Raw genomic sequence first — 288,358 nt, forward strand, 5'->3', positions numbered from 1 at the left:
ATGAACATTGACTCAAATTAATCTCCCAGAACTCCCTGGGTAATATGGAAACCATTTAAAACTTTAATCAATAACTCTGAAGTTGAGAGCGTGCCGGCGCTGCACTTATTGGGTCACAATAAACAGAATGCGGACCGCGGGCTCCTCTAAATTATGGTGACAAGCACAGTCACGCTAAATCACTGCGAGTGAAAAACAAATGTCTGCATAACTTTATCAGCTGCGCCTCCGTGTTTCCTGTGGGAGCAGGAGGATATCAGCACAAACAATGGTGGAAATGAATCATTTATCATCTAAACCAATACAGTCTAGTAATCTAAGATGGAATATGCACTATATATAAATATTGAGGCCAAAATAGCATTTCATTAAGTATTACATGCTGTAGTAACATCTCAGTGTCAGTCAGCTTGCTTAGACATATTCCACTGTATGCTAACAATGTGTTTCTACAGCTGGAATTAATTTACAGTGATTCATTATATTTTAATTAATCAAACATGTAAAATTGTGGACGATAAATCTAATTATGAAGAAACAACATATTGCAACAGATAGTAAAATATTTAATAATATAAAATCTATGGTTGGGTAAAGTAAAATCCTCACACTGTTTTAACCTTTGCTGATTTCTCCCTCTTGCTCCGTGGAAGAGACGACCCCACAGGGAAAGCCGAGCGCCATCTCCAAGGCTACGTGTCACATCCTCTGGCAGTTTCATCTCTTGACACAATAATGACCCTGAAAAGCTAAAAGCTCATTGCAGGATAAAAACGTTCACTGTGTGTTCTTCTCCCTGACACGTTGGCAGGGCTTGTTCCTGTTATCAATGGATAATACGTCTCCGGTCATACGACTTTGTTACCTGTCACATTTTAAAATCGGGGGTTTTATTGGAATGTGAGATTCCAGCCTGAGCAAAAGACAAACTGTTTTTATTTGATCTTGTGCAGCATCCTGTAGCCTCGATGTATACCTGTACAGTATATACAGTATGTAGTATCCAAATTGCTTCCATAACTTCAAGCTAATGCCACTTCAATTGCCTGCAGGAACCCATGAATGTCAGACAAGTGTGCTCTTTTTGTCTCCTACACTGATGCAACATCGTTTTATTGCCCTCCTCCTCCTCCTCCTCCTCCTCCTCCTCCTCCTCCTCCTCCTCATCTTCCTGGTTCTCATGAATTTGGCCCTGATCCTCCACTCCACCTCAGACAGATGATGTGTAGACGCAGGCTTTAGCACTTCCCTCATCTGTCTCTTCCTCCCTCCGTCCCTTTCCTGCGCTCCATCTTTCAGAACTGTAACCTACGGTCGCCAGCTGTGCGGGGAGCCCCAGAGTGTATTTACGGAGAGCTGCACTTTATCACACACAGCCGCACAGCTGCCAACTTTACTCGCAGTGTACTCCAGCCTCCCTGCCTCTGGCCATGTTTTATTTTTTTTTCTCTCTGTGTGCCGGTGAGATCCTGCACCGCTGCTGGTGCTTCTTTCTCTCCAGCTGCTGCCCTGCTGGAGAAGGTGGGGTGAACTGTTAATGGCCTGTAGAGTACAAACAGCAGTGCCCATCACTGCCACTGGGCAGGCTTGCACAACACCTTCTGGTGAAAACACAAAACTAAAACCACCGTTCAGAGTTTTACTGGGTAAATACTTCTCGTCGTGCGATGGTCTTTTTCTCTCCCAACTTTCTCTTCAAAGTCAATGACATGTCGATTGTCTGTGCTTCTCTCTGCCGGAATCTTGTTGATATTTTGATACGACATTAAAATATCTCCCCCATGTTTGGCCCAGTAGCAGCATAAATCTGTCCCGAGACTGCAGGGGGCCGGGTGATGAGCTGCCTCCTTCCCTGCCGACCCCTTGTCCCCAGGCGGACAGAGCGGAATACATTCCTCTTATAGGGTCCCCAGTGTCCTCGCAGCCTATCAGGACGGAGAGCTCGCCACCCCCTCCCCCCTCTTAGCATATCCAGGGCCATACATCTTCCGCCGGCTCGGAGCTTCATGCAAGGTGACAGCTCCTCACACTTCAGTGTTCGGATCACCTCAAGTAGCTCAGATATCGGAAAAAATGAGCACACTTCCCACCGCGGTGATCAAATGTAGATTGACTGAGGGTATCCGCGGGCCGTGGCGCCCCTATCCTCCTGTCCTGACAGAACAGGCCTGCTGGTAACTCTCCACATAACACAGAGTCTGGAGACACATCAGAGGGGAAAGCTGGCTGCAGACAGAAGGATGGTGGTGGGGGGGGCGGGGAGTGAACACTTTGAAGCCATTGGAGGTGATGTCAAGTTTGCTTAGACTCAAGGATGGTGTTTGAATATGCTGGCCACTAATATGGCACCAGTATCTCTGTCCTCATCTCTGTTTTCTGTCACTATGTACAATGTGGGCTCCTCTCCACGGCTCCTGACAATGTCCTTTCACATCATGTTATTGCGCACTCCGAGCTGCAGTCAGCAGGCCGTCACTCAGCTCCTTTGTTTGAAAGTCGGGGCCCCGTGTTTGCCGTTAATGCACCCGCCGCCTGTATTAAAGTGATGGGAATACGCTATCTGCTCTCCTGTCAGGAAATCATTGGCAGTGGAACTGGAATATCACTCACCCCGCTCGCCTTATTTACACCAGGATGTGGCCGCGCGCTCCACAATCTGACAAGTGGAGTCTTTGTGCAGAGATTTAAGAGAGGGACCGAACCTGCTGCTGAGGAGGTTTCCCGGCTTTTCACCCAAATATCTATAATGTTTACATCAGCGTAATGCATGAATATAATTTCCCTGCCCTTGGCGAAAATGCTCTCATCCACCAATTTCTCCTGAGTATGTGAATATATTGTATCCCTGCTGGGTTTGTTGTTTGTGTGTGTTTGTGTGAGGTCAGCTCACCCGGATATTCAATTAAAAAAGTACAGTTTTTTTTCTTCCCTCTTCATTCTGTACAATCTACCGCATAAAAAGCAAAACAGCACAAAACCCACGGTTTAGCAGAAAGTTCCGAGCATCTTTTGAGTTTATTCAGTCGGTTGTTCACAGTGGATCAAATCAGCCGTCACGTTATGACCACAGAGCAATCAGACACAGCCCCACAGTGTCTTCAGCTGACTCTTCTGCCCCTGTCAGGTCCTCCTTCAATCTGGAAGTCTGAGCAGTCGCGTGGAGGCTGACATGATTGCCTTTAAGCAGCCCCTCTTAGCCAGTGACACACAGCTGCAGCCAGGCACCTCCTCTGACAGTAAGAGCACCATGATGGATTGCCTTGCCAAAACTGCTGATCAAAGAAGGTCGAAGGTCAGATGTGCGTCTGGCTGCACTGGGCATGTGCAATCACCAGAGGCGGCTTTTCCTGTCCAAACATCCGAGCGTGAGGCTGAATTTTTTATTTCGCAGTAATTATGTTATTAATTATTGGGGATTTATCAGAAGCAAAAAAATACATCAAATATTCAAATATATCTGAGCTTCTGAATCCCAACACTGCTCCCTCTTTGACCGGCGCTCACGCACACATTCAGACACATCCCCATCTTTGTGTTGCAGAGGAAGGGCTGTGCCGAAAAAGAGCAGACGTTTAAAAGTTTCTGACATGTGTCGTACTACCATTGAAACACTGCCACTGATGTAGGTGGAGCTGACAGCATCCCAGCCATTGACGATGGCTCTGGGACATACCAAGTTTGGTATGTGTCAGCTCTCATTGTTGTCAGGATACATCCTAAGTGAAGTCGGAATATGTAAACAGCCTCATTAAAAAGGGGGAGTGCACATGAAACATTTTGGGCAGAGTGGATATTTTTTAATATATATATATATATTTTTAAAAGTTTGTTACAACACTGTACTACAACCGATACGTTAGATTTTCTAAAAGATACAGTTTGTGTACTCTTGATGTATTTGATTGACAGAGTGAGACGAAGTGGTTCCTATGACATGTTTCACAAAGTGTTACACATATTCCCAGACAGAGTGAAAACTTGTCACATGTGAGATGACAGCCGCCATTTTTGTGCATTTTCTCCCAGAGCACATTGACGGTGCTGCACTTGGATATTCACAAGGAAAGTACCAGAAGTAATTCTGTAACAAACCAAAACAACAACAACAAAAAAACACATACAGAAATTCTCAGACGCACATCTCGCCCATTCTGATGTCTGAGAGTTGTGGGCGGGGCCGTTCACTCATGCAAAGTATAGACTGTATATAAAGATGGACGCCATGACAGCTTCCCAAAACTGTCAAGTCATCTTGATCGCCCCCTGGTGGCTGGCTGTTCTATAGATCATAAACCCCTGCCAAAAGCACATGGCAGCACCCTCATCCAGGAATATGTTGGCTTCTTCTTTTCTTTTTTTACAATGGGAGCAAGTGGAGATGCGTCACCCATCTTTAAATACAGTCATTGTTCTGAATGCTCAATAGATGAAACACAGAACCTAACAAGAGCAATTGGAGGTTGGATTCTTTAAGATGATGATAATGGAAGAAAATGAAGAGTCCCTCTCCAAAGCTTCCTCTCTGCAAAGACTTTAGCGGCTAAGGTGACTGAAAAGAGTCTCATTCCTGGGCCAGATTCACACTGGTGACATTTATCATTGAGAGGGAAGATGGTATAATTAGCTTGTCAGTCTACTTTAGGCTGAGCCGCTGCTCTTTGTGAGGAAGAATGGACTGCAGGCCCAGGGAGCTGACAGCCAGTCGATAATGTGGCAATTAATGTCATAAATAATTCTAAAGCCAATTACATTAAAATGGACCTCACACTCAAAAACAACACTTTATTTCCTATCATTTCACAATGTGCTCGGTATCAAGCACTCGGAGCAGATTCTCCTCTTTATTTCTACATATGGTCGACATATGGCAGAACCATAATGTGAGGCATAAAAATCAGAAGGGCCATGCGGAAGATTTATTTGTTGATTTAGTTTGCTTTTGACTTATGAACGTCTCCCTTATTGCTGAAGCATCACCCGCGGTAAAAAGCAAATACAAAGTGTAAAACCACTTTTAATCAAAATTATATTGCCTCCATGTTGCTGGCTGTATAAAATAGCTAGAGCTCATAAAGAATGTGAGTAATTTAATGGCAGTAGTGGTTAAATATATCAAATCCTCCTTCTGGCCTTGGGAGGGTCAAGCCCAGTGTGATATATAGAGAAGACTGTGATGGCTGAAGGTCGTGTCAGCTTCTTCTGCATAATGCATGAATCCTGTAACTCTCTCTGACTCCAATCTTCTGAACCTGAACCTTGGGATGAAAATTTTACTAAGTAAATCAGCGAGCATGCTGGCATTTCTATTAACCTCCAGTGTGCTGCTGACAGAAACGTGAATCACAGCAAATAATATCCTGCAAACTGTAAATCATGTTTACAACTCGGGCCGAGGAAGTGATGTCATGGGATAGTGCCATCTGTTTGCTGTTTGTTTCTGCTAATTTCTCGGCACAGAGGCAAAAGAGAAGGGGGACAATTATAACTTAGCCCATAAAAGTCAGGAAATCTCTAATTGCGTTTATCCTGAACCAAATTATATCAACTTTAAGCATTAATTCCTTTTTTTTTAAAGTCCACAAAAGCTCAAAACATCTGCAGATGGAGATGATATTTTATTTTATGGACTTGAGGATTTTCCAGGTTAGATTTGGTTTTTTGATGAGCAGCAGTTCCCACTTCAAACAGGAAAACAGCCGAGAGCTTTGATTTATGCATGCATGGAGTGAAACAAAATAAAAGGAGATGTTGACCTTTACAGGGAACATAAAGGGTCAGTGCGGCAACTGTGCCTCACAGGCAAATTGCCTCCCAGTGCTGGTGATCTATTCTTACAACAGGGATGAAATTCTTATCCTTTGCCATTTGAGTGTTGTTGTTTTTTCTTCTTCGTATCAGGTAGGAATGTGGAGAGACGCAATATTTCATTCCGTGTTTCAGGTCACCTCAAAACAACAATTTTATGAAAAAAAAGAGGAACAAATGAAGCTACAGTGGAGAAATCTTAAGTTCTCCTGAATTTAAATCAGACATTTTTCAGAGAGATATTCCAGGGGCAGCGTCGAGAATCCTTTCGCTGCTTTAGACGCTGCGTGCAAGTCTACGAGCTCTCCTGCCCCCTTTTATTTCTGTATCAAAGGGTAAACTAATGCAAAATGTATATGGCCCTTGGCACAAAAGATGGCGGTGCGGCTCGGTACAGGAAGATCTGTGTGCTAAAAGCTTGAAACATCTGTGTAAACACATGGCCTTTTTCCAACCATGTAGACAATGTTCTCATAGCCTTAAGATAGATGTCCAAGGCAATATACCTTGCCCCGGGGCCATGCTGGGATGGCTTTGAACATCTGAAAAACCCCGAGCTTCAAGCGGTATCCACTTTCAATATTCAAACTGGATGGCAGAGTAAAGAAGAATTCAACCCATGGTGCTCGTTGGACTGTTCTAAGCATTGGAATCAGTCATTTGTGAAATACAATTACAGAAGTGTTAATGATGCATTGATTTCTCATGGTTGTTATGTGTAAATTCGAGGGGTCTTTATAAAACAGCGTTTGGAGAAGCAGGGCAAACAGAACCAAAAAAAGAAAGGGACCTTCTGCCTTTGTTGTTGTTCTTTAATTCTGTTAATAGCCCAAGGTAAAGATTTATCTGCTCTTGTCAATTTACCTCAGCCCCGATATAAAGCACCAAGGTCACTTTTTCCTTGCCTGGCCCACAGGATTAAATTGTCATGTCCCTCTAATAGGCAGCACAGGGAATCATTAGTCCAGCTCAGCTGCCTGACTGATAGGCATTTCAGTCCAATCATGGGAGTGTGCCGCCACAGGCCAGCCAGTATTGACACTGTGTCAGGACTGAGAGGGGACGCCTTAATCAGCCAGGACACACTCAACATTGATTTGACAAGCTGCCGTAATGACCCCCTTGTTTTGGTAAAGGATGACTGTTTATCCGGGCTGGCATTGATGCACTTGGAGTGCTGCATTGTCATGGAAACTATTATCACCCGCCAAGTCTGTGCAGCTGGACAAGGGCTGTCTTTAAAAGGGGTTTCACAACAAACTGTCAGAAGAGTGGCCGCAATTGCACCGTAGGTAATTATACAGTTTTAGACGACAAATCGGCTTGAACGCGATCAATTCAGCCAATTTTAAAGAATCTATACAGTTTGTATCTTGTTATTCCGCCAAGGAGGTTATGTTTTCATCTGAGTTTGTTTGTCATTTAGCAGGATTACAAATTTTCACATTTTGGTTTGTATCTGGGGGCAAATCCAGGATTTTTCTTCATTCTTTCATTCTCAAATCCAGGCTGTTGCGACTTTAGTGCATTTACTAACTACCTTGGAATAATGTGAAGTTTGAATAAGAGGCGTTTTTCTTGTTTTTCCTGTTCAACAGACACAGCTTGTATCCTCAGCTCTTAAAAACAAGAAAAGTAAATAAATAATATTATAAATAAAGAAAATACATCTAATTATCTCCTAACAGAACAGAACAATTACATAAATAATCAGAACCCGTTTTAAAATATGAGCAACAAGTTATAATATCTTACTAAGCTAATGAAGGATAGAAATTTAGCTTGTTCAACCTTCTCGTATATCGAGTAAAAACCTGTCAGACATAAACGTCTCACCTTGATTTAAGATATTCAGTTTCCCCTATGAGCTGTTAAAACCATGATTCAGTATTAAGTTGCACTATTGGATTTTATATCATGTTTTGTTTTTCCTCTGAACTGCAGTTTAATATTACTCAGCTAGAAAATCAATGGTTGTTATTAAACTCAGCCAATGAGTTGAATAAATGTTGTACTGACACTTGAGTTTTACTCTCTCAAAAAAAATCAGTGCTTACATTTATTTTCCTACTTAATTATTGAGACAACTGCCATCATGAGTTAATAATCCTGTTTTTAAATCGCCGCAATGAATTCATCAATACAGAGCTTTCCTCACAGTGGATGTGCTGTAGTTAGAGGGTTTCTGTGTGTGTTATCTACATGTGTTTGTTTATTAAGATGTGACACAGGCGGCTGGCAGGAGGATCTGCGAGGTGTTAGACTCTAAATATTATTGGCACGCTGACGGCCTCCCACTGCGCCATGGTGTGTAAAGATCGTTAACAAGCAACGTGACGGGCCCTCTCCGTCCCCAAGGTGAGAAGGTGGAGAGTGTTTTTATCAGCCATTGTCCCCGGGGGGGGGGGGGGGGCGACGAGGAGTCCGGGCGTCACGTGATCTGTCCGGTTACCAGAGAGCGCTTCCTGTCGTCACCACAGAAGAAGACATCATGTGTCGCTCTTTCATTGACACGTGTGTCCGGGAGCTGAGAAAATACAATTTCCACACGCTGAAGAACACGATACGTCAGCTTTTTAATCTGTGAAAATACAAAATGAAATCATGTACAATTTATGTACAAGCCTATTTGTACAAGACAATAAACTGTATTCTTTATTGGGTATTGTGACATAGTCAGAAATATCAACTTAGCACTGTCATCGTGTCCACAAGTCAATGTGCTAAAAAAAAAAAAGAATAATCACAAAATAATACAAACTAGACTGCAATGCCAAACGTCTCTCTCTCCCCCACAGGTACTGGCAAACAAGAAAATCTGTCAAACAACAAACACACTAGAAAGAAATACTTTACATTAAGCTTTATAGATTCGAAGAGTACATAAAAATCATGGCTCTGCTATTGATGATGGATCATTTAAAAAATAAGTTTTAAGACTTTTTCAAATATTTTTTTTCTTTTATCTCCAGAGAATTATTACAGAATGGTCTGTGATGGGAAGCAAAAAGGGAAAAAGTTCAATTCTCATTCTCACAGTAAAAAGCAGGACACTTTGCTTGAGTCCAGCTACACTAGAAGCCTCTTTTCGCAGCAGTGGGTCTTCATGGAATCCTCCGATGGCCTCAGCACTGCCCGGCACATTACTGGCACAGAGGCAGCGGTGGCGTGGACGCTCTCTGTGCCAGTAAAAAATATCTCAACCTCCTGCTTTTTTTGTGACGCATCACAGGTAAAGGATTTAATGGATTGCTTGCGTTTTGCTTATTTTTTAAGTTTTTTGGAACTTTCCCTTGATTGATTCTGGAGTAAAGTGACAACAGTGTCAATATAGCTATGGTCTATTATTCAAATAAGACATGATTAATAACTCACGTGCTTACAAACTGAAACAAATGATCAGACGTGTATTAATTGTTTTGTTTTATGGAAACATCAGATGTGTAATCGATCACCAAACCAACAGAATATAACTAAAAACCCCAAAAAATAGCCAAAACCCCTTTTTCTTTTAAATGATAGAGCTGTTTTTTTTTATTGTATCTACAAAAAGCATGGACGTGTCTGAGTATGGTATAAAGATTGGTCTTGGAGTACGTACAAGCACTTAATAGCCTCCAAGACAATCCTGTGTCAGGCAGTGCTTTCGGCCAAAGGAGGAATTGAAGGTGCCCACTTCATGCGATATGTGGCTTTAACAGTCAGCTCACCGACAGACTCATGCTTATATCCTAGTATTTGGCTTTGCTGTCTGTGGTGTCGTAAGCAAAGGAAAACGACCATAGTTGTATTAAAACTATGTAAGATTAAAACAGCTCTATCATATTTGGCTATTAACACACAAAAAAAGATTTAAAAAAAAGCCTATTCCCAACCCCTGGTGCAACCTCAAATCTTCCCTCTGTAAGATTTCTGCGATTTTGGACATTGCAACCAAAACAGTGACATGAAAACATTTATAACAAACGACTCAAATTAAAGAAAAAAAGGCAAAGATAAGACAAATATAAATGGATAGAGATAAGGCTGAAGCCAAATGCCATTTACACATGGACACCGGCCGATCGTTACCGTCACAAATGTTGTGAATTAGCTCCAAATGGCGAAGACTCAGTCACTGACTCCGCCATTGTGGTGGGGGTTGCAGCTGGATGTAAAATATACTCATTGAAACATACTGTACAGAACAAACTCTGCAACAACGGGTGGAGTACGTGAAGTCGTGGTTGTTGTTGTTGTTGTTCATCGACAGCTACAAAGGCAACTTTTACAAAAGCAACGATTTTGATCCGATAATTATAATAATCACTTCTTGCAGTAGTTTTTTTTTTTATAGCCGGTCTCTTCGAGTGACCCTCATTCCCCAAGATGGAAAAAAACTAAAGAAGTCATGGATTCTGGTCACGACTGTCAGCTGTGCAAACTAATAGTTGAGGGGTTGTGATGCTTCTCTATGTTTGTCTGTATCTACATTTTATGTTTGACTGCTTGTACAATAATCGCTGCAGAGGTGAATGAAAAAAAAAAGTTGCTGTCCTTGTGTCATCTGATGTCAACTGATGCTTCCGTGTTTTGCAGGTAAGAGGAGATCCTGGATCCGGGTCTGACACCTACATGCATCCAGGTGTCAGCGCGGTTTCCCCGAGCTCAGCACTCGTCCTCCGCTTCTCTGATGGGTGGGATCAGGCTGCTTGTGGATTTATACTGACTGACTTGGTTGACGGCGAGCGTATTCACAGGCTTGATCTGTATGGTCCTCAGGTGGGTATTCTCCGGCTCATCTGTAAACCATGTCTTTTCTGAGAAAGAGCCATTGAGACAAAGAGGAGGGGGACGTCAGACTGTTATCGCAACGTGGACGTCAAATACATCGGCAGCATCACCAATTTGTTACGTTTCAAGTGCACATGGAACATTGTACATTTTAAAGGAGATAGTGTGAATTTGATGGGGTAGAACAAAATTCTGACATGATATTAAAAAAATAAGAAGCTCAGAGTTGGAGTTTTAACGGCAGGTAAGTATCACTGAACATCTCGTTGTCCCAGTTTCACCTGTGTTTTTCAAATATGCCGTACTGCCACTGAAGCATGCTGTGTTGTTGGGTCATGCAGGTTTTCATACGTCACTTGTACTAAATTCGAAGTTAATGCTTTTAATTTCACAATTCATACATTAGGTGTTTTTCTGTCTTTTTGAGGGGCTTCAGGCTTTTGGCTTGATGCAACTTTCTTCTCTTAAAGAAGGAAATAATTCTGGCGCGGTGTATCGGCAGTGATTCATCCGCTTGGCAATATCCACGGTCATGCATTTTCATCAACATGACTCGAGGCTGTACATTAACACATATACCCGTAGCTACACGTTGCCAATACTAAAACATCAGACATGACTTGATACAGAATAAAGTGAAGTAGCGTCAAACCATTCACTTGCAATCACAGTCAGAAAACCCCACAGTGAGACTGCATAGGTCATAACCATGCGCTGCCGATGCAGTCACTCGGAAACACCGAACTACTTGGCTTTCATTCAGAGGGCAAGATGTCAGCGAGGACACGACTCTGCTCAATGCATTATTTAACATCATGCATAATCATTCACGTCCATACCTTGGCCCACTCTATTCATCCTTGTTGCACTTTGGAAAAAGAAAGTGGTACACTAAATGTAAGCTAAATGGGAAATACTTACATGAGCGTTAATGACAGAAAGTGCAAAACAGAGAGGCTCTGGTTACATGTGGATGTAGAGCAGGTTAAACAGGGGGGGGGGGGGGGGGGGGGGGGGGGGGGGGGGGGGGGGGGGGGGTAGCGACCAAACAACTCAACAGAAAGTAAAGAAAAACAGAGCGACAGAAAAATGTTAAGTGCCATTGCTTTGCCTCTAGCCACCAAGCAGCCATATTGTATCCATGCCTACAGCCAAAACAATCAGGAAATGATGCTGTCCATGTTTATGATGTAATTCAGAACCCAAATTAGCAGCATGCAGCTAACACACTAAACGTGTTACATAATGTTAAAGGGCTCAACGACTCCATGTCAAACGTATTGTCAATGCATTTCTATAAGATGTGCCGTGTAGATTAGTTTGAGCGGCTGAATAGGTTTTATTTTAGAACAGATTACTAACCATATAAAGCTCGCCGTGTTCATTCAGCAGCTGTGGAAATGCAGCATGTGCTCATTCATGTTTTTGAATGAACAATTAAAGAATATCTGAGGGTAAATATTTTTTATCAGAGAATCAATCGATTATTATATTAGAAAGTACTTAGAATTCATACCTGTGTCAGTCCAAAATCCTCTTAATGGGTTAATAAAAGAGAATATTTAGGTATTTGTAATTGAAGTACACAGAAGGATGGACAGAAATGGTCATTAACACTGCTACTAAAATTTTTTGTACAATATTACAATTAGGGTAATTTAAATTCATCATAACATGTCATGCTCCTGGGGGGTTGACTTTCTGGAGTTGTCCAAGGAAAAATGTGAGTTTGGAAATACCCCGATAAAACTGCAATTCTTGGCATAAAAATGTACAAGAATGGAATATTCACAACCACAGTAAAACCGAAAAGCCTCAGTGCGTATGAAAGACTGAAAGCCCTTTGTGGTTGCTTATTTTACCTTATGACTAGAAATGGTCCTGCTCCAGAGGCAGCTGTTCTGTGCGGTGTCATTAAATGCAAACTAAGACAATAAAGAAACACACAGACAAACATACACACATTTCCTGGACCCTGCGAAAGGGCGGCGCACAGTGGACAGGCAGTGTTCACGGACACAGAGAGTCCGAGAGCTTTACCGGGGCACGTACTTTTGTTTCTCTCGTTGGTCCCTGCTCTTGGCGCGGTTGGTGCGGTTGATGGTCGGGATGGAGTGGACGGAGGAGCTCTTTTTGCTGGAGGAATGGGATGAATGGGACGAGTGGGAGAGGTTGGTCCGAGACTGGCCGGCGTTGTGGTCAAACTGCATCAGGCAGAATATCAGGTCTGAGGGCACCAGCTCAAACGCATACGGTGGATTGGTTATGACATACCTAGAGGAGAGGGGGAGCAGATGGGAGGCCAGTTCTAAATATAGTGTAGGTAGAAGTGATTTTTTTTGACAAAGCCCTATTTTTCTTTTCATGGGTCCCAGTTGCGAGCGAGGACGCAGCAGGTCCGTCGCACTCACCGTTTGGTGCATTGGCCTTGTGCGTTTAAATGTGCGTCTCGTAGCCGATAGATGCCAAAACACAGCATGTTGTATGTTTTCAGGGCTTTACAAAACAGGTCGCCATAACAACCTCCGTCCTGCAAAGTAAGGAACAAAAACACAGTGAAGTGCACAATCTGTATTTCAACAAAAAGCCACACTTACATGAACATTTTTTTAAATTTAAAAATCTTCCTACGCTTTACTTTGTGGATGGTGTTTCTTTTACAGTTTCTTTTCTTCTGTGAGCACTGTTGCTACTGAGCAGAAGCTGTTACTTTGTGTGATCTGTCAGTGCAACGTTCTCCTACAAACATCGTGGCTTGTCTACATACAAGCAAACAGCGATCTGGAGTCTGGCTCTTTTATGCTTCCCACTTAGTTTAAATCTGTTTTAAAGTTTTTCTTTGATTCTGTATCCATCATCTGAACCATCCTTATGTTCAATTAGGAATTTTTCTCTTGCGGCCACATCCAGGGCAGTTGGCTACGATCCTATTGACCTTAGACTTCATAATAATATGTGCAGCTGTGGTCACAGGAACATAAATCTACTGGGTGATGGTCTTATCCATTTACTTAGTCCTCATCTCCCTAAACAACTGTTTTCCTTTCCTTCTCTTGTCTCGGTCCAGTGTGGTAAAAACAATGATACCTGAAACCATACGAGGAGCTTTCTCCATTCAAAAAGACTGAATGACTGATTTTTAGATTGAAGATAACTGTGTCTAACAGACAGAAAATAATCTGGTAGAATCCACTTTTGATTCTCAATTATTTTGTCGAGGCCATTGTGGATATGCTAAGCACTAGATCTTATGTCTGATAATCTAATCTGATGATGCATGGTTTGTATTTAAGCTCTTCATTTTACCTTTTCACCTATTTCAACTATTTCCTGACGTAAAATCCCTTCTTCTTGAACTCGGAATCACAGCTGCCCCCGTTTCTCGGAGTCCTTCCTCTAAAGTCAGCTCCCACAATGCAAGGCGACAAAGATGTGCTCAGCCCCCCGGGTGACAAGACCAGTCACTTACCCCCAGGTCGGCAAAGGGCCCGTCGTACAAGGCCAGCTGTGCCACGCGACACCTGTCCCTGTTCGCCAGGGTCTGTGGCGTGCTGTAGCCACCACGCAGCGCGTTCTCCTCCGCCAGCAGCCCCTCCAGCTCCGGGGTCGCCCCGCCTGTTACCAGCGTCCGGATCAAGGTGAGGATATTATCATTGAAGTATGTCTGAAAGGATGAAGGTAGAGAGGATGTGAATCCTTAAGCAACCGCCAGCAAAGTCACAACTGAACCTTCTCAAAGTGCCCGGCCAGGACAAATGGTGCTATCTAACTCTTCTCTGTCACGTCACATTGCTCTGTACACCCGGTGAGAAGACAGGAGAATCCAATTACTGCAGGTTACTCTCACTCCCATCAGAGAGACACAGAAAGTCCATGAACACATTCGTGCTGTCCAGGCATTTTGATATCCAGCTTTACAGATTGCACGTTAAGCCACTTTTCTCTTCTCAGTGTAGTTACCTTTTTAATTGCTTTGTTAATTCTAACAAGGGCACATGTCTGCCCTTTGCTTTGCTCCGCAGTCCCTTGTCTCCCCCTCCTGTACGGCACAGTGACATCTCCCTCGGCTGCTGACAGCACTATTGACCAAGATGATGGATGAGGGCTGTCCATTAGGTAGCATTACCTTTGTCTACACTGGAGCGCACTTGAAGGCAGCTTTGTTCGAACCTCACTCAAACTGAAGGGCAGACAAATGAAGCCATCACACCTAGAACAAGTTCCAGTCCTGTCACCTTTTGCTTTTAATGGGAGCAGAGTGCGCTTTCATTTTTTTTAAATCTCTGTCCTGATATCACACCACAAGACTTCTGTGCATATTTCAGATCGCTGACACGTATGATGTGTCACAGCACAAAAACCTCATAATCTCTTTATCGCTACACATTTGTCTGTGAGATGCATTGATTCTGACTTACAGCGCTCATTAAGGAATCCAGCACACTGACTGCAAACGCCGTCCCACAGGCGAATGGCTGAGTGAGGTATAACTCCGTGTCGGGGTCGTCGTCGTCATCTTGGTCCAGGAACTGCACATTTGAGTCATTCACTATGGGTGTTAAAGTAAAAGGAAAGTGGTTATTTAAATTCTGCTTGTTCGATTTCTCCAAAATAAAACCATGTTTAGTGGGTTTGATTGGAGAAGCATGGATCAGGCAAATACTTCAGTTGATGTGAAGAGGAAAGACACCAAAGTAAAAGTGGCTGTGCACAACAGTCAGCGGCTGCAGATATGGACTGTATTACAAATCTGTTTTTGACGAATTCTCCTTTTTTGGGGTTTTGTTCTGAATTTGGGCAAAATTGCTTCAATCAAGTGAAATGAAAAACAGTCAGATCATCGTGTTTGAACTTGTGGCCCACATGCCACAGCTACATTCCATATCCAGGAGATTCATGCACAATCATAACACCATGCACATTGTCAAAAGCCCCGGGCCTCGATTCAAAGTCCTCCTGAGGTCAATATGAGAAACACCAATAAGCCATGTGTTTGTCTTGCAAATCCAAGACAGAACTTCCAATTACTTGAACTTGCATGTCAAAACAAATGAAAAGCATCTCATTGCCCCAGAACCTTCTTTGAAGATGTCTTTCAGCACCCGAAAAAAAAAAACATGTGTAGTAGCTGGAAGAAAGTAATGATGTAAAAAATTTAGTTTTGAGAAGCGCTACTTCTGTGAGGACAGAAATAAACCGTCAGTCATATCGACAGGGCTGAGATGAAAGAAGGGCCGGAGAATGTGATCCGACAGAAGATGCTACGAAAACTGCCACGAGGACTTCAGAGGGATCAAAGGCCTTGTAATTCTTAGAAAAATAAAAGGGAACAATTTTGCCTTGAGATAAGGGGCCAAAACAAGACAGGCAATTTCAACCAGAACCAAGGGTAGAATGTGCTCAAAGTGATGCTATGGGAATGGACTGAGCCTTCTTGTGCAGCAAGAGAAATCAAAAGGAAAAAAGCTGATATGGAGGCAGCGGCAGTTACAAACACTGCAGCACAGGACAGAGGCTTCTTACCCAGCTCAGTTATCATTTGTATGTTGATCCCACTGCTTTTATCCTGACTGAATGAAATCACAGGCACTTTTTTGCCCGGCTTTGCTAATGGTGCTGGACAAGTGTTGAGGAAAAAACAGTTACTGGAGCAAAAATAAAACAACAAAATCTCAACTTTTAGTGCGGTTAATCACGCGTTGACAGCCTGTAATTGCAGAAATGGTGTTTTCGCATCTATTGACAACTTTTTAACGAAAAAAAAAAAACAAGTTAGCATATCAATCATGTGACGCAGCCGAGCAGCAGCGATCGTACCTAGTTCTGTGATGATGGGAATGTTTGCTCCTGTGGTGACAGACGTCTGCCTCACTAATCCATGGACGGGGCTGTTTTCAGGAGACGATCGGTCCATCCCCGGTGGTGTGAAGCCTAAACACACACACACACACACACACACACACACACACACACACACACACACACACACACACACACACACACACACACACACACACACACACACACACACACACACACACACACACACACACACACACACACACACAACACAAAGCACATGTGTTAATGCAATATTCAATACTTCATCAGCAGCTACAAACAGGCATATCAGCAGAACTAATACACAGGGGCTACTTCATCCATTGCCGGCCACTAGTAAGGCATTAAGTTGCTGAGTGCGATGTTAGCGCACTCTTGACAAGGGCCAATATTAGTCTATATATAATAGATGTCACATACTGCTCATTTTGTTTCCCTCAGACTGTGTGTGCACGTAGACAAAAACCTTTTAAACGCACACACATGCACGCACATGCACGCACAGAGAAACGCATGTACAGTGCGGAGCCATGAAAAAGAAAAAATAACTGACGCAAGATTGAATTCAGATTGACTTGACATTCCTTGCTTTCCTCGGACTGACAAGTAAGCACATTAAATCAATGATGCTGTATGTATTATACATGGGCCGTGTTTTGACATCCATCACTTACTGCTGACTCAGGCAAATGCGAGGTCATACATGTATTAGAGGAATAATGAAATTGGCAGGGAATTTTTTTTCCCCTGTCCTCGGGTCAAAAAGGTTTCTAAAAGCATTTCTCTCAATGACCGTTATTGAAGGGCCATCACACGCTGACTGATTGCGTCGCTCACTGGTTTGAACGCTGTAACGGGCAATATTCATAAATTATAAAACATTGTTATTTTTTCCACAAAGCAGTCCCACATATTGCAAAAAATAAAAAGCGTGCGAGCCAGGTGAGGCCGTTGTGCCGACGCGGCGCTTGTTGCCACCAATTAGGTTTGTGAAGAAAGCAGTTGTTATAGTAACCTGAGGAATAGTCACTTGGGTTTACTGTCAAATGCGGTGACATGGGGTCAGCGAGGCAGCACCCAGTGAGGGATATTCTCTGTGCCAGCGCCCTGTCCCTCATAGGCAGTGCAGTGAACTATGATAGGGCACTCCTTACCTTGGGAATTAGCCTGCAAGACCCCGATGCTGTCGTCAAACTGCATGGATTTGATGTTGAGTGACGCCAAGATGCATTCTTTGTCCTGCAGTGATGCGTCGTCAATATTGTTCTGATTGGCTGACAGGATGACACACATGTCACAGAGGTTGATGTTGACAGCCCTCAGATCTGCCCGACTCAACGGTGTGCCCTTTGAGAGGGAGAGAGGGGGGGAGAGAGTTTGTTATCCCAGGGATCGTAATGAAGACGTAGGTAAACGTAACTCTTACGTTTTGGCGTTTTCATCCTCGAGACTTATTTCAACCTGCTCCCCAATAGAATATTATAACATTTAGTAGATTTCCTTTGTCAGAAATGTGCTTAAGGACGTTAAGCTGATACCTGAACAAAAATCAGATAGAGGTGTTTGTGTGGGATGTTTTTAACTGATAAGCTGCTTCCTGGCTATTGTTACACTTATTGTATTGATTAGGTTATTCTAGGTAAAGATCATGGTTTTATTGACCCTAAACATTAAAAAGTTGTCCTGTTTAAATATCCCCCCAGAGTTAGGATGGTGTAATTTAAAAGCTTATTAACTAAAACCAAATTATTTCCCTGATCTTAACCAAGGACTTTGAGTTGTGAAGTGTGAAAATATCATGTTTTAGTTGCCAAGAGTGAATGTTTTAGGGAGAATTCATGAAACATGCTGACAATCAAAATAAAATCAGCAATAATATTTTTGCATGAGGATTGAACAGTTTGCAGATCCATGTAATTTAAATATTTCTCCACTTTATTATTGAAACATGGCATTTTGTTTCTGCAAATGAGTTTTATATGAAGTCTTTAAGAGACAGGGTCATTCATTTCGTCAAACCTGTTACAGTTCGACAGAATAATGTTTCAAATGTGCGATTTGCTTCACTCACAGGCAGAATGGAAAGTTTGGGGAAGTTGTGAAGAGTCTCCCACTCGCGCTTCAGATACTCGAGCGAGCCGACAAACACAATGTGCTTCAGCTCGTGGTAGTGAAAGTTGCTCGCTCGCAGCGGCATGACAAAGTTCCGGAGACCGATCAAGGCAGATTTCACGTCTCCGAAGATGCACACGACCACGTGACCACTCAGGACAGTCATGGCCGCCTCGCTCCGGGTCTGAGGGGGAAAAGAAAGAACAAGGGGATAAAGAAAAGATGTTTATAACTGGAAACTGTCTTTTTAAACAGATGTGTCACTTTCTCCTCTTTTACCTCATGCTAGCAAGCTGTTTATGACTATTAGAGTCATTTGAATAATGGCATGTGTATCAGTGCAAGACACGTTCTATGTACAGGTCGTCCATATAGCAAATGACAAGTCAAACACCTCATTAGAGTGTTTAAGTGCCCTGTCGACCTCTGATGGTGCTTTGTGACGTGACACATCTGTCACCGGGCAGAAGAGTGTCAGGGAAAAATGACGTGTGGCGCGTAAAAAAGGAGCAAAACCCACCAAGATGACCTTCTCGATGTCTTTGGACTGGCACCAGTGAAACATCCCCGTCGAGTCGTATTTCTTTATGTTCTCGTCCATGTTCTCAATCTGCTCGTTCCCGGGGACGAGGAGTGGGTCATGTCTAATCACACAAAAGACGAGAGGGAGGCAATGAAAGAATGTCATCGAGACTCCGTGACTGTGGATTAAAATGAACTCGCTCTGGGGATTTGACTAATGAAGCCAAAATATTAAAAGATAACCCTGCAACTATAGTTTGCTGGCAGGATTACAAAAGGTGATTAGTCAGAAAAATGTGACGACAAATGAGTGAGAAGATTAAACACAATGAATTCAGATGAATAAATTCAAATACTAATGAATAAATAAATAAATAATATTTTAAACATTAAAATGTCAAAAAACATTCATAACACACCATCAAATTTCAAGAATCAGAAAAAAGAAATATCACTCATATTAAAAAAAAGTAGCTTTTTTTTCCTCTCCGTACTCCTGTCAGAGGCCATCTGCACAAATGCCAACAACGCTGCCATGTCATCAAGCAGAGCGACATCAGCGGCGGCAGCCAGGCGGAAGGAGATGGCAGCAACACACTGCGCTGACTGGCATGAGCACGGAGATGCAATTACGCCCCCTTACAGCATACAGCTTCTGACTTAGTGGGCCGCGCCGTAAAAGCTTTAACAGACCAGACTTTAAATATTTCAGCAATTTGCCCAATCATATTTGCTTTCCAAAGTGAAGGGTATTAATTTTTAAAGGGAGCATCGGAACTACATAAGCTAATTTCACTGAGCGGTGGGCGCCATCCCAGCCAACACTGACCACTGAAGTGGCCTCCAGGCACGAGTACCTGCGGTTGTATCGCGCTTGTTCAGGTCAGAGCCTCAACATCGTTTGAGTTCCTAGTTCTGATGCTTTTGATACCAAAACCATCATTTAGATTTCACACCCAAAAATAGAAAAAAAAATGTAACATACAATTAAATAGTAGATTAACTGGCAACAAACCCGAATCGCAAAAAAATATATAATAATATATTTTTAGATCAAAAATCTTCTTCCTTACAGATATTTTGACATGTGGCAGCTGGAAAATCACCGGTCTAAATAATGAAGTGAATTAATGATAATTGTGTGATTTTCCTACTATGACATTTACAAATATCTGCTGAGAAAACATTAAAGATGTTGTATTTAACGTGTTTAAATGTAGGAATTTTTAGCCCCAAAAAACAATAACAAGGCCCAACAGCCCCCTTGTGAAACTCCATTTAAATTCATTAGATCTTGATTTTTATTTTGCTCTGCACCAAAATGCACACACTCATGAATCACAATGAGTCCCCATAAACATTTCAGATTATTTTCATCAAGATCCATGAACTATTCTCTGGTACATAAACTCAATACATGATAATATTGTTTTTCTGACTGATTTCTGTCTTTTAACAGTGAAGGGAATATAAAAAGTCAAAATCACTACAACCAGCCAATGCGGTCGAACACGACCAGCCACAGAGGATCTACTGAGCCGCCGCGCTGCCCAACACAATTCCCCTCTCACTAAATCAACTTTGTCAGATTGAGATCACGGCTGAAGATGTTTTCTCCTGAAAACACAGACAGCCGCCTTCTGTCTCTGTCTGAAACCTCTTAAATACTTCACGTCCTCTCCACATAAGAGGAGCATCTCTTTAATCCGTGTGAGTACTTTAAAAGAATGCTACCTTAAGTAGCACGTTAAGTATGCATGAAAGTGTCAGCTGAAACTACCATCCCTCAGGCTCCGAGAGACTGAAGCCAAAAAAGCCCGCCTTTGGGCTTATATACCCCTAGGCAAGACCTGGATGTACTTTCAAGGATAGAAGCAGTTGGAGAGGAAAATGTCTTTTCTGCCACTTTCAACCTCTCAGGCTCAAATTCGTCAAAGCAATTTTAATTCAAAGGGACACGGTGTGTGCAAATTGAACTCTGTGGCTCAAGGTATGTAAACATTATATTTTAAAAGTGCAAAACTCGAGAACTGAAGTGTACGATGCACAAGTGGGATTAAATACATCGCCTCGTCAAAGTTCAACACACTGGAAACTCAAAACTCTTTTTCTGTATATTGCTTCATTAACATCCTCAAGTAGTAGGATTGTTATATTACAACTGGTGGCGGCACAGTGGTACAGCGGTTAGCACTGTGGCCTCTGCGTGGGTTTTCTCTGGCTTCCTCCCGCAGTCCAAAGACATGCAGATTGGGGTTAGGTCAACTGGAGACTCTGAATGGACCATAGATGTGAATGTGAGACTCTTTATATGTTGGCCAAGCAATGGACTGCCGACCTGTCCAGGGTGTGTCCCGACTCTCGCCCCATGCCAGCTGGGATTGGCTCCAGCTCACACTCATTCAAGGATAAGCGGTATAGTTGATCTATAAAATGTCAGAAAGTATAAAAAAATGTTCATTTACGGGGGGGGGGGCGACCCGGTGGCGGAGAGGTTAGTGGGCATAGCACATGGGCGCATTCGCCTTGAGCTGTTGGTCCCTATGACTCCCTTCCTGTCTCTCCTTCACTCTACTGTCAAATGAATAATTATAATAATAAGTCTTCAAATGTCGTGTGACCTTCACAGTTTTTTATTTACGATGATGTAAAAAACTAAATAAGATCCTCACTTTTGAAAAGCTTAGATCCAACAAACGTTTGCGTTTCCTGTTTAACGAATCGGGATGTTGATTAATTTCCTGTCAACAGACTAATCTATTAACATTAATCCTGCATAACTCTCTTCGTTGTGTTCTATATCATCAGTCTCTGCTTGAATCTAAGATGCAAGACTGAACGCATTTAGTGGTTTTACACCTCAGCTAAATATTTCATCAGAAGTCAAATGTTTCAGCACTCACTCAGTGGAGCCGCTGTCACTTCGGTTTGTCCTTGTGGAGATGACTGGTGAGGCAGCGCTCTGCCAGGATAGCTATCGCTCACTGTCAGCCATGACGGCCTGTCACTATCCTGCACCGCCAATTGCCTCAGCGGTGCTGCCGCAGACATGACGTGTGTGTCACAGTGCGGCCCGATGTGACCAAACGTGTTGTGACATCCCACAATTAGATGTGTCTTATGACCCATCAAGGAGCCTGTGGAAATGGTGTTAATTTCAGTGAAGTCGTCGTCACTAACTTCCAGACGGGGCGTGTTACTTTGCTGATACGTGTGGAAACGGGAGACGGTTCTCGGCTTCCGCGGCTGAACGCTTGCTTCTTTTGTGCGGTTTGTTTCATTACACGGAGCAGAGGCGAGGTGACTGTCATCCCGGTGAGCGCTCGTCGAAACGTTCAAAGTGCTCAGCGCCATAATGCCTCTGCTTTAGTCGCTAAATGACACATCTCAACCGCAAAACACAAGGCCAGGTGTCTTCTGGAGGAGCGTGATGACGGCGGAGAGAGAGACATAAAGTAGACATGCAGAATATGTAGATTTTTCTATTTCAGCATCACCGCACTGGCTCAGTGTAACCAGAGCAGGCAGAGTCTGAAAACCCATCCCCACATGTAAACTGACAAAGGCTTGATCTTCAAAACCCACAGCCAATCTGTTGATCATTACTTATTTACAAAGGCCTTGAGGCCGCAGGTCCTGTAAAAACACATTTGATACAGTATACACCCAGATGTTTTTTTCTCTGCTTGTTGCAATGAAGTATCCCCGAGGCTACCGCAGCGAATCCCTCTCCGGCGAGAAGGCAGCAGACGCGCTGCATGAAACAACACATCCACCTGTATCGTTCGGTGAATTAGCATGGCAAGTAGATGGATCGGTTCGCCGGGGCTGATATAACGCTGGTGGCGATAGCGCTGGAGAAGCCGGGTATCGACTCCCGAGAGTTTGGGAAACGACCTGGAGCGATTCAACTTTGACACCGTTTCGAACCGGATCAAACAAGAGCAAACGCCCACCTGAACAAACAGAGGCCACGGATCAAAAGGGAAAAATGCTAAATTATGCACATAAACACTCTTTTTAGATATAATATGAAGTCATTTCAATAGCTACAAAAGTTGATCTGTATTCTACTCATAGTATTAAACAACACAGACATCTGTGGATTCATTTTCTAAAAGCCAAATAAATATCAAATTAGCGATGGGAATACAAAGTCAAGTTTTAATTCAATTCCATCCATGTGATTCCACTTTGTTGGCTTCACGTCACGTTCCCGGACTTCCCTGTCGCCTGCCTGCTTCACAACATGGCACGTAATGACAGTGACTACTACTATTATCATCCGTCTAATGGCCTCTGGTTGAATAACATTGTTATCGCCAGTCAAAATCAATGAGCGCAGGTTTAATTTTACAGGACAAGATAAAAGCAAGGTAGCATTTGAATTCACCTTTCATTGCGATGATACATATCATCTGTGGCCTTACGTGCTGAAAAGCGCTCAGAGGGATCCAACAATAGATGAATGGCCTTGGGCTATCTCTCCTTTAGAGCTCCTCTGCCTGCCTGGCTGTCATTAGTGCCAGGCCTGTTTAAGAGCTGCAGTCTGCGGGTGTCACATGAAACCTCGTGGCATGGAGCCCCTCTGCGACTCTGACATGCTTTCCATGGAAACAGGGGCACTGCAAATGTTTGCTAACATGTTTTCCATTATGTATTTACAGGAAAGTTTAGAGACTGATATCAATATTTCAGAGAATTAAAAAATATGAATATTTCTAATAAAAACTGTTTATAAAAGGCTCCTTAATAATTCACAAATCAATATTTCTGTATAAAGAAGGGATCCGATCATTATGCAGAGTGGGAACGGTGCTGCTTCTAAGGACGAGCCCACAAAGAATAATCACCAGACTCAGACTCTGCAGTTTCCCTCAACTCCACGTAGCATTTTTAGCATCTTTGAACTCATTGCTTGGGTTTCATGACTCAAAACTGAACATTATCTGGCTCCAAATGATGAAATGGCGGCACCCGATGTCTTTGAACAATTGGAGGAAGTGGAGACAAGTTACAGGTAAATCAAAAACGTTTCAATGTTGTGTTGGACAAATTCTGAACATGAATATACTGTGCATGAACAAAACGTAAAACCAGACGCAGCAGACACGTCAGCGGTGATATCTTACCTCATCATCTTTGGCGAGGAGTTCGGAGAATTCCTCATGCCTCCATTACGTTGCTTCTTTTTGGGTGACAGTGCCGACTGTTGGTCCTCTTCGACTGCAACGAAAGGCATCGGGCGTGAGGGAGGGAATTATCAGAGGAAACGCACAATCCACATGTCATAACAGCAAAAGGGCAACACAGCACGGCGTGAGTTTAGTGAATTCAAAGAGATGACACGACACGAGTGGGAAGTGAGTCTGGGTGAATAAGATGGAACAACATTTGCATTGTTGTGTGTGAGGATGCAAACATGCAATTGTGCCGCCTTCAACCATCATGCCAGAGCCTGATCTGCTAATCTAGAGAACTGCTGTAATCTACATGTCTGCAATTTATATGATTCAGGTAATTCAGTACCTCAACTTTTTAAATCCCTGGTTAGAACAACTTTCTTCAGAACTAGATTCAGATAGATTTCTACATCGGCCATGCTAATCAATCACAATCTCCTTTAATTGAAATAATAACCTACAGATATCCAGTCTGGATTCTTGGTCTTTCTTCATTTTAGGGAGTTGACGCCCTTGGCTCATATAATTAGTTTGGTCCTTGTGCCAGAGTGATTTATGTACAGCCGAGATGCCCCTCGGACATCGTCTTCATCACCACACAAAACGGCACCGAGCTCTTCACAGGAAACGGATTACACGTTTTACCCTGGAGTTAAGTAATCAGGCAAATATTTTCCCAAGCTAATATCAGAGTCGAGGAAAAAACAAATCGGCTCAGTCGGTCGTCAACGGCAAAATCAACACAAGCGGCGAGAAAAGTGTTGTTCGCTAATAGCGTTTTAACAGCCGTCATCTGCACTGGGAGTAGTTTGTTACAGGTCACGGAAAAAATACACTTGAGTGTCTTTAGAGTGAACTAAAGGAGCTTTCATTAGAGCAAATGAATAGTCTTAAAGATCATGCTCCTCTGCAGATGAACGCAGGACTTCGAGCACTGTTAACATGTGTGACAGTGACACCATAATGGAGCATGTTGGAATACAGGGCGGGGGGGGGGGGAAGTGGGGAGGGACGCTCCAACACACTGGCCCTTCACATCTTGCTCGGCCTGTTCAATATTTAATGTTTCACAGCTGACAGCTGCACACACTGGGTCATTAGTAAGGAATGCTACACATGCAACCACTCCAGCCTGGCAAGCACATGCTTCGGTTGTGCCATTGTTCGAGCGCAGGCCTGCCAAACACGCCGAGGTGGGGCGGGGGGTGGTGGCGGAGCTAGCCCTTACGGTGCCTGTGACTGAGTGCGCCGTTATTGGAGTGACCGGGGTGGTATCTGTGTTTCACCGGCAGGCTGCGTGCCCGCTGCAGCCGGATGGCCTCCTCTGCCGCCCTGGGTCGCCGGCCCACCTGGCCCAGGTCACCGCAGCCCGCGGAGCTCAGTCTCAGAGCGGGGGGCTCTGCGGGGGGCAGCAGGCTTCCCTTGCGGTTGTTAACCAGAGGGACCGACACGGCAGCAGCTCCGCTACGGGGCCCCCTACAGGCCTCCTCTGAGTTGTTTCTCAGTTTAGCTGACTTGTATTGGATAAGGGGGCCATCTTTTACTGCTAAATGAAGAGGAGTCAAAATCAGCAGCTGCACGATTCAACTTAATGGGTTGTCTGTTTTTTTTTTAAGGTTTATTAGGCTCAAACCACAAACCCCTGGTGGTATCCAGCCATGTTGACAGCTTTGGTTTTAATGTGTCATGGTTTTAAACTTTCTGCCTCCCTCCCATAATGGAGGTGAATAAAATTTAATTTGTGGTGCTCACAACTCTGAAACAGAAGAAGTGTTCAGAGCGTGTTTGTGGATCATCTACAGTAACTAGAGCATTGTTCTGAAAAAGACTCTCAAGAATCTCAAAACACGGACACAGCAAACTGAAAGTATCTGCATGTCTCAACACCGCAGAGAGGAAGACGTCGCTTTGTGATTTGGGTGAACTAGCGTTTTAATTCCTCACGTTGAGCACGCGACAGGATCTGATTGGAACTGACTTCAATAAGACCTGCAGTGTGTATGTTAATAAAACATCTTGTGACTCTTATCATAATTAAAGCACAATCACAGGTTTTGGGGGGTAATTCTTTCTGGCACAAGAATGCTAATAGCTGAATAATTAAAAAAACTCATTTTTATTAAACACCACTTAACCACTTGCTCTAGCCACCAATGAAATGTTGGATTTGACATTTACTTTGATATTTATAATAAGCATGAATTAATAAGTATGCTTTCAGGTGTTCCAGCGTTTGTTATGCCATAAGAACAAGGAGGTGACAGTGTGAGTTAACCACCACGAGCTGCTGTGTGCAGTTTACGCCTGATGAGGGAGGAATGAATTCAGTGTCCTCTTCCCTATTTGAGATATAAAAGCTCACGGATTGCAGCGGTGTTAGAATGGAGGCAAACCTAGTAAAGATAACATGATAAATTGATAGAAGGAGGCAGAACAACATGGTCCCCTCACTCCGAAAAGAAAAATGGCTGGGAGCTAAAACTGAAGAATAGAGATGATTATTTCAACAGTCAGCTGTCGAGCAGATTATCCTTCCTCCTCCAGACCTGCACTGTTCATCTGCCCCATGTCAAACATGCACAGCGGCTCTGCAGGACAATACCAGGGTGGCATCTTTGTTTTCATCTGAACCACGAGGTTCACACTCCTGAGCTGACAAAATATAACACTAACCCCTCAACCCTTATTTGATGCCTGTTTCCTAAAAATAAACCTGTTCTGAATCATGTAAGAAATATAAGCACTTGAATGGTTTTAGATTTAATTCATCCGCCCTCACAGTGAAGCGGCAGCACCATCTACTGCTGAGCTGTAACTGAGAACCACGCACACGACACAACTTCCTGATGCATGTGAAATATAAGGATGGATGATGACAGAGCGACGGACACAACAGCCAAACACAGCAGGTCAGAGGCGAGTGGCGACGGCGGTGGAAGGGTTAGAAAACAAACGGCCAAACGAGAGAATGGAAATCAAAACTTACTTGATTTGATATATCCATTGTAGCTATTTTTAGCTGAGAAGAATGCAGAGACAGATGAGAGGTTACAGAGAAGATCAGGTCGCAATGAAAGCAAATTATAAAGGACAACTGGGGAACTGGAGGGATTTCTCTGTGAGGCACCTTAAAAGAAAAACAACATGGACCAAAACAACGAGAAATAAAAACAAGCGTCAGTTTGGAAAAGGGTTTTCAGTAACGGGGTCAAAACGTGTTTGTAGGTTGTCACCAGCGAAATATGAAAAAATCCCATTGGAGGCGCTGAAGTGGGCACCGAGTTTCGTAAAACAATATGTTCAGATGTGTAGGTTTAATCGGAGCTAAATTTGGTTTGAATATAAATCGTTTAGGGCTGCAAGTTATTTCAATGATAAAACTGATTATTGTCGAAACTACTTCATTGTTTAGTCTATAAAATGTCAGAAATTAATAAAAACTGGTTACATATATAGTAACTGATGTTTTAGCAGCATTAAATGACTATATTTCAATGTGAAGCAGATCCGTACAGAGCACACTTTGAAATATAGTCTTAAAAACGTTATTTACCTATCTATAATTTAAGTTTTTATCCTGGTTGTCTAGATTTCTTTTAAAATCCACTAGCTGCTCACTGGGTAAACCTGCGCTAACGTTCAGTCAGTAACTCACAACATGTGACAAAACTGTGCGTGTTCTCGTTTTTTGAGTTCATAGCATCGTGTTTATTCTCTCCTCCTTTTTTCCTAAAAGCTGTTTTCCTTTCCTCAGCACTGCTTGACACAACCTGCACGGATGCATGGAACTTTTCTGTGAGTCACTTTTTTTTTTGGGAGCCGTGAGTCGCACACATGCTCATTAGTACTTTATTTCAACCCCTTGCTCACAATAAAGGTCATGCATTGAGCTTAAGGCAGGACAGTGACAGCAATGTTCAAACAGGGACCTTGCTGGTCCTGGCATCTGTCGCCTGCAATCGGAGGGCGCGAACAGAGTCACAGGACTAACAGGCTAGCATCTGTCCCACAACGAGAGAGGAGGAGAGGGGCGGGGGCACTCGGCTGCCTGGTGGTTAGGAACTGTCAGGCTGAGTTTCATGACAACCGGTAGCACTCCAAAAATGAAAATGCAAACATAATTTCCATGTCAGGCCGCATAAGGCCTCGCTCCGTGCGTCTCCCGCACTGTGTCGACAGCAACTCCAGAGCTGGGCTCCAGCTTAGCTGGCCGGGGCGACGCTCACAGCACACAACCCTGGAAGACATGTGGAGGGGTGGAAACGCCCAGAGATGCTCGACTATACACAACATGGTCCTTGATCAAGAGCCTTTCGCTAAAACTGTGTGACAGACTACAATGTTTCCAGCAAATTGTATTAACGCCGTGCAGATGCAGACACATTCTTCATGCCTCCTGCAATATATCAGTGCAACTTAACACGGCCTCCGGCTTTAAAGGGCAATCGCACTAGAATTAAGGAGGAATCTCCATTCAGCCAATTCGAATATGATCCAGCACTTTTCTGTTGTCCTCTGTTCCTCTTATTTAATCCAGATCTACTATATTCTTGGAATTCTGTTGTACAACTCAAACAAAATCATAAGACAAGAGAACCCTCAGTTTAGCCTGTGTGGCGCTGATTGTGCATTTTTCAGTTTTTAGAGATTTTAAAGTCAGTGGTTGTTCAAGCGTTTGATCCTAATTTAATATAAACAGTTCATTAACCTCAATATCTAGAGATATCCTCAGAAAATCCCCTCAGGTGCTCTTAAGACTTTTATTCTAATTAATTGATTGTCAGTAGCGTTTACACATACAAATATCTTAAATCCAATCGTGTTCACCCGTCTCTGGAGGCGCACAGAGAGGAAACGTTTCTTTATCTTTATTACTCTCCAGTGACGTCATTATAACATTATAACGCACAGCTTTGCATTTATTTAGCGCTTCTGCTTTAAAAGCTGAAAATGTTGATGAGATCACTGGAGTTTTCACACTCTGCAAAATTGTTGTTGACCCAATTTGAGCTAACGGTCAGTTTGAATTCACATTCTCTGAAAAGCACCAGCGGAGCAGTCACCCAGCATGCCTCACCACAGCTTCCAGTCACCTCCGAGAGCACAGCACAGGACCAGGAGCACCAGCAGACTGACAACAGTGAAGAAGCTGAAGCAACAACTACACCCATGACAGTGACGACACGGCTGCGAGAGCCAGACAAGCGCACAGAGCTGGAGACACGGTGCACGGTTAACACAGTGCATGTTGCACAACACTAAAGGGCACATGTCAATGGCGACAACTTACAGGCACGTAATGTGGTTGTGCAATCATTAACAGAGACAGCAGAGAGTGGGATGTCGTGTTGAGGGGAGTCCACGTTACAACGCACATTAACCGGCATGCACGAGCAGCCCCGCTCTGCTGAGCGCCCGCAATCAAAACAGCATGCCAGTCTTATTTTCTTGTAGGCGGCCATCTTGGCTACAGTCAGGGGTTCAGACAAGAGGAGAGGGAGAGCAGGTTAACGTCGAGGGTCGTTCTGGAGAGAAGTGGACAAAGGAGGGACAGGGCACAGAGGACGGCTGCTGCTGCTGCTGGGATGCACAAGATTCACTTTGACTCGACAGCGGGCAAATGTCAGATTGGGAATTTGGGTCATTTCTGGGACAAGCGTGGGAAATATCACGAGGTCAAAAGGTCAATAGGTTTTGGGGGTAGAAAGCTGAGGGTGGGGTTGGGTTGGATTTGGGTCATAAATGTCTTCAACAGGAAAAGAAAACAATAACTCATAACATATCTCCACCTGAGCTGAACATAACCCTAAATGCTTTTGTTTACTCCATAATTTGGTCATGTGCTGTACTTGATACTATGACTCTTTCTATGACAGAGATTTCTTCTGACAGTGTCTCTTATAAAAAACTAGTTCTCTGGGCTTCTAGATGAATCTCAAGAAAACCAAAACCAGTTCAAACACTGGTGTGACACTGTGTGAAACCATAAATCTGACATCATGTAACAAGTATCCTACACGACTGCTATTTGTTCCAAAAATATCCTTGATCTCAGATGTGGGGCCTTTCCAGCTGTGCTCCTCTTGCAAGGATGTTGTGTTTGTCGAAGGATTACGGGGACACCTGGTGGTGATCTGGAGTATTACTAACTCGGGCTGGCATGAGTGAAACTTGGGGGATCCTGCAGTAACTATTTCTTTTAGCATTTTCCAAATAATAAGAGTAATGGTTAATGTAGGTAATTTACACGCAACTCTTTATCCTTTTGTCTCTTTTTGGTCTTTTCCCAAAATTGCTCATTTTAGTCGAACGTTTTTTTTGGTCAAATTGAAAGATGTGCACGCGACAACCAGGGGACCAGGCAGCATCAACCGTTATACATGCAACATTTACAGTACACTCAGGCTGTGTTTTCAGAGGAAACAATCCGCATTACTCACAATATATCACTATAAAGTGACGTTTTTTTTTTTAAAGTGTGCAAATTTCCAAGCAGCAGGAAAAGAATGCATCAAATGTTAAAGATTAATTATTAGCTGTAATGGTTAAGGTGAAACAAACTGTTGGAGAAGAGACAGAACATTGAAATGAAACATGAGGGTTTTGATGTCTACAGACACACGATCCATCCAGGTACCAGGTCACGGTGTCTGTGAACGCCTGCTCACATCACAACATTATCAGTGAACTGTAACAGCACAGACACACATTATAAACCAACAGAAAACATAGCACACGACATACAAAATGCACATTTAGACTGAATTCACATGTGAACTTAGAGGAGATAACTTGCTTTTAGTTCTCACTTATCTGTTTCTGTTAAATAAATACATGGAAAAGAGAATATGTCGTTAATGCAAAATAATCCACAGATATTGTGGAATAAAAAATAAAGGTTAAGTTCACCCAAATCCCAAAAAGCAGAAGCAGTTATATTTCTAAACTTCAGAAAATAAAAACAAAAACAATTAGCAAGACTTGATGCGACTGTAAAGCTGTGTTTTGTAATTTGGGTGAACTGACCCTTTAATATTGAAAGTATTTACGTCATATACATAAATATAAATCTTCTTTTGTTCTTTTGAGGGAAACTCAGACTGAACCTGTTTGTTGACCCTGTGACCTTCCTTCATGCACAACTTACAAATGCTCTGTGAATGAATGTTGATGAAGTCAAACGGACGTAATGTGTTGATATGTGGTCACTTACATTTCTTGCATCCACATTTCTTTATTCTTTTGGGATCAGATATGTCGTCGTGGCAGGATTTACAGTAAAACAACGCCCTGAGGAGGAAAACAAGAATCCCTGTGAGAAAACTCCACATGGAGTATATAAAAAAGGAGTCAGGCAAGATTCAGGCATTAGTCAGTACGTGAGGTGAAATGCTGGTTAAGCCGTTCTATGGAAGCCCAGTGAGGTTAAATTATATTTTGTTGTATCATGTGTTCGTGCAGTGAGGGCACAAGTCTCTAATCCTAAACTAATACCCATTTAAAATGTCCGTTACCTCTTTACTTCTTTGGCATCGCTGGCAATGAAGAAGCCCAAGGTTCCCTCCTGCATTTTCACGTGGTTCCCAGGGTTGATCAGAGTGCTGTGAGGATTCACAGACCACACATGTCAGAGTGGGAAGTTACTGAGTCTGCAGTGATTAGTTCTCACTCATCTGGCAGGTTGGTCTCTGTTTATTAAATGAAGTCGATGTAGGCCGTGACACTTCGGACGGTGTAAAATGAGCATCGGTCCGTTCAAACAAACCCTCGTGTGTGTTTAAAGAAACCAACGGCCAACCTCCTCCATTCATTTGTCAGGACGGAGTCGTAAAGACCTGTGGTGTTTGTGAACAAACCAATTTACAAACCAATTTAGCCCAGTCTGTAAAGAGCCCTGTGTTTGCGGTCAAACAGAGACACCGGTTCATCACTGAGAGTAAATACTGACGGCAAACACACCTGTGTATTCACGTTTCTGCATCCGTGAATTGCAATGACAAGGATCCACTGTGAGCATCTGCACTCACCTGCTTTCTCTTATGTCAGACTTGTACTCGATAGCGATCAGCAGCAGCTTCAGCTTCACGTAGCAGAGTCTGCAAAAAGAGAATAACAACAGTTACACCTGCAGCTAAACACTCTGTACTTTCAGAAGATCACCTGATTCATATTTCTGAGGCTAAATAAACATTTTTCCTGAGTGATGTACTTTTTGTGAATCAATTTAACTTCCAGAAATCCAATAGTGGAAAATGTGAATCATTGTAATTTGTTATATTGTATATAAAAACTGAGAAAGTAGTCTTCTCTCTTCTTGAAATAAGTAAAATTCAATTAAAAATTCAAGGGAGGCTTAACTTACATCTAGAAAATGATTTTAATCATTTAAACAAAATGAAATCATTATCTTACGTCTTTCACGCAGCTGTTTGCTTCACTTTCTCAGTTCTAACTCGTCATTTAAAGCATTTAAGTTACTAAAAAGAATTGTGCTCAAGGCCACACAGTTTAAATCTGTTGCATCCGGGAAGCACAAAAACCAAAAGTCGATGTTTCTGTGCACTTACTCGCAAATAACAGGGAAAGACATGCCCACGAAGGCACTGGACAGGTACTCAGTGTACATCTCATTAGCCACGCCCTCCAGGTAATACTTCTGCCACGTGTCCTCCTCGATCTGTGACAGAGATTAGAAGAAAACAGACAGAAGCTTGTGTCGTTACAAAAAAATACTGGAAGCAAATTGTCATTCATCTCCACCCACTCACCAGATGCTGGAGGCCTCATCTGGGATAATCATTAGTTTCTACTCAGCCTATTCTAATGTCAACACAAATGTAAACACAGATTGATGCAGCTGCAGCTACCTTGATGAAGGACCTCATGGAGAACAGGTTGGCCAGCATGGTGGAGAGCCCCTGAGCCAGGCAGCTCTGGGCGATGAAGCCCAGTTTGAGCTCTGCGAGGCAAATGGCGTCGTCGCCCTCCTTCCAGGTCCAGCTGGGGATGTTCAGCAGGTGGGCCTGAGAGGAGCAGAGGGTGAAACATGAAGTTATGTGGTTGTTTGACAAAAATGAAACTGTAAACTCTTATTAAGCTTATTTCTAACATGGTTTCTAAGATGTTAAAAACCAATTAAAGACTAAACAATACATTTAGATCTAACTTTTAATACAAAATACTAAATGCACTAAACTAAACTTCAGGAGCACTGATCTAATTGTATCCTGTACAATGACAATAAAGCTTCCTATTTTATTTTATATTCTAAAATACAGCAATAACAAACTTAGAAGGAATGATCATTAGAGATGATTTAAGTAGAAATAACTGACTCTACCAACCTTATTGTGGTACTGCAACATCTGAGTGATTATTCTGATCTTTGGATGGTAGTTCTTGATGGAAATAACCCTGAAAGAGACGCAACAAACTCAGAACAAGTTTTCCAACGTCCAACTTGTTCTCCTCTTTTCAATCGTGTCATTCTAAAACACAGGTTGAAGTAACAGTTCATCTGTTAAGATAATTTAAAACAGTTTGTTTGAACAGATTCATGTTGATTCTCTCAGCATTCGATGGTTTTCCAGACGGAAAACTGAACACCAGGAGTTTGTTCATGTTGAGAGTGAGATCCAGCTCTGACACACTCACTTACACTTGATTTGAGCTGATATCAAACACTGACATTCACTTCCTGTCGTCTGAGCATTTAGTAAAACTCACCTAACCTATTGTATCTGGATTTACAAACTGAATTATTCAGGATTAAAGCTGCACGTCTTTTACGTGCAGCTTTAATCCTGAATAATTCACCATCTTTAAAGATTCACATCACAAGATGAGGCAGTGGAGGTGGGGAGATGATCAACTGGGGCCACAGAGGAACGCACGTGGTCAGCAACGTTACTCTGACAGTCTGTGGCATATTACAAGGGAAGGTAATCCTCACAAAAATCCTCGCCATGACCCTTCGGGGGTTCCGTAGAAACTCAAACCTCAGTTCTCCTCATCTGTGATTGTGCAATCAGGGAGTTCTGCCAATTTCACTCCCTCTGCTTATTTTTGCAAAAGCTACAACACGATTGAACAGAATTGGCCTGAGGGTGAAAAGCAAACAAAACAAAACAAGAGTAAAACAATAAATGTTGAGGAAGCCCCTGTGGTTTTACCTCATGATGTTGGACGCATCCTCAGCATCGGGGTCAGCGCAGTATTTGTTGGCTAAGATCAAACAGGCGTCAGCAGATTCGATCTAAAAACAAAATCACACACAGGAAACACAATGAGTAACACAAATCAATACAAACAACAGTGTTGTGCAGTTTAAAGACACCACAACGGTAGAGTTTCTCCTCAGAGCTGCGTTTACCTTCACTCTGGCCAAGTCGTGTGGGTTCAGGACCGACCCTTGGTAAAACTCCACTTGGGTGAAGTGTCGCTTGAACAAGGCTTCCAGCTCAAGATTAGGGGAAATACTGAGAGACAAAAAGAGAGAGAGTCTTAACTCGGAGGAGAAATACTGTTTCCTATCTGCTAAATATGTGATGTTTTCTACTCACTTATGGAGAAAAACAATTTCAACATTGACATCATCCCTGTCCTTGTGTAGGAAGTCTTTTAGAAAGTTGGACACACTCTCCAGTGTTATATGACCACAGACCACGATGTGCCTGGAAAACGAGGTGCAGAACAACAATGAAGCTCAAGGTGGAATGCAAAAAATCGGCGACAAACACACACGAACAAACACAGAAAACGTTTCTTCGTCTTTGTCCTGGAATAAAAAAAAACAAAACAAGGTAACTCTGACAGGAGAGGCACGTGACGGGAATGAAAAATAATCTGCACTGTTGTGTTCAGGTGATTGATTTGAAATCTGTGAGGGAGAAATGATTAAAAACTGTGTAACGGGACGAGGACGTTTCGTGTTCCTGCCGTGACCAGCGGCGGCTGAGTGACGGGGTCAGAGAGCAGCGTGGATTTCACTGTCAGATTATAAAGGATCAGAGTTTACTTAGATGGAGATTATGAAAGCAGCACACAGTGTATCTTCATTCTCACGCATCGCAGATCCTTTAGGAACACACTTTAGATTCATTTATTTTTATCATCAGTAGTATATCTTTATTGTTTTATAGTTGTTTTCAGGCGTTGACTCAGTTAAACGTTTGTTGTGGTGGAAATGCTTCGTAGCTGGAGGCCTCACTGTGTCTTCATGGCTTTAATCTACAATAAATGCAGCAGAATCATTTTTCATTTTGCATCACTTGTTTCTCTAATTTGCAAAGACAAATGACAAATGACAAATGACAACAGGTAAAGACATCAGGAAGAGGAGAGAGGGAAATATAAAAATGAAGCTAATAATTCAGTCTAGTTGTGAAAAATGGCTGAAGTAGAAAAAAACAATATGCTTTGATATTTAAATAGGAGCCAAACAGAGAACTGCTTCTTCAGAATGTGTAACTCTCTTTTAACTCCCTCTGGTGGAAATAAAATGGACAAGAATGACTTTTAAAAAAAACAACAACAAAAGAATCATATTTGACAATGTTTCCTACAGAATGTCTGATTTCTTCAGGTCTAACTAAACAAAATAACTAAACAAAGTAACAAGAGAGCGTGCTACAATAAGCCGTATTTTGTTTGGAGGCATCTGTTCAGAAAACAGCTTCAGAGCTCGGGACATGAGTTCACATGTCACTGACACGTTAAAGGAATAGTTTGACATTTTGGGAAATACAATTATTTGCTGTCTTGCCGAGAAGATCGACGTCACTCTCGTGTCTGTACATTAAGTGGGGAGCTGGAGCCAGGAGGCGGTAAATGTCGCTCAGCAGGGGGCGCTATGTCCACAAATAAACCCAATAGACAGATGTGTTTTTTGTTTCCATGCAAAAATATGAAGAAAACATCAAATATAAAGAGTTATGACCTTTGTTACACACCATGCTGAGAAAACTGGCTCCTGGCTCCAGCTCTGTACTTGAGAGTGAGAAAGTGAATACGTGTTTTTCTTAAAGTGTCGATCTATTCCTTTAAAATAGATTTTTTGTATTAAGTCCTAAGGGTGTAGGTCAGACTGAAGACAAAGGCCAGGAATGTTCAGAAGCAAAGCGTGAAAATAAAAAAAAAAGTTTTTCCAGCAGAGAAAAACTGAATATTAAAAATAAATCACCATGAAGCAAGCAGTGACAATGTAGTGTCGAGTGTCATCATTTATTTGACTCATATAAACTTTATATGAGTTTATTAAGGTTATTATTTAATTATTATTTTATCATGCTTTAATGCCGTCTTGAAGGCTGATTATTCTATCACGAATTAACCCCTGATGTTAATTCTAAACCACTGACTTACATTATTACTATTAACCCTTCAAAAAACATACTTACACAAACTGATTTAACTCAGAATACTTTGTGTGTATGTTGATCCATAACGAGTGAAATCATCATTGTGATTCTGTTAATATATATCGAAACGTACATAGAGCAAGTTTTTTGATCACTTTTTTATCAGCTTTATTATTTTTATACATTTGTATTATATTTATTATATATTATATTTATTTTGGTGCATTATTTATGCATCCTTTGTGATTCACAAATTCAAATGTGGATGGTTGCATTGAGGTTATTGATCGTGTGCGTGATGCAGACACTAGATTTACGAACCTAAAACTAAACAGACACAGATGAGTACAGACCATCACCACAACAAAACACGAAGGATTCTCTCTCAGTGAGTTACTGTCACATTCTGTCTCTTAAACCACACACCTGCACATCAGCGCTCGGGGTAGAAACCCTGGATGTAACCATAGCAACAACTATCCTAGTTTACCATTTGTTCTGTAGATAAACCGACACTCTATTGTGTTTTAGCTTTAAAATGATCATGTTCAGTAACGGTTACACACTGTGGCCTCACTTTCAGCTGTGGTTCAATCATTTGAATTTTAAAATGCAGATCAAGAATGTATTGTATATATTATATTATATAGTATTTCAAGTATTATGGATACCTAATATCACAGTGAGAAAATCCTTCGTGCCACCTTTAAAAATGAAAGTACATTTATATGACGACACCGAAAAAATGTCTTATCAAGTCATTTTTGTCTGTTTTTAAAACAAGTGAAAAAATATGAAAGTGCAAAATGTCAAAAAAAATCAATCATTTGTCAAATTTGTCAAAAAGAAATAAATCTTTACTGAAAACATGTCAAAATAATCAAAGAGCAAAATTTTTTCACTTGTTTCACACGATTAAAACTCTCAGGACTCGATAACAGACAAAGATCACTTATTATTATATTTTTTGCAGTGTAAAAGCAAACATTGATTCATGGCGAGCAGTGATGGCACCTTGCACATTTACAAAAAACAGCGGCAGCAATACACAACGATAATTCCACATTAATCATGGCCAAGTTCTTCAGTCACAGTGTGACTTCAGTGTTAATCGAGATCAATGCATCTCAGACTGTACGTCACCTCTTTAGGAGAGGGCCACTCGAGTCACACAAAACCACACCATTCAAACTCTTCGTTGGACTTACTTTCTGCCTCTGGTCGAGTTATAACTCCCTCCATATTTCTTCCGATTAAGGATGAGAGCGGCAATTTCTGGCACGTAGCGAGCAAACATGGCCTACATGCATGAAAAAGAAAAAGAAAAGGGCATGCAGAGAAGGTTCTACTGCGGTGGAGGCAGTAGAGCCTCCTGGAATACTTACTTTCTCCCATTAACAGCACTATAGGAACCACCATATTTCTTTCGGTTTCCTATTAACTCTATGATTTCAGGGACGTAGCTCGCAAACATGGCCTAAGGAGAAGATAGGAGACAGAAGAGGAGACTAAAAAAAAAATAGGCAAAGAAGAGCAGGTCTTCTTATTTGTGCTTTAAAGAAATTTAAAGTGTAACACTACTGTATGTGCTGGAGCAATATTAATATTCATATGTTAACAGGAAAAAGGAGAAAAGTTGCAGTTCATTCAGATTAGTCATTGACTTAGTGTAGCCGGAGGTTATTTTACAGTTAAAAGGTGTGAAAATGAAAAAAAGGAAATTATAAAGCCAATATTTACGAATATTGGAAGAATAAAGGAGAAAATGACAGCTGATGAGTGGTGTGTTGATCTGTGGCAGAAAAGAAATGATAGAAAATCAAAGAAAAGCCTTATGTGCCATGTTTCGCCCAACAAACACAAGAGAGGTCGATTTAAAAAGCACAGCTGAACGGACGGACAACATTAAAACTGAAACTCCGAATGTAATATTTTATGTAAAATAAAAGCACCTCAAAATGTTGATATTTCACTATTTCCAGACTAACTTTATTATTGCTTTAGTTCATTTACAGCCTGTTATATTATACTACAGAAAATAAACTACAAGAAAAAGCTATAAGGTGTTTATAGCAAACATTTAAATATCTTTCCCAGAAATATATCCTTGTTTGCCACATTCACACAGCTGGACTCTGTAGTAAGACTTGAATTGTGTCCTTTAAGATATTTTAAATAAATACTATTTTCAATCATCTAAAAGATTGTGAATAACACTGTGGCTTTTCAAAGAGATATAAAATTATATCACTTTTACCCTCGTTATATAATATGTCACCATGCTGTTCTATTTAATAGTGTGAATAGTTCTTTATTATCTAGATCACAGCGTCCTCTCGATGACCTTCGTTTATCAGGTGACTCAGATCTGTGGTAAATCCCACAAATATGTTTTTCTGTTGGATTAATTTATCACGTTATCCTGCTGAGTTGTGCGTCTTTAGATATTTGAGGGTGAGATTCAGTAATGCTGTTCAGTCCTTAAAGCCGCGCTGTGATAAATCCTCCTCGAGTCATTGTGTTTGTTGGAAAAGAGGGAGGGAGGGGGGGGGGGGGGGGGGGGGGCAGGAGGGTGGAGCCACCTGAAACCGCAGTACCTCATAGTTAATAACAGAAATGAATGTGTAACAAAAACACAACTTCAGTATTATATACCTGAGTAAATGCTGCGTTATATTACACAACTCATACAATAATGACATGCAACATACTGTGGTGAAGTGGTGCGCCACAAAAACACCTAAACAACAGGCGAAGAGCGTCCCGGCTCCCAGTCGTCCCAGCGAGAGTTAACACCCGGCGGAGGGCGGTGATTGGTTGCATGGACGACTTTAAGCAGCAATAAGTAATGAGAGTTTTTTTTACCAATCCACCGAGGATGAAGAAGACCATGAACAGGCGGCCGAGGGTGGTCTTTGCATAAACGTCCCCGTATCCCACAGTGGACATAGTGACCATGAGTAAGTAGACACATTCCCAGTAGGAGAGTGCCTGGGAATTTGCGAAGTTTTCCCAAGGATCCCCTGAGTTTTCCACCTGGAACAGAAGTTCGAGATTTACACAACCGCAAAACAGATTCACTTTTTCCCCACGATGCAGTAAAAAGTTAAAAATGAGCAGGTATTTGCGGTAATAGACTCATTAACTCACCAAGTGAATGAAGCCTGCCGCGGTGAGCCATGTGCTTATGAAGATTGAACACAGGTTCACCAGCTTTATTGAGTTGCTATTTAAAAAAAGAAGCCGGACAACAGAGTTTGAGGTTTGAGTTATTACACTGATATTCACATATCGTTCAAGATGTCAAAACGAGTCATTCAACTGAATTATAGAGAATCTTAGATGCATCAGAACAGATCATATAAAGTCTTACAGAAATCATTCAGGACCAAAGTGACATGCAACATAAAACAGTCTTTTAAAACAAGCGCATCTACTTAGACTAACATATTTCATAATTGACACATATGGGATTATCGTGCTTTACTTTTATTGTTGTGGTTATTAAAGTAACACGCGGCTCTATTTACGCTTCAGCTCCGTCAATTCTATTTGTATGATTTTACTCCATTAATTTGAATTTATATAACGATTTATCCTTTTTATTTCTTTTGTCTCTTTCACTCTCTTCACCACTTTATTCTGCTCTTTTTCATCTCTTTTATTTTGCTTGAAAAAGGTTTTAAACTCTGCTTCTGATTTTAAATTGACGTCTTTTCATTTGGTCTCTGTGTTGTTTTTAATGTCCCTGAACAGCATCTTGAATCTACCTGCTGTCGTACTTACGCTTCCATTTACTTTCCACCAAACATATTGAAATTAAAACATGACACATTCATTTTCTCGTTTGTATTCGCTCTAAATATGCGCAAGGTCCTTCGCAGTAATTGCCACAGAACACTACGTCCCTGCGTGACCTCTGTCCTCCTCTACTTTGTGCCTTTCACCTCCATCTGAGTGAACGAGCGCGGAGATTATTCTAAAGCATTTTGTTGCACTATAAGCTCTCCCTGACATCTGTGCAAAAAATAAAAAGATTTAATTCTAAGCAGTGAGGAGAAAAGCTGTTTTTGTTCATGCACATTACACATTACGGCTGCAGTATAACGAGGAGTAAACTTTAAACTTGCAGAAGCTCTCAAATATATTTACCTCATCATAGTAAAGCGCTCTTACTGTGATGAATTTAGCATCAAGCGAAACATTGCAAATGAAGATTAATCTTAAACTGTAACGTGTTTATGTTTATGTGTCAACTGCACATGCCCCGCACGTCACACTGCCACACACACACACGAGTGAAAAAGTGAGATTAAATATCCACACACTTACCTCGTTTTGAGAATATTCAAAAATTGTAAAATCTCTGAGAACTGTATCAACCTTAAGGCCCTTAAAAATCTCAAGCCTGCGAGAGGGGGAAAAAAGAGCATAAAGAAATTAGCACGTAAGATTAATAAAAACATCAACAGCAGTCGTTGAGCATCGTACCTTTCATACTCTCATCCATGTTTATCAGCTTCAATGGATTCATATTGATTAATAAAAGAAACTCCGACTGATCAGAAGTTCATAAAAGAAACATTTTGGAATATGTAGAGAAGATAAAAAATAAATAAAAACAAGCTCTGCATCCTGGATCTCTCTTCCTCTAACCTCTCGCTGCTTTAATCTCAGGAGCCTCCGGCATCTACCTGCATCTTTCCTGCCGGATAAAAAACTCTGAACGTGGACGAGATGAAAACCTGGATTAAAGTGAAGACAGGTGGAAGCTGTCACGGGCAAATTGAACGAGTAAACAGTTGTGACGTCAAATCCTAAATTTGAGAGGAAGAGGGGAAAAAATGGAGCCTGTTGCCAAGACTTCAAGGACGAAATAACACCGATAAAACCAGCAGCCACAACGCGAGCCTGAGGGTTTGTATCGACCAACGTTAAAGCAACTCATACATTTCATTTATAACCATTTCACTGCCACTGTCGTCCAATTCAACATCTACAAAAGTAACCCGTCAAGCAGAATAACGCATATCCTCTGTTGTGTTTCAGTATTTGGGTGCAGTGCAGTAAACAACCTGGTAAAAGAAAGTTCCCACCGCAGTTTAAAAGCCACATGATTCATGGTTGAATATAAAAAACTGTATCCACTGCAGAGTCGCTGCTGCATCAACAATTAAAAGCCTCCTCAGCCAAGAGTGAAGTCAAGTCAAATCCATCCCCACATGCATTAATCGTGCAGATGAATTTCCCTGCTTGGGAACACTGGTGCCAAGTGACACAAATCAAAGATGTTACGGGCAGGCATTCAGATAAAATATATTTATATATATAAATAATCTTTTTGGAGAATGCCGTGCCTCGCCAAATCGTTTTATTTTTTTTTTCATTTCGAGTGAGCGTTTGCCAGCTGGGGATCATAATACGGATCAAATCCTGAACTTGAACCTGCTCCAGCTGACACACAGCGTCCAAAGAGTTCTGGACGTGCCAGCGCTCAGCTTTAGGGGAGATTTCCCCCTCGATGGTTCCCACGTCCCGCAGGTCTTACCCCAGTAGGAGATTACATGGAAGCATGCACCCAATCTGTAGCAGATGCCGTCCTGGTCCTCTTTGTCACAGTCCTGCCCGTGGCCCGTCCTGACCCGGTAGCCCTTCTGGAAGAGCTCCCCGGTCGACTTCTTCCGTCTTCTCGGGTTGCTCACAGTCTGAGTCTGTGTGCCTCCGTCGGGCGCCCTGTACACCAACATCTTGGTGGGAATCATGTCTGGAAATTTCTCGCCCTTAGGTTTCCAAAGTAAAGTCCAGAATCTGCTTCACATCCCACTCCTTACGCGTCTGCATCCACTTTGACACATGCCACAGAAACAAATGTGATCCTCCTCCAAAGAGAAAAAAACGATTCTCCTCAGACCTTGATGGCGATGCACTGCGTTCAGTGAGCTTAAAGCAAACCCCTTTCCCATCAGGATATTAGAGCGTAAGCTCCTTTAGGATTCATCCAGAGAAAGGAAGAGGCCAGACAGCGAGTCTGTCCATCAGCTGGCTTCTCAGTGTAACCTACATCTCATCCCTGTAACCCTGCAACGGCTCCTGTCAAACCAAATTTCATTCTCTCATCTTAGACAAGAACAGCGCGTGTCTGTGATCTCGTGTTTACAGCAGGAAACAAAGCGATGTGAAAGGCCGGCAAAGCCGTGTACGGAAAAATTAGAGGCTTTGGCAACTGCTGGGTTTTTCTGTGGATTTAGTGATTCTGCAATAATCCTTAAATTAATCACAGCTGATGTAACAACTGCTATTGTATCTGACATTAAAACCAAATGTGCAGCACGAAACATGTAGAAGCCGACGGAGAGCTGCAGTCTGCAAAGTCCATTAAATCTGAAATGTGAATTAAAGCTGGGAAGTGTGTCACTTCTGCTTTCTGCAAAGTACTGAATACATTCTGAACAATGAGCGGTGGCCTCCACACAGAGTGGTTCATATTTCAAATGAAGAACTAGGATATTTATTTCCCTTCTAATTGAGTTTCTTAGGAATATTTTCAGAAACATATTTAATGTTTCTGAAGTAAAAATCTAATAGAGAAAAGTATGTATGTGATATTATTATATATTCCAGTAATAATCTTGAAATGATTTTTTTTTAAACTAGTGATGCCAAAGTGATACCAAAGTTTGCTTTTGATGACATGTTTCTTGAAGTAAAAAATGAATCTTTGTGATGAGTTTGACCCCAAACAACTGAAAACAAAGGCAATGAAACGTCGTAAATGCAGCTAACAGTGATGCAGACTCTCCACACAGCTGCACATCCCCTCTACATGTACAATAATACCACAAGACGAGCGCTCTCCCTTATGTCCACTAGGTGACACCAGCAACCACCACTTCCTCCGAGTCATTGTTGTGACACCAGGAGTCAGGGAGCATCAGCTCAGGGAACAAACACATTATGTAACTGTTCTTATCAAGATGTCACGGTGTCACAGTGACTGTGGAGCCGAGTGTGTTCAGCGCTGTCAGAGGAGCTGGTGGCTCCTCAGCTGACGAGAGAAGAGAACGCAGCCAAAACACGAGAACAAAACAAAGATCCTGTTTAATCCTCTAATTCCTCTCAGACCTCTCCGAGTGATGAGCTTCACACTTTCAGCAGATTGAATATTTTCACTTCTATTCTATCTCCCAACAAAGCCTGTTTCCTTCTTCTTTCAATCAGAGCAGGATTTCATTTGAGCTGGAAAGACCGGCAGCACAAAACTCACAGACGTGGGAAATACATTTCCATTCAAACACACTCCCACATGTGTCTGTTTAGATGGCACCACTGAACAGCAGTGTAATATTCAATAGTGCTGGAAAGTTAAAGGAGTGGGGGTGTGCCCACGTAAGCCACCGCAAAACACCAACAAGATCCCACTTTGCAGCTTTAGTGACTGAGGTCATCTATAAGTGTTCGACCACGGCTGTTACACACAGTGATTCCACCAGGTGGCACCACAGGCTGCTGGGAAATGTTAAGCTCGAGCTCAGAAGATCCCCTGAACAGTTTTTGGGTGAGTAAAGGTGAGCGTCCTTACCGAGCCAGCTCCTGTTCAGGTACACCGACACGAACACCGGAGGAACCGTGAAGAAGTCCACCACCGAGTTCACCTCCAGCCAGAACCACAGCTTGTCGTTGGCAGCGATGAACTGCAGAGACGAGAATGAGAATAGGAACAACGAACTTCATTCATATCAAACAATGGTGCAAAGTGCTTTGAAAGGAAGAGGAGGAAAAGTCATAAAAGTGTAGATAAGAAGCAAAGTCAAGCTTTTGCAAAGAGAAATGTTTTAATAAGGGATTTAAAGTTTAATGTTCAAAGTTCAATGGCAGTAAATTCCATCATGTGGAGGCTCTAAGGGAAAGAGCTCGGCCACCCTTTGTTACGAGGTGAGACCTGGGAGTAACCAGCAGGGCTCCAGTGTTAGAGAGGTACCAGTGAAATCTGAACTTTCCATGGCCACTAATGCTCAAACTTTACAAATATTGAAATTGTACACAACGTTCATACATATCTTTTTCGAGTGTTTATACTATTTACATACTGTTTCCCATTTTTATTGGCAATAAACCCCAATTCTGATATTCACGTGCAAGGTCGTTTAAGGCCTTTTAGGTGAGCTATGACATTTTAAAATCAAATTAACAGGAAGTAAGTGTAGGGAGGAAACCTTATAGGTGATGGGTATATGGGTATTCCTCTTTTTCCCTAGTGACAAAATATGAGAAGCAGCGTTTTGTACATGTAAAAGACGATGGAGGGAGCTCTGGCTGATGAAGATGCATGTATCGAAGGTGAGATCAGCAGAGATAAGAGCAGGAATCAGCGACTTCAGTTGGACTTACGCGGAGGCCGAAGTACAGCAGGAAGAACACGTTGAACGCCATGTCGATCTGCAGCGTGAAGTCTTTGTAGAAGTTGTGACAGGACTCGATGGGACTGTTGGAGACAGAAACACAGCGAGTTCATGTCTAAAGAAAGAAGTGACAGTCAAGTGAGCAAAGTGTTGGTAACATCTCAACTCAGTGAAATATGTGAACATGATTTCGGAGTTTTTCAAGACAAATAAAGTATAAAAAGATGCATTCTTCTTTTCCTGAAAGTGCATTTTGTAAGATTCCCAAAATGAGGAGAAACTGACGTGTTCAAAAGTGCAATATTTTCCCAATGTTTTTCTGTTGAGAAAGGACATGCAGTCATGACCACGCAAGCATTAAGTCGTGGAGACACTTGATTAACCCTTAAATAACTGCACAACAACGTGTGATATATTGCATCATGAAAACGGCTCTGTTTTCCTCTCAGGCCGGAGTTTCCCATCTCGTCCACAACACTTCAGGTCAATGTGAAGCGGGATCGAGCGGCAGAGTGGCAGACGCAGTGGTTTAAGGGTTAAGTGCATGCAGGGTTCATGTCTTCAGGCAGCCAAAGCAAATGCAGTGAAGTCTCACCCTCAAAAGGCTCGTATCTGGCACCAAGAATTCAAATAAAGAGAAATGATTAACCATGTGAATGTGAGTGTAATAGGTTAGAATGATTGTTTAGTGAAATTCACGTCCTGGAAGCTGCTGGAGACAAACAGTTAGTTAGTTAGTGTCCAGCCCTGAGCTGTTTGCGTTAATACAAATATTGACACAGGGACTTTTTTCGACAGTTTGAAGCTTCTAAAATGTGAGATGTGACTGTTTTCTGCACTAGATTTGAAACTGAATTATCGTTTTCCAGCCCTGTGATACAACAGCGACCTGTAGCTGTACGCCGCCTATCGCCCCCAGTCGGGATTAGCTCCAGCTGCCCCCCACAACCATTACAGGATAAATGGTGTAGATAATAGATGGATCATATCCACAATCTTAACATGAACTCATCATGAAAATATTCAAAGCAGCAGGTTAGAGGGAAATAAATTATTTCTGCAACAGGAAGAGTTTTAATGCTTTTGTGTTGCAGAACTATATTCTGACATAACTACAATCTTTGCTTTTATTCTCATCAATAAGTGGATAGTTTAACTTTATTTGTTTTTCCAAATACAATAATCTGGAAAGACAAAATGACTCTGCAGTTCACAGACGAGTGATTTCTGATGATACGATGATATGAACACATATTGTTTTCTTTTGAGAGGTCACGAGATCAAAAACCTTTGGATCCACTGCCCTAAGGTCACTGTGGATGAATTTCTTTCCTATGTCCAGTTCCTGTTTCTCCGCAGCGTGTTAGTGTTGCAGGTCACTCTCACCTTGTTTGTTTTCCCTCTGCAGTGTTAGTCTTATTCCACCTGTACGATCCCTTCAACAGCTTCACTGATGCACACAACAACACTCAGCAGCTACAATCTCCCCTGTGCTGTTTAATACCACTCGGATTAAAAGCAAATTGCTTTTGTGATGTAAAAAAAATAAAACTAATAACTCCCTTTGATAAAATATTGTCCTGGTGAAGTTCATGAGGTGACATTAAAATACTTCGGGGGGGATTATTGTGAATGTGATGCACAGCAGTGACTCTGGGTTGATCTTGGTTGATGATGGAGCAGTAGACCTTTGACTCCATGTGTTAATCGGTAAAAGCCTTATTTACACAAACATTACTTTATTATTATATCATGTAAATATGTGGAGATCTGACACGTCTCAGTTTTTTAATGGAAACTTTAAATGATGGATTATTCGTACTTTTTTTGTAATTTACTGGTTTACGTAGACTTTCAATGACAAAGGAACAAGAATAAGTTGGAATAGATGTTTACATGTAGAAAGACTGTATTATATATCACTATATGTTTTATTTCTTACACTATTCTGCTGTATTGGTGTGTATAAATAGTAAACAATATATTTTTCTACCTTGAACTAAACTGAAAGATTAGTACATTATTAAAGGCTCCTTGTGTTTTTATTGGATTTGGCTTCCTGGTAGCTTTATATACTGCATATAAAGGAAAAAGAAATGTCAGATTTATAGATAAGATAATATCACAGATAGGTTTGTGCTGAAAATGACGTGTGTTAGATACGGACTAACACACGTCAAACTAAAAAGAACCTGGACTTTTTGGATCCTGCTCATGGGAAGAGGGAAACTATTATTCACGAAGAGGATGTTGTCTTGCTTTGGAAAAAACGTTTTCAAACTACAGCGGCTGATTTGTTTGGTTTTGGTCGGCTTCCTTCTTCTAAATGGACCGTGTGAATGGCTGCGTCAGATCTTTGTACGTTTGTTTTACATCCACACACTTTTCATTAAATTATCACATTCATCTTTCTTTAATCTGCTTAATAACAACAGAAAAACCTAACCAGGCTCCTTTGTGTCACCTCTAAAAATAGTCGTAGCGCGTTGGTTAGTTCTGCCCTCATTCACCGTGATGAGACCTCAGCTCTGTAAATCCCTGTCACAGCAGGGTGACCGAGCGGAGACAGACCTGCAGAGCCTCATAATGAAGTTCCAGTGGGTCTGGTTTGGAGGAGCTAAGCCTGTTATGGATCACAGACCCGCTCTGGTCCACAGTGGCACCGCTGTCTCTCCTCCTCATTCGGTTCAGAGTCACATCAAACAGGATCGACCAGCTCCTTTACTTAAAGGTTTTCTAATCAGCATAATTACACCGACAAATAATCAAATGACTGTGAGTTATGTCAAATAGGATGTTCCAGTTGAAGCCTAAAAATAATCACAGAACAAATTAAAAATGTAAGTTCTACATATTTTTAAGCCTCTATCTGCTCACAATTTTTCCTAAAGCATTAATAAAATCAACTGAAGAGATGGTGATATGTCAATGTTTTGTTTTTAAAAGTCAGTTATAGGTTTAACACGATAATATGACAGACTGTGAGTTTGTTGTTGATGTTAGCTTGTTGTGGTGATTTCTGCCCCCTAGTGGGAAAAATAACAACATATTTTTGGAATAATATTTCAAATCAGCTTTAAATATTTTGGGAGACGGACACAACTCATGAATCCTGACTCTCGGCTCTGCTTTAACGCTGATGAAGCAAAGAGGAGTGTGGTACGCTCCATGTTCATCTTCACTTACAAATAACAGGACACAACCAAAGTCCCTGGGGACGTTTCATCATCACTGGGCAGCTCGTAGATCAGTGAATGTGTTGATGTCTTTCTCTCTCTTTCTCTCTGTTGCTTTGAGCCGGGTCGGGCCTGCCAGTCACAGAACTGCCTCAGCAGCCCCACGGGACTAATTACAGGAAGGGCTGTATCTCTTACAGTCTGCTGCCACTTACATGGACACCAGAGAGCCGCTAACTGGCTGCTCTTTGGCTTTAAGTACTGAGCTTGTTGGGCCGACAGGTAGTGAGAGAATCCTGTTCGAATAATAGAGAGACGTTGATGAGACGGAGTAATAACTAGGACACAGGGCGTCGTGGGATGAATGCGAAGATCAGTGTCAACGGCAGCTGTGGAATCAACCCTGGAAGTGTAACGATTCCCCGACTTGTGCGTGAAAAGGTTAAAGAGAGGGGTCAAAGGTCGTCCTTCATCAGGTGACAAGGTATCGGGCGCTGCGATGAGCATGTTCTGAGAACAGGAGGCCACAGATGGCAGTGGCGGGGATGTAACTCTACCTGAGCTTGTCCAGATAATGAAATGAGATCATGCTCGCAAACCACATCAGAGCGTGCCGAGCCCTCAGCTGGATGCGGTCTTATGAAATAACCTGAGCGCTTACCGCCAGGACCACGAGGCCAGATTACATGAGTTTATGGCCCATTTTCCCATCTCTTGACTCCCTTTGGGCTTTGATAAAAGCTTTTATCCCGGCGGTGTTTTTTCTCCCCATGTCTTTAATGGCACATCCTGTCCAAACACCAGCAGGCTGCAGTAACAGCCCACTGTGGCACACGGAGCTAAAGGGTCTTCCGCTTCCTCTAATTTGATGAGCGATGGTGATTGTGTTGGACAGGAACTTTGGTCTTTCCTGCCTGTGTGAGTGCCTGATCCCTTCATTACACAGAATAAGCACATTTCATCTGTGGCTATAAGGAAAGAGCCGTTCACCTGGAATAAAACAACCAGCGTATAGGAGGATTTATAGGAAAGAGTTAACGGCTGAAGTTTTTGAGGCATACATGTCTGAAACACATGTTATTCTTTTAATCTATCATTCAAATTTTCATGAAGAAGCAAAAATTGGAAAAAGAACATAATAACAATGGCATAATTACTACCTTTTTTATAATCAAACATTCATTCATTTTAATACTTTCTACCTTTTAATAAAACTACTGTAAACTTTAAGCTAAAGGACTCAGAGGACGTGGACAGGACATTTTAAATCCTCATTTTCATCCATCTACAGACCTGTTGTTTCCTTTGCCAAGAAAGTAAGTCCACTGCAGAAACAGGTGCTAGTTTTTGAAACTATGAGCCATAATAGCATCAGAATGATTTAACTAATAAGTTAGTAAAAATGTTACTTACTCAGAGGAATCTATGAAGTATATTACAAGCGCTCCAATGCTGAGAGCAAATACGAGGACCACCTGTAAAAGAGGAAAAACAAAGAAAGAAGATTTTTAATATTATAATGTTCTGCACTTCATTCCAACACTCAATGGTTTTCTGGGATTTAGAGCAGTTCACAAGAATATATTGCAAAATTCAAGTTACAGAGTGAACATAATATAAGAAAAACAAGCGCATGAAGGGGAAATAATAAAATATTAAGCATATTAGAAAAATGAAAATCGATAAATGTACAGAGAAACATAGGATGATGATTTTATAAAATCCAAATGCAGAAAATGAAACAACAACAATTAATAATCCAGTAAATCGTATTTTTAAGCAGACATCACCCTATTTGTAGAACTAATTCATTAATTGATTGACAAATGAATCTATAGATATATTGATGGAACACAGCTCTAAATCTTTTGTTCTGCAGCTGATGAACGTCTGAAATGTGTTTCATGGCATGTAGCCAATGTTTAATGTCTATTAATGAGCAATTATAGACCTGGGTTCGTCCTGTCAGTCTGTTCCGACTGTGGAGCAGCAGTGTCACAAACAGCCTCGTCAGTTACTGTAAATCTACACCTAAACAAACACACTCAGCTCAGCTCCGCGTGTAAATTGGCAGTGGGGGAGTGGGCGAGGTGACAGGAGGCTTTCACAGACACAAACAAGGAGGCTGAAGCTTCGGTGGCCTCATAATAAAAACCGGGGCATCGCTTTGACTCTGAGCCCTGGAGTAAGCTGAGAGACGTTCAGAGCAGACGGGGAGGCAGGCTGCAGGACAATAAAACATGAGATCCAGGGGTGTTGCCGCACAAAGCAGAGAGTCGTCGGGTGACAGCTCTGACACCGAGAGAGCTGGGGTGAAACTTAATCACAGCCGCTAATGCCACAGCAAATCAGACTAAAGTGTAAATACAAACAGAGGAATCAGCAAGTGGAGCATTTCACTTTGAGTTTGACAAAGCAGAGATGGAGCTGGAAGATTTTGCAGAAATGGAGGACAGAGGATACAAATCTCTGTTACCTAACTAGAGCACACTTCTCTTTACAAAGTAGGTTAAACTAAGCCACATGACTTTATATTTCACATTTTGCAGGGCAGCTGTTACAAAACACACTTTCTGCCATTTGGGTTAGAAAAGACCTAGATCTCTTTTTTTTTATTCTAACAACTTAATAGTAATTGTACATTATCGTCCATTGATAGTTAGGAGTCAAAAAGCACAGCGGCTCATTAGTGCTGTTGTGAAATGAGCGCCCTAATTTTGTCTTTTAAAAGCCGCAGCTAATGGAGACGAGGGCTCGAGCAGAGAGTCGCAGATATAATATGAAGAGAAAAGGTTTAAGCCAGACAAAGTTTTACATCGTGATACACACCAGCCGGTTTCCTGCGACCCTACCTGGCTCATCTGCTCAGAAATGACACAATGGCCGCCCTGAACAAGAAACCAAAGGCCATCCATAATGAATGAGCTCAACCCAATTCATTTCCATGATGTGAAAATGTATTGGGAACCTGCAACCACCGATGGCTCCGTAATGACAAAAAGCACTCGCATGCATTATTAATCGAGGGAAATCTCCTAATGCCTCTGACCATCCCTGGGTTAGACACTGGGAACAATGTTGGTGCAACCCTGGAAAATGCTAATGCCGCCTGCCGCTGGCTGGAACAAAGAGGGGGGCGCTCATGACTTGGTTTGTCGATGAGCAGACGCCAGCGCTCATCATTCATCTCCGTCACAGGATAACGGTGCATCACATCCGTACCTTCAGCCACAGTCAGTCAGTCGCTGTTCATGGCTACGCACACACAGAGACCCGGCTCGCTCAGAGTCACGGAGACGAACGACCACGACACAAGTCGCTCACAAGAGATCTGTGAGACGTTCATTTAATGTCACGAGCATTTACCCTTCACTTCATGTTGATTCAAAGGGACTGATGAAATGACTGTGTTTAAGAAAAACGTAGAAAGCTGTCTTAGATGAATGTTCCTGGGTCGTCAGAGCAAGTCCGATGATTTTAAACCAGTTCCTTCTCAAGAAGTCTAAACCTATTTAAGACCAAGTGCAAGTCACATTGAGACAAGTCAGAATCAATTCTCGAGTCATTTGAGGTAATTCCAGGTATTAACATCAAGTCTTTAAAACTAAGTCACTGTTCAAGTCTCAAGTTTCCTGAAATATGTCGTGTTTCAAGCCAGACTGAGCAAGTTTTAAGTTATTTAAAACAATTCCAAGTCAATTATCGAGTGTGTGAGGTCAAATCAAGACACGTCCAGACTATGTGGTAACTGTACGACATAGTTTGCTATTTTGTTTTTATTGATACAGGAATTTTTCAGGTCAGAACTTGAGGCTCTATTAATCACTTAAGCACTGACGCATAGAGGGCGTCATATGTAGAACAGATTTGCTTTTAATTCATGAAATAAATCTTTAAGAGGTCAAGTCACAGTCACATCTGACAATGACGAAAAGTAAAATCTTTCAAAAATCAAGTTCGAACTAATTTGACATCGCACTCAATTCATACACAATGTACAACTAAACCCGCTTTCTCAGACTTCCTCTAGGTCCACTTTCACAAGAGCTGATAGCATCCCTGATGAGCCTGTACAGCATGAGACTGCCTCCACCAACAGGTCTGAGGCTTTCATGAGTCGACCAGAAAACATCAGAAAACCCACTCATGCTCCTCCACTCTTCCTGAAGTGTGACTCACCATCCATCAGGGTGAATAAACTGACAAAGAAACAGCAAATTCACCTGGGCTCAAAAAGCACTTCAACTCAAACTCCCTGATATTACAGACAATAATTATTCTCTTTTTGTGGATTATTATATTTGAAAATAACCAGAGGGAACAAAGGTTTTTTTCTGAACAGTTCTTAAGATAAAAAAAAAATAATAATACTGGTAAAAGACGATCAACATTAGTAGTTAAGTGAGATTGCAGTGAGCGTAATGTGCCAGTGCTGCAGTGGCTCAGTTAAATAAAATCAGGCTCATTGATATTCAGTTAAGGTAGAAACATGTTTTCGAGATTCTGCAGTGGGTGGTTGTTTTGCTCCGTGAGCTGTGAGCATCTAAAAACAGGATTCAGAAGAAGCAGGGGTCAGTTTGTTCCATATTCCCTGAAAGCCTGCGCTCACTGTGGGATCAGAGCTGTCAGCGGTGGGATGCCAGGGATTCGTGTGTGCAGTGGACTGACCGTCTTTGTCCGGTGCCCAGTCTGAGCTCTGTTATCCCCCGTGTCACATCCACATTCTGCATCTCTCAATTGAACTTAAAAGTCCAACGGAGCGTAAGTCCCTGACACGGTGTTCCTCATGGGTGACTCTCTGACCCGCAAAAGATTCCCCCAGGAACAGGGTGCTGCTTTCCAAAATAAAATGACCCTGAGGTCTGTCCTGGTGAATTCCAGCCAGCCCATCTGTCCGTCCTCACAGGCCACATTGATTAACAAGTCATCTTAATGTGCACAACAGAGGAGCAAAGATATATTCTGCATTTGTGTAGAGGAATTTACAAATTAAAATATTGATTACAAAACAAGTGAATGTCAAATTTCATTCTTTAGTTTTTTTCTTGAACTTGACTTAATTTTTTTTTTGTAGGTCAGCTCAATTTGAAAGATTTTTTCCGATATGCAAATTGCTTTTTTTGTTAGCTGATGAATTCCATGAACCAAATATATTGTCTCCCTCAACAAAGGATATTTCACAAATCCCAATATGCGATATTGTAATCATTAATTACAACCGCCAAGGAGGTTAAGTATTCAGCCATCTTTGTTTGTTTCAGACTGTGCATACAGACGGCCGAAATGACAGCCCCCACAAAGTTAAGCCAAAGCGTCTTGATCGCCCCCTGGTGGCTGGCTGCAGTATAAGTCAAGAACCCTAACTCCTCCATGTTCATGGGCGGAAAATAGACCAAATTGGTAAGTCAAAGTTAACAACAAAGATTGTTCCTGTCATTTAAGGTCATCTTCATCACTGATGTACGTTTGGTTTTAAATGGCTTCATTTCTAGACGGTGGGAGGATGAGGAGACACATCGTCCATCTTTATATACAATCTATGGATTGTTGGTTTATTTGTGAGCAAAATTATGCAAAAACTTACAAATTTAGTTAATAGACAAGTTTGGTGGAAGGATCTGTCTTTTGCTTGAGAATAACCAATTTACATGTTGATGCAAATTAAGGGGTGGAACCAGTTTTTCAATTTCTTTAACTAGAAATCATTTAGATTTGTTAAAATGATCAGCATTAGCAGAGGCATGCGCTCTGAGTGACAGTTCTTTGTATTTTAATTTAGTTCCTCTTTTGACAGGCTGTGACACCCTGCAATCACCCTATCCATTAACATCACTGCACAATAATTTAATGCAGTACATTTTGATTTGATGTTTGCGTGTCTCGAATAGATTAGGGCAGTAAAAATACTTTGGTAACAACCTTTGATTGTAGGCGTCACTGTCTAGATTGTCACTGTCTAACTCGACTCTGTGTTCAGGGCTCTTGCACAGTTTATCTTTCGTTCGGGGTGATATCAGCAAATTAGCATGTTCACTACAACAGCCATAAACGCCTCGGACAAAACACGCAGACACCGAATGAACACCCGAGACATTAACGGTGTCATTGCAGTTGAACTGCAGGTGCTGCACAACTTCAGCCCCGCCAACCCCGAGCTATTGTTGTCGTAGTTCGACAGTTGACGGGCACTGACTGTCAAAGCAACATGACGGATGATGATTCCCACTGACCTTATTCTGACCTTTAGTAAATAAGTAACCTGGGAAGGAAGGAAGGAAGTAGGGAGGAAAATAAGGATGTAAGGATGTAAAAAAGGGGACTTAAGGAAGTAACAACTAGGAAGGACAGTCATGGGAGTGAAGATAATCACCTATCTAAAAAATGTTGAACAAAAACTTTAAATCTTTCTTTGAGACAGACACTGTATGTTTTACTGTATTGTTTTTTTGTTGTCTTTCAGTTTGAGAGCAGGATTGATTTATTTCATGTTCTGATTTTGTAAAGCTCTCACTCAAATACACACTGCTTGTGCTTAAACCGCCTGCGCTTCAGCTTCAGCTCTTCTCCTCGCGCTCACTCTGCTTCTGTGCACACGGAAAACGTCTGCTCTTGGATTTCTCCTCTGCGCTTGGATTGTTTAAGTCAAGCAATAAAATGCCATATTTAGTGATGCAAAAGCAGGGTATATTAGAGTGCCAGCAGGGTTTTGAGTGAGAGCCTTACAAAATCAAGTCCTGCTCTCAAACTGAAAGAGCATGCTCTTGAATAGAGATTGAATAAAAAATCCATATGGCCTTCTGCACCCCAAAACATCTAGGTACTGACTTCCAGCTTCTTATCTATAATACGTACTTATATGTCTTAGACTGTTTATTTGTCTTTGACGGAGACAAAAAGAATATCTCAGGGGCAAAATCTGCTGCTATACATCAGGGTCGTCCATCACCCAAAACCAAAAAGCCAGATATTCTGTTGGGAGACCGATTGACATGTCTTTTAATAATTTCAGGTCTTTTAATATTAGATGAACAGAGGCCAGACGGCAGCTAAATCCAAGTTCGATTGAGTGACGCTGTTTAAAGGCAAACTGTTCGTGAATTTACAGCATCAACATGTAACGACAACCTCCTCATAAATGACTCGAATTGTTCAATTACACCTGCAGATCTAGGCTCAACCTGTAAAATTAAATGATTTGCTCACAAAACAGACAGATTGATCCTTTACGACACAGCTGCGTCCCCGTTCAGCTCAGACCTGCGCTCACTGGCTGTGGCTGCGTGTGAACCGCGCTCGTGGCGACAGGCGAAAACACAACATGCATACTAATGGCGTCTTGGATGGTTCTCCTAAATCCTGGCACCCTCCTCAAGCATGATCTTAATATAACCTTCGCAGCATGTGTTTCGTAAACAGTCCACACAGCCTCATCTGGGAAGTTGTGATTTAACCAGTTCCGAACACAGCGTCACTGGGCAGGTTGGTTTTCTGTGTCGTGTCCTTCAAGGTCACAGAAAGACCGACGCACATTTGCAGTTTAAAGGTCAAAACGAGGTCATCTCAGAAACAGCAACACTACTTTTTATACTAAATGTGTTGTGAAATATGCCTAAAAACATGTGACTAATCGTTTAATTTTCTTTTTATTAGGATGTGATTTCAAGAAAATCCCAGATTTAAAGATTGACTTGATTTCAGCCTTCATTTTCTTTCATGAAAAACAGGAAGCTCTTGGAGTTTAAAGCGGCAGGAACCAAAGTGCGTATGTATGATGAACTATAATTATATTGTTAAATTTGAGTTAATGACTGTCACTCAGAATTATTGTTGTTGGCTAATGAAAAAGTTGAAGAACTATTTACTGTCTCCTTCATTAGATGCATCAGCGTGTGCAGCTTCATTCACAGAACTGTATTGAGATACACTACATGAACGCATTTAATTCAAAAAGTCTCCGCTCAGGAGAAAGTGTGACATTACTCATCCTCCGACAAAACAACAATGAGTGTTCATAACGGGCAGCAGTCACTGAAGACAGCAGCAGAAGGGTGATAAATATTATACAGGCCGCACACATGTGTGCTCATTGTGTGTCACTCCGATCACACCCAAGCTGCTTTGACAATCTGGTGGTGATTCACGACTGAGGCCAAGCTGAAGGACACCGAGCTGAGTCGGTGTCAGGCTGCTCGCTGCCGGATCACTGACCCTGTCAGGGTCCTTCCTCCAGTTTATGAAGGACATCAGACTGATCAGCAGCAGCAGAGGAGCAGCTGAACGACCACGTTGAACCAGAGTCATAGTGGTTTGTAAGTGTAGTTCAAAAGTGCTGGGAAAGGACAACACATAAAACCTCAGGTGAAGACGTGAGGGTTAATGTTTAACTTTCGTTTCAAGCATCATGAACCAAAAACTGCTTAATGTCTTTTTTAAGTGCATCCTCTGAAAATATTCTCACCTGGATCTGAGCCGTGCTGCACTTACGTGAGCTTCAGGGTCTGTTTCACCTCTGACGACACAGATGAGGAGTGAGGTCAGAGGTGGGAACAGACCCCGGCAGTAAGACTGTAACCTCGGTATAAGGGTACTGTTTAAAACACAGAAGAAAAGAAGAAGAGAGCCATACTTAAATGTGACTCGTATTCTAAAAGCACTTAAAGTGGTTGATAAGACTGGAAAAGGTCTATATATATATATATATATATATAAACACAGACCGTCTACAATTTAGAGATGGATTTTTTGCGGTGGAGGTCTTTTCCCCACTGGAATCGCCAGAGGCAGAAATGAAAGTGGACTTTAAAGTGCAAGTCACAATGAATCTGACTCATATTTGTATCATACCTGTGTGTTAGGATTCAAAGAAGCAAAGATTTCTGATGAAAAATACAGCAATGGCGCACTACAGGTGAATAATAAAAACCTTTATTATTCACCTGTTGACCCTGTTGCAAAGTGGCCAAACGAGACAATCACCAACTCCCTGTGGTTTCTTCATGTCAGACTGTTTTCAGTCTAAAGGCACGAGTTCATTAATATTCTCATATCATAACTCTGCATTTCAGATGAGCAACCCAGAGAGCCATATATATAATAAATCAGGATTTCATTATATATTGGTTACATTGAGATTCTGGTGTACAGTGTGAATAGAACAGTAAACTTTCCTCTTTCTGCTGGGAATCCCTGGAAACGCTGACAGACCCAGTGGGTGTCTGGAGCGGCTGAATCTAATGTTCACTGTTGTACTGCATCATTCAGAATGTTTCCAGGGGACGAGGCTTCTCTCCTGTGCCTGCGACTCTCACACTCTGCAGTAAAACCGGTGGGTTTAAGGGATTTCTCGCTCATCTTTTCCATGAAGCAGATTACTCCTTTGTCTTGCGGGCTTCCCGTGCAGCCACGTGCAGCTGCTTCCACATCATCAGGGATCACCGCCCGGCATTACAGCGTTTCCAGAGGGATAGACCCGCTATTCAATGGGAACGTCATAATTCCCAAACAGGGAGGAGACGGCAGAATTCACCGGAGTCACTACAGCAATGAAAATGTGTTGTATGTTGACATAATATATAATCTGTTCAGTGCACACACACGTGTTTGTGTGTGTGATTGATATTGATATTATACATGCTATACTATACTACTGATATTGCATATACATATATTGAGATCACTTACATTTGCCTTGTCAAAAGAATTATCTGCAAACTGCCCACACTAAAACAAGGCAAAATATTCTCTGATATAGCTGAAAGGAATATTTGTCACCATACAGGAAGTTAATCCAGATCAGGCCCCTAAATAAATTAATTTAGATTAAGAAAATCCAGATAATTATCTAGATCTGCATAAAATTCCACCTGTTCATAGACATCAGCACTCGTCCACTCCTTCCTCAGCCTGTACCCAGACGTTCCGGTTTCTGTGGTGGAGTCTGACGTGTAAATTCCCACAGTGTACCAACTACGTCAAAGTTTGAAGGAATGGCTCAACCGCAGACCTTATCACTTCACTTCCAGCAAAGAAGAAAGTGCAAATTACATATTTGCCGTTCCATTAGGTGGAGTTACCGGGCGCTGACTCAAAATAATTAACATTGTCAAAATCCAAAACTCAAACAATAACAAACATCTAATTGAAAGAGTCAATCAAGCTGTCATTTTGTACCCAGGACACTTAAAGCCTTTGTCAGCTTCATATTTAATGGAGGCGGTTTCACATTAAAGTCCATTATAAAACAAGGGCTTCCGGCAAGATTGTTTACACACACACAATACAACTTGTGGAACAGCGGTGCCTACAAAGCCCAACACCTGTAAAACAGAAAGGACTGTTTGTTTGGTTAAGGTTTGGAAAGTAGCTCCTTCGTGGTTTACAGAACCTTTTACTTGATCAAATATTACAAGATTGAATGAGTTAAGTGTTTTAAAAGACATATAATCGTACATTAGTTGGGGTTGTGAGCACCATCACATTCACACGTCGTCAGAGATAGCGTCTGTTGATGTCGATGAGGAGAGCAGGTCGAAAATAACCAGTGAACTTTCACAACAGCTGCTGCTCCACATTTAAAAAAAGAGACGGCCTGATGCACATTGACTTATGATTCAGCTTCTCTGAATCTGTCGTGCGGTTTTATGGAAATCTGCAAAGTAAAAATTGTGCATCTTCTTTCTTAAATGTAAAAACAACAACATAAGAATCTGCCGTGTTCCTTCCCCTGCTGGTGCAGTGCACGACACATAGTGGCTGTTGTTGTCAGCGTGATGAATTATGACTCCAGAGAATTGAGGTTTGCCCAGGGTTACAGTAGGTTACAGTCTGCAGGGCGTAAGGCACGGCAGGTTACAGCCTGCCGTGCCTTTTTCACTCCGTAACCCGACATCAAAACACCGAGCTCTAATCCGGGCCGCTCGGCGAACTTCAGTGGAAACACAGCGTGGGGTTGACTGCAAGGAAGGTACAAAATCCAGTTTGAACAGGAGGTAAAAGAGGAGTGGGTGAGGAGGCTTTTGAGTCATAAAATAAGTGTGTCTCATTTAGACAGCGATGCTCATCAGGTGATGAGTAAAGAACACGCCCGCTGCACCGGTGGAGCATGAAGGATGATAAAGGAAAGCAATAAAGCAGAAAGGAGTGAGTCATAGATTGTGCGTTAAGGGCAGAATCTATGGTCAAAGTATCAATGGAGAGGAAATGGAGCAATTTAGCACCAAAGTCCGATCAAACCTTAAACTGTTTATACAAACTGAAATCTGTGGTGAGCAACTGTTTCTGTAAGGACGAAGAATTCCTGAGTCAGTCACTGTATAAATAAAGGCTCGCTCGGTCAATATCGAAATGCAAAAAGCATAAAAGGTGACTCAAAGGAATATTTGGCTTTTACAAATACGACCACAAACTATAAAGGAACTCCTGCTCAACTTGAAATACTGGTTGAATTAAGACTTTGTGTATTTGTTCTCACAGAGGATGATTATCTATGAGAAATACTATAAATGCATCGATCCTATCAGCTCAAAAGATCAGTCATTGAAAAAACTGATGTAAAGCAACGTGACTCTACCTGAGTCGCTGCATTCTTTCTCATGTTAGTCGAGGAGGAGCGTGCTTTTTGTACGGGTTCAGCCCAGTGGGGCAAAGTGTGATTTGTCAGTCAAATCACAGTTGTACGTCTGTACCAATAAAATTTGATTGAGGATATTTTTTACAAAACATCCCTTTGACGATACTTTTGTTGTAAAAACATCCACCAGATATTTATGGCTGTGCAAATATAAAATAATATATGACGAGCCCTCTACGTACTGTCTAGTGTAGTCATTCATCACGTTGCTTTGGCTCTGCTGTGTAGAGAGGTCAGAGAAAATACATATTCATGCACAAGGCCACTGCCGCAGTGAACAGGAAATTAAAACGATGTGGAAAATAACAGGTTGCTGCACTGACGCTCTCCTTGTGTTGTCCTGACATAACGCGCTTCTCTCTTAATATTCACCGTTTCAACCGAGCAGTCGATTTTATTTAATTTTTTCTCTTGTGTAAAATATCACATACAAGTTCCTCCCCCAGGTGCTGCAACTTTTCAAAACATACATTATTTTAAGACCTTGTTTAATAGTTTGCATAAAGCAAAAGTTTTCAGTGGTGCAAAATTATTTGACAACTTAAAACCCAAAAAAGAGGCAGCAAATCCTTACTTTATATGTGTTAAAACTGGTCCAGTTGTTCAGATTTCTACACTTTTACCTCAAGTAACTCAGCTGAGCATTAAACTTTCATTCTACATGAGGAAATAAATAAAAAGGAACTTAGATAAATCACCTAAGATCTGACTTCCTCCTGCAGGAATACAACAAAAACTAGTGGAATAACCTCTTAAATCTTCATGTTAAGGTTAGATTTCCATCTGCATTTGTTTGTTTCTCTGTTATTTAGCTGGATTACACAAAAACTACAGGACAGATTACCATGAAATCTGGTGAAAGGGTGCACCATGGGTGAGAGAAGAACAAATTAAATTTTGGTGCGGATACAGTTGAGGTGCAGGCATTTTTTTTCCGTTGATTTTTCTTTTGAATTAAACTTTTAGGGGACTGATATGTGTGTGTGAAATTTGGTGTAGGTATCTGCTCTCTGAGTGGCTTTTCTAGTATTTGGTATACATTTAAAAATTAAAAAACATATGTTTTAATCTGGGCTTTAATGTTATCCACCGATTTTAATCCTTCTGTATTCATTCTTTGAAATTAAGGTTTACTTTTATCTCTACCGACAATTCATTTATCATTATTATTTAGTTTTTGCCCATTCCCCATCCTTTCTTATGTAATTTTAATTATCTGAAGTACATCTGCGGTATAAACAGAGTTATATAACTACCATATTAGTAGTGGTAGTAGTTTATGTGTTTTATAACTAAAGATCCAAACAGTGGCCACATGCTTTAAAGCAGTAAGTAAGTGGCTTGGCTTCAGTCCATTAGCCATATTGCAGAGATATTAAAAGAATAATGGAAATTAATGCACTTAGAAACTGGATCCTGCTTTAAACCACTTGGCTCAGTGCTCAGTTTGTGTTTCACGTTGTATAGGTTGCACTGTAACTACCCGGAGCCTGAAAACTGACACTGGTCCCTGTATATAGTGAGCGATCTGATCTGATGACTTTGTGTCTGAGTTGTGAAAACACCGCTGCTGCCGCCGCTGAATATTATGGGTCCAGCTCATTGGAACGTCTCTCTCTTTGTCATGCTGGTCGGACAGCTTGAAGCTCCACTGGGATCGACTTTGGTTTTTATAAACTCTTTCAAGATTGAGCCCAAAACAGCATGTTCTGCTGCGTTATGAATAAAAGACTTAAACTTATTCTACCACAGCTTGAGCCATTATTCAGACATTAAAATACCCATAATCAAAACAGGCAGCGTCCAACCCCAAATCCCACAGTGGCTTAACCATGATTTAAGCCTTCCTGGAAGCAGCCCAACCCACTCTCACAGTGAGGCGTAAAGAGCTTAGGATGGGAGGGGATGGAAGTGTCCACCCCAGGCCTGTCCCCTGGTCCGTCTCAGCTGAAATATGAGTTTGTAATTCACTTGTCTCTGTGCGAGATTTGGAAATAAGAGAAAGCAGCTAATGAAAGGAAAGCCACAACGAATATATATTTTGGTCAAAAGAACAAAACATCTGATGTCTAATGATGTGTGAGAAAAAATCTCATTGAAAGAGTTCGATTGGAGATAAAAGCAGTGAGTCACCCCGCTGGCAGCGCTTCACACAGGAGCTGTAGCCATCTCTGCCCTGCGCTAACAATGGAAATGGAAATTCCTGTCGTGTGTTAAAATGCAAATCACGCTTTCTATCTTGGAAGTTGGACACACTGCAACTGTGGCAGCCGCATGTATTTTTAAAGTTCGAGGGGATGCAGGATGCATGAGGTGCGAGCTCAGAGGCAGCGATCAGCACCCAGCAGGCCGCGGAATGGAATGGCCCCGAGACATTATTGCATATGACTGGATTCATATTCTGCAGGTGGGGACAGCTTGATTGCGATTCAGCGCACAGAGCGAGGGCTGAACTTACCGCCAGCTTTTCAAAGTTATAGCCCGTGTGACCATTATGCAGCCATGTCTATTAACCTCCAAACATTCATTTTCTCTAAGTGGCCGTGGGAAATTATTAAGAAACTGAACTTGCCAAGGAAAAGCCTCTTTGGTGCAAAAGTACCGGCTGCAGAAATAAAAGAGTTTCCTCTGTCACATCTGCCTTTTCCTGTGAGAGGGAAGGTTGTGATGAGTTTTGAAGCACGTGTGAGAACCACAGCGACGGCCGGGTCATTGTGCAGCTGATGATTTTTGATGAAATCTGGAAAGACAAACTTGTGGTTGTGAGTTTCTTATCACAAAATGGCTCGTGCATCAGACTTTGAGGATTGGGAAGAATGTGCAGCCCTCCTCTTTCCCCTGCTCTCTGACTATGTTGCCACTCCACCAAACTAATTATAAAACACCGGGCGCTTGTGCCAAGGAAGCTCCGAATTAGAAACGCCTCCTGCCCCCCCGCCCCCCCGGGGACACAGTAATTATCGCACCTAATACTCGCTGGTCTCCCGAAACTAACTGTAAGACCACTGCAAGAGTTTGGCCCCAGAGCCGAGGATCAAGCATCTCTCAGTCTGTGGACTCTGCAGACACAGAGATGGCCGCAGGTCAAGACAACCTCAAATAAACGTGTTGAGGCGGCGGGGGGATGTGTCTGTGTGCTGCACTGAGGGGCAAATATTAATCATGTTATGTGTCTTTAAGACCCCACACATCATGCAAAGCAAACCAGCGAACGAGACAGCTTCATCCTTTGCATTACAATTAAGACTTCGTACGAATCCTGCTGCAAGACACAGCAAGTATATATGCTCTGTATATAAGGTTAATTATTTAAAAACTTTTGTCACAACTTTGAGTTTTTGAAAAGTCATTAGATAACAAGTAGATTGGTGAACTTTGATTTAAACTATGAACGACGGTAAATCCAAACAGAAGGGGAACAGTGTGGATATAAAAGTTAGTGGATGGGAAACTAAACAAAATCAAGGTCCACGTCAAATACATTTCTCTCGGAGATGGTTTCTGTCATTTCAGGTAGTTCTTATCACACTGTTGTCTGTGTTCATTTTCCAGTTTATGTTTGGTTTTAAATATTTGATGCTAGAAAAAACAGGATGAAACATCATGATTGACATCTGAGACTAACTCTGGCTCCAAATTATGTCACTGGCCCAAGGCGGCAGCGTTCATGTCCGGGATACTTTGGCTTCATTTCTGGATAATGGGAGGAGGTGGAGATGTGTTGTCCATCTTTATATATAATCTATGATCCGCATAGAAGAAGAAAAGACACAAATGTATGAATATCCAAAAATCTTGAGGAATTGGGATGATTTCTGAACGCGATGGGGAAGGTCAAAAGGTAAATGAAAAAATCAATGTTGACTTTATTGTCACATTTCTTGAATAGGTTACTGCGATGTCACAGGTGCTCTTGTGACATTTTCAGCTCGAAAAGATTATTCTTTTCATTAATATTGAAGAGCAAAACTGAAAGAAACTAGAAGGGCACTCAGTCGAGCACATACCTCCACCAAGGCCCAGCAATCTGAATTCACTAGATTCCGATTTTTAGTTGGATCTGAACCACATTTCACACATTAATAAATATATATATTTGTGTTTTATTAATCAAGATACATGAATTCTTGAAAAAGTCAAATCTCTGTCAAATCTGTCTTTTCTTTGTTCTCTCTTTCAATCCATTTCACGTCCAGTGCAGTAAGATAATTTCCCTTAAGTGTAAGTCACCTTGTTATTAGTAGTACTATGAGTACTTATCGTTAGTAGGTTAACTCTCACATTGTTTTCTGCTTGAGGGCCCTGACAAAACAGGCCTGGCAGCTGCCGTCGCCCGCAAATAGCGACAGACTTAGGCGGGCAGAGAGCCGAGTGACATGGCCACATTGTTCCCTGTCCTGCACTGGGTGCGGTGAAAGTCACACACAATTGTGCTGGCACCAGAATCCACAGGTGGCAAACACCCTGCCTCTGGCATTTCCGTACAATATCGGTTACATTTAACAACACTGACATCCTGATCTGAAGCCAAGAGTCAACTGGAAATGTCAGGAAAAGGGCGCACGCAGTAAAAGCTGTTTGAAACCTTTCAGGCCCGAGTTGAATACTGTGGAAAATGTGACAATTAAGCAGCTCTGAGCTGAATTCCCAGTCAGGTAAAGGATGAGAGCTGCATCCGAGAGAAGAGAGCCAGTCCCCACAAAAGTGTTCACTCGCTCCCTCTCTCCTCTCCTCTGCTTTTTTCACTCTCATCAGACAAAAAGCTTTTCCGTGTAGTGGTACAATTGCCGCCGCTCGCCCAGCCTCTCTCAGAGGAGGAGGGGGAGGAAGAGGAGGAGGAGGAGGAGGTGAGTTAGTCTGCCTGATGAAATTGCCCTTTCTGGCCCACCTATAATTTTGTCCTGAGCTCTGTTTTCCCCCCGCAGCTGCTCCCAGGTGACATCAAATCCAGACGACGGCAGTAAAGAGAGAAGACAACTCCTTCACCCGGTCGTCCAATAGGACTTCCTGGACAGGTTGACCCCCGGTAATCCTAGATGACGGCATTTTTTCGTTCGACAGCTGCTGATTAACTCAAAGTGAATTCTCCTAACTGTGTAAATGTTCGGGTTAAATGTACCTGCCGTCACAGCTTCCTCCTCAACCACTGCTTCCCTCAGAGCTTTACAAAATACTGTCTCATGTGGTCGTTAATGGAGTCTCTATAAAACCATGGTGACACACCTATTCACACAGGCCAGTGGCACAAGTTTGTACACAAAAGGTAGAGTGGGTGATAATGTCACAGCTTTGTCAAATCTATGAAAATGTTAAGGTACACTGAGATAGTGTGTATCTCTACTAAAGCTGACACCCTTTGTGTTTTAAGAAATTGAATTTCACCTTTATCATGCAACACACCCCCTCCACCAACTTTCATGGCAATTGGTTTTGTAGTTTCTAAATAATTCTGCTGAGAGTCTGACCAACAAAATGTCAAAGATCCATGCCAACATTTAATTGGTTCTTTCTTGGTCCCCACCCCGACAAAGGGTGAATACTCCTTAGCAGAGGTAATTACATTTTTGAAAGTAGATTTTCCCATCACCTTGGTTCTAAATCACCTCTAGACATATGTGTTGAAAACCTTTGGACATTAAGGCAAAAATAATCCTAGTTTTACATTTCACAAAAGAAAAAAGTACACAAACATCTATAACGTCATCCACTTGCAAACGGTTGTATTTCTAAGTAGCCTAACTTATCCTGACAGTATCAGTACATGCTCCGCAACACATCCAATTACTATTAATCCTATTTATAGGGGCAATTACCAGCAAAAACAGCCTGTTCACCAACAATGTTAAACAACGGGAGCCGATTCATCCAAGTCTGATTGTAATTCCACTGAGTGTGTTCAACCTGAGACTGCAACTGGAGTTTGCAATGCAAACTGATTCGTGCCAGAGGGCAGCTCTGTGCTTCCATTAATAGAAAACCTTTCTGTGGCCAGAATAATAGCTCCCCCCACCAGCACCCACTCACCCTCACCTCCACACACACACACACACACACACGGACTTCTAGAAACTGGCTAAATGTCACTCAGCAGGGTCCCATCATTTAGGAGCAATCACCCCCCCTGAATGCACCAACCTCAGATGCTCACTCTGTCACGTGTTCCCATATCGTACAGGTTCTCCTGGATGAGATTCTCAGGGGAAAGTGGAAATAGATGCATGACATTACAGGAGACCCGCTGGGGGGTTTTGGCACAGGTACGAGCTGCAGCCACCTGTTCAGCCCCTGAAGACAGTTGTGTTTGTTTTGAGTGACGCACACAAACCCGTGATGACATTTGTGATCATTGGTGGTCTCGTATGAGGCAAAAAGCGACTGGAGGGGAAATACAACAATTCATTAACTGACGGATGGGATCCTTCCCCCCCAATCTGGGGGATAACCGCTGACCTGTAATTGGACGACTAAACACCAAGCATCACCACTCCTGTTTTTTTTGTTGAGTGCATGAAGAGTTGAGTACTGGATCTGGAGCAGATAAACCTTTACAGACTCAAAGGTCATCAGGAAGTGTCCTCCCCGCTAATCAAATAGCCCCGAAGGCGAGGTTTGATCTTTTACAATCTGCCGAGAGGTGAGGCCAGTCGGGCAGAGGAAGATCGGGCCTCCGGGGCTTCCACAGGGCAGACTGCACCTGTTTATCACTCAACATCCACCATGAGAAGCAAACACTCGGCTCAGACTGCAGACAGGATCAGTGTGCAGCTCGTCGCATCGGATCCAAATGTGTCACGCAGCATCTAATGTGTGTCTAATAACCATCAAAGGAGACAATAACCAGGAAATATTAACACTTGTAACACTCTGAACTATGTTCTCGACATTTGATTTCTTGATCTCACAATTTTCCATGTTTTTGTATCTGTTCTGTCCGGTAACTCCTTTTCTTATTCATTCTCTCTTTTCTTTTTGCTCCCCTCTGTAAACCAATGTTTTGACCAGAAGAAAAACTATACAAGTAATTGACTCCGTGGAGAAATCAACAAATGTTTTTTGGACCAAGATCCATAAACCTACATCAAAATTGCTAAATTCTTCAGGCATTCTGCAGCCGAGCCTCTGTCTCCATTGTGTTTATGTTTTATTCTTTCCTCGACTGCGTCCAGATCTCTACTTAATTATTTAAGCAGAAATAATTTGATTAAATCAATTACAGGACAAGTACTACACTTAGATTTACATGCACCAGTAAGTGTATCAGGGAGAAGAGCTGTAATTTCCACCACTTGGTAAAGAACAGTTGAAAACAGCCGATTCACCCCCAGTGGCCTTCATTAAAGAATGTTGCAAGTATGAGGAAGAACATCCAGAGTAGGAAACTGCTTCAGAATATTTCAAGAGAACTGGGCAATACAAAAAGAATATCAATAGTTGTCACAATATCATTTTAATCTATAGCAACGTCACAAAAGTCCAATGTATAGAGATATAAGGTGAGAAGGTTTAACGCATATTAGATCATAAAGAAGAGTTTAAAACCTCAAACTTCACTCAGGAGGAAAAATGAGTCTTTAAACTTAAAAGAAATGATAATGTGACATTTAATGTGATAAGACTGATATGCATATTTGTATATCTCTATATCATTTTTAGCCTCTATCAGTCAGCCCTGCAGGAGAAAATAGGCTGCTTGCAAAATCTGTTTTTTTAAATAAAATTTAAAAAATGACATGGGTGAAGATGGGGGAATAGCTCACTCCTCACTTAAACACAGACAGAGAGATGAATAAAACAAATACACCCCCCCCCCCCCCTCATTTAAGCCATCACAAGCCTCTCAGCTGGCCTGGAAATAGGCTTTAATGCGCCCCCTGAACAGGCCGACGTAGAAAAACGCACACATCTGCTGTGTCTAGGTAAGCTGCAGTTGCCACGGTTACAGACGAGCGCTCGCTCAACAGTTGTGTGTCAAGCCATCATTGAGACGGAGCACTTGAGCTGCGCGCGCACACACACTCACACACACACACACACGCGCACACACACTCACACACACACACACACACGCACACACACACACACACACACACACACACACGCACACGCACACGCACACGCACACGCACACAAATGAGTTGAGCATTGATGGTTCAGAGTGAAAAACAAGGAAACACAGAATGGCAGTGGAGCCGATGTCAAGCTTCGTTTAGCGATATGTTGCTGCCACCGTTTGCCGTCACTTCAGCGTCTGTGCTCAGGATGATTTGATAGACGGTGCCTTGGGGACAACTTCAATTCAGTCTGAGTCATCGGGGGTTCATTTGACATTTGCAGGAAGATGGAGAACATGTACTGTTTTTAGCTGAGTTGAAAAAAAAGTGTTTTGCTCCTGGTATTAATCACCGGCTTGCAGAAGCTCACAGCTCCACACATCATCTCAAAACAACAAACAACAAATGCTTCACTTCACAAGGTTTCAAATGACTGCATTCAACCAAACATAGGAACGATACACATGTTCCGACCAAAACACCCTGACACGAGGCGTTTGTAAAAATTCCTTATAAATAAATCATCACGGCTACAGATAGATTTATTAAAGAAGCGCTCACAATGGTCAGGAGTTCTCTTCCTCCGCAAACATGAAGTAAGTGTCTCGCTAATATTCCACGTCAAACCATAATGCTTGAGTGTGGCCGCCCAACCCAGTATTCTTGATTAACAACCTCCACACGCTGAGCCAGCTGGAAATGCTGCACCACATTTAGGGGGCTGAGTGAAAGTGGGATCAAGCCCCGAGCACTGCGGCAAGCCTTGGCATGGCACCCCCCACTCATGCCATTTCATTCCACCGCTCCTCGGTCTCGTCAAATGCTCTCGTTAAATAAAAATCTCCACCGTACATAAATCGTCTTTGACTCCATGACCTGTCACAGCAAAGGATCTCAAGCCCTCTTTTGATCCTGCCGTACAATATAGGGATGATAACAAATGATCAGAGAGGTCATGTGATCTCCACGTGACAATGTCAACAGATACACAAAGCACCATGGCAACCAGTTTAGAAGACCACATGCGATTGGTAAATTGTATAGGTCCCTCCCTCCCTTCTGGATCCGTGTCTCTCTGCTAGGGCATTATGGGACATCTGACCTTAATACACTATTTAAATCTCTCCTTTTCGTTGCCCTGACCGACTTTGTTTTGATGCGTCTGTCCCCCCCTACCCTTCAAAACTGTGTATTTATGCTTCAGACATACAGAAATAAATCCAAGGAGCATTCAAGCATGCCCCATTCGTGGGTTTTCAGATGCAAGTCCCTCCTGAACAAGGTTTCTGGCTTGTTCTATAAAAGTAGATGTTTTTCATGACGGCGCCCCCATGAGGGAGTTCATGCCGAGCTGTCATGAAGATCATCAGGGATGATCATGATCAGCTGTCACGCCTCATCTCACTGATGTCTTCACCAGCAGCCTGCTCCACGTAGGTTAAAGTAGCTCCAGATGTCAATCAAAGATTAAACCAGGGATGATGAATGTGTGTGAACTCACCAGGACTCTTCCCGTCAGTGTCTGAGCGGATATCATGACTCCGGCCCAGTCTTTGACGGAGGTCATCCAGCCCACCTCGCTGGCAGCCACGTCGTCCTTGTGTTTGATGCCATCGACCGTGATGATCCGATGGACCTCCTGAAAGATGCAGAAGGTAATAGTGAATAAACGCTCGACCTGTGAACAGCAAACGATACATTCAGGATTCACGTCCACATTCAAGTACAACAAACACTTGGTATTTTTCAAATAACTAAAATTCAGTTTTCAGTAAAGTTAGCACTGGGAGAGACATATTTTGCAGTTGCATTATTAACAATCATAGTTTGTCACGACACGAGGGAGCCAACAAGTAGAGCTACATAGTAGTGTTTGTGATAATGTTATGTTTTGCTTACAGCAAGAGAACATTTGACTGTGGCGGTATTGTTTTGAAAGTCTAATCTTGTGTTGTAGCCTATGTGTAAATTCATAATTGACATTTTACATAAAATTTGTAAATTTGTAAATAACTGTAATATGTATCTGCTTGTTGCCAACACAGCAAGCAGTAAACGCTAAGAATAACCTCATAGCCTGGGAAAGGACAGGGGAACTGTCGAGTGATAGTGGGTGTGTCTCTACAAGCAGCCTCTTCTCACCTATCCTTAATAAGAGAAAAAGTATTGATTGGCAAACATGAGAGAGCACCACCTGCAGAAAGCTGAAGTTTTTATATACAAGTGTCACTTTGGTTCTGGGATTGACGGCTGTGCAAAAACACACAAAAATACATCCTCCACTTCAAGAGCTCAAAAGCTTCCTTCTTAATATAGTGACCAGGCTCAAGGCTTTCAAAATAAACCCACGCACATGCATACAGTAAACATACAGAGTGAGAGAGGCAGAGACACCAGGACTGTATCCATGGCAGCCGCTGAGCTCCTGGTGTTTCTGCTCCACTGAGTGAGTGGGCTGCCTGTCTGTCTGCCTGTCTGTCTATCTGCCTGTCTGTCTGTCACTGTCTGTCTGTCTGAAATCCTGACAGGATGCAGGTTAGCCATGTTCCCTGATGTATAAGGCCTCGGCCTCCAGGCTAACACGACCAGGACCCTTTACCCTGTGACATCCTACTCCCCCTCCACCTTAATGGTGTCAAACATCACTCTCTCTGAAGCCACTCTCCCTCCACTCTACTCCTCTTGCAGAATTAGATGATGCAGTGTGTGTGCATAGTTCCAGGGGGGGGGGGGGATAACTCCTCACTGTTTACACTGGTTCCTTTTGTTCTGCTGCTTATGCCCATGGATCTGACACATGCCACATTCTCCAGGTGCAGGATTGTCTGTGTGGTGTGTCCATGTGATCGGACTGCCAGCTTCAAAGAACTCCTGGTATGCAACTATGCAACATGTGCTGTGCTTCCACTCCACCATAAATCTTTGCGAAGCTGGAGGAGGGAGCAGCACTTCTGAAATACTGAATGAATGAATGAATACAGTCTGTAACACGTGCACAACGAGGGGCTACACAGTGGGGATGAGACAAGAGCATCGGTTTGTCAGCAGTTTGTATGATAAAGGAGAAGCCAAGTAATATTCTTATATAAAACATATACAAATATTAGTCTGTTTCGACACTGAACACCTTCCTCGCCTCTCAGGATCGTACCACTATGAAAACAACCCATAAATACAGTATCGCTTCATTGTATAAAACATATTCTTAACCAGCATCTTTTCAGTTGCACATGTTACTCAAAAGTCTATGTGCTATTGATTATTTTCAGATTCGGTGTACAAGTAGGTATTTAAGGCATCAAGCCAGTTAATATGGGATTGACTCAAAATAAACAGTGTCCATGTTCAGTGGAGGCGAACATGCAGGACAGTGCAGAGGCCTCGCATGTGTGTGGAGGCAAAACCTGATAACTTAAATAGCTTTTTGACAGCAGCTGATGGATATGACAGAGAGAAAGAAGTTACTGTAAATCAGGCTTTGATTTTTCCAGGAAATTCTTGTAGACCTTATTAGAAGTAATTGGTTTTTCAGATTTATTCTTTTAAGTATCAAGAAAAGGGTCAAATTCAAACAGAACCGTGCTGGAATGCAAGGCCACGTTTCAAAGAAGAAACGTGGCAAGCGGAGAACATTTAATTAACTGACAAGCTATATTTATAGTCTATATTCGCTGAAGTGTTGAAGATAACACCAACATTGTCTGTGGACAATACAGCAATATATTCATTAAAATCTTGGAGGATTTTTGTTGAGCTCTAGAACCCTGTTTTTCAATTAAAATAAACCATTTAGCATTTAACAACTAACAGTTAAATATGGTAATATTTAAGGTTCAACAGTTTCTAAGGAATTGGTACAATAACTTATTTTATCACCTTATTATTTAACGAGAAATGGCTCTTGCCAACCCATACGCCCTGGATTTCAACCATCATCATTATTATTATTATTATTATTATTATTATTAATAATAATAATAATAATAATAATAATAATAATAATAATAATAAATAGCTGGCTGCACAAAGAAATCCAATCATGTTCAGGGCCATTAGTCAGGGACAAGCAGACCACCAGCAGACCATGTTACACTTCCACCAGCGTCTCCAGAGCCCTGCAGCACTAATCTGATAACACTATAATAACGTGTCTAGTTCACTTTGTAGCGAACGCAGCCAAGGACATACAGGAGTGGAAATTTCTTTGAAAGAGCGATGTGCAAATAAGAGATTAAGTGTTTTCAGACAGCGGGGGTTTCCATTATTAAGCTGTGAACTGCCCTCAGTGTAGTTCTAATTCATGAAGTGCGTTGCGATTAAATAGGTGGAGTCTCCTTTACAGCATTTATCGTACATCGTGAACCAAACCACGAGGGCTCTCCGAGGTTACATCATCATTTCTTTTGGGAAAAATCATATCAGACTGGCCCTGAAACTGAGCCTGAAGGCAAACCTCACATTTGAATCCCTTTATGGGGATCAGGGTGAGTGGATCAGACTGTGGGTTGGAGAGTGAAATGGAAAAGAAGGTGCCGTGTGCCTCGTCAGTCAGCAGCCTGTTGAATAAAGTGTTAATCTGTTAAGGAACATGAAGCTAAAGGCTTCAGGTTTCATGGGGATCAACGTAGTGTAAGAGACGATAATGCTGCGACTTTCACACGTGTGTCGTCGGGGGCTTCAGAAGGAATTACTATCCCTATATATTGTATGAACTGTATATATAAGAACTTTGTATGATGAGGTTCTGAAGAATTAAGCATCGTCATGTGAGAGAACTGTTTGGGATTCTTTGTTTTCTCTCTAAAAACCCTTTGAAATAAATGCCACAGTTCATGTCTTCCATCCCAATGAAACACTTGGCCTGATGTGCACAACCAAGGGAGGGGACACAGGCTGTAGTGAGTGAAGCGACGGCCGTTAAGCAGACTTAATTGGCGTCACGCTGGCATCCCTCACCACATTAATGACCAAACCTAAAATGATGATATTTTTAACGCCCGTAAAGGCAGAGTTTAAAGATTAATCATTTGTGACTCATGACATGCCTCTGTCCAATTATTTCCTAAAAGGCTCAGACATTTTATTTCATCTTAAGGTCACATGCAGGAAGACACCTTCAATTGAAAAAAAAAAAAAAAAAAAAGGGAAAGCTGCTTTTTCGACATTTAAATCTCTAATATCTTCCCACATGAAAAAGATCGAGTCCTTTGTAGCCTAATCACGAAGTTCTAATGTTGACACACCCTCTTGATGGCACCACTTTTTCATTTTCTTATGTTGACTGAGAGGACGCTGCAGTTGTTACCTTCAAACAGAACGTGAGCTCGTGGTTGCTGCCTGCACTATTTCTGAAAATGTCATAAACCTAATGTACTTGTGAACTTTGAGTGTTGCTGGTTAGCAATGTTAACTTCACAGGAAGAAAATAAGTGGTAGAAATACAAGCAAACAATAGTAAACAATGGATTTGAGAGACTGGTAAGTAACCAGCTCTGTAGCAAAAGGAAAAACGTACATATAGCAGCTTTAACGAAATGAAAATAGATGAGTTACATGTTTAATGGCAGCAGACACCAGATACGTACGTGTGGTCATTAAAGCCACTAAGGCAGCACATCTCCTCTCTGTCACTTTGATTGATTGCCTCCAAATTTAGGTTTCACTCTCTCTCTCCTGAATCTAGTTCCCCTGACAGTGCGGGTCATTGATCAACGCTCTGAGCTCATTCTCATGATCCACCACGATCATTTCTCAAAGGCCGAGTACATTAAACCAGAATAGAACACGTGGCCCGTGACACAATTTCTTCAAAAGTGAATAAATAATTGAAAAATACATTAATATGAATCACGTTAATAATGAATCGAGACATTCTCCGAGGAGGACAGAAACTTCCTGAAATATCCGAGTCACATAACTGATCTATTGCCCCTCGGCTGTGTGAAGAGAGACTTTCACATACTGCACTCGGCCTCACTTCCTTTCAATTAATGAATCACTGAATGAATGGACACATTATTTGGTTGATATCTGCATAAATGTATAAAAAACAAAGGTTGTAAAGAGGCTAAATTCATCTCAATGTGAGGACATGACTCAGACATGAATATTATGTGGGATCAGAAGAGAAAATTGGACATTAGTAGCATGAGTTATTAATGTACATTATCAAAAACTACTTAAAATAGCTGAAAAGTTTATGTATGAGTAAAAACTTTGTGAAAAACGCAGATTAAAGACTATTTACATAAATCAGGAGATTGTTTAGCTTCATAATTTAATTGAATCTTTTGTCTTCCTGACCGAGGAGAACCAACAGGCTCTGGCACGGCAGAGATGTTTAACATTTGTGTTAATCGGAGACCTGTTGGATCCCAGATGGCGCAACGACAGCCAAGCAGCAACAGGCTGTTTACATTGTGCAACGTGAGCAGCCAACACTTTCCTGACTAATCACACAGCCAATTAAACTGATATCACCAGGAATATATACACTTTCTTTCAAATGAAGACTGACGACCACAGCAGTGAAAGGATCGAGGGTTGGAGAGGCTGAGGAGACGATGCTGCCTTCAAATGCTGCAGCGTGTGATGAAATAGAGCACCACTGGTTACGGATACAAATCGAATGGACACAAACTAAATCAGGTTCTTGTGTTTTATACACAAATTCTGCAGCAGATGGCAAGTTCAATAATATTTCATGAACACTGATGTAATTGATGCTTAATTATCATTCTCTCTGCTTGACTTGTTGACATTTTGTGTGTCTGTGTGTGTCGCCGGGATCACGAGCCTTCGTCTCACACTTACAATATTTCAAACAGCACTTAAAAGCACCACAAGAGCGACTCTCCTTCTGAATCCTCAAATTACACCCCCACCCCCCCCCCCCCCCCCCACCCTCACTCTCTCCACCAACCCCCACCCACGCCGTGCACCTGACACATCTGAGGCCTCTGAGTCACGGCCAGAAGATGCACACGCCACCCTGGCCGTGCAAGAACGGGCCTTTTTTAGACACGCTTCAAATAATCAAAATCATCTTAACATTATTAAACTGCCAACACTCTACCTCAAGACCCACACTTATATAAATATGTTTATAAATATACAGTGCTGTAATATGTAAGATACCGGTGTTTATTAATGTATTTTTAACAACTAAAGCTTCTCCTGCCGACGCTTACAAGTGACAGCTGATATGTAAATTACAAAATGGTCAAACACGGTTGAAATAACATCAATTATGTCTTTATAGGATATATGTATAAATATAAATAAATACATTTTATTATTTATATTGTATTATTACATATATTTTGTACAATGCATACAATATAAAGGAGAGGTAAACAACATATATATATAAATATATAGGAAGCTGGTTAAGTATAAGAAAATTATCAATTAATGACTTAAATGGAGATTAAATAAGTTTGTACTTCTCACTCCTTTTGATGATCGCAGCTCTGAGACTGTTTAATGCTAACATAATACACTTTGGCGTAGTGAGCTAATGCTAATCTTTAGCAGGTGTAATCTCACCATGTTGTAGCTTAGCGTGTTATGCTAAAATTTGCAAATTCGGTCAAATCGCAAAACAGCTGAGGTTGATAGGAAAGTTACATAGTTTTGTGGGTATTTGGTCACAGACTGTCAACCTGATGGTGGCGCTAGAGGAAAAGTTAGGACATTATGCCCCGTTCCATTTCACCTTGGAGCTCGGCCCTCAGAATGATGTCACACCATTGTTAGCCATTGTTAGCTAAAACAGTTCATAACGCATTACAGTGCATTTCATGTACGCTAACACCGTAGTTAAACGTCCACAGACAGTAATTGGACTGTTCTGTGTGTACGACACATTTAATGACAGAAGTGCTAATAAACAGCAACAACTAAAACTTTCCCTACTGTTTATATACGGAGGGGCCATCTTGGATTTCGAAGTCCGGGGTTGTGAGGTTCCTCCGACCTTCCGAGTCGAAATTCCGACTTGAATCCATTAGCAACTTCTGACTCTGGGTCGGAAATTCTGACCTCAGACTTTTAAATGGAATGTGACATTAGCATCCTGTTGGAATAATGGACGTCTGCACCAAAGTTCATGGCCAATAGTTGTTTGGTCTAAATCAGTCGACTGACATTTAATTATACATATATTACATTATATTGTCCATTCATTAATTTATATTGTCCATTCATTAAATTATATTGTCCATTCATTGCCACTGGATAGAGCCTGCTGTCAGCATCTGGAACAGGCCAATGACACATGTACTTTTGAATGTCAGTCCACTGTTGGATATGTGGCTTCTTCCTACCAGACAGATCCTATCTGCCATTCATCCGGACCTCACAAACACGGAGTGTCATTGATCATGAGACTGGGAAGACAGAGGCTCAGTTTCCGAGCTGTCAGAACGGAGCAGGGCAGCGAACGCCCCTCAGAGGGGGAAAACAAACTGAAAACCAGGAGGAGGAGGAAACAGATTATAATCTCCCTCCATGAACAATGCTCAGAGAGCTCCATTTTTGAGCTGCTAATGACATGCACAGACTGGGAGGGGGTGGGGAGGTGTTCCTCCAACAACCTGACACATCTCAGAGCCCAGACAACTGCACAACACCGAGATTTACTCTTATAATGAAATCCTTTGCTTGCTAGTTGCTTAGCAACAAAAACACTGATTCATATGGCACATACCGTGTGCGCCTGACACTGCATTTCTGATACTTTGAGGAGGGCTGATTCTGGGATGAGAGAGAGAGAGAGAGGGAGAGAGGTGCGAGGAGAAAACAGGGCAGGAGTTATGAAATCGATGCGAGGAGAGCGAAAAGGCAGGGAGGCGAAGATTGGAAGTGAAAGGATGACCCGTCCCTGGCTGACTCCCACAGAGCACAACAGGTTGGTGGAGCTCACCAGCTTCACAAAAACACAGGCTGCTCTCTTGTATCCACACATGAGCAGCGTTTGACTGATCTTATTCTAATTATTTTCCATTCCTTCAAATCTACATATTTTTCAAATTTTGTCTTTTATTTAAGCCATTTAAGAGGGAAATATTCCCTTTACCCTTCCCCACTGTGCAGATTTCTACATGTAACTTGACTATATGCTGGTTTACACCATTTGAAGACATCACCTTGGGCTCTGGGAGCGACGCGATTAATTAAATAACCCAACACATATCAGCAGATTAAGAGCTGATGAAAGTGCTCATTAGCCGCAGCCCTAATTGTAACCGGCGACGACCAAAGCATGGAAACGATACAGATGTCTCCCTCGGAAAGGTCAACACCACCCTGCGTGCAGCCTTTGCCATTTCTCCCCTTCCACGCTGCCTGTCTGTGAGATGAATGCACACATTAGGTGGAAAGACAAACTGCTCCATCCCGGGCATCATCATCACCTGTCGTCCATCTTTGTCCCTCATCATAAAAGGAAGGATGCAAACTTAATCTTTAAACAAACAGAAAAACTGCACCATGTTTTTATTATTTTGGTTTGACTGCAGCCGGCCTCATGCAGATGGTGTTGTAACAATTTGTGGAGCAGAACATCTCGTGGCAGTCTTCCTTACATGTTGGGGGAAATTATTTCTGGGGATGACACAGATTTAACCTCCACGCAGACGCTCAGATACACACCACTGGTGAGAGGAGTGGATATCCCAACAATGTCTGACCCCGTGTAGCAGCAGCTGACAGGCTGTGTGTGTGTAAGTGTGTGTGTGTGTGTGTGTGTGTGTGTGTGTGTGTGTGTGTGTGTGTGTGTGTGTGTGTGTAAGTGTGTGTAAGTGTGTGTAAGTGTGTGTGTGGACAGCCATTCCTGACTTCTGGACTCAAAACAAATGGTGGAGGCTTTCAAGCAGTAAATAATAATGACCTCAGACTACGTTGATAGGAACATAAATCACGAAAGACTCTACTGAGGGGGACGTTTTTAGGCGACTCCAAGGAAACCACTTCCTGTAATTACATTTGACAATATGCTTGAAGCAAGAATCTCATTTGTTCAGCATTGTTTTGTTTTTGTTAATTTCTGCTTCTTTCCGTGTGTTAACATTTCTACGGTTGGTGTCACCGAAATCCTCCTTTCTAATAAAATGGTGGCAAATTGAATTTTGTTAGTGACACTCACCTGTTGGGCTAGGCAATATAAGAATACCACTATAGCAACATAAAAGTTCAATATATATATATATTGATATGATTCTTATGCAAGCACAGGGAGGAGGTAATGACAGTTTATTTTGAGTTTATTAAGAATTTGAATCTTGATATTAACATCTTTTTTCACTACCTCCCTGTGTTTCTCTGATTACTCCATATGGACTTGTTCCCCAACAGAAAGTAGTTCCACTTGAACACAGGGAGTTCTGTGGATTATCCTGAACATCATTTCTGGAGGGACTCTGAATTTTTAAAGGTTTATTTGTTTTTCTCCATTGTTTTCCACCAGGAAATAATGGAGAATCTCACAGAGAGATGCTAGTATGTGAATTAAAGAATCTGAAGGTACAGAAACCAAACACACCTTCACCTACAACCTGTGTTTGGTCAGTGAGTAATATCGTTTTGAGACAATGGTTCTCATTGTGGAACTGTTTTGATAGAGAAACACAAACGATGCTACTATATCAAGCTCTTGGCTTGATATCACAGAGTCACATTCCGAGCTCTCTGAGGATGGAGCCTCGAACACAAAATTTAATTACTATTTTTCTTAAACGAAACAGGCTGGACAAGTTACTGTCACGCACTGGGTGTCACACTGGTTACACAGCAGGAGTCATTTCTCCGAGGGGTGGTGGTGGTTTGTGCGTAACGACCTGACGTACCTTCTTCTTCTTCTTGCCGTTACAGTGGCAGCACACGGTCCACAGGTACTTGAGGGTCCTCCACAGCAGGATGATGAAGAGACCCCCGAAGAAGGTGACCATGGAGGAGGCGAGGAAAGCCCACCACATCCGCTGGCCGTGGCTGTCACAGGGCACATCTGGAGAGAAGGGGATGATCACGCTCATCTTGGAGAAGTGGATGGACGTGTCCGGCGTGAATCGCTCGCGGTTCTTCGGCATTATCGCCCGGTGGTCACTTGCCAGCTCCAACCCACCCACCCACCCGCTATACCCCCCAACACACGAAACAAGCGACTCGAGTGGGATTCAGGCGCCCCGGGGAGCTCCAGCCAGCGCCCCCTGATGCCCCAGAGGCTCAGCCATGTTGAGTCGCCTCCCGCCCCTCGGCCCCTCGCATCTGGCTTCACTGGGAGCGAATGGGTCGAACAAGTTGAGTCGACGGCAGGTGCACGAACTAACAGTCATACACAAATAATAATAAACTTCCTCTGAAATGGAGATTCAGCGATGCGCGGCCATGTCTGCGCTTGCGCGTTTGTCTGATCTGTGCGTAAAAATCAAAAATTGATCGCGAAACTTCTCGACAAATAAAGTCACGATCCCCGCCGAGGAGAGGGTGCAAAGTGCGGCTGTGGAAGGAGAGAAGAGGAGGCGGTGGACGGATGGACGGATGAGCGGAGGGATGCTTCACTCCTCCACCTTGTTCCACAGCTTCTCGGCTGCTCCGCGCACTGTTGAATGCGCCGCTCGCCTCGGAGGCTCGTGCGTCATATCGATCCTCTCTTCCCGGGGAGATGTCGCGTTAAAAACGGGGGGGGGGGGGGGGGGGGGGGGGGGCGGAAATCGACGGTGTGCCGGGTGGAGCCCTGGTTTCATTCGGAGGGTTCCTCGCTCCTGGAGCCGCCTGTCACATCCATTTGTCGGGAAGATGGCCCCGCAGATTTACAGGTAGCGACTGGGGGGGTGGTGGGGGGTGATGGGGGGGGAGGAGCCATCGATGGCAGACGTCGATGCTTATCTGGATGTTTGGTTATTTATAGTGACCGCTTCATTAATTCTTGATGTCAACTTTGTGGTTTCAGCCCTGGTTGTACACTGAAACTGAAGCAGATTTTATAAACCAATGACTTCCACGTTCTGAAACCAAATACTAAATATATACACTTCTAATAAGAGAAGTGTTTAATATGGATATGATAAGGCTTAATTGTTCATTGCCCTAATTTATGAGCTCAGTGGGCAACTGATAAAATACATGCTGACGTTTATTTTTAAAAGATTTGAACTTGGTCAGTAACATTTCTCTTAGTTTGACGGGTTTATAAATTCAAATGCTCCTCAAAAGTATGAACTGAAGCATCAACACATTTCACCTCTTTAATGTGTTAAAAAGAACAGAGCTGCTCATCCAACCCTTTAAATGTGGATTGATATGAATGAACAGTAGTTGTTTTTATTAATATACCAAGCAGCTGTGAGAATGTGAATCTATGAAAAGTGGAGAAATGAGACATCTGACCATCCCTCACCTCCAGTGGGGGTTCACTCCACCTAGTGGACATAAACCACATTGATCGTTGAGGTCCAACTTGTGGCATTAGTACAGAATGTGTCTGTGAGGATATTTAATCCAAATTTCTAAAGAAAAAACAAACATGAATTCCATCAACTGTAACTGGTGTTTTTTAATATTTTGTAGAAATATGAACCTTCATTGCGAGAAACGTGGGAAGATGAAATGTTGACACCGTGAGTCTAGTAAAAATCCAAGAGGTGCGTGTAAATGTGTCGCCATGCCAACCACGACCCAGACATAAAATATCCCTTCTTAAAAACGCACTTGACAAAAGAAATAAAAAAATAAAATAAACAGTATTGACAAAAAACCAGAAGAACAGACGATCTGGACCAACTGGTTTCAACAGACATGCCTGTGCTATGCATCATCCTCGAAAGTCGTCGTGTTAATTAATACAAGAATGGAGAGTGATTAACAAATGTTTTTAGCTTGGCACAATTAGGTTTAGTACTGAAATGATGTCAACAGAGAGATAAAAAGTGGTGGCATCAGATAATAAAATAGACAATGTGAAGGAAGCAAATTTGCCCCAATTTTCTCCTCTATAAATAAGAACGTTACCTGGAAAATAACCTCCTTCCTATTGACTAGACAGCTACATTTGTATAACAAAAAGTTCATAAGCAACATCTTTGATTTGATTAGATAAATTAAAATGGCAGGAGAATACATATAAATATAGACAAGGGAACACAGTGCTCCGTTCCATCTTCATATCAAGAATAAAGTCTTCAGTTTGCATCTGCGCAGACTTCCTGTGGTCCGACATGTTCATGGGACAAAGTGGGATTAAAGGAGTGCTACTAGATATAAAGGGAAAATAAAACATTCAAGTATTAAATACTAGTGTAAACAAACCTATCTGTAGTACAGTACATCACTATTGTAGTGGGAATATTACATGATCATCATCATCATCGGTGGATGTGGCGTTAACCGTGGCGTCTGTCAGATGTACCGATTCGCTGCGTATCCCATGATAATAAAAAAAAAGAATCCTCTAATGTTTCTGAGGGACGTGAGGTGAGGGGGGCGACGTGTCTACGGCGCTCCGTCTGGAATCCACAGCACTTTACTCTGTTCCTGCTCCACGATGGTGATGATCTGAGTGCAAATGTAGGAGACGCTGCCTCCCTGGACAACGCCTGCAATACAGTGGGGGGTGGGGGGGGGTGGGGTGAAAGTTACTTACAGGTACGTAAAAACAAGTAGATTAAACTAGATATTCAAATCTCAACAATATAAAACAAAGAAAAGCATTAAATTCTCATTGAGCACGTTTTAGTTTATCTTCTAATCTTATCAGTTTTATAAACATCCTCAGATTCTCCTGGACAATCCGGACTGTGCAGCCAGTTTAGTTGCAGACACACACACACACCCACTCCTGCAGGGACGTGATCAGCCTCCCTGACTCCTGCCTCCCAACACTCAGATTTATAACTTATTTATAAATACAGTTCCCATCGTCGTGGCCTGTGTGCAGGAGCTGGCCAGACACGTCTCCCTGTTCGAGAGGGATCTACTGTGGTGTTCATTTCCAAAGCCCTCCCTCATAAATGGCCTCCTTTTATAGAGTCATTCATCAGCTGGACAGTCGGGAGTCTCAGACAGGTTGCTGCTCCAGATACAGAAACAGGGACTTGACTAAGATCTGTTAGAGACCAGAGAGACGCTGCGTTCCAAAAACCTCGGATAACCTCCAGTGCTGTTACAGACTCTCACTGGTTAAACAAAACCATAATGATGATAACATTCGTTACCATGACTTATGGATGGTTTGTGTATTGTTTGTGTTTTCTTTTTGATATAGACCGATATACAGACTGTACTTAAACTGACACTTTAGGGCAAATAGTGCTTTTTTTCTTAATTTGGTTTTATCTACAATGTAGATATATTCAATATGTATCATAACCTGTCGGCCAACAATAATCAGCATATATGAGCCATATACATATATCGGTATCAACATTTATGTCTGCTGATATGAAACAATTTAATTTATTATTTACCATTTATTTTATGCAGAATATGTGTATTTTAGTTTCATGTTAAAATTGTTGATTTTCTTAATTTAAAGTCAATACGACAGTTTGATAACATTTGATATCAGTTTGATAACAGATACATAACATTCATATCCTCCAAATTTTGTCATGTTTAAAGCATCTAGCAACAAGATCTCATGTCCTGCAGCCTGTCGCAGTTTAGGATGACAAATTCTGTGTGTAGGACTTAAAAAAGGTCTCAACAGAAAGACGAGCATGTTAAAGAGTTTTTTGCGCGTCATGTTGGTCCCAACAGACAGTATTACTCACTGCTGAATGTGTAATACCTCCATTATGCAACAGCAGGAGTTGAAAGTATAACAACAATACAATCCAACTGCTGGTTTGTTTTTCTCAATGCTAAAGCAACAAAAAAATTGAATAAAATAAAAAGAGTCTGCATGAGGAGATACAACTAGAGGTGACTTTCGAAATGTTACTTAGTGTTATTTGGTGAACTGAGGTAACATTAATCAAAAAGATAAACCGGTGTTCAGTTCTGCAACAATACTTTTTATTATGTTATATATTTAGTACGAATCTGTGCACTGATCAGTCTCTCAACTCAAAATAATTGTTGTCATTATGTAATCGCTGCATAAACACCAGCTTTTGTACATCACAGATAAAGCGAGTGACTTCCACCAACCTGTGAAGAAGCGGCTGTACTCCTGCTCTATTTTCTGAGCCGCCTCAAACTGCTCCTTGGAATGTTTCTGAGAGAGTTTATCCCGCAGGTACAGAGGGTCCTTCTGCTCCCTGATGAGACAACACGGGCATCTGTCAACAGTGTCTTAACAACATCTCATTGCACAGTTTACTTTCAGATTCACAACAGGGAACAATAAGCCAACACGGAGAGAGGTGGTTTGAGATCTCTACACAAGTTTAAGATTTGATTCTTGAGATCATATTTTGGTTTACTGCAACAAAAGGGCCGTGAAATTAATAAAAACCTATTGTCATGACAGTAAATGGACAAAAACAACGAGAAATACTGTACAGAAATTTTAAAACAGCAAAATGTCCACACAGATCTATCAGGTACTACATCATTGACTGTATATGCAGATGGACGACACATCTCCCCATCCTCCCACCAACTAGAAATGAAAAGCCAAAATATCCAGGATATGAACACTGCCATCTTGCGCACTTGGAGCTAATGTCTGTGTGGTAGTGATTGCCGATGGAGCCACGGATGCAAGGCCACACCACTACACGCATTTGACCAATCGTGAGACTGTCTCAGCTGTCAATCGTGAAGTTTAACCCTGTTGTACAGCATCAAGTAACTGATTAAAGCCAAATTTGACATGTTTTTTTACTTTGCCGCATGTGCCATCCAATATCCACTAAGATGGAGGAGGCGAGGTTTATGACCTGTACTGCAGCCTGCCAACAGGCGATGATAAAGACACTTGGGCTTCACTTTAGGGGAAGCAGTCATGTCGTCCATCTTTATATACAGTCTATGGATACTAACCTACAGCAGGAGTTTAAAATAGAAAAACTTTTCCCAGCTCACAGGTTCACTCCATATCTTTAAAAAGGCTTGAGAATAAGTTGTGAGTCCTCATTCTTCATCCACTGGGAGCCTTTGACCCAAACTACCATCACTCTCCCCTCTCTCCCTGGCACTCAGCATATTGGTCTGCTGTTGCCTCCCAGAGGACAAAAAAAAATCCATGACAAAGCTCAAGCTTCTGTCGCTGCAGCAGGCAGGCAGTGGGAGGTGTGTTCGTGGCGGCCGCTGCTGATGGGGGCACCGAGTGTTTTAGCCACCCACGCCATGAAGCAGAGCCACAGACCCTGCGAGCTCTTCCTGGACAGCTGGCACTCAGCTGATGACAGTGACGGCTTAGCAAGAATCAATCTCCATCATGTTTGCCTGCTGCACCACTTCATAGATTTGTAGGCGTTGGGTATGGACATGTGCGGCAGAGAAAGCCTGTTTCTGCCAGACCCGAGTGTGTCTTTGTGTTTGTGTGCATAAAGTACAATGCTGAGGTTTGAGCAGATCTTCCCCTGCGACTACAAATGAACCAGTAGAGGGATCTTTGACATATCACCATCATCCTATCAGAACCCAGCCGGTAGTGAAGCAGGGGAGGCTGTGGTTCCTGAACTAATGACACTGATCAAATCAGGTTGATTAATTAGCTTTAGCCACATCTGCAGGATGAACGTGATTATAAAGTCAGCAACAAATCTGTACATGTCAATTTCCTGGGTAGGCCCTCCAACAAACAGACAATTAAGAGTAATTAAGAATTATATTTCCTGGAAAGAGGTCATGCATCAACATGGATGAGGGTGTTGTTTTGCAGCCGAGTCATTCTAATGTCCATCTTTTCGACCAAAAATTGGCCTGACTAGTAAACGCATGTAAAGACACCATGTATGCTAAAAGATGTTGTACAGTTGTGTGTAACAGATTTTGGATTAAAAGAGAAAATGATGTCCAATTCCGTGACCACAAAATAAAAACAGGTGATAAAGTAGATGCTACAGACACAGTGAATGATGATGACTTGTGTTTCATATAGTGACATCACCAAGTCTGTAAAATCTAATTTTCTGATCATTACATTCTCATAAACCATTTCCAGAGCCAAAAGTCTTGGATGAGTAATTTGCTCAGTGTGACCTTGAAGTGAAATTGGATAAACAGCAGTGGCACCAAAATACACAGAAGGTAGGAAATGTCATCAGGCTAGAAATCAAAATAAATAAGTGAAACAAATAATTTTTTTTCCTTTGAAAGATTACTCACTTTATCTGCTTGGCATTTTTGTAGCGAATGAATATGACGATTGGGTAGATGTGAACGCTGTGAAGACGTTCGATGGCGTGAGGGGCAATGTCAAGTAAACAGTGACAGTCCTATGAGAGAAAATAGCAAAAGGCTGCATGAGAAATGGAGGATGGATCAAAGCAGAAGGTTGCAAAAAACATTTAGTTTGTTTTCCATGTTTTGCAATGAGTGTGGATACACATCTAATAAATAAGTTGATGTTAAAGCTTCAGTTTGCATTGGTGGTCTCAGGTGCATAAGCTCCCTCTGCAGGTTTACAGATGCGTTGGCCAATTTTTTTTTTTAATGTTGAGAAAGAAAAAAAAAAAAGCCAGATTCAGCTCAGAAATAATCAGCTTATATTTGATCAAGTTTAAATCCATAACCAAAAACCTATTTTACAACCTTTTACAGACAAACATGAGATCTTACTGATGCACACATGTGATGTTTAATACAGGGACTTCTAAGACGATCTTCAATCTAAGGTGAAAAAGATGCCGGGGAACAAACTTGGCAGCTATAAAACTAACAAACGACACTATCGAGGAGATGACTTTACCTTCTCTGTGATTTCCTTTATTGAGGCAACAGTTGTCACATCAAAATGGCCGCTCCTCCGTTTGTAGTCGATGAACACGCAGTCCTTCACCCCTCGTTCTATCGCCTGCTGAGAGGCCTTCATAATCTCTGCAAGCAAAATTAATTCCCTTTTTAATTACCTCTCAGTAAAACTTCTCTCTACAGTATGACATCAATGATACATGCTGTCAACTTGAATTTAAAGACTTGTTATGTATATAAAATGAGCTCACCAGGCAGACAGCGACAGAACGTTGTAGGAGCCTCCTTCACCAGCATGTCCTTACAGGCTTCCACTAACGGCCCCATGACCAGCACTGGTCTGGGAAACGAGCACTCGACCTTCTGAACCCGCTGGTACATCAGGTTCCCTCCATCTGGGCAGAAAACACAGGCGTACAATTGATTCAAACATTCAGCAGGACGACAAAGATATAAAGGCTGTTTAATAACCACAGTTATGGGAGTATAACTTCTGGTATCCCTTCCTTCTTTTGACTGAAATTCTGAAAGCACTACACGAAGGTTAATAACTAAACAATCTTTTGGACTTTTCCAAAACATTCAAATTTCTTACCCTCTGTGAAGGGTAAAGAATCTGTGCTTATGGCGTCCAGAGCCATCAGATCCTTTCCGTCCTTGGATCCGCTGCGTTTGTGCTTCAGCCTCCGACGGAAGAAGGACCTCCGTGCAGCAGCAGACAGAGTCTTGTTGGTACCGTTGTCGTCCTTCATGTCGGCCATGCTGTGTCTCCTGCAGAACTCCTGGTCCATCCTGCGTGACCACATGAACACAATTAGAATCACACTCCTTTCTTAAACACATCCTGGAAGTGCTAGGTTAAATTTAGGAAGATAATACGAATGGACTAGATGATTATAAATGCAGTAATCATATTTACTCCAATGTGAAAACACACTATATGCTGGACTTACATGTATTTACTTGGAATCTGGCCTTTCTCCAGCTTCTGTGCATTCTCATTAAGTTGCCAGGCCATCCAGTAGCCAAAATTGCCATTAGGCAGCGTATCGTCAACAAACAGGATGTCGTCCTTCTTAAAGCTTAGTTCCTGCTCCACCTCGGCCACCCTCTCATAAAGTGCTCTGACAAGAGATGAACAATAAAGCAGCTGTGATAGAAGGATCATAACAGAGGAATGAGAGAATATTCTAAAAAAAACAAACAAATGTGCAACAGTACAGTTAAACCTGAATATTGACCAACATCCACAGTTTGGATGGTTTGATATGGTAAATATTTTTGGGTACCTAATGAAAAATCCATCTCCGGGGGATTCTTTGATCTCAGCGAGGCTGTCCACACAGTTCTGGACCTTGAACGTGATTGTTTCAGCTGGTTTCAACATTTCCAAGTAAGCTTCTTCTTTAGTTTTATTCTTCATGCTGATACCATTGTACTGTTTGAAAACATCAATTACACAGTTAAAAAAAAGGGACACTTGAGCCTGGCAGCCAACACAGAATGATTCATCATTTTCAGTAAAAGCAAGTGAAACAATGCACATAAAAAAGTCATATTGAAGGACTTCAGTTGTACTTTCCAGTTTATGATGCAACTAAATCTGCTAAAATGGAGAAGTTCAATAACACTGAATGTGTACCTGCACATAAAGGGGCTATCTTTCCTTAATTATGTCCAAGTAAGGAGTTCACATTAGGGGTCAAGTCATTTGTATGACACATCATATTCTAGTGGATAAAGGTGATTAAACACTGCAGGTACCTCCAGTAGCAAGTCTCCAGGCAGCAGGCCATCAGGACTCTTAGCCGGGCTGTCGTCATCCAGACTCTCTACAAAGACTCCATAAATGTTTCCTCCACAGACCTGAACGCCCAGCTCCACCTGGATCCTCTTCAGCCGCACCAGTCGAGGCTCCGCAGCCCTGCGTGAACCTGAGCCAGGAATCCTGAAGAAAAACCCCACAGTAACGTTTGTTTGTTTTAATAACGCTAAATGGCCACGAGCCATTATTTGCCGACAAAATAATAGCCACAAGACAGAAAATAAGCAAGGACATTGAAAATAAGAGTAATAGTTTAAAATCGTACCGGAAGGAGTTGTGTGGACTGGTGGCAGGAGTCGTCTGTTTGGACGGCGGCGTCATGGTGCCCTCGTCCTGCTCACTCAGGGTATCGGCGGCGGAGGGATTGTCCGGGGTGGTGGCTCCGCTGCCTTGAGGTGTTGGTTGGTTGCTGATGGACTCCATTCGAGAACTGAGGAGAACAGACGCAGATTAAAAAATATATTTCTATTCAAATCACTCACTGAAGAACTTAAAATAAAAGTTAAGAGAAAACATATACTCTTATATTTATAGTTCATGTTTTGAATATGTATTCAGTTTAATCCTTGCATTCGTCAAGTGATCTCAGTTCTACAACCCATACATTTTTACCCATTGTTGTTTTGGCACTGTGGTTCCGTTAGAAAACACCACCTTACAAGTACAAAACCTATGTGCACAGTATTCCTGCAGTAACTGAATGTATCGGAACAATTCATCCTGACATTATATTGAAAACAACTGCTTCCCCTGATTTCTTTTTCAGACTGAATTATGAATTCATCCCAAATTTATAATCCCAATTTGTGCAAGTCATCGTTGTGGTCCTCTTCCCTCCCTCCTCATCATCATCATCATCATCTTACCCTGAGCGAGAGTGGTTGCCCAGCTGAAACATGTGAGGATTGTACTGAGCCAGAATGGTCACAGTGTCACACTGCTGCCCGATTACCAGCCGCGCCTGCTGCTCGTTGGCATTGCGAAGGTTGATTCCATTAAACTGGGGGGAAAAAAAAGCAGTGATTCATTAGAAAACAGAAAGAAATGATAAACCACATCATGTAGATACTTGAGGTTGAATGTTGCGGCTGCTGTACCTCAAGGAGCTGGTCGCCGTACGCTAAGCGAGCTTGGTGTGCGATGCTGCCTGCTGTCACTTTGGACACAAATACTCCGCCGTTGTCACCGCTCACGATGGAGATCCCCAGAGGTTCAGCTCCTTTCTGTACTGTAACATTGCGCGGCTCCTCCAAGTATGGCCTTCAGGGGAGAGAAGGAAAATATGTTTTGTACGACTGATGCGCTGACGTGCGAGAGAAACGATAAAGACTCTTAGCACGATGCAACATGCAGTTTTAAACGGTTATAAGCTTTAAAACAAGATTGCTATCTAATGTTTTAACATTAATTCTCGACAGTGATTTGTGTTTAACTATTATTTTAAATGAAAGATGCACTAGACTTTGAAGGGTTTAAATGAGAAAAGAATCCGTGTCGCATGCCGAGTGCTTCTCGGATTCCAACTCAAGGTCATGCAATCATACAAAATTCATCAGCATTCTGAATAAATAACAAGCAGACAAAAGATGATTACTCAAATGGATACACATCCATTAGTTTTCATTAAACTATTTAACAGTCACATAAATCCACTGCTGCTTAGCAGGGCCAGTCGAAAAATTATAAATGAATTTTGTACAAAAAAAAAAAGAAAAAAAAAAGAGCTGTGCTCTAAAAGTCTTAGTGCATTAAGTGTGTTATATACAAGCAGCACAAGACAAACCTCAAGCTTCTTAAAGAGAAGAACTTGTGCTTTACTGCCAGTGGAAGTCTGACAGAGGAAGTGTTAAAAGAGGCAAATCTGAGAAGGAGATGAAGAGAGGAAAGAGCTCACGTGATCACACAAACCAGCAGAGAAAGATTTCAGGTTACAATGAAGAGCGACAGACAGGAACGAGATGAGGGTAAGATGATAGATGGTGAGTCAGCGTTTGAACAGTGTGAGATTGAAGCTCATGGCTTTGTTTACTGCTTTACAAGCATTTAATCAGAATGAACCAGACAGAAGCACAGACAAATGGTGGAAAACACGTCGTGTTCTGCTGAAAGATGGCAGTGCAACGACCAGGACAAGGGGCTGGCCTACCCATCCTTCCTCCTGTCACCGACAGAAGCGGGGCTGACTGATATCCTGGGCTGGGTGGAGATGGAGCTCTGTGATTGGCTACTGGTGAAAGACGATGTATCCAGGTTGACAGGGGACATCGGAGGTGTCGGGCTGCTGCACTCTGAATGTGTGAGAGAACCTGGAGAGGCAAAAGAGAAAGCTTTGAATTCAGCTCACAGATTTAACGTTAAGTATAAGACGATGGAGCTGCTGTATTCAACTGTACCTCTGTCAGATCCAGTGGAGCGAGGATAACGAGCGGGAGGGATCTTAATTCGCTCTACTCTGAACTGTAAAGTACTCAGGGAGCCTAAAGAAAACAAAAAGAGAAAAAAAATCATTAAAAAAAAAAGGTAAGTTCACCCAAATTACACCAAAACAAACACTCGCACTTTCCAAGTTATCTAGCGGTGCAGATACAGGACTCCCCCCCCCCCCCAGGAAGTTGCTTAGCAAAAGTGATAAGCTGTTCCTTTCCTGATTGAGCGATTTGCTACTCTGAATAATTACCACGACGCAAATGTTAGTCACAGTCATCACCTGATCTGAGTCAGAGAGATCCTGTTGCATCTTGACGCTCGGTCAGTTTAGTTGTTGGATGGCGGCACGAACACTCATTAAATGCATGCCCTGTGCTATACGATATACAGCCGTGCTGCTTCCCCCTTTTTTTCCACTGATAGTAGACGTTTTATTTCACAAAAACATAAAGAACAGTGTCATTTCATCAGAGGTTAGTGAGGACAGTCCGCACCAATTTTCCAACTCAAAATCAGCAATTAAAAAAACAATCAAAATTGATGTCTCAATCATCATCTCTTTCTCAGTTATGTCACTTTTTAAAACTTGGTCACTGCATTTTTCCATTTTTACCATAAGCCTACTTGTAGTGTTGATAATTACATTGAATACAAAAACAATGTCTCAGTTAATTGGTACTTTTGAAAAAAATAAATAACCCCTAATTAAACTGTTCAATCAAGTTTGTGGATAATCAGAGTCACCAGGACATAGTTTCTGATATTTAAAGAACAAAGAAAAATCTAACCAAAGCTACACGCATGGCTAATAACCACTAAAAGAAAGAGAACAAGTTTTTGTAATTTAGGTAGCGCTTTTTTTTTGAAGAAATTTTACTTTCTCTATTCTTGTTGTTCTGGATTTGTACCCTCTTGGTTGAATGCACTTATTGTAAGTCGCTTTGGATAAAAGCGTCAGCTAAATGTAATGTAACAAGACCTGTTATAAATCATTATTTGTCTGAGTCTAGGACATACCGAGTCTGGCGCTGGAGGGCAGGGAGTTGGTGCTGTGCGGTGGCTGGCTACACTTCATGTCGGTCGATTCTCCGGGCCGCTTGTGGCTGAGGTCCAGGCTGAGGCGGCCTTGATGCTGGGGGCTAAAAGTGAATGAAAAGGCCCCAATAAGTCTCTGAGTGGTCAATTATTTAACTCAGAAAGATGTTATTAGCTCCATGCCATCTGTTCATGAGATCTAGGGCAGGGTAAACACAGTTCAAATCCCAAATTAACAACATTTTGATAAGCCACAATGGAAAAGCATAGTTTTATATAAAATGTTATGTTTTATATAAATAATTAAAGATGGCTGAATTGTGTACTGACAAGTCAAACTCTCTGTCAGAGAAGTTCAGACATGAACTATGAAAAATGTGCAGAAAAGTGGGTCCAGACAAAAACTAAAAGTCCATAAGATTAGTAGTCATGTTAACACCTTGTGTGTGAATGTGAGTGAACTCCTGAGGCGGGAGCTGGAGGACAGTTGTTGCTCTGGATCTCCTGGCTCCAGGCAGTGTAGACCGGGTTCCTCATCACAGCCGTCACAGCAGGACATGGGGCTAAACCTCGCTGTGCTGCATCTGGGGAAAAATAAAGTGTTTAACAATGACATGCAGATTAATTCTGAAGATCACAAACATCTTGGTTTACTAGGGACTTGTTCAGATGTCTTACGTGCTGCAATGCTGCTGTAGCTGGGCGGTGCAAAGGGCATGCTGTACCGATTAGTTCTCATAGGAGAGAAGCGCAACAAGTCCACCGGCTCTGGGGAGTGCTCATCATTAGAGAAACTCTGTACCTGCAAAAGACAATCAACCAATAAGTCGAGGGATGGAACTGACAATAGTTCCTCATTAATCAATAGGAAACTTCCAATCACAAATACCAATTGGTTTCAGTAGCTCAGTTACCTGCATGGGAGCAGGGATGTGTAATGGAGTCACATTCCTCCTCAGTGCCGGTGCTGATTTGGGCCGGTATCTCCTCTTTTCCTGCCCCTCTGCTCTGTGTCGAGTCTTCTCTTCCTCTGCAGGTTTCTTGACGGCGCTCTTAGTCTCTACTGGGGGAGCATCGGTGTAATAGAACTGGTTTCCGTTCTCCCCCTTATCCTGTGTGCTTGTAGCTTGAGCGGGGGAAGCAGGGGGAGTCCCGGTGGTGATGGTAGAGTCCGATGCAGAGCTGTTCTGCTGCCGATGTTTGAACCTGAACGAGTCGCTTCTGGCGGGTGGCGTGGGAGGGGTCTGTGCGGACTCGGATATTGAGCTCTGTGGTGAGTGGTTGGGCAACTGGGTAACCGACATGTAGTCCAGTTTTGTGGGCGCCTCAGGTCTCCTGAAAGCATTCACGTCAAAGATGGACTTCCTCTGTTTGGGTTTTTTGTAGATGGACAGCTGGGCGTACTCGGGAATCGAAGCTCCCACCAATACTTTAGGCCAAGTGCCTCCACTTGGCTTGGCTGCAGAGTTCTTCACTCGGTCCACAGGTGTCTGCGGCGGGCTGCATTCGGAGAGCACAGGGGTGAAGGTGAAGGGATGATGGTGGATCTCCTGCCTCCTGTAACAGAAGTCTGGGTGGGGATCTGAGGGAGTGTGCGAGGTGGAGAGGGAGCGGGAGTGCACAGAGCTGTTGGAAAAGGGCTTGTGGTGGGAATGAGTGCTACTGCCGCTGCTGTCCAGAGAGTCACCTGCGTCCTTACACATCTCCCCTCTGCCGCCCGAGTCACAGCTGCAAATCTCTGTCTGTGTGGAGCAGTTGTGCTTGGAGCAGTTGTGCTTGGAGTGTCTGCAGTTCCTGGTGTGGACGTCACAGGACTGCAGCCGGGAGACCGAGTCTTTTGAACTTTCAAATAAACTCTGACCAGAACAGCTCTGTGGGAGGAACTGAAGAGGAAGGGGGGTAAATTAATACTTTTTAACTTCACTCATTACGCTACTACACTCAAATCATGTTTGCCAAGAGAACCTCAGTGACTCACAGCGGGATGCGAGACTGAAGTTTCAAATTTACCACACAAAAGCTTCAGATAATCCTTGTATCAAAGGTTTTCCATAGACTATTCACCAGTCACATTGTTTTTAACCCTAATTTGTGTTTATTTTTTTTAAACAGAATTGTTGAAGCGTTAAATATTGTACATTAAAAAAAGGACACAGTGACTCAATCTCCTTGTTGGCTCGTTCCAAGAGAGAAATATAACTTGCTTATATGTTTTTAAACAGAGAGAACTTCTAAAAGACACTGATAATCGTCTCCATGTACGTTCATGGGGCTTTGCCACAGTACCTTGAATGGAATCAGTGGCTGTGTGCGTATGTGTTGTATCATTTGTCTGAGAGGTTCACCTTCATGAGGGAGATGTTGAGAGAATCGTGGCAGTTTCTCAGCAGAGACTCGCATTCGGAGAGCGACTTGTTATCGAGAGCAATTCCATTGATCTGTGGAGCAAATGTAATAAGATGCCAAAAATTACAACACAAACAATATGAAAAACATACCACCCTCACAAGGCCTGTGAATAAGAATCCTAAAATTCACAAATTGAATATGGGCAGTCAGTTAGAACATGGTAATCTAAAACACATTTGCATTAGAAGGCGGCAATAGCTGTCTCCCATTTTCATAATGCATACTAATGTATTAAGTTTCAAGGACAGCAAAAGATCAAAGATAAAGTTGCTTGATGTTTAAGTGTAGTCTCCATGGATACAACCGTCCTGCTGAGGTGTGGGAGCAGAGGCGCACACTAATATAAACCATTGAAACCTATTGTGGATGTAATGTGGTGAAAGAGCTTTAAAAACATCTCAGAAACCAAAAATAATAAATTATCAAATCATCTCAACTCAGAGTTTGACAGCCAATCTTTGACAAATGCCTTGTATCATTTATCATTAGTATAAATAAGGATATAATACATAGTTTACCCGAATTCTAACTAAAACAATATTCTGTGAAGATAAGTACGTAGTGTCTGTGTGCAATGTAGATTTGGCAAACAGTTCTAAAGGGTGTATTGAGTTAAAAGGATCAGTAGAGGGCACTAGAGGCCAGAGTCAACGCCCTCAAGTTGTCTCATGGTTTCAAATGATAATAAATCATTTCTATATAGCGAACAAGCTTTTTCATCAGCATACTCACAGCTAAAAGTCTGTCACCAATAGTGAGAGCACAGTCTCTCGCTGCTGGACTTCCTGGAGCCAAAGTGGCAACAAACACTCCACTCTCCAGACCAATGCCACTGTCTGAGAGGGGAGACGGAGACAGTGAGGAATCATCAAAAACAACAAGCAAATATAGAGTTAAATTACTGTCGATTTAAGCTTGAAGATGACCTTTGTGTCCAGTAAGGTTTATCTGGATCGGAGTCACAATCCGTCCTCCGAGCGACTTCCTTCTGCGGACCACCATATTGATCACCCCCTCTCCGCTCAGCACTGCTTTGATCACCTGCTTCCTGTCCTTATTAGTCAGGTCCACATCATTAATTTTCAACAACCAGTCGTTAACCCTGCAGAGAGAGAACAGAAGAGTCATCAGAAAATATTGTTTTGGTATCCGAATAAAACCTCAAGTGATCTAGTGGCACAGATATATCAAAAATACCCATTGATAAAGTGATTTGCTTTATTAATAGGGGCAGCAAAACAGATATTTACCTTAACCTTCCTTCAGCGATACTTCCTTTATCCACCTTACTGACAAATATGCCACAGTCTCCAGGTAAATAAGGATCATTTACCCCTTCAGCAATATCAAACCCAAGTGCTTTCAAATCCATGTCCTATAAAGAAAAAGATGATTTAATTGTACATTAATTGATTTTAAGTTAATTTTCTAAAAATACAGAGGAATTGTTGAGATTATAGTGGATCTTACTCTGTGCTTCTCGATTTCAACAACCTCCGTCTCCCACTCCATTGAGTCCGTGTCGATGGCTGAGTCATGTGAGCTGTGAGCCATTAACTGACGAAACCTCGCTTCCTCTTCCAACTGGTCCTCCACCTTTTCTCTGCAGGAAACATACAATCTGAGGCTCTTAAATAAATTCAATCACCTGGAGGAGTTATCTTAATTTTGCTCAGTGAGTGACATGATTTCTCCACTGGGTGTCACCAAAGATCTGGTTAGAAATCTACATCCTGGATCCACAAACAAGGGGGGGGTCACACGGATTCATTCACATGAGAAACTTAAAGAATTGAATCCAAGTTTTAAACCTAAGTACAGTGCAGATGACATAAGCCTAACAGAAAATAAAATAAAAAATACGCAGGAATGACTCACTTTAGTTCTTTGAGTTCCCGCGCAGCGTCGTTCTTCTGTTTCCTCATGTCATCCAGATTCCTCAGAGCATCTGCCAGATCGCTCACAGCTCGGTCCCTCTCTCGCCTCAGGTTGTCACACAGTGTGCTGACAGATGAACAGATTTTCAAACAAAATGTAAACAGATCTATTTTAGTCCAAGACTCTCTTACCACTCTGCATTAAACGCATCCAAACAAACTTGATGCCTTCGAAAACCAGCTCCTCACCGAATGCTCTCCCTCTCAGCCACTATCTTGTCCCTCTCCTGGAAGGCCCAGTCCCGTCGGCACTTGGCGACCTCGGCCTCCTGCAGCGCCTCCTTCAGCTCCTGAGAGATGGCCTCGTACTGCTTCCTCAGCATTTCGATCTCCTTGTTGGCTCGTTCCATGTCCATAGTGGCAGAGTCTTGTTTCTGGAGGAGATGAAGAACATCAGTGTTAGATTATGCAGGTACAACTGGTGCAGGCAGATACAGGCTTTGAATCTAATATTTTCCTTAAAAATATGATAGACACATTGTGATGGATTTAGATTAACGTGATTATTTAGAATCTATAAGATGAGAAATAATTTTGGTCATCAGGTCCCGATACACAAGCTCCAGTCACACACACACACACACACACACACACACACACACACACACACACACACACACACACACACACACACACACACACACACACACACACACACACACACACACACACACACACACACACACACACACACACACACACACACACACACACCTTTTCCTTCAACACATGGTAACATCATCAGGCAGACCAAGTTTGCCAATCAAATATATGCAAACACACATATGCCTCATAGAGTATTTATGGCCTGAGTGATAACCTTGTGATCACTGTGCATGGGAATTTACAGAACTACACATGGGTAGTTCAGAGAAACAGATTTCTCCCAAATGAGAGACTCAAGTAATTTCAAGATGACATTTTTTCATCATCCATCCATCCATCCATTATCTATACCGCTTATCCTTTGGAAGGTCATGGGGGGCTGGAGCCAATCCCATCTGACATTGGGCAAGAGGCGAGGTTCATCCTGGACAGGTCATACAAGCAAGCATACATATAGAGACAAACAACCATTCACGCTCACATTCACACCTATGGACAATTTAGAGTCTCCAGTTAATCTAACCCCAATCAGCATATCTCTGGACTGTGGGACAACGACTGAGCACCAGGAGAAAACCCAAGCAGACACAGGGAGAGCATGCAAATGTCACGACAGTGCAGTGTCAGCACTGTCACATCGAGCACGATGGTTTTTACGTAAGAAATCTTGTTTATTCTTAATTAAAATTCTACATATTTGGTTGTATTTGTTTTCTTTTAATTCTTAGTAATTTATAACATAGGTTTATGATTATACTGTAAAATATCGAGACTCAATCAATCATTGCCAACTTTTTTTATATTTTGTCCAATAAATGAGTATCGGACATTTTTTACTCTCTAATGTGGACATTGCACCATAAAAATCAATTTCAGTTAGGGTTTAGTGTGAAGTGTGTATCATGAATGTACGTGTAATGTAGAGTCTGTATATGTGAAGCACATTGTCGCTCCCTTTAAATATCTACACAGCGAGGAGACTGTCAAGTGTAATGACAGCATTAATCAAGTCCATGGCTTAATTAATTCCGTTAGAATTTAGTGCACTGTTGTGGTTAATTATTCATTTCTGATGCGGCACATTTTCATTGTGCTCTTCAGAGTCAGAGAGAAGCTTTTCTCTGTAATTACTGGTAATTTTCTAATGCAGGAATATCAGGACTTTCATCACAATTAGTCCGATAACACGTCTCTCAACAAAATCAATGTGTGGAAGCCTGCCAGCTGCAGAAAAAAAAAAAGAAGCATTTACTACTGTATGAGATGGGATGAAGGGATTATTGTGAGAGGAATAAATCAATCCCTCCATTTGTAATGATGAATGTCCCGTCTGTCTGACTACCTGTCTGGCCTGGTAATACTCTCGCAGCAGCTGGTCCCTCTGGACGATGGCCTCCGTCCTCTCCTTGCGGGCCACGTCCCGCTCCTCGCGCACCGTCTCGATGTCCTTGCTGGCCTGGCTGAGCTCTTTCTGGGCCTCTGCCTTGTCCTTCACCTCGTGGCAGTATTTCTCCAGCAGCTCGTTCTTTTCGCAGATGGCCCGGTCCCTGTCCACCAGCGCTGATGCCAACTCCTTCATATCACAAAAACAAATTAACAGTGAGTGAGAGATTAAAGATGAATACTCATAACAGTCTGAATTTCATTTTAAAGCCATTCATTTGTAATGAGGATTTTCATGACAAAAGGCATTTCTATTTTGTACCGTCTCTTCTGCTTGTTAGTACTTACTTCCTTGTTTCCTGTGCAGGAGCGACGCTGGAATTTCTCCCTCTGGGATCAATAAAATCTTATCTCATTGAACAAAAGGTGACACTAACAACAAACTTCATATTATGGGAAGAGCTACACACCACAAAGACTCCCTTAAAGCACCTCTTTTTTAAATAGCCATTATGTGTTTTCTTTGTTACCGGACAATTCACCCTGAACTGTATCCTAATAAAACCAATAATGACATATGATTACTTTTTGGCAAGCCTTATGAAACTCTGGGTGTAGCCATAACAAACAATGACAGCAGTAACTCTAACCAGCATAACTGCAGTAAATGCATTTTAAAAAATTTAAGCAATGGTAATACATTTTAGGTTTTTTTAGAAATATCATTTAGTAAAGCCTGAGTTCTCAGTGTAAAATGCAGGACCTGATTTAACTTACAATAAAGAAAGTGGAGCACCTACCTCCACAAAGGCATTTAACAGTTCCTCTAAATAAAGCAGCACCAAATTTCACACACACTCATAGATATCAGTTCCCTAAATATGTCTTCCCCCCCCCCCCCCCATCAAGAACCATGAATAATTTCCTTTTTTAAATCCCTTCTCTCACAATATTTCAGAAAGTGAAAAACAACTCCTGGATCCACACCAAAATTGTATGGGTTCTTCCCCGACCCATACCACATCCTTCCACTAAGTTTCATGGCAATCCGTCACGTAGTATTTTTGCGTAATCTTGCTTACATCCAAACAAACAGGTGAAAACATATCCTCCTTGATGGAGGTAACTATGGGAGCTCTTGTTCTAGCTGTTACCTGTCGCAATGCCTCCAGCTCCTCATTGGCCACCCGTCTCTCAGAGGAAGTGTTCTTCAGCTTGGCCTCTGCCATCTCCAGCCCAGTCTGAAGCCGGTCCACCTCCTTGATCACTTGGTCCCGCTCGCTCATGATCAAACGATACTCGCTGATCACGGAGTCACGCTCCTCCTTGTATTTCTCACTGTCCTTCGCCGCCTTGAGTTGCTGGGTCTTGAGCCGCGTCGTCTCTGACTGCAGCCGCTCCATCTCTCGCTGCAGCTCCTTGTTCTGGGATGCAGCCTTGGACAGTTCCTGCTGCGTGCTGTCAAACCTGCAGCAAATAGGAAATGTATCGGCTATGATTTTTGGTGCAAAAACAAAACAATTTGTAAAGACAGGGACAGGCAAAAACCAAGCTTGAAGTCTTATAGTCACAGAGAAAAAGTGAAAATTGGAAAGCATCTGTCCAACTGCAAAGCCTCATCTGGATTAAGAATGTTTTAAGTACTGTGCAGAAACGGCTCTAAATCGTTAAACTTTTTAAAGTTCTTGAGTGCGCAGATAATAGTGCTGCTTGTTTTCTGTGTCCATGATATTTCCAGCTTTACCTTCTTATAGACGAGGAGTACTGTTGCTGGTAGTGGATGGCAGCGTCCCTCTGCTTCAGCAGCATGTCCAGCTGTTTCTGCAGACGGTGGTTCTCCTCCTCCGCCTGTTCCAGACGACTCAGGTCTACGTTGTGACTAGCAGTGTTCTCGTTGTAGCGCTTCCTCAGACCCTCGTAGTCGCCCTTCATGGCCTCTAGCTTGTCCAAGGCTGTGTCGTACAGCTTGTTGAGGACATCAGGCGACCCCTCTCTCATCACCTGGAAATGACATCAGGCATCATGACTCACCTTGTTTCGCGAGGTATGTAAACAAGCAGAATGCAGAGGCTTTCAAACAATATGTTACACAGTTGTTTCAGTATTATTGTATAATAATGTCATTGGATCATGGTTAAATATCCAGTCTTGGCAAAGAAAAGTAACTTCAGCTCTTATGTAATCAATTACATTTTAATAGGTGATCCACTGAATGCTGAGGTAGCAGACCAGAGCAAGACTTGAACAGTTTCTGTTCGCTGAACAGCTTTACGTAAACGTAAGTGACGTTATAGATCACAACAGCACTTTCAAGACAACTGATTTTCCAGTTCTGGGTTCTGTGTCCCGAGTGAAGTTTGAATAAAGGAGTGAACCGCTCCTCGTGCAGCAGAGGTGGCGCAGCTTCAGGGTTCTGCAGACTGAGACCCGCAGCCGGTCTTTACTTGTCTTGGCTTGATTACTGCAGGTCACTTTCACAGTTTCAGGAAGAAAGCCGCAATCAGCATCACCACAGGCCAAGAAAACAGCTAATTCCATACAGGCATGTTGAGAACGGGCACTGCACTAGTGTTTTTAAAATTTGTACAACACTAATGGAGCTTCTAACATTAATGACAGTAGACATGTGATATTCATGATATTAACTACTCTTTTATTGATCATGTGATAACAGGGAGCATGTCTCACATCCCTCTCAAGTTTGGACAGACGTCACACAACTCATTTTAATCCTAATTTGATTGAGTGTAATGATCCGTGTAATGATCCGATCTTCTGGCTGCAGAGAGGCTGAATATACAATGTCAGACAGTGTAACAGTAAAGGACACAGGTCAAGTCATTTGTCTGATCTGAAAGTATGTTTTGATTGATAGAGACACTGGAGGACCGACTGTTTCTCTGGATGATGTTGTCCTCTTGGAAGAAATGGTCACTGACCTCAAATCTCAAAGTTTCTAAGTTCTACACCGGTACATATATCTGTATTTGCATCTGTATGTGTACAATCTGTAATGCAGATGGGACAGTTGCAGGGTACCTGCTGGTGCAGCATCCTCATGTCAGCAACCTCTCGCTGGTCGTCATCATGCAGTCTCCTCAGCTCCTCGCAGGCCTGCTTCACGTGGTTGTGCTCCCTGACCAGCTGGATGTTGTCCTGTCTCACCGCCTCCAGCTCGTCCTTCAGCTGGGCGTGCTCGCTCGCCAGACGGCTGTGCAACGTACTGAGGAGAAAACACAGCAAGTACCGTCAAACTGTAAGCACTGCCAGCCATGTTTAAAATTAGCATTATGGCCAAAGTAAAGGCATAACTTATGAGCCACAAGACAACAAATGCTCAACTGATGATCTTTTAAAAACTTTCAATAGTTTCTGCTACATGAAAATTGCAAGCTTAAAGCAGATTTTTTCCAAATTGCTTAATTGTGATCAAAATATTTAATTTACAAAGAAATAAAAAAGTACATAAAAAACTGGAACCAAAGTATATTTGGGATTTTGCTTGTTAAACTACTTAAACAGTTTTCTTTTTAATTGCTTTTGATTACAGTAATGTTTGTAATATAACAAATCATTTGCATATTACTTCTTTTTACATTTCAGATGCTCTGGTTCAGTAAACATCAGAAGCTTTGTACATGTGTTTCTGTGTCCGCTATTTGTCACATAACCTGCATCCATTTACGGGGTTATTTTATAACTTGAATAAAAATCATGGGAAGCTCTAGAAGAAAAAAAAAAAACTCTTGGTTATTAGGTACTGTAGAATAAAATTAGTAATATTACTTAAAGCCTTATCATTAAGGCCATCATGCCACTTATGAGTTACTTGTATACAGTGAAACAGCCTCTTATGTAATACTCCTTCTCTGGTAACTGTACATACATGAATCACCAAGAGGCCAAATAAAACCCTCCCATGACTGCTTAGAGCGATGTGTAATGCATGGGCCAAGTGACGTATTGATTTAACTAGAATTCATCAGGCAGTGTGATTTCCCATTCACAGAGGACAGTGTTTAGTGTCAATGGATAAGAGCAGAGGCAGACAGGACAATAACAAGTAAAGACTTTCTCTGATGTGCAAACAGGGCTGAGAAGGAGAGGCTTAAACATGGCAATAATCCTTCATCTGTCTGTTTGCGTTTGGGCCAGATGTCGGTTCTCTTCACTTTGGAGACAGTATGGCATCATTAAATCGCACAAATGGACCAGCCTCCCCTTTACGTCAACTCGGCACAGCTTATTGCACGGGACAACAAATGCTCTGTTCACATCATTATCCTCATGGCACAGATGTCGTGGCATGCATATAGGGTGCGGATGATGATTACAGAGCATGCTTTGGCATGAACTCTTCAAGAGGGGGCATTACTTATAGAAGTAATGCAGTTTGCAGTCAATATCATTGGTCTGAAAACATGACTGGATTTATGCTGCTTATTTTTTTTAAAGAATCTCAAAGATGAAATGAAATTGATGAAGGGATTCATCTGCTTTTGGACCTCATCCATATTACTCTAAATAAAAATAAAATCTGTTTGATGCAATCTGCTGTGAATATGTAGAGGAGGAACTGAACATCAGCTCAAACCCTGCAGGCTGAGCATGAACGAATACAGCACAAATGTAGCGGCTGTTAAAAAATTTACAAAGGCCCTGTAGTAAGCTTTCCACTCACTGGTAGAAGTCTGCCTTCTTCACAGCCTCCTCGCACCTCTTCAGGGTGGTGCTGTGCTGGTTCTGCAGGGATTGCAGGTCTGCCATCGCCTTCATGCACTGCAGCTTCAGACGCTCGTAGTCATGACCTGCTTTTGAGTTTGGTCTATTTCACCGAGAGCGAAGGAGGGAGACAAAGATGCATCAGAGTTAAGTTTTAAGATGCCACATGGGAGGGTGACAGAAGAATAACTGAGAAAACCATCAAACAAACTTTGCGCTTAAGAGAGCCAACAGATGACAGGCGCAATTAAAATTGTATGCTCACCAGTTGTCGAGCATATTTTAAAACAATGTTGTGTTTTCGTTGCTCTGAAAAGCAGAACATGGCAAAATGCCTTGATTCACAGAGTGCAGGTACACAAGGTACACAGCTCCTTTTTGTAAATGTTTGTTCTGGAAAACAAGTGTGTGAGATTAGAACAGTACCTGCAGTCATCGAAGGTGGTTCCAGGCGAGGAGAGTGCCAGACGTTTGCGTAGTTCGTCCCTCTCGCGGGTCACGTGTCGGAGCTGGAAAAGAACCGTCTCCATCTTCTCGTTGACCGGGTGGCTGTCCATGTGGGCGGGCGGCGGGGATGAGGCTTGAGCGGGCGTACCTGTGTGAGTAAGCATGTCACTGGAGGCATGTGCCGTTCACAGAACTCAAGTGATGGGGGATTTTAGAGCAGCGGCATCATTTGTTTAAAATGCTCATTCAGCCGATAACGTCAAAGTGTTAACTGATGTATTTCACAAAATGCTTTTCTTTATTTAATTTTTTTACTTAAACCTTGGATGTTAAGAAAATGAAAACAAGGACATCACTGCTTGCGTTTTTAATTTAAAATCTGTTTAATATTCTACCTATCACTGTTTTAACCATTAACCTCACTGCTTGTAAATATATCACACAGAAAATCCCCCTCTGATACAAATCAAAGTTTCCCTTTCAGTGACATGAACCAGTCAAATCCTCTCTCGCGCAGAGAATGACTAAATGAAACAGGTCTGTGTAGGTCTGTGTGTGTCTGTGTGTGTGTGTGTGTGTGTGTGTGTGTGTGTGTGTGTGTGGTGTGTGTGTTTGGGGGTGGAGGGTTTCTAAATCCTTCTCACATCTGTGTAATCACTTGCATGTGCTCAGAGTCTAAACAGGCAGCAACTAAATGACTGACAACCAACAGCTTGTTTATAAAACTGGTTGGTTCTTTAGAGCATGCTCATTGTCGTCATTTTAAACCAGGGAGAATATATTTTCTTATGATATGTCTGCACCAAACACCTGAACGTCGCCATGAGCGCCACACTCACCTAAGCTGCTGAGAGAGCTGCTGCTTTCCGAGTCCGACGGCATGGTGGACAAGACGCTGTAAGTGGACCCTGCAGAGGCGAACAAAAACATTAAAGTCAGCTCCGAGTGTACTCGAGCATGTCTGCATTATAGCTCGATGATTATCTCCAGCATTGTATGGTACATCAAGGCTCTGCAGCTTGGGTTACATTCAGGGGCCTTCACTGAAAAAAGGCCAGCTGGAGGCATAATAAGGTGGGACTTTCCCCAACTTGGGATGACGGGCCTGTGGGCTGACAGCAGAGTGTGGCTAATTATCAGTTGGTCAGGGAGCTTGAATACTGACGAGCCCGGGCCCCAAAGAGGCTGCAGCCTCCGAGCAGCTTCTTTTATCTCCTCTGACAACATCACACACAGTCCCCCCTGTGAAAGCCCCGTCTTTTATAGCCTACAGTGATCCATAATTAACTGTACAGAAAGGAAGCCTCAGTACAACACTAAGTATTATGGAGGAGATGGTGTTATTTGAGAAACCAAAAGAATTGTGGTTTTTAAAGAGAGGCTGCAACTAAAAACAGTTTTAGTCCCCAAAAAAAACTTTATTATCTGGGAAGAGACTTTGGGTAGACAGTGTTACAGCCTTGTTATTTTGATTGCATAAGTTTCTGTAGAAGCATTTTTTTATAGTGTAAAACTGGGCTGTGTTCAGCTCGGACAAAACATAGCAAAACGTTTATTTAAATGTAAACGATGGTGCGCTGAACACCCGGTTGTGATACGCAAGTGTTGCAAATATGGCAGCTGAGAAGGCCGTTATTGACGTTCTTGTGGGAGAAATCTCAGAGCCAGATCATATGGGTTTAAAATCTGTGCTCAGTGTATTAAATATCTTAATTATAGCAGCATGCCCCGTAACGAGAAGGTTCCCGGTTGTTACACAGCGAACTAACGTGTTGTATAACCCGGAAGTCACATCATAAAGTTGCACAAATGTTGAGATTAAAACATGCCACTGGTGTCACTGGTGTCGAGTTAAGGCAGAATAACAAAGAGTTGGTAATTGTTGAGGTGTCAATGTCGGGTTGTTTGTTTTACATAATAACAGACATTGCCAGTCTTTGTTTCTGAGGCTATTCAACTCTCCGTCTAGCTCTTCAGATGGAGTACCCTGATGCTTTAAGGACTGTAATGAGCAGTTCTCTCTGCCACTGGGTTTTTGATACTGCTGAGAGCCAAAGTCAAAGCTACGCACATCATTCTCCAAAATGCTGCGTCTTGCAGATATATCCGCATGTACAGTATCTCCGCCAATAAGTAACACGAAACTTTAGCTCAGAAACTCCACAGATCTTTAAGTCATTTAGAAACAGTGTCTACATTACAGGGTTTATACACCAGAGAGCACTAACTTTATTTTTCAACTAGAAAAATGTCCCACTCCGGATACATCAAGGTCATAATTCTTCTTTTAAAAACATTAAAGGGCGTTTGTTAAACTGTATCCATGTCAAAAAAAAAAAATTATGACTTACTGATAACCCATTATGTAGATTTATTCAAGTCTCAAATATTGATACTGGCCACAAAAATCTGACATCCATTGGGCTATAGTTTTTCTATAATTTTCAAAAACTAATCTAAAACACCCCATCCAATGAACTCAATTTATTTTGTCCAATCAACAGTAAAAATCTAATATATTTAACTTACAATCATAAAACTAAAAAAACAGCAAATCCTTACATTTGAGGTCATAAAATCAACCAATGTTTGACATCGGATCTTGACTTAATGATGAGTAGATTATTAAGTCATATTTTGTCAACTGAATTGTTTCAACACATCAATCACAACATTTGTCGTAAAATGTGATGATTCCACACAGTTCTACCTTGAAGCGTTTCAGACAAAAATGAATTGTAATCATGCTTGAGATGTCCAACAAGCTGCACAAATCTAGATCAAAAAGCCAGAGGTGCACATTGTACTGTGATCCAATTTGGCCAGAGGATGAGAAGCTTATAGTTCAGTTAAATCAGCCACTTCCACCCCTGATGTAAACTAGCAGGAGCATGACAAACGATTCTATTTACCCACGTCCTAGTCCTCTAAATCAATCCCTGGTTGGCCGAGTTCCCACTAGCTAAAGGAGACCGTGAGTTTGATTAAGACTGGAAGGAGCCCAGCGAACATGGCTCACCCCTCTTTTTTCCCAGCAAAGGACTGAAAGAGAGAAAAAAAAAAAAAAAAAAGACTGATGTGCCTCAGGAACCGTGGCATCCCATGGATCAAGCTCTCTTTGTTCTCGCTCTAGCTTAAGTTTCCCATGACTCTGTTTGAGCAAAGAGTGTCTCAATGGGCAAGGTTCACTGTGTCATAGCTCACTCACTTTTCTGCTCCGTGAAAGTCATGTGACCTGGACCTCGCTGTGGTCTGACCCTCAGCGCTCAAGTGTCTCATTTAGGCTGATTTCTTAGCTACTCAATGCCCTTTGGAGTTTTTCTAATCTACCTAAAACGTTCATGAGAACAAGATGGAAGGGGGGGGGACAGTGGGAGAGCTTCGTCTTTTTCAGAGCTGAAAACAGAAGCACAAACACTGAGTGCTGATATCTTCTAAAATCACATCTGATACTCTATCAGTGGAGTGGGGTAAGAAACACTGAGCGCTTTATAAGGACAGTCACATGGTTTGACTCAGATCTGACAGCTTTGCAAGAAGTTGAATGTAATCTCTCATCTCAGGGTAAACTGACAAGTTAAAAATAAGATCTTACATTTTCTCAGAATACAAATTCAGCAACCAGTCTTAGTTCTGTCGCCTGTGAAATGCGCCCATCAATCTTGGTAAACGTGTAGCTTAAATTCATATTTCGGCCGGTCAACTACAACAAATGTTATGTACACAGCTCGTGTTACTCAGCAAAACTTATCGCATGTATCCTTAAAGTCTAACAAACATGCTAACTGCATTTCCTTCCCCATAAAACATGCCCACTGGAAATAACAGTAGATAAGCCAAACCAGTGAAATCCAGCTTTTTACTCTCCTCCTACAGATCAGTCTTATTTTGCAGTGGCACAGGTGATCCAAGTGAACACGTCAGCCATGATACACGCCCTTGTGATACGCTGCCGTCATGTTATTGTCCTTTAAGACGAGAACAATGTGCAAACAAAAAGGTCTCTACTGTCAAAGCCCTGAAGATATGGTTATGTAACAACCACAGAATATCTTTAATCATTAAAAAAAAGAAAAGCAAATAAAACCCTCGGGGACACACACACACCTTTTTAAGCACTGTATAAACATTCATCTTATGCAGCTCAGATCATCTTAATAAGCTACACGTATCACCCATACTGGCAATTGATTTGAGAGCATTTGCTGGGGTTAACTGAGGAAGCGTTCACATTGTTTTGATTTCAAAGGGTGATCTGGGTCCATCTCCCTGTGGGATTCTAGGTGACTGGGGAGTAACAAGATCAGGCTGCTGACAGTGCATATTATTTAAAAAACAGACTGTAACAAGCCACTGTTTTCCTGGGGAAAGGCCCTTCTTTTGGCTGTGCAGTGGAGGAACCTGTCCGCCCAGTAGCAAACAGCGGCTCAGCCCATTTGTGGCCTGTGTGACTGCAAACAAGAAGCTGCACACTACAACAAACTGCTGCGACCGGCCTAGAGCGCGTTCATGTACCTCTTCAGCAGCAGAAAGCCTATGAGCGCTGTGTTTGAGAAAATAAGAGTAGAAAAATGAACTCACTCTGCAGCTTCACTCTTATAAATAATTAGGACCGAATAAATGCATACTTAATTAATAATACCTCGCATCCAGCTGAGCGAATATGATACAATAGCTGAGAGTCAGAGAACTAACTACAAATGCAAATACTGTTTTTGAAATGCAAACATGCAGTGGAAGTGCTGAGCAAGCATTATTATAGTCAAGTATATCTGTAGCTTCAGAATAGGGGGTGTGATGAAGTGGGAAATGGAGTATTTTTGTGAGTGCACAGGACAAAATTAACCTCACACGATACTGAATGCACTACAGAGAAGAGTAAAAACATCCCGAAACGATTAGAGAGGAGATCTGTGCCATCTTATCACTACATCATCTGCAAGCAACAATACATAAAGAAACAAAAAGTTGGCATCAGGTAGATCATATGAGGCTGGATCAAAAAGGGCATGAACCTGGAAGTTTAAATAACTGAAAATGGTGCACAATGTAGGGTAAACTCGCCAAATCATCATAATATCCCAAATTATAAAGTAAAATACAGGCTTTGGACACTCATGATAATGCATCTATCAGACTTACCAACGAAAACTAACTACAATATTGATCATCTATGTTTTAAAGTCATTTATCAAGCACCAAAAGTCTTACATTGTCTGTTTCCAGTTCCTTAATTGAGAGTTTTTTATGGTTTTCTGTTTTAAACTGATGTAAATTCCGTACTGTTGGTTTGACAAAACAATCCAACTGAAGACGTCACAGTGGTAAGTGCAAAGACATTTCTGATGAGGCAGTTTTTAAAAATACTTTCTAATATTTAACAATAATCTATTAACATAACCATTGGTCGCAGCTCAACCGGATGTCAGGGATTTGTGATGTTGGGAGTTTAATATCTTATGATACTTTCCACACCAGACTGACTGAAAAACATATTTGACAGATTATGTGATGATGAAAATGATGCAGGTTGGTGCTGTAGCATGGCACAAATGAAACTGACATCTCTCGGTCCCCCCCCTCAGTACTGCACTGTGTACATTAACACACATCTAATTCTTACCTCATTTATTTGACTTTGACAGTAGGGTATTGATTCTCGCCCACACTCACAACTTGTCACTATATTGATTGTTTAAGTCTTTTGGGGTCCATTAAATACTTTCACAAAGGGCTGGCAGGCTGTGCTTTCAGTGACAGGGCAAAGGAAACAAGCACAGTAGTGTGTGTGTGTGTGTGTGTGTGTGTAAATAAGCATCAGGTCCCATGATTGTGCAGCCCTCTCTCACACACACTCTTTATACTTGCCCAGGGGAAGAGTCATGCCCTTCATCAACTTGTCATATGGTCAATACTCCCTAATGTTGGTCAGATCAACATTCAGACCAGGCTGGATCACAACCACCCATCAGTGTGATAAAGCTGCACATACCTCCACACTAATCTACTTTTATTCATGGTTTAAAAAAATTAAAAAAAATCACCAGTCAATCTACATGAGGTAACGAACCCTGCGGCGGCTGCTCACCGGTCGTGTGATCCACTGGCCCGGTGCCGTTGAGCAGCACCGAGTGCAGGTGAGGGTGCGTCTTCTCCAGAGCCGAGCACAACTCGGAGAAATGGTCTCTGTCCTTACTCATGAGGATCTTCAGGAGAAGCTCCACTTTCTCCGGGTTGGAGGCGCAGCTGTGCCCCAGCTCGTAGCGCTCCGCCGGGCTGAGGCTCCCGCAGTGAGCCAGCACCTCCACGACCCGGTCCGCGTCCGTTATGGACTCCACCAAGTTCTGGTAGCACGTCTCCAGTAACTCTTTATTCCTGGGATCCATCTCTTCTTCTTCTTCCTCCTCCTCCTCTCTTTCTTCTTCTTCTTCTTCTTCTTCTTCTTCTTCAGTTTCGCTCCCCTCCTCCCTCCCTCCAACTCCTTCGCTTCAACCAAACCAGCTCCGGGGACAAATCCAGCGTCTTAATCTGTTCTGGTAGTCAACTTCCAACCCCCGGACTAGAAGTAACCCCTGACCCCCCTGGAGGAACTACCCGGCTCGGCCCGGCTGGGCACGGTTATCGACCCGAACTGAGGGATACACCAGAAGTAGCCATATTTGTTGCCCAAGGCTGTTGACTGCGCGGAGATGACAACACATTTTCCCCCGACCGCGGCCGCTCCTGCCGCCGCTGCTCCCTCCGTCCTTCCCCCCCCGGGGAAGAAAAACAGGGCAAAAGACGTCGGTGCCTCGTCCAGCTCCGCTCCACACGCGCTACGCAGACATTAAGGCGCCGCGCTGAAGTCGTGCGGACATGTTGGAAAGTGTAGAAACTCCTGAGCAGCGCTTCTCGGGGAAACTACAAACTCCGCCATGTCTCCCTGTGTCCGGGCTGCAGCAGCTGTAGCGATCTGCCAATCATCGACCCCGCCGTGGACTTTTAAGGTAAAAGAGGGCGGGGCTTCGCTTTCACCTGGTTCCACCGCTTCGCTCGTCGTTGTGAAAAAAAAAAAAGGATCACGTGACACTGTTGTTATAAATGATGCAAAAGTCAACTTTCGCGATATTGTGTCATTCATTGAGGTTTTGTTGTGTTCGGTCGGTGGTGGAGCGTGACAAGTACAGAGGCTGCAACTGAAAATGGACGTTTTACAAACTTGTGAATGTGTCCTGCTATTAAATCGAGTGTGGAATTGTTGTTGTAACAATATAATATAACATTTTCATTGTCGTGTTCCTTCGTTAAAGGTCCAGCGTGAAAGGGATCTATTGACTATCTATCTATTGACAGAAATTGAATACTAAATAACCCTTATATGTCTTCGTGAGTGTTTCTTTATTCTAGAACGGGGCCTTTATGTTTAAATACTTTAAATTCACATCGTGAGAGGATCCACTCTACGGAGGCCGCCATGTTTTTTACAGTAGCCCAAACTGGACAAACTTAACATCTTTTGCATTTTTATGACAACTGAAGGCTACCACAGGTTCTCTTTCATGTTTGGAAGAGGAGGGTGAGGTGAGGCGTATTTAGCTGCAACATGCAACTTAACCACTAGATGTCACTAAATTCTACACATTGAACCTTTAAAAGGACAGTTCACCCAAAAATGAAAACTTCACTCATTATCTACTCACCACTTTGCCGATAGAGGCGTGGGTGAAGTGTTAGTCCCCAAAACACTTTTTGGAGTTTCATGGGTAAACAGTGTTGCAGCCAAATCCAATACGATTGAAGTAAATGGTGACCGATTCTTCAAATGTAAAAAAACAACAACAAAAACTAAAATACCTTCATACTGCTTTTGTTGTGTCATCCAAGTGTCCATAAGCGCTGACATCCAAATTCGATTTGAAAACGGTGTCCGCTGTGATCCACGCGTGTGATCCATTGACTTCAATTGCACATTTTTGAGTGAACTATCCCTTTAACAGACCTTGTTCAAACACATTTTCCATATTTGTTTTGAGTTGAGTTGGTCCCCCCCTTTGCAGCTATAAAAGCTCCCTCTCCTCTGGGAAGGCTTTCTACAAGGTTTTGGAGTGTGTCTGTGTGGAGTTTTCGCCACTTCATCCAAAAGAGCATTTGTGAGGTCAGACGCTGATGCAGGACGAGAGGGCCTGGCTCGCAAATCTCCGTTCTAGTTCATCCCAAAGGTATTGGATGGAGTTGAGGTCAGGGCTCTGCGCGGCCCAGTCAAGTTCTTCCACACCAAACTAACCCAACCGTGCCTTTATGGACCTTGCTTTGTGCACTGGAGCAGAGTCGTGTTGGAACAGAAAAGGGCCTTCCCCAAACTGTTACCACAAAGTTGGAAGCATAGAATTGTCCAAAATGTCTCGGTAAGCTAAAACATTAAGTGTTCCTTCACTGAACTAAGGGGCAATGGGACTGAATGAAACACCTGAATTCGATGATTAAGAGTTGTGTCCCACCACTTACCATATAGTGTATAAATATATATTATAGTTTATGAATAATATACTCAACTACATAAACTGGATGACAAACCATTTACATTTTCCTTGAGGATGTGGGCCGACTGACTTATTTATCTAGTACAGTATAGAACAAAGAATATGCTATATTGAGTGACATTTAATTGTAACTCCATGTGCAGCTTTAATCCTGTGGTTCCCAATACAACACACACACACACACACACACACACACATACATACAAAATGTTGGCAAATACTGCCCTAAAATCACAAAATAATCTTCTTTGTCATTTCTGTCTTTTTGTTGTACAGAAGCTTAATGACATCGTAATCTCCCCAAATCTCCTATAGCTCTACCGGGACTTACTTATGTTGTAGGGGGGAAACTAAATGTCTCAATCTGTGGTTGTTGGTTGTTGTTATACAGTGTGTTTAAGGAACATTGTATTAAGCAGGCAAGTGGTACTGTAACATATAGTCTTTATAAAAAAAATTCTGGTAATCTGGCACAAATCATTTACGTTATGTAGTTGTATAAATATTACAGCATTGAATATCATGCATTTATTGATTTGTGCTTTGCTTTCCAAAGCGTGACCTGTTTTGTGTATCCAGTTATTGAATGCTGCACATGCATTATGCATTTTTGAATCGTGTGTAATTTCCTTTTGAGGAAACTGTAACAGCTTTTATGTCTGACTTGATCTCTTTTCAGAGCAGATTGTATATGTACCTCCAGATCATATATAGTTGCCTGTTACTCATCTGGATTGTCCCCTGACACATCTGCCCCGCTCCGTGAGCTTTCTTCTGCTCCACATAATCCATCAGATCTCAAAGGAGGCAGTCGTCACAGAACACTGAAATCCTCAAGAAACAAATGACGTAAACGCAGGGATGAATTCATGTGTAAGGAAATCCATACATTCTAATCTGTAGCCTCACATGCATGACCTCACAAAATGCTCAATGTGGAAATCTACCAAATATTTACCTTAATTTCTGACACTGCTCTATATAATTAAGGGATTTCAGTATATTGGCTTTATGAGGACTGTGACTCTCCTCTGGAGCGAGGCAGGGCTTGGCTTTAAGGCTTAATACGGTACACACTGTGCCTATACATTTCTTCACTTGAGTTTAAAACAGCTTTAACAATCTAAGTGGTTATATAACAACTCCACTAATTTATTTTCCCTGCAGGGAAAAATCCATCTGGAGCTCACCAAGAAAACTAGCTGAGATGTGTAGGAACTATGTAAATTCTAGATTGAAATGGGACACCCTTAAATCTTCAAACTCTGGCTGGGTTTTGTGGTGGTTTGCTGACCTCTGGCAGCGTGCAGCTCTTCTCCAAAGCCTCTTTAGATGGACCTATATAGACGAGTGAAAGGAAACAGTTTGACAGGTTTTATACTTTTATTTTGCCAAATATCAGAGGATGAACCTCAAACTGTGCAGGTTGCAGCTCTGCAGACGGGGGGGCTATAGTGATATCTGCTGCAACATCTCATTATGTGTTGTTGATCTAATCCTCGGGGTTTGTAATTTGCTCATATGCACTCATGAAGTTTAAAGCAGGATTATGTCCCTGGCAACCAAATGTCCCTCAACCACACATTCCTTATTGGACGGCTGCAGAAAATCCACTTTAAATCAACTATTAGGTCAATACTTACTTCTACTGATTGTCCATGAGACATTATTAATATTAGAGGATTGTGATGGGGATGTGAATTAAGGTAAAACCGGTGACTAGTCTCATTGGACTCACTGAAATGGATTTATTTTCCAAATTATGTTTAATAAGCCTGTGACCGAAACGTACAATGATATTTTATTTTTTAAACCATGTCACTTTATTTTGGTATTTTCCTCTTTTCCCTTTGTCTGTAGGAGTTTTGCTTCAGAGCACCATATCAAATATGAATTATTTAGCATTCAAAGATTTAAAAACATCAACTAAAATGGCAGAGCCAAGGTCCAACAGTCCCCTTATGAAACCACATTTACATTCACAATGTGTATTTGGATCTGCACCAAATTGCCAGATTTTTTCAATCAAGATCCATGAATTATTCTGGAGAAAAAAAATACTTTCTTTGAAGAGGTATTCAATTCTAAACTGAAATCCTTATTTGATTTCATTTCTGAGTGACAAGTTTTAAGAGTTTCTAGCAATGCATGGACTCATCACCCCAAATTCAAATCAGAATCGTTTAAATTGTCACTAAAGAATAAAAGAAGCTCTGGAGGTGTGATGGGAAACGCAAAGGCCACGACCTCATCACTGACCTCGTTGTCTGACTGGAACTGATGACGTGCACGGATACTTTTAACTGACACGACTCCCATCTGCACTGTCCAGTAAAGCAGTGTAACCCTGTGTGCGTGTTTTAAAGTGTAATCGAGTCCCAGAAGTAAGTGCAGCATCCTGAAGTCCATGTGTTAATAATTAAAGCACTTTGTCTGGAAATCAGGGAAGTATTCAGTTTTGTCTCTAAAAGTAAAAGCGAGGCAAATGGAAAGGTCCCCCCCCCCCCCCCCCAAGATTGGCTTTTGACCTATATATTTCAGGGGGTATCGCGGCAAACTGGCTCCACTGGAGAGAAAATACACAAATACCGACATCAAATATTCATCCCACTTTGTCCTCCAGCTGGTGGGAGCTTTTCACTTTTCACTTCAGAGGCGAGGCTCAGTAAAGTCATTTGTCTCCCCATCACAGTTCCTCTGAGGCTGCACTTTGAGGCGAGTGAGCACAACAGAAAGACGACTTTAGGACAACCATGTCTCCAATATGGACACTATTTATAGCCTCGAAAAAAGGGCTCTCTGTGCCATATCACTCGAGCTGCAGAGCCAACCTGAGCATTCTCTCCCCCTCTCCGATTATACAGCACACGCACACAGACACGACTTACGTAAGCCACATTACTCGCACCTTTTAACACAACACACATCTCCTGACGCTCTTAGGATAGAGAAGGGTGGGGGGGATTGTAATACAGACCGAGGTGCTGAAAATGAGACCATCTTTGAAATGCAAATTTCTCATTGTGTGCCGGCTCAGAGAAAATCCACGAGCCACGTTTCATGCAAAACACACAGACTCAGTTCACAAATACAATCCAGATATGCCAAAACATTTTTTTATTGAAATGACAAGTGGCTGCTTGCAATGCTGGAACTATCAAATGGCAAAATGTTAGAACAATAAAAAGCATTCAGTTCTAATCATTATCATGTTATAAGGATGATTTAAAAGTAGAGTTAGTGCATTAGATATTCAGCTCGATGCCAAGCTCCCAGTCAAGAAGCAACACAACCACAGACACAAGCAACGGCTCTTCATGTGAGCCAAGAGCCCTCTACTGGCAGAATAAACCAGTACAGGACACTATGACAAAATATGTAAGCAAAGTATGAAAAACCAAACAATGTAAAGTTTACATTTCTGCAACAACAAATGTATGGTAATGGATGGTTTGCACAGTGAAACATCAAATATCTCCGCACTTGGCAGCCCTGACAAAAGGCACAACATGATCTGTCTTTATGCTTTGGCTTTTCAATGTTCAGAGAAAGGCAACTCCGTCTATAAATGCTGAGCAATGATTGGAAAGTTTTACATTTAAGGAGCTAAACATTTTAGTTTTTTTAGAGCTGATATAAATAAAAATATATAGCAAAAAACTAACTTTCATAAACTTTAAAGCAGAAGTAGAATTATTGTTAGTTAGCACGAACATGCCCTTTGCAGATCTTTATTTGTTACATTCAAACAATAACCTGGATTTATCTGTCACTAGTTAAAGAAGCAACAGATGATTCTTTATAGGATTCATTTTGATAAAACTGGTTTAACAGTCTCATATAGCTTTTTTATTTTATAACTTTGCATACATGAAATGATTGGCAGTGCAGTAAACTTTGCCCCAATAATGCTGAAATGATAAACTGTGAAAAATATACTTGAGCCTTCATCTTTTTTTCTTACTTCATTAAACTCTCTTCAGCCAGTTTGTGATCATAACAGTTTTTCTTTGTCTTTTGTGATCATTAAAAGAAAAACTTTTAATGATCACAAACTGAATTGGGCAGCAGATTGTTGGACTACTATATAACATTGTTAGCACAATAATAAGTTTCATTTTTTGTTGATTGAGTTTGACATTTTCTGGTTCTCACTTTCTATTTAAAGCATCCACCTCTCATCAAATAAAGATGAATCTATCTACTGTGTCTTTATAACTCTTCATATTAATATATATTTACTATTTGGCAATCATACAGTGGTATCTATGTCATTGAAGAGAATACAAAACTAATGTTAATTTACCATTGTTCCAGGAGAACTAATATTAACTGCATGCATCAGAGGTGATATTAAGTCCTATAACATTGTTTCAGTGTGGACGTACATATACTGTCCATTGGAGGGTTTAGCTTCTTTTCTTTTTAGTCGTTACCCCCGCACAGCTTCAGTAGAAGCTTCTTGTAATCTCCAGAGGTGTCACCCTGAGAAACACAGAAATATGCATCACGTAAAGATGGCTGAAAAAGATCAGAAAATATGTTTGTCATAGTAACACGACAGGCGGGACTTACTGAGATATGATTGTAGAGGGATTTCCCATAGGCCTTCACATAGTCCTTTCTGATGTCCAGCATGTCAACCTCAGAGCGGGACACCATGATCCGAATCAGGGTTGTGTCCATGGTCCCTGCACCCTGTAAATGCATCACAATATGACAATTCATTGACTGCAGTAGTGAAATCTTCTCCTCTGTCCCAATACGATCACATCAAAGCAGATAGCCTTCTTGGTTTGTGATTAAGAGGAGTAAAATGAGAATTTAAAAAAAAATGAAGTACCTGCATGGCCTTGTGGAGCCTCTCTGCAAAGTATGCAGAGGTGTTCTTGATGCATTTCACTAGAAAACAGGAGCAGATATTGAATGTTAATTTAAATGAATCTGCGAGATCAGACCAACGCTCCACAAAGACAAGATGAAGAGAACAAGTCAAACAGCTGATTGTTTAAAGATGAAATTATGGACTAAAAAAAAGTAACTGTATTGTATGGTTTATAATATATGACTGTCGGAGGTAAGGCTGCAAACAATTCAGCCAGCCGCTTGCACTTCTTCACAGTCCATCATTTTCTTTAGATCAATCACCATTCAAGATTAAAAAAAGGTAGGTCAAAGCCTGAAAGATATTTTCGTCCTTCCAGGAAAGCTTCGGAAAACAACATCTCGACAGATGACTTGAATGTATACTTAGAGCCTTAAAATGTTGTTGGGAAGGCTCTTCACTTTGGTTGAGGTTTGAAGAAAAAAAGACGTAAAGCACAAAACCTACCCACAGCCACCATGCCATCCTCCACATTGCCAGACATTTCCCTGCAGATACTTTTCTCGAGGTCTCTCCCACACATCTGCTGGTACTCCTGGAAAACTATCAAAGACAAGAGACACATGCAAGAAAGTTAAAATCTAAATATTTGCAAATGTATGAATCAAAAGGTCCGTGTGTGCAGCGGCTATGACACTGGAAAATACAGAAGCAGAGTTTATATTCGGAGCTTGAAGAGTGGAAGAAAAGGGATGTTGCAATAACACACCTGCTCTGAGGTGAGGCTTGCTGCGAGCACACAGGATGGCATTAAACTGAGACTCATCCGTTCCCACTTTGTTCTCTCCAGCAGCATAAAGTTTCTGTAACACACATTCAAAAAGAGTGACATGATAAGGCTTGCTAATTACTTACAAGAATGTTACAACCCTGAGTCACCAACAAACCAGTACCTGAGCATCCTGTTTGGCCAGAGAGATGTCAACATTCTCCCTTTCGTCACGGTTTCCCTAGATGGAGTAAGACAAAGACGTATTGACTAAAAACACGTTATCAATACTTGAATATTTCGTCTCTCTTCATTAAAAGGCAGCAGCTACCTGACTGAGAGAGACCAGGAGCCTGCGGAAGTGACCAGAGGTGTCGCTGTTGATGGCGTCCTCCAGGCTCTTCCCGAACTCTAGAAGGACAGTGTGGCTTTTTCAGTAAAATACACTCGTTTGCATAATATTTACATTTGCTGGCACCTCCTTTAAAAATCCATTATCCAACAAAAAGGCTTTATGTCTATTTAATATATAATGTTTATTATGTAAAAGTTAATAAAATCCAGCCTGAATGTGAGAACTCAAATTACAAGATTATTTTGAAAAATTCAAACATTAGGATCAAATTCAAACATTATTCTCCCATACTTAAAAAAAAAAAAAAATGTTATCAAAAGTATCAACAGCAGAACTCACCAGATTTGTAGATGGTGGTGATTTGACGAATCTCTGCATTGGAGCGTGATGACAGAATCTCAATCAGACAAGCTTCATCAGTTCCTGCGCCCTGAAAAAAATATACAAAAACATGCTCACAAACAAACACGAATCAAAAAGTAAAAATGGACTTGGAACCCTGGTCTGACATCGCATTGTACAAAGGGATTTTAGTTTTCTTCTTATTTTCCTATTGCACAATGAGTCACACACTGTGGTTCTAACTACAAAACCACAAATGAAGCCTCTGCTGAGACAATAACGGAGGCTTCCAACCTTTATAGCCTGTCTGAGTTCATACGCGTCAAAGTGCGAGGGACTCAACATCATGGCAACAACCAGTTTCTCAAAGTTTCCAGTGAGCTCAGACTTCAGATCGTGGAATAAATCCTGGGAGGGGAAAAATAGACATGAGAGCAAGGTCACATGGGGGGCAAGAAAAGAAAATACAAAAGAAAGTTAAACGAAATAAATAGTAAAACCTACTTTTCCATAGGTCGTTTTGTAGGCAGGCACCATTGGAACTCGCTGCTTGCTGGTGCGACTTCCCAGAAGTTCAAGAATGGCGCTTTCATCAGTGCCTATTCAAGACCCATGTTTTTCCAATCAATGTAAAAAAAGGAAATTGGCCAATAAAGTGCTCATTCATTTTTAATGAGAATACATTAGATGAGCTTACCAAAACCCTTCATGGCCTTGCGAAGAACTTCAACGTCCCTCAGTGGATCAGCGCCTGGACAGTCTTTAATAGAACCCCTGTAGCCTTTCTGTAAATTAAAAATAAACATGAGAAATTAAATATTAGAAGATAATATAGCTGCATGTTTTTAGCGGCATTGGCAAATAGATCAGACATCAGAGTAGAGAGATCCTAAAATGAAGATGCATCGTACAGGAATGGCCGGGCTCTGAGGATTCGATTGAACTCCACTTCCATATCCAGGCATTGAGGGGTTTGTGGCTGGGGCCCCGGGGTAATTTGGCATGTGTTGGCCTGGGGCAGGGCCTCCTTGGTATCCCTGCTGAGCTCCTCCTGGCTGCAAACAAAGGACAGCTGTAAATGCTAAGAATGTGGTGACAAACTTCATGTAGAACAAATACGGTTTAGTAAGGCTGGTGAAGATAAGGTGATTTAAGCAAACAGGAGCTTTAGCTTAAGTCAGTCCATATGCTATTAGAGACAATGTTCTGCAGACGTAAGGAGTGACATAAGAAGTTATGTACCGCGCCATAACCGCCTGGTGCTGCACCCCAGCCTCCACCTGGAAAGAAAACATTGACAGAACAATCAAAATGCCATTCATTTGTTATGAATTATGTTTTTTTAATGTATGTTTTTGCTGGAGTTGCCTGTAAATCGTCAGGATTACAATAAAATCATGCAACCTCACCTGCTGGAGGCATGGAAGGATAGCCTCCTGCTCCAGGCTGCTGTGGGTATCCTCCGGCCTGAGGAGGGAAGCCTCCAGCTGCGGCAGGGTAGCCGCCTGCCTGGGGAGGGAAGCCCCCTGCTGCTTGAGGGTAACCGCCAGCTTGGGGTGGGTAACCGCCAGCTTGGGGTGGGTATCCGCCAGCTTGGGGTGGGTATCCGCCTGCCTGTTGGGGGTAGCCTCCTGCTGCCGGAGGGTAACCTCCTGCTGCTGGTGGGTATCCCCCTGCTGCAGGAGGGTAGCAGCCTGCTTGGGGTGGATATGCTCCTGGTTGAGGTGGGTAGCCCCCTGCCTGTGGTGGGTAACCACCGGGCTGTTGAGGGTATCCTGGGTAACTCATTTTTCACAACCTGGAGGTGACATGAAGTTATTGCTTGTTACTAATAATGATACCTGACTTTGTGCTGGAGAAATTCAAGTCTGCATATATTTCTCGGGACTCCCTGTCGCTTAAAATGCTCCTGGGGTTTGCTTTTTAGCTGCTCAGGTGGAATCTGCTGATAGAGATTCATTCAAACAGCAAAAATACAATGACTGTTGTTGTCTCACATTGAAGTTTCCCTTCATTTGCCTAGCGTGTCTTATCACCATGGTTGGTCCGATGTGACGCAAACAAGAACGTGCAAAATCGACTTTAAGTTTTTGATTTAATTCACGTAGAAGTCACAAACTATATCCTGCCAACATTTCTGTAATTTTGTGACAGTCTTTGTTCATGAGCACATACAACACTGAAAAATCAGCCATCCATTATCAGCAACAATATCTGTGACAGTTCAACAAGTATCTGCTACTATAATAGTATTTTCAGAGCTCTAAAAATAATGCAAACAGGTGCCCAGCCCCTCCCCCTGTACCCATCTGGTTCCCTCCTAATTAAATGACCAGCTCTGATATAAAGTCAACTCAGCAGCAGCAAAAACAAAAACCTAACAATTCCTTCTCCCAGCTATAAACAATATTAAATGGTTCAATTACATTATGATGTCAGAAACTCACAACTGCTTTTAACATGTGATTATGATGTCATATGAATCTGCTTTGTCGTTAAGTGAAGTCAGCTGACTTAAAAATGTTGCTCCCCTCTTCTTAGAACCATATGTGAAAACGCTGCGTGTTGCAATGTCCCCAAATTCTTTCAGTTACACATCAGACCACTAGAAAAATCATCTCGCAAAGATCCTTCAGATGAGAACCCACTTATGTGAGGAGTTGTTTAGGGAATTACACGGCTGTGTGCTTCCACAGATAAGCATAATACTCACTAGAGCTGCAGGCCGGTCAGTAGTGGTGGGTGATTATCTAGCCAACTTTGTTTACATGCACACAAAGAACCAGGCACTGGGGGAATTCAACGATATTTTTCGCCATTTAAGCGAGAGCGATACAGGTGAACCAGGAAAGTCATGCACACAGTTTTCACTCACACTGAAAACACAAGTACTCTTCACAAATAGCTCACTGCCTTGCTGCAATATAACAACTTTATCATAGAGTTACAGTCAATCAAAGTCAGTTCGGCTGTAAAAACTCTGACTAACTGAGTTTGTACTTCAGTGTTCTAACTTCAGAGATGCACCATTGTCATCAGATCGAAACCCACTGGGTTAAAGGTGACTTCCTGGTGGGGGACACTCCCCTGCTGCTTTCCAGCTTCTCCTTTGGACCCTTGAAAATACTGGTGAGGCGTTTACGGGTTTTCGGAAATTCCATAATGTACATCCCACCGCATATTTACAACCTGAAGATGTGATAACTGATAACTGTCCATTTTAGTTTAAACATTAAAACATTGCGAAAAAAATAATAAAATATAACGGCGTCACTGTCTATTTTATAACAATATACCGAATAAAATGCGCAATGGACTTTGTGATTATTGCTAGCCTCAGATGTGTTGATTTCTAACCCAGACTACACACCTAAAAACAGCCTGCTAATGTAACCTATCATTATTTTTACACTGTTGTGACAACACTACGAGTGTGTGTTTATTTACACCTCCAGTTGTGACTTTTACAATTCCGAAATCAGCACCAGAACGCGGCAGCGAATAATCTTAGAGCATCGCTAGGCCTGAAAACGCTCAATTAGCCAAACTAGCTAACAAGCTAATATTTAACAAAACTTCCATTTTTAATATATCTACAGCAACATGGCGAGTATAAGCAACGTGTAACACTATCGAGTTGAACGTGTCGCCTCGACACCTCGTTAAATGTCCAGGAGCTCCACTGCCCCTCTCCTCCGTTGAATGTTGCCCAATACCTAAAGACGAAGTTTAGCATGTAGCATGCAGCATCAACACGCAGCACGAGAGACGAGGGCTGTGTTTGACAGATGGAGATGAAACTATTAGGGTTTAAAATGGAGGAAGTCCGGCTCTGAAGTACCGTTAAAAAAAAAGCCCCACGGCGGCTCGAGTCTTGTTTATTCGGGACGATGCTAACTTCCTATTCGGTTTAAAATACATCGATCGGCTGCGTGGTCGCATTTAACCCAGCGTGGGATGAATGTTTTTGAATAGTAGATACGAGAGAAACAGGTTAAATCGACTTACTTCGCGGACTCGGGAGTTGATCCAGGAAGAGACGATGCAGGCTGGAGGTGGGTGGGTCCTCGGCCTGGTTTCCGCCCTGCTGCTTGGGTATTGTCCAGGAGAGAGAGGGGGGGGGGGGGGGGACTGGTGCTGTTGACTCACTGTTCCCACAGACACTGGAAACTGTGTCTGCAAGTCATTACTTCAGTTTGCATGGTAACTAGAGGACACATGCAGGGTTTGTTTACTTACTTCACACATGTCCCAGCCCTGGACGCTCCCTCAAACACACATGTTCACAAAAAAAAGACTTTAAACCACTAGATTCTTTATCTCCAGCAAACATCTCCCTGCTATCATTTGTTTCATGTTTTTGTTTCCTATCTCTGTAAAGCAGACTTGGGTATCTCAAAACGATCTGTATATATATTCAATTCGTCTTCTTATTATTACAGCATAACCATGTTAATATACTTGATTCCAATAAAAGTCCTTCATACGTCCTGGACTTTTGGTGCTCGGTAGATGTTCCAAAAAGCACACAGTGACATATTACACAATAAATAAATGATTTGCAAGTTTTTCTTCACAATACTACTAATTTGCAGGCGGCTAGAAACTTAACTTAGCCGTGTTAAATTGTTTAAAGTCACTACTTAGGTATATGTAAATAAGTAGGTAAATGTATTTCAAAAGTTTAAAAAGTACTCCTTCCACAGAAAAATGACCCCTGTGTCCGATTTGTTAATATATCATTAGCTTGTTTATAATGATGGACCATGAAGTTTAATTTTGTTGTAGCTGGTTAAGTCTACCCCCACCTCTTAATGGGATAGAACAGACTAATATAATTAATTCAGCTTCACTTATTTCTCACCCTTCTCAGACTTTCCTCTTATCTTTGCTCATTTTTACAATTATGAATAATCCGACTTCTTTTTTTCCGCCCAGAAATCTTGATCTCAAATGGGCACGATCTCCTCCAAACTGTGGTGAAGAGGGAACTCTTAGTCACTGAATCTGAGAAGCGCCAAACATTGTTGCTTTCTAAGGTTTTAAAACTCGACTCCACTCTTCCATTATTGTCATTGCTGTGGGTCCCTAAATTCTCTCTAAGAGATAATGATGGAGGCCGGAACACGAGCTTCAGTATCAAACAACTACAGCTTTTTGTAATTTATGGAATTTTTACATGATCCTGAACTCATGAGAACAACTGAAATACTATCTTCAGTATCAGTTTACATCACTAGATGGCAGCAGTCTATTTGTGGTAAAGACATGTATTGCAGACTATATTCAATCTGAAGGCCTTTAAATCAAATCAGCTTAAACTGAGTGAGTAAGCACTGGGTGGTTAGTTGTTGGTTTAACTGAGCACCGTGAAGTGTATCTTAAAATGCTTTCATTTGACTTCAGCCTATTTGATGAATGCTTAGTCTCAAACTTCTGACTTTGCCTCTCACGTGTGAAAACAATCAAAACCAAACATTGATCGATTTGCCTAAAACATAAAATAAACGAACAGAACAAAACATGACTTATCAAACGTCAGTTTTTCTTAATCGTATATAAACATTCATTATTGTAACAGCAGACTTGGGCCTATACCAATTACATTCAACATTATGCAACATTAATGTTTTCAACAAACAACATAGTCATTATAAATATAAACTGGACCACTGAGGTCTAATTAGGAATTGAAACTTTTATGTTTGTATGTATTTTTATGCATATTTAAAAAAAAACGAATGGGCCTCATTCCAAACTAAACCACACATAAACACTGACCTATAAAAACGTTCACCCTTTCTCCTTCATTATAACTCTTGCTTTGAGTTTTCCATGTTCCTGAACATTTAGAAAAGTTGAGCAGAGAGATGCACGCTGATTGGACCTCCTGTCCTCTGTGACGCAACCCACAGTCCTGCTGCTCCAAGCTCCAAACCGCTGCTCAGCCCTTTTTGCGCTTAATGCTTCCACTGCGTCCTCCCCGAGACACCGCTGTCCTGTGACCGGGGTCCTCCAGGGCTCCCCCAGGTGAACCAGAGGTCCACACCCACCCAGCCGGAGCAGGGGGATGACTCAGAGAAGTTGGGTGATCCAGAAAACCCGGCGGTTCTGACGGTGCTTTCACTCCAAGAGGCGCAGCGGTCCCCCTCCAGCCAACGACAGAATGATGTCCGCTATAGAGACTGGTGCCGCCGTGTACCAACCTGCACAGCTGCTCAACTGGGTCTACATGTCCCTGCAGGACTCCCAGAGCAGCACGTTCGATGCCTTCAAAGCCGAGTCGGACTCTTCCCTCCAGGACATGAACAACTCCAAGCGCAGCGCAGCGGATCTGAGCTCCAACTATCTCAACAACTTCTTCCATCTGAGGAGTGAGGTACAACTGGTGTGATGTGACTAACTCCTTGCATGGCCACTGTGACTCTGTTGAAAACTTGCATCCTCTGCTGCACATCATAAATCTCTCCCATAGCGTGGCCCTGAAAATCATCCCCTCATATTTCACCCTGGGTTATTTTTGTAAACCTCACCTGCATGCCTTCGTTGGGTCGAACTGTGGCGAGTGGGTAGCATATGAATATGTGTTTTGTACCCTGGTATAGTGCCTGAGTGTGTTCAGACTGTGTTCTGGTGTCAGTGTGCAGCTGCCGGAGGAATGGCAGGTTGAGGAAAGAAAAAAAAACAACCTCTCACAGGGTTTTTGAAAGTGTGAGGGTTCACCCTGGCTGGCCTCTGGCTTGGTCAGAGATGTGTGCAGCCTTGACTCAGTGGAACTTGGTGTTGCTTGATTCAACACTGACCCGTTCAAGAAAAGTAGAAAAAATAATAATTACTGTGTTTCTGTTTACATGTTGGCTTCAAAAGTCACCAGAACTTAAACCTAAATATACCCGTTCACATTAAAACTGGAAGAACTCAAACTAGAGGAGTATAAGGCCAATGCCCAACAGTCTCCTGATGAAGCCACAATTTAATTGTCTTGATCCAGATTTTTATTTGGATATGCACCAAATTGCAAACACTCATAGGTTGTTTCCTGACCCATACTGCACCCCTCCACCCAGTTTGGTCAGAATATGTCCAGTAGTTTTTGCTTGCTAACAAACAACTTAACCTCCTTGGCGGACGGAATCATGTACTGTAACTGCACACATGCCACAGACATGCAGTGGGTTGATATGTCATGCAGAACATGTACTCTGGATTGTACATGTGCATCTGATTACAATTCTCTGTCTGTGATGCCTTCAGAGTAAACAGCCAGTGTCTGCAGGCTGTTCTTCATGTTTGCCCTGCGGTGCCATAGCACCCGTCTCCTCCAGAGACACAATGATGCTGATTGTGTTGTGCCAATATAGGACCGGTCGGAATAAAACACGACAAAGACATTTTGTCCCGGCGAGGAAACGGACACCATTGGCGTGCAGAGTAAATGCGGTAAAGGCAGCGCATCTGCAGAAATGAAATAAAGTCGGCTTCTGTCAGAGAGACAAACAGGAGAATCCATCAGGGTGATGGACTGACATGCTGGCTGAAGTGCTCTTTCATCGTCCAGTCACAACAATGTTCCTCTGTGTCCTTGTTTGAAATGAGGGATACTTTTGTGCAACGCTACAAAGATTAGTCCATTAATCCATTAATAGATCACTGGAAAATTAATCAACCACAATTCAGGATAACATATTTGAAGTAATTTATCCATCTCCATGTGAGAATATGCAGTTTTTTGGTTGATATCATTGTTAACAGGGCATCTCCGGGTTTTAGATTGTTGGTTGAACAAAATAACTTATTTTAGGACAAGGCTTTGGTCTTTGGGAAATCGTGATGGGCTTTAGAAGTCTAAATAAAGAGTTACGCGATTCATCAACAGGTTAATAGAATGAATTAACAATACCTCAGCTCCACCGAGGCCCAACTGTCCCATTATGAAGCTTCATTTGAATTCACGAGATCCAGATTTTTATTTGGATCTGCACGAAATTGCAAATACTCAAAAATATTAGTCCCCTAAACTTGATTGAACCTGATTTTTATCATCAAGATCCATTTATTATTCTCTGAGAAATCAATGAAAATGTTGGAAAACGGCGTATCTCACAATGTTAAAGAAAGCGATAAAAAATCCCTTGATCTGCCCCTTTATCCAGATCCGCACCAACATTTAATGGATTCTTCCTTGGCCCATGTTGATCCTTTTACCAATTTTCATGTGTTCATTGTTTTTGTGTAATTGTGTTCATAAACATACAAATCAACCCCAAAAAACGGGCTGGGGCAGGGGTGAAAACCCCCAGGTAGAGGAAATACGATTAATAGTCAGGTGTAGCCCCGCTTTAGTGTATCAATGCATCTACTGTATATTTGTATATTTCAACCTCACACCCACATGGTTCCATTGCCACAGATTTCTCACCTTGCTCCATGTTTTTCACCGACAGGCCTTGAACAACAATTTCTACAAGAACTCCTCGCCCTACGGGTCCCTCAACAATATCGTGGAAGGCTTGAGCTCTCTTGCGGACCATTTCTCAGACCTCTCCCTGTCCCCCGAGACGCGCAAACACAGCAAACGGCCGCCGCCCAACTACCTGTGCCACCTCTGCTTCAACAAAGGGCACTACATCAAAGACTGCCCTCAGGTGAGCCAGTCAGGGATGCTGCACCTCAGTCAGGTGCATGTCCTCAATGCCGGGTGAAACAGCTGTGCAGTGTGTGAGCCATCTGTCAAATTATTCTACGTGTTTTGGATATGAACATATGAAGTGCTGTCTGCAAAAGAGAATTCATAACATGACATATTGGATCTGATTTGATCTGAATCTTGGCTCAAATCCACCTGCTTCATCACAGTTTGAGGCATATTCACTGCTTTTTTTGTTTAAAGATATTAAAACCCAAGTTAGAATATTATCTTTGTATTCAGTATTTTCTATGGGAAATAGATTCCTCAGCATGTTTTTGAGTTAGATGAACAACTGCAGGTTGGTAATGAGCAGCAGATGCCCGATTGCATCTCGGAGCTGGTCTTAATGAAAGATGATAGGTTTTCCTGTGGAACGAGGCACGACCTCCACTCCAAACACGAAAGAAGTATTACCACTGGCTCATGTGCAGCTGCGGTTCCCCATTGATCATGTTCAGAGGGAAATGCCTGACATTTGTTAGGTGTAATGGAAATAATCAAATGACTAATTGACAGGGTGTGTCCTAGAAACAAGGTAGCAAAAAGTGAAAAGCTGGTTAACTTTTACAGGTCGATTATATCAAGAATCCTATAAAGTTTAATCACTTAATTTTGTCAGGGAGAAAGAAGATTCTGTGAAACATGCAACATGATAGTTCCACAGGTCGTAAAACTAAGTGATATCTGTAGCAATTTAACACTTTCTGCAAGAACCATTTCTAAATTAGAGGACACTCGTATAAAGTTTTTTAAGAGATGGGGAAATCTTTAACTGAAGTTGGTGCAAGAGATTAAATAATTGATAATTGATTTTTGGCGTGTGTTGACTTCCTGCTGTGTGTGAGCTTAAAGCCATAGTTGCACATTTTGGGAGTTACGTTTATGTCTTGCTGAAAGTGCAGCTGTTTTCAGACATGAGCTGGTTCCAGAAAATTGGGACATCTGACTTTGACATTTGCATTCTCACATCTAGCCCTTCTTGAAAATTTCCAGAAAATATCCAGACTTCAGTGCATGTCTTTAGGCAACTTTAGATTACTTTCTGTACGGTAAACATGTGGCTGGAATAAGCAGCTAATTAGCGTAGCTTAGCAGAAAGACAGGAAAACTGGAGAACAGCTAGCGTGGCTCTGTCCAACTCTCCAAACTCCATGTAAAACATTTAAAAGTTGGGTTTACACTTTTTTCACAGATTCAACAAACTGCTGGCTCCAGCTAGCCTGCAGACGTTGGACCGTTATCTTCTCATCTAACTCAAAGCTAGAGAGAAAATAACCATGTCTCCCCAAAATACCTCTTCCCTGAAAGCTCACCTCCATCACTGCCCACTCAGAGGAGATTGATGCAGCTCAGCCATGAACAAAATTAGTGGAGCAAAGTGAGGAATGCAGAGAAAAATCAACTGCAGTGAGTTTATAGCTCTCAACATTTTCACTTAACTGCAAGAGGCAGATACGACCGTCTGTTCATCAGTCACAAAAATATACATCTCTTTCCGCATGAAAGATGTTTTCCACCACTGGTCCACACGGGTTAATGTGAGAGCCATTAATCAAAGCAATGCAGAATTACTTGTTTTTATGGATTATTAGCAGCATTGACTCTCTGGTTGCATGTTTCCATAGCTGAAGGGAGCTGTATGGTCAGGAATCAAAGAATGTCACGGCTCAGTAAGATGAGAGAAGAAGTGCACAGGAAGTGGGTGTGTGGGGCCTTTAACAGCCTCTCTCTGGGTGGAATGGGGCCCATGTCAACTCTAAAAGTCTGCTTCTTTGATAAAGAAACACATGGCTCTTCAAGCCGAAACCTTAGGTGATGAAAAACAATGAAAAAAGAGACGTGTCAGACCATGAATTTTTGTTTGCGGCCCTGCTCATCGGTATGAGATATACTATCCATGCTGTGCTCGGCATGTCAGCGGTAAGCATCCCGTTGACAGCATAGTGGAGGGTTGGGTTACTTGCTTCACCAGGAGGTTAAGACGTCAAAGGATTACCCCGAGCTGAGATTTTTTATAATTCTCTGGAGTGGCCACACCCCTTATGGTGTTCAAAAATCTGGAAACCATTTCTGCTGGCTGGCGCTCTGCTGCTCTGCTTCAGAAAACGATGATGTCAGATTCTATCATGTGTTGCTAATATTTCAGAGATGAAGTTATGATTACGTAAACCGTCGTCATGACAAAAGGTCTCTTGAGCAGAACTACATTTTGTTTTTGTTTGCTGGAATCTGTTGTATTTTTAGCTGTAGATAAATGAAATAAACACCTTCGGTACACTGTGGATTTCTTGGGTTGCAGACAAATAACTTGTTATTAAATTAGTGTGTTAAGATGAAAAAACTCTGTCCCTTTGTGCCACGTTGATGGAAAAACTGCTTCAAATTTCTGTCAAATTACCTAAAACATGCTTTCTTCACACCTTTCATCCATGAACCCCGGGTCACAACATTTCAACGACCTTTGCCAATTAAGTAGCTGAACCAGGTTACTGTAAAGAGAATACACAAGTGACAGTGTGCTGACAGTAAATGGGTGTATGGTGGGAAGGGCCTGGGCTAAATAAGGAGAGCATTGTTTCTGCAGAGGGCCTGTGGAACCAAAGGTCAAGAAGTCAGGCTGTATTGTTCGCTCAGCTCTGCTTGGCTTGGCTGCAGTCAACTCCATCTCTCTCCATCCGTCTGCCCGTATGCGAAGAAGCGGCGATTGGATGGACAAAGGGCCAGTGAGCAGTGAGCTGCCCAGAGATGTCCAAATCAAAACCCTGGTTTTGGAAACAGTGGGTAGCACAGGAAGTGGGTGTACCGGTCTTTACAGTTGAATCATGTTTGAGTGGAGGGACAAGGTCTGCTTTGATAATTAGTCTGGACCTATGGTCTGGAAAGTGGAACTTCTGATAGTTGCAACGCTTTCAGAGGGAATTCTTTTATTGTATTTGGCCTAAGATGGATGAAAGTGATATTTTTAGTTCTTTGAGTTTTATCTAGTATTTAATATCAGCGTTCATTGTCTTTAACTGAATTATGTTGCCTCTAACGTTTTAGCATTCTGGTAGAACGATTTAGTTTGGTCCAGACAGAGCCAGGCTATATGTTTTCCCATTTTGAGCCTTTGTGCTAAGCTAAGTTAGCTGGCTCCTTACGTAGCTTCATATTTACTTCACAGACAGAAGGTGAATAAGTACATTTACCACAATGTCAAAAGTTTATTTTAACAGAAAGTAAAACTAGCCTCGATTAAATTGAATAGACTATTCCTGAATGTACTAGAGAGTGAAGCGGGCCACATTTTTCTGTTCGAACTCGGTTTGGTTAGTCACATTACTGAGCCACTGACTAAATAACATGCAGCAAATATCCTGTGGGTTTTTTTTCAAACTCAAAGCAGCCATAGCCATGGAGGAAATGTCTCTGTATTATATAGGTGAGCAGAATGTGTTTCTGCTGATATCTCCAAATACTGATAATGTTATCAGTGTTGATTTAGGACCAGACACTGTACTTCCGTCCAGGTGCAGCGATACGGCTCACAGCCCAATGTGTAACTGGTGAATCTCAGACAGAGCTGTCCGGTTATACTGCTGCTTTTATCCTTGTGTTTTCACTGCTGCTAAATGTCTTATCTGTCCTCAGCTTGCTGTCTGTTGTTTTTGGCCCGATCATCTGCCGAGGAGGATGAGTAAGATAGCGGAAACCCTGGAATCTGGGGGTAGATAGACTAGTTGAGGAGGGGGTGGTATGAAGTGTCATAAGGACTTCCTCTGCCCTTGTGTGCAATTTGATCAGCTTTGCACCTCAGCCACTTCTCGCTTGGTAAGCAGAGACTCTGGAGTATAGGCATCTATAGGGTATAGGGATAAGGAATGGTTCGGTATGCACTTAAACGAGTAAACCAGACTTCACCCCCCCCAGAATCTGTAATCTAAAGCTAACCACTCTCACTGCATTCTTCTGCCATCGTCCATTCATTCATCTGACTCCCACACCTGCTCATCTGCTCCCCTTTACCCAGTCACCTCTGTTTTCTGCAAAGAAATGGATCAGATGTGACAGGCACATAAATGCTTTTGACACGTTAATCATAAAACCTATGTATCGGCTATAAAGTGTGTTTAACATTTGACAAGTTGATATTGAAGCCACTATTTATTATGGTGGTTGTACAATTAAGTTAATTGGTTTACATGGGATGACGTCAGAAACCCGACATCTTGTGTCCCAACCTTTTTGCAGACCTGTTGCTCTGAACCATGACATGAAGTTTGTAAAAGTTCAGGCACATTAACAGATGCTGTGGATTGTTGTCATAGCGACTGTAAATCGATTTCTTTGGACTGCTACTTCAAAATGTGAGGTTCTTTTTTTCGGTGAGATTATTCCAGCAGTGTGAAACTGACTATAACTGCATCCATCACTGCACATTAGGTATGAGATTAAATTTACCTCTGGCTTGGTCCTGGCCTCCTGGGAGCCTGAATCTGGCTCAGTTGTGTCTCTCTGTTGCATTTCGTGTTTGTCTGGCACCCCCCCCCCCCCCCCCCCCCCCCCCTGCCCCTGTCATTCCCTCGCTGTGAAATGTAAAGCCAGTTTACAGCTGCATATGTCATCAACTTGACCACAGCCAACTGGAACTCAGTGTGTTGGTAAATTTTACCCCTATATGAAAGCAGCACTCTGTGTTAAATGGATGGTGAAAGGCTATAATGTCTGTGAATTTGTGTGTGAGTATAATTCTGCTGCGTTTAAAGGTCCTATATGTTCTGAACAATGGGGCTTGATGGAAGAGTGGAAATCCAGAGAGTCACGTAGGAAAACAGAAAACCAATCATCTGCTCTTTGGCCTGCAGTTGTTTACACCTAATCACATTTATTTTTTGAGGACGGGGGAAGTTAATCCATTCTGTGTGTCAGATGAGCTTTGCAGAAAGGCCGTGTGGAAGGATTACAGCCTCACGCTGCTGAAGGACTCATTTGATATCTGCATGTTTCTACAAGTGGAACATTTGCCCCTGATAAATCCTGGAAAAAAAAGGAAGCACCATTGTGTGAAACAGGACATAGGTTTTGCTGCCACTGGCCAGGGAGCGTCTTGTATCTTGTTTCCTTGAATCGCAGCTCTGGGGTTCGTGCTTATCACTGTGCAGAAGTCTGTAGAGAAGCTCAGTGCACATTTAAACATGTGTTTAAATGTGGAGGAATGTTGAGTTCAGCACCAATGACACAGTAAGAGCAGCTTGGTATAGTTATACACATCAGCCTCATACACAGTAAGTATGAGTAACATTTTATTTCTTTCATATTGTATTAAAAGATACATAAGATAATGACAAAGAAGCTATAAAGTCAAATATTTAAAGAGAGTAAATGATTATATGTATGAACACCAGCGTGTCAGTTAAAGAAAATGACTTAATCATGACCAGTTACACTTTCTATTTACTTCATTAAAAGTGTTGCATTTCCCAAATATTTTCAGGTACACCAGCTATTTTCTTCATTACAAAACACATTTAAGAGATTATATTATATAATTTTTATTACAAAGATTGTCTTCTTTAGAAGTTTCCACAACATAGTCCTATTTGAACACTTCCGCAGATTTTAAATAATATTTGGATGTTGGACAAAAACTATTATTTTTCATGGTTATCACCTTAAAATATCTTGCTCTAAAACACAAAGACATTAACTTAACAATGAAATGAAACAGAGAAAAGCTGTAAACGCTCTCATTTGAGAAGACGGACCAAGCAGCGTTGCTTGAACGATAAATAACTTGATTACTGTAACCAGTTATATTTCACCTGTCTCAGGATATAATTATCCTGTTTTTTAAAATAATTATCGTCCTAAAATATGTCTAACCATCTACTAATTTAATCTTTTTATGGAAAATGAAAAGTCACGCTCCGCTCGTTGCTTTTAACCCTGCTGCGATAATTGATTTCACAAGATATTTCAAAGTATCACTTAAGTCTTTAAGACTTAGGAGACCTGTTGCAGTGAGTCCGGGCCTTAATGTGTTGTTTTGCTCTGGTAACAGATGGGCTTCTCCCCGATGCTCCGGGGGTCTGAGACAAATTAAACCCAGCGAAAGGGATGAGAGCGCCCTGGGTTTGTTAGTGTGGAGTAATTGACCACATGGTATCCAACAGGCCTGGTGTTGCTGCGTTCTCCAGGATGTCTCATGGGGTATGGACGTGGGGGGAGAGAGTGAATGAGGGGGAGAGAAAGGAGAAGGGAGGGGGGGGGGGGGGGGGGGGGGTTGATTGAGGATTTTGGAGAAGTCCATTGTTTATCCTGATGGATTCCAGATGATGGCAGAAGGAGGCAGCCAACCTTCTGGGCCTCTCTCACCAGGCTGCAAGGATCTGCCTTATCTGCTGCAGCCTCCGAATCTGGCTTTACATCGCTCCATGTACTCTGGCTCTGATTTGAGTTGCACAACAATTTGAGTTATATGGCTTTTGGTGAGTCTGTGTTGTAATGCACAGAATAAATGAAGGGGGGAAAAAACTATTTGTCTTAAAAGCAAAACCACTTCTCACACATGGTTTTGGGCTGCAGAGATCTTCAATCAAACCCAAATCTGTTTTGGGAGAACACCGGCCAAAAATGAAAAAAAGTCACGAAACAAACTCCAATCATACGGAAGCGTGTTGCATTCACAGCATCTGCTGTGTCTCTGAATTAAAGAGATTAAGTATTGTTTTCCTGAGAAAAAGAAATTTTCAGCATAAAGCAAACATGTCACGCCTGTGTTGGTTGATCCAGTTGTATTTGGGTTTGAGGCATTTGGAGTTACTTGTGTTTTTAAGTAATATAAACGGTTTTGTTATTTGTTTATCAGCTTGGACTGATTGATATACGTGGTTGGAAAAATGTTTTTTGTCCAAAACTTTGTGTTTTGACATTCCTTATGTTGTATTAGCAAAGATTAGCATGCTAAAACGCTAAACCATAGTAAACATGGTAAATTTTCTAATTTTCACTATATAAGAAACTTCTAACCAAATGCATCTCTAAGTAAAAGAGTGAAAACCCGTCTGAGTGTCGTGCATGCAGGAGGATTGATGACAGATTTGTTACATTTTTCTGCCTTTGCTCAAACTTTCCTGCCGTCCACTCAAAGTCAGGTCAAAAGTGTGATTTTCAGTGGTCGTGTTTATCGGTGTCACATCTTTGATGGGACCAGTGGAAACAGCGGAGTGCGCCGTGCCCTTTGCTGCCCTGTGGGCTCCAGACTTTAGGTAGAGTTTGTTTTGCTTGCTCTGCAGAGTGAAAGCTGCTTCCTCCCTCAGGAAGATGATGCTCTGTCCGCTCTCCCTGTAGGCCCTGCCATCAAAAGTGACCTCCCACAGTGCCTCACGGTGGCTGAGTGATGCAAACACAGGCCTCCAAACGCTTCACAGTGGTCTTAACAGTCAGGGACTTGGCTGTTGTTGTTTTTTAACAGATGTAGTCCTGGAAATGAATAGAATGATCTGCTGGAGCTTTTGAACCTGACATGTGTTTCTGCTGCAAAATCAAAACAAGATTTGATGTGAACTCCTTCGGTGGTGTGGACTCCGTCTTAATTTGGACTTGCCCTACTTTTATCAGACGAGGCGCTTTTAATTCAAACCAGTCTCGTCGAGACGATTTCTTTGTGATGGCTTTTGGATTTTGTCATGTTATACAAGTGCAGAGTTCATCTGGGTTTTATTTCCTCCGAGCTAAGATCTTTGTGTCCTGGTTGGTGGGTTGGGAGCAGCTGGGAGGGATGACTGAGAGCCTGAGGTATTTGTCCTATAGCGGGGAGGCCTCTCCCATTGGTCCCCACACAGGCCGGGGCCTCCTTTATGGTCCCTTGGGAACACAGCTGGAGGGAGTGAGTTCATTTTTAATGGGAAAGCTGAGACTCCTTCTTTTCTTGCCAACAAATAAATTACACAAAAAATTACAATATAAGGCATCTTTCTTGGAATAAACCATTAAAAGTATTAAAACTTCTTATTAGCTTCAATAGTACAAAGATTCTCTGTAGTTCCTACTCCATCATTGTAGTTTAGATAAGTTTTGTTCTTTCAAATGATCTGTCTTCTAACTTAGACAGAGACACACATGGTGAGAGACACCGAGCAGAAGGTGCTGGCAAGTTAAGTTTGAGTTTTGTGAATTTAAGAATAAAAAGATGCTGAAAAGCAGCATGTTGGTCTCTGGCTGTGTGTGGGAGACCCCGGTGGCATGGTCGTGTGCCACACTGGGACCCAACGTGAGGCTCCATGCAGCCAGAGACGAGGCCCTGCAGGCAGAGGAGTTCATGGCCACGCACAGGGAGCAGGCAGCAGGAACAGACGGCGGCTTGAGGCTCTCCAGAGGCAGGCCGCAGTAGGTCAGGTGCCACGTGCTCCCCCCGTGGCAGCTCAGTCGCTGCCGACCAGAGAAACCATTAATCAAAGGTGTTGAGAGTCAAAAACGAAAATGTTTGCAAAGCTGCTGAGGTCCACACATTTGTAAACGTGTCATTTAAAGCAATGAAGTGAGCTGAAAGTGGGTTGACGATGTAGAATTTATTTCCTGCTCCGACTCTCTGTTCAGGCTCGACCCAAAGGTGAAGGCCTGACCCCGTATCAGGGAAAGAAGAGGTGTTTCGGGGAATACAAATGCCCTAAATGCAAGAGGAAGTGGATGAGCGGGAACTCCTGGGCCAACATGGGGCAAGAATGCATCAAGTGCCACATCAACGTCTACCCTCATAAACAGGTAACAGCCCATCCCAATGACAGACGGGTGAATGGTACCTTCCAGTCGTGTTTTTGTCTTCTGGTACTAAATAATATGATTTTCTTTTGCTTGTCTTTTTAGTTTATTTTAAATAACAGCATGTCTTAGAAGCATCCTGATCTCAGTTAAGTTTCAGTGGCTCAGGAAAAAGTGAGGCAGTGGCAAAGGTTTTCCTATAAATTATAAACCAGTTCTCTCATTTTTTTTTTTTTTTTTTAAATCGTAAGCGATAGAAAACATTCCAACATAATTAAATTAATAACCGCATTAATTTAAGTGTGGTAGAAATTGGAATTTAGAGAATGGTGCGGCTATGTGGTTATTGGGTTTTCTAGATTGTGTCTGTTGTATCTACTGCAACATTCAGACATATCGACTCCCCCAGTGAAAGAGCCGCTATAAAAAAAAAAGTGTATTGTTTATCAACTCTATTTTTTGACAGAAATAGACAGATTTTGAATATATTGAATTTAAAAAACAATTAAATGAATGAATACATTTTTTTCCTAGCGACCTCTGGAGAAACCGGACGGGTTGGACGTGTCGGACCAGAGCAAAGAGCACCCCCAACACCTGTGTGAAAAATGCAAAGTCCTTGGCTACTACTGCCGCCGTGTGCAATAACTCTCTCTGCTTGACTTCCCTGGTTTGGTCCACAAAGGGACGATTCTACTTTAATAACTAAAAACACAAGGTAATATACTTTATCGTACTTCATCTCTAACGGTTTATTCTCTGACACTGTGACTCTCGGCGTGAGAGGCTCGTCGCGATGGAAGCCTTCTGCAGTATCTCTCGGTGGAGACGAGTACTTTGCATTGGCTGGGTGCTTGTGAGTAACTCAGTTATCAATATGTGAATATATTCATTTGACGTCGTAACTATGAAGCCAGAATCTTACCTTAACTGTGAATTCAGAAACTTTAGCTCAGCGTCTGACTTCACTCGTGTTGGAGCTAAAGTCATGAGTGAAGTTTCCAAATGAAGACTCTTTTCTACATGTTTGTATATTCCAGCAATAACTTAAAATGATGTTTTCTGTATAAAATATGCAACAAGTCTTTACTCAGAAGGATATGCAGTATTAATGTGTATCTGCATTATCTGTATTTTCAGTACTGGAGGGTACATAATTATTGGGAGATATTTTTAAGCCATTAGCTTTGTTTCTTATTACACTTAATGAAGGAATATATCAGCCGACTAACATTTATTCTTTATATACTATGTGACTACAGTTAAAACACCTTTTGGTTGTTAACAAATGCAATATTTCAGAAACAATGTATTTCCTGACAAATAGAATAAACTACAGCACAGCAACAGAGACTCAGCAAGGTGCTTTTTTTTATAGGTCATAGGTTGTAATGTCTCGTATGTAACACGAGACAAAATGAGGAATAAATATAATGTGCCAAAGATCATGAAGGATTAAGTGGAAGGTTCCGTGTGCATGTTGCTTCAGAGGGTTTTTGTATTTCAAATTAACGATAATTAAATGGAAAAGAACCATCAGTTGATTATAACTGTTTTGGACGTGACACGCCGTTTAATGTGCCTTAATGTGAGTAACCCATGAGATGGATCTCTTCAAATGTTTTTGTATTAAAATGCATTTAAACATGTTGACATTGTGTTTGTGTTTTCCTGCTGTTCTGCTAAATGATCAGCTCTGTCTCCTCTAACGAGAAAAGATCATAAGATCAGGTTTTAAACCATCCATGTTGTTTGGGAGCTGAGAGATTATGTGAATAACACCAACAACAAATCCAGATGGAACATAAAACATTAAAATAATATACATACACACAGACGTTATCATGACTAACAGAACATAGTGTGCTTTCCTGTGTTCTTAATTCTATATATGCTTATGTATACATAGAAGTATACACATATAGAATACATATTGACACACACTTACACATATCTATTTAAATATCTATATTTAACGAGTGACAGAACGTACAGAACCCTTTCCTGTGCGGTTGCGATCTGACCTCTCAAGACCTTCATTTTTCAGGACAGACCTCAGCAGAATAAAACTTAGTGGAATAAGATCACGAGTCGACCGCAGGAGGAGAAAGAAAAAAACACTGATCTCATTCTACAGCTGCTGATAAAAAACATTCGCCGTTCACCCAATAAACGGGCACAGCTTTCATTCATAAACTCAGCCAGTTGTTTAAGTGTCAAGTTTTTCCTGTGGGTGTTTTTCTGATGTTTAAACATCTGGTTCACGCTGTGTCCAAACAGATGCAGAGAACAAGCTCACACATTAAGAAAAAATTACTTTTTATTTTGCTAACAAATGGCTTTTTCCAATACAGTTAATTAATGAAAAGCTTCCTCTCAATAAAGAGCAGCTCCCTGCATTCTATAATACAAGTTCACATTTTAGAGCGAGACACAGTTAAGTGCATCCGTTGTTACAGAGTTACGGTAAAACTCTGAGATTATGTACTGGCAGCAAAGAGGAGCAGCACCATGAGCCAAGACTGAGCCCGTTTCACTCGGACCCTCACATTGAAATGACAGGAGATGAGACTGGGGGCCGGGGGCCGTGTCCTCCCCTCACACGTCTTCTACTTGAGCTCCCCGCAGTCTGTGATAGTGATCTTCTTGGAGGTTCGCCCATTCCGTGAACCGAAAGACTCCATTTTCCTGACCACGTCCAGTCCCTCCTTCACGCTGCCAAACACAACATGCATGCCGTCCAGCCTGAATGAAGAAACAGCGAGTTTATTATCATGGCCCCGTGCGGCGAGACGCTCCGCGATGCACCCAGCCGGGTTGGAGTTGCGGCCGTTTGTTGGGTGATGGTGTGGTGCTATTTTTAGGAGTTATTAAAAATCTGCTCTATTTTCTGCTCCCATGTTAAAACAGGAGAATTCACTGCTGCCACCAAGAAAGTGAGAAAACCCCTGAAATGGCATTTTAACAATAAGTGGACACTATTAAAAAAAACATTAAAATAACAAGCATGCTAAAAGTAGCAGATGTTTAAGTCCTTTTGGGAAAAGTGCTCTGGGACCATTTAATATTTTTACTTTATCACTTATTATTCTCTTCATAAGCATGCGAGTGTTAGTGAGAAGCCTCTGACATGAACCACGGTTACTTGCTGATACATGTAAAAGTCTCTGGCAGCGGATTTAAGTGCTTTTCTTTTCAGATCCCTGTTACTCAACCTTAAATATATGAAAAGTGCATCAGGGTAGCTATTATCTTTTTCCATGTGGTCTGAGACTCAGTCTGCGAGCGGCACGCTGCCACCGCCAACTTTCTTTTCCTGGTCACAGAAGAAATCACAGGAATTCCTCCTTGTTCACTCAAATCCTTGAAGATCCTCAGTATCGTGGTTCTGTTCCTGATGTTTTGTGTTTCTGTGTAAATCCTACAAGTGATTTAACGTGTGAATCTGCCAGAAGCAACAGCGTTGGTTGTGATTTTAATCTGCAAAAGCTTCCACATGTGTTGTGCACGTTTTGGTGGAACAGACCTCAGAAATGTGAGAAAATTGTCGTTTGATAAAAGTGGCACAGAGTTGAAAAGGATGTTGTGTATCTTAAGTTGAGTATTGTTGTTAAATTTTGTCCCTGCTAATTGTCTACAGTTACACAGACAACCCGTGACAAAAACAAAAACTGTATGAGGACAAGAAGAAAAGTGATTTCAACTTGAGAGATGGTTGTGGAGAAAGAAATAAAACATTTCCCTGCATCACTGATGAGAGCTGCTGCAAAATGGATGTTATTGAGTGAGAGAAAGACGTGTTTTGTGAAATTGGCTTCATGCTTCACATGTGGCAGCTCAGTGGAAGTGAAATAAGAGAAAACATTCTTCATGTTCCTTGTGACTCATTTGCGCTTAAAGTGAGAAAGCACATAAAAAAATAATCGTATGGGTAAGAAATGTGGCACCAACCTGATGATGCTGGTGGCTCAGGACATGCAAAGTTTCAGAACCACTGAACTATAATACACTTCTCACTCTATAATCTTGGAGTATTTGTCGGTACGCACCATTCGGTCTTAGCGGTGCAGATGAAGAACTGGGATCCGTTGGTGTTGGGTCCAGCGTTGGCCATGGACAAGATCCCTGCAAGGCAACAGATTCACAAGAGAATGGAGTGATTTTTAACTTTTAGTAAATTGCAAGGATCAACTTCGGGAAACATCTGTTATCATTTTAACCACATTGTTCACTATTGAGGTGTTACTTTTACTCTATTTACACAATGCTGCCACCTGCTGGTAGGAGTGAGTAGGAAGAAACATGGGGAATGTACAACGGATGATTCATGCGATACAATAAAGTGGTGTAAATACTTATATGATTCTTTAATACTTCTAGTACAACAACATATCCACAGTATGAAGTTTTCCATTCACTGCCATGTTTTTATTCATGGCTCAAATGTTCACCAGACTGGTTTTAAACCCTGCAGTGAAGGAAGGACTGAAAACTACCAGCTCATATAATTATTAGAACAAACGCTCCACAGCTATTCATGTGCACTCGTCCTGTAGAATCACACTGTGCTGTGCCCTGCCCTGTCCCCAGGGCCCTGACGACCTTTATTTTATACTTGTCTGAATCTGCCTTGGCTTGAACGTACGATTCACGTTTGGAAAATACATTCTGTGATAATCATGTAGCAGTTTGGTTCTGTTTGATTCTTCAGACCCTGTAGGACAACTGATCAAATTCCCAGACTGTCCACATCTGGAAAACGCCTCTTTAAAATAAATCATCTTTTCCTGAAAAATCCACAAGTAGCGGAAATGCTGGAATAAACATACCAGGCTGCTTCTCCTTCTCCCAGTCAGAATGCACACAGAAAGAATCAGTGGGATGTAGATTTATCACCTGCTCCAGTGTGCGTCAGTTTGAAGTTCTCATCAGGAAACTTCCGCCCGTAGATAGATTTCCCTCCAGTTCCATTGTGGTTTGTGAAGTCGCCGCCCTGGAAACACACAACTGTAATCACACACTGGACAATTTAAAAAGGACACACAGGAAAGAGAAAAGAGGAAAGAGAGAGAGAAGCCTACCTGGCACATGAACTGAGGAATCACCCTGTGGAAGATCGACCCCTTGAAACCGAAGCCCTGCTCCCCCGTGCACAGCGCCCGGAAGTTCTCTACGACAGGAGAGTTTGTGTCAGATTGAATCCACACAGGTCAGTGAACACACCACACCCTGCTCAGCAACACCTGGATGCTGCGGTTTACAGCTGCACTCGAATAAACAGTCAGTGGCTCTGTTGCTTTGCAATCTGAAGAGAATTAAGTGGAGTTTGGTTTAGGCTGCCACAAGATAACAAATCAGTTTATCTCCACCCCCATGAGGAACAGCTGGTAAAGGGCAGGTTACTGACGTGGTAAAGTACCAACACTTCTGCAAAAGTTATTAATGCTGTTAACGTTAATGAACATAAATAATAGTACATTCACATTTGAGCATGTGCTGCAGGGACAGTACTGACATGAGTATTAAGAATCATCTTAGATAGATAAATAGATATATGCACCAATAGATTGATGCACAGAAAGATATCATTGCATACTAATACTATTTAACTACTGTATACTACTACTAGATTTAAAAATAGGACTTTGGGTATTTAAACAAATATAAACTGTCCTGTGCAGATAAGAAATCAAAGTGTTTCCGTTAGTTTTACTCACCTGCGGTTTTGGGCACAACTTCGGCGTTGAGCTGCAGAGGGAAATGAATCGATGGTGAATGAATAGTGAATGAATGGAGACACAGAGAGAAGAAGAGGAAGTCACCAACAGACCGGAGGTCACGAATAACTCTGCGGGTCTTTAACTCGTCCTCTCACCTCGAAGGTGACTCTGCCCAGCGGCTGGTTGTCCGCGGAGATGTCGAAGTAAACCGTGGGGTTGAGGTTGGCGGCCGCGGGCCCGCTGCTGCACAGGCGAGCCGCGGTGAAGGCCAGAGAGCAGAACTTGATTCTGCTGGACAGAAGCATCGTGATGACGAGCGGACACCGGTCAGCTGCTGCGGCAAGGACGAGACTCACATGCAGGGAACCAGGAAGTGTTTTCTTACACAACCGGAAGAACGTCTTCTCCACATCTCGCGAGAGTTCACAAAATCGAGCTCAAGCGCCTAAACAGAAGTAAAACTCCATATTTGTGTGTATATGCATAGATATATGAGTAAATATATGAACAATAAATACCATTATAGATTAGAATATCAACTACATCCGGTTTCCGTGACAAACAAACCTCCATTAATCCGCTTAGAGGTCAGAGGAATAAGTCGCTTCAGAACTTCCCTGAGAATCTGCACATTTTTGTCGTTTTCTTCCGCATTCACGCAATTTGCAGATATTTCCCAGTACATGTAATAGTTAACCACAAAACAGAGGTACCAATAAATAATTCGGCGTTATTATTTATTTTCAATAATAAGTATGGGCTAAAGAACCGGGATTCAAATTGTAGTCATGTGTGTGTTACAAGCTCAGATCACTTCCTGTATTCCTTATCTAGTCAGCCAATCAAGTGACAGCAATGTAAAACATGAAATCCTGCTGAAACACGTGGGAACATGTTGTACATAACATTGTGAACCTATTTTACTCTAAAAGGACATAATTATAAATAAGGGGACATATATAACAGTGGCAACAATTCATATAATTTTAATAAAGATATAGAACTACACAAAATGTAAACAGTAATAAAAGTATTTGGGGAAAACTTTGACCGTGGTTTGATCTTTACAAGATTCATAAGAGTTGAATTCAGAACGGCTGTGATAACTCAAATAACCAGTCGTTACATCTGTGATATTGAACTTTGAGGCAGATGAACAACAGCTGAGGAACATGTCAGGTTTCAGTCCGGCTGCCAGACGACAGCAGAAATCTGAGGCTGCAGAGGTCACTGGAGAGAGGAACTCTGAAAAACACAGGCTGCTCTGGTGAATCTGGATTTCTGCTGAGGCTCACAGATGGCCTGGGTCAGAATCTGGCATCGACAGCATGAATCCACGGACCCGGCCTCCCTCGTGTCAACAGTCCAGGCTGTTGGTAGCAGTGTAAAGGGTGGGGATTGTTTTCTTGGCTCACTTTGGGCCCTTTGATTCAAATCTGTTATCGTCTAAACGCCACAGTATTGGCCACGTGCATCCTTTCATGGCCACAGTTTACCGTCTTCTAATGGCTACTTCCAGTGTATTAACGCACCATGTCACAGAATCATGAACATGACGATGACCTCAGTGACCTCGAAATGGGGCAAAATCTCAAAGGAACGTTTCCAACAATATGGAATCTACAGAGAAAGGATCCTCTATCCAGTGTGAGTATGGTGCTAAATGAAAATAAATAAAATAAAAAGTGCTGGATGAGTTTCCATTATCTATACAGTCTTTCTCCAGGAACCTAATCCCAACGTACATGTTCCTGGACCGTGGGAGGAAGCTGGAGTATCCAGAGAAAATCCAGACAATCACAGGGAGAACATGTAAGCACCAACTATTTCATTTAACCTTTATTTATCCAGGAAGATCCTGTTGAGATTAAGAATCTCTTTTTCAAGTAAAGGTAAAAACATATAGTTGCAGACAAAATTGTAATGTTTAACATTGATAGTATTAGTGATTAAAAAGTATTTTCTCAGGAGCGTGCTGGGATCACGACACTGAGTCCCACTGCAGTCTGGAACAAAACACAGGACGATTCTTCTGATTTCTTTTCCACTCATTTAATTTCTCATTTCCTCTGACAGATTGCATCCCGACTGCTCAACATAATTCCTAAGAGCAGGTCTACAACCCTCGTCTCCCTTATTCTGTTGTTGTTAATTAACGTCCCCACATAAGGCCGAGCTGCCTTTAAGCTCTGTTAATCAAAATGTGAATGAAATTTGACGACGGTAATTTACACCTTCTGCTCGGAGTTAGAGGCAATTTACACGATGCCTGTGGGGAGTTCAGGACAGGCCCAGTGCGAGGAGCACAAAAGAAGAAGACCACAGTGACGTTCAGGTATCATCTGAATACATATTTATTAGATAAATATTAGGTTGTCACATCATCTAACTACATACAGTTCTGCAAGACTAAAAATCACAATTAGTTCCTTTATTTTCTGACCAGTTTAGAATATGAAATGATTGTACATACAATGTACAAACATAGAGACAATGGCCACGTGGCATGAATCACCTTCGATCGGATCATTTCTCCAACTGTTCATGATATCAAAAAATTGTACAAACTATGGATTTGGTTACAATCTTCTGGACCAGTCACCCCCCGCCCCCCCCCACCGCCTCTCTCCTCCCCACCGAGCGTTTTTCTTTGTAACCGTGTTTTTTTTCCTAGTTTTTTCCAGCTTTAGCATCTCAGAGTACGCAGGTGATAAGACTAGAACACGTAGGCTAAATATTACATGTAAAACATAGCTGTCGCGGTTCCCGGATACAAAAGAGGTGAAAGTATATTACAGAGAGGGAACGAAATGTTGAGATAACCCACAGATGCTAGCTAACAAGTTTCATTTTCCATATTCAGCCACTTCCAGTAGAGGGGGTTGCAAGCTTTTTATTATTCTGAAGAAACAATGCACATTCCCAGGGAAAATGAATACATTTCTGTTCACATGTCTCTATAGTCATTTACATATATACAGGCATTCTCGGGACGTTTGACTTGGCCTCAACATCCTTTTCCCGGCCAGAGCGACGCACGTGCCCTTCCTCTCTGTATTTTTTTGTGTGTTTTCTTCTGTTTTCGAAACAACGTCCCCCAGAAAATGGCCCTTTATTGTGATTGTGCAACTACAGGTTTGGGTTTGCCACCTAATACACCGAACTGGCTCGCTCGAGACAAAACCATGGCTTCCGTGGGATGGATGGAAAGTTTCAATTCAGAAAAATTAAAACGTAGCATTGAATTGTTACAAGACTTTTGATTTGACGTCTGCGTGCGACTCAACAAACAGTATTTCTGAAATGACATTTAAAACCATGTTTAGACAAAAACCAGGGCAGTTGAATCAGCGCAATGCTACAGTTGAAAGAAATTGGATTTCTAGCCTTACAGATTAATATGAAAACCAGTACAAAATAATTTACCAAAAACAAAAAAAAAGGGGGATAAAAATGTATATGGTCTCGTGGTTTTTAAAAAAAGCCACATTTTTCTATAACAAAAATATAAACAATATGATGAATTTCTTTAAAATATGGTTGTGATATATCTTTAAAATACCACTGTGTATCGACAATTAGCAACAATTATCATATTCACATAGCTCACTAATTACACTGAAAGCCAGATGATACCACATCTTTTGAAACCATTGCTGCGCCGTATCACTGATGTCAACATCAAAAGTTCATGAGGATTTTTCAAATTAAAAACACATCAGAGCGTGGAAGAAAAATATTGCTTCAAAACAGAGGTTGAGGTGTGAAAACTGAAAGTGACGCGACACGATGACCCTGGGTTGACGCGGGGTGGGGGGGGGGGGGTGGGGGGGAGGAGACCACAGACGAACGGGACACCTGTCCGTGTTCAGACGGGTGCGAGACAGAGTGCACCGGGAGGGAAAGTGACGAGAAAGCACAACGACCCGCAGGAAATAGCTTATGAGACGTTTGGACTGGCCTCCCCCCCCGACGGCGAGGAGGCAAGACAGCTGACGTATGCTGGTTACAAACAAAAGTCAGTGGTCCGGTGGGAGTCTGGGGAGCATTATGTGGTTACGTTGGACGACTAATGATCAAAAGGACAAATATTATCGAGATGATACAAAAATATTCACAATGATATTTACAGTACAATAGCATTTCTTAAAAAATAATACATTTGCATACTGGACAGCACTCTTCTCAGAAAGTGAAAATGAAAACAAATGTGGCGAAAGGTCTGCGCCAATACTGCTTTTAAAAACCACTTCTTCAACAGCAGTGATGGATAAAACTGTATTTGTCCTCTCCTATATCTTTGAAATCAACATTACCTCCCATCACACACACACACACACACTCTCTCTCTCTCTCTCTCTCTCACACACACACACACACACATCGCAGACCTGCACAGGACCGAGCAAACACAAACGTCTCCATTCTCATCCCTCCAACTTTGGTGATGTTGAGCAGTTTCCCAAAAGATTTGTGGATAGTTTTAATTATGCAGCAACAAAAAAAACAAGGAAAAAACAAACAAAAAAAATACATATAATACAGAATATCCGGCAAATACATGATAAATGTATCGCTGACATCAGCATTATCCCTTCAGTGTTAGTGTTAAATAAATCATACTAAATCTGACAGAAATCAAAAAACAAACGTACAAACAAAAGAGTTGTGGAAACAGCAACTGATAAAAACCACACTATCTTTTTTTTTTTTTTAAAAACCACTTGGAACAGCACTAGACAAGGGCTTGGCACACATGCACTTTTGTAGAATACTTAAACAGCACATCATTTAACAGGGAAAGAGATGCAACTTTGCAAAAAACGCTGACCCGAGCAACACTGGGGCTCATGCAGAGCAAAGGGCATGGAAGGAGATATAACAGGAAGCAGTAAACGCAGCAGGACCGTCACAGGAACCCCAACCTCTCACGTTGTACCTTTCATTTCCATTAAAAATCACTCCTCCGTACAGGAGGATGATGACTATACAATATGTAGAAGTATGTGTATGCTGATATAAACTTTTATTTTCTTTTGTCAGTGGGGCCAAACTCTTCTCCGTTCCAGTTGTTAACCCTTAGAGTTTCTGAAAAGTGTGGATATATCTCTTTTTGACAAAAATATGTATGTATTACAATTGTAGACAAAGTGGAAGCCGATCGTTCTTAAAATCTTTTTTCTTTTTTTAAATGTTGGCAGAAGAGCAAACTTTTTCTTTTTAGAAAAACAGACAAATTTACACAGATCCAACTGATCTTATTTTTTTCTTTTTGTACAGACTGATAATTGTTTTTTTTTTGCATTGCCAAAATCTCTTGTGCTTTTAAATGATGTGTGGCGGACGAAACAGTGCGACTAAGGAGACCAGTCGGGGGAATGGAGCTGTGACACCAGGAAGCTGTGGCCTCTCAGATTGGAATAACAATATGGACAGAACACACACTGGCCAGATAGCGCAGGGTTTTTTTCTGTTAATTTTCCGGGTTTTTTCCTTACAGTTAATTCCTTTTCCTTCTCAAAAGGAAACAAAACATGGATAAAAAATGCTACAGCACGTTTCTAATGTGCACACATACAACCTGTGTGTGGCGTTAAAAAAATCAACTGAGTGTAGCTGCACAGTTCAGAAGGTGTCGCCACGGGGTGAGCATCCCGCTGTGTCTTTGAGTTTGAGCCTCTTTCAGTCAAATCTGCGCTGGCGAATGAAAACTGTACAAGAGGAAGAAGAGAAAGGGAGTGCATCTTTGTGTTTATCAAGTACTGAGAGACCGCCCCGGCCTCTCAGGGAAACTGCAGGCGGTCAGAAGAGTTTTTGTGTGTCTGAATCGCCTCAGTTGTTCTCGAAGAGCGATAGAAGGTCGTCGTTGCTATTGCTGGGGAGATCCGGGGGATCCAGGTACGACAACAGCTCGTCTGGGTTCGCGAGTTCTGGGAGGAGCTGTGGAGAAGAAGGGCAAAACTTTGGTATTCAAGAGAACACAGGTTACTGAAGATTTGGGCTTTTGAAATATCTGCAGTTCGTCAGGACTCACGTCTAAAGATGGCTCGGGCATGTCCGACCCAGCTTGGCTGTCCAAACTGCTGGAGGGGTTGAAGGTCAGGTCGCCGTGGGGATGGTTGTTGGGGCCAGGCTGCTGCTGCTGCTGCTGCTGCTGTTGCTGCTGCTGCTGTTGCTGCTGTTGCTGCTGCTGCTGTTGCTGCTGCTGCTGCTGCTGTTGCTGAGAAGGCGGACCTAGTCGCGAGGGAAGGGGAGGTCCGCTGTGGTGTAGGTGCTGCCCTGATTGGCTGCCAGGGTGTGGAGACGCATGTAAGCTCTGCTGCAGTGGACCATGCGATTGGTCATTGCCGGCAGAGTGAGGTAACTGCAGAGAGAGAGGGAAATATTCAGACTAGGGTTCTTTTGATTGTTTTTAATCTATCAGCCATTTTTAATATTAATCATTATGTCCAAAAACTATGAAAATAAGTGAAAAATCGCCATTGCAACATTCAAAACAGATTCCAATCTGTTTGACAACGAGAATATTACAACTTTATTCTTAAAGAATACTGCCTTTAGTCTCGGAATTTCTTTTTTCTTCAACATGGTCCTAATACTTAGTATTTATTAGTATTCTTAGTTTTTAAGAAATACTTCAACATTTTGGGCTAGCACTCTGTTACCTCTGCAAAACGGTTAAGCATAATATGAATAAGGCAGAACTGACCGAGTCAGGCATGTTGTGGGAGAGTGGCTTGTCTTGGGTCATCATGCTGTTGGGCATGTCAGGCGGGTGAGACAGCTGGGGACCGTGCATGAAGTCATTCATCGACGTACCACCAGGGGCGCCGTGAGGGAAGTCAAAGTTCCCGTGCCCCTGGTAACTGTTACCTAGCATATCAAAATAAAGAAAATTAAAAAACCTGTGTACATTTCGTATAGTTTTTAGTTTATGTAAGTTTATGCTCAAGTCTAGTCAAAGATGCATTCTGTATTTGAACTGTTTAATACCTTGGCCGCCATATTCGCTGTTGTTGCCCCCTTGCTGAGAAGGTAGCGACGGGTACGGCGAGGGTCCGGGGCCGAGCTGCGCTATCATCTCCATCACATTGGGCATGATCATCTGGCTGGGACTCATCGTCTTGAACCTCTTGGCCAGTGGTCCGTCCGGATCCTCCTTGATGTGGATGTCAGATTTGATAGCCACCGGCCGCCAACTACATGTCGGGTCAATGGTCACCTCCTCAAACTCCGAGCTGGTGAAATACAGATGAAAACAAATGGTTAAGATACAAGAAGTATAAGTGTTATAAAAAAAAGATTCTCGTCTCAACTTACTTTTGTATCGCGTTCAAGATTCCCCACATATACTGGTCCACTTCAAGTCCTTCTAACAACGCCGTTTTACTGAGGAGAGAAGAGCGACAGGGCTTAAAATGCTAAAAGAAATAGTTACGTGTGTTACACTGAAAAACTCTAAACGACAAATACTGCCAGGTATCTAAACTGGATAAACTTACTTGCATACAGGACATCGCCATGTCCCCCGCTCACAGTTTAGTTGTAAATATGATTCCAAATCGAAACACTGAAAGAACAGATAAGACAGAACAGTCATTTTGTATTCATTATTTTTTAAATAGTTTTCCCTACAGGCATCGGCTTGTGTATGAGTGTGTTAGCTTACTTGAACGTGTTTGCAGTCGTGGCCTCTCGCTGGAAGCTGTATTCGCCGGAAGGTGATCGGACACTTAAGGGAAACCTTGATGGCCGTCTGCTCGACGCCGTCCTCACCGTTGAGCGTGGCGTTGCCCGATGATGCTGCTACACTACTGAAGTTCCTCTTAACTTAAAAGCAGGAGGAGAGAAATGTGTGTGAGCGGGAACTCTGAGAATGATCGGGACTTTAGGGAGTAACATGCGACTGTGTCCTTGTGTGAATACCTTTGGTGATGCAGTGCTCTGCAGGCAGAAGCCTCTTCTTCAGTAAGCCCTGGAGGACAGAGCGAACCGAGGGCCTGTGGACCAGCTGCAGTACAAACAAGTGCGACTGTGGAAAGAAACATCACTGTTACTATTACAAACAACCATTTGAGTTGTGTTAGTGGTGCATCAGAATTTGTATAAACCTCTTTATTTTGGTAGATGTGTGTACTCACACAGCAGCAGGCGGTGACTGTGATCTGGATTGTGTTCCTCCCCGGATGGCAGACGTGTTTCAAGTGCAGGGGTTTGTGGGAGGTCTTATTGTCGCCCCTCTCGATGGTGAGCGGTGTGGCGTTGACGCTGACTTGGACCGATGCCGGCCAGTTGGTGTTCATTTGACGGTCTTCGTGATGATAGCACTTGAACTGCAGCTCCAGGTCTGATCTGGAGAAAAGCAAGCAAATGAAAAATGTTAATCACTAAGTGGTGTCAGTGTATGTCTGTCGCACATAAAGGAAAACAGCAGGAATCCAGTCTTGAACAGACAAATCTTCTTGCACTGTGGGAAGGTCCACTGCTATATGCTAATATGCGAATATATTCCTAATATATGCATATATATTCATTAACAATAACAGTATTATATGAAAAATAGTATGGACCCTAGAATAGTGCCCTGTGGGATTACAGGGGATATTACTTATATTGCTTTTTGTCCAAATGTTTCCTAAACTTAAAGTGTGAACCTGCAGAACTGATAGCTGAGAATTAAAGTGGGGACTAAAAGATCTTTAAGTACATTTTCTGACAAATCCAAAGAACTTTTGGCTCTTTAACCAGTTTATGTCCTCTTGCTCTCGAGAAATTGATTACATCTGTCACTATAACCATCAAAATGATTTATAGAAATTGCCAATGTTAATTTTACTGAAAACTACTGTTTGGGTTCCTGGAAAAGCTCCTGCATGTTCTAGCTGAGCCACTTCTTTACAATGATAAACCTCAAGAGTTTCAAGATACATAAAATACCTAAATCTGCAGTGGTCAAAAGGAGGCCACTGGAATAGGGACAAAGAAAATTACTGTTTTATGAAGCTCTCACAGGTGGAAGACTTTCTAAAAATAAACGTAATCTTGATTCAGTGGTTATTGTTTTACCTCCACATGAGCGTCTGGGCTACGGAGGGCCGTAAGTGGAAGACGTGGTTGCTGACAGCCAGGTTATGCTCTAGCCTGAAAGGCTCTAGGACGACACCGTCTCGCACAGGGAACGTTAGGCGCAGCTCCTCATTGTGGTTGGCTATTTGGGTGGAGAAAAAATGTTCCGGTGAGTATTCACAAATGAGTAAACCATGTTTTTCTAGATTCTAGGTTATTAGTTACTGACCTGGGAGTGGAGGGAGAGCGGTGATATTTGGTTTGATGTCAGGAGGGAAGGGTGGCTTCACGTCCTGGTTTGGCGACAGGTATGGAGGGATGTTACTTCCTGGGGTCATCGGAGGGGTGGGGTTGCCTGGCACTGGAGAGTGAGGGTAGTTACCCACCGGTCTGGGCGGCTATAGAGAACACAATCGATTAGTAAATCAAACTTCAACACAACCAAGAGTAGAATAATGTGATCACACAAAACTGGTACAAAATTGGACTTACCCCGTTCACATTACCCTGGCTGTACTGATAACCACTTCCAGAGAAGTTATTTGTTTGGCCATTAAACGGTGGCTCTTGCTGTAATTTCATAAAACAAAATCATCACAATTATTTTCTTGCCCATGTTGACCATAATTATTATTACCATACTGCTGCTAAGACCATGCTAAACAACCACAGATAAAAATCCTACTGCACCTTATAGTACTGGCCCATGGCACCGCTGGGTGGCGGGTATTGGCCCTGTAGCTGCTGTCCTGGCATCCTTTGGCCGGGGTAGTTGGGGGACGGCGGCGGCCTGGAGGCGTTGGGTGTGGGGTATTGCCCCTGCTGGTTAGGGAACTGGCTGTTTGGTCCATACTGCTGTCCTCCATAGCTTGGCTGTGCATGCAGAGGTGACAAACACATTCAACATGCAGCAATGGAGCTAAATCTTATAAGTGAAAATGTTGAATTCATGTCCACTCACCTCCCCTGGGTACGGCCTTTTCATGCCCTGCATACCCATGGTCTGAGGCCGAGGTCCTGCATAACTTTGCTGGGGCATCCTCTGGCCGTGGGCCACAAAAGGTCCTACGCCTTGAACCCTGGGCTGGTTCATTCCCATGGGGGACCCACTCATGTTGGATCCACTCATGCCTGTGCCCATGTTCCCAGGGAGGGACGGAGGACCACGGGGTCCTGGCTGGCTCATGAACTGGCTGTTGTACGCCTGGTTTGGTCCCATCTGGAAAGAGGAACTCATCTGGAAGACAAAATTGATTCAATTAACCATCACTGAGGCAAAAACTAAAAACTTCAAACTAGCAAAATAATTTTTTTTAGCTTGTTCGCTTTTGTTTTAGTTAAATATGTTATTTGGCTCCATTACTACTTGAGCGTATTATTCACCCTTAACATTGATTTAGCCTTGTTCAACAATGAGCCTGAATCCACTTCTCTCAGCTGCCTACTTTAGTGCTATTGCTATTATTGAAAGGATGGTTAATAAAAAAAGTAAAAACTCAATGGGTGAAAAACAGACTCCTTAATAACGTGTGACGTGCACATAGATGCAGTAAGATACAGATACTATCACACAGGTGATGTCAGTTTTCTTACCGGCCCATATTGGTTCATGTCCTTGTTCTGGGTTTCCTGCATGGCAGCTACAGTTGCCGTTGCGGTGGCTGTTGCCGTGGCGGCGGCAGCAGCTACTGCAGCGGCGGCGGCTGCAGCGGCTGGCTGGGTGAAGTCTGAAGGAGGACGGGAGTGTGGAGGGATGCCCATTCCACCAGGTCCAGAATTGGGCCCTCCAGGGTAACTATAAACGGAAGCAACAATATATTAAAGGGCCCTCCAGGGTAACTATAAACGGAAGCAACAATATATTAAAGATGTGGGAAGAGTGTGATACTTGTAATTACTACTTTGAATGTATTTTATTTATAGAATTATCTAATATTAATCCAATGTCCACTTACTTTCCACTGAAGCCTCCTCCTCCCGGGTAGTTGGGTCGTCCATACATGCCCTGCTGCATGTAGCCCTGGTTGGAGTTGCCTTTATTGGGGAACTGCTGCTGAGGACCAGGGAACTGAGGTGAGTTCATCCCTGGATTGTTACCAGACATACCCGAGCCCATAGGGTTGCCCCCAGGGTTCATTGGATTGTTGTTGCTGGCCATGGGATTCCCCAACACCTGTTGGACACAGAGACATGATGAACGAGAGTCATCAGGAGATGATATATCCTCCTGGCAAACTACTACTAATAACTTTTAACTCCAAGGCCATATGACTATTTAATTTTTTCAAGTTCTGGTCTTGCACCGTGAGACACTTATGCCATTACTTAATCACATATCCTATAACTGTCTCCAGGTGATGTCACCCTTCTTCAGCAACATTTTAAAACTCCAGGAATACAATTCTGTGACACACAGTCCACTCAGATGCACTCTTACTCCCTCGGACAGGTGGGTAGGAGATCTCACCTGGCTCTGCGAGGTGTTGGTCACGCCCCAGACGGTGGTCACCACAGACAACGAACCTGGAGGCTGATTGGAGGTCTGTTGCCAGGGAACGGAGTCGTAGGGAAAAGACCCATCTCTGCAGGGAACAGAGAAAAACGGTGTCATGTAGGCAAAACAAAATGTGACCTGTGCCAATGTACCAATATTTGTGCAGCACAGCGGTAGTATATATATATATATATATATATATATATATATATATAAGTATATGTGCATTTCCTGGATGATACGGAAAGACATAAGGATTATAAAATAAAAGCACGTTCTTCGTACACTGTGTTGTAATTATTGACTACACGTACTAGGGGTCTGGGAGGTTCTGTTTGTTCCCCACTGACTGTGCTACAAGCAGTTAGTCTGGCCACTGATCCATAAGGAACACTGAGCTTCATGTGGCGAGCAAGGGCTTTCCCCGAGGGCCCGGTCTGTCTGTTCACACACCCAACACGCACACAAACACACCTCGCACACATGCCAAAAAGTGCAGCAGTGTGAACACTGACCCGTGCGAGAGGCCGGGCTTCATGGAGCTCATGGGGGGCTGCATGGGCACTTTTCCCGGAGTCTCGTTCTGCCTGTTCTTCTGGTGACGGAGGAGGAGGAGGCGTCCGAGTTCCTCACACCACGAGGACAGGAGAGCTGGGGAGAGAGAAGAGGACGAGTCAATCAGTGCTGTCGGACTCCAGAGGGATTTAGCTGCAGAGGTAACAGCCCTCCTCTGCAAAGCACTGGAAAAACTGACAGTGTGAAAGCAGGAGGGAGGTGGAACTAAGGAACAGAAGCTTCTGAGATAAACTGGAAATAAAATTGATAAGCAAGGACCTGACTGACAAACTAGTGCATAAAAAAACAGCTTTTCAAATGTAACAAGAGGTTAAATATATAACTTATACCCACACTATATGCATGTGTGGTTACTGTCAGTTTCATTATGAGATAAGATAAGAATAAAATAAATAAAATAAGAATAAAACATACTAGTAATACTAGAATATAAGGTAATTCTATACATGTGTAATATAAAGCAATACAAATATTTATTGTTATGTTCATCACTTTTCAGTGACTGAATAAATTCACGGTTATTAACTGGCAAATGATGTGATGATGTTCACTGGCAGAGTGAAATGAGAGACAGACAGTGACATGATAAAATGAAGTAATGTCAAGTGATAACAGCAGCAAAACATCTGTCAATGATTCAAAATAAAAAAGAATGGAAAATGCACTCGATGCCTCTTTTATCTATTAAACAACCAATTCTTGCTCCAGATGATTCTACTTTTAATAGTTAACCGATCAGAATATCGTATTTTGTGGTGTTTCCCTGTTGGATGCAGTCGTTTTACTTTCACTCTCCAACTATTCTTCGTAATATTCATCTGTCCAGTAATCGATCCATACAAATTCTCTCCGACCATTTTCTTCAGTGGACTTGGACGTAATGCAGCGACAACTTTAACCGCTGAACGAGGAGTTCACTACAGTAAGCAGGAGTTTGCCCTGATAAACAACTTCTTCCCACCATGTCAAATAAAAAGCAGTCAATAGCCTGTAAGATGCTTCGCCATAGAAGTTAATTCAATTGCTCAGTGAAAAAACCTTTCGACATTTCTATATGCAAACAAATTTTTATAGTACGGACAGTTTGGAAATAAAAAGCTGAATCCCTAAAGGAGGCCCCTTAATGCTGCAATATAAAAGATGAGCCTCAATCCAGCGTGCCACTGCAGCTGTCGACCACTAGGGTTCACTCTGGGCCTGCAGATGAGCCCCAGCCCTTCCCTCCCTTCCACCCTCCTACCTCCCTCTCAGTCAGGTAGCTACCACAGACCAGCGTTTGATCAAATCAGATGCTTTTCATCTGCAGTGTATGTTTTTGTACTGTGCCAGCTACAAAAGACTCGGCTCTTCCTTTTCCTCTCCGCTTCCCCCCCCCTGCCTCCTTCCAGCCGCTCTCTGCGGCGTCAGAGGAGAAAGGGAATGTGGATTCAATCAAAGAGCAGGGGCAGCCACCTCCTCTTATGATTCACAGCACTTCTAGTCTGAGGGAGGGAGGGAGGGAGGGAGCGGGGTGAAACAGAGCGCTGGGTGATTTCAGCTGCAGTTTGTGCAAAAAAGCCACGTCAATATGACAGCAGACAGTGCAGGCTGTCCTCGCAGGCAGATTCACCCACCCTGCTGCCACATGCAAGGACGGCCTGCCACCGCACATATTACACAGAGAGGAAGGGAGGGGGGAGAGAGAGAGAGAGAGAGAGAGGGGGAGACAGGGAGACAGGGAGTGAAAAAGGTTGAGTGAGTCAGTGAGAGAGGAGACATCAGGCTAATGGGGCTGATGGGAGGAAGGAACAAACAAAAGCTTCTGACTCCCATCACAAACATGGCAACCCAGAGATTTGACCACACATCACATAAGTGCCTGCAAACAGAGCACGAGCCCACTGACACACACACACACACACACACACACACACACACACACACACACACACACACACACACACGTCAGGAAAAACACCACACTGGCTTACACAAACACACACACACACAGTGGTAACATAAACAGGACGCGAGGTGTCCTGCGAGTGCGCCAAAATTTCCGAGGACAAAACAGAAAATTTCTGCATGGGTACACAAACACACACCTTCCCCTCTCAGAGCATCGCACCCCAAAAGGCACCTCCTCTCTTTTCATTTGAACACTGAGCACACCAGCCTCGCTCTGTGTAAAGATGAGGGCTGGAATACAAAAGACATGTACAGATGGTGCCAGCAGTCTCCCTCTCCTCTCCCCTCTCCTCTCCCCTCTCCCTCCCACTCCTTTAAAAAGCAGCATGGGGCTCAGGCGCGGAGGCAGCTGGGTTTTTCCTCCTTCCCACCCGCTCATGCTCCCTCTCTTTTCCTCTCTTTCTTTTTTTTCCCTCTCCCCACCGCCTCCTCTTCTTGGCAAGCAGGTGCCAGGAGACAGGCTGTGCTGCTCCTCCGGAGGATTGATCTGACTTTACCACGGCTGTGCTTTTTGCTCGACAGAAAAGGCCTCTCAGGTGCTCCTCTCCTACAAAATCATACACATCACCGTTGCCTACAGATGCGTACATTTGTGGGTTGGGGTTTAATCAAATACAACTGGGTCCGAGCATGAATAATAGGTTTAAGAGTCTCACATTTATGTTAGAGCATCCTGCAGTGTTTTAACAGCCCCCCTCCCTCTCCCCAGACCCCCTTCTGATGGAGAGAGTTTTCTCAATTCGAGGGCCTGGCGACCAGCCAGCGTGTTACAGCTCAATTAGGTCCCATTATTCTCTTCAAACAAGGGGTAACTTGCACTTCTTCTATGTTGATAAACATGTCGCCGCAATTTATCTCTTAACTGTGGCACCGCGAGGACGTCTGGCGAAGGGGGGACGATGTGCTCGTTTCACGCTGAGGCCGACATCAACAGCCGCGGGACAGAAAACAACAACAGCGTCGATATGTACTGTATATGTGAGAGAACGAGGGAAATAAAGGGAGGGAGGCACCAGCGCTGCCACTTGAGGAGGAATTATTCTTCTCTGCCATTAGATAAAGGGCTTATCGCTGCCCAAAATTACCACCTCCACTGAGCGCCGACCTGCTTAAAGGAGAGGCGCTCTGTCATTGACTCGGAGGATAAACTTCAGGTTTCATATGACAGGAGGAGGAAGAGCCAACACGTTACTCCTCACAGTCTGTCCCTCCTCCTCCTCCTCACCCAGACGTCTCCCAGGACAGTGTGGATGACGAACACAAAAGGATTACTGCTTCTCCTCTCCTGCTTTCCCCCTTCAGTAGACTTGTCTGTGTCTCTCCCTGAGAAGAGCCAAAACCGGAGATAATCGTCTCAGGTGTAGCTCCTCCAAATCACGACATCTACGACTCAGTAAGTGAATCAAAGTGCCGTTTGGTGCCGCAGAGCATCTTGCCGCCCTGTTTACACTGGTCTCCCTCGTGGCGATTGGTCTCTGTCTTCCATAAGGAGAGGAGCCCTCTCTGTTTGCCTTGTAGATGGTCCCTGGGGCCCGGCCGAGTCTGAGCCATATTGATATTCTGGTGCTCAGCTGCACAGCCTGATGGTCAGTCATGGCGAAGGGCGGTAAATGCATCTGCTGGGACTAGATGGGTGGCTCAGTTATGGCTGGGGCCTGCAGCTTCCAGCTTCACCCTCTGTCATAAAGCCCAGGGGGACATGACAAATGACATGGACTGCATCCCTGACAGTTGTTCAATGCGCTTTCCAATGATAATGCTCCCCCCACCTCACCTTTCACCACACACACACACACACACACACACACACGAGGCACAGAGATAAACTGTGCTGATTAAAAAGGGTGATTTTTTTTCGCTCTCCCAAAATAGCAGGACCTCCAGATTTAAGGGTCAGTTGATTCAAATTACACACAAAAAATACAATGGGGTAGATTTGTATTTGTGCTGGTCAAAATTTGATTTACTTAAAGCAACACTATGCAATTTTTACCTGAAAATTTGATGGCACACTGACTTGGAATAGGGAGAATGGTGCTGCTTTCATTCAGGTACAATCTCCTGTGAGAAGTGTGTAAATATCTGATAGTCGCATCTTAAATAATGCCAAACTGTAGATCAGTTAAAAAGACTTAGAGGTATTTTAAAAAATCTGTGTTTATCTCAGATATTCTGTGAGGAAACTTAAAATATCAAGAATTCCTAACAGAGTTTGGTGTCTTTGGTTCAGGAAGCTGGGGATCGTGGGTAATATCCACCAGTCAGTTGTGTTGAAGTTCAATGAGGATGCAATCACAGCTTTGTAGGATTTGGGTTTTCTCTACACGAAGAGCATTTAATCGCTCAGATACGGAGCCTGAATGGAATAATCACAACGTGTGGCTGCAGAGGGCGCTGTTGCTCGGTGAAAGTTACATAGTGGTGCTTTAAAGGTGTTATATGGTTGAGTGTTGAGGGGGGGGGGTTTCAGCACTAAGCACATCCTTCTGTAAGTGTTTTTCACCTCCTCAGTAATAAAACTACATGTCAGATCTATAGCTGTTGACCAGAAGAACTGTGATTGGTCAGTTTGGGGTAAAACAAGGCTCAGGAGTCTTCTCACATTTAGAAATATAAGTATTAGATCATCTTCCGCTGAAACAAGGTGAACCTTCCGAACATTACTCCTATAACAGCCCGACTGAAAGAATGTAAACTGCTACGAATATGAGGCAGTTAACGACATATCTGTCTGTTATTGAGATGGTGATATATCACAACAGGTGCGTCAAGTATCTACGCAGAGACTCCCATTATTCCCCCGTGTCAACCATAAATCCATCTCACCCCAGGAACAGGCCCAATAAAACCTGACAGCGTGTTGTACGGCTGAGCCAAAGCAAGGGAGGCACCGCTTCAAGATACATTTATCAATACTTTGACCACGACAAATAAAATTCCTCCTTTCACCTCCATTACACTGCGGGGGAGGCAGAAATCAAATAAATGTTATTCTGTAACGTGGGCGAGCCGAGTCTTTAAAACGGATGTGCAGCGTTTGAAACCTCACCGTGATGAATAGGTGCGTGTGAGAACAAACTGGGGGAAAGGATAATCTTAAAAACATGACATGAATGGCCTTTCTCTCCGTTTACTGGCAGCAGGTAAGGCAGATGCCAAGAGCTCTTATGATCCCCCCTCTACGTCCACCTCCCTCCCTCCCTCCCTGGCTGCTCTTTATATAATAGACACCTGCTCCCTTGTCAACTGGACTCCCACCTGGCATCGTCCCACATGGCTCGGCCTCTAACGCTCACGCAAACACACAGTACACATGCCGTCACCGCACCACGCCGACATTATCAGCGGCGCTCCCTTGCCTATTCCTGTTCAGACCGAACCACAACAACAAAATATTTTGCCGTTAACCTGTCGAAAAGAATCACGACCCCCCGAGCTGCTTGTTTGAAGACATTTAGCCAGAAGCGGCTGAAAGCAGAACAAAGACCATGAGCAAACTAACAAGAACGTCTCCAGTGGGCCGCACTCCTTAGTTACTGAGGGAGCGCTATTCACTTTCCAACCCTCCCTCCCCCCTTTCTCTCTCTCTCTCTCTCTCTCTGTGGCCAGAAAGGTTTGAATGGACACAAGCCTCCTGCAGGCCAAAGTCAATTAAAATAAGAGCGGGTGTAGGGAGCCCGAGTATCCCTGGTTACTTCAACGCTCCGGAGAGGCCATGCAAAACAGCCACATTTAGCTTTAGCCAAAGAATTCCTCACTTGTGTGGGCCTCCCAGAACTGAAAAGAAAAATGGGATTTACCTCATAATATAAAATAATATATGAACTAGAAAAACTTCCACCGAGGCCCAATAGTCCCCAATGCAACCTCATTTCATTTATTCACCAGATTCGATCTGGATTAAATTTCTTTATTAGGATCCGCACCAAATTGCACACTCTCATAAAAACTGTTCCCTTAACATGCCTGATTCCCCCCCCCCCAATCAAGATCCATGATTCTGTGAGAAGTCAACTGAAATTTTGAAAAAATCTCGTAATATTAAAGAAAGTAAAGAATTCCTTAGGCCACACCAAATTTGAATGGCATCTTCCTTGGGTCATGCCCCACCTCTCTACAATATTTCAAGGAAATCGGTTGAGTAGTTTTTGCGTAATCCTGCAAACAAACAAACCAACAAACAAACAAACAGAGAGGGGCGAAAACACAACTTCCTGTGTGGAGGTAATAACTGGTTGCTATGACATTTCTTATAAAAGGCCCAGCTGATGCCAAACTATCCCGTGCACGAGTAAACTATCGGCTGGATTGTAAATCATCTCCCACTCTGCCTCGCGGCTCTCAGCCACACTCTCCACATGGGTGCCCACCTGGCAGCCATCAAACCTCTCTTTGTCTTCGCACAGATGCAACAAATTATTCATCGACGCCAATTTGATAATGGAATGAAAAGAGAATCGTCCATCACGCGGTCTTTCGAGGTTATAACAGGTTACGGACCTGCCAGTCGGCGACAGATCATCCATTGCGGGACGATTAGGTCCAAGCTTGCAGGTGTACGCCCTCAAAACACATGGAGCGCATTTCACCACGCCGGCCACCCCCTCAACTCTCCGTCACCTCGGCCTGGAAGCAAGTGCCAACTGGGTGTTGTAAAAGTGAGTGTGTAAACTGACTTCATTAGCTCGGTTACTGAGATTTTAATGTGAGGTGAGTCATTTCGTGGCATATTTCAGGGTGAGTGATGTTTCCAAAAAAGCTGATGAAGTGAGAAGGAAGTGTGAAGTGGTCACATGCGCGTGTCGCCTCAAAATCTGACATATTTTCCCTGTTGACCCTTAACTATGAAACTAAGCTGCGATCCATTGAGAGAAATGAACCTTTAGCTGAAAGAAATGTAAACAAAACTAGTGCAGTGCCCGTTTACTTTTTTAATTACAGCCAGACTTCTCAGTAATATCAGAGGGGACCGGGCCTTTTCTGCCAGGACAGAATGATTATTTTCTTACTGTTTGCCTTAGTGAAGTTAGAAAACTTTGAGTTCATCCTACCTGGTTTATCTGCAATAAAGATTTTATATTTTATTATGAAACTGAATGTGCTTTATTAGTGTCGAGATGTGAGCTATTTCAGAGGTCCCTAGATATGCGCTCAGCAGAGAGACAGACAGAGAGGCGGTTCTGGAATTAGTAGGTAGATGAAAATAAGCATTTAGCAGCTACATAGTCTGGACTGAAAGCATTAGCGCTAACAGTTATGAAACACACCGTCTATCTGGGCCAGACAGCAGCCTCCTGTCTGCACCTCATCTTTGTCTGCCGCTTCTGTTTTTTCTCTTCTTGCATTATTTCCTCTGCCGCTCTCTCTCTCGCTCTCTCTCTGGGAAGTCGGTGATGTTGGAGTCTTGTCAATGAGTACTTAGGCCCGTTGCCTCATGGGGAGCCAGACTTGCTGGCTAGGTTTTATGGCCCATTTCAGAGCTGCCCCGGCTTAAATACAGCCTCCTGCTGGCCACATGGCCGCAATGTCGTGCCATGTCCATCCAGCGAGGAGAACTGGGAGGGGGGAGGCGGTTGGACTCGTGCCAGAAAGGTTTTACGGAGACCACAAGCCCATGTGGAGGCACAAGGAGAAAAAGAAATCGCTACGGGTTTTAGTGTTTCTTGGTTTCTCTTTTGACATCCTGCGTTCTTTGTTGCAAAACCCCAAAACCTCTAAACGCTGTGCTGCTGAAAGATATGAAAGCTGTCCCTTATTCCTCTCAACTTCCCACTTCTGCCGTCATAATACCTCCAGTATTAAAATATCGAGCTCACCACTTTGTGATGCAAATTTCTATGTATACACACAAAGAAATTGCAGGATTTCTGAGTAAATAAAAAAACGTCAAAGATAAGACATTTATCCTCAAATAAAATCTGTGTTCCCAGATTTCAAGTTGAAGATAATCTCGTGTATCTTTGAGGAAATTTTCTTGGCACTAACTGAATACCAACTGGAACATGATACACTTTATATATGCCACAGTCTCAAGACGATTTTGTCAGATCGCATCACTCAAGCTGTCATTTCTTGGTCACGGTTACACAGGAACCAGCCTTCGCCTATAAGCAGGCCAGTGTTTTTAAAGATAATCTCTCCTGGCACGTGCAACAAATCTCTTCATTAAAAACAGAGCATGTCGTTCAGCGACGGTGTGAAGCACAAAGGTGGAAATCTATAGCATCTCACCCCCTGCTGAGAATTAATTCCTTGTGTATTAAAGCCAAACATCTCCCCCAACCAACATTTAGTCTTCAATCTGTTACTGCACGTTGCTCCCCCTGCTACAGTAAGCGGATTGGGAGCTCCACTCATTCCAAACCTACATCTTTATGTCTGAATGCGGGAGCTGAAATCTGGCACCATTTTGTCAGAGTGTCTGAGGTCAAGTTTAAGAACACATACAGTCATAGTTTCAGCTTGTTTAACGTCACAGCTAACCGTTTGGTAAACCATGCCACCGTGTTTTAGATTTTTGATACATTTTTCCTTCAACGTCAACAGTTCATTTCAAATAATTGTTGTGCTTGATAAAAATTTGGATCTGAGAGCAAGTTACCTTCTGCAGAAAGGAAGTAAAGGTCTTAACAGGAAAAAAAGAATATAAAAATAATTTGATTCTTTATGTAACAATTCTTCATTAAACAGTCTCAAAACTACAACGCCTATATGTTGTTGCTCACGTTATCCAAACTGTTTCCAACAATGTTAAAAGCCCAGAGAAATTCCCAATTTTATTCAAGGTATCGGCACGTTTTCATTTTGATCGCCTTTTATCAAGTCATATAAAAATAATTTCGGGGGAAAACGACGCATGATGAAGGAAAAACTCACTGCTAGCTTGTTGGCTGGTGTTTCCTTCCACTGTTTGTGTTGGTCACTCGTAATGGATCGCCATTATTATTGAGTGTCCCCTACTGGCCAAAGTTACATATTGTATGTTTAAATGTAAATAATAACAAGTACCATAAAAACTACATATATTTCATATAGTTATCATTATATGAGCCATTATATATTAGGGATATGTTATGGATTTCTCAACATCATCTCTTATTTTCATACCGTATGGACACAAGTGTAAACCCATGTAATGACACAAGAGAGAGATCTCAAACTGTACGATGTGCATTTGAAACCGGTCGGCTAAAATGTGAAGTATACGTGATTTGTAAGGAGAAGAGAGAGACTATACACGGGGATGGTCCTTACAGGCAGGGGAATCGTTTTAATTGCTCGCTACGAAGTAAAGTCTTTTACCTCTGACAAGATAAATCGGTGTGTAAACTGTGACTTCAGATTGTCTGACTCATGACCCCATCACCTGACCACACTGAGCTTCCTGACACTCTGCCAACCGCTCCGTGAAGCCGGCCACACCGGCTCCACTCCTGCAACCAGATTATCAGATGAGCAGAAGAAGAAGCGGCTTATGGGAGCCAGACTGTTTCCTCGAGCAACAGGCTGCTATTAAAGAAGGCCCGGCCTTAAGCCCTTGCCTACAATGATACTAATTAGCCACAGAGCAGATGTGCCCACGCCAGTGCCCACCTCAGGGTGCTGGGCAGGGCCGGGGAAGTGTCACGACGGCAGACGCTGGCGGCTGATTCACCTGTGACCTTTTCACAGTGGGCCTGGCGTCAAAGCCTCCCTTTAGAAGTACAGTAGAAAGAGACACTGGAGGAGCCCGGGTCGGGTCCCAGCAGCCCTCCAGCCTCATTAGACTCATCCATATGTGCAACAGATCAGGATTTGAATAAAAAGACTCCACATGATAGACACTCGAAATCGAGACAATGACACTTTATTGACTTCTTAAAGCAGAGATCATCCTTATACTGAGTATTTCTGTGCATACTTCATAAAACACCCTATAGGTTTGCAAATGTTCATGTTATCAGCTTGTTGCCTTCAATAGGATTTCTGCTAATGTTTTCATATTTTTAAAGTCTCTTTTATCCTGCATCACTGGAAAAAGTCTTTTGAAGTGTTTTTTTGTTTTTATTTTATATATTCTTATCCTCTCAACTAATTTGCTGGTGTTTTGTCTCTAAAATCAATGTTTGAAACATCCCTCAACACATATCTTACATTCCATACTTCCAAGTACTAAAACTTAAACCGATACTTGCACATAGTTACTGTAAATAACAACCAATTTGCAACAATCTCAGTTAAGCTTGTTGTCCCACTTTCCTTCCAGCGATCATCTGAAGTTTCATAAACTTAACCTGACGACGATGTAAGCTACGTTCACATCTCTTACTATTAACTGCTGGTTCACAGAAAAGAAAAGGTGGTGGTGGAGGTGGTGGTGGTGGTGGTGGTGGGGAGTAGTTACCATGCAAATCAACAGGGGGAGCGAGGTATAAACTTGCGACTTAAAATGCCTCCGATGAACAGCTGAGAACATCGGTGTGAATTATGACCGCAGGCAAGACAATGAGACGACACGTGTGACATGCTTCACACGGGAAAACGCAAACAGACGACACAACAGCAGCAGCCATGTAAGCTTGGTTCTTTTGGTTGTTTTTTTTTTTTTCTAAATGACCAACCGAAGCACATCTGATGTCATTCCACGCACAGTACATGTCGACACGGGTTCGGTGTGAGGACAGAACGTGATGGAGGATGGTTGGGTTGGATTCAGCCAGTGTTCATGAGTTTCCTGTGCAGCACTTGGACACACAGCGAGTACCTGAGTCAGACTGACACCTCCTGCAGCAGCTGGTTTCTGTAGGGTTCAAATTTTACATTTTACTGCACTTTACAGACATTTCTAAGACACTGAGTGAGTGACAACAGACAATTGATGAGGAGTTGCTCCCGTGTTTATGAGGCGACTGGATGGGTGAGAACTACAAATCAATTCACACACTCCAAAATAAAAAACTACCAAGAAAAGGTGAGAATGAACTATACTACACTCAAATTCACAAAAATTATGGATATAATGGAATTGAAACAAAAAACTTTTTATAGTTTGGGTGCAAAATGACGACAATTTAAGGATTGTTGATCACTGCTAATGACATGCAGTCTTTTCTGGCACAAGGTGGCATTTCTATGAAGAATGTAAAAAAAAACGACAGTATTATTATCAGTTATTGATTTGTGTGGTGCCTGCTGATTATTAAATATAAATAAAATGTTGTGTAAGTAGGTTTCAGCCATAGACTAGACGCCACATCTCCACTTCCTCCAACTATCCAGAATAGAAACCAAAATATAATGGATACGAACTCTGCCATCTTGCGCTGAGGTATCAAGGTCCCCCCCCCGATACACTCACTCGACCAATCACGAGTCATCACCATGACGTTTCACCCTGTCATGATTGACTTACTGGAAAAATCAACACATACAGAAATCATCTTCGAGAAAAGTTTAGTCGATGTGTATTTTGTCTTTTTAGTTTGGTGCATGTCCCACCCTCTACCATGAATGAGGCGGAGTTTATAAACCTATACTGCAGCCAGCCACCAGGGGGTAAACAAAGCACTTTGGCTTCACTTTTGGGGAGCCATGTTGTCGTCATCTTTATATACGGATGTCTACAATCATCTTTTCACTGTTTTCAGACTGAACAACACACGTACAAAGATCCTGTAAAGACCTTTACTCCCTTTCTGCAGAAGGTAACTCGCTCTCAGATCAAATGAGGCGTTTTCCATCGCTCTACACTACAGCTGAGGAGAAAACTCAACTTTACACCGACGGTATTGATCTTAAATGAAGATCAAACAACAGAGCTGACGTCTCCTTTTGATTCCTGTTGTTTGTTCTTGTTGTTCATTCAGAAAAGCACGTAGGTGGAGACGTGTGTGTCCCTTGATGTGAGGAGAAATATCCATCAACGGTTACATGTGGCATTTCAGTGCCGTTTTAAAACTCAGATTATTGAAATGCTCAGAGATCATATCGCATTACTTGATACAAACTGGTTCAACTACTACATGCATGTGAAGCAAGTTTTTTATTTTTCCTTTTACTAAAATGTCTACACTAGATTTTCATACCAACTTCCACTGAAGCAACTCATTCAGTTTCTGAATATCCATCCAGTGGCTTTATTACTCTTTCAGCTTTTATACTATGTGAACAGAGACTTCGCAAAACTACAATCACAATTTAAAATATGATGTTTTCATATATCATCTTTTGGATTTAATTGGATGATAATGGCCATATCACAAGAGGTGCATAAAAGAGGAGTATGTTGTGATTAATAGATGAGTGGATAGAGGCTGCATGTTCTGCAAGTACACAGATGGCATCAACTGCTCCATTATTCTGATTTGGGACTTATTCAAAAAAATAAATTAAGAAAAAAGGTCAAAGCATTTTCACAACTTCACAAGTGAAAAAAAAAAAAACTCCATTAAAGATGTCAAGCAATTAATTGAACACGACAAACTGGCAGGAAGGAATTGTTGTATCTGTGGACACACTGACTGTGGCAGGCAAAAGAGCAATTCCCAATAACAAGAGAAGGAAAAGTGAATAATAAGGAAGCAAACATGCCAGAATATGATTCTCTATGAGGTCAGCAGGAGTCTTCTGCTGGAAGCTGGGTCTGAAAAGGTTGTAGCTTTTGCTCCTTTTGCTGTAGGAAGCTTGGGATCAATGGTGGATCCCAGCCACAGAAAAAGCATAATGCACTTCTCCATTGTTGGCCTGTATCGTTACAATGGTCTGACAATGGGTGCTTGAATAGGGGGAGTGCTGGAGAGTTCATTTACTAAGCTATGAGGTGCAGAAGGATTGAGAACTGGGTTGAGCTGCAGTTTGTTTTATGGATGTATCCAACTCTGTATGATCTGATTATTGTTAAATCTAATGTAACTGCTGTGAATGAGAGAGCAAGCGTACAGACAGATAGACTCTCAGCATCGACTGAACAGGTGCTTGTGAGCAGCCACAGTTAAATCTGTAGCTCAGATCTAAAATAGACTCAGCAGAAGACATGATGACCATGAGAAACACAGAATCACGGAACTGAAAGTGGTGAGTTCTTGTACATGGGGGAAGTCTGTGCGTGTCTCTGCAGTGAGCCTGGCTGGTTGCATGCACTGTGTGGCACTAAAGGGGGAGTGGGTGCGATAAACTGCCAAGAGTCTCACGGAAAACGCCGCCTCAAGTAGGTCAGCACGACTCGGAGAGATAATCAAGGCCATTTTGACCCCTTCTGTGTGAGCTGTAAGTGGGTCAAATGCAGCAGTCAGCTGTTGCAGCTCTATCACGCCGGGGTACTGCGAGGCACTCGTCATACTGTCAGACCCCATTCCGTTAGTTTAAGACGTGGCAGGGTGCCCGCCTGCACCTACCACTGCAGGAGTCAGCCCCCTGTCTGCCCTGCCCCCCCCCCCCCCCCGGGAGGATATAATATGAAGTTCCTCTCAGCAGCAGCAGCAGCAGAGCCACCTTCCCTCTTGTCACTGAATCCACCCCCTGCAAACACAATCCACTTTAACTCTTGTCTCTTCCTTCTGACAGCCAACAGCAGCTCCATCCTATTCGCTGTGGCACACACTCCCCCCTCCGTGTCTGAAATGCCACCCGCGTTTCAACCAGACTAACTCCGCCACTGTTCTTGCTCATTGCTCACTCTTCACTTCACAGAGGAAAAAAGGAAAAAAGGGGGGGACTTGTGTCGAGAAACACTTTTGTGCATGAATCTGCAACAGCAGAACAAAGGCGATACAGGGCAGCCTTAATCTCTGCACGACCGGAGCCAGCAGCTATTTTAAAGCTCTTTCTCTGTGTCTCTCTCTCTCTCTCTCCCTCCCACCTTCCTCTCCTCTCTCTAACATTCTTCCTCTCTCCCCCCACCTCCCTCGTATCCCCTCGGTGTCTCAGGGCAGCAGCTCTTCTCTCCGTTTTCCTCTGCTCTCTCTCTCCCTGCGTGTCCAGTGACTGACTGCACAATACGCATCAATTATTCATGACTGCTCTCTCTGTTTTGCAGGCAAAAACCAATCACAGATGGAGTCATTGCTAATGGGCTCCTGCTGTACTTGCCACCGGCTTCTTTGCACTCAAGCAACAAATACCCCAGAGACAATGAGAGGGAAAACAGGGATAAGCTGTTAAAAAAAAAGAGAGAGAAACTTCATACAGCACCAAGAGCTATGAGGAGGGGAAAAAAAGAGGAGAAGGACACACGGTTGTGGTCAAAGAGGGAGAGGAAGGAAGGTACGTTTCTAAGTCACAAATAATTCAGCAATGTTGGGGAGCCGGCTTCTGCAGCAGCAAAGGGTTAAAAGACGGAGAGAGGGGTGGGTTGGGGGGTGAGGGGTAGGGGGGGAGCAGAGGGGGAGAGAGGGAGAGAGTGGGTGAGAGGACAGGCATAGAGAGAGAGAGCAGGGAGAGGGAGAGAGAGGGAGAGAGAGAGAGAACCAAATGCTTATCTCCTCACCTCGGATGTATGCAGCTGTTATTGATGTATCTTCTTTTTCTGTCTAGTGATCCATTGCTTGCTCTCCCAATACACACATCACACAGAAGCAGCCACAGCCACTTCGCCAGAAGGGAGAGAGAGAGAGAGAGAGGGGAGGGGAGAGGAGGGGAGGGGAGGGGAGAGGAGGGACGGGTGTGGAGGAGAAGGGAGGAGAGGAGGAGGAGAGGAGGGGAGAAAACGCAGGCAGCTCACATTTCAAACTTGCAGAGAGGGTGGGGGGGTGGGGGGTGGTGCCTAATGTGCTAGACAGCCTGTATCTTGGCCTGTGTCCAGAGCGGCGAGTAAAAAAGGAAGCCTTCAAATCAATTCATTCATTCATTCAAAAAAAAAAAGAAGAAGCTACATTTGTTCTGTGACATGTACCGTGAGCGAGTCCTGCAGGAGTGTGACGACAGACGCCGTTCAGGTGGGTGCATCAAATGGCGATTTCAGCCCTCGAACCTTGTCTTTGCATACAGTCGACTTAATCCATCAAACTACTCATTGTAATTAAGGGGCATGGAGGACGAGGGGAGGGAGGGAGGGAGGGAGGGAGGGAGGGTATTGTGGCTCCTCGATGCGCGGCGGAGGGTTGGGATGGAGAGAGGGAGGGGCCAATTAGACCACGTTTGTCTATCGGCACACAGGAGGCCGAGCAAAGCTTTTGGATAAATAATTACACACCTATAAAACATGTAAACTGTGGGTATACACACACCACCTGAGGCAGTCTGGAGCATCTATTGTCATCTGCAAATAAACACACTCACCAGCCGCCGCAGCAGCAGCAGCAGCAGCGAGTCAATTCAGGTGTTAAATTAGTGCAACTCATCTGTGGCTAAAATACAACAATAGGCATTTAATTAGAGGCATAAGGTGGAATGTGAATTGATTTTTAATATGCAAACATCAGATTGTGTTGTGCAGTAAATCACAGAGCCACATGTGGCGAGTGAAGATGCCACCAATCACCTCCCGCTGCCACATACGTAATAACCAGAGGAGGAAGGACAGATGAGCTCTTATCTCTGGTCTTTCCTGTCTGTATTTGCTTTTCCTGGTATTTACTATCAGCTGAGTGCACGGGGAGGGGGGAGGGGGGGTTCTTACAGCTCTGCAACCAGACTGCAAGTTAACACATCCATCATGGCGGGCTTTAAGACTTCACATGCAGTGATTACATGGTGTAGCGCAGAGAAATTGTCCAAAGTGGAAACGGTGCAGCTTCTGTCTTTCTAGGAATCAGGAGCACAGACCTAGTGAGGCTTTAAACTCCTAAACTGCGGAGTGTTCAGAAACTCAGCCAAGATTCATTCAAATCCATGGAACTATAAATATAACTGCATATAAAAACATAGCAGCCTGAGTTTGAATATGTGACGTTTGAGTTTACGTTGCCATACCGTGAGGAAAACCTTCTTTTTCTAATTTAAAAGAAAGGAATCAACAGTGATACCTTTTGTGGGTGTTTTAGGTCCAAGCAACATTTTGCCTGATCTCTATTAACAGATATCCACGTATGAATGCAGATAAATACAAAAGCAGAGAGCCGACGGGTTCAGATTCTGCACATTCACATGCAGATTGTGTTTATAGAGATTTAAGAGGTTTTAAATGCTTTTGAATAAAAAACATATCCAGAAAATGTTTTGATTTATAACATCAAGCAGGAATATATCACAAATATCAACTCATTTGATTCTTAAAATCTATTTTTGAGGTTGACTATGACTCTTGTGTATCCAACACTAAAGGTTTAGACTCAAGACTCAATACAGACTATATGTTCATGCAGGAGATGGATCTACTTTCTATGGTTGGACTGAAATAATAACCAAAACCACTTCTGTTCTAAATCTCAATTGAAATCTGATTGAATCTAATTCTTTTTTATTTCTTAAATACAGTCTTTAAATTTAATCCAACTACTGCTGACACACACACACACACATACACACTGACACACGCACACACACACACACACACACACAAGGTCCAGACCACCAACAATGTTTTTCGAGTCTGTGTTATTCTCTATTTAGGAAAAGCCACAGCTAAACTATATGTTCAAGAGAGGAGACAAAACATTTTGGTGTGGAAAGCTGTGGGAAGAGAAATTACAGCCCTGCAGGTCTGTGTGTGTGTGTGTGTGCATGTGTGTGTGTGTGCATGTATTGTGTAACAGAATCTGAGACCTCTCCACAGCTCAGTGGCAACATATCTGACCTCTGCGTCATCGGCACCACTTCAGTGGAAGGACTCAGTAAAAGCTGCTGTGTATGACCAGCACTTCAGGACAGTTTATAGAGGAAATGTGTATTTTATCTGCACTTTGGCGTCGTAAAGAATTCAACTACTTCACTACAAAAGTATTTAAAGTTACAGCAAACTAGAAAATATAATTTATAAAACACAATCACCATCTTTGAGATCACGAGGAGGGTTATTTAACGAAAGAAATTGCTTCTTCCTCTTTGCCGCTTAAAAAACAGCAGTTGCACCTTACTGCCTCTGGCAAGTACTGGTTTTAGAGCGAAGAAGAAGAAGAAGAAGGGATTTCTGGTGGAGTAGTTTGAGCCAGAGTTTATTAAAATGTGCGCAGTTTGGTAACATTCACGCTGGAAAGTCCCACAAGTAAAACAGCGACATGTACAGTATGTAAGACTTCAGTTTAGAGGGGTAAGTAGCAAACAACTGTGAAAGATTCAGAAAGTCCAGGTATCCGAATCGGTATCAGAAAGGGAAAAATGGTATCGAATATCTAAATACATCCTCATACGTGAACTAATCAGAAAATTGAGAAACCGACAAAAAAAAGTAAAACTCCCGTTGTCAAAACAACTAAACACAATGAAACGTAGTACAACAAACTGTTGCCTAAGTGTTTTTTAGCATGTTGACACTTCATCACAACCCACAACATCTACTGATTAAATCTGACAATAGTTTCACACGTGTAAAACAAGTGTAGACAACTCCGGGCTGACAGAGCGGAAGCCCAAGCCCCACTCATTATCTGTTGAATAGTTAGGTTACCAGTCGTTTGTTACACGAGAGAGTGAACGACTGGAGGAGTTGAGAAACTGTGACTGGTAACCCCCCCACCCCACCCACCCCACCCCTTCTCTTTATTAGTCAGTGCTTCCTTTCACTCTTTGGAGCTGAGGAATTCCAAGAGCTTGCTGAAGCGCAAACAATTAGGAATGTGCTCCTCTGACCCTCTTGGAGTAAAAAAAAATCATGATCAAGCATTTTGTCGATGCTCTAGAACCAGACTGAACCACTGCTGGAGCAGGAGGGGGTGCAACCCTGATGGAAACAGGCCTTACAGGGCTTGTGATTTACCCTGTGATGGACATGGAGAGGTGTCGGTGGAAGAGCGCCGGGCTGAGTTTATCCACACCGGGCGTGTGATCCCCGTGCTTTGATGCTCTGTACGTGCGTGGCTCTGCCCTGCGGTAAGACAGTCCCAAGTAATCTCAGATTAATAGAGCAGGCTAATCTCATTCACAAAGAGGTCACTACTGGCAGACAGATGCCCCACCCCCCCTCAGGTCTGCCTGAGCAGCGAGGGCCGCTTAGAAAAAGAAGCCAAGAGGACTACAACTGGCCAAGCCCCTGAGTAAATCAATTAAAGAGAGATCAGTAGTACAACTCACTGAATCACAATGTGTGTGTAGAGTTTTCTGTTTCAGCATTTAATGCAACACCATTAACGCACAACAAACCTCTAAACTGCTAAACTGCTCACTTTGCTGAAACACAGATACATACAGTTTGCTGACTGATAAAGTCAATAGGTGGTAATAATGATAAAAAATACACATTAGTGGTTTCATTAGGATCAGGGTCTATTTCTTTTGCCGTTCTAAGCCTTTTTTCTATGTACAAACTAATACCTTAAACTGTTGGAGGCATGTCACGATGAATCAATTTGTCCAAAGCTACAACCTGTTTCCGCCGTAAGTTGACTGTGTACATTGATTTCCTCCTGCTCAAATCAGCGACCCCCTCCCCCCCTGCAATTTTCTTCCCGTGTTCCACTGAGGAAGTCAGATGACATAACAGAAATGTAGTAGTTCCACCATGCCGTGCGTCAGTGCCAAGACAAGTTAAGGCCTGGTTAAAATGGGACACCAAATCTGATTTACTTATTAGCGCTCATCCATTGACCTGATGTCCTCTGTGTGGCCGGCGGCGCCGCTCACAAACCACCAGAGCTCTCCCTCTGCCCCTTTGTGAGCAAGGATAAGGAGCAAATATAAGGTTCAACTTTTTCTTTCTGTCTTTATCCACAACAATAAAAAAGCCTATCATACTCTACTGATAAAAAAAAAGAAAAGCGAATTTGATTGAATACTTTCTTCTCCGAGTACAAAAATCCACTTGAATCATGTTCAGGAAAACTGTGATATTAACCAATTTAATTTTCATTATGCAGATGACACCATATTTTATTTTAACATGAAATTCACTTTATTCATTGAACCAAATCTAGCATCTCAGATTTGTTTTGGGATCTTTCCTCAGTGAACGGCAGACACTGAACTGTCTGTCTCTGGTGGTAGATGGCTGACTTGCTGCCGCCATTCTGGCCCCCATCATGTGACCTGCTCCCTTCCCCCGTCGCTCGGCAACAGCCCCGCTGGATGCCGGGGAGCAGGTCGTGCCCCTGGGGCCCGGTGGGAGTGTCGTTTAAGAGCCATCTCCCTTGGCCTCCAGAGAAGGGCTTTCTCCCCGTCTTAACAACCTCCTCAACTCTAGAGAGCTTCTGGGAGTTTCACAGGAGCATGCCCCTGCAGTGGCTTCCACTGAGCCTCTCTCTCTCTCTTTAAAGGCCTCTCCTCTCATAACATTTATGCATATGCAGGTACATAATTGTCCATGAAATGCACTTTGGGATGCTGCCTAGACTCGAGTACTTGCCGCTTTCCAAATGACTACTGTTACAAGAAATTATTCAGACAGAGAATCAATTGGCAATCTTATCTAAGCCCATAAAGTAGGGCCTGAGATTTGATTTAGGATTAAGTAGAATTAGAACATTTGGCGGTGTAAATTAATTGCAGGCAAGAGAACGATTTCCCTCCCATGGCTGACACAAGACTGACATGGCATGATTTGAAGGCTAATATAACCACATAGAAACCCATGAACTCCATAAATCAGAAAAAGCACACACAAGTGCAAATTCAAACAATATGTGTCCTCGTCCACTAAAGACTGCTCAGCGGAGAGGGGCCGAGCGCACAGAAGCAATTGCGCAAACCCCCGTTTTGGTCGTAACCAAGGCAGGTGGAGACCGACCGATCAAAAACTGGAAAAGAGCACAAAATATTCCTCTTATCTTCCGAGCTGCTGACAGGCTATACGTCTTCATTCTCACCGCGCCTCAGCAGGCTTTTTTTCGCTAGCTCGATAACAACATTACTCGTCCACATCTGTCCCAATAATCTAGCAGTGCACAGAGATGACGGAGACGTATGAAAACAGGAACTCGTCATCCCTGATGCAGTAGATTTGGTTGGGTGTGACAAATGGAATATTCTGCTGTATAGACTTTCCCTTTGTCTAAATCTCTGGAGAAAGAAATTATAGATGTAATTCTCACATTGAACAAGTTTGGACGTGAGATGTGACATGAAGAAGTGAAAGTTTATGCAGATTTCAGAGGGTGATGCTTAATGTCCGGTGATGTTGAGAAAGGAGAAGGTATTTTTGCATTGTTATTTTTTGCTGAAAACCAAGAAAGAATAGAGATAGAATAGAGTTGGACTGCTTATCATTTAGAGAGAGCAATCAAAGAAACTAATAAATGATCAAGTTAAAATATATAAGACATGAATTCAAACATGCCAGTGACCATTTGAAATGCTGTCCAAAACAGTTGAGTCTGCTTCTCTGGAGCAACAGGATCTTCTACAGTCTAGTGGCGATAGGTAGGTATCATGAAAAGCTGCCAATTGAATGAAGACAGGAACTTTGAGCCTGGACGGGCCAGCATGGCCAGATGGCCTGAGATGGCGGTGGAGAAAACTCAGGGTCTTACCTGCTGATTTTGGAGTGAACTTGTCCCTGTTGGCAGCGCACACAGCCAGGAGCCGGTAGCCCAGGTCCAAGTCGTAGCCCTGCTGTGCTGCTACGCGGCTGACCACCTGAACACAATGACAACGAGGACAGCGTCAGATTCTACTGAAATCATAATACACAAAATCTTTGTACCTGACATCACATATATTTTATGAAGACTATGCAAGACATCATAGACTAAAGGCCAATAATAAGGACAAGAGTTCAATTAAATGTAGTGTTGAATGAGGATATTGTTATAGGAAATGATGCTTTAAGGATTTGTGGCTGAATTTTATTGTAAACTACAATAGAATATAGCTAAAACCAAGTGTTTCAGACAGAGGCTGAAAAGAGGAGCTCCAGCAACAGACAGCATGAGGGTAGTGATGTGTTTTCTGAACATTAGAGCAAGTAAACCTCTTTACAGTGGTTACCAGCTACCTGCTGCTAGTTCATAAATCACTCTGTAATCTGGGGCTAAAATATATTTCAGACCTCCTTGAAGAACATAAAACCCCTTTAGATCTTTAGGACTCGGCCAGTTGGGTGAAGACAATTTGGACGGTGAACTCATCACTTTTGTTTTCCAATTTCTGACTGTTACATGAAAGTAAAGTTTGGCAGCGCCCCAACATCCATTTCAACTTAAAGGACAAAGTCGCTACAAGTTGATCACTTCCATATGAGTCCGTGGACAGAAAGATGAGAAGAAAAACGTGGCCTCCAGTGCATTGATGCCCACTGAGAGGAAACATTAAGAGAAACATCCACATGCCATACGAGGCGATGTAAATCACCCTTATGTGGCGCACGTTGCTTTGATTTACCATCGCCATTATCTGCTCAAAGAGACCCCCTCAAATCGTTTCGACCTTCAGGACATGCTGAGGTCTGCGTGGACTAACGGGCCTCACTACACACAGACTCTTCTGCCTGCCTGGCTTTTCATAGCCGTGATCCTGCTGTCATACTCCGAGGTTCGAGACAAGCCCTGAGGTGGTACGGCTGAACACGGCTGCCTGCACCATATCATTATCTTCTGTAAGTATAGTCTTGACGTGACACCAAAACAGAGTGTGTATATAGCTGGCCTTTATTTATAGGAATTCCCCATTAAGAGGAAGATATACGAGTACAGGCTGCCTAATTAGAATCTAAACTTGTGAGGCACATTTTGCTAAATGGTAATTCAAAGTCTAAGAACAACACAAAGTTCTAATTTCAGGACTTAAATTGTACACAGCCAGCGGAGGCAAACATGTGCCTTTACATTCAATGTCTCATTTGTTTGACAAATCCGATCATCTGAAAGTGCACTGCAACGTTTTCAGCAAAAAAAAAAAAATAAAATTCTACTTTGCCAATTCTAAAAAATAATGAATAAATTGATATTTATTTCATGAAACTAGCATAAAAATGTGGTCACTATGAAACCTTGTCTGACCTTAAAACATGGCAGTTAAAACAAGTCTATAACGACTCTATCGGAGGCTGAACCTGGGCCTATTATTAGCACACTACCATACTCAGATACATCGCCAAAGCTGATATTGTTACCCATGCAGTTAGCATGTTAGAAATGTTATTCAACTACATATTAAGCTTTATTTAGCTTAATTTAGGAGGTAATGTGCTGATACCCAAAGTTGCCTTGTTTTCTCTTCACAGACATAGAGGCATCTTCATGTGACTTCATGTAAATCCATATTTAAATCAGTTATTAGCTATAGCTTAGCTTAAAAATAGATTGAACACCTAATCAACAAGCAATAAAATTATAATGTGCTGATTTGCCATTTCTGCAGTTCTATTTGGTATCACAGGAAATTTCTCTCGATGGAAAAACACCTAGTTGTTTGTAGAAGACTATTTTTCTGCAGTGGAACCCGTCTGATATCATTAATGCTGCAGCACTGAGACAGAAACATGCAGGCAACAGGTTGAAGTGTTAAAGTCTGGGACCAGATCATTTCACAAACACACGCAGCTTCTCTGACCTCCCTGTTGGTGCAGTGCAGGCTCATGTCTATACGAAAAGGGAAAAGCCTTGAGATTTTCACAGCAGGAAACAAATTGAATTGGCAGAATGGAGGAGAAGTCACCTGCTGCTGCACATTAAAGAAGTAACACAAACAATCACTGGAGGGACGTGTCGCTGTGGCTTCACTGAGGTGCCCGAGCACAAATCTCTCGGGTCCCGTCGCCTGGTGTAGCCACGCTTGCTCCGCGGGAGCAACAAATCAGCCCCAGCAGCAGCTATATGTGTCTCTTATCTACTGCTGGAGGCAATATGACAATGGACATGTTAAGTTTGGCCCGTGCAGGGTTGACAGGTGAGTGACACATCCATTCACTGTGCTGCTGACGGACTGCTCGGTCTTTTGGCCCAAAATCAGAATGGAGAGAAATTCCTCCAGTTAGTACCCCCGCCCCCCTCCCCCAAGAAAATCTTTGCTTTGTTTACAGTATACATCTGAAAACAGTCACTTTCTTTTTGAATGTCATGGGATACTGCTTATTCAATTAATCAAAGGCCCCCAGACATTTTAGTTGGGGAATTAAAGGCTTTGAAAGTCATGAGCACTGATTGCTTTGTGGTTTGAGGACGTTATTGCACTTGTCCTTTTTTCGAGTTCCAGCCTGTTTCATGAGCCGCAACACAAACTGTAACCGAAGTCTCTAAAAGGTGACTAAACCGCAGCGGTTTCTGCCGACCGGAATACTTTTTGTTTTCCAGTGACCTCAGTGAAGATCAGGCTGCTAAACTTCACTTCTCTTATATCCCTGAGGGAGTTGTGGAAAGAGCCACTGCAGCAGTTGTTTTAGCGGCCGTCTCCTTGTCCTTGAACCTGTGAGTATGACGCTGCAGAGAAGGAGCGGAGGGGGGGTCGTGAATGGCAACTTACCGTTAGGCATCCCATCAGGCTTTGCTCAAAGGGTCGCTGGAAGGCTCGGGGGTCGCCGCACCAGTCCAGCAGCTCGGTAGCTGCTGTTTGGAAATTTGCTGGATTTTGTAAGTGCTGGAGGGAAGAAAAGGGAAAAGATCGGGAGTCAAGAAACTTTCAAAGGTCACAAAGAAACAGAACAGAGATATTCTGAGATGTATATTTATAAACTATTTATTCACTTATATATTTGTGGATAATGGATTATAACAACAAAACACATTTTTGTAATATGTAAGCCTAAATGCACGATAATTAATAAACATATCTATGAATAAATAAAGTAATAAGCACTGTTGAAACAATTCTATGTATAAAATTGAGGCTTCACTGGTTGAATGATAGTTCAGAGATAATAATTTCCTCACTACAGCGATTATAAACTTAATAGTAATATTAATATATATTTGCTCATCACTTATAATTTCCTTTAATTGAAAGTTTTACACCTGCTTACAAAAAATGTTTTAGAGCCTTTCAATATTTATGGAGGATAAGGTTGGACTGCCTGCTCAGTTTAGCTGTAATCCGGATAAGTGATATAAAACAGACGAATGGATAGTGATAGGAAACATTAGTTTTCCCCAATAGAAGGGCCACAGCAACAACATGATGAATAATTAAAACCACTCAGAGTGTCTTAAAAGAAAACAGCATTTTTACGACCAACATTTCGAAGAATTTTACTTATCACACTTCGGATTTCTTTTGCTGGAGTTTTAAAGTATTAATGCTCTGGGCTGAGGGGTTATGTCCCCCATTAGTCTCGTGCCTCCCCCTCCCCAGGTTTGTGTAGCACTGCCTTGCCACTGAGTGCAATAAATCTCCTTGTGTGGTGGCATGAATAGCAGAGGAAGCCCTTATTTCAGCAGCCGGCCCTGAGCTGTGCTGTGACTTTATCTGACAACAGCCTCCTTGACCTACAGGCACCCGTTTATGGCATTCATTCCCCGACTGGAGCCAGCAGCCCACTCACTAACCCGGTCGTCTACCTCGCTGTCGAGCAGCACAGGAAAAGACAGAAAATAGACCTCTGCAGCTCGCCACGTCGGGCTCGCTGCTGGTCACTGATCTTCTCTAAAAGCTTTCAAACCTGAGTCATTTCTGCAGAGCGGACGCACCACCTCCACTCTGCAGTAATCTGTTGCCTTCGGAGAGATTATGCACACGAGGCTTTGTAGTGCACTTGTGTAAACCAGGCACAAATGGCCTCCCACTCCACGGCATCAAAGGTAAACAGAGAGGTTCGTCAGCGTGAAGTGAACGGCTGCCTTCTTAACACATCTGTGTGCTTTGATTTCACTGTCAACGATTAAAGGAGAAGAGGAAGTGACAGCTGTACAGTCGCTGTCTCGCACTGCTTTATTCTTGTTCGCTCTTTAGGGGGCAGCAGAGGTCAGGATTTGGTGAGGCAGCTTTCATATCAATTTACAAAGCCAGTGTTTGACAGGGGCCGGATGAAACCAGTCTTGTTTATTTCATGCTCTGTCCGAGACGGTTCCCCACTCGCCCGACACGTCTTTGTTAGGGGAGACTCGGGTTGAGACGTGGTGGCGCTGCTGAGCGTTTAAATTCTACTGGTGGATAAAGTCTCCTGGAGAAGCACAGACATCCACAGATGCTAAATTTAGATGAGTCTGGAAGCGAGACAACACACGAAATCAGTGCACCGAGGATGCGAAGGCGGGGAGGAAAAGGGAAAGTATAAAGAGGGGAGATAAAAAAGAAAATACACCACCACCATTTGCGCTTGAAGTGATTACTGTTCTTTGCACTCGGAACAATTGGTCCCACCAGTGTGGCTGTCACAGGGAGAGCTTGGCACTGTCATGCCACAGATGTTCACCCTTCTCTGGCCAAAACCCACCAATCAAACCTAAACTAGTGGCCAAGAGAGCCCTCACTCCCCCCCCTGTCATCATCCCCGGGTGAGAGCGATCCTCCAACATTTACACTCCAGTTAAAGCTCGGCCCAGTTTGAGGGAAACAAAGGCGGACGGGACTTTCAGCGTCCTGAGAATACAGCCTTCTTCAGATACAATCATCCAGTGTAGTCACGTCTGGAAACAACTTGATCTGCACATCTGCAGCAAAACTGAATGTGACAGCGCACGCGATCTGGCAGAGACTTCCTTTCCTACAGCTTTTTGGTTTCTCTGCCGATGTTGTTCTACATTCACCGACGCCCCAGAACACCGAAAACATATTAATGGAGACAATTAACCCAGAAGCAAAGCAGTGGTAGACAGAAACAGCTGCATATCCAGTGCGGGAGCACAGACATTGCAGTTGTCTTCCAGTTTATTTTTGAAATATTGACACTTTTGTCAGTTTGAGGAAGTGCTCCCGCAGCGATAGGAGAGTTTGCGGTTTCCGCCAAAGCCCCGTACGTATCACTGCAAGCTGAGGGTCTGACAGCGAACTGGCTTCCCCGCACTCGGAGGAAAAATACTGCCTCTGAAATAGATACCAGCAGTATCACAGAACCCATCTTCCCCAAAGTGTTCACAACGGTGCAATTCTAGGACGCGAGCGGAAAACAAACTGCCACTGAGGAGCTGTGTGCTGGGGGTGAAATCAGATAACTGTTTTTTTATGTATCACTTTTTGAAAATCTTTGTTTGGAGGTGAAACAAGTATCTATTTTGCTGTATCACTTTTTTTTTTAAGTTACAGATACTAAGTCTTTCCTTGAGGTATTTAGCTGCAGCTCCACAGAGCATAAGGAAACAACAGCTATTGGAATTGTTTACCTTTTCCAAATATTGGTGTAATAAGTTCCCAGAGCAACCAAACAGCAACAAAACAACACGGCCGCATACTTCAGAAGCTTTTTTGCTTCATAAATGACTAAAACGATCAATTATGAAGTTAATTATTGTCAGTTAATAATTGATTAATCAACTAAACCCTCAAGGTTCCTAAACTTTTCATCCCCCGACCCCTAAAATAACCATTCCAGAGACATAAGTGTATTGGGGCGAAAAATTGTTTTCATAGGTAATGAAGAGATTTGGGAAGTTATTGTTTAAAAATCACATTACCCCAAACAAGACGGTGATTTGAAAATCACCACCGTAATGATTTCGGATTTTTTCTTTTAACCCGTGATTCAATCAGGCCGGACGGATTCCAATTTCCCTCCACTTTATCATGGCGCTAAGCAGTAATTTATCATTTGAGCAACAAAATCAATTTGTTCCCCTGTCCGCCGCACTGGCTGCGAGTATTCAGACAGACATGTCACATCTCCCACAAAACAACAACACAATGGAGGAGCCTTCATTTATATTCCTGCTCCATGTCCACGCCGCCTTTGAGATGCCAAATTTCAGCGTGCGCACACTTTCAATTAAAGCAAACAGCTGGATTGGTTTACAATATTTTCTTAATTATTTTAATGGCTTGGATATTGGACAATGGGGAGCAGGGGGGAGAAGATAGTGAGTTAATTGTTCTGATCTCCCCTGATGATCATCTTTGTGTGCGGGGAGGAGAATAGACGGCCGGCTGAATGGGCTCACTGCTAGTCTAATTGGCAGGACATAAATGGTATTTATTATGCGGGTCTTCCAAACCCTGATTGTCTGCAGCACAAAGCTGCCTCTATTAGCAGGGTGCTGGCTCTTACTGGTTGGTTTGAGATGACCCGACGCTTAACCATTTATTAGATGGACTGGAGGCCTCCTTGTATGCCATGGATCTCTCTAATTGCCATGTTTACCCATGTGCTGCTCCCTCGATCGCTAACACTGGAATGTGTTTGTTTAAATTTTTGCCTTGTGGGGTTAATACGTTTAACCCTGCGACATTTGAAGGGTTTAAACTTTTGGGTCTCTTTTCTTGTCCTGTGAACTTCCTTTAATATAACCAATCAGCTACTGGCAATACAGTCATAAAACCAACATGATGTCATTGAATATTGACCTCCGCCAAGGAGGTTATGTTTTCAATGTTGGTTGTCTGCACGATTACGCAATAACTACGAAAACGGTTTTCTTGAAACCTGGTGGAAAGGAGGGATATGAGCCAAGGACGAACTCAATAACTTTAGGAGAGGTCCTCGATAAGGGGAGAAATCCAGGAAATGTTTTTCAATCTCTTTTTCAACGTTTTCGTGGATTTCTCAAGAAATAATGCAAAGATCTTAATGAAAATAAACATATCTATGAACAGTTAAAATGTTGTGTGGATTCAGATAATAATACAGATTTTATGACTTAAAATTTACATATTTGGGTGGGAGGGGGGGGGTGATCTTCATTCAGTTACTGTATGGGAACTAATTCCTTTCAACAATATCAGATTGGATATTTTCCCACTGTTTGATGTGAGCAGTTTGCAGTACATTTCTGTGTAAACGGTACATGTATCTGATCTCAATACAAGTGTATGCAATGCAGTGATAAAGTGGCCAATCAGCTTCGGCGGAGGTATGCGCTCTCCGAGTGGCCTTCGAGTTATTATCTGTGAAGAAGGTAACAAGTCAGGGAGCGTTTACCTGTCTCCATCTTATTACTGAAGGACATCAAAGTATCCACACAGAGGCTTCCCTCTGTTTGCTCCCTAAACACTCAGCTATGGGCCTCACAGTGTCTCTGTCTCAGTAATAGCTGGGAATTCCCTACTGAGGGTAAAACAATTTGCCACGTCCACACTTGCGTCTTAGTGCAAGGCCCTGTATACTTTCCCTAAGGCCTTAGTGATGTACTTCTCAGGAGGTGGACCTCAGCGCGGAGCCCAGAAACAAAACGGGCCGTCAGTTAAAAAGGAAAGATCAAAGGCAGGGCCCTGTAGCCCGGGGTTACGCAAGTATGTCTGTTTAATTCTGCCAGAGATTGGCCTTGCAGTAAATGGTGGCGAGAGGGGAACAAAAGGACTCACTGGGAGTCAGCAGCGGTGGTGGGAGAAAGAAGGGTGATGAATGGGGAGGGAGGGGAGCCTCTGCTCTTTGACCCCAGTCAGAAACCTGAGTCACACCACAGGCCTGATAATAGGACCGAACAGATTAGTCAAACAGGAAGACGTAGACACATTCAGGGCCATGATTGTGTGTGTGTGTGTGTGTGTGTGTGTGTGTGTGTGTGTGTGTGTGTGTGTGTGTGTGTGTGTGTGTGTGTGTGTGTGTGTGTGTGTGTGTGTACATAAGCACAAACCAGGACAATGAAACACATGTGTTGTTTTGCAACACTTTACATTCAACAAAAAAATGCTAATGACACAAATTTGCATTGGTGCAAACGGCGCTTGCATGAAATGTCAAATTACATCAATAACCACAAACCAGAAAATTGTCTTTGCAACCTACTGAAGATACACAAACTAGATACAAGATATAAAGTTTAGAGTCACTTGTGGTTGTAAACCCGTTGTAAACTCCACCCCTCTGTTGGAGGCAGCACTAATATCTTTGAACTAACCTCATTGAAGCAGTAATGCTACCCTCACGTGCACACTCAACAACACACTGCTGCTCTGCTCTCTCTCTCCAGTGAAACCTTGGCTACTTCCACAACCATCACCTGAAAGCTGCTACTGCTGCTGCGGCTGTTTATGTAACATTTCATCTCCACCCCAGCATCCACCTGTAAGCTCCGTGTTCTCCTTGGGGGCAAGCTACCATATCACATCCTGCTGTGCTGGGGGGTGACGAGGTCAGAGCCTTGATGCCAGACATCAACACTGTAAATAATCTGTGTTTACGTCACAATGCATACTATGGTCAAGGGACCTTAAGTTAAAGTAGCAAACTTGTGTATTTTAGCGGATCTAACCCAGTTTTCCAGTTTATCTAATTAAGTGTTTATATTTTTTAAACCTGTAAGCTCCATTTTAACATTGTACTGCAGCTGTTCCAGGTGAATCTGACTTGTCATTGTACTGTGTGGCAGTTTAGACAACATCCATGTATCATACTGTGACTCTCCTTTGTAGATTTGTACTGTATGCCCACTTTTGGGATTTTCTTACTCATTTTCTCTTACTTTAAATACAATAAATATGATATATAATACATTATTGTCAAGTTACAATGCTATAGTTAAACAGAAATCCAGAAATCTCATGACAGAAACCCTTGAATATATAATCAGAATGTGCAGGGTAATAAACTACAGATTAATGTAATCCCACATATGAAGGAGTAAGTATAAAGTTTACACCTTGAGATTCAACTTTACAAAATGTATTTTACTATTTTCTCATTCTGTGTATACTATATCACATATGTTAGGCTCAGTAAAATATATGTAAACCCCATTTATAAACAGGCAAATATAAATGTTAAATACCTGGTAAATCAACAACAAAGAAGGTGTAACAAAGTCTCACCTGTTTGATACACAGCAGACGGTCATTTGTCTGCTGTATGTGTCTGTCCATCGACGGTATAGAGTTCATGATGATTGTCCCTCTTTGGCCTCTACCTGCCAGCCATTAAACTGGAGCGCTCTGCAACAGAAACACAGACACGTGTTAAAGCTCGACTCTTCACAGGGAAGCTGCCAATCCCATCACCGCCAGGATATTGCAGTTAGTGTGTCTGTACGTGTGTGTGTGTGTGTTGCTGTGAGTCGAGATATTGATTTGGCAGGTGACAAGCACCTCAGAGAGCCCGAAGGATGACATTTCTCTCAGCACCTCTGACACCCTTAACAAGCCCTGGCGGTTGCCCTGAACGGCGCCACACACACACTTCACAGAGGACACAATGGACAACTTAGAGAAGATGTCTGACCAGGTTTAAAGCACCTGGCAGGGGGGGGGGGGGAAATGACCAGCGATGGAGGGACACACCTCCTAGTCTCGTCAGCGTTACCTCAGAAAACCACGTGAAAAATTCCACCCTGGCCTGTGAGAACATTCACTTGGCATGTGATTGGCTGTTTACATTGCTTGGCGATTATGTAATCTTTGGTTAACAATTATCTGAACCCTGGGCCCAGACATGCTCCACATTTCATTCCTCCTCCCCCTTCCTGCTCCTTCCACTGCTCTCCAGCAACACCAGAGTTCCTCGAACAAAACCCCTTACATCGCACTATTGATTTTGGAGCAGCAGCTTATGGAAAACCTCTTTCTCTCCTCTTTCTTTTTTTTCCAGGAGGTATAATTCTTCATGGAAGGCAAACAATGGGGCTGCGGTGTGACACGCTACATAACATTATCACAAGTTAAAAAGTATTACAAGCTACATTAAAGGTTATCAATTTTGCCCGCGGGGGTCTGATTTAATGTTGCGTTCGACGTCGAATAAATACCAGTGGGCTATAACTCACAGTGACCTGCAGCTCCAAGTGAAGGGGGTGAGTGAATTAATAGGCACATGTACGGTTGGTGGTTTGAGACGTACCCCTCCATCTTCACCTGTCTCCTCCCCGCCACACTCCCCCCCCCCCCCCCCCCCCCTTCATCTCATCCTGTCTCAATCTTTCCTTTTGCGCTACACTGCAAAGGCATCTCCTCCTGCAGCGCCTCGTCTCACCGGCCCCCCCTTCCCATCACTCAGACCCCTCCAACCCCTACGCCATCTTTCTCTATTACCATTACACAGTGAGAAATTTCACTGCACAAAGTACCGGTGAGATGAGGAAAAGAGAGAGGGAGCGAGAGAGAGAGAGAGAGAGAGAGAGAGAGAGAGAGAGAGAGAGAGAGAGAGGAGGCAGCATGCTGCACCACACTGATAATACTCACTTAGGGGTCTCTAGCTGGATTTAACGGCAGGGCCAGTAATCTACTCCACTAGACAGCTAAAGAGCTTTTATGCTACCTATTGGAGCTGCTCATGCCGTTACTTGAGTGGAGAGAAGGGCACACTAGTGCATTCCTCTCCATAAATTAGAAAGCTCATTAAAAAAAAGAGAGAGAGAGATGTCGGAGGAGTTTTTCTTTGCAGATGAGAAGTACGTGTTTGTTGATGTGATTGAAGTATCGCACGAAGGAAAACTTTGAAAACTCAATGTGGGTTGAGGTATCAGTCAATATCGATTATTATTATGATCAATGACGCATTATTATTTCTTTTAAATCTTGATGAGCAGAGAATGACAAATACTTGATAAACAGCATAAAGTACAAATCTGAGTTTGATCAATTTAAGTTAAACATCCTTACTGTTCTTGCACGATGCGTGAGTTATATCGATATGTATATATTGGACCTTTTTTGTGAAAATTATTGGTATTGTTTTATCCCCCTAGCCCTAGTTGATCATCTTGTTGACTTGGTAGATGTCATTATTTAATAAAGAAAAAAATAGAATGGCGCTCAGAGAGTTCACACCTCCGCCAAGGTCCAACAGCCCCTTTAGGAAACTAGATCCTTTTTATAATTTGCAATCTGCACCAAATTACACAAATCTTAAATATCTGTCCCCAAAACATGCCTGATTTTTTTCATCAGGATACAAGAAATATTCCTTGGGCAAAAATTCCTGGATCTGCACCAAAATATAATGCATTCTTCCTTGGGTCATACACCTCCGCTCCACAAAATGTTGGTACAGTAGTTTTTGCGTAATCCTGATAATAACAAATGGACAGGGGTGAAAACAAAACCACCTTGGCAGAGGTAATACTACTCACACTACTAACACAAGCATTAAAAGAAGAAATCCTGTTTTCCCCTCTTTCCCTTGAAGATACCCTGCATGTCACACAGTAGAAAAAGCTTCATCCTCTGCATTAATGTACTGACTTTTTATGTTTGCTGCTGTAACACTGCCCTCACTGCGCTCCCTGTGCCAGCTGATACTGAGCTGGTCCTTGGCGTGGGTGGCCCCGCACCACTGTGCCCCTCAGTCACCAGCAGGTGTCTCCCTGGCCCTTCAAAGGCCTGGCTAGTGGCACAAAGAAGGCGGAGCGGTGTTGCTTTAAGCCTTTACAAGCTCTACAAATCCTCAGCTGCTGCTTCCTAACAGGGCCCACTCAGCCCGGCACTGCCTGTCTGACCTTGTGGTTATTGATGAGCGAGTCGACCTGCTCTCTCCCCGGCTCTCCGCCCTCCTGCCCTTCCTTTCCCTTTGCTCTCTCTCCCTCTTTTTCTCTCCCGATGTCATTTCTCTTGCCTCCAACAGTGAGTTAAAATGAGGGGGAAAGAAAGAGGCTGGGCTCCCATTCACCTCCTCTGTTGAGCACACAGTATTTCTGACGTCCACACACTGCCTACACACGTTAAAGATCATTTTAAGTATGACGTGACATAGATCTGGAGTAATTTAATTGAATTTCACTTGTTCTAATCAAACACTAGTCCTTTGTTAAAGCTTTAATGACTAACAAGAGCCAAATTAAAGATTAAACCCACAATGCTGTGGAGATATGACAGCAGATGCAATTATGAGCCTGCCCCTATTTACTTGCTCTTTTTTTAATCTTGCAGATGTTATCATTTATTATTTTCTCTGCACCATTACCTTATGTGAACTTATCTGCTTTGATTCAGCTAGTTACCCCCAGAAAACTGTGTGTGTGTGTGTGTGTGTGTGTGTGTGTGTGTGTGTGTGTGTGTGTGTGTGTGTGGTGGGGTGGGGGATCGGCACAGATATACGTGCGTTGCTTGAGCTTAATTTACTGCAAATTGCGCGGCAGGCGTTACACAACAAGTTGAGGGCTGCGGATTCCTGCACAACAAAAGGCACACGGGGGGAGTGGAGGTGGGCGGGGGGAGGGAAGGAGGAGGGAGACCCGCTCGCCTTCCCGATTCAAGGGGGAGCTAAAATATATGTATTGAGTGGGAGCTGTAATAAAACGAAACGGGTGAGGAGATGCAGGCTGGGAACAAATATGAAAGGCAGTGGAGTATGGCGGCAAGGCGATGGAGCACCACCGGAGGATTGGATGAAATTATCTCTTTATAATCAGGGGGCTTCTGCATGGCTGCCTCCTCCATAGCCCAGTGACAGATGAGGCCTACCTCTTCAAATGGGCTTTTCACAGAGCTATCAGTCCACCTCTGGGGTAAAACAATGTTTTTCTTCCCCCCTGTACCACCACTTTAAAAGCTTTGTTTCCACGCGGCCCCCCCGCAGAGGACGGGACCATCTCCCATCAGGCGGGGTCCGTGTTTGTCTCATTACGTGTTCATGTTACATAAGTGTACCTTGAAAAGGGCCGCGGATTTAATTAGACGACAAAACAGTGCCACGGCGGGGACTGGAAAATGGTGATGCTAAATAATGTCGAATGTAGACACAAAAGCGCAACAATACCTCCGGTAAGTAAGAGGGATCGCTTTTTGAACTGTCACAATCGCACAGTTAGGAATATAAACATTATTTCAGACGCCATGAAACCCAGCCCAGCATCTTCAAAGAGAGCTTCCAGCCTGTTAATGTAACGTAGATGAGTTGTGTGCCTCCGCTCGGCGGGATAAAAACAGTCTGAGGGGGGAGAAGAGTAGACAATGATTAGCTTTATCCCACCATCACAGCAGAACAAATGGATCATGAACCCTCGCCGCTTTACACAGTCTCTCAGCTGAGCTGTCAAGGCGCTAGGAAGTGGTAAACAGATTTAATTTATTCATATAGATGGCTCGTGAACCAAAACATTCAGGCTACTCTTGGGTTTCGTTTACAGATATTACAACTTGGCTCTTATTTTGGTGGTTTTTTTGGGCCATTGGTTATGATGACATTGTGCTGAGATCTGGGACAACGGCACAACAAAGCCCAACAGGTCAAGAAATTAACAATCAGACAATAAAGCGTACAGTTAACGAGCCATCAGATTATCCAGTCATAGCACTAGAGGTAAAATTAAAAGTGAATGCACCCAAAATGTGAGTAATAATCCCCAATTTCACGACTAAGACGACGAGAGCAGGTGGAAGTTGAGTAGTTCCCTTTTGTTTACTCTTCCAAACTAGAATGGCGCTCAGTGGAAAACATATCTCCACCAAAATTCCCTCGTAAATTCAATCAAGCTACACCAAATTTCACACACTCATAGATATCATTCCCCTAAATGGGCCCGATTGTTTCAATCAAAATCCATGACTTATAAAATTAGCACAATTTCCAGATCCGCCCCCTGATCCAGACCAACATTAAAATGGGTTCTTCCCTGACGCACACTGCATCCATCCACAATCTGGTGGAGATCTGTCCACTTGTGTAATCTTGCTTTAAAACAAAAACTCAAACCAGCCGACCAACCAGCGGACAGGGGTGACAACATAACCTCCTTGGCAGAGGTAATAAATTTGGTTAAACTGGAGTTAATTACCTGTACGACATTAGCACTGTGCCCCTGGATCTCAGCAGTTAGTGTGCACAGTATCATTATTATCGAGAGGCAAAGTGGTGAGACCAAACACCATGAATTATTTGCTTAATTTAAAGATCCCCTCCTAACATGTTATAATACATAAAGTATAAAACCAATCTTAATTATTATCTGCCTCTTTTCCCTCATTAAAACAAATCAACGTTGTATGAAAATATTTGTAAAATTTTAAGACGCCTTCCTCTTTCTTTCTTCTAATTACACTGGAAATGTTAAGTTCCTACAACCCACTGGTGTAATTTGCGTACTGAACAATTAAATCAGAGAAAATCGTGTTTCAGGAAAGACAAACTTTTGCCCCTTCAGCAGATAAATGTTGAAATGTGCAAAACTCTGAAGGTCAAACATCCGAGTGGAGTCACAATAAGCTGAACACACGTCTGAGTGGACTTTGAATGAATCAAACTTGTGCATTAAGGCGAGACGCATGTGTAGAGTTGGAAAAAAAGTCTCGGCCAAAGAATTCGTGGACGCACACAGGCCGAGAGCTGGACTCAGCAAGAACTGAAAGACAGCAAGCTGTGCTGGCCACCGTTCGGACCACACACACACACACACAGAAACATACACATACACAGATCTTCTCACCTTCCCTTGAGTGCTGGACCGCCATCATGATACCATAACAAACACCCTCAGTCATTCCTAATGTGCTTTACAACAACACTACAGGCAGGGTGTTACACCTCCACAGAGCTGTGTGAAACATCCCCCTCGACTAACACACACACTCACACACACATACTCACACACACACGCCTCACTAATCGAAATCATTAAGTATTGCTGACACTATTAAAATGGAACAAGGTGGCCTGAGCGGGGAAATCGGCATCACTCTCGCACCTTGCGAGGACACATCAAGACGCACAGCTCAAGGTGATCGTGTCCCCGCGTGTCGCCTATTGTAGGTGAATTAGGCAATAAAAGACTAATCTGCGCCATCATTGACAAGGGCTCGGCTGTTTGCAGCACTTGCTTAAGGGCGATAAAGATGAGGGAGGGAGGGTAGAGGAGGAGGAGGAGGAGAGGGGAGGAAGCATCTCTTTACCCCTCATGATTTTAATGAGCTTTGATTCCGAGATAGTGTACGTCTTGTTTTCTTCCGACTGTCGGCCGAGGCCGGCGTGAAAGCTCCCCCTTTAATTATCTCAGCATTGTGGGGAGACGCCGTTTTCTCGCCGCGAGGGGAGGGGTGTTTAGTTTGGAGAGGGCAGCTCTAGGACTCCAGGTGTCTGCCTGGTTCTGCGCCTGGTAAGTGGCCAGACGAGGCAGCGAGGACAAAGCTGTGTTTGTTCGACAGCGGAGAAAGCAGAGAGGATGGAAATGTGTACGAATCGGCACCGCTTCCATTGTTGCCTTACAGAATGTGCCATAATCCCCGGCAGGCTCCATCCAGAGCTGGCACAGAGGATAATATGAGCTGCCTCCTGCCTGTCCCACCTCCCTGCTCTATACCTCCCCTCCCCTCAGCCCTGCTCCATCACCTCCTCCCTTCCCCCATTTCTCTGCTGCACACACATATGGACACACTGCCACTCAAGTGCACACACACACACACCTCCCCACATGGCTCCTTAACAGGCTTGGGAATGGATTTCTTTTATTTAATGTGGTTTGGTCTGCAGCTCCAGCGGCAACCGTGAGAGAGGGCGGGCTTGCAGTTGTGACACACACACACATACACACACACACTCAATCCAAGGAGCCCTGCTGCGTTGGTCGCTGTTCACTGATCTCTCCCTCTTCCCCTCTGTCTTTCTCCATCTCCCATTCTCCCTCCAACTCCCTCCCTCCACTCCACTCCATCTCTCTCACGCAGACCCACATTCCCTCCCTCCCTCCCCTTCCCTTTCTGCCCTCTCACTTTTTTTTTTTTTTTCTTCATGACAGCTCACATAAGCAAGCCTCCTGGATTCCTACGGGAGCCCCTCGATCAGTACACAGAGATTGTTCAGCCATCAGGCACATCTGCAGCGTGATTAGAAAAGCAAAGGGAGCATGGTGGTGGCGGCGGCATGCAGGAGGGTGGGGTGGTTGCTGAAGCCCCCCCCAACACCACCACCGCTACAGCTACAAATACCCAACACCACCACCCCAGCAGCAAAAGAAGAAGAAAACAGAGGGTCGGGGATCATAGAGGGGCCTAAGCAATATCTGCTCTCTAACCAAGTGTAACGTTTCACCAAGTCTCAGGGGCCGATTGCAATACAAAAAAAAAAAAAAAGGGACAAAGGCAGATTGGGGCCAGTCTCTTCACCACCAAGCCCCCCCACCCACCCTGCAACTCGCCTGGCTCCTGCGGGGCAAAGCAAAAAAGCGAGAAGACATGGTCCCAGCCACACGCAATCATGGGGAGCATCACCGCCTTCTCCTGTTTGCCCTCTGCCGCCTCCTCCAAAACAGCCACTCTTTTAATTTCCCTCCACCCTTACACTAATAGCAGAGGAGGTAGAGATGAGGGGGGGGATGTCAATTCCCCCCGGGGGGTTGCTAGAGGCTGCACAGATGAGCCACATGACTGCTCGTCGCCTCCGAAAATGCAGAGCGGCGTGGAGCTAAAGGCGTGCCGGCTACAGCCTCACGTTCTCTGCGGCTTCCTGCGGCGCTCTGTCAGCCTCCCCCTCTCCCCTCCCAGAATCCTCCAAGAAATTTGGAGGCATTTGCTGATGGTGATGATGATGATGATGAAACCATCCAGCCAAAGTGCAGACCTGCAGCTATTGTTGCAATGTGAGGTGAATTTGAAACCCTCAGCCCCGTGAAACCCTTGGTCTTGAGAAGTGTCTTTGATTGTAAGCACAGAGGAAAAGTCAAAGAGGCATTTTACCTCCATTTGGGTGACTGATATTGTTGCTGTGTAGGTGCCGACACTGCTTCAGACAACTTGTGAGTGAGTTTTTCTTTTTTTTGCTCTCTTCCTTTTCCTCCCTCCTTCCCTTTCTTATGCTCTCCTCCATTTTCCCCCTGCCAGTCTCTCGGTTTATTATGCATTCAGCTCATGTGTCCCTCCTGTGAGTGGCTGTTCATTTTCCACATACCACGCTTAATCCGGCCAGCTAAAAACTTTGAAATAGCGGGAGCCGCAGACGCAGCAGCTACCCGGGAGGAGCCATTATGAGGTCTGGGAGGGAGAGAGGGAGAGAGGGAGAGAGAGAGAGAGAGACTGATAGCACTGGGGGGAGGAGTGACAGGCGAGCTGCAAGATACATGGGAAGGAATTCAAAGAAGGCTGAGAGCAGAACATGAGGGTGTTTGTGTGTTTGTTACCTCGCGAGTGTGTGCGGTGCACGTGAGGGAAGCGGTGATAAGTTAGGGGTGGCTGTGTGTGTTTCTTGCCTTGTGTGTGGGTGTTTGATGGGGTTATTGGTGTGGGCAGGGGGATGGAGGACCTCCTCGTCTCCATTGTGCCGCTGACCTTTGGCCTTTTGTGACTTTGAGTGAATGGGAGGAGAGAGTGAGGGTGAGCAGACTTTAAATAGTGCATGAGCTCAACCTGCCCAGACGCTGACGGACAGCAGCAACATGAGCTTTCTCTGTTTCACCGAAGACGCCTGTGAAGACATGCCATCAAAGTGCCAGACCTCAGCGTGACCCCGCCAACATTTTAACATTTCATACTCAGAGAATCTTGGCTGCAACTAATGGTTATTGTCATAATTTATTAATCTGTCATTTGCGATTCTTTTTTTCATCAGGACAATGTCAAAAACAATATGTGACAAGCTACAAAGCCAAAATGTATGAACACTGAACACACAGTGAACTTAATTAAAGATAATAAAAAACTAAGAAAAGCTTAGAATCCTCACATTTGAAAAAGCTGCAATATTAAATATTTAGCTTTTGTTCTCTGTGATACATGATCCGCTGCACTGCTTTTTACACTATTTTGTCTTTGACTTCATCAGTGTTATCTGGTATTTATAAATGTTTTATATTTATAGTGTATTTCTTTCATAATGGTACACTGACAGCTGTTATTCGGTCAATTTTATACCATCCTTTAACCTCAGTTTCTAATGTTATTAAGTAAATACTCATATTTTCTTCATATTTCCTATTTGGTTCATATATAGGGTATATATATATTGTTCATAACACCTTCTATGTTCTGTGTGCTGCAGCCATCTTAAGGACATTCATGTAAAAGAGATGCAAAGAGTTTTTAAAGTGCTTTTCTGTTAAATTTAATATATTGAAGGAAGAATATGTCACTTTTCAAACAGGAAATGACAAAGTCTTTCTCTATAAGTATTCAAATACACGATTGCTAAATTCAATACACTCAATGATAGACTTTACGTCAGTGACCCAGTGCTTTAGCATTTACTAATATCAAGTAATTGTAACTTAATGTAGTTCATCTTAAACAAATTATTATAATGAAGCGTTGACCTTCAGTTTGTTTCAGGTCTACTGCATCTTCTTAACACTGGCACGTCTCCTACAGATATATTTTTCATATCATCAGGGTGTTTTTTTTTTGATGACCTTACTGAGTGGACTGATCCTGTGTTAACAGCTTGCTAGTATCAGTAGCCATCGGTCCCTCCGGGGAGAAGCCTCTCGTTCCACAAATGTGCTCAATTAAAAAGAGCAGAGTGCTTAGAGAGGGGCAGCGAGGGGCCAATCCCTGTGCCTGTTTGATCTGGATTTCCTAATTGGTCAATGACAACACATTACCAGACACGCGGACGCTTGATCCGCAAAGAAGAGGCTTTGGACTGCGGCGCTTCTGCCTCTTTTGGCCTCCCCTTCCCCCCTACGTCACCGCCATCCGTGACCATGCAGGCGCAGTGTGTCTGTGTCCAAGTGTGTCTGTATGTAAAGGAGGGGTGGGGGGTCTGCTTTGTGGGAGGGGGGCTGATTTAGAGGTTAGGCAGCACAGGCTGCTGTAAATCTGTGTCACAAATCTTCCTCATGAAGCTGTAAGGAGGGAGGGGGGCGGGGTCGGGACGCAGGCATGTGATGAATCCCACGCAACAGACAGACCTCCACCTCCCTGCGCTCGGCCTCTGCTTGGGTCCACGCCGCGCCGCTTGCACTCTAATTTGCGAGAGATTGCAGGCTGCCATGTTTTGATTGCCTTTGTGTAAATGAATCGGGAAGCCTCTCATCTCATGTGCGGTTGTGAGGAATGCCAATGTGTCTGGGGAGAAAGAGGAGATTCTCCAGGGGGGAGGACTCAGCAGAGTCCTCAATCAAACACTCAAGACAGTTATTCAATATTTCTTGTGCACATCTTTCCCTTTTAGTGGAGGATCATTTAACTCGATGTATATTTTTAGCATTATTACACCCATCCTAGTTCGTGTGACTCTCTTTGTGAAGTTACTACGATGTTAGAAAACAAGACAAAACCTTAAATCAAACCAAAAGAGCACAGATCACATGTTTGTAGAACAGTACGTCTCATTTTATATAATCTTACAGGGAGCTAAAAATAGCATCAGCTGAATATTGAATGCAGGGACAGAGGAGGTTGTTTGCAGTCGTTATGCAATTCAACTTATGCCGTCAAATGATGCAATAACAGCCTCGTCCTTTCACACATGCACACTCGCTAACGTCACTCACAGTTCACACCTAATCTCTTTTTATCCACGCTGAAGAAGAACAAAAAAAGCTTGAACTCAATAATGTGAGGGTTTGCTTATTTATACGCTTGTGTGGGGGTCAATGGGTTCTTGAAGCTTATTCCATCATTCAAACTGCATAAATAAATCAATGGAAAGGTGATGAGGTTTAATTAGTCCTGCTATTATATGAAATAATTAGATTCGCATTATAGGTGATTATTTTCATTCTTAACTTTGCTTCTAATTTCATTGTTTTTATTCTATTATCATTTACTCTATGAAAGGAAATTGATAATAAACAGTATATAATAGCAAACGTTTGAGTCCAAACCCCAGACCACAAACAGCGAAGCCTCTTCACATTTGAGATGCTGAAATCAGCATGTTTGTCATTTTTGCTTGAATTTTGGCAATTTCTAATTAGTGGATTAATAATTTCAGCACCAGTTCATGTCACTTTTGACCTTGCAGTGAACTCAGGATAATCTGATTCGAAAGGATCTGGCGATCGACGTAGGTGTTGATGTGTTGTAAACAAAAACACATGAGTATTGTATGAGTGGAGTTTATACTACATGTCCTGCCCCCTGCTGCTCGACCCAGGTGACACCCCTCACCGGCTGCTTTCTTCATATGCGAAAGGTAAATTCTGTGAAGGTGTACAGACATTTTCTTAAGATCATTGTCTGAAAACAGCTTTAGAGAGAGGATTTCCTTTTACCTACTGTATCATGGTAAATGCTCTGTACAGTATAGCATTTGCCCATTCACACACACACATTCATACAGTGCATCTATGTGCAGCACTTTCTCTACGAGAAGGGGCAAATTGGGGTTCAGTATCTTGCCCAAAGACACTTTGGAATGCGGAATGTGGAAGACTGGCATCGAACTGCCTTCTGGTTAGAGGACGACCGCTCTATCCCCTGAGCCACAGCAGCCTCATGCTGAGAATAATATTCGTATCATGTATGTTCATGGGTGTAATTTAGCTACAACCTGTTTCTGGCTGTTGGCAAACAACACGGTTGCACATCATCCATCAGGGAAGTTGAGGTAGCTTGACAGGTAAACATAAACAATGCTGCCTGCAGGAGCATTTCTAGAAGTGTATGTATGCCCACACACGTACACACACAAACAGCCAAAGACAAACATGCACAGTGAGACAGGGGAGGTGTGATAGGCAGCGAGACGCTGAAGGAAAGACGCACTGGATCAAAAAGAGGAGAAAATGTTTTCTGCAAGAAGCGGCAAAAAGCAGAAAAAGTCTGTATCCTCCTGTTTAAGCCCCGAAAACTGCTGAACCATCAGCAATTACAGGCTGGCTGGGTCATGAATCTCTCTCTGCAGTGGTCCCGCTCCGCGCTGCGATACTGCAGAGGTGCGCGGCCTCGCTCACCTGGACAGCAAAACAAACGCACGCACACAAGTGGAGACCTGAGCTGCCGCGTGACGCCCTGAATATTATCAAATCTCTGTGCAAATCAAACGAACACTTTGCATTTCCTTTTTCCATGACGGCAAAGTTGACACCGTCAGGAACGAGCTGATATGCAAAGCAGATGTTTTTACAGACGCACAGGTGAGCGTGATCCGCGAGCTGCAGACAAACAAACGTGTCATGGTGACACAGTACAAGCAGCAGCCACGGGACAAAGGTGCATGCACAAACACACACACACACGCAGAAAGTGCTGAACATATAATTAGCTAATCCTGCAGAAAGCACGAATAGGCAGTGACTTAATTAAAATGATTCATTAAGGCCAATAAAAAAAACTTCTTTCAAAACTGCTGCCTGTAATTACAAGCGACCCCCCTCCTCCCTGTGGCAGAGGGCTGTAATATGTGCGTGCGTATGTACGTTTGCATGTGAATGTGTTTATGTGCGCGCACGTGATTGGTGCGTCTCAACGAGAGGGAGGGAGAAAAGTCAGTTTCTGTGGCTCATTCAGCGTTAGGATCCTCGGCTAATGAGATTAGTCAATAATGGATTGAAAGCAAGCAGGCTCCCCTCCCCGACACAATGGCAGAGAGGCTGCCCTGTCAGCGACACATCCTCCACTGGTCAATATGCACACAAACACACACACACACAGACACTTAGGCACACACACACACTTAGAAACACATCCAAACAACAGGGGCCACCTTCTTAACATACAAATTGTGTTATAATATTGAGCGGTGCCTGGTTGAGATGGAGCTACGTGCCTTGCAGGCTGCAGACGATTCTCTGGGATTTAAATTCAAATTGGGTGCATATCTAGTCTTGATCTACAGAAAAGTAGATATTGTGTGTGTCACGTCGGGCCCTCGAAAGCCCCAGATCTCTTTCATCACATGAATGCATGAGAGTCTGAGCCCGGGAAGGACAAACAAGTGTTGAGAGTTGAAAACTCCTCTCTACTAAGATGAAGAGACATGAAACGGGGACTTTAAGGCCAACTGCAGCACAAACAGAGCTCTTTACAAACAAGTGAACAACCTGTTTGCGAGGGTGAAATAAACCTTGCACAAACAAGACGAGCCGAACCGCCACAGAACTGCGATGCATCTGCAGAGTCAAGACTTTTCACAAAAAGAAGCTTTTAAGAACCAGCAAACACCAAAACTCAACTGCTTTCCTAAATGGGTGTTGACGATCCTGAAATCTGCAGCTGCATCTATTGAAACCTGCTCTGAATGACACATTTGGTTCAGGGGGAGTTCACACACTAATTAACTCGCACTTCGGTAGCATGCATTTGTACAATAAACTAGGGCTTTTGAAAATGTTATTTCCCTGTTTTACGTCTGGCAGGCTACACACAGTCTAGCCTCTGATTGGTGGAGCCGGTCGGGGAGCGGCAGGAAAACCTGTAAACACGAGCTAAAAAAACTACTTTTAAAGAAAAATCTAATTCTAACGACCAAGTGATGTGAATGTGTGTTAATTATATTTACATGAAAAACATAGAATTGACTCTTACTTTTACAGTAAAAGACAGGAACCTTTTTGTAAATATTATCTATCACTATCATATTCTAATTATGTTGAAAGTCTACCATAATTTTTGGAAAGCACGTTAACCAATGTGTATTTTTTTAGCTGTCGTCATATAAATTCAGATAATTATCATTGTTATTATGGTTTTTGTTATTTTATTTATCAATACTCATCATCATCATAGTAATAATAATAAAAAATATATTAATTTATATCATTATAAATGATCCTTAATCATATAAATGCATTTATTTATTAATTATAATAATTGTATTATTATTGTTATATTTTGTATTATTATTATGAAATAGTTAATATGAATCACTGGCACTAACATCCTAACATCCAGATGGGTCTGCCTGGTGCTGAGGTGTGTTGGTGTTCCTGTCAGCTGGCCTCCCGGGCTGGGGTCAGCACCGTGCTGCCGAGGGTCAGCTCCCTGGTAATTTGTTTGACCGCTGCCCCATCTCCGTCCAAACACAGGCCGTCGTATCAGGTAAACCAATTATTATCTGACATGAATCTGAGAGCAGAGAGGTCCCACACGACCACTTCCTCCGTTATTAGCGGCATGTCTGTGTCTCCCTCTCTTTTCCGCAAAAGAGGCACCTTGTCCCCCGATTTCCGCCGTGTTTGCTGCCGCTTATCAGCTGCCAAGTGATTCATTTACCTGCAATGTGCAATTCTATGCGGGATTTAAAGGAAATTTAACCTATATTCAGACAAGAAAATGAATTGAGCGCTGCCGTTTCTCTCTCCCTCTCTCCCTCTGCCACCCTCTCTCTGTCTCAAAAGCATAAACAGCAGTCAGAACGGCAAGCTTTCTCCTGTTTAGTATTCAGCCGTAATCCTCCTGGGTGGACACCATGCTGTGTCGACAATCTGCATTTTGATTGGCGTACACTGGAAGTTTCCGCATGGCTCTTTAGAAGCCGATGCATTGGGAGACAACACAGAAAGGCCATTTAGAAATGTATTTCTACGAATATTCAGCCGTCTGTGCTGTAGAATAGCAAATCTCTTGGTGAGATTTATCTTGTTTCATTAACCACAGCCAGCGCTGACACCAGGGTATGATGTGAAACTGATCGTTTGTTGCGCTGCGACTCTGTTGGCCAACATGGAAATGCCAGCAATATACTGTATAACTCTCTCAGAGAGCCATTTGTACAATCTCACCATTAGGAGCCACTTTGTTCCTGTAGCCCCTCTGGCCTCAAACCAGGCTTCAGCCTCCGATGGCTGTAACCATGGCAACTGCCTTCATTCAACACTTGCAAATAATGAAGACAATGTGTTTTCCATTTAGATGAGCTTTTTTTTGTGCAAGATGATATGGAGAGTCCATCCTGACTTTTTCATTAAAGGAGCTTAATGACATGATTCCTGCTGCTGGATGCACTGTATGAGCTGAATCACAGATTAAATTGGTCTGGCGGGACATGAGTCAATACCGACGTTCACGATTCAATATCATGTTCAACAACTAAACTCGGGAAAGTTATTTTTCTTCCTGGCCTTGGTGGACCTCAGTGTTGTAGGGAGGAACATCAAGAAATAGAGATCTGCCTCAGGCAAAGAATTTAGCATCTAGATCACAAAAAGCAAAACAAAAAAGAACGAGGAAGCAAAGCAAATGAATAATACCTTGCCCCAATACCCTGTTGGTTATATTTGGACTTTCTTGTACTCCAGTTTCACACATCTTGGGTCTTAATTAGCATTGTTACAGCTATCATTCCTAACAATAACTAGATGTCACTAAGAGAGCACATACAGTACATGTACCTCCACCACAGGCTCAACAGTAACCTTATGAAACCACATTTAAATCTGCGAGATCCAGATTTTTTATTGAATTTGCACCAAATGTGACACACTCATAAATAATAGTCCTTTAAACAAACCAATAATAATTCCCAGGGAAATTCTTGGATCCTATGTCGTGAACTGCACCAAAATTTAATGGGTTCTTACTTAATCCATGTCCCATCCTGAAACCAAGTTGAGAGGAAACCTGTTAATGAGCTTTTGCTGCCGAGCAACCAACCAACCAACGAGCCAACCAACCAACCAACCAACCAACCAACCAACCAACCAACCAACGAAATGGAGAACGGTGAAAATGTAACCTCGGTGCCCAAAGTACGGAGGCTTGAGCCCTTTTATGAAAACTGTTTACCCATCTGATCACTGCTGTCAAAAATTAACAGAAATGTTTATTTTATAATTGTGAATAAAGTCCAACCCTTAAAAGGAAAAACATGCATTTTTGTAATTCTGTTCATATGTGCGAGCCTTACACACACGCACACAAACACACACACACAGTGGAGAGAATGGAAAGAACTGAAGGGCCAGGAGTCTCCTTTCCACTGTTTATAGGGAAAATTCCCTGTAAGCGGAGCCAGCTCTCCAGGCCAAAATTAATTCAAGAGTTTTACAAATCACTAGACAGGAAACATGGTGTTGTTCTCCACTTCCACTTCTTCTCCTCTGCAGCCCAGTAAACACTCTTTTGATTTGTTGTGTTGTTCACTCGCGAGGAAAGCACACAAAGCAGATAGTTACTCTAATTCCTTGATGACAAGAGTTTATCTTGCAGAGTGGCGTGCAGCTTGTTGCCACGTGTGGCGCCTGTGTGAACACAAAAACCCTGAACACAATATTGACTTGAGGCGCTGTAGTCGATAGAATTCCTATGATTCCTATTCTTGCTTTTGTCGAAGCTTTGTGAGTCTGATGCTCTCACGCTTCCCTGACAACACAACAGTAACCTTTATAATACATAGATATATCTTTATAAAAAACAAGGGCAGGACAATACCACTTCAGAGCGAGTTTGTTGCTACAACAAACAATGCGGCGAGCTCTGGTGCACGGGGACCACTGCGCACCATGATTGATATACAAGAGATAAAACACTGTTTGACTCCTGAATCCGGCTCCAATCACACGCTCTCTGTGACGCACTCGCCGCACGCTATCTCTGCCACACACGGCCCGTGCTGCTGATAAGCCGGGTTGAACCAGACATATCTACCACTTCGGGAAGATTTTCTTCTTGAATAAACAAACCACCTTTTTTTTTTTTTTTTAAATCTAGGTTTACGGTGCTGAGGCGATTTGTGGGTTTCAGAGGCACAAGTGGAACAAGTGACACTAATGCAGATTCAGACCTAATCAGAATTGATTAATCAGTTAGTCATCAATCATTAATAGCTTTTTAAATGTGAGGATTCTCTGCTTTATATCACCTTGAAATGAAAATCTTTAGCTGCTGGACATACAAATATTCTGTGAGTACATTTCTTGGGCTCTTTAATAATTGAATAGACTAAATATAAAACAATACATCTAAATTAAGAACCTATACTGAAAATAATGCTCATTTGTAATCTCAGTCTCTCCTGAGGAAGAAATGTAGAAAACACACTTTAGCCTGTAGCAGCTCATTACCTGCGGACTGTAAAGCAGTGCGCCACATTTTAATGGAAAGCTTTTCATGCATTCATGACAGACGAAGGTTTTTGTGAATTCTTTGATACAAATCCTTTTTAATCTTTTGAAGTGAGCACAAATAACATTAAATTAGCTTGTATTCATTTGTGGTCTAAATAAAAAAAAAGAAGCTCTTAAGAGATCTTTCGTCCTCCTGGCACCTGGTTGTTGGACATGTTTAAGTGCAGTTTCCAGCTCCCTCACATGTCTCTCAGTGGCACTGAACGCATCATCACATGGTCGTATCCAGCACTGACGCTTGGCTAATGCTTCTCATTGGCTCTCAATGTCACAGCTTCGCACACACACGCACACACACACACAAGCACACACCCACATACAGATCTACTCGCTAAAAGAACAAACACTGTTAAAGCACTTTAGAGAGTGTGACACAAGAGGACACTGTGTAGCTAAAGGTTAAAGAAAACACAACAAAAAAAATGAAGACTGCAGGAGAATTTTGATTAATGTTACACCTCACGCGCTCAGAGGTACACACATACACACACATACAGTATACCCACACCACCACCGCCAGAGAGGGACGGAGGCTTCAGCGAGCCTCCAAGAGACCACCAGGTGTGACCTATTCATTATTTACCAACAGAGGCAGGCTAGCAGCATCTGCACGCTGTGCACAGCCCTGCCTTTGTAGGAGAGATGTGTCGGGATCAGATGAGAGAGGGCACCTTTGTGGATAGACATCTTTGTTCACACCCTGACTATCGGTCGCCTCTTACCGCTCCTCACCTGCACTAAACAGACTAAATGCATCTATACGTTGGTTTGTTTAAACTCTCAAAATCATGAGTCCGTTTGTCCAGACCAGCGTTGGACAGTAACATGTTACAGTTATGTGACTTCTTTACGGAGTTTCTAGCTAAGTAGCTACTATTCATAGTAAGCTGGGATCAGCGTACACAACATTTAGGTCTTTCCAGATGGTCACTGTGTCAGATCAGGAGGTTTGACCTGCTGTGACGTGGCTAAGAGGAGTGTCAGAGCCCCTAATATTAGTTTGTGGTCTTTCGCAAAACACGCAAAGGTCATTGGGCAGGAAGAGCCATACAATTACTCCTGCGATTAAGTATTAAGTCCACAACAACGGCAACATGAAACATCCGTTGTGGTGAAAGAAAGCAAAAAAAAATGCCATCCATATAACTCAGTTTGGGATAAAACTAAATATTGACAGGTCCAATTTTTGTTTCCAATACCTGATGTTTCTCTGAGTTTGGCTGATGTCAATTTGTCTGACCTCAGGTCAATCCAGAATCCAAAATCAATCTGACATTTTGGAAGGTGAGCTTGTTTGCAGTTGTACAGTTGGCTCATTAGCAGATTCAATGTGCATCTGTAGTCACAGGAGCTTTGCTGCAGGGAGGCAGCTCGTGTCCATCCAGAGGAAGAATACAAATGTTCATAACTTGAAGTAGTATTTTCCAAAAACATGATGTAGAGAATTAACATCCAAAGGATACACAGCGACATTAGCGTTTCTTTCGAAGTCATGTTTCTGATATTTTCCCTCTTTTAGCTCAGCTTTGGTCTTCACCCACTCCAGAGAGAAATATCTGACATGTAAGCTGCTAAATGCTCTGCTAAGTTCACCAGCTAATCACTGGCTGTGTCTGGCTGCTGTTTGGTGTTGGGCGGTGTATGGATGAAAAGGACTAAACGGTGTAAATGGATGATATATCTCAAAACCTTAAAGTAGAGTGAGAGCTCCACAAAGGTCGCTGCCTCTGCGAATGGAGCAAATTTAAACTGACAAGTGAGGATATGAAATGTTGACAGAGCAGATAAAAAGCATGATGTCGATAAGAAAACTGAAAAATCATGATAGCTTCCGATCAGTGATTACTTATGTAAACTACCGACTATCACACTTAACATGAAAGCCCTTAAGAGGACCTGTTTTAATAGCTTAGATGAAACAAACAGACCGCCTTCTTTTGATTGATCTCTTCTATCTTAAGTGTGCTCTGTTCTTGTGTATTGTATTTTAATAGATTCAGCGTTTTATCTTTGATATAACCACAGCACTGGTGGAAATAAATTGCACTTCCATGGACAGCTTGGCACAGGTTCACACACATCAAGGGTCATTAAGGCAGCTGACAGAAATGTTTTGTAAATTAATCTGTGCGGAAGACTTCAGCCTCTTCAGGTTGAGACAGTGTGTGTGTGTGTTTGTGTGTAGGTGTGTGTGTGTGTGTTGAGTTTCAGTGTGTGAAGGAGCCTGGTTTCATTTCTTCTTGTAACACCCTAATGACTTTATTGTTTCATTCTTATCCAGCCTCCAGAAGCTATTACCATATAAACACCTGTGTTATCAAAGCACCACAAACAGTTTCCTGGATAATTTAACAAAGATGCGAGTGTTGATTCGGTATGAGGTGTTGTGACTTATAAGTGTGTGTGTGTGTGTGCATATTCTGAGGTATCTATTTTCCCAGCGTGTGTTAAGGTGTGTGTATATTTTCGAGATATCTATTTTCTGTGTGGGAGTTTGTCTCTGGGTGCATTTTGTGATATCCATTTCGTGGCGCGTGCGCGTGTGTGGGCGTGGGCGTGCGGAGCTTAAACTTGCCGGAACCTGGCTACAGCTGGCCACTTTTCAGCTTCAATTGTGGAGGAAAATATGTCTGTGTTACCTTAAATGGAGGCTGTTTCAGTGAAGAGGGGACAGAGCGAATGTTATGCATTACCATCGTGTTCCATGCAATCTGTATCAAACCCCGGGTGAGGCAAACAAAAAGGGAACACTTGCATAACGGAGGAGCCTGATGTTACCCTGCAGAATTGGACCTCTTTAATTTTTTTTTTTTTTTACCCCCCCCCCCCCTTCTCTCCTCCTCTGTCTTTGACTCTGTTCCCTCCCTCCCTCCCTCTCAGTCACAGGGCCTGGATTGTTCTGCTGAGGCTTGGCAGAGGCCGCGGATGGGAAAAGTGCAGGGGAGGCAGCTAACACTTCCTGCCTCCCTGAATCAGAGAGTCAACCTTCAGCGAGGGCACAATGGCTTCTCGTTAGCGAAAAACCACCCCACATGCAGGCAGCCTGTCACCGGCCGTGTTCCTGTTCGCTGACCCCCTTTTGTGTTTCCGCTCCCGGACTCCTCGTCCAACCAGGGCTGCCCCTCAGACGTACACAACGGAAGTTAATATGTCGTAGATTACGTTGACATGAATAACTTTTTTATGCATTTATGGGGACATATGATATTGTGAAATTACAAGTTTAAACGCGTGAATGACTTCACCAGGATGACAAAGCGACACACATAACCTTACAGTGCAACCACTGCATGAACCAGCGTGACATCACCCCGCCAGCACCACTATGAAGAGGTTGTCTTTCTCAAGAGTCATGCTCGAGAATGCGATGGAGATAAGGAGTTTCAAAGAGATGACGTGGAACCGAGCTGAATTTGCCAAAATGAGTCACTAAAAGTCGCCGGAAAAACGTGGAATCCAGAGGCAGTAAATGGTTTCTCGCTTGTTTTCCTCTCATTTTCACAGGCAAAAAAACAAGCATAAAAGGAGCCAGCCTAGGAGAAAATGAAGCATTGATTTTGCACACTGCCCTCTCTACGACAGAGGACTCCGATCAATAGGCTCGAGTAATACTCTGCACAAGTTTAATGCTTGAGCTGTACAGAGGCAGACAAGTGCTTTGTCTGGAAATTATTCCTTCTTTTTTATTGCACCACCGCAGCCGCCGTTTGAAAGCAAAACAAAAGATCTGTTTAAAGAAACAGCACCGCGGATGAGGAGGGGGCGAAAGCTCTGCGCTTGTTGGAGGGATCGGTGCGGGCGGATCACGCTGTGGTCAAGGGTTTATCTAAATCAATGGAGGAAGTTACACATGTTAGCCACTTTGTAGTATCAACAGAAAGGGAAAGAGAGAGGAGGAGGAGGAGGAAGTAGATCAGGCCGTCAGGAGCGAGGGTCATTTTGCCGAACCAGAGAGATGACCTCCAGCTGAGGTTGCGACCTTTGACACGGAGCACTTCCACAGCCGGAGAAATAGATAGTTACTTTCACATGAGGTTCTTTGAAGCAATCACTGAAAACTACACTCTGCGTGTGATCCGCAGTCAGAGGGAATCTGTGAATGACTCGGCTGAGGAGGCAACGACTGAGCATGTGGGGAATCTGAGAACCCCCCCCCAAAAAAACAACACTGTCCCTCCTCTTCAACCCGCAAGAAAAAAAAATTCATTTCCTGACTGCTCACTTTTTCCTTTTAAGGTGCCTCATAGTCAAGAGAGGAAAAACTCTGCGCCACCTGTAAAACGTTAAAAAGCGTTGACCCAAAGATTTGAACACTCATTAAGCGTTTTCAAGTGGAGAATTCTCCAAGATCCCCTCTCCCTCTCTCTCTCTCTCAGATGTTTCCCTCTGTGTGTCGACCAAATGGTATATCAAGTTCAGGAAATTAGCCAGTTCCTGTTGGGGGAAGAGAGGGAGAGCCGAGAGAGGCCGGCGTCAATGCAGCTCACTTTTTACTATGATGCTTCTCAGGCCTCTGTGACATCCTGAAGCCAAAATCACACAGGTTCATTGCTGCTCCGTGCATATATATATGAACCCAGGAGACCACTTTGCTGTGTGTTCATCCAAATGCAGGTAAAAAATGTAAAATCCAGCTGTGTTCCAGTGTGCATCTCAGCACCTTTCAAACACATAGAGATTACTTCAGGTTAGCTCTGTGCAAATAATATGGTCATTAAGTCATTTAGTATCCTCCGGATAAATTGCTTTGGACCCCAGAGACACTGTCCACACATCAGGAACCAATCAAAGGCCCCTCCTGGTTATGGCAGAGACTCTGTCAGGCTTGAAGCAGCAACATGTCCCCGGGGAAATAGAGAAAGGCCAAATAATCAAAGACACTCCGCCACTTCCTGCCCTTTATCGGTCCAGAGCTTCTCAATAAGCCCGGTTCTGGACTGTGATGAGGTTAAGGTGGCTTTACTGGCGTTAACTGAATTACACGCGAGCGAGATCATTCTGCAGATGACGGCACGAGAGGTCGGATGAGTGACAGCACCACCGTCGCCACCACCACACTGGGTTTGGCATGTCACACAACTGTGACCCCCGTCGCAGTCACCACCCAGACGCACACGCCGTGGTTGTAGCATAGGTTGAAACCCTAACCCCGCTGTTTCCATTGCACTCTTCAAACAGACAACTGGCCCTGCAGCATGTGGAGCAAAAGGGCTTCCTCATGCATGAATAAGCGAGCGCACACACGGACACTAAAACAAGTTAATGGGAGAAAATGTAAGTTGTTTGCAAAATCTTCTGCAGAAAATCCGGACACTGTGGGCAGAAATGTAGCCGACTGGGCATCAGAGTGGATTGAATCTGTGCAGTGTCTCCTCAAACTCTGTTGACCGGCAGGCGTCGAGACAGACCCTCGCACGCTGCAACTGAAATGAGGCTAGAATAAGTCATTTGTCTTTTGTGGAGGGGGGGGGGGGAATAACAGGAGGCTAAAGAGGCCAGATTGAAACAGGAAGGCTGTAAAGGGGAAGGAGTTCATGCAGACTAACATCTGTGATATTTCTTCACTTCATACTCCTTCTCCCATCCCCCTTGCCTTGGGTGTGCCAAATGCTAAGGTGGGGCTTACAAAAACAGCAAAGAGCAAAGTTTTTTTTTTTGGGGGGGTTACCACAAGTGTTGCTGCTTCCACCGATGGCCATGTGCCCCCTCGAGGTTTTGGAGATCAAACTTTTCGTGTAATAAAAATCAAGTAACATTTGTTTTATTGTTGATATCAAAGTCACTCAGAAGTTGTGGTTTAGACCAAGAGGTCCTGAAAATACTCCCTCAGTAGTGACAGTTTATATTAAAATATGTCGGTGGTCTTGGATTTTCGGCACAGGAAGCAAACTAAATATTTCGTTTTATAGATTCAAAACACATTATGTAACATGTAATAATCTTTAAAATCACTAAAAACACACAGTTATCAAAAAGGCAAAAGGCGCAGAGGCTATCGCAGACGATTGCTTATGGATAACCTGTAATTTTGTGCTGGCGTGGTGTTGTTTAGTTGTTTGTAAAGTAGCTTATTAAGGGACCTAAGAGGCTAACTAGCGTAGCCTGCTAACAGCCCAATCCATCACTGGCGGAGGAAGAAGACGCACATCATCGCGTTAGTTCATTATCTCAGCCTCTTCCTCCTCCTCCTCCTCCTCCTCCTCCTCCTTCTCCTCCCAGGTACAGCAAGACCACAAGCTGCCTCGGCTGGCTCGAACACATACATGCAGCTTGTCGGCTTTGACCCACTTCACCTCAGATACATTAACACACACACACAAAGCATCACTGTGCTCTTTTTGAATTACTTGTTAAAAGGTGTTTTCCCAAAGCGGAGGTGCCTGCATTTTTTTTTCCAAAGTGTGCTCAAAATGTTTGTGGCCTCGTAAATGCTTAAAGAAAACATGAAGCCGATTTCTATACGTGTACATGAGGCCTGATTTTTCACATCAGCAAACTGCTACACTTTCAAATCTTTTAATATTATATTTAATATAAAGATTTAAGACACTTGATGTGCTGATTCTTAGGGCTAAATTCAAATGTTCATCTATTTAACAAATTAGTGAAAAATGTCCTTGATGGTGATGACTTTACTGTTATCAAAAAATCTTTTGCATTTTTGCTTGATAGATGACATGAATTATTATTTAATTTAGCAATATGTAACTTCACTCAATCAAAACAAGAAGGAAAGACCTAGTTTGATTTGAGAAGCAGCGTGGGATCATGGGAGATCAGGTGCAAATCACGTTCACATATGAGGTGATGTATTTCGCGCTACGCAGCAAACGTCAATGAATAAACATGATCCATTATGAGTGACCACTACAAACAGTGGACGGAAAAAACAGCCCGCTGGCTAAAAGGCTAGACGTTTGTTTTTCCTTCGTCATACGTTGCTCTGGAAGTTATAGCAGGGACGGGCAAAGCCGCAGGTAAAGCGGATGGGACACAGTTAAAAGGCGAAGGAATCAAATTGGGGATTTCTCTGGGATTGAACATTGTTGGAAACATTTTGGATAATACGCAATTTAACTAAATATACAACATAGGTAAACAAGTAGTTTGTAGACATTTAAATTTTAAGAATTGTCACATAAAAACAGAGAAAAGATGGAAATGATTTAATCTGAAGATGCTGAAACCCTCAAATGTCTGCTTGATGGATGACTTCAATAATTATATATTATCCGAGTGATTAATTGGCCACACATTAGTGCCTAAAGAGACTCGATTCTTCAGACAGATTTCTGTTTCAGGATGTGGCCTCTGCAGCCGCCCCCCCCCCCCCTCAAACACCAGACAGTCTGCTGTGAAACACTTTGCCGTTGCTGCCACCTTGTTCTCAGGTCTGGAAACGGTGTTTGTCTTCTGGCTCAGATGGTGCCTCCAGTCTCCAGGATGAGACCACCCCTCGTCTCCCTCCAATCTCAGCCCCGTGTGCCCCTCCCCCCCCCTCCCGGTCGGGCCCACCCCACAGGGGGGTTGAATTTAATAAAGGCTCCCTCAGCCACATGCTAAAAAGGTATGCAAATGTGCAGGTCCTTCTGTTTTCGGATGTTCTCCCCCCATCCAACTGACTGCTCTCCTCTCCAAGCCAAAGCCAAACACAGAGGGAGGGTGAGAGGGAGAGAGAGAGAGAGCAAGAGAGTTTGGGTGTTTGTTTTTCTGAGGAATGGATTATTTTGTTAGGACCGCTTCTGGGTATTTGATCTGAAAAGCTATTACGATGATTGCGATTAGAATTAATTACATTATGAGCTACAGGAACGGTGAAAGTTGACATGCTTCTTTGTGGAGAGAGGAATCATAAAAGGCACATGCAACCAATAATTCCTCGAGAGCGGCGGGGATAAAATTCTGGCAACCTCAAACCCTAGCTAATAAATAAAAATAATTAAAATTAAGTGCCCTTATACATGTGCTGTAAAAAAAACAAAAAAAACAATATTGACTTCTCCATCCTTCTGCAAGAGCTCCTCCTCCTCCCACATATCAGTGATCCCTATCTAATACAAAGGGCCCGGGCCTTGCATGACTACCATGATGACCCGTGTTCATGAGGAGGTGAGAGCTGATCATTTTGTTCCGATGTAGTGAGCCGTGACAGGCAGCAGTGCGGGAAGGAGGGCGGGAGGAGGAGGAGGAGGAGGAGGAGGAGGGGGGAGGAAGGCCACAGTGGGACCCACCAGAAGCAGCAGCGAGCCAGGGCAGACTGAGGGGACCAGCCTTTCCTGCTGCTTCCTTCCCGTGCTCTTGGCCAGCTGAGCAATCAGGTCACCTCTCTTTCCAGTGTCGCTTCTGGTCAATTGTTCTCCTCCCTCCCTCTCTCTCTCTCTCTCTTTCCCTCTCTCTCTCTTTCTCCTCTCCTCCCTCTCTTTTTCCTCTTTCTCTCCCTCCTCTATTTCCCAGTGCCACAGCCTGCAGCTGTTGTGGCTGATGTCATTTTTGGGTTGGATTTTGTCTGTGCCTGCATGTTGGTTGCTGCCTCTGTCTGAACAAACGCAAACACGACAAGGGCTCATTGAACACGCAACAGACGTGAGGATGTTTCATGTGGGGCGCGACGCGGAGGAGAGGACGAGCGGCTGCACCTCTGCTCTCATGCAAACCGGAGAGAATATGCAAAGATTTGTTCTGTCGCGTTCGTCCTGGTATCATTTTTGAAAAGATGCTCCTTTTACTGAAATGGCAAGAGAGTGCATTCCTCTGCCAGGTCCTAAGAGTCCCCTTAAATTCAATCAGGCTGCACCAAATTGCACACACTCATACCTCTACACTAATATTCCCGGGTTTACGCAGGGTTTTTTAAAAGCAGATTAAAAGGTGATTAACTCTTTTTCCATTGTCAGTAGAGCAATTTGCCTCTCTCTCCCCCCCCCCCCCCCCGTGCATCATGTTCAACGTCACCAATGCGCCAAAAACCAAGGCACTCTCTCACCTCACTCTCTGTGTGTTCATCCGGGTGTGTGTTTCCATCACCGCTGATCAAAACCGACTGAATGCCGATTGTATCCATTCCCATTGCAGACAAAGCCAATGGGTGTTAGTGGGTTATACCAGTGGAAAAGGGGATTCACAAATATCAGTTCCCTAAACATGCATTTTTTAAATCAAGATCCATGAATGATTCTCTTTGAAATCAGTGAAAATGTCAACATTTTAAAGAAAGTTAAATATAAAATCTTGGATCCACAACTTGATCTGGATCCACATCAATATTTGAAGGGTTCTTCCCTGACCGACACTCCATCCTTCCACCAAGTTGCATTGTAATCCCTCCAGTGATTTTTGCATCATCTTGCTTACAAACAAACAAACAAACGCACAGGGGTGAAATTACAATCACCTTGACTGTGCAACGACACGAGAAATAGATCCTCATTCACACTTCCCATGTTTATTCTTGCCCCGCTAAGATTAAGGAAGAGGACAGGAAGCACACAAACGTGCCCTTTTGACCTCCACCAAACACCATTCAGAGGGAACAACTACTTCTTCGAGCCAAATCTCAGCTCAAACTGTAAACAGAGCCCAACCTATACCGAGCTGCGATTCAAAAAACAATATCAAAGCTTCATCCTGAGGGCGTTAGAGGAAAAACCCACTGCAGAAACTAATACAGTGTCCACTTCAAGCTATATGAAGAGAAACAGAGAGAGGGAGGCAGTTGTGATGATGCTGGCTGACAGTTAATTCCCAGCTTTGAGCGCAGGATTCACTGCAACACGGCCACGAAGGAACCTCCCCTTTTTAAACACATTCCAAGGGCTGGAGAATTTATGTCAGAGACAGATTAGATCACGTCTTAGCTTGTTCAAAGATATTTACATTATTGGTTCAAATGGCATCAGATGAGCACATCAAACCCTCATCGAGGGCAGAACAGGGCATGTCTGCGGATTTGGCACATTCTGGCTTTTGTTTTTCAGGGGTAATGTATCTTAAAAATGAGCAATCTCACAGGATTGAACAGATTCTAGGAACAGCGATCTGTTGATGCTGAGAATGAGATAAATGAAGTCTGTGTGTATATGTGCAGCAATGAGACAACTGTTGTCCCGACCTTGAAATTGCTGCCACTTATGAAAAGCTGTTTTGGTATGAGAGACACCGATTATAGCCCATTTCTAGGCCAGCACATAATCAGTGTCCAAGTTCCAAATCAATGACCTACTTTCAAGCACATACACATATCTGCTGCACAGTCGCTGCGAGGCAAACTCTCTTTCAACAGCTTAATGTGGAGAAAGAGGGAAATCAAATCGAGACTTTGTTTTGATCTGAAAATGTGTGGATACTTAGAAACCCCAAATGAGGCCAGCGTGATTTCATAACAGCAGGCAGAGCAGCGGCTGGGCCCTCCACAGAGCTGCTGGTGTTATTTTGACACTGGCTGGCAGTGAGCGGGGCGCCGGGGTCACGAGCGTCAGTGCTTTACCAGCGAGAGTAGATCAGATCTGACCTGGATAAAGTGGAGAAACGCTCGGCGCCGACTTCCACGGCCTCCCGCGCTGAGAGGAAAAGTGAGCGGCGGCTCGGTTGGCGAGGTCAGGACTGCACAGAGAGCAGCGAGCGGCATGCTGCTTCTTAATGCAGGGTGGGCTATTTACAGCAACACCCCACCGCCACCGCCACCTCTCCTGCTCCTGCTCCCCCCCCAACTCGCCTCTACAACCCCCTCGAGCGGCTCCACCACCACACAGCTCCCATGTACCATGCAGTCATGCAGACAGATTGAGAGAGACTTTTCAGATCATCCAGCTCCGTGCTCTCCAACAGTGGAAATACTCTCTCTCTCTCCCCCCCCCAACACAACCTCCTGACTTTATTTTTTAAATGAGACGTTGTTTGACTCATGGGTATAAATGCTCAGGATGAGACAGCGAAGACAGAGAGGCTAAATGTGCTGTCCATACATACACATGCTGCTGTCATGTGGAGCCGCCCCAGACAGGCTGCAGGCTGATGACAAAGCCGGCCCGCAGACATGATTTAATGGATGGAGGAAACTGGAGTACATGCGCCTTCATTGTGAGATTTTGTCCATTATCTATATTTAAAACATTTTCAGTTTCATTGATCATTGATTACTAATCGTTAATTCTTCCTGTCTGTACCTTCAAATGAAGAAAAGCCTTTCTTCAACATCTCTAAGGGAAGCGATGAGGGACAAAATTCACAAACATTTACTCCACAGAGTATTTTCCAAAATCTAAGTCTCTTTAGTTGAGCGTCCGTCCTTTTGTGCTTCCCATGGGGACTATGTGCTTGTGGAGCTGCTACAGACAAACAGAAAAACTAATTTTGTATTTCCCTACAAAGACTGAAACACTGAAAGATACCTGCATGATTTTCAAACTCAGACTACTGAAGCCCCATATTAATTAAATTCAGGGTTATAAAAATGAAAATGCTGTATACTGCATATACCACATATTCTTCCTCTTCTCATCTGGTGCCTTCATTACCCACAATGCCACTCAACCACTGAGAGTTCAGGTGGCGATCTGGGTGTGTTGTGCTAATAATGGTAGTTGCTGGAACTGTGTTAGAAGATGACCTCTTTATAATCAGAATTACACAGTGTTTTTAAAGATGGACAACGAGTGAAGCCAAAGCGTCTGAAATTCTGGATGAAATGACATTAATGGTGCAAGATGGCAGCGTTCATAACCAGGATATTTCATTTCTTAATTTCTTCAGTCGAGGCCAGAATGGATGAATGGATCAGCCAGTAACTCCTGGAATATTCATTCTGGCATGCGAGTTTTAAGACAGACAAAAAAAAATCTATTCTTTAACAGCCGGGCTAAACATTTTGGTTTTACTTTCCCTGGTTTTGGTAAATCCTTCATGAAAATGTTGGCTGCCAGAAACCTCACGTTAAATTGTTGTAATTGGAACAACATTCCAGAGAAGATAAGTGTTTGACAGTGAGGTCTGTCAATTATTCTGAACAACCCCTGACATTGTTTCTGGAAGGATATATAGCTGTTGATTCACCTTCCAGAAACATGTGAATTACCACTGAGGGTTAAGTGTAAAAATATGTTTAAGTGCATGACCCATTAAAACCAATTTCGTGTCACTTTTGCAAAAGGAGTGACAGACATTAGATGGATTATGTGAGCTAAATAAAAACATCCTTATAATTGCAGGTATGCGGTTGGTACCTTGGCCTGCTGAACCATCAAGACGACGCCTGGGGCTCTTACATATTTTGACGCAATCCTCCATCTCTGTGTTTCTCTGGGGAGCATTGATCCAGCATAATGGCTTTTGGGGGGGAAATGCTGTTTTCACAATGGACAACCTTGTCTTGAGTCATACTTGTTATCAGGTTTAGAAAACACCGTAGAAAGCACATGAACACGCCAGCGAGTCGAGTAATCCCTCTCCCTTTTCTCCTACGAGGTAGACATCACGCTTTTTTGTCACTGAATCAGGGCAAAAACCTATTATACTGAAATGGTATATAAACAAATCAATTTTTCACGTTCATGCATGGTTTCACAAAACTATTCCTCCAATCCATAGAAACAGGCACGAGATTAGTTTGGCTCAGGGTGGCTGCTAATACCCTGAATAAGTGGAACTGGTCGGGAGAGTGATGGTGAAATCAGTTTATTTTTTATCAATGAAAAGGCAGACAGGGTTGACTATTCACCCTGGCCTGGCTTTATCACTGGAGACGAAATGAATGACTTCCTTTCTCTGTGCTTCGCAGGTCCCCAGTAAGGTTAAATGGGTATATCCTGCTGACCCCGTTCCCCCAGTTCAACCATAAACACGACCCGCTTCGGTTGGCTCACCGCAGCAGGGCGCAGTGGTCAGAGTAAAAGTTCAAGTTGAGAGTGAAAGGAAACACGAGAAGCAGAGGCTGCGTTTTTCCCCGGCCAAATTGGTGGAAAAGTGGCACCTCGGGTTGAGCAAAAAAATTATATATATTTGGAAATTACAAACCGCAAATTGCCACACAAGAGTCAGACTCATATGGAGGGAGGACAAGCGGCATGAGGAGACACTGCCCAGGGCATTGTCGCCTGACAAAGAGCTCAAAGCTGTGTTTCTGGTGAAAAAAAAAAAAAGCAGAACCAATGGGGATTACAATATTTGAGGAAATAGAGTCTTTCAGCTGACCTACATCTCCCACGGGGACTCGGAATTATAATCCCAGCATAGATGTTCAGCTATTGAATTTTCAGATTCTGTATCAACACCATGAAATTGTGTTAGATGGCAACTAAATGGGTAAAAAGGGAGATTAGTGGCGAGAGCTGCTGACGGCACTTAACACATCCAGAGATTGAAATGTGGGCCGACAGCTCGTGATTTCACTTCATTTAATTTTATTCCAACTTGACAGATTGAGATCCAAACATTTACATTCACTGTATATAAATATATAAATACATTATTAACACCTTCAATAGACAAATCGACACAGAGCCAAAACACAGAGGAATTCACTTAAGGCTCTGAGCTTAAGAAAAAGCCGGAGACACCTTCAATCATTCTTTACCATTTAGTGGAGTGCACCTTAACAATCCGAATCAATTAGATGAACCACACACACACACACATAGAAACACACACAGACTCACACCTGTTCATCTGAATAATGATTGAAAACATTGCCGTCCTCTGGCGCAGTCCAGCACAACAATCACACACATCCATGAATTCACTTTTTAATGATGTAGATGCATAAGAAGCTCTGTGTCCTGTGTGTATAGTTCAGAGTAAAGTTTGTTGTGAGCAGAGGATGACGAAGAAGGAGATGTTCAAAATAAAGTCTCACTTCCATCTTTATTTCTTTTTCTATTAGTGTAACCGCAGGTTGGAAACGGTTTCAAACAATTGTACCACAAGAAACTTAGTGAATGATTTGGTGAGTCATATTTAGAAAGAAAGAAAGAAAAAGAAAGAGAAAGAGAGAAAGAGAAAGAGAGAAAGAGAAAAAGAAAGAGGAAGAAATAGATACTTATGATATAATCCTAATAAGGAATTCCTAATTTGCTTTAGATTTTTCTAATATATGCAGCAACAACAGTGGGTTACGGATCATTTTTCATCTTGCTTTGTTTCCCAGTAACTAGTTTTAACTTGCTTCTGCCGTGTACAGCACTCGCCTTGCTCTACAAATAAAGATTATCATTACACGTTGACTCTTTAAATAAAAAAACCTCCAGTGTGTGCATGTGTGTGTGTGTGCGGCGGGGAGAGAAAGAGTGTGTAGAGTCCTGTATGTTTACGAAGCCTCAGGAAATACCAGGACGGACACGCTGACTCTCCAGCACTTCAGGCCCATGTGACTGGAAACACACAGGCCAGATTGTTTGCATGTTTGCTCGGGGGCCGCGATAAGAACATTTGGTTAGAGAGAAATATCAAAGCCCAGCTGAACATCTGAATGGTCAGTTTGGCTGCTCGTCTCCTGTTGAAACTTTTGTGTTGTTTTTTGAGTAATCAGCCATCCTGTTGATTTGCATGATCACTCCTGCGTTTGTGTCCCCGTAGTGATCCGGTGCAACTATAGCCTCCGCTGGCTTCCTGCTCTCATCACATTAGCATAATGCAGATGCAACCGGAGTCAGTAACCCGACTGTTGCTCAGCAAATAAACACAAAAGCTGCGAGAGCCGCAGTGACTTTGTTTTTTCTTGCTACATTCCTCTAATACCATTTCATTGAGGCATCTGTTTGTACTGTAAACCAGCTATTAGGACTATCTATTTATTATCTACTTATACTGTGTTATAAAAACTAAAGGGAAACAAATTTACTGAGAGAAACGACAAACTCATGTGAAGCTTGATTGATTTTAACGTTTGAAGTGATCTGTATATTGGACCCCAGCTTTTTCAGCTTTACATCTAAAATTCAGTAATAACATTTACACGTCCCGGCAATGAATACTGACTCAGATTTCCAGCCAGGTTTTAAACTCGTCGGCCTTGAACTTTAGACATGAACTCTGGAAAACGTCTAAACATCACGTTTCAGTTCAGCTGCAGAAATCGTCAACAGCTGTCGAATCTTGTTGTCTTTCCAAGTTGACATCTTTGTCGCTTATGCTACGTGTATGGCAGCTCTTTTTCATCCTGGGATATTTGTATTCTCCCCCTTTTGTGTCTGTCATGTGTTAGAAGCGACATCAATGCGCCCACAAATATACAAATACGAATATCCCACTTGCTCTCTGGGGATTTTCCAGTCATATTCCTGCTGTATTCTCACAAGGGCTCACTTGGAACATTTTACGGAAAATGACCGGAGCAACCGACTCCCACATTCAGACCCTGAGTTCAGTGCATGTCTGAAAGCAGCTTAATTGTTTCCACAGGAGCGGTGTGCCTGAACAAGAGTCCTACCGAAAACCTTTTGTGACAATTAAATAGACAATTCAGTTTAGTTTTTGCCAGCTGAATGACCACTAAGTTAGAGTTGTCATCCAGAACAATGATGAAGACAGAGGACACCAAGGCTAAAAATGTTAAGCTTCCTCTTTTCTTAACCAACATAAAAAACGTTTCCAGTCCACAGAAGTGCTGTCCTGTCGTGGAAAAGGTCAGCGGAAAAACCACCACTGATCATTATAAAACTTGGCCTTTTCCCGAGCTGTAGAAGCTAAACAGCGGTGGCAGAGATGTAAATATTTTGAGCAAAAGCTCTAATCTCTTACCTCTTCACTTCCTCATATAATAAATATTTAAGTGAATCTCATTACCATAGATTCATGCATGTCAGTTTGAAACAAAATGTTCCAGATTGCACGGAACACGAGACGAGGTTTGAATAAAGATGTGTCTTAAAATGCTCTCACCCGTCGCTCTCTTTGTGTTCGTGCCCGACAAGCAGCGACCTGTGCGGCTGCACTTTGGTGCATTCCCTGCACAAAAGCACATCACTGTTAATCTCTGGCAAGGATGTCATTATAGGTGCCATTAAATGTGGTGTCCAGCAAAAAGGTACGAGCAGCCAGTCTGAATAATTAATTCCTCCTGTTAGTGCTGCGGGGACTCGTCTGATCAGAGCTCAACCTGGTAACACGCTCTGTTATGATTGGCTAAAGCAAGGTCAGTGTCTTAAGAGACCTCGATCTAATATCTAGCAGCAATTAGTGGTGACTGTGCGGGTGTTTCACGTGTTATTATGTGATCGGGGAGCAAGAGATGCCGCAGGTAGAGATTTAACGTCATGTTTCTGCATGCTGTTGCCAAGCAAAACCGCTTATTGGAGAACTCACTGGTGATCGGATGGTCGGATAAAAAAAACAATTCCAAAACGAAACAGGGTTACAAATATTTATATCATTATTTGTATTATATTATAAAATCTAAATGCAAATAAAAGCAGCATCTGGTTACATTTTTTTCTCAATACAATGCATCATCTGGAAACACATTTCAATGACCAATACAACACGTGCAAGTGCACATCCATGATAGATTACATTGTAACATGATAACAAAGTCTGATATCGAATAAAAGCTTTAAAAGCTTCTCAGAGCTTCCAAATCTCTGAAAAGCCACAGATTTCCCAGACCTTTAAAACCCTGCTCCAAAGTAATACCCATTATGAACCATCAGCTGAAGTTGAAGCACGGTATAACCGAGACTTGCATCTTTGAACATTGGGTCCCTTCTCTCTTTACTCCGCCCTTTCCACAGCAACCCCGCCAATAGAGGCCGAGCTCATTTATTTTATTCAGCAACGTATATTTTTACTTGCATTTGTCGGGCGGCCGGCACTAATTTTGGACTCTGACTACACAGCTGTCGTTCCCACGTTTTCTTGAACCATGGCATCCCATCGTAGGACATTTTAACATGGCCCGTGTGCATCATCAGTGTTCGATCTAACTTTAGGTATCTTGGTCAGATTGCATTGAAGACTTCTTTTCTCGAACCACAGGAGCTGTTCTGCCATTACAGTGGCATAACTGAATACTTAAGGGTTTTTGATTAAAGGGATTTTGATATCGAATGCTTTTCCCTGCTGGTTTTAATGTGACACAAAATGTAGTCAATAGAACTTGGGTGAAATCTAAAAAATGCGTTAAAATATGAAAATGAACTATCTCATTGCTTTGAATGCAGCCAAATACTATCGGCGTTTTTTTCTGGGAAGCAATTGAGGGATGATGAGTGAAGAAAGAAACCCTTCTCCATACAGGGAGAGGGGTCATGATGCGGGTGCATGTCAGGTGACTAGTTACTAACGCCCGAGTGGCAGCCCACATCCTCCCCAGGACAACAGTGTGAGTTAGCAGTGACAGGAAACTCCTCTGAGACACTGAAGGGAACAATGCAGGAACATACACAGTCATGAGAAAAGGCCACTGTCTCCATCACTACACAGAGGCAGTAAAAGGAGTCAAACAGAGTTCCAGTAAAATGGCTGAGAGACGGACGCTGAACAAGCTCGACGTCTGCTCCCTATGAGTCAGTCCATTGTGAGGCGTACAACACACAACTCATATTCCCAGTGAATCGGAGCAGTCAGCTGCCGTCCACCACCTCAAGGCACGGGGCCAGTCTAGCACAGGGCCGCAGACATGTGACCAGCTGTCTGACACAACCACCGTTACTGTACGCCGTCTCACCAGGAGAGAGACATTGACGGCGAAGCTCTCAGATAGGTTTCTCTAGCGGATTAACTTCTAAACATGTTTGAACAAGTTCTCTCAGTTTATTCAGCTCGGATAGATAATATACTGCCGTGGTATAGAAGGAGCAGAGGTAGCAGGTGTTTGTAAATCTATAGATGACTGCGACCTGTGATTTACAGCCTGCTGTCAGGAGGGTGCAGCGACATCAATACTGCAGCAGGAGTTTGTCTGAGGCCTCGCTGAGGGCACCGAAATAACGCTCCACTTCTAACCCCCTCCCTTCCACTGACAGCGATACACAACACTACGCGTGCAGCTGTCTAAATATTACTTCTCCCTTCTTCTCCTCTTCATCTCGCCATTCCTCCGCTCCGCTCTCGCCTTTTCTGTCGCTGTGCGAGCTGAGGGGCAACTGTTCGACCGGCGCAATCGGGGATGTCCACATTTGGTACGCCGTTGTCATGTTAGAAGTCCGAGGCGGAGCGGCCGACGGCTGGAAATAACTCCTCTTCGGCTGTCCGGCTTTGAGCTATAACCAACGGCACCAATTATCTCGCAGCCAACCGCAATTAGACTATTCCAAAAGTAAATAATATTTGCTACAAAGCTCTGCAGCAGGCGGCCGCCTCTTTGTGTGCACAAGTCGTCGCTAAATCACTGTATGCAATTAGGCTTTTAAGGCAATTTATATAAGAAGCCAGACTAAAGCTAATCTCATAAAAGGACAAACAGAGCCATTAAAAAGTCCTCTGCTCTTTACTTCATTACTGGCTCAGCTTGCTCTCCTTATGCTAAGAGTCCCCAGGTGCATGAATGTTTCATGGCCACCCTGCTGCCTGTTTCCCTCCGCTCAGATTCATCCTTTCTCCCTCCTCCCAGAGGAAGCACAAACTCCGCTGTCAATTGCACTCACTTACACTCTGCTACAGTCATCATCAGCCATTAGTTGTGGGGGGGGGGGGGGGGGGGGGGGGGGGGGGGGGCTGCACATAAGACAGCTGTTTTGCCTTGATGACTCAATCATCCCCTTCAGTGGGATTAGCATCAGTATCACCATCCTCATCATCCCCTTTGATCCCAAAAATTGCCAAACAAGTCTGAAATTGATGACTATCAGGCTGTCGGCCACGAATTCCTGAGCGTCCTCAAAGATCAGGCTTCATTGTAAGACAGTCAATCACGCTGCAGCGCTCGAGGTTGATTTTTGTAATTTTCACCATATTTTATATCGAGACCTTTGAAAGAACTAAAAGGAACAAATTATTAATTTCGCAGTTTGTCAAGGTGGCAAAGTGCAGTAAATACTGAAATGTCTGCTTTTCCTAATTCTCCACGGCGAAATATCTAAGAGCTGTGGATCAATTTCAGATCCTTTTACTGATGTTAAAGTGCACGGGCGGAATTAAATATTTGACATGCAAATTTTCACTAAAGCTATTTAGGTATTCTTGGAGGGTTGACGTGGAGCTAACTTTGAAGGAATAGTTTTTAATATTTTGGGAAACACACTTATTCGCCCGGTTTAGACGAGGAGATCTCATGTTTACGCTGGTCTCAGCAGAGTAAAAAAACATGAATGTAAACCGGAAAGCGTGAATGCAAAAGTCACACAACGGACACACAATCACACCAGAAGTGAGCGACAATGGATGTTGACAATGAAACGAGTTACTTACTGTGGTCAACCAAGCCACTGTTTAAACTTTGATGCTTGTCCTTTTGAGGTAGTACAGGAGCATCCGAAAAGGAACAACGCTAATGTCTTTTAATTAATCCTTACTGGGTTTGCAGTTTTGTATTTGTGTTTTTTTGGTAGTTTTTCCTTAAAGGGTTAAGGGCAGAGGATGCTGATTGCTATTAGTGAATATGGGCTTTACAAATAAAATGTGATAATGTGCTTGTTAGACATATCAATGTGTTGGATATGAAGCTGAAGCTGGAGGAACTGCAGCTCTCTGGGCTTATGTTTGTCTACTGCTGTTAATTCACCTTCAAACTGGGCCACTTGAATGGCAGTCAGATCAGCCGACGTGCTAATTCAAGGCCCCGCGGCGCCGTCGCTATCATCATTTACAAATAGAAACATTTAGCAGAAGCTGCGTGGAGTCGAGCTCATTGGGTCTTCGTTATATTTTACACCGACAATGTACCGACGTAATGAGACCACAGTAGCTGCTGCCACTGACAAAGAGAAATGCAATAATGTGGCAGCATTAGGCAGAAGAAAGGCCCAGTTAATGTGGTCGTATTTTAAGACGCAGCATTGAGGTATAGACCATTCACGAGCCAACAGCATCTCAATGCCAAGTGTTCTTAAAACATATTACGCCACGCCATTAATTAATCCGCTGGCTTGTGAAGCGTAGCTTATTCAGGCTATTCATCATGAACAGGAAATTGACAAGTTGTCCGTGGATGGAATGTCAAAGGGACATCAGCTTTAATTTTTCTAAAGGAAGCAAAGGAGGCAAGCACGACTCGATCTGTTCAATACCATTGGTTTTCTCCATAGTGTCTTTGTTTGAGGAGCTTATAGAAACACACACGAGATGTAAAGGAGACCTGGAGAATCAGCAGGGTCACAGGACAGTGGGGGGAAGTTCATCGCGCAGCCAATTGTTGCTTAATGGCTTCCTCCTGCTGTAAGTCAACTCAGACCATCAGGGTGGGGCTGTGGAGAACATCTGTCCAGAACCCACAGACACTTTGTACCACCGCAGTCACCCTGTCAATCAAACATCTTTCTGGCATATCGCCGACTACCATCAGTGGCCGGGACTGCTTTTGAAGATGTGTGCCTGCGCTGGCTTGGGGTGCACGTACAAGCCCGAGCGTGTGCATCGACAATTGTATGAGTCTACGGGAAAGTGGGGATGACGCCATGTCTATTTTTAGTCCAGTACACCGAGTCCTGCCTCTGTGTTATGCTGCTCTGCTCCTAGGACAGGCGACTGGGTCATCATCAGCAGCAGCAGCAGCAGCAGCAGAGAGCGCCGCAATGGCTCCAGCTCTGCTCCCTGACCCCGGCCCTCCAGCACCTACATCAGTGGGAGGGACCTACAAGAGTCCTGGGCGGCAGTTTAAGAAGGATATCTGCTTAAAAAGAGGCACTTTCCTGAAGGATGCCAGGTTCATTCACATCTTTCTCTCCGCGGTGACTAATGGGCGGATAATTCAGCCGTCACCCTGGCACATTATCTCATACTTTCTCGTGGGAAGAATACCACCCGGGAACATCTTCGCCACAGACTCAGCCCTGGATAAGATACAGCCCAAGATTCCCAAAGCTAGTTTACAACATATGGTAGTGTGAAGAAAACAACTTGGGATCAGATGGAAAATCCTGAGAGTTACGTACTGAGGAAAAGATAAGATCATAGATGGAGAAGTTTTCGAAGAAGGCAACTTCGCTCAAGTTCTTTCTTGTCAGGCTCAGTTAGTGTAAAGGAAAATCATCTCCACACTCCCTGATGCACATCACTGATGGACCTTTGAGTCAAAGGCTTCAAGGTTACAACCCTTACTTCCTTTCTTCACCGCTGAGATACCATCAATATGGGTTGTTCTATTCATTCCACCCAGTTGTGTAATTGTTATCCAGTTAAGTGAATTCCTGTATTTAAAAGAATATTATTGGAACTCTCTAAGACTGAATCTGTTCTTATCACATCCAGCTGCTGGATATTAGCACAGTGGGAATTTTCTAGTACTATAACTGCAAAGCGTTGCACTTTAATTATTGAAGCGACTGCTTATATAGAAATAACAATTTCATTCTAAAAAGATGACTTTCTCTTAGTTTTTTGGGGAATTCAAATATCTATTTTTCTTTACTTCACTGAAGAGACCCGACTGTGATACTAATTGTTTGGATAACAACAACACCCATGGTAGCTGCACTGAAAATATTCTGCTATCACATAACATGATACATGATCAATTTGGCCAGTTCGCGAAAGGAACAAAATGCACCGACAACCAAATTGCCCCAAACTAAATCTTGGTACATTGGTCCAAGGCTCCTTTCACATCTGTTATTTTTGTTCAGACTAAACTGAAATGTCTGAATGTCTGGACCAAACACGTTTGCCGCAAAAGTGCCCAATTGACCCAACTCTGTTCTCAAATATCGATACTGATCTTTCAGCCTATGTTGACCTTATTCCAACATTTTGAGTCTGGAAGTTCATTCTATGTCTCAGTAAGCTTTTGGCATTTTCTCCCCTTTAAGCACCTGCTCCAGGAAAACACTCATGTACGGACGCTAATCTTGCTTATCAGTTTAACAGCTTGTCATTCAGGCCTCTGGGTGTTTGGGTTGAGTGATAAACTCTCACTGCTCTGCCATCTACTTGTTTAATAAAGTACTTCCACTTGACTTTACACGGCTGAGTTGGATGAGGGAGTAGTGATTGTGTCTGGGTGTCAAGCTGCTAAAAAACGTCTCTGTAATTTTATTCAACAGAAACACCTTCAAGCAGATAAGAGTTAACAATTGATAATAATCCCTGTAATAGGCTTGAATGTTATGAAACCTGAAGTTAAGTGGCAGCCTCTGCTCTCTTTGTTTGCCTGCACAGGGGAGGTGGACATGTGTGCAGAGCCAGGCCCTTTATCCTTCCTGTTCAGTTACCAGAGGCCTCACACTTATCAGTTCCAGATCTCACAAGAACAGAGAGAAAGAGAGACCACTGACAGGAAGGGGATTTTTTTCTTTCCTCCCTCCCCCTTTTTCCTTTAGCGAGGTTAACAGAATGTCTGCACCCCTCACATTTCACAGAGGACAGCAATTATTCATTGGGGCTTACGCTGGTGCGACAGAACCAAAGACCAACCTGGCAGCCTCCAACACAAATAAATATAAAAAGCTAGCTGATTAACAGAGTAGTTGTATATCTAACAAAATGTTTTGATTTCAGTCGTTTCGAGTAATTTGTCTTGCCTGTCTGTCTTTTGATGTCGGATGGCTGTTTCCAACAAAGCAAACAACGCTGCTGTTCTACATAGGAGAGTGCGGCTCGGGTCATAATTTTCTCTCTGAGACCAAGAGAAAATTAGCCCACGTGGACCTGAACCCCGACAGGCATTCTGTTTTTGTGTCCGACCCCAACCCAAGCCTCATGTTTTCCCTAATTGCAGGCATGTGCGGCATAAGAAAACACATATATTCCAGCTAACGGGACCAAACCCGACCCAAACCTGAATATCATTTCAAAATGTTTGTCCGAAACGTGGCCCAACGTGTCAGGTTTAGAGGTCGGGGTATCCACACTTTACTACAAGCTCCTCAACCTCAGAGGTTACAGTTCCTCTACTTGAGACTTGCCATTCCCTTTGACTGCAGCCTTTTCATCACACCCAGCTGTATTTTTTGCCTCCACAAAGGCAAAGCTCACATCGACAGCGAGAGGGAAGAGATCTGTCATCGAAAAGTGGGAGAGAACCGACTGTGAGGCTCTCATGTCACGTCCCTGTTCATGTCAGATCCCACCTCGTGTCACTTGCTCTCACTGTCTACCTCGCATGACATTTCCACAATAATCACTTTGGTTTATCCCACTCAGCTGTGTGGAGGGGCAGATGTTTGTCGGGGCACTGTATTCCTCAGGATTCACATTGCTCTAATCAAGATTAACCACTCTTATCTATTCAGTGTGTGTGTGTGTGTGTGTGTGTGTGTGTGTGTGTGTGTGTGTGTGTGTGTGTGTGTGTGTGTGTGTGTGTGTGTGTGTGTGTGTGTGTGTGTGTGGATGCTGGCTGTCCCAATTCCTAATCCATGACGCCAAAGCTGTATTGTATAATACAGTGGACGAACCAATTACATTCCCTTTCCACGACATAATTCTCCCTTTTAGTGGCTCGTACGCTAAACTACATATTGCATAAGGATAAACTGCTACATTGCTGGTGAGGCGGATCATCATGACCTGCTGTGTACATCCATCCGACTACATACAGTACAGTACTTGCATATGGGTTTAAAAAAAAAAAAAAAAACATTCAAACAGACGCAACATCTCAGCACTTTGTTACTCAGAGGCCCCCAAGGAGCTCCTGATGAAATCAACATGCTCTGCAAGGTGAGCCGACCCCGGCCGCACACAAACTGCTGCCATCACATGTTTACCAAAGACACTGGAGCGCAGTGGAGGACAGAGCGTGTCCGTGCAAACAAAGCTGCAGTGTTTAAATCAGTGTGTGGTGGCAGGGGAGGCCGATATCTGTTTCCAGTAACAAGCTTTGTTTGATTCCAGCTGTGACACAACATCTTTTCCAGAAATATTTCAGGCAAAGCGACAACTCAGTTAATTAGGAAGTGTCCCCACATAGCCTGGGACGTCTCAGGGATTTAATAATAACAAAATGAATGTGTGCACACAGATAGCTAATCTGTGCTTGCAAATTATTTACTTCTTGTGCACAAATTCGACACTCATGCTCTCGAAATTTACAGGATATAAAAGGTAAGTGATATTGTTTTCCTATGTGTGTTCTTGCAAAACAGGCAAACTACTCGCAGGGCTAGTCCTGTGATACATCTGATCAGCGCTAGTCAATTGCCATAATTCTATTATTCTATTAGCTGGCTCCATTATTTCTACAGCAAATACCAAACTACAGCAGCAAATTGTGTGTTCATGTGGTGTGGGAATAATCGAAAAAATGGGTTCCTGGCTCGAAAAATTCACGCGAACGCCATGTCAAGTCCGAACAACTGCGTAAGTCTGAGAAAACCTTGTTACACAAGTTGCGGAAATGCTAACATCACTTATAAACTATTTTACAATCAGCTCTCAATAGTAACTCCTAATGTCAACTTGTTACACTTTTGTCACTTGCAAACTATATGCTCATCTCTCCCATGTGTCTGAGACCAAAGCTTTTAACCAGACGTTTTATGATTGATGTGAATATGTTGTAAAGTATGTTTATGCCTGTCCCACTCACTTACCAAGCAAATATTTAAAAAAAAAGGGGGGCCCAGGTGTTGTTTAAACGCTCTAAACACATAAATACAGCATATTTTGTTTACTATATCCATGTTTTTTCCATATTCCGGATTTAAAGCACCTGGTAACACTAAAGTCGGAACGGCTTCCCAACTGGGATAATGGGACCTTCAGAGGACCTTCTAAACGCACAACAACCACAGTTCCCCCGCTGCAGCAGAAACGGCCAGTCAAGAGCATCAATTTCAAATTTGTGAGGTATCATTTGAAACCATCTGCTGAACTCTGTCAAATTATTAAAAAAAAAAAAGACATACCTATGTTGGCTTCAATCCTCGATTCTTCACCACGAAAGTCCCCCCCACCCATCCACACACCAGGCGGGGAAACACTCCAGCGCCTCACGTCTTCTTGTCCCTATGAGAAATGACACGAGAAAAAGAAAATACATCAATCACCGCCGGGTTATCCATCAATCTCCAAACATTGAATTATTACATTTGCATCTCCCCCTCCCACTGAAAACCAAGCCCACTCAGTGATTTCGCTTTGGGCTCCGAGTGGCTTCCATCTGCACCTTGCTGAACGTGATACACTTCTTCCCCGCACGGATAAGCTCCTTCACGCTCTCGTGCCCATGAAGGACGAATCAAAAGAGCAGCCGATACTTCACATGATCGGCAAGGCATCATATACATCCCCCGCAGAGTAAGTTCACTGTCGTGGCACATTCACAATTCACTCGCGATTGACAGATAAGCCTATTAAGAGAGGCCTTCACTGTAGTTTAGCACTTAGCTCGGCTGGCAGGGCTCGTGCGTGTGCCCAGTGACATTCAGACCCTTCACAATGACCACATTAGTTGAAAAGGTGAAAACCAATGTGTGAAAAAGCATTAGCGGGTAAGAACCTAATACAATAACCCAGAATATAAAAGAGAGTGTAGACAAATACTTGAATCATGAGTTGGAATGAAAGAAATATGGATTTATCTTTCTGTTAACAATCTTGTCTTATCTACAGTCTGTCTGCAAGAGTTTAATTTCCCTAATGAATCGATCAGCGTAATCACGAGCTTAATAACAATCGGCTGGATTCTGCCTTGTGTTATCCTTTCCATAAATAATATGAGCCTCTGCTGGCATGTGAGAGAGGATAAACAAACAAAAGAAAGTACTTTGAATAGTTTCATTAAGAACTACTTCAGTAGCTGAATGAATGAAGTCATGAATTAATGACATCTGAGAACATCCGAGTGTTGTTACTCTAGTTTGTAGTTCCGAAAATAAGTCAAATGTAAAGAAAAACTTTTCTGTGTGAAATAAGAATTTATTGAATTTAAGGGGAAAGTTGGGCCTTGGCAAAGGCAGTAGCTCTAAGTGTAGACATGTATACGGTATAATCTTAGTATAACTTCCTATTGGAGTATGACGCATTCCCTGGGTTCAAGTTGTAGGATGAAAAATTGACATGAGTCAAGTCAGACTATGTAAATGTTAGTCATGTAAACATCACATTCAAAATAAGGTCAATAGACAAAATATTGCTGTCTTAGTAAATAGAAAATAAAAGTTCTAGACCCTTCTTTAAATTAGGGGATAAGGTAAAGTAACAGCTCTGGATCTTCATCTTTAGGGTAGCAGGTCACTGGGTAGCTGTAAAGAGTACAAACAAGCTATTGGTCTCTTTCTGTTATATCCTCTGCTGAACTCAATTTTTCCCTTAACTCGCTCCCTCTTGTTCAGAGGGCGCGACACTAATTTTCACGGAGTCAGAGAAAAAGTTGGAGGGCATCAGCACGCTTTCTTTTCTTTTTTTTTCCACTCCCCCGAATGTTTAACTATGAAATTTCAAGCAGCTAAATTGGATGGTAGAGGAACAGAAAGAATAATAATGTCTTCAGGGGTGTTTGCTCTCGCTCTGTGAATATATGTGAGGAGTAAGTAATACAATATTCCCCTCCTTTATCATCGCCACCTTAACATCTCTGGCTGTATCCTGTTAGTATCGTTTTGGTCAGGCGTCTGCTGGGTGACACACACCACGCCAGTCGTTTCTGTCCTCTGGCTTCTCCTCATGCTTTGGTTGACAGGACAAGGCTAATGCTCCATATATAAAAACTGTATAACCATAAGGTGTATTTTCACATTCAGCGGGAGAAGGCAGTCCCCTGTGCCTTGCACTTTTTTTAATCCTCTTTTTTTTTTTTATCACTGCAAGATTTTTCAGGCAGCATTTCTCCCCTCTTGGAAGTGCCGCTCTGTGAAAAGAGAAAGTGGAGGAGAGCTGGGGGCTCAATGGGCTGGGAGAGAGAAGGGAGGGAGAGGGAGAAGGAGGAGGAGGAGGGGTTGACGCTGGGTGCCTCCTTTTTAAAGCCAGATTCTCCCCAGATACCTCTGTCCTATTCATCAACAGCTTTTCCAGGGCTGTGAAAAATCAATGTGCTCTGCACTGCAAACAGTTCATAATGACGGGGGATGGAGGGAGAAGAAGAAAAAAAAAGCTCAACTGCAACAGAATTGATTTGTTTAAGTACAATAACACGGCTCTGCAGCGCGGTGAGGAGGAGGCTCAAGCGCCCAGACAAAGACTGACTGGCAGCATGTAACCACAAGCAGTAATTGATAAACTGCTGGCAAAGTGCAAATCTGAACTACAGAAATCTGTTATCTAATTAAAGGAGTTTTTCTCTGAATTGCCACAGAGGAAAAAAAATACACTCAAGTGAATGTATCTTCTCGAAGAAACACTAAACCACAAATAGACATAGAATAGATTTTTTAAAAGTTAGATCTTCTGAATTTTTTCTTAAGCAAACTTACTCTCAGTAATTGCATTAATTATTTGTTTTACATTGGTTTAACATAAAGGAAGCATTTGAATTGCTTGTTTTATCTAAACAATAATCTTAGCTGTTTAATATTTAATTCACTGATACTAAACTAATGGTATACCTCCGCCAACAGTCCCCTTAAATTTAATCAAGCTGCACCAAATTCCACACACTCGTAGATATCAGGTCCCTGAATGAGCCTGATCAAGATCCATCAATTATTCATTGGGAAAACAGAGAAAATGTTAAAAACACCCTCACCTCTCACAATGTTAGAGAAAGTGATAAAACTCCTGAACACACAAACCAACCAACAAACAAGCAAATGTACGGGGGGGGGAACATAACCTCCTTGGCGTTGGTAGAAAAAAGAAAATCAGCAAATCCTAGTTAAAAAGTCTTAAACTACTAATTATTGACAACAATTGATTTACTGATAAATTGACCACACACACGCACGCACACGCACACGCACACAACAAATCCAATCCACATCTGCTCACACACACGCATTATTTGTGCCTTTGGCAAAGCGTCACTACATCCTAAGCCAATTCAAAGCACATGCAGAGTGGGTTTGATGCTGCATAAAGCCAAGTCATCAGAATGTTTAAAAGATAACACCACGCTTCTCAAAGACTAAAAAGCATTCACAAGGTGAAGTTTCAAATCTCCTGATGCTGCAAAAAAATAGCAGGATCCTGGAGTAAGTTGTGTCAAAACAGAACGGCACAATAAAACATTTTCTCCCTTTCCTCTTTTAACCCGGACACAGAGGTGCATTTATCATTGTTATTGTTCCTTCACAGGGGCACTTCCAGGTTTAATTGGATCCTCATGAGCCGTGTTCACATATGAACTCTGGACAATGTGCAAAAATCAGGTCGGGACATTGTGCGAAGTTGCCCTTTCACACATGCAGGACACAACCAGAGATTGTCAAGTACGTTCTCACCTACTGGAAATATTTTTGGTTTCGGTTCAGGTGAAGGACGGCGCTTGGGGAGAGGACACAGCAGACATGAAACGTCTTCAACACTCTCACTCACTAACTGTGGGTAATTACTGACTCTATTCACACGTCGGCTCAATTGGATTTCACACAGATATCACAACTGTCGTGTTCAACCAATTCGGAAAAATTCCTGTTCGCACGTGCACTTCCTCCAGGTGACGTCCAGACGAGTGCAGTGTAAATCCCCCATTGTCGCTGCATTTAGCCACTGAAGCTGGAGCACGCAGGAGCATTCCTCCTCCATCAGCACCAGGTTTTACTGAGTGCATGAGGGACAGTCATCCTGTGCAAAGTGGCCATGGAAGTTGCTGGTGGGTGAGACGGGCGGCGGGAGCTGGACACCACCTGCTGACCCTGGACAATGACAGGAGAAAGGCACTTGGGGAGAAACCTGGCTCGGCTCTCAACGCTGGAGGGAAAAGCTCTTGAGAACCACAGGTTGTCCATTCACCCAGCCGCCTCGGAGGGGATATTAGTCCCAGTGGGCCACATTTGCATTTTAACTGGTAAATATAGTATGCCCATAGACGTGAATCATGCGAGAACAGGGAAACAATGTGCTGAGGTAAACAAGAATTACTATGAGCTGATGAATATGCAGTAAAATTAATAACGCCAGGATGATACTTCAATAATCGTTGGAAGTCTTCCCTGTTTTTTTTAACCACATAGCATTTGATTAGAGCCGGAGAACTGTGTGAAAAGGAAGTTTTAATCACACCATCATGTTCTTAGTAAAAAACCAGCTCTGAAACTTCTGACCTCCCATTCACCTCCCTCAGTAGTGCTCCACTTCCACTTCATGTTACCTTGGCACAGAAATCCCAACTCTTCCTCCGGGCTGCTTCCTGTTGTTGATATGCTCAAGACACGCAAGATCGACCGAGATACACATCTCTGCGTTTCAAAAGACGCCCGACAAAGACACTTGAAGTCAAAGGAGGAACGCTGGAACAGCTAACGTAGGAATGGGGAGCCTGTTTGTTCCTAATGATTCTCAGCAGAGAAGCTGGTTTTCATTTTAGGAAGATGAAAAGAGGATTGAGTGGAAACACGCTGGTAATCATCTCGCCTCTGTTTACATGTTCACTAATAATGTGATTATATACAAATTAATTAAGGGAATACTCTGACTTCTGCAACTGTCGTGTTTAATTGGGTTGTTTTAGTGACAACAACTTAAAAAGGTTGATAACTCATCAATCTTTCAAATGACGCGTTTTGTAGATTGTATTAGAAGTGCAACAAATTATTAATTTCACTATAAATTAACATTTTAATTACCATTACTGTAATTCAGTGAATGCACATTTCAGTGTAACGCAGGTCATAACAACACATGTAAATAGTGCCATTAGAATAATATTGACATTAAATGTTTTGTCTGGTTTTAACCCAAATGCATTTTGACCTGCAAAGCACAAACAATATGCACCTTCACTGTTTGGTCCACAACAACACTTTTTTGGGGTAGTGAGGACTTTCAGACCAATTGCAGGAAGTTGAGACAGCATTGAACAATAGACGAAGAAAAAGAAGTAGAAGTCATAGCCAGAATACAATGTTTGAACAACGAGGATGTTCACTTGGGGCATTCAAACTAGTGTCAAGTACTGCGCCTGAATAACAAGATTAACTGGTTCATTAATTGTCTCCATTCAAACGGAAAGACGACTACTACTGCTGAATTGAGAGCATTGTGACGTCAGACACACATCCGTCTACAAACCAGTCAATGTCAAGTATAGGTAGATGTACGTGTGTTACACAAAAGTCTTAAGTCTGCCCCCGAAATTCCAATATGAAACCAAAACTAACTGGATCAAATGTAAACAATGTAACAAAGAAATGACCATTGATTCTGACTTTCAGTTGTGAAAACACCCATAGATTAGTCACCTCTTAATAAATATTAAGCTAATGTACAGCAGCAGGGTTATGATGCCTGTATATACTGTATATACTGACTGACGATCCAGGTTAACAGGGTAGGGACTGAGCGTTTTCCCGACACACATGCGGCAGATCTCAGAGGACATCCGTATGCAGTGATTACACTGGATGATCATGTTGTGGGCCACAGCCATAAACATGAAGTGTATCACTGCAGTGATGATTACAGGTTTAGAGATAATGGCTTTTAACGTGATACATAAGAGAGCATGAGACACCAGCTCAGTTAGCTGCCCAATCTCCACTCTCTATACTGATTAACACAAACGCCGGCGCCTGGTTAAACACCACTGCTGTAATTATGTGGAGCCTCACTTACCTATACAACACACACACAGGCAAATACACTTTGTGCAAAATGGTGCAGTGGTGCACAACTGTGAGCCACCAGATCAACATCACAGCAACTACCAGTTTGTGTGTCTTATTTATGCAAATGCAGGTAATTTACTTCCTGCTGCGCGTTACTTCCCAACGTGTTTGCCCTCCAGCATCAGTTGGATGTGTCGAGGATGAACCTAAAGTGGAACAATTAAATCAAGTCCTCCCAAAAAGGTTACTCTTTCATTAAGAGTCATTTAAAGGTTACAATTTAAGGTTTATTACAACTTTGGCTTAGATTGTTTTGTTTTGGCATTTGATTTCCTAGTTTTTTTCTATGATTTCCTAGTTTTGTCTATTATTTCCTAGTTCGGGGCAGTTGTTTGTGTCAGTTATAATAACACTGACCCAACAAAAATAAAGTCCCCACTTGAGTTTGCTGTAAGGATTGTTATATCATCCAATAATAAATATTAGTGGAAAAGAAGCTAGCTCAGCTAACTCCTTACATTACATGAATGATGTCCATAATCATGAGGATTAGGGCAAAATTGTATGAAACTGGATTTCACACATTATCTATGGGTTTTTTTTCTAGTTCAACACAGGCAGCTGATGCTTATGTCTTACTCACATGAATGAATGGCTTCAATATTATTTCTCCTCCTCCGCTCTCTACAGTGTATCTTGTTTCAAAAGTGAGAGCAGCCCAAGAGGGCGTCTGTATTTTGCTTCCTTTGTTTCCGGTCTTTCCCTGTCGGAGCGAGAAGGTGGTAGCGGCTCCCACGAGGGAAATGGAGAGAAAGAGAGAAGGTGTGGGCTGCTGGCAGAGCCGCGGAGCCGCAAAGAGCTGCTGCGCCATCTGACCACCGACATAAAAATGATGCCCCCTGCCTTACCTCCCCCTGCTCTGTCCTGCTTCATCTGCAAAGCAAATCACATGCCCTGCAGCCAGAGATTCCTCCCTGGTCACCTGGCTGATCCACCGGCCCCTCGAACAAGAGGAGGCTTTACTGGAGGTGAAAGACTTCATAGTGTAATGGAGACAAGCACGACACAGAAACAGAGGGCAGATCTTCCGAGCCGATTTCAAAGTAGGGGTGGGGGTGTAATGAGGCCTGATTTGTCACGAGAAATAACCACGGACCTGTATTTGCATTTTCAACCCCTCTCTTCACTTCCCTCCCTTATCAGTTCTTCCTCCTTCTCGTAATAAGGAAAGAGAAAAAGCAATGAGAGGGAAGAAAGGGATGGGGGGGGGGGGCAGACATATACACAGAGGAATCCGGGGAGGGGGAAAGAGAGCACATTACTATTGGGAGGGAGAAAATGATTAAAGGCTGAGATGAACACAATCTGCTGGTTCCAGAGGAAAGAGGGAAGAATTTCCAGAGCCAATAAGCGAAGCATCACGGGGAGGACCTGCCTCTCCCTGCTATTCAACCATGACCATGCTGGCTGAAGCACATTTCCTACATCCGCCCTTTTACACCCGCCTATGGCATGCGTGTTTCATGCACATGCAGCCATTAGCGGATGTGGAATATTGATTTTGCTTCCGTGTATTCATAGGCGATACTACGGCTTCGACACAGAACTGTGAAATGTGGGATCCGTTGTGACTGCGACTGTTGCAGCTAACCAGGTATAATAGTGTTGCTATGACTCAGTTGCAGGCGACTCTTGAGGCAAAAGGGGAGAGGAGCAAGGAAAACAGCAACATCAATAATGAAGTGAAGGAGATGGGGGGGAAGAAAACAAAGCTGTTCATAACAAATGCGAAAACAGGCAGAGCGTCTCATTGCGAGAGCGCTAACGACAATCAATTAGCAATTGCTCATGATCTTGGGTGCGCCAGAGTATAAGGTGTCTTAATGAGTCCCATTTCCATTAGCTGCTCGACTCGAGAGGCACGAGGAGGAGGCTGCTCCCACCAGCTCCTCCATCTCAATGCCTAATGACTGCGAGAGTGGATTACTCCATCAATTCCTCGCTTCTCTTTGTTTATCCCCTGCGTAAATAATGGTCAACCATTACAATGCATTAAACGGGCCACTCACCGCAGAGCGAATGAGCGGGAGAAAGAGGAGCATGCTCCGACGGCATCCTCCAGTGATCTCCAGGAAATCGGGTAATGCCAGCCATGTGGTGGCAGCGTGGGGGACGGCGAGGGGGAAACAAGAAACAAATATCTGGCTGGTTTTTACTGGGAGGTGTGGTTCAGAGAGTAAACGATGGAAAAGGAGGAAATGTGTAGGAGTGTCATATCTAGAAAAACACCACATATAGGCAATCATGTTCAACCAAGTTACCACAAGACTTGTTTAACGCAGCGGTGGAAGGAGTACTGCAAAACTGTACTCAAGTAAAGGTTTTGTAATCAAAATAGAAGTAAAATTACTTGCACATATGTCTGCACCTCACACCCCCTTCTCTCTCTGCTTGTTTCCTCAAATAAAGGATTAAAATATCTTTTTCAAAAACATTTACTCGGACAAAAGTATAAAAGGGAAGCTGTTGAGTAAAATACACATAGTTCCCAGGTGAGAACCATAAAGCAAATCATAGATTCCAGTCATGCCCTTTGCATAGAACCGATAATTACACCACAATGGGGGTCCATAGACTTGATGTGGCAAAATTACGCTACACAAATCAAAGAGCTGCAATTTCTAGGAGAGAATTACCAGCAGAATAAAGCAGCAGAAAAACATGTATATTTAACTACACAAAAGCTGCAGCTGACAAACAGATAAAATGCTAGTAGTTGTTCATGGTGAGCTGCAACTATCAGTTTGTCAATACCTGTCTGCACGTCATTCTGTGAGTCTCGTGCACTGCAAAGTCCTCCATGATCTGCTCTAGATGGTTAACACCTCACTAATGGTACGAGTGAACGCTAAAGGATCTGCCGTCAGTATTTCAGGGTTTACACCAGGACCAGCATGCACCTGCTGATCTCACCACACGGCAGGTGTGTTTCCCTGAAATATTTGGGTAAAAAGGGGTCTAGAGGGACTATTTCTTTACTTGAAAATAGTTCCTGTGAGGTTTTCACAGCTGGATGTGTGAATTATTCTCAGTTTCTCAGTGTTTCTCAGAACCTGAGCCATAAAACGTAAAAACCATCCTGTAATTTGGGGGAATTTTACACCGGTGGTGTTGATGAGCATCATCAGTGATGTTAAGAGATGGATTCAAGCTTCATCATTATCACCACACAGAGGACTTTATTTGTGTCATATGAGAGAGTTTAATGTACCTCTGTTGCTGCAGTGCTTTTCACACTGAATTGTACCGATCAATATTTCACCCAAGGCTCCATCCCTCCCTTTCCATTCCCCTCTCTCTTTCCCCCTCTCATGTCACAGCACCGGACAGGATCAAAATTAAACATATCAGCAGAAAAACACACAAGTGGAAATGATCTTGCCGCGGCCGGCCGCTCGGGTCATGAATTCAGCTAACAGTGCTTATCACAGGCTGCTGCTATTAGTCTTAATAGCTGCGGTGACAACCCGCCTTGAGAGAAGATGGGCTCTGCTTCCCCGGGCTCACCTCAGACAGGTGATTCTCATCTGCGGTCTCTTCGTGTGTCATAGCAGAGCCCAACGCCGGCTGAGGAATGTCTGGCGGCTTATTGGGGCAAAATAATCAGAACCTGACAGGCAATTACAGACAGCAGAGCCATGTGTTCCCTCACACTGCATCAATCGAGGAACAATTAAGAGTTCAATCAGTAGAATTCAATCTTGAATTATAAGGGTGTTAAAACCCAAAACACACACATATGCTTTGTGCAAATATGACATACTCATATAGAATATCATAAGCTGCAGAGCACAGCAGGGGATCCCCCACTGGATTCACCGCCAGCAAGTGTGGGGGGGTTGATGATGCTTTTAACACGTGAATAAAACAATAATAGAAAACAAATATCTCCCGGGGAAAAAGCGGTGTCATACACGTAGAGGACACTGATGAATGTGTCAAGAGTTTGTGGTGATAAGGGCCGACACCGGTGTCTGAGTGTTGTCAAGAAAACCACGTGATCTACACAGCGGGGTTAATACGTCACTTCCTGCCTCTGCCTGCTGCAGCCGGCTGCTCCACCTCTTGCTTGAAGAATGCAGAGGATTTGGTGCTGTTGGGAAAACCTGTCTAGAAAACCTCGTGCTGTGTTGTGCATGTGTGAAGGGCAGACTGTGGGTGAACTCCAACCACCAACCATCTACGACTCCAGTCTGACTATTGACCATTATTTTCATTATGATGTTTAAATGAGTTGCTAAATAGAATATATTCCATTTACATGTTACAGATCATTGTCTGATTATAACTTCACTATACATCCACTAGGTCAAAAGTCCAATATTACTGGTGCCTGATTTTAAATACACTTTTGGGCGTTCTCTTCTTCTTCCTTATTTTTCCATTTTGTTAACACCTGAACCCAGGTCATCCGTCGTTAAGCTGGTGGTAACTGCCATACATGTCGATGTTGCAAAATTCTGTGTCCAATTAGATTAAAATGTGATTAAGGTGTATACATGTCTACATAATGTGACTAAGGTCAGAATACTCCACATGTCTTAATTTGATTATTGATAATTTTGAGTATGACCTTATTCGGGTGAAGGTAATCAGAAAATGCAGTTTACATGGTAGTGTCTTATTCAGACTTTTATCCTAATTGGGTTAATATTGAAATATTGGTTTCCATGCAAACGTGTCTTTTATGCTGCCTGCACTAAACAGCAGAGAGAAAAAGCAAACAACAAGCTAATGAACAGTTAAAAAGGCACATTTGTCCTTCGTATATGAGTCGAGCTAAAAACAGTTAAAAGATTGTGAATATCGAACTTTGCTTATTGCTCAACACTCAACTCAAATTCATCAAGTTGCTCCGTGTCTGCTGGATGCATAAATAAAAAATAACTGCTACGTGTTGTAGCTATAATGAAAGCTTGCAGCTCGCCTTCAGCGGGCGGCGCTACAGAACTTTAAACCCTGCGATAAGATGTTTCTTGTGAAATGTTCCCCGGGAGTTATCGCTGACTTCTCTTCCTAATTCCTATGTACACAGGCTCGCACATTTGACCTCCTGTCAGAGAACAAGATGTTTTCTAACAAGCTGTTCATCACCGCTGCTTCAACCAGGAATTTTTTCAAGTTTCGACTGCCACTCACACAGCTTTGCCTATGGAGAAAAAGATCAGACTTTCACTTCTCTCAACCTTGGACACCATAAATAACTAGTCCTTCATCACGGGTGCGAGTCCGGTCTACATCCAAACAACAAACGTGAAAGCGCTTCACAGCGGCGGCGTGCGGGGGGGAAATATTGCCAGGGTCAAGAAGTGTATGTGGCATCGGCGTGAATGTCGTGGGGAGAAAATGATTTTTTTCCCCCTCTGAAGTAAAGGTTACATTCTGTAGCCTGTCGAGGAGCCGTGCTGCGCTGCCTTTGAATGGGACACACAGCCTTGCCGGGCTAAAGAGATGGAGCGGCAAAGTGAAAGTGTTTAGTTAGGTACCTCACAAAGTAACACCACATGAAAGGAGCTCATACGGGCAGCTCACATCAGAGGAGTCGGGCTACATCAGCACCACCCGTGCGACAGAAAAACCCCACTGGACAAACTAAGATCCTCCATGCGCCTTAACGTGAAGCCACTGTTTGGAAAACAAATGTCAGGACATCTTTCCAGCCAGAATGCTTTCCGAACGAGCCAGAGGAATCCTCCGCCACTGCACTCCTCCACAAACGACCGAGCTTGTGACTGGGACCATGTCAACATGCTCCTCCATTTAGACAGGGGGGGAGGGAGGAATTACTTTGATCCACTTTGAGGCATGTCTTCCTTTACTGTCGAGAGCCTGTGAGGGTTTACAGCAGGAGGGGAGACGCCGGCGCATCCATTCTGTGGCAAAGCTCGAGAAAATGGTTTTTTGCCACAGTGGCACTTCCAAGCCCAAAAAGAAGAGATGAAAGTGGTAACTAATTATGGCAAGTTTGAAGGATTCAATGTTGCCGCAACTTCCAAAACCACAAAGAGACAGTAGGCGCATCCGAAACTGTGGCAACCTCTCATCATCGCTGAGAGATGACACTATTTTACAGACATGACAAAGTGCAAAGATACTGGGCAGAGTGGGCTGCAGCTGCAGATCTGAGTGCAGAACAATGGGAGTCTGTGCTGATTTCGAGCCTGAACAATGGCAGGATGACATGGAGCCTGACAGACACACACAGAGCAGCAGGATCTGCACTACAGACAGGAGAGGCAGCTTCACAGAGCAACACCGCTGCCAAAACACATCTCCTCGTCTTCCTTTTTCCTCCTCCAACAGCTTTTATGTGTTTTGGCACCTCTGGCACTCATAACTCTGAAGTGAACAGTCAAACTTTGAGCGTCACCATGAGCACAACCTTGTGGAGGGAAACAAGTCGCTGCCGAACACGTGGTGTCTGAGACTCAACGTTCTGGTATTTACAAAATGTGAATTTCATCAAATAGCTTTAGTAACAAATTAGCCATACAAGAGAATGGGAGAATAATAAAACCATTATTGATTCAACATTTTGGGACAAAACATTTATTTGCTCTCTTTCCAAGATGATCAAATGCTCTCATTCTGTTAAATATAAAGTTAAAACAAGCAGACAGTTAGCCTAGCGTAGCACCAAGACCTGAAACGGGGGGGAAACAGCTAGTCTCGCTCCATCCAACAGTAATTACACCTTTGTCTGGAGCTGATTCTATCTAATTAGTTTGATCTAAATGAAAAAGGACAAACTGCCATTTTAAATGTATCTGTATACTTCATATTTAACAGACAGAGATCAACTGGAGCAGATTGTGTAAAATACTGAAAACAACATTTTAGATTCAAAACGAAACAAATGTTTTTTTTGTACCAACAATGAAATACAATTAATAACAAAAAACAGATAAAAATACAAAAAGATAAAATGAGAGAGCTGAATCCAGGATGTGATGAAATCTCGTGTCTTCCCCATGTCACTGAGGCGCTCAAAGCGTCCTTCATTATTTATGTCCTCAGAGCAGGACTTGAACTGGCTTTGCTTCTCTTATCAATCATTTATCTGCTTTCCATTGAACGCGCTCCGATCCTCCGGTGTCAAATCAGACATGAAGTGGCTGAAGAGCCGCCCGTCTCAAGTCCTTCCGTAATTAAATGAGGCGAACATGAGCCTCAAACACCTGCTCTCCAAGTGATCAACAATGCTACGCTAATGTGGGGATCCCGGGCAATCCCAAGCCCGTCCGTCATTTCAAACACGACACTCAGGCCTCATAAATCAGGAATAAGATGCCGGAGCCCATTTCTGCTCCTGTGCGTGCCCTCGTGTTGGGAAAACGAGAGATTGAATCAGATTCAAATATTTCCAGTGCTGCCTTTCTCACTTCCCCACCTCGCACCCTTGTCTGAACAGGATCCCATTTCGCTCCACTACGGCGGGCGCTTGGCTAACAGCAAACATAATCAAACTTTGTGGTCTGTCTCTCCGCGGAGTGGAATTGAAAGCCTATCGTGCAGAGTTCTTCGGCGGCAATCTCCAATTACCTTGTGCGTGCAAGTGTTCACTGCGCTGGAACTTTTCCATTTCATCATTACACTCAAGCTGCCGCCATCAGAGCCAACCGGCGGCGGCGGCGGCAGCGGCACAGAGGACCGTGTCACCCGTGCACTGCGGGGAGACTCTTCCAAGCTGCAGTGAATTCCTGGTTTTGTCAGGGAAAAGATTCATGTCGATACAAACCACAGGTGCAGTGAGTTCTTTCTTTTTTTTTTAAACCGCCACAGTGAAAAAGGGGGCAGGGCAACGCTCAGCTCCCCCTCGGCTATGTTTGTCACAATTACTCAGTAGGTCAACTTTCCCCCAGTCTCATTAAGAGGTAAAACACTGGGGCTAGAAAACTCGTTTTTTCTGACCCCCGCAGGAAATGTTTAAGCTCGCGGAAAGCCACTGATGCAATCGTTCTCCAGCACTCACAATGGGTTTGGGAAACTAGAATGAGGGATTATTTGATGTAACGTGCATTCAAGAGGCCAATTCAGCCCGACCAATCAATACTAATCAACAGCGAGATGACAGGAGATGAAATTCCCTCTGCTGCAGCCAGAGTCTCGTGTATCAGAATTTAGAGGCTGCACTCGAGCTACATCTTCTCCTCCTCTCATATATACAAAGGTTTATAGCAAACAAGTAGGTTTATACAACTATAAATTTAATCTACTTAGGCACAGCGCTCAAAATTGTATATAAAACATACTTCATAAATACTTTGTGAGTTCAAAAAATGTATTTATTCATATTTAATACATGTTTCATACATGATTCCTATTTTAGATTTAGCAGATAAAGAGAGAGATACATCCCTCAGGAGGTGGAGACCAAACATGAGCAACATGGAGAGTAAATGATCAACTTCCTCAGATGGATAGAAGCATTAGCTAACTTGCTAACAAGCTATTATGTCAGTGTTTTATTCACAGCGTTTTTATCTTGATATAATTTTTGCCCATATCACCCAGCCCTTGTGTGTATAATCAGAAAAGGTAACTATATTTAAAAAAAATAAAAGTACTCAAGCATCAGCATCGTACTGTTGCAGGTGTTGTTAAGGTGGAGCCAGTTAGCAATCTTTTATTTTTTACATTGCAACTACTTAGTATATTCACTGTACTTCCTTTGTGTCTTGTGTTAGATATTTTAGTAACATGTATTACAAACTCTTCATTTTGTATCTATTGTCTGTAAAAGCTTAATTTGTAAAGTTAACCAAGCTAAAAAAAATTCCCTCTGTAGGGATGTGTAACTATAAACTAGTAGGTAAAAATAAAACTCCAGTCAAGTACAAGTGCCTTAAATTTATATTTAAGTACAGTACTTGATTAAATATACTGGATTACATTCTACCACTGGACCCATGTAAAGTTTTGAATGCAGATCTTATAGGATTTTTCATCAGGTATTGTATTTTTTGTTGTCTTTAACTTAAAGGACCTGAATCCTTCTTCTGGCCGATCTCATTTCATCACCCTGCGAATTATTAATCTACAGCATTAACCGTGTTGACAGTGTGAGGCGCTGACAGAGCACAGCCTGTAGAGGGTGTCTTTCATCCGGGGCGAGCAACAACAAAGAGCATGAGCTTTTCATGTTAACACAGGAAACATATATTTAATGAGACAACCACTGCAATCTCTGCTGCCACACTAAGTGAATCCGACCCCACACCACAACTCGCCGGCGCTGCCAAACTACAGTCACGGCAGTCTAGACTGGGCCGAGCTGCGACGGGGGCCTCCCGAAAAGCTCTCGCGCCACACAAGGAATTCGGTTTGCTTCCCTGGTTGCGGTGAGGAAACCGAGGAGTGCAAGTGAGGAGGGAGTGAGATCCCTGCAGAGGTCAGAGCGCATCCCCGGAGGTGTCGGGGGGGGGGGGGGGGGGGGGGGGGGGGGGGGGGGGGGGGGGGGGGGGGGGGGGGGGGGGGAGAGTAAAAGCATGAATGCAGAAAAAGGAGGTTATACCCAGTGTGTCCCCCCCCCCTCCCTTCTCCTCGTCGCGGGGTGCCCTCAATGATTCGTCCCCGAACTCCTCGGAGCACAGAGCCGCACAGCACCCTTCTCATGCCACGCAAATTGTAACCGGAAACAATTGTCAGCACCGGGGGGGAACCACCACTTCATCTGAAAACAAACGTAAAGGTGACGAGAGAGAGGATCTCTGGGACGACACGGACAGGGGTGGAGCTGCGTGTCGGAGGGGTCAACCTCGTCTGAGGCTGCTGCCGCTGGTTCTCTGCCGCACGGCTGGTTGAAGGCTGACACCAGTATCAGGGCCCATGAATATTCAGTGACCAAGTAAATGAGGCAGATAGCACTTGACATGTTTAACATCCACCTTTGGCACCTTCCCTCTACAAAGCCAACAAGGTGAAGCAGCAGAACAAATCTGCCGGTTTGTTTGTGGGCGGCAACAGTCCCCGCTGATGAATCGGACGCTTTCTGAACAAAGAGAATGAGGTTTAGTGGGCGAGCTACATCAAAATGAGCTGGACTGGATTTCCTCTGTGGGATTTGAGTTACTAAACTGCTGGGTATTTTTTTTCTGAGAGTCTGGCAGAAAAATGGAAATTGTAGCATTACGCCTTGCAATATGCTGACATTTACATTCTTAGAAAAACATGTTTCCCTCAACTATAATCCCTGCTGGTATCAAAATGTTTGCTCTCTAAATATTTACCAACCCTGAGTCACATCTAAAGCCTAACACAGGCACCTTGAGACTCCCCCCCCCCCCCCCGAAGTGTTGTGTCCCAAAGGAAATGTTGTGAAAGCACTACAGACTATCTCGCAAGTGAGTAAACTCTCTGAGCGCGCAACACATTCCTCCAACACGTCAAACGGCTCAGAGGAATAAGAGAAACGGAAAATCTGCCACCGACAAACTGTTTCTGCTTAAAATCAGTGTCGCTGCGACGCGAGAGACAAACATTTGGTTTTGCATGCGCAGTTGTTTTTTTTAACACCAAAAAGCAGAGAGTAGTAAATGTGTGACCGAGATGGGCTACGTAATGTAAATATTGACACTTTGATAGTCCTCTCGCTGCGTATCCAGTTATAGCCCTTTAACATCTGCTCAGTATTATTCCAGGTGAGGAGAGATATTTCTTATTAGGGCTGTAACTAGCAAGTACTTTCCATTGATTGCTGACAGAAAAAGGACAAACTACAATGATGTTCTGACAGCGCATATCTAAGCCAAGGCTCCTCATGCACCCCTCTCATGCAGCTCATTCTTTAAACCTTAAGCTTAAGCCAGGTTTAGCACTTTTGGGCAAAAAATCTATTTAGTAATGAATCGAGTATGAGAATCCTTGCTGGTTATTCAACTGGTCACTTCAGTATTACTCTGCTGATCTACAACCAACCCTCTGGTATTGTTTACCTCAGACTTTATGTCATGTTCATGTGGGATTAGTGCTCCAGCAGTCCCTTTTTCTGCTAAATGTAACTAAATAACCATTTCAACCATTTTGTGGTTCCAGCTTCTCAAATGTAATGATTTATGGTGGTTGCGCTATATGGTGAATTATGTTTTTACCATCCACACAGTCAGACTTCATAGTTTCAGCTGCAGTTGTGCGAGCGGCATGCAATGAAGTTCCCTCTCTCATGTGAGAATTTATCTTTCACTCTTTAGTCTGTGTACCTGTCACTCGGAATCTATTGCATGTGAGAGTGACCTTTGTGCGTGTGCATGTGCACCCCCGTTACCGCCATGGATTTAATCATTTCTATGGGTAACGCTGGTGTAAATACATATATTAAACAGAGTTGTTGGTAAAGTGGGAACACAACGGGCCTGTCCTTATTGCACCACCCAGCTGTGTCTCTGCAGCCCCTAAATGAACTGAGGTTGTGTGCCACTAAAAAGCCACACACACACACCCACACATGCACTCTAACCTCCTCTTACCCCAGTCATTACCCCCCCCTGCCTCCTGATAAGCTGGTGTGCCAGGCGTGCCAGCGCCGCTGATGGCTCCGTTTGCACAACCGCTCCATTGTTGCTGTGCAGAGTGGACAACTGCACTTTGGACCTTTCAGTGGGGAAAGCCTTTTATTGTGTTTCCCTTAAGGGCATCCGCTGTGGTTTATCTGCAACCTGCCAACCACACACACACTTTAAACACTGCATTAAGCATATCTAAGGTTAGAAAACATAAACAGTAGCCGCTGCGTTTCCTTTGCTGCTGCTGCGATGCTGGATTAAATACTGTACAGTCACTGCGCCTGGCAGATTTTCGGTTTTATATAAAAAACACCCATAAAAAGCAGCTGAATTATCTGTGTGGCTGGAACCTGATCCACTGCCAGCTGACCTTTTCCACAAAGCAATATTAAACGTAACAGTAGGGCCGAGTTAAGTGATTGCAATTTACGAGTCCATTTAACTTGATTCAATATTGGATGACAAATGATTACCTTGGTGGAGTAAAGCTTACATACACGAAAATAACCCCGGCACACACAAACACACAGCTTTATCAAACTTAACAATCAGCTCACTGTCTGTCTGCTGCAACTCTTGCTCAGCGTAGGGCTGAACAGAATTTTAAAAATGCATAACGAGACGAGGAGAAGAAGAAGAAGAGGTTGCATATTAAATATCCACAGATATAAAGTTTTTTTTTTTTTTGCTTCTTTAACTCCATTAAGCTGAAATGGATGTTTATTGAATAGAGTCTGCCTCTGAATCTGGTCAACTGGCCAAATGGATTAAGTGAATCAAATCCCCTTTTTTTTTTCTGAGTGCACATTGAGGAAGTGTCAAAATGAACCATTTTCAGTTTTGCCCCTTAAAGTCCAAGATTTCTTCATCCCGCTGTAGAACAAGCTGCTTACCTTGCAAAAATGGGCCGCGACACATTGCTAGACATGGCCAGAGCATTAAATTATCCAGACGCACACAATCCACATATTTGATTCGTGTGCAGCCCGAAGAAGAAGGAGGAATTACATGACATTCAGGCATCCAGCTCAAGACTTTAAAGAAACAATGTAGCCTACTTTGCGCTCTCCTCACTGCTCTCTTTTCAGCCACATCCTCTCCAATTTTATGACTCCGGTTAAAATGCAACCATTAAATATTCATGTTTGAGGGCTTTCACCCATGGAGCAGTTTCTCCTTCTCTCCCACTCTCTTTCTCTGAGCTTCACAGAAAATGAGAAACTTTTTGATTTTATCTGGCAGTAGCTAAATATTAAAATAAAAGAAGCTCTGGGAGTTCAGCAAAGTGGAGACTATAACTCATCTCCGCCGAAACGATCCTTCGCCTCTCATCCTCATTGTTCTTAAATTTTCCAGACGGCGGCGAGTAAATTAACACGACAAACTGCAGAGATTAATGGAAACAAATACTCAGCAGCTGAACAGGGACATTATGAAATTTGATGCTTGACAATCATCCCAAGGAGAAAAGTGTTTCCGTTTTTCCTCCTTAAGTCATCAGCAAACATCACACGGCATGCAACATAAACTATATCTTTGAAAAATATTGCTCATTAATTTTTCACTTGTTGTCTTGGCTGTTTATTATGCAAAACATTTCCTATCAGGAGCAAAAGTAATGACACAAATAATTCATTCTTTTCCCCCTTTTAGAGCTTGTGGCGTGTTAAAATCCATAATATATAGCGAGTTAGAGTGTCTATAAAAGATTAAGGGTGAAGTGATGTCTGCAGGTGTAGACAGTAGCATAAATAAGGCTGAAATGTGATTTCGCTGCAGTGAACATTAGGGAAATTTTGCCCGGCTTTATTTGGGCTGATGTGATCCGCATACAAATCGCGGGATACAACATTCAGGGGCTTCTCCAAACAAGTGATTTTGTAGACAAATGAAGCAACTGCTCCGACACGAGTGGCTCAGTGTCTGTGCTCAAGGTGGCGGAACGCATGTACGACAACTCGCCGCCATAAGTTTATTCACGTGCTGAAAAAAATCACAATAGGGTCGTTGTTGACTGAGAGCATGTGGAAGTGCCATTTGTTCATTCACTCAAATAATCTTTTTAGCAAATTGCGATTCATGCCGCTCACTAACAAATCAGGGGCTGAATTAATAATCAGGACATTTGTGGATAACAACATGTCAGCTGAGCGGTGCTTTGGACAGCAAGTGTGTGAGAGGCGATCGATTCTTTTTTCATCAGCCACCGCGCGTCTCTCCTGCTTCAGCACCGGGCAGCTGATTGAGATGATTCAAAGGGATTTTTTTTTTTTTTTAAAGAAGCCAGTCGCCAGAAACTTTCCATCGCTGCTCATCGCCCGCGTTTGATCCCCGACAAGCGAGAAAACAAAAGGTGGAGGACGGCTTGCGAGACATGAAGGCTTTCACAGGCATTCTTCCACTCTTGGAAGGCTGCCCGCTCTTTTGAAAAGGGGGTTTTCCTTCAAAGCGAACGCCAGTGACATTACCCGTTTCTCATCCCAATTAAAATTTATTGAAAACATCCAGGAAACGCTGTACGGGCTAATATCATCACAACTACAGCTCGTCAAAAAACAAACAAATACGGCTGTTCAAAAGGGAAGCCTTCTCCCCGGCCCCTTTGAGTTCATAACCGGCATTTAATCCGCTGTAATGATTTGCAATATGACAAGTCAGGCAAAATTTACTGTGACAGATTGAATGGGGCGCAACATAAATATAATTACAGCTCACACCATCTTCTCCACCTCCCTCCTCTTAAGGAAGTGTCTGTCGCCGCCGCACAAAGACGACGCAGGATACAAGGCCTCCGGTGATTCGCTCCTTCAATTTGCTCCTCAAGATCAGCTGATGCCCGCCAAAAATATAAAGTATATAATTAATAAAAACAACAGCAACACATCGTGGACTTGCCAGTGTGTGAAGTACTAAGGTCTCTGTAACAGGTGTGTTTTCTGAATTTAAGGTGATTCTTGTTGATAAAAACCTAGAAGTGACATTTGACCTCAGACACCAAAGGTCAAGCAAAAGCACAGAGCAACTGTGAGGGTTGATTCTCAAAGAAAACAGCTGTAAGCAAAGATTAGAGAGACGTTTTTGAGGATGGAGCCTTTAAATAAAAAGTATTAGCAACATAACTTGAAAATAGAGAAAATTATTTTGCCTAACTGAAAGGATCCTATAAAATGTGTGTTTTGTGTTTCTGTTTGTTTAATAAAATCAAGAAGAAAAAAATATATTACATAGAAGAAAACTGGTTGAAATTGATTTAGTGCACTCGCAGATTTTTGAAAATATATATATTTAAATTTTGAAAATATGAAAGATGTCGAGAAAGTTGTGGAGCGGCGAGAGTCTTTGTCCCGAGCAAAGTCATAAACTATGCGAGAAGTGGCAACACATAGGGGTAATTCTTCTAAAGAGACCCACTATACCACCACCCCCCAGCCAACCCAGATTAGGTTTCACATTCCTACCTCACAAATAACACACACACAAGAGAGAGAGATAGAGAGAGAGAGAGAGAGAGAGCGAGAGAGAGAGAGAGATGGAGTGAGGCACAGGCACTTTTGTTGTTGAGACATTTCTGACCTCACACTATTTCATCTCGCTGACGATGTTTACACCATGAGTCAAGCACAGGGATATTTTCCCTCTTGTTCTTCGTCCAAGATGTGGAGGATCTGGCCCCTGTACCTCCCCTCTGCCCCCCCCCCCCCCCCCCTCACCCCTCCATCAGCCTTCATGCTAATGTAACACACATTAGTGAAACCAGCCGCACGTGGTGACACGAAGGATGCTGGGCCCTCGGGTGAGCCATCACCCTCTCCCTTCCTCCCTCTCTCTCTCCACATGCCAGGCACATCACGGGCACAGCCTCGCACCACGGCGACTGTGACTCAAACATGCCCTGCTTTTAGAGCAGATGGTCAAAAATAGCGTCTGCCGTCGACATTTTTGTGAGCCACTGAGCCCGTTGGGCCACACACGGTTTGCCAAGAAGGAGCAGGGGTGCAAGTGTACAGTGTGTATAAAAATAATGTGGCGAGTTACAGCTTTTCTCTGCTTGATACTGACAAAATGAGAACACCCTGTTGTTTGAAAAGAGCTTATGCAATCTGCCCCTATAAATAGGAGTGTGAAGTGTGTCTGCATGTCTCCCTCTGCGTGTTTACATCCAGATAACGCTGCCCAATTAATTAGCATCATCAGCACTAGTAGTTGTTGTTGTTGTTGCTGCTGCTATTAGTGTGTGAAACTATTTTTGCTGTCTCTGCTAAGGCAACAGTTTGTTTCCCCAAAGTGGGACGCGACCCGCCAGCGAGTGGACGAGGGGAAATAAGGAAACAGACAGGATGTGTTTACAGAAGAGTTATTTAAAGTCGCCACTGGGATAGCGGCGCACGTGGCTACAAGCCATATTTTTGGACACTTACATGCTGTGCAGATACATAACCGCATATTTCATGTCCCGATTTCTCAGGTCATTCAGAGAAACATTCACCAGTGCCAAGTTATTAATCTTTTCAACACTTGCCTGTTTAATTTCCAGGCTTATGTGTGCTTGGCACTGTATTTTGTTCCTGGAGGTGTCTTACAGTGTGTTCAGAATAAGTAAGGCTGCTCAGAAATGTCCTCATTTGACATCTCAATAGGGTTTAAAATGATCAGGCACACTTGTCATGTTGATTGGAAGTTCTATGCCTACATACTATTTGTAATATTTGATTTTCAAGGTTTTTTTAAATCATTCCTCTTGATTGTTCTGTTCTTATTTCCATTTTTAAAGCATATGCTCATTTTGGCCCCTACAGTTCCCATCTTGCTTTGGGTGATCTAAACAGGAAGTCTGTATTTATTTACTTTTTGGCAAAACTGCACCATGAAATGTCTACTTCAAGATACATTCCCTGGAAAAATCGGTGAAGATGTCCCCAAAATGCCCCATCTCTCAATGATAAAGAAAGAGCAAAGAAATCTGCCCCTTTATCTTTATCAGCGCCAAAATGTAATGGGTTATTTTTTAACACATTTCCCATCTTTTCACCAAGTTTCATGGAAATCCATTCAGTGGTTTTTGCGTAATCCTGCGGACAAACAGCCAAACCAATGGATAGGGGTGAAAACATGACAAATAAAGCAAGACCTGTAGTTGTAACCCCAAGTGGAATTCCGGACATTATCGAGAATGGACAAAAAATATTTCTATCACCGGAAAAAGTAAGCAGCGGAACAGTAAGGGTGCAAGTTTTGATCCAAGACGAATCGGTCGGACGCTGAGGGTTAATGTATTCCACCTCGTTCAGTGCCGAGACTTCTCTTGTGTTCTCCTTTCACTGCCCACAGCTGTCACGTCAGTGTATCAGCTCGGCTCTATGATGCATGCCTTGCACCTGGGTAACCGACCGCACACAGACACCGTGTTAGAATGAGGGTACAGTGTAAGCTGACACACAGGCGCTGGGTGTGGTGTTGCTGCTGTCTGCAAGTCATCATCGGTTACAGCAGTCGTCCTGCTCGAAGCAACCGATGGAGGAAAAATAAGGGCCATCTGACCCAAAAGAGACCAATTCAGCTGAAATTAGCTTTACTGTTTAAGCTCCGTTGGAAAATCGGCCTTTATCAACACATGAGAGGTCGGCTCCAGCTTCGTTATGTCATATTTGATATTTTTTAGATTCGGACAAAACCAGCAATGTGAAGTTATCACCTCGGGCTCTGAGAACTTGTGACATTTCATAGACGATGTTCTTCAATGATGTAATCGAATAGCAGATGATAGACTATAAAAGTAATCATTAGTTGCAGTCGTGTAATCCTCCCTCAGCAGGCTCGTGTTTTGCCAAACCAGAAGCTGCTGTAGAAACAACAGGATCCTGCAGCTTTCCTTGAAATTAACCAGTGCTGTTGTTTAGAGGAGAGTTGGGATTTTGTTTCCCTGTTACAGCTCTCGTCACAGTTCTAGAGTGAGTTTTGTAATTGTTCCCCGGAGTTTCAGAGTTGAGAACAAGATATTTCACCAATTGTAACAACACAGCTGGCTCCATGTCGCCCGGAATCTAATGTATTAACTGGCAAATGGCAGCAATCCCCAGGGTCCAGGGTGGCGTCTTCAAGAAGATTTGTTTGATTAACCTGAACTGTGCAAAACTCAAAGCAACCGAATAATCATTCATATAAAAACAGAAACAAAAGCTGAATGCTGTAAAAGGATGCAATGAATAAAAAGGTATTTTAAACAAATGAGCTATGACTCAAAATCAAAGCCTGGATTGGACATTGGACTCCCACATATGCGTTGTGTTATCAACATACAACACAGCTGGCTTTCATGTTAGCGTGCCATGCTAACTTGCTATCATTACAACGCTAAAGAGAAACACACAGGAAATAAAATCCACATGCGTATTATCGTGATTTGATTGGCGAGTGCCTCACTTGAGTGTTGATTTAAACATGATTTCATTGGCCGTACACAACACAACGCAACGGAACCACAATGCAGTTCTGCGACGCACGACGTCACCCCATTTAAAGTCAACGAGCAGTGTTTCGGTTGAAGCCTCCAACACATGCGTGTGAATCCTGCGCAAGCACCCAGCATGCCCTCTTTACCGTGGGTCAGCTCAGGCTTCTACACATATGCAAAGGAAAGCAGGTGAAATGCAAAACAATATTTAAACAACCTCTGGTGTGTCAAAGTACAGCATCAGAGGAATGAGAAACGGCACGCGTCATGTCAGGGATCTTACCTCCTCGTGTTGTACATCTTGATAACAAACTTGAAAGCGTCTAGCGTTTGTGTTTGGGGTGCGAGAGTGACAAGGGAGGGTAAAAAAAAAGAAAAAGGAGGGTGTATCTGGGGAGAGAGAGAGATTACCCTCAGACCTTTTCTTTCAGAGAACGGGGGGGGGGGAGACCATCCCTGTGTATTAGTAAATCACACTTAACCCCCCCCCCCGTTGAATGTAATTCCACCACTTGCTCAGAATCACCTTCATTACTCATCAGAGGTGTGGACCTCTCTCCTAAAAAAAAAAAAAAAGACACCCCTCCAGGGTCGACACTGTGATACTTCAGCAGAGCCGCTCAGTCTTTTACGCGCCCTTTTTTAAAATATTTTTATTTATTGTGACATTACACCTCTTGGGACATTTTGACATTTTCAAATTTTCGAGAGCAGCTGCCAGTTTCTCCGTCTGCCCTGAAATTTAAGAGGGAAACGCGTCGGCGGCGCAACACTATCTCCTGCTGCACCATTTGACAACACTTCAGGATTCCTTGGTCGGACCCTGTTTAATTTATAGAAGCTGAGACTTCGGAGAAGCCAGATGTTATCCATGATTCAGAGCCTTTCATTTACACTTAACACTGCAGTGCTGCGCTGTGACATCATCTGCGTATGTTTTTCACAGCATGTCACATTCAACATGCATGAGCCTGCGATTGCTGGGGGCCTCAAAAGCTCTAATTATATCCATCGTGGGTTTAAGACTCACAGATTGAATGTGATTTTTTTTTTTTTTCTTCCCCTCACAGCTATCGTGTAGCTCACTAACTCGCCTGTTCGACTCTCTAACGCTGCTCACGACCACAGACATGTGAACTGCAATATTAAAGAAGATTCTTAATTGCATTTTATCTGCAGTGACAGGACTTCAATTTCACACATCATGCACACACAGCAGTGGATGTTAACACCGCGAATAACAATCAAAAAACAAATTCAATCAATGCACGATCAATAATTCAAAGGCCAAAGACATTCAGATCGACAATGAAATGATAGAATATTTGAAATTGTTTTTTAGTAATTAATAATTAATCAATGTTCAATATGATCAGTTCATTTTCTGAAGAGGTTTAAGGATGTGGTTTTTAGCTTTCATGCCGTCCATATCTACAAGTCACCTGTCACTTTGAGCTCTAGCAACAAATTCTGCTAGAGCTTCACTAATTGATAAACCAATTAGTCAATTAATTGATTAGTGAATCATCAGAAAACTAATCGGCAGCTGTTTCGTGAATCAGTCGATTATTTAAGTAATTTTTAAGCAAATATCCGCTTCTTAGATGTAACGAGTTGGGGATTTTCTTTGTCATACATTATCATAAACTGAATATAATTAGTTTAAAGATGGATGAAGACGTCACTTGGGGATGAGGTGAATCAAAATGGGCTTTTCCCACTATTTTTGGATGTGTTATAGACAAAACAAATAATCGACTATTTGAGAAAATAATCTGCAGAAATCCTGCACACAAATGATATTCAAAAAAAAAATACAGCGGGGATTTTCCTTGTGTGCCAAGTAGGCATGGGAACAATTCAGAAATATAGTATTTAGGCCCATTAATCACAAGATGTGTATTTTGTGTTCCGGCTAACTTCCCCTCCAGCACGGCTGCAGCTGTAACAGGAGGCCGGCCTATTGTTCAGACTAACAAGGGGCGCAGAGGTCACTTGCATTTTCACAAGAGCTTTGCCAGAGGGGTTGGGGAAAGCGAGCGGCACACCAGTCTGTTTAGTATGGATCTACACTAAAGCTTTTTCTATAAAGTCACATCATTCCCAGTCTATTATAAAGCGGGATGGATTAGATTAAGTGAGATTATGCAGAGAGGGGCTCCCTAAAAAGAGCAAAAATAACATGCTCAGTACTTAGCAGGCGAGTCAACAGTGGGATTAAGCCAAAAGGACACGTTCAAATCCAATGCTAATATGCACAATGGCCGTCCTTCCACACACACTCAACTTTTAAGTGGTCGCTAATGTTATTGCTTCAGATTTCTCCGCACGTACCGCAAGGTGCAGGCGAAGCTAAAATCTGACTTTTATTGTCATATTATGGTCGTAAAACTGAATCTAATCCACAATTTGAAGGGGAAAAAAATCTAAATATGTGATTTCTCTTCACTCCATTAAAACTGTCATCCCGGCTTCCCCCTGCCGTCAAGCCCTCTTTACGGGCACAGCTTGTGCAGCAACAACTCCGAGCACCAACGCAACCGAAAAAAAATGCACAAAGTGGTTGCACAATCTAACATGATTAAATGATGTGTGGTCTGGCGTCACTCCCAGCACCTCTCCCATCCCTCACTCGGCTGTGTATCTCCCCTCCTGCAAGAATGCAAACACACACACACACACAGATTCCCTTTCCCTGAGCCGTGTTGTGAAAATAGAAGCTTCATATTAACAGTCAACAGTTAAGCCGATAGGTACAGTCAAACCTTTTTCCCCCGATCATAAAAAATATTAAAAAAATGTTCCGTGGACTTCTGCCCAGGCTGCGTTGCTGCAGCTCGGTGTCACCGAGGTGGAGCGTCACAAATCACCACAAACACACACATGAGGAATGCAGGATAACACAGATTCTCTTATTTTGTTATTCAGAGAGGCGAGAGGAATGTTTGGACGCCTTACCGGAATTAAACTGATACCAAATATCACATCACAGGTCAAATACAGACATATTGGCAGCAGAATCTAACACAGTATGAGAAATCATGATCACTCCTGTGAAACTACAAGGTAACCTTTGACCTGACGTGGAGGAGAAGCCCCTGCTGCCCACCTCCATGTGTTTTGGTCATGGCCCTTCTTTAAAAACCAATTAGATAGAAAGTCTTTAACTCAGATTTGGAAACCAACAGCAATCACAGCATTGTTCAGGGTTCCGCCTCCCACTCCGCTGCTTCCAAAATAAAAGGCAGACTTAGAAGCGTTTGTGACCTTATTAATCAGGCGTCTGATTTTACACTCATTCCTTATTCCTCATGGATGAAGGACATATTTACTTTGTTAAAATGGGGGGTGGGGGGGGGGGGAATTGATGCACTATGAATGGTTCACTTGCCAAATTTAATAAAACATGAGGACCTTTTGTGCACATGCTGGGGGGGAGGGGGGTGTCTTTGCTCCTATTTCAGAGTAACAGCTTTCATTCAATGTTAGTGGCCACTTTAATGTACAGTTAGTTATTTACGTTATATTTCTCTATCATGTGGATTCTGGATGTGTCTTTTATTTCCCATCTGGTGACCGACGTGTACGTCTTTGTGTTTACCTTTGATGTTAGTTATGTATTTTTCTACAGCATAGTTGCAAATAGGTATGAGTGCTGCACTTTACAGACGCGTGTTCTCCTCAGTGTTATGTTTGACACAACGCTGCAACTTGAAAAGTAAAGTTTCTGACCTTCTTGTGATGTTGAAAATCGAAAAAAGGTTACAAGTACACTTAAGAGTCATTGTCACAAGTAGCAATCACTACAAAGTCTAGTGGACCGGTACGATCATCAACTTGAACTGTGACAGAACCAAAAAAGCTTTTTTGAGATTCTCCACCTTTTTCTTGATTATGTTTGATAACTGATTAGACGTTACAACTGATTTTCTGCTTCTTCACAAGTCAAAGTTTGAAAAAGACTTGTTTAATCTATAACAACACAACTTATTTTGTAAAATTATCATAGGGTGTTTCTCTGAAGTTGGTGTAAAGTAGCACTAAAGGTAATCCAAGTGTTGGAATAAATGTACTTTCAGCACAATGTCACTGCCAGAGGTGCCGCACAATCAAGATTAACAGTGTTATAATTGCACACGAGCACCGTAATAACAGGATGAATAAAAATGAAGGGCTGTTTGACACCTAAGTAAACCTGCACGATTAAGCGGCTACAACAGCCCAGTGACACACTTTCTGCACCCAGAGCTTGCCCGCTTGGCCCCCACGCCGCGTCGTTCCCCTTTACTCATTGAAAATAGCCATACCAGTGCGGTGATTCATCCCAGGAGTTTATCTGTCGGGCAAAGACAACACAGAAAAGGACCTTGAGCGAAACCTACACAAACCTCCCACAGGCTCTGACCGCGGAGGAAGAGCAGTCGCTCCCTCGCTCAACCTTTTTCCTGTTAGTGAGCTTAAGAGAGCTCTCGGTACACGGGAGCTGCTCGCCGCAACTGGAATTCCCAAGTCGAATCAATAACATTATGACATTATACACCATCTAACAGCCCTGTTTACCTGCTGCTTAAACTCACATTGTTGGTACAAAATGAACGAGGCCGGGTCAGCAAACCTTTGGGAATGGGTTGAGTTTAGCCGCTGTAACGCAGACTGGACTGTCATGTTTCAGTATTTCTCCCTTGCTATCAGGTGTAAAACGACACCGCACATGTCTCAGGATTGTTCTCAGACAAAAAGGAGCAGATACACACAACATTTCAGCAGGCGAGCGTAGCCAGTGGAGACGCACGCCGGCTCGCGGCCTCCTCTCAGGCCGGCCATCAGTGCTGCTGGGAGCTAATGAGGCCTCGTGTGTCGTCTCTGATCTGAGAGTTGAATAATTTCCCATGTGGCACAGTCATTTCCAGCTTCTGCCTTTACTCTCACCTCGTCAGGTGGGTGGAAAGGCGAGGGCGAAAACTCCCACCCGACGCTACATTTCAAAAATGTGTTGCCATTGTCAATCCAGAGTGATGCGCACAGACCCCAAACTAGAAAAAAAAAAATTTGCTTCAGGGTTTTATGTCTCAAAGATGTGTGTGATTTAATTTTCTGTATTGTTTTTGAGGTTTTGTGAGTGAGAAGCAGCTGAATGTCCTTTTACAGTTTTGTTCTGTCCCACTATGCGCTGGTTCCTTTCACTGGTCAGTAGGAAACCCAGAGTTAATAAATGGTCTACTTCAGCCCCCAGACACACGTGCTGGGTTGCAGATCTCTGTTTCAATGTGTCTTTTGTTTGACGGCTGGTGTTTCAACATCCTCGACTTGAATAGAAGAAGGTCAGCCTGGTGGGGTCTGCCCCATGGTTATTCAGGAGCCCAACCTGGGGCCCCTCTGCGATGGGGTGACTGGGAGGGGAGGGGACGGGACGGAAAACCTCCTCCTCTGTCTGACACCACCCTCATCTGTGAAGCCACTGGAAGTTTGAAGGGCTAAAATCAGCTTTTAAACACTCGTGCAATCCAGGGGGGGAGCCTGTGAATAAAGATGGCAGCCCCCTAGTTTGACCACATCTCCCATTCTGCGCGTGAAAGTTTTAAATCCAGTTGATGTGGGAGCCCCGTCAGCTCAGACGTCTGCAGACTGCGGCTATTAAACCAAACCAGACCCCTGGATTATATGACAGAAATGTAAACAAGCAAACCCGGCCTGCTCAATATAGCTGCTATCGCCACACGGGTTTCTCATGGAGCCTCAGAAGCTGGGTCCAGATTCTGATGATCGGGATGATGATGATGATGATGATGATGCTGCTGCTGCTGCTAAGAAGGAGAACACGAGGAGAATGAACTTTTCTCAGCAACATAACAAAAACAGGAGGAGCTCTCCCTGACATCTCACCAGAACGAGACAAGAAACATCTGCACGCTGGTGTGCATGCTCGATGCTCCCAAATGGGGGGGGATTTTTCGATACACTGAAATGAAGTGCATGCACATATGGGAGAAACACCCCCCCCTCTCTCTCTCTCTCACTCTCCATTCGTGACAATGGTTAGGAAGCAGATCAGGCAAGCAGGGTTACTTTTTCCACTTGGCCATGATTTCTGCTTCCTGCACAGATGTAGAGAAAGGAGCTCAATATCTGAGTCCCCCCCCCCAAAAAAAAGCCCCAACTGGCTCCATAATGTTCAGACAGCAGGAATTTTGGGGGAGTCAACTTTACCAAAGCAGGAGTGACCCACAGCAGCAGCAGCATCACTCCAGCCATGGGTGTGTGTGATGCTGTGCACATGTGCTGGTGTTGAAGTTCACAAACACACGTTTCAGCAGGGACGTGAATGGAGGGTGAGCGCGCTGCGGTGGATGCAGATGCACAGTTGTTCTGCAGACGCACCGGACACACAACCATGTGCACACCAGAGGATTAAACACACATACACACACACACACATGCACAGAAACACGCAGGCATGGTTCATCCTGCAAAACGCACACAAGCGCCGACGCTGGAGAGATCAACGCGGCATCTGTTACCACCGAAATGCACAACCTGCTCCTCGGCGGCTGCGGCGGCGGCAGAGGCGGCAGCAGCAGCCCCGCCGGTTCAACCCCGACGGTGGGTTTACAAACCTCCACCGCCCGCCCGCTCGCTGGTCGGTGCGGGCTCCGACCCGCTCCCCGCTGCCTCTTCCAGCGGCCGCTCAAATATCGAGAAACAATCAGAGCCAAAGTGGAAACAAACACACAAACAAAACAAAAAAACCTCCAGCGAGAGACCGAGGAGCCTCGCAGCGGCAGCGACCGGGAGCGAGCGACGGTTAAGTTTGCGGCTACTCACCGGTTCCTCACGCGGAGAAAGTCCTCGGTTAGTGTTCGCCTCTCGTGTCGGTTAAATCTCGTTCCCCCCTCACGGCCACTGACCGGGAATGGGCTGCACGTCAGCGGCTGAGTCGGTGAATAGAGTCGCAGTAAGTTGAAGTGTCAAATTTCATCGGCTATTCTATTACCGGAGGGACCCGTGCTCCGCGGCTGCACGCAAAACGTGTCGCGGAGTTCCGGGCGGAGGCGGAGCGGCGGGGGGGGGGAGCCGGAGAGCCGGAGAGCCGGAGAGCCCGGAGCGGAGCCGGGACGGTCCCCGGTGCCCGCAGCTCCAGCTCCGGCTCAGCGGCCATCTGCTCCAGACACGGTGTTTCTACATGCATCTGTATGTGTGTGACAAACAATAGGAAACACATATTATTAACATGGAGCTCCACATGTTTCAGTGGGAGCTGAAGCATTCCGCGAATTTTGTATTCATTGGTTGAGGCTCATTAGAGAAACAGCTTATAGCTAATTGTTGTTTATTGGCATTTGAAATGAAATCGAATCTGTACTTAAAAGGCCAATTATGGGAAACTAGTATTCATCATCTGCAATAATACTAATTATAACAACAACAACAACAATAATAATAATAATAATAATAATGATCATGATGAGATAGAACAAATAAATAATTAAAAGAATTATATATTAAAAATCACTAATATATACTGTAGACCTGTAGGTGCATATATTAAAAAATAAACAATTTCGAAAGACAATAATAACAATAATACCATTACTACTAGTAATAATCATATTAGAAAATAAGTATAGTAAAAATACATAATAATTTTGTACTTTTGATCAAACAAAGCAATACTGTATACCTTTAGGTGCACATAATAAGTAATAGATATATGCAAAAGATAAAATAAGGAAATAATAATAACCACAAAATGTAAAATAATCATGATAACAGTGACATTCATCATCGACTTTAATAATCAGAATAATAATAGCAGCAGGCAAATACATATGTGAAATAATGATATGAAAAATATAATAACAATAATAATAATAATAATAATTCATTTTCACAATGTCATTAGAATAGTCAACATTTGCAAAATCTGTCTTTTTATCATCAGAATATATTTATATAAAAATAACACTCCACCATAATAGCTATACTTAAAATAGCCTAAACAGCAACAAACGCACGCAGGCGCACACGGTCCCATGATGCTCCGCGGAGCCAGCTCCACCCTCCGTGTTTTGCAGGTCGCCGCTGTGTGATGGAAAGCTCTGAATAACAAAGACATGTTTGAGAGCAGCAGCAGCAGCAGAGGCAGAGGCAGCAGCAGCAGAGGCAGCAGAGGCAGCAGCAGCAGCAGCAGAGGCAGCAGCAGCAGCAGAGGCAGCAGCAGCAGAGGCAGCAGAGGCAGCAGCAGCAGCAGCAGCAGCAGCAGAGGCAGCAGAGGCAGCAGCAGCAGCAGAGGCAGCAGCAGCAGCAGCAGCAGCAGAGGCAGCAGCAGGCTGGGCTGAGAGCTGACGTCAAGGAGCCATGAGTGAGCCAAGCAGCATCCCCACACACACGCTGACCTGCCACCGTGACCTGTTTGGAAGCATCAAAAGTTACAAACACACCACCCTGCATGCTGTGATTGACTCTCCAAGATTGGGATCAGAAGCTCTTACACAAGCCACCACACTACTGACACACTGCTGGTGTGTGTGTGTGTGTGTGTGTGTGTGTGTGTGTGTGTGTGTGTGTGTGTGTGTGTGTGTGTGTGTGTGTGTGTGTATGTATGTGTGTGTGTGTGTGTGTGTATGTGTGTATGTGTGTGTGTGTATGTGTGTGTGTGTGTGTGTGTGTGTGTGGACCCCTGAGAGCCCCCATGCTCTCTGGCCTGTGCATCTACCCCAGCTGTCTAAGTTAGGGGGAGGGATGGGCTGGAACAATAGGCGTCATTTGTCCTGCTAAAAGGTGACAGGAAGCATTGATTTCAGCCTGTTCCAGCCTTGTAAGCCATCCCCGAATTGGCTAATGTGAGCATTTCCCTCTGACGGAGATTGGAATTTGTTTCCTTTTTAGGTGATTGTGATTCACAGCAATTGCATCGGGATGCAGGAGCAAACTTTTTATACCAGAATACTACCAAAACAACATCAATTTTATTGAGCTGCTAATTACAATAAAGCCCTGTTGTTTTCAGTAGGTGATTGTTGCAAGGTGCATAAACACAAACCGCTTAAATATGGACAAGTGCTACAAGGAAACAAAAACAAATGAATAAGAAAAACTCCAGTTAGATCCAAACCACTGAAACCAATTTGGTTTAATTATAGCCAGCTATAGATATATATTACTTTATAGTCTGCAGCAAATCAAAAACAGGAAACCTCTCCTAAAACTAAGGGTTAATACAATATTTTGTAAATGTTATTTTATTTTCTTTATGTAAATGTTATATTTCATTATTGCGGCATATGTAAAAATGAATCAATGCCTTATCAATAAAGTACTCAATTTATTGTCCGAAAATGAAAAAAAATACTTTAAATTATATAATCAATATTTTTCAATTATTAGATAGCTTCTGATATTTAAATTGCACTATTCGGCAATATCCTATTTCAGCAATGTTAAAATTGTATTAATAGACATTTTAAAGCATAATGTGGAAGATTGAGTTATTTGGATCTATATTTAATACCTTTTTGTTAATGGTGTGCTAATTTTTAAATCGTCGCCTATTAAACAGCTAAAAATAGCTCTCAATCACCAATTTGTCTCAGGCCACTTAAGCTTGTCTCACTCAGCCCCAGGATCTATTCTTGTGATAAATTTCCTGTATGGTTAAATATGTGAGCCACCGAAAGTCTCGGGTATAACAGTTAAAGTTCAGGGTCAGCATCGTTACACATCAGAATTTATGTGTTAGGCGTGTGATGTATAAAAAAAAATGACAATGCAGCCAAACTTTCGACATAATATTCCACTGTCACGATACAACATCCTCCTTCCCTGTCGTTCCACTGGGATGTTTTTAAAAGGATCGACCTGTCAGACCTGTGATCACAGCATTGCCACCCTGTCTCTCTCTCTCCCTCTCTGGAGATGATGATGTGACGTCTGTCTCGAGACGACGTACGCCAGCGCAGGACAGACTCACTGATCCAAATATAGAGGAGAATTTTCCTTATCACAACTGGGTCAAGGAGACGGAGTCAAAACAGACTGCCAGTGAAATTTTTTATAAATGATATGCGAAAGGATGTTCAGCAGCGAATGTAAGACTTAAATACACAATGAGGACACAAACATATTGTAAAAATCACAAAACAACTGTAATGTAATCCATCTATCTATCTATCTATCTATCTATCTATCTATCTATCTATCTATCTATCTATCTATCTATCTATCTATCTACCAACCTGCCTACCTACCTACCTATCCACCTGCCTACCGGCCTACGTAGGTACCTACCCACCTACCTACCTACCCATCAACCAACGTACCTATCTAACTACCTACCTACCCTTCTACCTACCCACCTACCAACATACCTGCCTATCAACCTGCCTACCTACCTACCTACCTACCTACCTACCTACCTACCTACCTACCTACCCACCTTCCTACCTACCTATCTACCTACCTACCTACCTACCTACCTACCTACCTACCTACCTACCTACCTACCTACCTGCCTACCTACCTACCTACCTACCCACCTTCCTACCTACCTACCTGCCTACCTACCTACCTACCTGCCTACCTACCTACCTACCCACCTTCCTACCTACCTACCTACCTACCTACCTACCTACCTGCCTATCCATCTACCTAGCTACCTACCTGAGAGAACGAAATCAAGCTTAAAGGAGAGTGAACATTGGACTTACATTCACCAGATGGACACAAACATGGCTGTTATCTTCTGAATCTGTAAGTAAGCATATGTTTTCTGACACGTTAGCAAGAACACCTTCATAAGATGATGAATATTAATGTTGTGTTACATCTTGTTTCACTGCGCTCCACTTTAAAATAAAATTAAAGTTGAAAGGATTGCATCACTGATCATAACATCGTAGCAAAGCTCTGTTTCTGGTTTTCTTCAGTCTCTGATTCTCATTAAGTTCAGTCTGTTGCTGGTTCAGACTGTTTTGCTCTGTTTGAGTAGGTTCATATAAACACCGTTTCTAAAGATAATATCCACGCAACCACCTGCACGGAGTTACCACATCATGTAAGGGTTCAACCATGATTTATATGTTGTGTTTTGCTTCAATGCAAAAAGCTGCTGATTCAGCCAGCGACACTGATAATTCAGGACATTCTGTTCAGGACTTATTTGTTCATGTACTGAAAACATGGCTACAGGCAATTCTAATCCACCAAAAACAGCCAGTGCCAAATGACTGTAGAATGTTGAATACACAGTTTATTTATGTCTCTCTCACTAACTCGGCATCCAGCACTCTTCATATGTAATCATATTTTTAATGTCCCCATCTGTGTCTTTTACACTTGTTATTGTTGATGTCTTGTTCAGGTTGGTTATCCCTTGATTGGCTTGGTTTTATTTTTGGGAGGTGAAGCCAAAGGCAAATGTGCAACTTGTGGATAATAAAGACCCTAACCAACCAAATAACTACATACTAACACTAACACACTGTGTGTGTACTTGTTTGTGTTACCTCTTTAGGACCTTTAACAACACTGATGTTGCCCTTGTCAGGACCAGTAGTCCTAATGGGGACCAAAGCTTGGTCATAAGGAGGCCAAACGTAATTTCTGAAGTCTTGGTTAAGAATACGGATAAGATGTGAATTGGGGTTAGGTTGAGGTTAGGGTTAGGTATGAATCGGTCATGGTTGAGGTTAGGGATAAGGTTTTGGTTAGCCTGTCCAAACCTGTGTAAACCTGTGTGTGTATGTGTTTACACATTTGTGTTGACTTGTTTGAAAGAAATGTAATGGATTACATTTTTACCAAGATAACAAGGACATATTTTCAAGGCACAAATCTGCAGAGTCGTAAAGCGATCACACTGAACTTATCTGCAGAACCATCACTGTTAACACAGTATTTCATTTGCCCCCAAACTTGCTTGTGGCAGCTCAGGCAGGACTGCACAAGTCAAATCACTTGTTAAGGCAAGAAGGGGAAAGACTGCTGTCCTCATAAAAAAGAGAACGTGTTAATCACATCTGTAATGTTTAAATATTTTAAAATCGTTCCTCGTTTTTTTGTATCCCGAATGTAGGATACTGTATCTTAATGTAATATTTAGGGAAACAGAGTTGATGATAACCTTTCTCAAAGCATATTGACATTGCTGTCAGTGTGAGTACATTTCATTAGAAGGATTTACTTGGTGTTACACCCCATAAAAGCCCATATTGTCCAGTAGTCTAGGTCTTTTGCCAGATTCCTCTCATGAAGATGAATGAACTGTAAGAGCCAGCATCATTTTTCACCTTGTCTAGTTATGTTAAATTATGGGAACTTTCATTATATAAATACTATAAAATGAATGGTGTAAATATTCATACATTTCCTCACATATGTTTATCTTCTCCTAATGTCTGTGTGAGGATTATATTTGCCACATGCACTGTATATAAACCCTTTCAGAGGATTATAACATACATTGCCGGTGTCGGACACCCGCGCCTCCTGCTGCTCCTTACATAAAATCAGCACAATGTGATCTTTGAGGAGTGTGGGCAGGGAGATGTCTGTGTTTTCATTTACAGTTTCCACCTGGTTTATGAATGAACAACCGCCAGGCTCCAGAGAACAGCCCACATCCTCTGCAACCGACCAACCACTGGCCGTCTTCCAGTCCAAATGTGTGCACCGTGAAACACTCCACTCCGCTGTGGACAGAGAGCTCCTGCCGCTCCGTGGCAAGTCCGAAAGTATGGAGGCAGAAAGTGTCTGGAGTTTCACCCTCCATAGTGTCAGGTTCAAGATCTGTGTTTATCTCTAGTTGGGTTTTATTTTAACAATCCCCTCTGGTTCCTGTGCGTCCTTCCGCCAAGCACTTCTGCTATTGTCTGTTATGTTGTGGGATTGTGTGGCTTGTTGACCAATGCGGAATCTGGTCAACAAATAAGATTGCAATGGATGGAGGGAATCAGCAGGGCAATGAGGAGGAGGACAGGACTCTGCAAACAGAGGAGATGACTGCTGCCCGGGGAAACGTGTTAAACCCCATTGATTCTCATTACAGCAGGAGAGGCAGACAGAAAGAGCACAGACATACCTCGACAGGTTTGTGCTGAGGCCTCCTGATGATTTCCTCCCCTCGCTTTTTCCCTCTTTTTTGTATTTTTTTTGAGCAGCACCAGCAGAAAGAGACCGGCTGCTGGCATCCCATAGTGCTTTGCTTTTCAGGGGGGGGGGGGGGGGGGGTGGAGAGCCAATCAATGTGTGTTCATAAAGGGGGAAGAGCGTTCAGAAAGCCAACCGTTCCCCGAGGCCATGGGCGATGAAGAAGTGGGAGAGACACAGGGAGACAGTGCAGAGAGATGGTGGATTGTGGAAGTGGTTCGTGATCGTGGACTATGATTAGAACAAAAATGCTTATATACTATACGCCAACTCTCATATTCTACCATTACTGACAATAAATCCTCCATTTCAGTTGTTGTTGCCGTTCCCTTCATTTTCATCCGACATGTTCTTATGTATAAATACTTTAAACATTGACACACCTTTCCATTCTGATAAATGACCAATCAATAATCAAAATCTTTGCTGTTGGGTGTTGATGTTAAAAATCTATACATTAATTTGTTGATCCAAATTTTGTGGCAATAGCTGAATAGACAGATTTTTTAACTGTTTGGGGAAGTGTCTGTTATTTTTTGGACATTTTATAGACCCAGACCCTTTGACACTATAAACTCAGACAGAGAATATTAAAACCCATCAATCTACCTTTCAATTTTCTTTAACAAATACAGTCTTTCATTTGAACCCATCAACAAGTAAAAATGTTTAATATGCATTCTTCAAACACAATATATTAATATCTCCTCATTTAAAAAATAAATGTGACTGTCAATTGGTCCATCATTCGTTTCACCTCCCACTCAACAATAAAAATCACGAAAAGATATGTTTTCAATACCGCTCAGCCGTTTGTTGTCTTTATGGCACAGCGCCGTGCCGTTGAACCATATACAGTATATGTGTGGGTTAGAGATGTTTTGTCGTGCATGAGGGAATTATGTATAATTTGTGTCAAACAATCCTTGTGTGGCAGATTGGGCTCTCAGCGGGTGTTACACTTAATAAAATCACTTAGTGTAACAATTCCCACCTTGACATCCCTCTGCTCCCTCTCAGAGGAGGAAGGTTCAGGTATATATCGCCACGCTGTGAGAACTTGTGTGTTTTCCTTTTATGTATCACCTGACACAAGGTTAACTAGCTATTTTCAGGCCCATTATTCTCCTGTAACTTCAGGGCAGAGTGAAAAGTCAATTACAGTCAAGGCATACTGTGTTTGTCAAAGAGCATAGGCGAGAGTTATACGCCGGCGAATCACTTCCTGCTAAATGTGATGGTTTAATTACTAGCGAGACATTATAGGGCTTAATGAGTTATCACAGCAAATTGCACTGCAGTTTCCTATACTGGTAAAAAAAACATTCCACAGAGATAGTACTTCCTCAACAATATCAGAGCTGTGACATTTAAGTAAGACGCTCTCCTTATCGTAGAGGACGGGTTCCAGCTCCTCAGCTGGGAAATGTCACTTTTTTTTAAGGTCAGGTTGAAACTCTTCAGTTATTTTTCATCAAAGGGGCTCCAGTGATTCCCTCTCATGATAATTTGCTCCTATACGACAGGTATCAACACATCGACACACACGCTCTGACAACAGCCCACATCCATCCACAGTTATATATCACCAGGATGAATTGTCTCTAATTTTCTCGGCGCGCATGCTTCCTCTTCAAGTGAGGAAAAATGGCTCCATTCTCCCTATTCCAAGTCAGCGTATTATAATTATGAATGATTGAGGGTGTTGGACTCCAGTTCTGCAGTCAAGATCCCCAAATGCATCGAGTCATGGTGCAACAAATCTTAATTCCTTCAGTTTAATGTACCAAACAAATCCATTTGTGTGCATTTAGATGTAATACTTCACATAGACATTGCTACAGAGTAAATGGATTAATCTTTATTGGTTTCTGAGCGATGGCGAGTCAATGATCTGACCTTTGTCTTGGCAGAGATAGCTGTGGTTCTGTTTATTCCAGAAGTAATTTGCCTGAACCTTGTTCAACACAAGCCAGTACAAATGTAACCCAATGTTCTGACCTTTTGATGCCTCCTCCTGTATCATCATGAGCCTCGCTGCTCTTATCTGAGAATCAGTCATTGTCTTATTACAAATGGGAGGTGGTGGGGGTGTGAAAGGTGCAACTACTTGTTAAGCCCCATGGAGGGCAGCAGTAGTACCTGTTTGCAGATCCCCCCCACCCCCCCCACACACATGCACACACTTGTACAGACACCCTCATGACAACATCTACTTCTGCTGCTTTACAGATTAACCTCATCCGCCAGTCTGTTTGGCAGGGGTTGCCGAGCAACAGGCTGCACAAACACAGCACCTGACATGTCGAGATCGAGAGAGAGAGAGAGAGAGAGAGAGAGAGAGAGAGAGAGAGAGAGAGAGAGAGCAACCAGGCGCTCAGGCACTCGTCTGCATGGCTCTGTCGACTCCACTTATCATGCAGGGAATAAAAGCCCTCTCCCACATGTGTACGTGGAGCGGTTTAAATCCTTTCAGGAACATGAGCATATTTCTGACCCACCGTACCTAATTTGAAGGCATGTTTTTCCGGGCCTCATTTGGGACGTTACCTCTTCATGAGCATTTAAGGATGGAGTGGATAGAAGAAGAGCATCTCACAATAAATGGCTGTGTGAATGGAGGGACTTGAATCGTCATTAGTGAAGCGAGTCGTGAATACAGCCAGGAAATATTTCCACTGTTGCTGCAAAAAAAAAATCTCATCCAGACGAGAATATTTCAGATTCCGAATATCTGCACATTTATATAGAGATATAATGATGTGTTCAGATCGAATGTGTGTTTATGGCGTAACCAAACCAATACTGAGGGTTTGTGAGTGTTGAGTCATTCATCTCCTCGGCTATTTCCTCCACTGTTTTTTTTATCAGGCCTTTCAAGGTCAAGGGCAATTATATGATCGCGTAAAACGGAACAGGACGGAGCAGGAAAATGCAGCTCTAGTCCCCCACACATGCTGCCAACTGTATTGTACAGAAGAAATAACACAATAGATACAGATCCAACAGTTCCGGTGAACGTTCCGCAACAATGCATCAGCATAGCAACTGTTGTGTTGTTAAATTGTGCAGCAGTAGTGGAATATTTCATAGCGCGGCTTCCTGTCCTGAATGAATATGACGATACAACACGGAAAAAGGGATCATGGAGGTACAATAGGTGAGAGATGTGACGCGTGAGTCCTTATTTGTGTTGTTGTGAAGGAGATCACATGGAGTTTAGGGAGACTCGTAGCCTGAGGGGAAGAAGCTCAACAGCAGCAGATTCACTTCTGTATCACTTTACTGATGGCGGCATAGTGAAGAGGCTGCAGGCCGGGTCCTGTCCACTTTGTGATTTGAGCTTTTTTAAATATTTGTCTGTAGCTGTGAGGGCGGTGGCACGGTGGTGCAGTGTGTTCTCCAGGTATCCAAGCATCCAACAACATGCAGTTCGAGGTTCGGTTCATTAGAGACTTTAGTTCGTCCATAGGTGTGGATGTGAGTGTGAAGGGTTTGTCAGCCCTGCCATATATACGCCGATATATATATTGGCAACCTGTGGTGTAATGCAGTGTGTACTCAGCCTCTCGCACAATGTCACGACCCAAAGGATAAGTGGTATAGATAATGGATGGATGGATGGATGTTGCTTGTAGAAAAAACAACAAGTGGCATAGGGGCTTATATTAGCTTCTATAACGGCCGCAGCTCTGGAGATTGCATTGTCAGTTAGATATTGACGGACAGAAATAACTACTGAGAAAAGATATACAGGCATTATATGACTTTCTATCTATCTATCTATCTATCTATCTATCTATCTATCTATCTATCTATCTATCTATCTATCTATCTATCTATCTATCTATCTATCTATCTATCTATCTAATAATTTTTGTGTTTCCATGACAGAAGAAAAGACAGAAGGAAAATATTGAACTGAAGTTCCTGGTGGCTTTCTGGAATCTGAACTGTGACATAAACACTCAAACGCACACGCACACGCACACGCACACGCACACGCGCACACACACACACACACACACACACACACACACACACACACACACACACACACACACACACACACACACACACATAGACATGCAAACAACGGCATATACCTGTGTATTGTGGTGTAAAAGAAGAATACGTGTTTGAATCCCACACTTTTTAGCCGGAGGTGTAGAATCAGGTTCTCTGCAACATTTATTCCCACAAATCTGTAGCTCTCCGGACACGTTCCTCCTGAGCCCCACTGATCTCGCCGTCGCCGCGTGTTTCCTAAAGTCAACTTTTCTCTTCTACAGATTTTTGTGTCACTGTGGGCGATTTGAAGCAGAGGCTTTCCCATTGATCCGTTTCCTACAAAGGACAGAGTTCAGAAACAAGATGGATTTCATATATCTATTATCTGATGTGACTCCTTCGCTTTAAGAGGATATAGATTTTCTGCCGCTGATTCGAGGAGTTAGGAAGGTGCTGAGGATCCCCTGCCTCTAAAGGTTGCATCCAGTGGATTTTCTCAGCTCAGTAGGACCACAGACTAAAAGGTTGCACTGTACTGTATAAACTTTAAGCTGACATTTATCGCTGTGGTAGCCCTGAAATCCTGTTTTCCAACTGTAAAACATTGTGCTAATGATTCACTTTGTGCAGCATCACAAGACTCATTCAAATACACAGCAGGATTTGTCCAGGACATTTCCACATTTTGCAGCCACAGCAGCGTGCAGTGACAGCACCATCAGCGTACCGGACTGTCCACAAATCATCTCTTTAGTCCGTCCAAAATATTTCTTACATATCAACTCCGGACCAAATATCATAATTCTATTTATTTAAAATAAGGATAATAGGTGCAGTGTGCAGGGGTGCATGCTTTTCTCCGGGTGCTCCAGCTTCTTCCCACAGTCCAAAGACAAACAGATATTTATTGCTGTTGAAATATCTATCGGTTCGATCACTTATCTCATGAATCTAAATCTAACCCACAAAAAACAACAAGTAAATATATAATAAATAATAATCGAAAAACTAAAAGACTATAAAGTAAAGACAGAACTCTGATCACATAATAATGTTGGGCTGAAATCACAGGGATTTGCCAGATAATGCAAATACAATACATCTAGGCACCTCATCTATTTCTAGAGGATTCCTATTAGAGGGATTAAATGTGCTTTGTAACAGTTACACCTCAAAAATCATTTTCTGAATCTGAATTTAAAAATCCTCCTGCAGTTAAAACCTCTAAATTGTGTTTTCGCTACACGTCAGCTCACAAACTGAGTTATTGGTAAAATGAACAGTTTCAAAGAACGAATCAATGCATCTTTGCAGCATCTGGCTTGAACTGAGTGCAGTGTGTTTACAGAGGTCGCACCAGTCATAAAGGATTAAACTGTATTAATGAGCTGTGTGTGTGTGTGTGTGTGTGTGTGTGTGTGTGTGTGTGTGTGTGTGTGTGTGTGTGTGTGTGTGTGTGTGTGTGTGTGTGTGTGTGTGTGTGTGTGTGTGTGTGTGTGTGTCTGTGTGTTTGTGTGTTATCACAAAGTAGATAAAGTAGATTTGTAAAATAAATTCTTCAAAATTCTTTTCAAACACAATGAAATAAATCCTGTTTAGCTGCTGGCAAACACTTTTGTTTGTCCATGACTAAACAAGCAGGAGCTGGTACATTAAATTAGCATCTGTGATGACTGTGTGTGTGTGTGCGTGTGTGTCGCCAATACTGTCATGTTATCAAGTTAGAATTCAGCTGGAGGGGGATCTTTTACAGTTTCTTATGCTGAGAGGTAAAAAAAACTCCATCTCAGATAAGGTCACTCCACTTCCTGACTGTAAGTAAAGATGGTCGAAGCATCACCACTTGCTCACACTATCCAGGAATGTAGAAAATACTGCCATCATGTGCATCTGTCACGATCGCAGTGTCATGGTCCCACCCATACACACGCTCAACCAATCATGAGTCACTGTCGGCTGTCAATCATGACGTTTTACCTCGTTTTTATGGCATCAAATAACTAATTACGCTAACATTTGAACAAACATCAGTTGATAAGAACTGTCTACAACGACAGAAAAATGTATTTGTTGTTTACTTTGACTTTTTATTTTGGCTCATGCCCCATTCACTAACATGGAGGAGATGGAATGGATGACCTATGCTGCAGCCAGCCACCAGGGGTCGATCGTAATGTTTTGGCTTCATTTTTGGGGGAGAGTCATGTCTTTAACCTTCAATTCCCTCTATGTCCACGTCAAGGTTGAATGTAGGTGGAGCTTGAGGATCAGACCAAACCCAAGCAAATAAAAACGTCACCAAGAAGCAAATAAGATGCAAAACGCTGCAAATGAACAAAACTAAGATTCACTAATTTGACAATCGACTATTTATTAAATAAACAGGCTACAAATACAAAACATGCGAAAGCAACGTAGCATCCAACACAACAAAATTCTGGCAGCATTAGGTGTTTGCGGCTGTTCTGAACAGAGGCGAGCGAAGTGAAAAGCATGACCTTCAATGAGAGGAGGAAGATGACTGGCGCGTTTTCTCCTGGCGCGTTTTCGTGATTGCAAACATGAAACATCACCAACAAAAAGCGGTGGAACAAACAAACAAACAAAGAAAAAGACGAATAGAGGAGCTCAGTCCTTGGCTGCTTCAAAAGCAACTAAAGTGAAAAGCTATACAACGAAATGTAATATATAGAAAAATAAAAGTAAAAAATTTATAAAAATATGTACAAGTTGTACACAAGCTTCTGCTGGGCGAATCCACCCTGTGTTTCTGTCAGGGTTTCGTATTTGCCTTGTATCATTGTAGCTGTGTTAATCTGTCGTATTGTCTCTGGAAAACATCTGGATTGTTTTACGACATAAATCAAAACTTAGAGATCAGAAAAAAAATGGGAAAAAAAACGTAATGTAGGTGATATTAGCAGATCCATGATGATGAAGTGTCGAAATAACAACGGTGAACAGCAGGAAGCCAGTCATGCTTGGGGTCCAGGAGGACACACGAAATTCTACACAAGGACATCCTAAGGGCACTGCGACAACCAAAACACACACACATACATACACTCTCACACACACACACACAAACACACACACATTGATGCTCTGAACCTTGAGACCTTGGAAAAGCTAAACCATCCTCATTTCAGCATTATGTCGGTGCCAACTGTCAGAGGTGCCTCTTGTTGTTCCGTAATGATGATCAAGCGTTTCAATCCACAAGGCTTTTCTCCCTCTCTTTTTCTTCTTCCTCTGCTCGGAGCCCTGTTTGCCAAATGATAAAAGGCTTTTTATGATCCTACTTTTCTCTGCCTATATGTATTGTTTGACATATGTTGTCCCCTATATTTCCCTGACCCCTCCTTGAACCCAACACATCCATTTAATGCAGTGGATAAATGGCGGCGGAGCAGGTCTCTGCTCTGGGACCTCTTGGCACCCGGCTCGGTGCTGAAAGAACACTTATCCCCACTCACCCACATCAAATTCATTCGCTGGCATTGACGCGGCGCCGCACCGTGGTCAGATCATTTCGAGTCAAGGTAAACTGCCAATAGTACACGCCATGAAACAAGATGAAACATGAAATATGTTGGCACACAATGAGCAGCGTGTGTGTGTGTGTGTGTGTGTGTGTGTGTGTGTGTGTCTCCTTTGCAATCTTCCCCTAACTTACTCTCATTTTCTCTCGCTCGCAGTCACTTGAGCTCTAGTGGCGCCATAACCCCTGAAAGGCAATTACCATGACAACAGCAGTCAGGATTTGCACTACAGTAATTAGTGCGGTTAACAAAAAAAAAAAAAAAGGAGGGAATTATGCATTTTTGTGTCTGAGGAATGATATGACACACATCGGAGCGTATGAGGTGCAGCCCCAGGGAGGAACCTGTGGGAAAAAAACACACAAGGAGGTGAACAAAGAGAAAAGCAGAAGAGTAGCTGTATCAGGTCAGCGTATTAACGTCTCCATTAATCACTGTGATACAGTGGAACCAAGGAATTGAGCGGCCCGTCTCTTTGTAAGTGATGTCATGCACATGTCGGCAGTAAAAAATGATGGCGGAAAAGGGACTGCTCCTGGTCTCGGCAGTGCTGCTGCAAAAAATAAATAAATCATAAAACATCATCTGATGAAGAGACTCTTTCTTCGAGTATGTAAACAGCGTCGATGGCCCAGTGATTCCTCGGCGGAGAGGGGAAAGCGGGAGGGCCATTTATTATCTTTTTTTCCTCATTCTCGTCGAAATTCCCAGTGTTGCGCATCCTGAATCTCATTGCCCTGGATAGCGGCTCGTCGGAGGTGTGTGCACGCTCACCTCCAGCCCTCGACTCAGCCGCTTTAATAGATGTGTTTGTTGCTAAGTGGCTGTTGTAATGGGATGCCTGTTTGCCTTGCTCCGTGCACTTTCATCCTTCACTGTAGTGCTAATGCCAGGCGGCAATTTGTCTTGCCGCCGCAGAGCTCTGTGGTTATAGGCGACACACAAAGACGCGGGGAATCGCGCATCATCTTCACTCTCTTTATGCACATCTGTTTGTGCGTCGTACAATGTGAGTATTTGTCGTCATTTGCCACCGATGGAGGGTTGAGAAGGCCACATCCCCTTCTGTTGCCACAGCCTACCGTTTTTTTAAACCGGTTTTGTGCAGAAGCGCTGCAGGTAGTTCTGATGGAGAAGGGTGAAGGGTCCCCTGTGGGCTGCAGACCGATATGAAACCGCCATATATGCTGCAGTGCTCCATAAATAGAGGAGAGTGAGGGATGGGCAGAGGTGGGGAGAAGGGTAAAGATAGAAGCAAGCCTCATCCCACACGCTCAGACTGTCAGTGGTCTCAGTGAATCATCCAATCATGGATAATCGTCATTGCCATTGGATCTTTGTCACGAATGCTTCATGTGCTAACTCAGAAATTAGAGGCCTCCTTTATTTGGTATTAACTCCACCAGGGAGGTTGTGTTTTCACCCCTGTCCGTTTGTTGTTGGTTTGTTTCTGTGTAAGCGAGATTACACAGAAACAAATGGATTACCAGGAAACTTGGTAGGATGTGCAATGGGTCAGGGAAGAATTATGTTTGGTGCAGATCTGGATCAGGGGGCAGATCCAGGAATTTAAAGAAATACCACAGAGATCTTGATATAAAATGAGGCATGTCTAGGGGAATGATATATGAGTGTGTGTCATTTGGTGCAGCTTGATTGAATTCAAGGGGACTGTTGGGTCTCGATGGAGGTATGTGCTATTCTAGTTTTGGTTGTACGACACATTGACGTATTAGTTTGAGTTATGTTCCCACAATTCTCACCAATTGTTACTTTAGCATTGTTTTCACAGGTTAACTAAAAAGAGTGTTTCAAGCCAATTATCCAATATATCTAGAAGTGCACAAATAGTACATTTAGCACCTATTGGGGTGGTCTACTTTAGAGCCGAGGTGAAAATACATTTCTTGACAAAGAGTCTGGTGTATGTTTCCGACAGCTGGGTCCCGGTATGACATGAAAATAGAGCGTCCTCGCGATCCGCTGCCGAGGACTCACGCACTGCCCAGTTATCAAAACACAGCAGGGAATCCACTTAAGCCTCATCACTGGCTGCATTTCGATCCATCACATGTAAAACAGAGAGATAGAAAACACAGAAATAGACAGAGGTGGTTAGACCATTTCCACGGTGGCCTAATTATAAACAGTAATTATAAAGGATAGAAAAAGAAATGGATGATTGAAGGTGAGGCAACATTTTAACTTCAATGCAGAGTGGAGTAAAACCATTTTGAATCAGTGTTTACTTTTACATTCGGAGCTAAATGAACACCAGGATCATCACGCTGCTTCCTTGACACCGTGCGACCTTCAATTTTATATGTTTGGCATGTTAACGGTCGTGTGCAAACACTCTAACTACAGCTCCCTTGAGATTGTGAGACGTATTACATGAGAAGCAAACATCACATCTCCTGATCAAACAAGGTTACAGCTTCTATAATTCTCTGGATTTCTACACACAAATCCACATATCCAGGTCGTGGCTGCGACTCACAAGAATGCACCCGCCGATAATTACGTCTAATTAAATTAAATGTCACTTACAGGCAACGTGCATGTGTGTGTGCGTGTGTGTGTGTTTCCACCATACACACACACACACACACACTTTGCTGCAGTGGCTGCACCACCATGGCAGCAGCATCTGACAATAGAGTGACAGTAGAATCAGTCTCTAACGACACTGTAACAAGGAGGATTTCACTTCTTCAAACCAGAACGAGACGAAGCCGGTCTCTGCTTTGAGTGATGCTGAATATTTCATGACACCACAGGCTGACCTTGGGTCATCCTCTGTCGAGGCCAAGACACTCAGGCACTTACATGATGCACTGACAATAGCATCTAGAATGGCAGAGGAGTTTTCTTAGATTCAACCAAGCTGCATTAAATGTCACACACGTATAGATATCACTTCCCTTAACATGCCTGATTATTTTCATAAAGATCCTCGAATCTCTCCCTAGGAAACATGGGAAAATATTCATCAACATTTCTGTTTCATTCCTTTAGAAATTCACAAAAATGTTGAAAAATGTCCTATCATGCAATTTTAAAGTAAGATTCTGAATCCACACTAAAATCTAATGTTGTCTTTCCTGACCTGTGCCGCATCCTTCCACTGTAGTTTTTGTGTAATCCTGCTAACCAACGCAGATGAAAACCTAACCTCCTTGGCAGAGGTAACAATGACCTAAATGAGGCTCAAATGATCCCTAGATTAGATCCTTCAGTGTGACATTTGAACATAGATATTTGATTCATAGTAAATATATAGAAATAATAAGCGGTGAAGCTTTAAGGCCGAACAACAGTGAGGAGTTTACTCTTGAGCCCCATTTTCCCCCTGGTCAAAAAACATCTGGCTTTTGTCTGCAGTGTGGATGGATACAGTCGCCATTCAAATGACTCTGCAGTAGAAACAGGTTTTTATTGTTTTTATTCGATCGGCAGTGATGCAAACGTGACACCCATGTGAACACACTCATTTCTTCTTCTTCATATTGGTAGATGCTGACACAGCACCCACAAATAGCCATGGACATTTGGGTACTTATTATTTTTTACATTTTGGGAACAACGTGCACGGATACAGATTTTTTTCCCATATCGTGCAAGATGCATGACCCTTCTGACGTCTTGGTTTTGGTTTTCGAACATAACTCACAGTGAAAAAAAACAAACAGAAAGGCAAACTCCCCTACTGGCAATCGGAAAGGAGTCAATCTCCTTTCTTCAGCAGGTTTATCCAAGTCTGAAGAAAACGCATGTATACCCACTAACATTGGTGTAAAAGAGGTATTAGTGACAGGGATGTGATGCATGCCAGTCAATCCCTCTACCATTTCACTCCACACAGCCCTGCCAGGCCATTTACATGAAGCCGACTCAGTATCTGAGGCTCACTTGGCGCCACATGCAAATGGAAATCTCCGTGGCAAGGTCACAGCCCAGTGTGGTAATTAATTCTGGCAGCAGTGGGCTGTGTTACCACCAAGGCTTGGCTGTGCCATCGTTCAGGGCTCACATGTGTGGTCAGATACTCCAAGACAGCGCCGTTGTTTGCAGCCCGGAGCTACAGCAGCAATATGATGCTGCTTCACAAGCGGCACAGAGACCTCAGACAGGCAGGTTCAGTGTAAGTGGTTTGGTTGAACCTCTGCAAAGAGATGACGAGAAGAACAGAAGAGGATTACATTTTCCTGGGTGGCCCCGGGAACAGTAAAAAATTGTCGAGGTACAGCTTGACTTGGCGGTCGGCACGACTCTGCGACAAAGAATTTCTAAAGAGCTGGAGTTCATTTTCCCTCTTAAGTTGTGAATTCATCACCGTGAAGTAAGTACGGGGATGAACTCCTGGACGTCCGCTTGAGGGCAGGAGCCAGGATCCGGCGAGAGGGAAGCGTTATCTGCCAGCGCCGACACCGAGCGCTGACCCACGACCGAGGGCTGATGGGATACAATTTCAATCGACAGGCTCAGTCATTGCTAGGTGCAGATCTGGAGCGGTTCAGGTCATATTTCTCTGGCCTTCATTAATTGGTATTTTGACTACAGTCCTCTCTCTTGTGAGAGACCACCCGTCCACCCACATGAAGTCCTTGAAGTGTGACATTGCAATTACACTCACCGTGACACATGGGAGAAAATCCCAGTCTACTAATAGAGATCCGCCCCCCCCTCCCTCGTTGCACTGAAAGGAAAAAGGAATTTTCAATAACATGGCCATTTATAGCTGCTAGCACACGGCAGAGTGAAGCCGAGAGCGGGAGGAGAACTACTTTTCACTACTGACGGTAGCATGAATGCTAATGGTTCGGCAATCAATACAACATTACAGTGCCCCTGGTAAATAGAATTATGATCTGGAAACACTATATAAATGATCACATGATTGATGTGTTAAAGTACTAAAGCAGCACATAATGGCCCGGCCGTGTATTCGGCACAAAGATAAGGTCAGTGAAATGGAAAGAAAATAATCAGACTAGGTCAATAATCCTGGTGTAACATTGTATTTGTCAATACAGACGTCGGGCCTGTTTTCAACCACCAGCATTATTCATTAATTGGCAAAGTGTCTCATTTGCATTGGATAGGAGCCTCTGTGATTGCCAGTAATGAAAACACACTTCTCCAGCGATCGGCATTATGAATGCAGAGCAGCTCAATGCAAATACGGCTGCCATTATTCAAACATGATGCCCGCGTACATACAACGAAACGAGCTGAAACACGGAGCAGACAAGCAAATGTATACAGACCATTTCATGTGTGAAGAACTCACTCATGCAAATGTGTGGACCATGGGGTGTTGACTTTATACTTACTTATACTTACAGTATTTAAAACACACACACACACACACACACACACACACACACACACACACACACACACACACACACACACACACACACACACACACACACACACATACATATATACATAGATACATACGACATTCTATTTCAAATTGTTATGTCTTATTTAAATAATTTTGCAGATAGAAAGAGTGTGTGTGTGTGTGTGTGTGTGTGTGTGTGTGTGTGTGTGTGTGTGTGTGTGTGTGTGTGTGCGTGTGTGTGCGTGTGTGTGCGTGTGTGTGCGTGTGTGTGTGTGTGTGTGTGTGTGTGTGAGGGTTTTAGCTCGGAGGCACGAATTGAATTGCATGACTAATAACAGTTAATGACTGAAAAGATTCTCTCTTATGCAAACTCTGAATAATTTATTAAGGAGGATACTGCAGTTCACATACATGGAGGAAGCCTCTCATCTAGTGTCTGTACCGTCCGCCCTGTAAATGACTTGTTACCCTCATCATAAGCTGTATCCGGCACGATGCGCTGTGCAGCCAGACAGATATATGATGTAACATCCAGTATCCGCAGCAGAGGAATGTAAAAGTCTGCCAATGCTTCCAGGGAGTTTAATTGAAGTGATTTACAGGCCGCATTATTTTACAAGTGTTCAGGTGGGTGCAAATATACGGTTATGACATGAACTGTGTGTCTTTTCTTAGCGATCGGATAAATCTGCTGCAATGATCGGTTATACTGCGCAGACACTCCCACTGCTTTCGAGCTTTACGATTAGGATAAATGTTCCTGTTAACTCTTTCCCTGCTTTCTCCACGTGTCATTCAAGACTTCACGCATCGTGTGGACGACCAGTAAAAGTGCCACAAAGCGACAGAGAGATGAGGTGATACCTAAACGTCAATGACAAAAAAACAACACCTCAATGACAGATGCACTGAAGTGAGTGGAACAAAGTGTCCGAGCAGCCGAGTCCTCGACAGGAAGGACACAACCGTGACGTCAAGATGTTTGTTGGGTTTTAACCGACAATGCATTTATGTCATATTAATTCCACGCTTATTCATGGCTATAGACAGTATTTACAAATGGACGTAGACTCCAGGTCCAGAAAGTGAAGCCAATGTGGAAATGCCTGGAACCTGTGTTTGAATGACCAGCAGGGGGCGACTCCACTGGTTACAAAAAAAGTCTATAGAAGTCTACGAGTAAACAACGACTTCTCAATTGATGTATAACATCAGTAAACATATATGTATTTTGCTCTATGTCTCTATGTGTCTGGGATATGCGACCTGTCCAAGGTGTAACCCGCCTCTCGACCGAAGTCAGCAGGGATCGACTCCAGCTCTCCCTGCGGCTCTCAAAGAATAACCAGTTTGGATAATGGATAGATGGATATTTATATCTTTCACCTGAAAAAGATGTTTCCTCTTCACCCTGTTGGCTTTCTCAGCTTCCTCTATCACTTCCAGAGAGCACATAAAACAAATGGATGGAAACACAAGCGCTCATTATCCGTTCTTGCTGATCTAGGCTAGGTTCTGTATGTTGAATGTCTCACATTGCAAAGGCATACGCTGGCAACCTATCCGTGTTCCCCGCCTCTCGCCCAATATCAGCTGGGATTGGCTCCAGCTCCTAACAAGACACTTAGAGGAAAAGCAGTATAGATAATTGTTGAATGTATGGATGTAAAAGCATAATCCAATTATGTATTTGTGAGGTTGCTGCAGTATTATAGTGAAAAGAATCTGTTCTGTACATTATATTTACTCGCCACAAATAAAACACACTAGTCGACCTATTGGAACCCCTCTACTGACAATCTCATCCCACACAATTTTCCTCTCCATTTTCCACAGAAGAGTCATTACCTCCTGCATCTTGTAAGCTCCTTTCCCCCTCCTCCTGATTAGGGGTCTAAGGAGGGGACCCCATTTTCTCTCCACCTCCTCATCCCTAAATCCAAGCTGGTTTCCATGAGAAACTGGGAGGAATGTGTTTCATTAACATTCTTTGTGGAATGCATATGCACTTCTTGTTCATCAAACCTAAAGCAGCCCGCAGCCTCCCTAATCGAAACCAGCCCATGACGCCTTTTAAGTGGAGCTCGAGTGTCTCCTAAAGAGCAGCATGTCCATATGAATGCCACAAATGACCACATGTTTGAGGGTGTTGATCCACGACCAGTTCTCGTGTGATCCCCCCCCCCTCGCTGGAAAGAAAGGATACAAATCATTTTGGCAAGATTATGGGGCAGAAACGACGCAGACGTGTGCTGCGCTATCGGCCTTTCATAGATGATGAACCGACCGGGTCCGGAGATCAAACCTCGGATGTCATTTTTGTCTTTTTTTTTAGGGGGGGGTTGTTGTTTTTCCTCAGTGTTGTATCATGTCAGTTGTTCAATGTTTTTGACCTCGCTCATTGCCAGACCAGAGCTAAGGGGCCCCTTCTCTTGTTCTAGGCTACATCCATACCACATTGTTTTTGTTTGAAAATGCACCAACTCTGCCTCAGATGATAAATCTGAGAATGGAAACGCTGCCGGCCCTGTTTTAAGTTTAAAAACGGGGCTGTGTTTTCATCTGGAGTTGTTTGACCATTTTGACATAGAAGCTCGCAACTGCTTGCTGATTGGGTCACAACGTAGCCTTCGCTGATTTGTCAGACTCCTATCACATGATGCCCTTTAGCATCAGCTACCAGAAAATAGTGTTTTCAAATGAAAACGTGGAAGTATGGATGTAGCGTTAGAGCTGCGCGGGAGCTCTGACGTCATGAGGACCCTCTACACTGAAGGGACCTCTGGGAAACACACACACACACACACACACACACACACACACACACACACACACACACACACACACACACACACACACACACACACACACACACAGAAACATGAAGGAAAAGGGGTGTGATCCAGCCGTCTGTCATCCCAACACATGTTCTGAGAAGTGACATGAAGCCCAACAAACACGGAGACTCCTGTGACAGGAGAAGGATCAAGCGGTTGATTTTTTTGCCCCAAATCCACTTGGCTCATGGGACGTCTCTGCAGTGTGATGGATGCCGTCATGTCTTGTTACTAGGTTGTTGTGATGTCGTATCCTCTTTGAAGAAGGTCTGTGACGTTTTGTGTGTGATGAGTTACAATAGATTTAAAGGGGGCGGCCATCAAGATGGTCAAGACTTCTGCATCTATCACTTTCGGGAGGAATAAACCAATTAAATCCCCTTCACCTCCAGTGATTTGGACAGAAAACTGGACGAATGGACGTCTCCGACCTGCGCACGTGACAATCCACACGCCTCCAGGCCACCAGAGATAAGTAGCGTGCACACAGTCAGTTGCTGTGACTCAACTGGCCGCTGACACGCATGATGACTGGAAGCCACTTTGTCGCAGGAAACAAAGCAGATCAAAAACAAGCTCTGGTTGCTCTGTGTGGTCTCTTTGTGGAGCGGTGGACGTGCACAGGCAGCAGGGAGTGTGTGTGTTTGTGTGTGTGTGTGTGGGGGGGAGGCCGCCATGTTTTACCTCCTCGAAAATCAGACAGAAAGTCATTGATTTTCCCATGACATGCCCAACCCCCTCCTTCCCCCCCACCAAAACACACCCCTTCAGAGTCAGACGGCTGGCGTGGTGATCACGCACACCATCTCACATACAAACACTGCTCCTCAAAAACCAAGAGCCCTACCCCCCACCTTGGCCCGGCGACCACCCCCTCTTCCCTTCCCTATCTTTCCCTGGCTCTCTCTCCTCACTCCCCCTGTCTCATTTATGCCTGTGCGGAGCAGCTGCTGCCCAGAGAACTGAGGGAGCAGCATTCACATCTGAGCACATTAGTCACCAGATGTCACCTTTTGCTGCCAGCCCATCGAACATCCAGGCAGACAATGCCCCATGCATTCTGAACATCTGACTTACGACGTCTCGTACAAAGGGGGCTGGGTGGCGCTCTGGACTCCCAGCAGCCACGGCTGGTCGAGCTCAAAGCCACGGCGACAGTGACACCTACAGCTTGTCCTCACACACTTGAAGTGGAAAGCTCCTCTCGAGGCATTAATGTCAAAGACCGCCTTGAGATACACAAGCCGATAAGGGATGAGGCCTCCCTGCAGAACAGATGAATGCAAATTCCTTTTTCTGTTTTCCATTTCTTTTATCTCCTCCCCAAACATTTTAATGCGGAAATGTTGAGAGAATCGTGAGTTTTTTTACGTGTTTTTCCGAATGCTAAATATGCCTGAGCCGCTCGGAGATCTGAGTCGATCCGAGTCGATGTGGCGAGATGCTTTCTGACAACCCTGATTTTGCCTTCGACACCTGCAACAGATCTGCTGCTGTCACCTTGAGGGTATCAAGCCTGTGTTCAGGCTGAGAGACGGCGGCAGCCCGGCTCCCCGTGCACTGCAGACATAAGGAGACAGGTGCATGTGCTTGGCAGGTAGAAGGTCTCACTCAGCGAGGCAAACAGTGGTAGGAGCACACAGAACAGCAAATAAAATAATAATAAAGAAGCCCAGGGGCACAACTGCAGAATTCCATTAACTGGCACGTGTAGTTTTCTAAGCCTCGGGTTGATTTAAAAGTTTACTGGTTTCAAATACACGTCTCTTTTAATCTGGTTCACTCACGTTCTTAAGCACGAAGAAGAAAAATATGGATATTTAAATGATTTCGCAAACTGTCGCAACATCTTACATTATCGTATAATTGACCTACCTCACTTTCAGAGTCGTATACGACAAAGCTTTTGCAGACATGTATCTAAAAGAAGTAAACACATGGATGGAATGTCATGGCCACAGGCTGGAGACACAAACTTGTCACACACACACAAACAGGACCCTGCAACGACACAGTGTATTTCTTATATATTCTATGAAGAAAAATCATTGATCTAAGTCCAAATCCGATCGTGTTCCAATTCAACGGCCAAGAGTGCATCATCCTGGTCTTTACGCAATGTATTATATTTATATACAAAAGCACGAATACAAAGAGAGCCTAATAATAAATCTTAAGGCCGAGGGTCCCAATTGGCTCCAAGGCCTTGGGGCACATGCCCACTTTACCCATGAGGTAATCCGTCATAGCTTTGGCCCATAATGGAGGATTCTTCAATTTACAATGCACAGAATATCTGATGCCAATATTTATATAAGTACTTTCTATGTTTGCCTGTCAAATTATTTTCGTTGTCCAAACGTAATTATACCATAACTGTATTTTAATTGCCATAACCTGAACAATAACATAATATTCCAACAAAAAAAATACTGTGGAATGTAATCAGGGGTTTAGTTTGACTGATTTTAGTTTTATCTTCACATCTAAAGGTTTAAATAATCAACGTAAACTGCGAATGCTTATTTAGGGATTATTTACAACTTTTTTGCAATATCATCATGTTCCCATATCTCACCATTTACTGCAGCAAGTATAATTTTATGATAGCTAATAAAAGTGAGAAAGTAAGTCCCAATTTGTAATAAACTGTATTATCCTTTAATTAAAGGGTTTTACAGGTTTAAAAACAAACTGCCTCTTAAAAAACAGTTAAGTGAAACCACCTCCAGAAATTCTTAGCTCTGGTATTAAAGAACCAGTGAAGTGAACTTGGGTAATAAACTGATGTTGACCTCTGGCCTAGACAGAACATAATATATATGCTCTGCGTGATGGTTGATCAAGGCCCACATGTAAGACCATGCCTTTAAAACACACCTGACTGTTTTGCATGTGACGGGCACATATCCACAGATCAGTTCCCTGAATCAGATACAAAAACAACAATTTAAATGCTCTTTTACTCCCATTGTTTATCCGTGTAACGCCTTATCAGTGACGCTCTGCTCCCCCCCTCCATCCTCGCTGCCTCCGTCTCTCCACATATTAAACGATGGGTGGCACTTTCCCCCCTCACGGTGCTATCTGCGACGTCGAGTCACCTCCAGACACATTAGCATATTTATCATCAGCTTCACAGACTTCAAAGTCAGTGCTCGCTCCTCACAGAGATGGGGAAGCGCCACCAGGAAGCCGACGCAGATTGCAAAGCACTAGGTGTTCCCCGGGGATCAAATATCCATTTAGGTAAGAGGAAGGGGGAGGCTATAAGCAGCATTCAATTCATTTATTTGCGGTGGTGATGATGTCTTTAGCAGTGACTTTAAATATTTGCTCAGTGCTAACCACAGCTTTAACCACAGTTTTGTCACGTTAATATGCAGCTAATGCTGGAGGGAGCGCTGAGGATTTTTTAGGCTTTTACTGGATGTGTAACAGAGGAGGCTGTCAAGATAATTATTTACATGCCACAAAACAACAACACAAACCAACAAAGCAAACAGACTGAAATGCCATTTACATAAACTATCATATCGTAATGCAAATTAACACGTTCAATGTGTCACTTTCTTTTGGCTTCCGTTTCCAGATAAATCCACAAATCTGTACATGCTGCCGGGGAAGAGGATAAACAGCACACTGAAGCTTCTGTAAACACCATCGGTCTCACATGCACTTTGTCCACCCATGAAAGCAGCATGGGTCACACTGCATTTGTCCTCTCTGAGTGCACACTTGATAGACAGCTTGTCCCAGTGTGTGGCTGCCGAAAACAGCCACTCCGGTTAAAGAGAGGTCAGTGAGCAATGGGTTTACCGCTGCATTACTGTGCTGCAACACTGGACATGGTGAGCTCCACAATTCTCATAAAGCCAAGTCATTTTAGATGAGGATTATTGTCGGAAACAATAAAATAATGAAAAATGGAACTACGTTTGGTTAAGTAGACCGTTACGAAAGAGGGATTTAGGGTTTGGGAATAAAAAACATCTGAGTAAAAGATGAAATTCCTGACATTGTTATTTGAATCTCAAAACGCCTCAATTGGTCACAAACCCCACATTTATTTTAGTAATAGATGGTCACATTTAGATATTATTACGATCCAATTTCCAGCCCCACAATGAATACGGACATATTTGTATAACAATCAATCTCAGCTGTCAATCTTAGTGGAAAAATTTGCACTTGGACATACACAAGTATGATTAGAACTACCTAAACCATTTTTAAGAAGTAATTTGACCTTTTAGTTTGGTCCCATCAGCTTACATAGAGGAGGTGGGGCTTATGACATGAGCTGCATCAAGCCACCAGGGGGCTATCAAGATTTGGCTTCATTTTTGGGGGAGCATTCATGTCGTCCATCTTTAAATAAAAGAGTCAATGGTACAAACATGTGTCTTGAATATACTGTGTGAACATAGCAAGACGTTTCACTTCAGAGAAAATTAAAAAAAGCTTGCGTAGCTATTATGATTGACTAGCGCTAGCACAGTGATCGAGCATGCTAGCTGCTAAATGGCCAACCACCGTGGGCTAGCTCAACAACTACCCTTTCTAGTATTCCAAATATATCTCCAACGTTCAAGTAGAAACACACTAAGCCACTGCACCACTTCTCTGCTGTGACGCCAACCCCTCGGCCATGCAGCATAATGATGCAGTCAACACCGATAGGGCAGGATCCTATTTTTGTCTATTCATCACACGACACCTGCAGCTCAACGTTTGTTTTGATTCCCCGTCTCATTTGCACCGACACTTCCTGTTCAGCCGCCGCTGTTTGAGACGCATCCTCCCATTTTTCTCTCTTGGTTTTTAAACATACATGCTCTGTTAATAATGTGATTTGAATCATTAATACGCTACATTGTCGGCACCCGTTATAATTGGAAAATTGGTTACAGCGCAGTGTCTAACAGCTCTCTACAACGCTAATGCCAGCCCTCTCTCTGTGTCATCTAAACCCTATGCTAATGAAGCCTGGGCCCACAACATGCAGGAGGTTGAATATCAATTTAATCAGGCCCTCCCTGCAGGGGCTTTCAGAGAGAAATGACAGCCAAAGTGCATTAGTGATTCTACTGCTGTCACTTCTCATAGCTGCTTACCTTGCAAACAAACTGCTCTAATGGCACCTGCCTGCTGGGCAATTTAGGCACAGTAGAGGCAGCAGAACATGAAATGGACTGAAGACCGCTGACCTAAATAGGAAAAGGGCCAACTCCAAACAGGCAGTGGCTGTTTTATTGTCTGACGGGAAAACATGTGTGCGGCGTGCACACGTAAACATTTTATTTTCAATAGAAATGTGAGCAAAGCAGCAACAAAAACATTTTTATTTGCAAGAAAAGCCTGGCGGTCTGAAATGTGTGTGTTATCAAACGTGTCTCAGCCTCACGTCCTCACCGCTCCGATTATCATCGACAGATGACAGGCACAAATAAATACTTTAATACGCAAATGAATAGATAAAGGGAGGAGTTCATTACCTCCACTCACAGGCTCCAATTGAATTGCTTTGACATAATCCCCCATTATTTCTCAAGGGGATGGGGGAGGGAGAGAGCGTGATGGGATTGGTGGTAATGTGTGTATGCATACTGTATTGGTGCATGTCTGTGTGTGTGTGTGTGTGTGTGTGTGTGTGTGTGTGTGTGTGTGTGTTGGGGGGTGGTGTGGCTCAGTGTCAGCCTCTGTACATGAGCATAGGGGAGAAATATGTCATTTCCTGGTATAGCAGCCCATGTTTTCATTCACTCTCTGTCATTCTAACTCTCTGCTGCTGCTCAGTGTGTCAGCTTCAGGACCTGATTTGAAACATGATGACTGGTGAACTAGCGCCACCTGTTGTTTTCGCCCACACACTGACTGACTGATCTGCAGCGAGGGTTATATCTTGTATCTTGAATCCATCACACTGGTTTTCTCTGCAGTTTCTCTCCTGGACTTGCGAAGCCTGTCCTCTCGGACTCAACGCTCTGCGGCTAGACGCCTCTTGGCTGCCAGGCCCCTTTCACTGTCAATATATCAGCTCAATAGTGTCGGGTGGTATTGAATGCGTCAGAGAAAAGAACTTCAGTCTGGGGAAGGTGGGGTGGTGATGTGTGGGGGGGATGAGATCCAGGTTTCCTCCGGGCAAGCTGATCCATTCCAAGACTGCAGGAACAAACATCAACAACAAAAACTCATGGTCCAGCTGGACAGGAGGGGGGTGGGAATTTGTCAAGGTTATAGATGAGTCCAGAAGTAGCATCAAATCTATAGAGTGACGCTGTGGAGAAAATGGGACTTGTTGAATCTTTGAGGCCTCAAATGCAAGACAGACTGTGCACCCCGGAGCTTTGCACGCTCCCGCCCAACGGACGTGATGTTATATGTTGTTCTCTGGTCTCGAACATGGCAGAGACACGGACAGGCGTCCTCTCGCAGGCATTACGTCAAACCAGTAATGAGCAGCAGCCTGGCGTGATTAGTATTGTCTTGGGCTCATATTAAATCCTGATTGGGTGACACTGAGCAAGACTAAACATTTCCCATCCAGTCATGGCGACTGCTCATTTAACCGTGGCGGATACAAAGAGGTTTGTTTGAGCGCCGCGCCTGGTTTCATTCCTCCCCTAAGTACGCATGAATATTTAAAGGTGCTGCTGCATGTAGTCAGTGAGACTACTTGATGGTCTGTTTAACCAAAGCAGGCCGGCTGCTTCTTCACTACACTCCCTCTCGTCTTTAACTACTACAGCGCCCCGGCGAGAGTCCCCTTGAACACAATTGATTCATAGTCATCTATCTCATAGCCGAGGGGCTGGGTAATCACGAGCCAGAGAATCGAATCTACCACACTCGTGCTCCACCAGGGGAGAGGAGTCTGTAATGAAATAACCCTCCTCGCTGCCTTAATTGTCTTTCTGTCCAATGGCGTGCGGAATCAAGGGTCGGGCTGTTGTATTTTTTTTCTTCCGTCGGTGGAATTAGAGAAAATGATTTAATTAGAGCGTGTATTATCAAGCTTCTGCTAAATTAAGCCAAAGATGTGCGGGCTCGATGTGAGCTGGTGGTCTCGCTAAGATCTGTTTGTGCCAATTACACAATGAACTCAACAAGGCTTTGCTGGTGATATACTGACTGGGCCGGTTCACCCAAATGCATATTTTCTCCTTTAGCTGTTGTGGTGTTGTGGTGTACACATGCTTTCAATTATCTGCAAGCACACAGGGTGGCACGGTGGTTAGAGCAAGAAGGTTTGAATCCCAGCTTGGCCGTCTTTCTGTTTGGAGTTTGAATGTTCTCCCCGTTTCTTCGTGGGTTTTCTTCAGGTACTCTGGCTTCCTCCCTGGGGTCAGTCTAACTGGATTCCTTTAATTGAGTGTGGATGGTTGTTTGTCCTGCGCTACGCTGGAGACCTGTCCAGAGTGAAGAGTATCACCCAATATCAACCAGGATTGGCTCCAGCTTCCCCCGTGGCCCTACAGCACTAAGTGGTATATATGGATGGATGGATGGATGGAAGTATAATACATTAGAGCTGAAGGATTATTAAAAACTCATCAGCTATGTGATCAGTTTTGAACAATCTTGGGTGCTGTCAATAGTCCACACACCTTCCAGTCAACCATTGTGATAAAGACAATTTATTTGGCAGATACTTGTGTTCCAATAGAATCTCAATAGAACAACAAGGATAAAAAGAAAATGTGGGCTTTTTGTTATTTAGGTAAACTGACTATTTACAGAAAATGGCCCCCCTCTCATAAAGATGATAAGCAGGAGAAATATGCATTAATACGCACAGATACGCTCAACAAACACACACTTTCACACGGCTCTGATCACCCAGGTTGTGCGGCATGCAAATGTTTTGCCATCAACTCGGCCTAGCGGAGAATGACAGGAACATTTGATGCAGTGCCGCTTTTTAGTGGAGTCCCCGCAGAAAGCTATTTTCACAGGATGTTATGTATGCATTTTTCAGACAGATTGCTGCAGGAGACAGGAGCTCGGGAGGGGAGCGAACACGACTGGAATGAAACGCAGAGCCACAGCCTGCCGAGCGAAGCCAACCACAATGCAGGCCTCACTGTTTTTTCATCTTTTTTATTTCTCACAGAACCAAAATAACATGTTCAATAAATCTTTGAAATGTTTCCGTGAAGACACCGCAGCATCCTGAAAGGACATTTAAAAAAAAGGAAACATGTTATTCTCATAATCATAAGTCATTTAAGTGCTTCATGGCTGCTTGTTTAGCTAAATGAACATGCAACACTTCATTCATTACATACATTATTCAACCAATTATACAATAAGCTGCATGCATCTCTGACTGCCTAATCTGCTACTGCAGTTTATGTGAATAATAATATATGTAAAGCCATCACACTGGGTGAGTGTAACACAATCATACATGGGATTAAGACACAGTTCTAAAACATTACAGCATCAACTGGATATCAGAAATAAACAATAAATACACAGATTACGTCGATTTAATTGATAATGTACAACAAAGGGACAAAATAACTACACACACTGAACCAATCCCACGTGTGGTCTATGTGGTCATTTTAAAAACCTACCTGATTTACACTAGGCAGCGTAAATCTTCCTCGACAGCAATGATCTGAACAAGAAAGAAAACAACACATTTTAGATGAAACCCACTAGTGAAACCATCACTGGGATTATTTTATATTCAGTTTCTTCTGATATGTATCTTTCACCTAAACCTTACACATTGGACCTTTAGAGGTTGATGATTACACAGAAATTATACAGGTCGACGATTTAACATCACAATTAGAAGGGAGCTCAAGTTCGCGACTGTCCAATCGATAAATTCAACAAATCCACCCATAGGGAGGCTTCAAACGAATAATAATCAGTTTCTGTGTTTTTAATCTATAATTCTGCAATTCTAAGATAAAGAAGCTTTTCACAAACAACAGAGAAACAATGCCCCTTAATTTCCATGCCTCCCACATGGATCATCAGGTGATGAAGATGCGGCTTTTGTCTCTTTACATAATGTATGCAGCTTTAATGTATGTGCATATTTCAAAACCATTTTACACGAGTCTTGTTTTAAAACAAAGCAGCTGGGGGTGTTGTTCTATAGAATCAAGGACTCACAGTTTGACCATTCTCCGTCTTTAGCAAGAGCCACACTGGTGAAGCAACACTGGCTGAGGTGTTTGGTGTTAATGCATTTATTATTTTGGCTACTTTACTATCATCCTTATTAAGTAACCTACCAGACAACACCTTCCCTCCTTTAGCATGACGCCAAAAGGCTTCAGCATAAACAAGAAGTGGACAAATTCCACTACCATTCTTCCACAAGATCTATGTTGGAATATCCCTTCTCTCCCAATAGGCTGCGAGTGAGGGCTCCAAGAAATATGTCTTCTTCCTTGGCTTTCTGCTCTCCCTCCCTGGAGAGGCCCAGCCCCAACCCTGCCATCTGCCGGCTCCATCCAGGTGAACAAAAACTCATACCGGCAGATGACCCGTGTTCCCACTTGACAGAGATTCTCATCCCTCCTTCTTTCAGTTCGATTATGACTTTGAAAAAAAACATGACACATGTATGAGCAATGTTCAGTGCTCTTTAATAAAAAAAAAGGCTCATTCACAGAGGAGAGAGAGAGAGAGCAGGAAGAAAAAGCAGCGAGTATGCAGAGGAGCGTGGGGAGGGTCGTTGGAGGGGGTTTCAATGCTTCAGAGAGGTGCCTCATTTTCCAGCGCCATCTGTTCCCGGTTCTGCTGCAAGCTGGAAGCCTCGTTTGTGTCAAACACCTCCCACACGCTCCGAGCGGCGAGGCACCAACAGCAAGGACTCCATCACCTGTTTCAAACAACTGCACAATGTGACCTGCTGCATCCGTTAACTACTAATCACACCATGTTTGATTATGTTGTTAACCCGTTCCACGAGAGGTTCCTCCCCTCAGGCGCCTCACCAAAGTTCTAACCGGCCCTGAGCCGCTGCTAATCTGTGCTTCGGATGGTGGATGACAATGAAAAGGTTGATGGAGGGAGAGAGGAACCGGAGGCTGGAGTCAGACAGAGGCGCACGAACAAGTCCATGCTCCTCCATTTCAATCAGCTGCCGCCATCTCACATGGCAGCAGAGCATCCGGAGGGGAGGCGCCGCCATGAATCCTAATTGCTCCCTTTTCACCACATTGCAGGGCGTTTCTATGCAAATCTGTCCAGAGAGGTATCTAGTTTATGCAGGGCCAACTGTATCAGCCTGAAATGTGAGCAGGAATCTCACTCAGACAAAAGCCTCGGTGAGGAGATGCTGCTGTTGTAATTCGTTTGGATAAATTATTCATTTTGCACATGGCTCTCCTGAGTGCAGGACAGAGCGCGGGTTTCACACACGCAGCTAATGTTTTGACATGTATGTATTCCGCCGCATCGATGGGCACCGGCCTCAAGTTAAGATATATGGCTTTAATAAGAGTGACGAAGATGCAGAATAATGAAACGTCTGGGGGGAGAGAGCAGGGGAAAACAAAAACATCATTCTTCAGCGCGTGGACTGCTGGCCTGTGCACAGGTCTCTCCCCCACATATCCTCCACATGTATTGTACACTCTTTAAATGGAAAAGGGAAACATCAGCGTTATTGGACAAGAGGGACTAAAACCTTCATGTTGAATGTGAATACGTTTTTTTTATTTGATGCTATGCTGCTTTAACAGGAGCTTGAGAAGCACTTTAACATCTCAGAAAGTCTCTGTTGATCAGGAACAAGCAATCAGAGATAGAGCAACACAGGGAGGAAGCTCTTACTGTGAACTAATCAGATAATGGTGCAGTAGAGCCGGACAATTAAAGACCCCGTCACACGTTTTTAGTTCAGTATTTAAATATAAATATATTGATACATGATACAAATGTAAACTGCCTCTATTTGAGTATAACCGGGATTGAGTGTTGTTTAATTAATCCCTATGTATTGTTTGTGAATGCTATATATATATATATATATAATGCTTTTGTGCAGATTTTTTCTATCAATATTTATTTTGCAACAGTTGAATCAAATAGCAACATTCAATATTGTAAATTATCCCTTAGGAAAAAAATCCCAATATTCACATTTAGATTGTCCATTGTCCATTTTAAAGACTGTTAGATATTCCCGTCACTATCGAACATCACCTGATCACATGGATCAGACTGATGATGACAGAACAATGGGATGTTTTATGTGATGTGATGCCAGGAACAACACACACAGTAAAACACACTGTCCTGGAAAATGACTCTTTAAAAGGAGTGTGAACCCTGTTGGT

The 288,358-nt window shown here is 43.0% G+C and overlaps 6 protein-coding genes across 25 annotated transcripts; 1 reads left to right on the forward strand and 5 right to left on the reverse strand.

Moving 5' to 3' along the window:
* Positions 1-10,129: 10,129 nt before the first annotated feature.
* On the reverse strand, positions 10,130-79,653 carry LOC117752546 (calcium-activated potassium channel subunit alpha-1-like). Of its 14 annotated transcripts, XM_034569966.1 has the most exons (33): positions 78,698-79,653; positions 69,352-69,489; positions 49,584-49,645; positions 44,984-45,077; positions 44,175-44,286; positions 40,928-41,003; positions 39,746-39,821; positions 39,461-39,631; positions 37,981-38,072; positions 34,799-34,909; positions 34,609-34,714; positions 34,409-34,491; positions 33,581-33,650; positions 33,104-33,259; positions 32,804-32,913; positions 32,264-32,332; positions 31,751-31,837; positions 31,450-31,526; positions 30,677-30,685; positions 29,527-29,703; positions 27,223-27,255; positions 24,186-24,279; positions 19,052-19,175; positions 18,491-18,715; positions 17,574-17,766; positions 16,396-16,509; positions 16,102-16,194; positions 14,997-15,127; positions 14,048-14,242; positions 12,990-13,108; positions 12,631-12,852; positions 11,418-11,446; positions 10,130-10,604 (listed from the first exon to the last, which is right to left on the reverse strand). In XM_034569966.1, the coding sequence occupies exons 1-33, from the start codon at positions 78,935-78,937 to the stop codon at positions 10,453-10,455; spliced, it is 3,840 nt and encodes a 1,279-aa protein (XP_034425857.1). In that variant the 5' UTR covers positions 78,938-79,653; the 3' UTR covers positions 10,130-10,452. The 14 variants fall into 14 exon arrangements, with proteins under 14 accessions (XP_034425857.1, XP_034425845.1, XP_034425844.1 ...); XM_034569954.1 differs by lacking the exons at positions 11,418-11,446; positions 37,981-38,072 and adding an exon at positions 37,804-37,895 and having other exon boundaries at positions 78,698-79,652; XM_034569953.1 differs by lacking the exon at positions 11,418-11,446 and having other exon boundaries at positions 78,698-79,651.
* A 725-nt stretch (positions 79,654-80,378) lies between these two features.
* Positions 80,379-109,432, reverse strand: LOC117752718 (disks large homolog 5-like). 3 transcript variants are annotated; one of them, XM_034570304.1, is made up of 33 exons: positions 108,589-109,432; positions 103,340-103,408; positions 102,480-102,633; positions 102,013-102,156; positions 100,371-100,554; positions 99,076-99,332; positions 98,486-98,798; positions 97,291-97,521; positions 95,532-95,716; positions 95,284-95,409; positions 94,876-95,008; positions 94,656-94,780; positions 94,332-94,507; positions 94,138-94,241; positions 93,342-93,434; positions 91,911-92,879; positions 91,675-91,798; positions 91,436-91,580; positions 90,979-91,100; positions 89,928-90,011; positions 89,681-89,840; positions 88,632-88,794; positions 88,401-88,534; positions 87,800-87,964; positions 87,474-87,657; positions 86,999-87,147; positions 86,663-86,833; positions 86,305-86,501; positions 85,961-86,104; positions 85,708-85,835; positions 85,125-85,234; positions 82,998-83,107; positions 80,379-81,442 (listed from the first exon to the last, which is right to left on the reverse strand). In XM_034570304.1, the coding sequence occupies exons 1-33, from the start codon at positions 108,884-108,886 to the stop codon at positions 81,339-81,341; spliced, it is 5,955 nt and encodes a 1,984-aa protein (XP_034426195.1). In that variant the 5' UTR covers positions 108,887-109,432; the 3' UTR covers positions 80,379-81,338. The 3 variants fall into 3 exon arrangements, with proteins under 3 accessions (XP_034426195.1, XP_034426194.1, XP_034426193.1); XM_034570303.1 differs by having other exon boundaries at positions 91,436-91,574; positions 102,480-102,648; XM_034570302.1 differs by having other exon boundaries at positions 102,480-102,648.
* Positions 109,433-115,053: 5,621 nt separating this feature from the next.
* Positions 115,054-121,470, reverse strand: anxa11b (annexin A11b). 2 transcript variants are annotated; one of them, XM_034570415.1, is made up of 15 exons: positions 121,319-121,470; positions 118,720-119,108; positions 118,553-118,590; positions 118,222-118,365; positions 118,008-118,095; positions 117,815-117,909; positions 117,605-117,718; positions 117,308-117,398; positions 116,945-117,024; positions 116,798-116,854; positions 116,614-116,707; positions 116,352-116,447; positions 115,863-115,921; positions 115,595-115,717; positions 115,054-115,504 (listed from the first exon to the last, which is right to left on the reverse strand). In XM_034570415.1, exons 2-15 carry the CDS (start codon positions 119,096-119,098, stop codon positions 115,445-115,447), a joined length of 1,518 nt encoding a protein of 505 aa, XP_034426306.1. In that variant the 5' UTR covers positions 119,099-119,108; positions 121,319-121,470; the 3' UTR covers positions 115,054-115,444. The 2 variants fall into 2 exon arrangements, with proteins under 2 accessions (XP_034426306.1, XP_034426307.1); XM_034570416.1 differs by lacking the exon at positions 121,319-121,470 and adding an exon at positions 120,024-120,392.
* Positions 121,471-122,763: 1,293 nt separating this feature from the next.
* On the forward strand, positions 122,764-136,388 carry LOC117753153 (zinc finger CCHC domain-containing protein 24-like). Its single transcript, XM_034571062.1, has 4 exons — positions 122,764-123,689; positions 125,755-125,955; positions 134,577-134,741; positions 135,273-136,388. The coding sequence occupies exons 1-4, from the start codon at positions 123,477-123,479 to the stop codon at positions 135,384-135,386; spliced, it is 693 nt and encodes a 230-aa protein (XP_034426953.1). The 5' UTR covers positions 122,764-123,476; the 3' UTR covers positions 135,387-136,388.
* Positions 136,389-137,063: 675 nt separating this feature from the next.
* LOC117753026 (peptidyl-prolyl cis-trans isomerase A-like) lies at positions 137,064-140,843 on the reverse strand. Its single transcript, XM_034570838.1, has 6 exons — positions 140,614-140,843; positions 140,456-140,486; positions 139,820-139,908; positions 139,635-139,731; positions 138,788-138,863; positions 137,064-137,483 (listed from the first exon to the last, which is right to left on the reverse strand). Exons 1-6 carry the CDS (start codon positions 140,761-140,763, stop codon positions 137,348-137,350), a joined length of 579 nt encoding a protein of 192 aa, XP_034426729.1. The 5' UTR covers positions 140,764-140,843; the 3' UTR covers positions 137,064-137,347.
* A 1,951-nt stretch (positions 140,844-142,794) lies between these two features.
* On the reverse strand, positions 142,795-255,188 carry LOC117752669 (zinc finger MIZ domain-containing protein 1-like). 4 transcript variants are annotated; one of them, XM_034570214.1, is made up of 24 exons: positions 254,980-255,188; positions 224,350-224,449; positions 182,373-182,492; positions 176,004-176,117; positions 173,075-173,180; positions 163,285-163,320; positions 152,534-152,669; positions 151,992-152,106; positions 151,480-151,697; positions 151,118-151,319; positions 150,486-150,761; positions 150,215-150,397; positions 150,017-150,094; positions 149,754-149,922; positions 149,525-149,666; positions 148,600-148,810; positions 148,385-148,490; positions 148,128-148,288; positions 147,961-148,028; positions 147,779-147,847; positions 147,452-147,696; positions 147,168-147,331; positions 146,493-146,822; positions 142,795-146,398 (listed from the first exon to the last, which is right to left on the reverse strand). In XM_034570214.1, the coding sequence occupies exons 3-24, from the start codon at positions 182,439-182,441 to the stop codon at positions 146,291-146,293; spliced, it is 3,306 nt and encodes a 1,101-aa protein (XP_034426105.1). In that variant the 5' UTR covers positions 182,442-182,492; positions 224,350-224,449; positions 254,980-255,188; the 3' UTR covers positions 142,795-146,290. The 4 variants fall into 4 exon arrangements, with proteins under 4 accessions (XP_034426105.1, XP_034426106.1, XP_034426108.1 ...); XM_034570215.1 differs by lacking the exon at positions 163,285-163,320; XM_034570217.1 differs by lacking the exons at positions 163,285-163,320; positions 173,075-173,180; positions 176,004-176,117; ... (1 more) ...; positions 224,350-224,449; positions 254,980-255,188 and adding an exon at positions 167,005-167,113.
* Positions 255,189-288,358: the final 33,170 nt, after the last annotated feature.

This window comes from Hippoglossus hippoglossus, chromosome 19, assembly GCF_009819705.1.
Source record: "Hippoglossus hippoglossus isolate fHipHip1 chromosome 19, fHipHip1.pri, whole genome shotgun sequence".
In the NCBI taxonomy this organism is placed as follows: Eukaryota; Metazoa; Chordata; class Actinopteri; order Pleuronectiformes; family Pleuronectidae; genus Hippoglossus; species Hippoglossus hippoglossus.

Coding starts and splice junctions, on each gene's coding strand:
- anxa11b (XM_034570415.1), bottom strand. CDS start 119,098: ATGAGTTACCCAGGATACCCTCAACAGCCCGGTGGTTACCCACCACAG. Junction 118,591..118,719: donor TCCTTCCATGCCTCCAGCAG/GTGAGGTTGCAT, acceptor TTTTCTTTCCAG/GTGGAGGCTGGGGTGCAGCA. Junction 116,708..116,797: donor TGGCCAAACAGGATGCTCAG/GTACTGGTTTGT, acceptor TGTGTGTTACAG/AAACTTTATGCTGCTGGAGA.
- LOC117753026 (XM_034570838.1), bottom strand. CDS start 140,763: ATGCTTCTGTCCAGCAGAATCAAGTTCTGCTCTCTGGCCTTCACCGCG. Junction 139,732..139,819: donor TTCCTCAGTTCATGTGCCAG/GTAGGCTTCTCT, acceptor GTGTGTTTCCAG/GGCGGCGACTTCACAAACCA. Junction 138,864..139,634: donor ACTGACGCACACTGGAGCAG/GTGATAAATCTA, acceptor GTTGCCTTGCAG/GGATCTTGTCCATGGCCAAC.
- LOC117752669 (XM_034570214.1), bottom strand. CDS start 182,441: ATGAACTCTATACCGTCGATGGACAGACACATACAGCAGACAAATGAC. Junction 151,698..151,991: donor CCAACACCTCGCAGAGCCAG/GTGAGATCTCCT, acceptor TGTGTCCAACAG/GTGTTGGGGAATCCCATGGC. Junction 150,095..150,214: donor CCATGGGCCAGTACTATAAG/GTGCAGTAGGAT, acceptor ATGAAATTACAG/CAAGAGCCACCGTTTAATGG.
- LOC117752546 (XM_034569966.1), bottom strand. CDS start 78,937: ATGCCGAAGAACCGCGAGCGATTCACGCCGGACACGTCCATCCACTTC. Junction 45,078..49,583: donor TACTTCATAGATTCCTCTGA/GTAAGTAACATT, acceptor TGTCTCCAACAG/TCCCATCGAGTCCTGTCACA. Junction 33,651..34,408: donor GATGCGTCCAACATCATGAG/GTAAAACCACAG, acceptor CGTCTCTTTCAG/GGTTATTTCCATCAAGAACT.
- LOC117752718 (XM_034570302.1), bottom strand. CDS start 108,886: ATGGATCCCAGGAATAAAGAGTTACTGGAGACGTGCTACCAGAACTTG. Junction 100,555..102,012: donor AAGAAGGCAGACTTCTACCA/GTGAGTGGAAAG, acceptor TTTTCTCCTCAG/TACGTTGCACAGCCGTCTGG. Junction 99,333..100,370: donor TGAGGATGCTGCACCAGCAG/GTACCCTGCAAC, acceptor TGTCATTTCCAG/GTGATGAGAGAGGGGTCGCC.
- LOC117753153 (XM_034571062.1), top strand. CDS start 123,477: ATGATGTCCGCTATAGAGACTGGTGCCGCCGTGTACCAACCTGCACAG. Junction 125,956..134,576: donor ACATCAAAGACTGCCCTCAG/GTGAGCCAGTCA, acceptor CTCTCTGTTCAG/GCTCGACCCAAAGGTGAAGG. Junction 134,742..135,272: donor ACGTCTACCCTCATAAACAG/GTAACAGCCCAT, acceptor TTTTTTTCCTAG/CGACCTCTGGAGAAACCGGA.